At 43.5% G+C, this 288,358-nt stretch overlaps 3 protein-coding genes across 3 annotated transcripts in view; 1 reads left to right on the top strand and 2 right to left on the bottom strand.

Annotated features, from left to right (window-relative positions):
* Positions 1-57,954: 57,954 nt before the first annotated feature.
* Positions 57,955-83,957, bottom strand: PRSS23 (serine protease 23). The gene is made up of 2 exons (XM_083362158.1): positions 83,728-83,957; positions 57,955-59,483 (listed from the first exon to the last, which is right to left on the bottom strand). The coding sequence occupies exon 2, from the start codon at positions 59,468-59,470 to the stop codon at positions 58,352-58,354; it is 1,119 nt and encodes a 372-aa protein (XP_083218284.1). The 5' UTR covers positions 59,471-59,483; positions 83,728-83,957; the 3' UTR covers positions 57,955-58,351.
* Positions 83,958-140,879: 56,922 nt separating this feature from the next.
* Positions 140,880-266,810, top strand: ME3 (malic enzyme 3). Its single transcript, XM_083362128.1, has 15 exons — positions 140,880-141,057; positions 141,297-141,510; positions 191,399-191,532; positions 196,997-197,146; positions 207,906-207,981; positions 216,563-216,724; positions 226,706-226,809; positions 244,426-244,535; positions 252,958-253,055; positions 254,903-255,016; positions 257,852-257,957; positions 259,777-259,919; positions 261,778-261,951; positions 263,318-263,416; positions 264,796-266,810. The coding sequence occupies exons 2-15, from the start codon at positions 141,331-141,333 to the stop codon at positions 264,955-264,957; spliced, it is 1,812 nt and encodes a 603-aa protein (XP_083218254.1). The 5' UTR covers positions 140,880-141,057; positions 141,297-141,330; the 3' UTR covers positions 264,958-266,810.
* Positions 266,811-276,865: 10,055 nt separating this feature from the next.
* Positions 276,866-288,358, bottom strand: part of CCDC81 (coiled-coil domain containing 81) — a gene marked incomplete at its 5' end in the record, with an annotated part of 34,055 nt that continues 22,562 nt past the window's right edge. Inside the window, 8 exons of the mRNA XM_083362126.1 lie at positions 276,866-277,212; positions 278,563-278,688; positions 281,161-281,387; positions 283,945-284,023; positions 285,003-285,172; positions 286,291-286,398; positions 286,941-287,087; positions 288,352-288,358. The exon at positions 288,352-288,358 is cut by the window's right edge and continues 114 nt beyond it. Coding sequence (XP_083218252.1) covers positions 277,071-277,212; positions 278,563-278,688; positions 281,161-281,387; positions 283,945-284,023; positions 285,003-285,172; positions 286,291-286,398; positions 286,941-287,087; positions 288,352-288,358 — 1,006 coding nt within the window. The 3' untranslated portion in view covers positions 276,866-277,070. The remainder of the gene's footprint in view (positions 277,213-278,562; positions 278,689-281,160; positions 281,388-283,944; positions 284,024-285,002; positions 285,173-286,290; positions 286,399-286,940; positions 287,088-288,351) is intronic.

Here is a 288,358-nt window from a genome sequence, read left to right as displayed (position 1 = left end):
GAATGCCTTCTTAAATGAACAGTGCAAAGAAATAGAAGAAAACAATAGAATAGGGAGGACCAGAGATCTTTTCAAGAAAATTGGAGAAATGAAGGGAACGTTTAATGCAAAAATGGGCATGATAAAGGACCAAAATGGCAGGGACCTAACAGAGGCAGAAGAGATTAAGAAGAGGTGGCAAAATTACACAGAAGAACTATACAAGAATGAGCTTAACGTCCCTGATAATCACAATGAGGTGGTCACTGACCTTGAGCCAAACATCCTAGAATGTGAAGTGAAGTGGGCCTTAGAAAAGCTGAGCAACAACAAAGCTAGTGGAAGTGACAGTATTCCAGCTGAGCTATTCAAAATCTTAAAAGACAATGCAGTAAAAGTGCTACACTCAATTTGCCAGCAAATTTGGAAAACTCAACAGTGGCCACAGGATTGGAAAAGATCAGTCTACATTCCAATTCCAAAGAAAGGCAGTGCCAAAGAATGTTCAAACTATCGCACCATTGCACTCATTTCTTATGCTAGTAAAGTCATGCTTAAAATCCTACAAGCTAGACTTCAGCAGTATGTGGATCGAGAACTACCAGAAGTACAGGCAGGATTTCGAAGAGGCAGAGGAACTAGAGATCAAATTGCCAACATACGCTGGATCATGGAGAAAGCTAGGGAGTTCCAGAAAAACATCTACTTCTGCTTCATTGACTATGCTAAAGCCTTTGATTGTGTGGATCATAACAAACTGTGGCAAGTTCTTAAAGAGATGGGAGTACCAGACCATCTTATTTGTCTCTTGAGAAACCTATATGCGGGTCAAGAAGCAACAGTGAGAACTGGACACGGAACCACTGATTGGTTCAAAATTGGGAAAGGAGTCCGGCAAGGCTGTATACTGTCGCCCTGCCTATTTAACTTATATGCAGAGCACATCATGAGAAAGACAGGGCTAGATGAATCAAAAGTTGGAATTAAGATTGCTGGAAGAATTATCAACAACCTAAGATACGCAGATGATACCACTCTAATGGCAGAAAGTGAAGAAGAACTAAAGAGCCTCTTGTTGCAGGTGAAGAAGGAGAGTGCAAAACTTGGGTTGAAACTTAACATTAAGAAAACCAAGATCATGGCATACGGCCCTCTCAATTCCTGGCAAATAGATGGGGAAGAAATGGAGGTAGTGACAGATTTTATTTTCCTGGGCTCCAAGATCACTGCAGACGGGGACTGTAGCCAAGAAATTAAAAGACACTTGCTCCTGGGGAGGAAAGCCATGGCAAATCTAGACAGCACACTAAAAAGCAGAGACATCACCCTGTCAACAAAAGTGCATATAGTCAAGGCTATGGTCTTCCCAGTTGCAATGTATGGCAGTGAAAGTTGGACCATAAGAAAGGCTGAGCGCCAAAGAATTGAGGCCTTTGAACTGTGGTGCTGGAGAAGACTCCTGCGAGTCCCTTGGACTGCAAGGCGATCAAACCGGTCAGTCCTAGAGGAGATCAATCCTGACTGCTCTTTAGAAGGCCAGATTCTGAAGCTAAAACTCAAGTACTTTGGCCACCTAATGAGAAGGAAGGACTCACTGGAGAAGAGCCTAATGCTGGGAAAGATTGAGGGCAATAGAAGAAGGGGACGACAGAGAATGAGGTGGCTGGATGGAGTCACTGAAGCAGTAGGCGTGAGCTTAAATGGACTCCAGAAGATGGTAGAGGACAGGAAGGCCTGGAGGAATGTTGTCCATAGGGTCGCGATGGGTCGGACACGACTTCGCAGCTAACAACAACAACAAGCATGAAATAAACCTGTATTCATTTGAACTGTCTTGTCTCCTGATTTCCTGTGCCTCAGGTGATGCATATAAAACAGAAGAGGAACATTTGTTATATGTGGGGACCATCTGGGCTTTTAAAAAAAACAAAAAACAAACCTCCCCCTTGGAAGGTCTTGCTTAGCAGTTGCTGTAAAGTTTGATCTTTATCCTCTTAATGCTATTTTAGGACGTTCTACCCCACTTAGAAGTTTTCCCCCTCTTAATATTTTCTTGGGGCTTCTGAAACAGTTGGAATTCTCTTAAGAATCACAATACTTTCTCATTCATTCATTCATTCATTCATTCATTCATTCATTCATTCATTCATTCATTTTATATATCCACCTATCTCACCATAGTCATCTTGGGTAACTAACAATATTTGTGTACAGGTAGTCCTCAACTTACAACCATTCTTTTAGTGACCATTTAAAGTTGCAATGGCACTGAAAATTGACTTATGACCATTTTTCACACTTATGACCATTGCAGCTTTCCCCAGGGTCACGTGATCAAAATTCAGACATTTGGCAACTGACTCATATTTATGACGGTTGCAGTGTCCCGGGCGCATGCGATCCCCTTTTGCGACTTTCTGACAAGCAAAGCCCCGATGGGAAAGGCGGATTCACCTCACAGTCGTGTTGCTAACTTAATAACTGCAGTGATTCATTTAACAACTGTGGGAAGAAAGGTTGCAATATGGGGCAAAGCTCAGTCGAAACTGTTTTGCCTAGCAATGGAACATTTGGAGCTCAATTGTGGTTATAAGTCGAGAGCTAGCTGTATATGCAGTAAGGTAAAGGTAAAGGTAAAGGTTCCCCCGCACATGCGTGCTAGTTGTTTCCGACTCTAGGGGCCGGTGCTCATCTCCGTTTCATAGCCGAAGAGCCAGCGCTTGTCCAAGGACGTCTCCGTGGTCATGTGGCCGGCATGACTAGCACGGAACGCTGTTACCTTCCCACCGTAGTGGTCCCTATTTGTCTATTTGCATTTTTACGTGCTTTCGAACTGCTAGGTTGGCAGAAGCTGGGACAAGTAACAGGCGCTCACTCTGCTACGCGGCACTCGGGATTCGACCCGCCAAACTGCCGACCTTCCGATCGACAAGTTCAGCGTCCTAACCCACTGAGCCACCGCGTACCTTCTATGCAGTAGCTATGCACAAATTGTCATTCAATAGCCGAACATTGAAAATAGATGGAAAGAAAAGCAAAAATAACAACTGAAGCTTTACATTGTTTTTAGTTTGACTCATGCCTTGTTCTATTTTGCTGAATATTTTAGCACAGACATGTCAAACACAAGGCCCGGGGCCCGGATCCGGCCCGCGAAGTGGTTTCATGTGGCCCGCAAAGCCATCCTGGAAACAGTGAGGGAACGGCCCCCACTGCCTTGGCCCTGGCCCAGAGACCCTCCTTCTGCCAGAGACCCTCAGATCTGTCCCACTCCTGCCCAGGCCCCCATAGGCACCCTCGATGCGAACGATGTAGAGCTGGCCACGCCCACCCAGTAGGCCATACGCACTCTAGCCACGCCCACCCAGTAGGCCACGCCTACCCTGGCTATACCCACCCGGCCGCAATGCATCAGCGGCCCTCAATGAAATTGAGTTTGACACCCCTGTTTTAGCATCTGCTACATGATCTCTGCGACGATAAGCCACCGCTTAGAAGAGGGTTGAATTTCTCGATTTATTTTGATATCTCGAGGGAACCCCTTCCTCTGGCTGTGATCTCTCCTTGAGTCAACAGAGTTTGGACCTGACCATGCATCAGGAAATTAGAACTTAGCAAAGACTAACAAGATCAGCTCCGAGGTGAATTTACCTTGACTGAAGACATTTAGCTGTAATTGGGTGAAGATGTTGAGTTGTATGAGATGGTTGATCAACTCTGTAGGGTAACCGAGCAAAGACAGAGGGGTCATCGGTCTGTATGGGGGAGGGGCCGGTGGGAGAGGACAGGCTGTCTACAAATGGCCAGCACCAGTCCTGATGGTGCCCTGTACCTTTAAGAGAAAGAGGGGGAGAGGGAGGGAGGGGGACTGCAAGGAAGGTAAAAAGGGAAGGAGAAGGTGGGACAGGCATTAATTCCTAAATACATTAAAAGGATTAACTCATTTTACCAGTAACTCTTAAATCCCGAGTCTTATCTAATCTGGTTCCTCCATCTAATCACCCTCAGTGATTATTAGAGGATAATCTGGGTGAGACGGAGAGATAAAATTAGAGTTTTAAACGGAAGGGAAAGTTACTTAGGAGACAAAACTGCCATCCAATCTCTCAGATATAGTGGAAATTCTCTAAAAACCGTAATGAAACTCATTAAAAGCAACAGCTTTCCAAATCCTTCAAAGCCTATCCATTTATTCTAACACAATGGCCTGCCCACGGCTGCCCACCCCAGTTTCAGGTGACTGCATTCTGGATCAATCCCTGTTTTTAGTTTTTTAAGGACTGCTACAACACTGCCTCCCTCAAGCATCAAATCTCTCATCTTTGGCTTTTAACTGACAGCTGCAATTGAGATCCGCTCTCCTCCCTGGGCTAAGTGACAATTTTGAGCATGGTAATGGACACGGACAAAAGCCCCAAAGGTATAATAAACAAATTATCTGGCATTACAGCAACAGATATAAAGCCCTTTAAATTACAGAAATGACTACTTGTCAAGTGGAAGGGCTTCGGAAGAGAAACGCCGCCCGGTGTAATTGGGAAGGCACGCTCCCTGGGAGGCGAGGAAAAAGTGGAAGATCTCAAATTTCATTTCTTTAAACTGAAAGACCGGAATCGTGCAGGTAATCCTCAACTTACAATCATTCATTCATTCAGTGAGTGTTCGAAATTACAACGGCACTGGGAAAAAGTGACTTATGACCGTTTTTCACACTTATGACCCTTGCAGCGTCCCCCTGGTCACGTGATCGAAATTCAGAGGCTCGGCGACTGACTCATATTTACGATGGTTGCAGTGTCCCTGTGTGTGTTTGTGTGTGTGATGCGATCACGTTTTGTGAAGTTCTGACCAGCAAAGTCAGTGGGGAAGCCAGATTCACTTACTGTAACCGTGATACTAATTTAACAACTGCACTGATTCACTTAACAACTGTGGCAATAAAGAATGCAAAATGGGGCAAAGCTCACTTAACAAATGACAACTACTTAGCAACAGAAAATTTCCCTGCGATGGTGGAAGGAAGGAAGGAAGGAAGGAAGGAAGGAAGGAAGGAAGGAAGGAAGGAACGGAGGGAGGGAGGGAGGGAGGGAGGGAGGGAGGACAGGGAAGGAGAAAGTGGGACAGGAGGGAGGGAGAGAGGAAGGAAGAAAGGGAGGGAGGAAGGGAGGAAGGGAGGGAGGGAGGGAGGAAGAAAGGAAGGAAGGAAGGGGAGGAAGGGAGGGATGAAAGACAGAAGGAGGAATTGGGACGGAAGGAAGGAAGGAAGGAAGGAAGGAAGGAAGGAAGGAAGGAAGGAAGGAAGGAAGGAAGGAAGGGAGGGAGGGAGGGAGGGAGGGAGGACAGGAAGTGTATTGAGGTTTTTGAACTTTGGTGTTGGAGAAGACTCTTCAGAATACAGGTTGTCCTCAACTTATGACCATAATCGAGCCCAAAATTTCTGTTCCCAAGCTACACAGTTGTTCAATCTATCTTGCCCCATTTTATAACCTTTCTTGCAGCAGTTGTTAAGTGAATCACTGCAGTTGTTATGTTAGTAACACGATTGTTATATGAGTCTGGCTTCCCCATTGACGTCGCTGGTCAGGAGGTCGTAAAAGGGGATCACGTGACCCCTGGCACCCTGCAACCCGTCATAAATATGAGTCTCAGTTGCCAAGTGTCTGAATTTAGATCACGTGACCCTGGGGATGCTGCAACGGTCGTAAGTGTAAAAAGCGGTCATAAGTCACTTATTTTGGTGCCGTTGTTAACTTCGAAAAGTCCACTAAGCGAAATGTGGTAAGTTGAGACCTACCTGGAACATGGACATCCAAGAAATCATTGAACTAATCAACCCAGGGTTCTTACTCTTGAGACACAAAGGACTTGGTTGAAATTATCTTCTCTTCGAACACATTATGCAGAGACTGAGCTTTCTGGAGGAGGCACAAACCGTGTGACAAACTTAAAAACTGCAGCGATTCACTTAACAACCTTGTTTACAAAGGTTGTAAAATGGGACAAAACTCAATAATTGTCTCGCTGAGCCGTCTGGGGTTCAATTAGGGTTGTGAAGTCAAGGCTACCTGTGTGATAACATGGGCAAAGAATTCTGGATATAACATAGAACTAGAAAACTGGCAAAGCCTTTGGGAAAGAAATTCTAAAATAACAAAAGCGGTAGCGTACAAAGAGAACTTACATAAAATGTTTTATAGATGGCATTTAACACCGGTGAGGTTAGGAAAAATGTTTAAAAATATATCAAGCCATTATTGGAAATGTAGACAAAAACCAGGCACTTATTGCTCTAAAGCCAAAAGATTCTGGTTAAGAATACACCCAGGGTTAGAGAAAATGACTGAAAAAACATATAGATTTTAAGTCAGAACACTTTTTGTCAGGCATAATTGTAGGGAATTATGAGAAAGAGTGTATATATCTAATTTTACATGTATTAACCGCAGCAAGAATTGTATTCGCTCAACATTGGAAAAAATGAAGATTTACCAACAGAGGAAGAGTTAATTAAAAAAAAAATTAGATTGTGGAGAAGTGGATAGATTGACATTGAAAATGAAAGAGAAAGAAGATTCAGTTTATTTCAGAACATGGGGCAGTGGCGTAGCGTGGGGGGTGCAGGGGGGGCCGGCCGCACCGGGCGCAACATCTGGGGGGGCGCACTCGACGGCGCCGGGATCCGGCAGGGCGGAGGCACCGGAGCCCCAGCCGGGAAGGGCCTGACGCCCCACGGCGCGCCACACACACACACACACACACACACACACACACACAAACACACAGCGTGACTCCTCCTTCGGGCCGCTCCGACCGGAAACTCCATAGGCCACAAGTCGGAGGCGCTCTTCTTTGCCCAGCCTAGAAGGCTCCGGGGAGCCATGCCCGGCTGGAGCCTGAAGTCATCCGGTCCCCGGGGCGAGCCGAGTCCCGCCGAAGACAGCCTTCGCCAAGGCAGGGGCGATCAACTTACCGGAGCGGCTTTTCCCCCCCCCCCGCCTGGGTTTACATTTCATGGCTGCAAGCCCAACTCTCTTCCTCTCCGCCTCCTCCTCCTCCTCCCCCCCCCCCACGGTCCTCTCCCGCCCAATCGGAACCGGCTTTTTCTGCCCGGCGGAAGCCGCCGGTTGTCCAGAGAGCTCCTCTCCGAGCGCTAGCCCTGAGGAGAGGCCAGGAAGGTGAGGGGGGGCGGGGACGCGCTTCAGGACAACCTCGGAGCAGGACCGGGCTTGTCTCAGCTTGTCCCTCGCCGTAAAAGGAGCCGGTCAGTTTCCTCCTGGCTTCCGGAGCGTGCTAGAGAAGGGAAGCGCGCCCCGTTGCCGCTCGCCGCGGGTTGGGAACTACAGCGCGGAGAGAGCTATAATTATCTGGGCCTGGGAAGGGATGAGTCCTCCTCACAAAAGGAGATTCCCCTGGGTAACAGGGGTCGGCAACCTTGGCTCTTTTATGACTCGCGGACTTCAACTCCCAGAATTCCCGAGCCAGCTATGCTGGCTCGGGAATTCTGGGATTTGAAGTCCGCGAGTCATAAAAGAGCCAAGGTTGCCGACCCCTGCAGTGGCGTAGCGTGGGAGGTGCAAGGGGGGTCGGCCGCACCGGCCGCAACATCTGGGGGAGCACACTCGCACTCGCAGCTCTCTGCCCTTGCCTGGCTCACTCTCTCTCACAGCAGTGCTGGCTGTGCGAATCCAATCTGAGCCGCCGGGTCACCGTCCACTGTGGAGGAGGGGGTGCCAGGCGTGCGGTGCGGTGCGGAGAGAGAGCGAGGGACTATCTGGGGGAGGGACAGTGCAGCGGCCGCCCAGCAGGTTAGGGGGCGCAAATTACTTGCCTTGCCCCGGGTGCTGACAACCCACGCTACGCCACTGACATGGGGTACCTTTTATCAATGGCTAGAAAAAAACAAAGAAGAGAGAAAGGAACCTAACATGTATTAGTTAAGTTAAATGTTGGAACCCAGACAATATGTTGCTGATAAAATATGAAGGACTTGTGACTATAAAAAAATAATAAAAATATATAAATAAATAAAAAGAAATTAATCTATTAAAGGGACGTGGTGGCTCAGTGGGTTAGGACGCTGAGCTTGTCGATCAGAAGGTTGGCAGTTTGGCGGGTCAAATCCCGAGTGCCACGTAACAGAGTGAGCGCCTGTTACTCGTCCCAGCTTCTGCCAATCTAGCAGTTCGAAAGCACGTAAAAATGCAAGTAGAAAAATAGGGACCACTACGGTGGGAAGGTAACAGCGTTCCGTGCATCTTTGGCGTCTAGTCATGCCAGCCACATGACCATGGAGATGTCCTCGGACAAGCGCTGGCTCTTTGGCTTTGAAACGGAGATGAGCACCGGCCCCTGGAATCGGAAACCACTAGCACGCATGTGCAGGGGAACCTTTACCTTAACCTTTTTATATTAATCTATATTGATGATGTTACTGGTGATGTTCTCTAATGAAACGTCGGCAAGAAAACCAAGGTAAGAGCACCAAGCATATGCCCCCCAAATCAGTCTTTAATCTGATGCTCTCTAAAAAAAGCATATTTTGAGCCAGCTCTCCCAGGGTTTTGAAAGCAGTCTATATCTCACAGTTTTCAAATCGATTCTGATCTTAGCTTTGAGGGAAAACGGGTGACAGATTCCTTTTCAGAGCTACGGAAATGCCTTCCGGGTCTACTGCAGGCAGTACATGAAAATGTCCACAGAGCCAGTGATTCTTCCTTAATTAGCATATACCTATTTTTTTTCCTCTCCCAATGGGCAGGAAAAGAAGGGAGAAACCAGCAAATGTAGTGGGTCTTCTCCTGTAACCCCCCCTCCCCCAATGCCTTTGGACTCCCTTCTTCCAGAATTCAGCAAAAACGGCATCAAAGCCATCGTTTCCCCCCAGCCCCAGCCCCATCCATTTCCCTGCTCTAGTTCAATTGAAGGGAATGACATTCGCCTTAAAGGAACCTTGCTTTTTAAGCCCCTTGTCTTTATTCTTCAAGTTTTACTGGATTTGCCTTTTTTTTTCCAAGGCCGAGTGAGCATTGTATAAAAAGAAAGAGGGTATTAATTCAAGAGATTTTTTTTTTAAAAAAAAACAACCCACCAAGGTCTGGTTGACTGCATGGTTTGTGCGGATGGATGCAAGCAAAGCCTTTGCAGGTAAAGTTACAAGGTGCAGCACTCTCTCTCTCTCTCTCGCTTTCTCTTGCAGTGGGCGTGCAAGAGGTGGGCGTGCAAGGGAGCCCATTCTCTCTTCCTCAAGGGGGGGGGCCAGAGAGAAATTAGGAGGCGGTGCCAGCAGCAAGAAACCCCTCCCCCCCCATCCTTTTAACACCAGTTGGCTAGAAGGGGGCAGGAGGGTCCTTGCACAGGTAGAGCGATCCAGGCGCCCGGTTTGCACCCTTTGCAGAAGCCTCCGTCCGCCGGGTGCAAATCGGAACCGCTTCTCCCCCCCCCAAAACCCCCTTTTTTTTTTTGGAGCAGAGGAGGATCATGCTGATGGAGCCGGGTCGGAAAAGCGCTCCAGCCTGGCTGGTCTTGTTTCTGCTTGCAATAGCCCCGGCTGCGCTGCGCGGTAAGTAGCGATGGGGACGGCTGGGAATCGATAGAATGACAAGAGTTAGAAGGGACCTTGGAGGTCTTCTAGTCCAACCCACCCCCACCCCCACCCCCATCCCGACTGTGGCAGGAGATCTTATACCCTTCCGGACTTTCTTTGAGCTTGATGGGGTGGACTCACGGCAAAAGCAAGAGTATTTTATCAGGAGTTGTAGGATCCCTTTGAAGTTATTTTAGAGGTAATGCATACTTTAAAATATTGTAGCCACCAGTTCCTAAACTGACATTATATCGCCTCTTGGAATAGAATAGAATAGAATAGAATAGAATAGAATAGAATAGAATAGAATAGAATAGAATAGAATAGAATAGAATAGAATAGAATAGAATAGAATAGAATAGAATAGAATAGAATAGAGCTGGAAGGGACCTTGGAGGTCTTCTAGTCCATCCCCCTGCTCAGTCAGGAAGCTCTATACCATTTCAGACAATTGGTTGTCCGAGCTCTGCTTTAAAAACCTGCATATTGGATCACCCACAACTTCTAGAGGCAAGTCGTTCCACTGATTCATTGCTCTCACTGTCAGGAAGTTTCTCCTTAGTTCTAGGTTGCTTCTCTCCTTGCTTAGTTTCCATCCTTTGCTTCTTGTCCTGCCTTCAGGTGCTTTGGAGAATAGACTGACTCCCTTTTCTTTGTGGCAACCCCTGAGATATTGGAAGACTGCTGTCATGTCACTCCTTGTCCTTCTCTTCATTAAACCAGACTTATCCGATTCCTGCAACCGTTCTTTTCATATTTTAGCCTCCAGTCCCCTAGTCATCTTTGTTGCTCTTCTCTGCATTCTTTCTAGAGTCTCAACATCTTTTTTACATTGTGGTGACCAAAACTGGCTGCAGTGTTCCAAGTGTGGCCTTACCAAGGCATTGTAAAGTGGTATTAATACTTCACGTGATCTCGATTCCATCCCTCTGTTAATGCAGCCTAGAGCTGTGTTGTCTTTTTTGGCATAATTTTTAGGTGTGTCCGTCCCAATTCTGGATTCATCTTGGTACAGGAGCTTTGGTCGAGGGCTGTTTTTTTGGGAAAGGTAGAGCGTCAGTTTCTAGATTTATTTCTTTATTAATCCCAAACTGTTTTTATGTAACTCTAGGGGACTGAATTTATGTCAAGAGCTGGCTATATGCTGCCGTTAAAAGCATAAACTATCCAGGCTGGATCTTACATGACATTGTTATTAATGAGTAACATTGTCTTTATTATGCCCGCTTTAGAATCAGTGTTAATCTTGAGACTGAAGGATTGACAGGGAGGTTTATTGCCTTGGATGACTAGCAGTATTAAAAAGGTGGGATTTAAAAGTTTGCCTAACAATCAATGTCTGACAAAGCTTCCAGTATTTTAGATTTTAGATTTCATATTTTGTATTTTCATCTCTGGTGTTTTTATTGAAATGTGATGTGGATGTGCCATTTACAACAAATAAATAAAACTCCTTGGAGCAGTACGGGAGACTTCATTTTAAGTAACAGACTAAAGTAGCATGTGGGTTTCCTTCACAAGTCAGTGGGGGCAACTCCAGGCTTTCTTCCTGATATCATGACTCTAAGATGGGGCAGGTACAACTTGCTTAGGAGAGAAAAAAAGCATCCTTGCATTAGAGTCTTTCTTCTGAATGCAGCCTCCACACATGCAGAATAGAATAGAATAGAATAGAATAGAATAGAATAGAATAGAATAGAATAGAATAGAATAGAATAGAATAGAATAGAATAGAATAGAATAGAACAACAGAGTTGGAAGGGACCTTGGAGGTCCTCTAGTCCAACCCCCTGCTCAAGCAGGAAACCGTATACCATTTCAGACCAATGGTTGTCCAATCTTTTCTTAAAAACGTCGAGTGTTGGAGCAAATCTCAAAGGTGTTTTTTCAAAAGGCAACGGGACTTTGTTTTTCCTTGAAAGTCCTTTTGCTTCTCATCCAAGAAGCTTCTTCAGTTCTGGTTGAATGATGGAGGATGGAAGAATTACGTTCCTTGCAGTCATCTTGTCATTAGCATTCTTTCTGGGAGTCGCTGAGGCCACTTGGAGGTGTATATATATATATATATATATATATATATATATATATATATGCATATGCATATGCATATGTATATGTAGGTCTTTTCCCGTGTAAGATTGATAGTGTCTTGGTGACATTTCGACGAGATCCCACTCATCATCTTCAGGCTGGTGTCTTTGGCTTCGCACAAAGCCGAAGACACCAGCCTGAAGATGACGAGTGGGACCTCGTTGAAACGTCACCAAGACACTATCAATCTTACAAGGGAAAAGACCAGAATACGCCAAAACGTACATACCTGTACCCGTGAAAATCTACGAAAACAAACAATATATATGTGTGTGTGTGTGTGTGTGTGTGTGTGTGTGTGTGTGTGTGTGTGCATGCATGCATGCCCTCAGGATCACCTGAATATTCTACACCCATTTGCACTATTCAGGTAACCATGAGGGCACAATAAGCCTTCAAGTGGCCTTAAGGGACTCTCAAAAGAAGTGCTAATGACTGAATGACTGCAAGGAATATAAATCCTTCTATTCTTCACCTTTCGGTCAGAACTGAAAAATGCTTCTTGGATTAGAAGGGAAACATTTTCAAGGAAAAACAAAGTCCAGCAGCTGCCTTTTGAAAAAGCACTTTTGGGACAACCATGACGTGGATGACTGTGGATCTCCACAGAACTGCATGTGAAAACTGATATAGATTAATAGTGTAAGGAGGGCAAAGAGTTAAACCCTTCGTTTCTCTAAGCAAAATCCTGGAGTAGGACCCTGTACTTCCTTTTGAGATGGGAAAAACAATTGTCGGTCCATCAGAGCTACCACATGCGATCTGCAGAAATCTGGACAATCACCAGGATGGTAGCATTACATCTTTGCTTGTGGTCTTCTGCATTTTGGCAGAGCAAATGTGATAGCCCTCCGACTGTTGGAGTGCAAGAGTAGCAATTTAAAGGAAGGGCACGAAGGGAAACTGCCTAAGTAAGTAGTCCCACATTTCTCAAAGCAAAAAATGATCAGTCAAACCTTCTGCTTGATTGTTTTTGCAGTTGTTTTGGCCAAAGCTCGTCATGAAAACTGTGCCACTGTAGAGGCTACAGCAAATTCTCTACGGCAAAACCAAGAGTATTTTATCAGGAGTTGTAGGATCCCTTTGAAGTTATTTTAGAGGTAATGCATACTTTAAAATATTGTAGCCACCAGTTCCTAAACTGACATTTTATTGCCTCTTGGAATGGAATGGAATGGAATGGAATGGAATAGAATAGAATAGAATAGAATAGAATAGAATAGAATAGAATAGAATAGAATAGAATAGAATAGAATAGAATAGAATAGAATAGAATGGAATGGAATGGAATGGAATGGAATGGAATGGAATGGAATGGAATGGAATGGAATGGAATATGGAATAGAATAGAGTAGAGTAGAGTAGAGTAGAAGAGAATAACAGAATAGAGCAGAATTCTATAGTTTTATAGTTCTATAGAATAGAAAATAGAATAGAATAGAATAGAATTCTATAGTTTTATAGTTCTATAGAATAGAACAATAGAAGAGAAGAAGAGAAGAGAAGAGAAGAGAAGAGAAGAGAAGAGAAGAGAAGAGAAGAGAAGAGAAGAGACAAAGAATTTGTCTTTGATGCATAAGCTCTAAATATACGTACAATCGGCAGTGTAACATAGTCATAAGATACCAACAGGAGACGGTAGCAGGAAAGAAGCGAAAGATAATAGTAATGCAGCCATACTATGTGGGTTAAATATTCTTAGACATAAGACAGTGCTGTGGGAATTAGGTGTTTAGCAGAGTGATGGCACAAGGGGAAAAAAAACTCTCTCTGTGTCAAGATGTTTTGGTATGCAGTTCCTCATCGTGTTCATCCTGAGGAGAGGAGTTGAAACAATTTATGTCGGGATGTCCAGGATCATCTTCTGGAGGTGTAGATACGGGTGGAGGCAATAGTTATCTTCCATATCTCATTTATTCAGAGCACCAGTTGATTATGAATAATTAAATATATTTATCAATACGTTATTTCTGTACACCAACTAACCTCTGATAGTATTCATGATTGTTAGTAGGACTTCTCTCTCTTTTTTTTCCTCTCCCCCCCCCCCGATTCAATGTTTATCTCCTTTTCTTCTTTTTCCTCTGTTGACTGTTAGCTGCCTCTCTGTTCTTTCAACGTTTCTGCTGCTTAAAATAAGATATTTATTTTAAGCATAAATAAAATGCTGCTTACCTTAACAGAGTCACTTAACCATTCGCGTGCCTGTTGCTAGCATAATAAACAGCTCCAGTACTTTCTCCTTCTTAACTGGGAGCCATTGCGTTTGTGTGGAAGAAAAGCAATCATGCTAAGATGTTTTCTGGGTACTCAGAATAGTAAATTTTTAATTTCCTTTCTTTGCCCTTTTTCACAAGTGGGCCACAGAGCTTTCTTTCGAAAAGGGACAGAGAGAATAGCAGCACGGGAGAATTTCTGTTCTCCACATTTGTCTGTTGTTTCTGTGGAAGTTTTTTTTAAAAAAAATTTGAAGAAATCATATGCTTGTGGTTCGTATTTCGGAGAAGGATCATTGATTAGAGCTGCAGGTTTTTAAAATACTCACTTTAATAGCTCTCCATGGGCTACAGAGAGATGGAGACGTATTGCCTTTAGGAGAGATGGGATAAAACATTGAATTCTAAAATATAAATATAAAAATATTTATAATAAATAAATAAATGAATATAAAATAAAAATATTTTAAAAATATAAATATAAAAACATGGAATAATAAAATAATCCTGGTATCTCAGCCGGGCAGCAGCTTTTCAAGATTTCAAGACATTTTTCTATCCTACTGCTAACTTTGTTCAAAGCAGGTACTAAACCGTTCGTTTAGTAAACCATTTGGAGCAGGGGTCTTCAAACTTGGCCCTTTTATGACTTGTGGAGTTCAGCTCCCAGAATTCTTCAGCTAGCGTGCCTGGCTGAGGAATTCTGGGAGTTGAAGTGCGCAAGTCATAAAAGGGCCAAGTTTGAAGACCCCTGATTTGGAGTTACAATGACACTGAAAAGTGTGACATGGTTGTTTTTCACAGCTATTTTACAGAATAACCATGATCATGTGATCAAAATTAAGATGCTTCGCCACTGGCTCCTATTTATGATCTTTGCAGTGTTCCAGGGTCATGTGATCACCTTTTGCGACCTCCTGGCATGCAAAGTCAATGGGGAAGCCAGATTCCCTTAACAAACGCAGTGATTCACTTAACAACTGTGGCAAGAAAGGTTGTAAAATGGGGAAACATTCACTTAGCAACTGTCTTGCTTAGCAACAGACATTTGGGGCACAATTGTGGTCGTACGTTGAGGACTACCTGTACCATAATGCTGAGTTCTTCCCAATAAACCATTACCAGCAGGTCTTCTGCTCTCCTTGTTGATCATATGGAATAAAACAAGAAGCATGAATTCTAGTTTTTCACGGATCTTTCCAGCTGTGTCTAGAACAGTCCCTTAATATAAAGCATCCATCTGTGGTGTCTAACAGGTTCTCCCAGTCTTGAGGCATGGTGGAGTCCCAGTATTTCTTTTGAAGAAGTATGCAAAAACCTTCATTTGAAACACATCATTCTGAGTGTGAAACAGCTGCTTGGAGTGCAAAGTAGAGAATTCTTCTAACTTGGATTGCATCTGAAATGTTCTCAAACACCTCTGTTTCCTCCTAACCTAAGTGGGTTTTTTGTGTGGGGTGTGTGGGTGTGTGGGTGTGGGTGTGTGGTCCCCTCAAGCAGGAACAAATATCTGGCAAGGAAAAAAGAACAAGATTGCAAAATAATGAAATGAGCAAGAAACAAACTCTCTGATTAAAAGTCGTAATACAGAAAATCCTCGATTTACAACAGTTCATTTACTGACCATTCAAAGTTACAACGGCACTGAAAAAAGTGGCTGATGACCATGTTTCGGACTTACGACCATTGCAGCATCTAAACGACAGCTAATGACTTGAAAGCCAGCCATCCACACACCCCAATCAACATCTAAAAAGCCACTTACAACAGACACTATAAATACTGCACACACAACAGCACACACACACACTGCTAGAGTGTGCTAGAAGGAAAAAACTTCTGATTCTGACCCAGACTGTATCCTGCAGCCTTTCCACGGTCACATGATCAAAGTTCAAATGCTTGGCAACTGTTTCATATTTATGACGGTTGCAGGGCCCCGAACTCATGTGATCGACTTTTGTGATCTTCTGACAAGCAAGCTCCTTGGGGAAGCCAGATTCGCTTAACAACCATTGTTCCTAACTTAACGAGGTGGCGAGTCACTTAACAATTGTGGCAAGAAAGGTCACAAAATGGGACAAAACTCACTCAACAACTGTTTTTGCTTCGCAGCAGAAACGTTGGGCTCGCTTGTGGTCGTAAGTCAAGGGCTATCTGTACAAAAAATATGGAAAGGCCTAGTTTTCTTGAGAAGTCTGTGATGCCCAGAAAGGTAGAAAGAAAAAGAAGAGAATTATAATCAGGAAGATATAATCAGCAAAGGTTAAACCTTTCGAAGGCCTGAAAGGCCAGGTTGAGAACATACCATCCTTGGAAATGCTGGCTAAAAGTCAGCACCAATTTGGTGGTACATCATAGCCTATGTGTCATGGTTCCGACAGATGAAACTCTTCAAAGAACTTTGAGGCATTGTTTACCTTAAAGAATCTTTATTTGAGTAGCATAGCATTGGCACTAACATAGTCGAAGCCAAAAACTGAGTCCTCCTCCCCTGGGCACATAGAATCAAAGCACAATTCCCTCCTCCAATTGACTGTCATAAATCACTTTCTCCAATTAGTTTGAAATGCGCTCTTCCCCTCCAGCTCTCCAGCCCGCCAATTCTTTATCATCTCTTTATTTCAATAACCTTGGTTCTCACACTAGGTTCAGTATTGTTATGTTTAGTTAAATTCCCATGCACATTCCTCCCCCAAGCATCATCTAACTCTAACTCTAAGAGTAAAACAAAAGAAGAAAACGGTTGCATCTCCATCTGTTGTCAAAGCAAAAACATTTGATATTAGCAGCGTTGACACTGTGTTGTCTAGGAGACAAGTGTACACAGAAAGAAGGAAACAGAAGGGGACTAAACCCTTTCCCTTTATGACATGCTTCGAATCAATAAAATAAATGGATCCCGTACATGATTCAGTACTTGGGATGATTTATTTTTGCTGTGAGCAGCGCTTTTGCTGAGGATGAGTATGTTGGAATTAATTCAGGTCACTCTGCTCCATAATTACTGGGAGAAAGTAGGGAACCCATTGCAAATCTTCTGGCTTTTTGCCATTAGCATTCCCTTACACCAGACATGTCAAACTTGCGATGTCACGTGACGTCGCACAACGTATCGGGACAGTTTTGCCATTGCCGGCAATGGGGTGGGCGCGACTTCCGGATGACGCGTCCGGCTCGTGGGCCGGCAGTTTGACACCCCTGCCTTACCCTGATTAAGCGAACCAGCAGTATTCCACGGAATTATTTTCAAGAGAGCGAGCTACTCAATAGAGAACCTTCTGCATCAATGCTATTGTCAGACTTTTAAAGTTAGATTTGCTTGACAAATTATTTTTCCTGATAGCTAGGTACATTCGACTTCCTGGATAGACTTGGCAGTATAAAAACATGATCATATGATAAATTTCTTTTTTTAAATTTATATATTTTTATTAATTTTTTTATCGTCACAAGTCCTTAATATTTTATCAGCAACATGTTGTCTGGGTTCCAATATTTAACTTACTAATACGTATTAAATTCCTTTCTCTCCACCTCGTTTTTCTAGCCATTGATAAAAAGTATCCCGTGTTCTAAAGCAGGGGTGTCAAAGTCAATTTCATTGAAGGCCGCATCAGCATTGCAGTTGCCCTCAGGGGGCCGGGTGGGTGTGGCCTACTGGGTGGGTGTGGCTAGAGTGCATATGGCCTACTGGGTGGGCGTGGCCAGCTCTACATCGTTCGCATCAAGGGTGCCTATGGGGGCCTGGGCAGGAGTGGGACAGATCTGAGGGTCTCTGGCAGAAGGAGAGTCTCTGGGCCAGGGCCAAGACAGTGGGGGCCGTTCCCTCACTGTTTCCAGGATGGCTTCGTGGGCCTCATGAAACCACTTCATGGGCCGGATCTGGCCCCCGGGCCTTGTGTTTGACATGTCTGTTCTAAAGTATACTGAGTCTTCTTTCCCTTTCATTTTCAATGTCAACCTGTCCATTTCTGCACAATCTAGAATTTTTTTGATTAGCTCTTCCCCCGTTGGTAATTCTGCATTTTTCCAATGTTGAGCAAATACAATTCTCGCTGCAGTTAATACACGTAATATTAAATAGCATGTGATAAATTTCCTTAGCGGCGAGTGGTGCATAACCACAGAAAGATGCACAAGACAAGACAGAAAGACCCATTAGAGAACAAACGATTAGAGAACAAACGAAAATGTACCATGCCATCAAGCGAGTAAAAAGAATTGAAATGGAAATGGGCTGGTCACAAAGCAAGAGGAACTGATGGCAGGTGGACCAAGGCAGGCCCTAGAGTGGATCCCACTTGATCAAAAGCATCCACAAAAGAGATCTAAAAGAAGATGGATCAACAACATTAGCAAGTATTGTGAGCCCAATTGGCAAAAGAAAGCTTGGGACTATATTGGTTGGAAACATGGAGAAAAGGCCCTCATCCTGCAGTGGATAGACAATGGCTAACACGACAACGATGATGATGAACTATGCAACATTCGTTGAGTTGAACAAGAGATTGATTTTCTGTTCTTGCCATAAGGTTCAGTTATCACTGAGTCTGTTGAATTTGCAGCTTGCCAGCGATTTGTTTTGTAGTTATTTATATTTTCCTTTTTTTTTCCCTCCCACCCTTGTTTTGAGTTAAACTTTTAAAGTACAGTAATTTCTTAGATTAGGGATGAGTTTACCTATGAAGCTTAGAAAAATCTGCAGCTTCTGATGTTTTGCTCAATAGTTGAACTTGCCGTGTTTGGGAGATGGCTGCAAATTTGGCAGCTGATTTCTAGAAAAATACACTCATGCTTGGATCGGCCTATTTCTCTGTTTCCCTTTATTCAGTTCAGTGGCTTTTTCAGAAGAATGACTTTCAGTAGGCAATGATGCAATTAGCGTTCACAGTTTTTGGAGCGTGTTGTGAACAGCATGCCATTCAGAATGATAAATTGATAAGTAAAAGGAGTTACAGTTCCATTTGGTGGAGGAAGTGCAATTCCTAGCATCACTACTTAGAAGAAATTTTGACAGCAAGGCTGGGAGAAATCTTTGCATTTACTTCTCAGGCAAGATTTTCCATGCCAGATGTCTGTGATTGCAACAGTGTTGTAACTGGATGGGAAAATAGCATAGAAATATATCTCATGTACTGTATCGCTTATAAAACATATCTGATGATCCATTATTAACTGAAACGCAAGCAACTCTAAAAAGGTATTTGCATATTACAGGTAGTCCTCGCTTACCAACTGCCTCATTTAGTGACTGTTCCAAATTACCATGGTATAAAAATTAGTTTTGTGACCAGTCCTCACATTTATGACGATTGTAGCAGCCCCATAGTCACACGATCACCGTTTGGATTGCTTCACAGCTGGCATTTATTTATAACCATTGCAACATCCTGTAGTCATGAGATGACATGCACACAATTTTCACTTGTGACAAGCATAGTTATTGGAGAATCTGGAAGTAAAATCACAAGCCAGACTTCTGGGAGAGGCATGGGGGAACTAAGCACTTCTCTAAAAAAGTAGATATTATGACTGCAGCAAAGACAGAACAGGTGAGTAGACTAGTTCTTGGGAACTTTTCTGGAGCAGGAGAGGATGGGAGAGCAGCCACGTGTCCACTGGATGGCTGCTCCTCGCAAGGAGACTGCAGGTCATTGATCTCCCACATGTTTGAGTGCCAAGAAATGAAAGGATCAGCCATCAAGTTTGCAATCTTGGCAGAGCGGTTTGAAGGATGCTGTATTTGCTAATCTCACTTTCTAGTCACTTTCATAAATTGCCTATTTATGTTAAAGCTATTAGAGACCTTCAGAACGGCTAGTTTGGAAAGCCACCTGGTAACTTTATTTTCATTCTTGAACAAAAGAAAAATTCACCAAAAGTTGAAGAATGTTAAAATATGTAAATAAAAAACAAAATGTTAAAAAAGACTTTGATATAAGAGAGTTATATGTGAATTGGGAGTACAGGAAATTTGGAACTTTTACTTCAAGATTTTGGAAAAGATTACTGGTAGTCCTCAACTTACAACCATTTGTTTAGTGATTGTTCGAAGCTGGCACTGAAAAAAGTGACTAAATGACTATTTTTCACACTTACAACCTTTGCAGCACCTCCATGGTCAGATGATCAAAATTTGGACACTTGGCAACTGGCTCATATTTATGACGGTTTCAGTGTCCCAGTGTCATTGTTTGGCCCAAATGCTGGCTGGGGAATTCTGGGAGTTGACGTCCACCCTTCTTAAAGTGGTCAAAATTGAGAAACATTACACTATGGAATTCTTTTATTAACCTTTAAAGCTGAGCATTTCACCATTCTCACTTTAACCATGTCATTTATTTTCTTCTCTGCTGAGGTTTTATGAATTCATATTTTGCTTCGTTTTTTTCTATTGCTTATGTTTTCATGCAATTGGCTCTTTGGAAGCTTTTTTGAGAGCTTGCCAGAACATTTTTGTAAGGAAGATTGTGTTTGACTTGTTTTGTTTTTTTCTGTAAAAAAAAATAAAAAAACACAAGCCAGTAACATCAAGAGCCTCAAGATATCTTTAAACCATCCAGAGGGATTATAGTCTCTGTCTGCAGCAAAGTTTCCCAGAGTATTCCTAAGAGTAATTGCGTGTTTCAGCTTATCAGACAAAGACTTTTGAGTAAAAAAAAAAATCGATACTCTTGTTTGTTTTATGAAAACTTGTAAAGATTTGCAGAAATTCTAGAAGAATTGCAGGATTTGGGCTTGTTTAGGTAGTGAAAAGAAGGATTAGGGGCAGTGGTGGGATTCAACCGGTTTGTACCAGTTCGGTAGAACCGGTAGCTAATTTTTTGTTGACTTTGGCTAGCTGGCTTATGTCCTCGCCCATTTTTGCAAGGCTCAGAATGGACTGCTGGAAGTGTGTGGACGACGCTACCGGAAGTCTATCCAGAACCGGGGAGGCCTCCCAGGCCCAGAACGGACCACCGGAAGTGGCATCCATGCACTTCCGGTGGTCTGTTCTGGGCCTGTGAGGCCTTCTCGGCTCAGAACAGACTTCTGGAAGTGGCATCCATGCACAGAACCAATTGTTCAGGTATTTGAATCCCACCACTGACTAAGGGTGACCTGAAAACAGTGTTCCAATATCTGAGGGGTTGCCACAAAGAAGAGGGGGGTGTCAACCTATTTTCCAAAGCAGATGAAGGCAAGACAAGAAACAGTGGATGGAAACTAACCCAGGAGAGAAGCAACCTAGAACTAAGGAGAAATTTCTTGTCGATGAGAACAATTAACCATTGGAAAGGCTTGCCTTCAGATTTTGGGAGTGTTTCATCACAGGAGGCTTTTAAGAAGAGACTGTACACCCACTTGTCTGGAATGGTATAGGGTCTTCTGCTTGAGTAGGGGGTTGAACTAGATGACCTCCAAGGTGCCTTCCAACTGTATTATTCTATTAAGAACTAATCCTGATATCTGTACAAGAAACACAGTTTATGGAAGACACCCAAAGTGAAGCGGCAACAACACTGCATCACAAGCATGTTTTACTCACCAATGATAGCGATCATCTAAACAAATTCCAGCAGCTAATTTACACTGCACTGTGAGGAAAAAGAATATAGTCTTGCACAATTCATATTTCTTCTGGTAACATTTTCCAGACCTTTGATAAGTTAAAAATGTGCATGTTTATTTTCTCATAAGCCTCCTTTAAAAAAAAGTATTAAAATATACATGTAGTCAGAAATTTCCTGGAAAGGACCATGCTATACAAAGGTTGTCCCCCCAAATACCAAGGTAATTAGTGCCTTGTCAGGATTTCAGTACCAATAACGAATACCGAGGTATCGTTGCAACGTCAAGTTTAATTGAAAGAAATTGGAGTTGCTTTGGAAATCAGAATTCACTTCTTCTGCATTGGGTGGATAACCGAAGTATGTCTTTCAATTAGTTGCTTCACTTCTTTTAGCCCAAATGTTTTTTATAGCATAGCCACATTTGTTTATTTGGATTTCTGAAAAGGAACAGGTATTTTTAACATATCTAGCCTCTTCTCTTTCAACAGCTTCTGAACAAATTGTCTCCTTTACTTGCTACATTCAAATAATTGTCACAAAAACCAGAAGGCAAGGCAAGAAACAACGGATGGAAACTAATCAAGGAGACAAACAACCTGGAACTAAGGAGAAACTTCCTAACAGTGAGGACAATTAATCAGGGGACAGCTGGTCTCCAGGAGTTGTGGGTGCCCCAACACTGGAGACTTTTAAGAAGAGATTGGACAGCCACTTGTCTGTAATGTTAGAGGGTCACTTGCTTGAGCAGTGGGGTTGGACTAGATGACCTCCAAAGTATCTTCCTGCTCTGTTATTCTGTGATGAGTTAAGGCTCTAATGCTGGGAAAGGTAGGGAAAAAAATTGACAAACAGCAGGAAAATGGAGAGACTCCTGTTACGATGGTGATGGGAGCCTCATGTGAAGAGCTGCGTGAATTGGTTAGTGACGGATTACCATGGAGAAAATCAGCGTAGTCACTAAGATATGACATTGACTGATGATACGTACTCTAATCAATCTATTATTAATGTTTTATACTAAGAGAGGCAATGGGCTTTTATTAAAAAAAATACAATTAAGAAGCTGAAAAGCATTGGCCCAAAGTCACCCAACTGGCTTTGTGCCCTGGATTATCGATCATAAGGTGAATTGCTCGGAGTCGAATTGATAAAAATAAATAAAAATAAATCATCATCATCATTTAACCATCTCAGACAGGTGATTGTTTAGTCTCTTCTTAAAAATCTCCAGCAATGGAGCGCGCATGATTTCTGGAGGCAAGCTGTTCCACTGGTTGATTGTCCTCACTGACAGGAAGTTTCTCCTTAATTCCAGGTTGCTTCTCTCTTTGGTCAGTTCCCAACCATTGTTTCTCATCCTTCCCTCTGGTGCTTTGGATAATAGTTTGATGCCCTTTTCTTTGTGGCAGCCCCTCAGATACTGGAACACTGCTTTCATGTCTCCTCTATTTCTTCTTTTCTTTAGACTAGCCAAACCCAAGTTCCGCAGTCATTCTTTGGGGCTGGCGTGATGTGTAATAAGCTCACATGGTGCAATAAGATTGTGTGCTTGTTAGTAGGATTCACTGGGTTAGGGATTTTCTTTCTTTTGTCTTCACTGTGAATCGTGTTGGGGAGGGTGCATGAAGGGAGGCTCAGCCAATCTCATTGTACACATGTTGTACTTGGACAATAAAGGTTGATTTGATTTGATTTGATGTTTTGGTCTCCAGGCCTTTGATCATCTTAGTTGCTCTTCTCTGAATTTTTTCCCCCAAACTCTCAACATCTTTTTTTGTGATATGGTGATCAAAATTGGCTGCAGTATTCCAGGTGAATTTCAAAGAATTGAGGCCTTTGAACTATGGTGCTGGAGAAGACTCCTGCGAGTCCCTTGGACTGCAAGGCGATCAAACCGGTCAGTCCTAGAGGAGATCAACCCTGACTGCTCTTTAGAAGGCCAGATCCTGAAACTGAAACTCAAATACTTTGGCCACCTAATGAGAAGGAAGGACTCACTGGAGAAGAGCCTAATGCTGGGAAAGGTTGAGGGCAAGAGAAGAAGGGGACGACAGAGAATGAGGTGACTGGATGGAGTCACTGAAGCAGTAGGCCTGAGCTTAAATGGACTCCAGAAGATGGTAGAGGACAGGAAGGCCTGGAGGAACGTTGTCCATGGGGTCGCGATGGGTCGGACACGACTTCGCAGCTAACAACAACAACAACAATTCCAGGTGTGGTCTTACTCAGGGCTTTATAAAATGGTAGTAATACTTTGCGTGATCTTGATTCTATGCCTCTGTTTATAGAACCCAGGATTGTATTAGCTTTTTTGGCGGCTGCTGCACACTGCTGGCTCATAATTAAGTGATCGTCCACTAGGACTCCAAGATCCCTCTCACAGTTAATGTTTTTAAGCCAGGTCTCTCCAAATCTGTATTTGTCCCTTTGGTTTTTCCTGCCTAAGTGTAAGACTTTGCTTTGTTCAAATGGCTTCAGAAACAAAAGTTTAAGGAGTCAGATGGAAAATATGAAAGAAAGAAGGACTATATCAACTCTACAGAAAGAAATGAAATCTATATATCTCTATCTATACTCCTGACAGATAGATAATGTTTTTTGGGATTGACTTGTTTTTCTGCTTGTTCTGCTTAATTAAATGAAGGCTCAATAAATAAAAAAGTCAACAAACTGAAACAGCCAACTCGGGAAATAAAGAGAACATCAATATAATGGAACATAAAGTTGCTACCAGTATTACTTTCCTGAAAATGTATCGAGCAATTCATGCGGAGGCAAAGTAAGCTGCTTAGAAGAAAAATGGGGCTGCATAAAATGCAACTTAATAGCTAGATATCAGCTAGATATCAAAATGGGTGAAACCACACTCACAGGGAAAATAAACATGACGGTGTCCAAAAACGTTACACAGAAAAAAGATAAGCGTTTTCTGATAATCCACAAGGACCACATCTTCCCAGGTGAGAAGGCATATAAAAAGAGTCAACACTTTGCTGACAATAGGAGAACATCATCTCCAGGTGGACAATCAACAGGAGGTCTTCTCCTCAAAAGCCATCTTGGATGTATGTGTCAATAACAACAACAACAACAACAACAACACAAAGACCTACAAATGGAAATAGAAAGACTGTGGCAAAGGCAAGCAAGGGTAGTACCAATAGTAATAGGCGCCTTGGGTGCAATTCCAAAACAACTGGAGCACCACTTGAACACCATCATCGGCATTGACAAATTTGCCATTAGTCAATTGCAAAAGGCAGCCTTACTAGGAACTGCTTCCATCCTGCGACGATATCTGTAATACCATCAAACATCCACATCTGCCTATCCCAGGTCCTTGGTAAGGACTCGATAGGTAGACAAAAATGCCAAATCCAGTCTGAACATCTGGCTGACTGTGATGATGATGATGATCATGATGATAATAATAATAATAATAATAATAATAATAATAATAATAATAATAATAATAATAAGTTGGAAAGGACCTTGGAGGTCATCTAGTCCAACCCAACCCCCTGCTCAGGCAGGAAACCCTATACGATTTCAGACAAATGGCTGTCCAGTCTCTTCTTAAAAACTTCCAGTGTTGGAGCATTCACAGCTTCTGGAGGCAGGTTGTTCCACAGGTTAATTGTTCTGACAGGAAATGTCTCCTTAGTTCCAGGTTGCTTCTCTCTTTGGTTAGTTTCCATCTGTTGCTTCTTGTCCTGCCTTTGGGTGCTTTGGAGAATAGCTTGACTCTATGAGAATGTGACCATATAATGTCAATAACATTTCAAGTATGAAATTCAGTTTGCAGCCATAATTATGAGCTGTTAACATTGATCAAATAACCTGTATAGAATAGTCCTTGACTTATAACGATTCTTTTAGTGCCATTTGAAGTTACACAGCACTGAAAAAGGTGACTTAGGCCTCTTTTTCACAATTATGACTGTTGCAGCATCCCCCTGGTCACATGATCAAAATCCGGATGCTTAGCAACTGACTCCTATTTATGACGGTTGCAGTGTCCTTCGGTCACGTGTTCCCCATTTGCGACCTTCCGACGAGCAAAGTCAATGGGGAAGCCAGATTCCCTTAACAACCATCCTGCTAACTTAACAACTACAGCGATTCATTTAACAGCTGTGGAAAGAAAGGTTGTAAAGCGGGGCAAAACTCACGTGACAGCTGTCTTTTCCAGCAATCCTTAGGTTACACATAAGAGTTGTTTAAGATGGGCGGCCGTATTAATATTTTAAATATTTTATTTTATTTCATATTTTAAATGCACAAATAAGGATTCTACTAGTCAGTTAGCAGAAGACTTTCTATGCGTCTCTGTCTGCAAGAGAATCAGATATCTGCTGGACGCATATTTTATCCCAAAGACTCTTAATTTCCCAGATAATAGAAGAATTCCTTTGAAAGATATTTGACACCATTCATCCTGGTCTCCATTCCACTCACAGCTCCTGGCTGAGCCGTGGTTCTCAAACTGTTTCAGCATTTTAGAATGAAATTGTCACTTGGATGAGAATCTATCCAATTGTTTTTATTGCCCCTGTGGATATGTGATCTGAAAGGACAGGCAGCAGAAAATCGAATCCTCAAACCGAATGTGTAGACTTACTGCATTTTTGGAACTAATCTTCAAACTTGCCATTAACTAGGAGGTAAAGACAATGTTAATGTTTTAAATCAGAGTGTCCAACTTTGGCAACTTTAAGACCTGTGGACTTCAGCTCCCAGAATTCCACAGCCAGTTATGATGCTATGCTGACTGGGGAATTCTGGTAGTTGAAGTCCACAAGTCTTAAAATTGCCAAGGTTGAACACCCCTGTATTAGATGATAATCCTTCCTTCCTTCCTTCCTTCCTTCCTTCCTTCCTTCCTTCCTTCCTTCCTTCCTTCCTTCCTTCCTTCCTTCCTTCCCAAGCTCAGACTGTTTTTTGAAACTAATAAAAGCACAATAAGAATTGTAAAAGCAATTAGTTACGGCAGCAAGACTTTTGATAGGTCAATATTGGAAGAAAGAGGAACTGCCGACTATACAAGAGTGGATTTTAAAGGTTTCCGACTTGGCAGAGATGGCGAAGATTTCGGCCTATTTGAAAGATTACTCGCAAGAACATTATATTATGGAATGGAGAAAATGGATTGAGTTTATCCAGAATAAGTATAGGGTCAAGAAGTTTTATCTAGCATTTGAATAAGTCTTCTTTCGTTTTCTTTTTTCTTTTTTTATTTTGTCTTCTATATATATTTAATAATGCTAAGTTTTGTTTGATCCTATATAAGTTAGAGAGTGATGGATTTTAGAATTTATAGTTGTTAGTATATGGTTGTTTATGATTGCTTTTTTATATATATATACCTTGTATTTAGCTCTGGGAAGTCCGGGGGGGGAGGGGGGTTGGGGGGAGGTGGGGGGGGAGGAGGGAGGGGGGGGAGGGGGGGGAAGGGGGGAGGTAGGGAGGGGAGGAGGGAGGGGGAAGGGGGTTTTTTAAAGGAAAACTGTATTTTTAAAACTTTTCAATAAAAAAAAAAGAATTGTAAAAGCAATAACTGTCGAAAAATAACTAAACTTCTAAGATATTAAGAAAACACATATGTATCAAATTATAAAACTGTTATCTGTTTAGTGAGATCATAGTTCTGGGATAATATTTATCCAACTTGATGGCCTCGCAGTTGGCCTTGTTAACTCCACATTTTGGAATTGTACTTGAAATGTAACTCGAAAATTCACCTTGGGAAGTTTAGTACTTATGAGATCAGCATAATGTGAACTGTGTTCATTTAATGAATGTAAATAGTTCTTTTTGTTTGTTTTAATGATAGGATTTCAGTGGGGGCTCTTTGCTGTTCTGCCAATTGTTACAGCAGCACACAAACAAGCGTTTCTGTTATTTCCCCTCCAACCCCCTCCCTCAATCCTCTTCTGGTTCATTGCCACATAGCTGGTGTCTTTTCAATCTAATTGTGCTGTTTTAGACAGCCATTATTGGAGCCGATAAACATCAATTCTTCATAAATAACAGCATAGCAGAGGCCATAATGTTGAAATCCAAAACTGGCTACCTACCAGCTTTAGAATAATCCCTAGATGTTCCCATCATTTCAAATATGGCAAAGTTTCCGAAATGAAAATCCCAAAAACATGAAAGAGGATAACGGGTGGAAAATGAACTACCAGCACAGTTGAGTTGCAATGGGCCTCTTCATTCTAAGCTTATCTCCGGAAGTTGTAGGTGCTCCTTCACTGGAAGTTTTTAAGAGATTCCATCTGCCCGGAATGGTATAGGGCAGTGGTGGCAAACCTTTTAGAGACCGAGTGCCCAAACTGCAACCCAAAACCCACTTATTTATCGCTGGGCGCCAGGTGGGTGTGGCCTACTGGGTGGGTGTGGCTGTGGTGGTCCTGGAAGATTGGGTGGGTGTGGCCAAGGTGGGTGCGGTCACCTCAATGTCGCCCGTGGGGAGGGACACCTGGGGGGCAGGTTAGGGGGAGATCCAGGGGGGTCTCTGGTAGGTGTGGCGGTAGGCAGGAGGCTCATCCTGTGAGATAAGGCGAGGCAGGATGGGGATGCCATTGCCATGGGGCAAGGCAAGGGCTGGGGTGGCTGCTGCCTGACACCATCGGCCCCCGCACACAGAAGCCAGCGAGCGGATGGGGGCCGATGGTGTCCATCAGTAGCCACAGCCTGCTGGCCCCTCAACCGGTGCACTCTGGGGCTCCGCAGCCCATCGCCAGCAGTTCAAAGAAGCCATCTCCGAGATGGATGGTTGGCCGACAGCTGAGGAGGCGATGCAGTGGGTCGTGCCTGGGAAAAGGTGAGCATGCGAGGCCAGGAGGGATGGGAGGGGAGGGAAACCAGCCATGCTGGGATGCATCCGGCCATGTGGGGCTTCTGCAAGTTAGCAGGCGGCTGGTTGAAGAGGGACAGTTGCCACTTCCGAGGCATGGTGCGGGTGCCCACAGACAGGGCTCTGAGTGCCGCCTCTGGCACCTGTGCCATAGGTTCGCCACCACTGGAATAGGGTGTCAACGCTGCTAACATTGGATGTTCTTGCTTTGACAACATATGGAGATGCAGCCTTTTCCTTTAAATTGCTTTACTCTTAGAATTAGATGATACTGGGGGGAGGAGGAGGAGGAATGTGATGGGAGTTAGTTAGACATAACAATATTATAATCAGTGCTTTTTTTGAAAAAAAAAAAAGGTGCTGGAACTCACACACATCATACAACCTGCCTTGCCAGCCCTACAAGGTTCCATCCAAAAAAAGGACTCCGTTCTGGGCGTTCTATGACAAAAAAAAAATAATCCCTGATTATAATAGTGTGTGTACTCAGGGCTTGAAACAAGAGATGATAAGAAATGGCAGGTTGGATAACTGGAGAGAAAGCCTGCATTTCAAACTAATTGGGGAATGTGATTTATGACAGTTAATTAGAGGAGGGAATTGTGCTTGGTACTATGTGCAAAGGGGAGGGGAATTCAGATTTTGGCTTCGACTATGTTAGTGCCGATGCTATGCTACTCGAATAAAGATTCTTTAAGGCAGACAATGCCTCGAAGTTCTTTGAAGAGTTTCATCTGTCGGAACCATGACATAGGATCACCTTGCTTGAATAGGGAGTTAGACTAGAAGACCCCCCCCCCAAATCCCTTCTAAACCCTATTATCTATGTTCTATGCTTCTTTGCTCAAACCGGGTTAGATTCTTTAAGGCAGACAAGATTCTTTAAGGCAGACAATGCCTTGAAGTTCTTTGAAGAGTTTCATCTGTCGGAACCATGACATAGGATCACCTTGCTTGAATAGGGAGTTAGACTAGAAGACCCCCCCCAAAATCCCTTCTAAACCCTATTATCTATGTTCTATGCTTCTTTGCTCAAACCGGGTTAGATTCTTTAAGGCAGACAAGATTCTTTAAGGCAGACAATGCCTCGAAGTTCTTTGAAGAGTTTCATCTGTCGGAACCATGACATAGGATCACCTTGCTTGAATAGGGAGTTAGACTAGAAGACCCCCCCCAAATCCCTTCTAAACCCTATTATCTATGTTCTATGCTTCTTTGCTCAAACCGGGTTAGATGCTAGTAAAAATGCTGGGCTCAGAGAGAGACAATCACTGCATTCATATTACGTGCTAAGCCATGGCTTGCTTAATTCTGAGGTTTTGGATTTATACATGTGAACGATAACATGGGCAGGCACAAGAAGGTTAACTAGGGAATTACTCCACCCATGGAGTTATTCGTCATTTGCAAACCATGATGGAAGTCAGTATTTATCGGTGAATACATTTATATTAAAGTTACAGTCTACAACAGCAATCTTCCAAGGCATGGAGACCCGAGAACTGTAAATTGGTGTGTGGTTTTTTCTGCTTTCGTTTTCTGTATATTTTTTTCTAATGGGAAGGAAGGCTCTTTCCCTTTCCTTTCCTTTCATCTCTTGAGTTCGGGTGCTTATCTGAACAGGATGGCATGGATAGCATAAAAATATGAGTTTCACCATGTTGCTTGCTTTCATATGATGACAATGTTATCCATTCAGTCGAGTTTGACTCGTGGCGAATCTATGGGTCTGGTGTCTCTACATCTTCTGATCTTGCACTATTTCTTTGAGTTGTTCTATGCCAGTGGTGGCGAACCTATGGCACACATGCCAGAGGCAGCAGTCAGAGCCCTCTCTGTCGGCACGCGTGCCACCGCCGTCAGCAGCAGGTACAAGAGGCTGCCACTGCTGCCCGGAGCAGGAGCCCCATACAGCACAAAGGAGGCGAAGCGGCCGACTAGCAAGCTTGAGTAGAGGTGGTAGAGCAGAGGTCACCAACCATTGTCGATTGGTGGACTGGAAGAAAAGGGAGGGGCTGCAAATGGGGCGGGGCTAGTGCCTGCATGATACTAACTAGCGCTGTCCTGTTCTTGCATGTTGCAGCGCCTTGTATCTGCACCCCGTGGTGTGGCGGCGGCCATTTTTGCACCTTGAAGCAGGGTGGCCCATTTTTGCACCCCTGGTTTTTGCGTGCCAAAGTGGCACTCAGAGATGCTTCCCTGTCCCCCCACCTCCCCCGTGGGCACCACAATGCTGATGTGGCCCTGGCACTTTGTGATAAATAAGTGGGTTTTGGGTTGCAGTTTTGGCACTCGGTCTCTAAAAGGTTTGCCATCACTGTTCTATGCTCTGGCTGGTATCAGCTTTGATGGTTTCCATCCACCATGTTCTTTGGTGGCCTGGTTTCCTTTTACCGCTAACTCTGGTGTTGATTTTTCTCCTGTCTTGCTTTTTTAAGGTCTAACTCAACAAATTTGCAGACGACACCAAGCTGGCAGGAATAGCCAACACTCCAGAAGATAGGCTTAAGATACAGGAGGATCTTGACAGACTTGAACACTGGGCGCTATCTAACAAAATGAAATTCAATGGTGAAAAAAGTAAGGTTCTACATTTAGGCAACCCCCCCCCCCAAATGTACAGGTATAGTATAGGTGGTATCTTGCTCAATAGTAGTAACTGTGAGAGAGATCTTGGAGTCCTAGTGGACAATCACTTCAATATGAGCCAGCAGTGTGCTGCAGCTGCCAAAAAAGCCAACACAGTGCTAGGCGGCATTAACAGAGGGATAGAATCAAGATCACGTGAAGTACTAATACCACTTTACAATGCCTTGGTAAGGCCACACCTGGAATACTGCATCCAGTTTTGGTCACCATGATGTAAAAAAGATGTTGAGACTCTAGAAAGGGTACAGAGAAGAGCAACAAAGATGATCGGGGGCCTGGAAGCTAAAACATATCAGGAACGGCTGCTGGAATTGGGTATGTCTCGTTTAATGAAGAGAAGGATGAGGGGGGACAGGATAGCAGTGTTCCAATATCTCAGGGGCTGCCACAAAGAAGAGGGAGTCAAGCTATTCTCCAAAGCACCTGAAGGCAGGACAAGAAGCAACGGATGGAAACCAGTCAAGGAGAGAAGCAACCTGGAACTAAGGAGAAACTTCCTGTCAGTTAGAATAATTAACCAGTGGAACAACCTGCCTCCAGAAGCGGTGAATGCTCCAACACTGGAAGTTTTTAAGAAGAGATTGGACAGCCATTTATCTGAAATGGTATAGGGTTTCCTGCCTGAGCAGGGGGTTGGACTAGATGACCTTCAAGGTCCCTTCCTCCTCCTCCTCCTCCTCCTCCTTCTTTTTCTTCTTCTTCTTTTTCTTCTTCTTCATCATCATCATCATTATCATCATCATTATTATTAATATTATTATTAATATTATTATTATTTCTTTCATATATTCAGCAGCTATCTGGGCAGATTTAAAAAGAAAAAGAAACAAAAGCCCAAATCTACCACAAGATTTAAAATGATGGGGCCACCACAGAAAAGGCCCTATTGTTGCTGTTGTTGCTATTGTTGCTCAGCGATTGACCAAAGCACACTTCTTTGATTTACAAGGTTTATTTTTGTGTACAGAAAGGGTGGGGGGAAACCCTCATCTAAAGATAATTAAGTACCTGTCTGATAGATCATACAACACTGGGTGGTTTAAAAACACATTGATGGGGAACCAATTAGATAAAAGCTGTTAAAATATACATTTCTGCTGTGACATGTCACAGTTCGTACTAGCATTCAGTATTCTTTGTGACTTGCTCTTAAAATGAACATTGGCTTTAAAGCATTGTTGTTGTTAGCTGCGAAGTCATGTCCGACCCATCGCGACCCTATGGACAACGTTCCTCCAGGCCTTCCTGTCCTCTACCATCTTCTGGAGTCCATTTAGGCTCACGCCTACTGCTTCAGTGACTCCATCCAGCCACCTCATTCTCTGTCGTCCCCTTCTTCTCTTGCCCTCGATCTTTCCCAGCATTAGGCTCTTCTCCAGTGAGTCCTTCCTTCTCATTAGGTGGCCAAAGTATTTGAGTTTCCACTTCAGGATCTGGCCTTCTAAAGAGCAGTCAGGGTTCATCTCCTCTAGGACTGACCGGTTTGATCGCCTTGCAGTCCAAGGGACTCGCAGGAGTCTTCTCCAGCACCATAATTCAAAGACCTTAATTCTTTGGCGCTCAGCCTTTCTTATGGTCCAACTTTCACTGCCATACATTGCAACTGGGAAGACCATAGCCTTGACTATACGCACTTTTGTTGACAGGGTGATGTCTCTGCTTTTTAGTGTGCTGTCTAGATTTGCCATGGCTTTCCTCCCCAGGAGCAAACGTCTTTTAATTTCTTGGCTGCGGTCCCTGTCTGCGGTGATCTTGGAGCCCAGGAAAATAAAATCTGTCACTACCTCCACTTCTTCCCCGTGTATTTGCCAGAAATTGAGAGGGCTGGATGCCATCATCTTGGTTTTCTTAATGTTTAGTTTCAACCCAACTTTTGCACTCTCCTTCTTCACCCGCAACAAGAGGCTCTTTAGTTCTTCTTCACTTTCTGCCATTAGAGTGGTATCATCTGCATATCTTAGGTTGTTGATATTTCTTCCGGCAATCTTAATTCCTTTTAAAGCATATCTCCCATTGAAAGCCCTCAGGAAGGAAAGAATAAATAAGTAATAATAATAATAATAAAAAGCCCAGGGTAATGAGATGCCTAGAAAAAATCTGGTACAGCTCTCTAAATGTCAAGAATAAAAAAAGATAAAAGAGGCAGGGGCAAAGCTGACCAAGAAATCACATATCAGAAGCAATTAAGGTTTTGACTTCTCCCTTTGAAAATGAAAAGAAGAAAATTAAAAGGAAGTAAACCTGGAATAAATTGAACAAATGAAGCAATATAAAGCTTTTCTACTGTAAAGTGTTGCTAATTTAATCAGCTGGAAGCTACTGTCATTCTTGCTGTAATACGGGCTGCGTACTGGAAAAAATTGTGACATGCAGCGTTAATCTTTTTTTTTTAAATTACCGATATATATTTTTTTATATGCAGCTAAATTCTCTTTGTAGGTCTTGAAAGCTTTCTAAGGGTGTCAACTGGTTGCCATGGTAAGTATTACCCCACCCCCAAGTTTTATTACTGAGTTATATCAGAATTTCCTAACTTGGCTCCTCTCTCACCACAATTGTGGATATTGCCATCTAACGTTTTTAGAAGGAAATTGCTTATAAATCAGTCTTCCAAACCCAGGACCTTCTAGATGATCCGGGTCTCCAATTTCCAGCATTCTGATAATATGAACTCTGAGGAATCCTTAGTTCTTCAAGATCGGGCCAAAGTCCAACAGGTGATGCATTCCAGGGTGCCAGCTGAATGTTGCAGTGTCGCTGCGGTCGCTCGTAAGGGTGAACGACTGCCGTGGTGCGGCAACATTCGTAATTTTGGGACTCGCTCGTAAGCACCGGGGGGGGGAACATTAAGGGAACATTTGCAACACAGGGATTACCTATTTTTAGGATGAATTTAGGGACCTTCTTTAAGTCCTTTACAAGCTGGAGCCAGTTTGTTTCACCATATTCTCATTTGCCACAATACTGTGGCTTTCTGGCTTGTATATGAGTTTCAGATAAGGACAGTGAGATGTTCTAGGATTCTATTTTTCTAAGCACGTTTTGCAGCTTGACATGATTGACAAAACTGAAGCCTTTCTGTAGATCCATGAAGCACATCTCGATTTCTCTTTGGCATTCTTTGAGCTTTTTCGGTTATCAAGCCTTCTTGAACATCTGGCATCTCTTTTTTCTATGCAGACCTCTAATCTGCATTGGACAATCCTAAGCATTAGTTTGCTGGTGTGTAAAATTAAGGATATTGTACAATGGCAATAGCACGTAGACTTATATACCGCTTCACAGTGCTCTACAGCCCCCTCTAAGCAGTTTACAGAGTCAGCATCTTGCCCCCAACAATCTGGGTCCTCATTTTACCGACCTTGAAAGAATGGAAGGCTGAATCAACCTTGAGCTTGTCAGGATTGAACTTCTGGCAGTGGGCAAAGTTAGCCTGCAATACTGCAATCTAACCACTATGCCACCATAGCTCGCTCCTTCCTTCCTTCCTTCCTTCCTTCCTTCCTTCCTTCCTTCCTTCCTTCCTTCCTTCCTTCCTTCCTTCCTTCCTTTCTTCCTTCCTTCCTTCCTTCCTTCCTTCTTAGCAATAGCATTTAAACTTACATGCCACTTCACAGTGTTTTACAGCCCTCTCTAAGCGGTTTATAGACTCATCATATTTGCCCCCCCCCCAACAATCTGGGTCCTCATTTTACCGACCTCGCAAGGATTGAAGGATGGGAATTGAACTGCCAAATTGTTGGCAGTTGGCAGTCAGCAGAATTAGCCTGCAATACTGCATTCTAAGGGACGCGGTGGCTCAGTGGGTTAGGACGCTGAGCTTGTCGATCAGAAGGTCGGCAGTTTGGCGGGTCGTATCCCGAGTGCCGCGTAACAGAGTGAGCGCCTGTTACTCGTCCCAGCTTCTGCCAACCTAGCAGTTCGAAAGCACGTAAAAATGCAAGGAGAAAAATCGGGACCACTCCGGTGAGAAGGTAACAGCATTCCGTGTGCCTTTGGCGTCTAGTCATGCTGGCCACATGACCACGGAGACGTCCTTGGACAAGTAGTGGCTCTTTGGCTTTGAAACGGAGATGAGCACCGGGCCCTAGAGTCGGAAACGACTAGCACGCATGTGCGGGGGAACCTTTACCTTTACCTTTTACTGCATTCTAACCAGCAGGGCTCATTATTTAACCATACAATCCAAATAAGAAGAGACAAGCAGAGCTTTGATTGCACCATTGTAGCTGCCATTTTGATATTTTTTCTACCACAACTTGTGGAGACTTCTGAGAGCTGGCAACTGTTTGATGCGGCCAGTTTTACTAATCGTCAATTGCTAAGCAGCTTCAAATCTTACTAGAATTCCCCTTTCCCTAAGGAGATACGTCTGAGGGGAGCCAGAAGAAGGATTTCCTCTCTCTGGATCATCATCCTTATGGAAATTAGGCTGGCACTCTGACACTCTTTCGGAAGGCCCTAAAGACATGGGTCTTCCAGAAGGCCTGGGGAACCCAGAGCGGAATGGAGCCCATTAAATGGCTGATATGAATGTGTGATGTCGCCGAGGATGGAGTGAGGTGGGGTGGGGGTTTATTATTTTATTATTTTTATTTCTTTTATATTGTATTTTTCTATTTCCTGACTGACAGTGTATGCAGGATGTCCTACCTGGTTGATAGGGAGGCATGGGTGGATGTACAGATAGTCCTTGACTTACAACCATTTGTCTAGTGTCCGTTCGAAGTTGCCATGGCACTGAAAGAGGGATTTATGACTGTTTTTCACACTTTTGACCATTGCAGCATCCCCATGGTCATGTGATAAAAATTCAGAACCTTGGCAACTGTCACGTATTTATGACGGTTGCCGTGTCCTGGGGCCATGTGATCACCTTTTGCGAACGTCTGACCGTGGGGAAGCCAGATTCACTTAACAACCATGCGACTAACTTAACAGTGGCAGCGACTCACAACACCAGGGGGAAAGAAAGGTCGTAAAGTGGGGCAAAAATTCACTTAATAAATGTCTCGCTTAGCAACAGAAATGTTGGACTCAGTTGTGGTCACACGACGAGGACTATCTGTATCAAGTTGGGGAAATGAAACATCTGCAAGAAAACAGCCAAGCTCAAGAAGCACCAAGGACTGCCTCAGAACTCAGAATTGTATTTGAAAAGACGCTGGAGTTCTGAAAATTCAGGAAAAAGGTTTCCCCACCCCCCGGCCTCCATCTTTCTGTCTAGGTTAAAAGCAACCCCAGCTGTGAAAGTAATGAAAGTTGCTACCTGATGCTGGGAGCCCATGAAAGTCGAGATAACAATAGTGATTTGTGCTGATCAGAAAATCAGAAGGAGTCCGGGAGCAGCAATTCAGCTAAGAGGTTTTTAAAAGGTGTAACAAGCTTTGGCGAACGGTCGCTCTGCTCCTCAGATGCACCGTCTTCCAAAACAAAGCATACCTTTTCATTAAAAAAAAACCCACCCGTTTTTAGTAATAAAAGATGTTTCCAGACTACAGCGTGTCCTCAACTTACGACCACAATTGAGCCCAAAGTCTTTGCTGCTGAGCCCCATTTTATTAACTTTCTTATCAGGGTTGTGAAGTGAATCCCTGCAGTTGTTCAAGTAGTAGCAGGGTTGCTAAGGAAATCTGGCTTCGCCTTTGACCGCTTATGAGAAGATGCCAAAAGGGGATTGTTACAGTAGTGGCCAAAATTGTGGAAGCTTTTTGGGAAAAAGTGTATTTTTGAAGTTTGATGGCTAATAACACCACTTTTTTGGGGGAGTAGTACCATAAAATTATATATCCATGGAAAGATAATTTAATCAAGAATGTAATGCAACACAGCTTGTTCAATTATCTGTACTGTATTCTATGAAAAGTTATCGCCAAATAACCAGAAAAAGGAAGCACAACTTGCTTAGGTTGATGTCAGGTAGCTTTCCTTCGCCTGATTGTAGCCAATGAGCACGAGTGTTTAGAGAGCCAATCGGGTGTCATTTTGTTTTGGCAATGAGCCAATCAGATCACAGTAGGATTCATTTATTGATGTCGTGTATTGAAGCCGAGAGGAGGACATTTGTCAGTGTGTTATGTGATCGCTATCAAGTTGGTTGGGTTTTTTTGGGTTCTTTCATTGAGTGAGCTTGTAAAACGTAATAAAATTAAAGTAATGGCGCAAAGAGTTGACTGGTCGCCCAGAAAGCGATGTAAAATAGTATTATTAAGTGAACGAGGTTACGGTTATAAAGAAATTAGAAGAAAAAATGGTGGAAACTTAACCAAAGGTGGCATTTCTACTGTGCACTTTTCCCAAAAAGGTTTCCACAATTTTGGCCACTACTGTATGACCCAGGTGGTCAAGGCAAGGGGGGGGCCTCTAGAGCGTCCTTTACTGGTCTCCATAAATGTTCCAGTAAATGGCCCTCCATCGACTGGTAAGGCTTCTGCCCAGTGGTGGGATTCAAATAGGTGAACAACCGGTTCTCTGTGTGGATGCCGCTTCCGGAAGTCCAATCTGGGCCTGGGCAACAAAAAATTAGCTACCGGTTCTGCCCAAGTGGTGCAAACTGGCTGAATCCCACCACTGCTCCAACCCCACGTTACCCTGAAGGCAGCCACCCTCAGCCCCCCCACCAAACAACATCCCCTATAGTGCAAGAAAAAGCCCACAGAATAGGAGCACACTCACAGGGCAAAGTCCAGGGTTCGATGTCCAGTCCACAAGGCAGAGCCCAGGCACAAGACAATGGCAGGACAAAGAAAAGGTCCAAGGCAAGAAGCAGTCCCAAAGGCACGGCGAAGCAAAGGTCCAAAAGCAGTCCACAAGACAAGGCCGAGACTCATCACAGCCGGGCACTCCGCAAGCAATTCCATCAATGGACACAGTGACCTACAATCAGGCTACGAACCCCTCAGGAACCAAACCAACCCACAGCCAAGCAGAGACAGCACCGGCCCTCAACCAACCCCTCTCCCACCAGCGGTTCACTCCCCAGTGACCCTGACCGGATGTAACCTCCCTGTCACAAGACCCATCACAAGCCCCTCACTGATGACTCACACCTGACCCCATCACAAGACCCTCGCTTGACCCACCCACACCTGAAGCGCTTATAAACAGAAGAACATGGACACTGAACATCCCCTAAGCTCTGCTGAAGATGTTAGCTAGCCTGGTAATGAAACGTTCGGAAACCAACCCACAAGCTCGGAGGACGAACCTTCACCCTGATTCCTACACCCGAGCTACAGATATTCAGCAGACATTGCAAACAAGGGCAAGGTCCAAGACAAAAGGCCAAGAGCAATCTTCCAAACAAGACCAATAACAACAGGCACGAGTCAAACATGGGGGAGGGTAAGCCAAAGTAAGCAATTGCTCCTGGCATAGACTGACTCCCCTTCTCCTTAAGTCCCTCACCTCCAGGTGTTCCTTTGTGAGGAGGAGTGGGATGACCTTCTCCTGAGTAGCCTTGCAGCTCTTCTCTCAGCTTGCCTACACTCCACTCTCCGTGCCCTTGGATCAAGTGGAGGAGGCAGCTCTTCCTCATCAGAGGGGATCTGCTGCCTATCAGCACCATTGTCTGTCAGCAGCCAATCCTCCCCTGTTTGTGAAGGCAATTGTGGTTTGGTATGCTGGTCTGACGGCTGCGGATAGGAAAGCATTACAGAGGGTGGTGAGCACAGCACAAGACATTGTGGGCTGTCCCCTGACACCACTGGATGACCTTGCCAGGGCTCGTTGCCTTGGAAGAGTGAGGAAAATTCTCAGGGACGACTCACAACCTGGACGGTACCTCTTTACTCTCCTACCATCAGGTAGGAGATATAGGAGTATAGCCAGCCGCACCAACAGGCTGAAGAACAGCTTTTATCCATGGGCTGTTAGGCTTTTGAACTGGAAATAATTTTATAAACTTTATGTATGATTGACTTGCGAGGCTGGTATGTTGTGCAATTAGCTCACATAGTATAGTAAGATGGAGGGTTTGTTGTCACTGTGTGTTGTGGGGTGGAGGTACGAAGGGAGGCTCAGCCAATCTCAATGTATACATGGTTGTACTTTGACAATAGATTCATTCATTCAACTTCTGGAGGCAAGTCGTTCCACTGATCGATTGTTCTCACTGTCAGGAAATTTCTCCTTTGTTCTAGTTTGCTTCTCGCCTTGATTAAGTTCCACCCATTGCTTCTTGTCCGGCCTTCTGGTGCTTTGGAGAATAGGTTGACACCCCCTCTTCTTTGTGGCAGCCCCTTAGTTACTGGAACCCTGCTATCATGTTTCCCCTCTCACACAAGTTGTGTTTCTCTTGTCCTTAGGAGAGAACACTGAATTGCCAACTTTCTCAGCACCAGGAGGATTTCACTCGGTCCTGGAAGGCACGGTATCACCAGCCTTTAGTGCCACGGTGATCATTATTGTCACCGTGATCATTTCCGGAAGTGCCTACTTGTGTTTTTTGAAGTACATCTGCACCGGATGCTGTAAATCCTTCCAGGTGGTGCCATTAAGGAGGCTGGAACGGAGCAAGTCTGAAGAACAAGTATGACTTGGTGGACCTTCAACAGCTGAGGATCCAGTCAAGAAGAATTGATTCCCAGACAACTGAAGAAAAAAGAATAGCAAGTCTGATCCTGAACTTGGGAACTTCTTGATTGAAACTTGGTTCTACTTTTCAGTGGCAATTGGGAGAACCTCCAAAGGTGCAACACTTAAAAATGGTGGGGAGGCTTTCTCTGACACCCTGAGGGAAGGTCAGAGAAGGTCATTTGGCTTTTTCTGTCCACCAAGTAGTGAGAGATAGAATTCAAAGTAGGGTTGAGGAGTCAAAACTCAATGATGCTGGTGGAAGAAGAGAACCTTTTTCAAAGACAATCCAGTGGATTTAGAATGCTCTAGTCTAAATCTGACCTTCTCATGTCTTGTTTAGGTGGACCATTGTCTTTGGTGGCATCTCACCAGGTTTTTTTTGTCATCCTTAACATCAGTAAATAAACTTGCTTTCTGGGACCACAACTACTGTATATTTTGAATGGTCTAGATCAGGGATAGGCAACCTTGGCTCTTTTATGACTCGTGGACTTCAACTCCCAGAGTTGACTCAGGAATTCTGGGAATTGAAGTCCACGAGTCATAAAAGAGCCAAGGTTGCCTACCCCTGGTCTAGATTCTTCTCTGGTATGTTCAAATGTTATTAATGATGCAGAATTTTGCACTGACCTTTACTTTCATGTCTTATTTAGGTGGACAGTTATCTTTGGTGGCATCTTATCGTGGTTGTCATTCTTAACATCAGTAAATAAACTTGCTTTCTGAAACGAGAACTATGTTTTGAATGGTCTAGATCAGAGGTCCTCAACCTTTTGGCACTAGGAATCAGTTCCATGGAGAGAGGTTTTTCTGAGGACTGGAGGGTGCGTGGTTTTGTGTGCTGCCTGCATCCCGCGGATGGGGCTTTGCTTGTTTGTGCGGTCTGGTTGCTGGCATGCCATAGCCTGATACTGGTCCACAGACTAGGGGTTGGGGACCACTGGTCTAGATTCTTCTTTGGTGGGTTCAGATGATGCGGAATTTTGCTCTGAAAATCTGCAACAGAGATTATGCCCAAATTTATGTATACACAGATACCATACTTGGAAGGCTGACTCTTCACTCCTGTGATACCACATCCTTTGGAACAGAGCTTTAACTACTCCGAGGAAGAGCTTTGCTCTTGCTTTGGCTTGATGATTTGTGAACCAGATGAGTTCCCTTCCAGATTCTGCTGAGCTGTCCAACTTACCCAAAGGTGGTCCTCGACGTACGACCATAATTGAGCCCCGAATGTCCATGTCTAAGCCAGGCAGTTGTTAAGTGAGTTTGTGCCCCATTTTACAATCTTTTTTGCCGCAGTTGTTAAGTGGATCATGCCGAGCTTAAGCAAATCTGGCTTCCCTCGTTGACTTTGCTTGTCAGAAGTCAGCTGGGAAGGTTTTACAAAAGGGGATCACATGACCCCAGGACGGTACAGCTGTCATAAGCACATGCCAGTTGCCAAGCGCCCGGATTTTGATCATGTGACCATGGGGATGCTGCAAAGGTAGTACACGTGAAAATCGCTCACAAAACACTTTTTAACACTGTAACTTTGAACGGCCACTAAATGAATGGTTGTAAGTTGAGAACTATGTGTATCTGAGGCTCTCAGTTAATATGTACCGGGTATCTGTCACAGGTTCTTTTATCTACCTCCAGATCTGGGGGCTCCCAAGTCCCCTTGGCCGTTAGGCAACCCCTACACAAGCACACAAGGGGGTAGTACTCACTGTTCCTTCTCATGCACTTCTCCGGGCCTAAATGTCTATGCTGACGCTCAATTATCCAGGTCATGGTTGTCCCAAAGGTAAATTTCCCAAAAGGCAACTGGACTTTGCCTGTTTTTTTTTCCTTTTAGTTAGAACTGAAGAAGCTTCTTGGATGAGAAGCAAAATGTTTTCAAAGGAAAAAGAGCCAGAAAGTCTAGTTTGGAAAAATGCACCTTTAAGTTCCCCAGGTCTGTTTCTCCTCCTAGCACTAGATTACTACAATTGGTGGGTCCAATTGCTAAAGATCAGCACCAGGTAGTCCTCGATTTACAACGTTTCGTTTAGTGACCATTCAAAGTTACAACGGCACTGAAAAAAGTGGCTAACGGCTGTTTTTCACGCTTACGATCATTGCAGTGCCCCCCTGGGTCGTGTGATCAGAATTCGGACTCTTGGCAACTGACTCGTACTTATTGAGGGTTGCAGTGTCCCAGGGTCATGTGATCGACTTTTGCAATCTTCTGACGAGCAAAGTTAATGGGAAAAGCGGATTCATTTAACAACCGGGCTCCCAACTTATCAACTGCAGTGATTCACGTACTAATGCTGGCAAGAAAGTTCATAAAATGGGGCAAAACTCATGTAAGAAATGTCTCACTTAACAACAGAAAATTTGGGCTTGATTGTGGTCGTAAATCAAGGACTACCTATTTGTCTTTTAACCCTAGACTTCTTGCAGTGGCTGTATTTGCACAGAGCGATAGTAACCATCTCCACTCTCACTCCCCAAACACTCAGCTGCTTTCATGGCCAAGGCAGGACTAGAACTCACAGTCTCCTGGTGATTAACTCAAAGTCCCCCAGCTGACTTTCATACCGAAGGTAGTACCAGAACTCACAGTCTTCTAGTGATTGAGTCAAAGTCCCCCAGCTGACTTTCATGCCTAAGGCAAGACTAGAACTCACAGTCTCCTGGTTTCTAGCCTAGTGCCTTAACCAGGACGCCAGTGTTTAAAATGGGTGACCATGAAGATTTAGAAAGAATTTTGGCTGCCTATATTTGGAACAAATTATGATAGTCCTGTTGGGAGAAAAAAAGCACTGCTGGGCACTTCATACATAATTTCACACTCCTTTTATGATTCAAAGCCTTTTATTCAAGCTGAAAACACAAATACAAAAATCGGCTAGAATTCGCTGTTCCAGATTAATGGAATTGGAGAATAATAATAGTGATTCACTCCATATTCCAGGTGTACTGGCAGCTCTTTTTAAGTGCTACATAAAAATTCCTGAGCTTTTTCATCTACAAATGAGTAATTTAAAAATGAGATTTTTTTGGAACAGGACAGATTTGTACCAAATAAAAAACCCAAATACCTTTCCTCTTTCAAATTTGTTCTCCTTGTCTTAAAGAAGCCTCTCTTTCTATCAACTAATTTCTGGCTTTTCTCCCAATCTTTAAATATTTTTTTCATCAAAGTTGTTGCCATCTAGAGCGGATATGCCAAACTCGCGACGTCACTTGACGTCGTGCAACAAATTGGGAGTGTTTTGCCATTGCCAGCAGTGCGGTGGGCGCGGCTTCTGCGTGACGCGTCCGGCCTGCGGGCCAGCAGTTCGACACCCCTGATCTAGCGTATGCCTCTTGCACAATTACGCTAATGTTCTGTGCCACTGATCTTTCCCACATCTCTCTGAAGTCACAGAAACCTTTTGACAGCATTAGTATTGCATTGCTCGACTCACTGGAGAAGAGCCTAATGCTGGGAAAGATTGAGGGCAAGAGAAGAAGGGGACGACAGAGAATGAGGTGGCTGGATGGAGACCCTGAAGCAGTAGGCGTGAGCTTAAATGGACTCCAGAAGATGGCGGAGAAAGCCTCGAGGAACGTTGTCCATAGGGTCACAATGGGTTGGACACGACTTCGCAACTAACAACAACAACACCTACAGTACAGGTAGACTTCTACTTATAACCATTCCTTTAGTGAATGTCTGAAGTTACAACAGCTGTCACGTTTCCGACGTATGGGCTGTTCAAGTGACTCTGAGGCATTGTTTACCTTAAAAGTCCTTTATTTAGGCTAATACACCGGCAAATGCTTGCTCTAATCTGAAATCTCCACCCCCTTGCACAATATATTAAACACAATTCTCCATCTTCCTAATTTTGTCATTAATCATATTCTCCAATTAATTTAAAGAATCATTTCCCCTTCCGTTAGGAAACCCGCCAAGTTCTTATCTTCTTTAATTTCAGATGGCCTTGAGCTACAATCCTCCTCTTCCCCCCTCCCAACCTGAATCCAATCTCTTAAAGCAATGCACAATTTTAACATATGAAATAGCTACTACTTCGTCTCATGTCAAGCAATAACATTCAATGTTAGCAGCGTTGACAACAGCATTGAAAGAAGCGAATTAGGACCATTTTTCACACTTACGACCGTTGCGGCATCCCCCGTGGTCATGTGATCAAAATTTGGATCTTGGCAACTGGGAAGTGTTTATGAGGGTTGCAGTGTTTCCGGGGTCATGTGATCAATTTTTATGACCTCCTGACAAGCAAAGTCAATGGGGAAACCAAATTTACGTAACAACCATGTTCCTAGTTTAAGAACCCCAGTGATTTCACTTAACAACTGTAGCCAATGGGCAAAACACACTTAACCGCTGTCTTGCTTAGCAACAGGAATTTGGGGCTCAGTTGTCATCGTAAGTCAAGGATGTGTGTATCTCACATATCCTTTGCTAGTTTGCAACTCAGATAGGTTTCCTTAGAAGTAAGTCTCACTGACTTTTATGAGGCTGATTGAGTTGGATAAAAATGTAGCGGTATCTTGAGGAGATTCGTTAGAATCAATGGATTAGATTGAGATCTTAGAGAGTAATTCAATCAATCAATGAAGTCTAAAAAAGATGTTGAGACTCTAGAAAGAGTTCAGGGAAGAGCAACAAAGATGATCAGGCGACTGGAGGCTAAAATATATAAGGAACAGTTGCTGGAATTGGGTATGTCTAGTTTAATGAAGAGAAGGACGAGGGGTGACACGATAGCAGTCTTCCAATATCTCAGGGGCTGCCCCAAAGAAGAGGGAGTTCTCCAAAGCATCTGAAGGCAGGTCAAGAAGCAACAGATGGAAACTAATCAAGGAGAGAACTAAGAACCTAGAACTAAGGAGAAACTTCCTGGCAGAACAATTAACCAGTGGAACAACCTGCCTCCAGAAGTGGTGAATGCTCCAACACTGGAAGTTTTTAAGAAGAGACTGGACAGCCATTTGCCTGAAATGGTATAGGGTTTCCTGCCTGAGCAGGGGGTTGGACTAGATGACCTCCAAGGTCCCTTCCAACTTTTATTATTATTATTATTATTATTATTATTATTATTATTATTATTATTATTATTGTTGTTGTTGTTGTTGTTGTTGTTGTTGTTGTTGTTGTTGTTGTTATTCAGAACAGAGCTGGGAAGGAAGGGACGTGTTCCAGTCCAACCTCAAGCAGAAAGTGCTATACAATTAGAGACAAGTGGTTGTTCATTCTCTTCTTAAAAACCTCCAGTGATGAAGGTTGATGAATAAATTCATTACCTTTCTATTTAGGATGTAAGTCCCATTGTCTCAGATGGCCTTGCCTATAGTATAAGCCAAATGATTCAGACCTGGTCATATTTGTATAAATATGTATAAATAGATTTTATATATGTATATATAACAAAATAATTCCAGCTGGCCAATTGAATATACTGTGATTAAGGTCATATGTTAAAATCTATCAATCATTCCGAAAAGAGCTGAAAGGGACCTTGGAGGTCTTATACTCCAGCCTCCTGGAGACCCTATATCATTTCAGACAAGTGGCTGTCTAGCCTCTTCTTAAAAACCTCCAGTGATGGAGCGCCCACAATCTCCGAAGGCAAGCTGTTCCACTGGTTGATTGTCCTCACTGTCAGGAAGTTTCTCCTTAATTCCAGGTTGCTTCTCTCCTTGATCAGTTTCCACCCATTGTTCCTTGTCTTGACTCCTGGTTCATTGGAAAGTAAATTGACCCCCTCCTCCTTGTGGCAGCCTCTCAAATACTGGAATACTGCTATCATGTCCCCCCCCTAGTCCCTCTTTTCTCTAGACTGGCCACTCTCAAATCCTGCAACCGTTTTTCATATGTTTTAGTCTCCAGGCCTTTAATCGTCTAAGTTGCTCTTCTTTGCACTTTTCCCAAAGTCTCTTTTTTGTAATGTAGTGACCAAAACTGGATGCAGTATTCCAGATGTGGCCTTACTAGGCTTTATAAAGTGGTAGTAATACTGCATGTGATTTTGATTCTATGTCTCTGTTTATACAACTAAGGATTGGATTGGCTATTTTGGCTGCCACCACACACTGCTGGCTCAATTGATTGTCCACTAGGACTCCAAGGTCCCTCTGAAAATTACTGTTTTTGAGCCACATTTTGCCTAATCTGTACTTGTACCTTTTGCTTTTCTTGCCCAGGTGTAAAACCTTGCTTTTCTCCACATTAAATATCATTTTGTTGGATAGAGCCCGTTGTTCAAGTCTGTCAAGATCTTTTTGGATTCTGATTGAACAGTCCTCCATCAAGAGAGAGGGACGGATACAACAACACCTAACTTTTGTTTACAACATAGTCCTTTCAGCAGGCCCAAGAAGTTTCCACATCCATTTGACCCTGAGGATGCAGATAAACTCCCAAGTGGTTTCAACAACTCTCAGAGGGAGTGCTAACGACCAGAGGACTGCAAAGCATGTAAATCTTTCCATTCCCCTCCAGTCAGTTAGAACTGAAGAAGCTTCTTGGATGAGAAGAGAAATGTTTTCAAAGAAAAACCAAGAAAGGCCAGTTGCCTTTTGGAAAAAGCACCTTCGGACTGGGCTAGATTGAGGAAGCTCCTTCAAATCATCTGTTTCTCCAGGAAATCTGTGCAAGAAACACTGTGATATTTGGATCAGACCTGGCAACATTTCATTTCACCAACAATTGATTCCTTGAACAGACTCTTGCCTTCAAATCCGAGAGGAAGGAAAGCTGACAAGGTTATACTTATTAAGCTCCATTTAACTCAACAGGAACTCCGTGTGAATAAATGTATGAATTTCCATTCGTTAAAGCTGCACAAGCATTGGTATCCAGCAGGGTGGGTCTTACACATTTATTTTTGCAATCCACTGATAGCAATAAGGATTGGTGGTCTTTCTAAGTCCTTTTTCCTAAACACTGCAAAGAACACCTTGGAACTTTTCCCATTCTACGCACAAAAACGACAACCTGGCAAGCTGGCACCATTCATGAAAGCAGCAGATTGCTGTAAGTTATGCCCAGCAATTGCCACTTCTTACTGTCTGCTGCCCAAGGCAACTGTGGGTAAATAATTGGGCTGAGTTCCAGCCAATTGTGGCAGCAGTGTTGTAAATAAGTCTTGAGGCCTGCAAGAATCTAGGTTACTATTAGATGTCAACAAAAGGGGTAGTAGAACACTCTAAACCAAGCATTGCTCAGCCTTGGCAATTTTAAGATGTGTGGACTTCAACTCCCAGAATTCTCCAGCCAGCACGCAATCCACACATTTTAGAGTTTATTAAGGTTGAGAATCACTACTCTAATTCTTCCCTTTTGTCCCCTGGTTCTCTGGCATTTTGCAGTCCAGTCCCTAGTACACCATGGAAACAAACAAGATTTAGCGAGCATGTTACACACACACACACACACACACACACACACAAAGAAATGGTGGAAATATAAGACATATTATGTGTACAGATCCAACTTAGAAGTAAGGAGAAATGTTCTGTGAAAACAATCAGCGGAACAGCTTGCATCCTGGAATTGGGGCTGCTCCATTATTGAAGGTTTTCAAGAAAAGATGGTATAAAATCTCCTGCCCTGAGTAGGGGGCTGGATTAGAAGACCCCTGAGGTCGCTTCCACCTCTATGATTCGATGGCCTACTATCTTCTACTCCTACAAACTTTTAACTCTAACATTAAAAGGGCCAAACTTTAAATCAGAAGATGAACTAAAGCTAATGGGAAAAAGAGAAGAATTGATATCTCTTCCGCCGGTCTGGGAAGCCATCAGCTGGGTTGACTGGGTGGGAAGGAGTGGTGTGTCCCACAATTTTCATGTGATGGATATAATTTGTTTTGCAAACCAGAACACTTACATTTGGGAATGTATCCAAGAGCCACTGCTTAGACTTCCGTAAATGTCCTTGTTAAAAAAGAACAAAGAAATCCATCTTTATTTCAATATTAGGCTGGAAAACCCCTTTTGAGGCCCCCATGAAAGAGAAAACACATTTCTTTACTCCTGAGTAAATACAGTTGATACATAAGAACAAGATATGTAAATTCTGTAGCCTCATCTTTAAGCAAGTCTAAGCACTCTGCCCTCCTGTAAGTGAAATTATTGTAACCACAAGAGGGCGATCTGGAGATATAATAATAAATCCGTTACAAATCGTTTATGGAAAATCCACTTCTTTTGCAAATTTGTCTCTCCCGATCGTCTATAGCATTTCAGAATCAACTGCCTAGCCGTTTGTCGGTGTTTAAAGATTTCAGGAATCAATAACGGTGCAATCATCTCTAAGCTTATTTGGGAGAAAGTCAGCGGTGGGATTCAAATATGTGAGCAACTGGTTCTCTGGGTGGATGCCTCTTCCGGAAGTCCATTCTGGGCCTGGACAACAAAAAAATTAGCTACCGGTTCTGCCGAAGTGGTGCGAACCATCTGAATCCCACCACTGGAGAAAGTCCAATGAAGTTCAGTCGAGGTTTTCTTTCTTCAAACACGGAACATAGATTAATAGGGTTGGAAGGGACCTTAGAGGTGGTCTAGTCCAACCCTCTGCTCAAGCAGGGGACCTCATGCCAGTCTGGACCAATGACGGTCCAGTCTCTTCTGGAAAACCTCCAGTGATGGAGCACCTGGAGGATAAGCATAGAATGAACAGGTCGATTGCTACCCTATTGTGTTAGTAGTTCGTTTTACATCCATTGTCTTCTTTCATGTTTTTGTGATTCGCCAGGTAGGAAGACAGAACAACCCCACCCCCAGAGAAAGAAATATTTTGGGGGATATTAAAAAGGTAGAATATATTTCTCCAAAGGAATAATGGAAAATCTTAGGCAGAAACCACCACCACCCCAAGTCTCTCTACCCCAAGCAGAAATCAGATCTGTACAAAGGAAGATTTGATAATCCTTTCAGAAAGACTGAAGCCAGGAAGCTTAGAGCTGATGGGATTAGAAAGACAAAGATCCCTAGAACCAACACCCCCTCATCCCCAAAAAATCCAACACAGGACATAGCCATCAGCCACAGCCCCAGGGAAGCAGGACATGACCTTTAGGACACAATAGGATTAACCCACCAACTTCAGAATACTAAAAGGGCAGACTCAAAAGCTCAGGTTAAATTCATGCCACAGGAACAACTCCAAACACAAAAGCCCAAGAAGGTATAAAAACCCACCGTTCCCAGTGACATGTGGTCAGCTGCTCCACAGCCATATTTCTGTTTGATTCTGCTCTTCAATAAACTAGAACTTTTTTAATAAAGCAGTTTCCATTTTGTTTATTCCCGGCTTGGACTGAACCCTGATGAAGATTTTTCTTTCGACAGCCATTTTGGGGCTGACTGAAATATCTAGGGACTATTCTAAAGCTAGAAGCTGATGGACTGCCAACTTTGAATGTCAGCATTATGGCCTTTGCTGTGTTCTTCTTTATGAAGAACTGATGTTTATTTTCTCCAGATATTGGCTATCTGAAACAGTACAATAACAATGAAAAGATACCAGCTAGTTGGCAGTGAACCATAAGATTCATGGAGAGAGGAAGATAACAGCCAGACTTTCTTGTTTGCGTGTTTCTGCCACAATTGGCAGAACAGCAAAGAAACCCCACTGAAACTGTTATGTACTGTATATAGATGGGTGACCATGATAGCAGCGGCCACTGACACCACCAGGTGGCGCTGTACTGCAATAGGATTGGTTGGCCCGTGGACGGCGGGAAATTCAGATAAAGGGATTGGCCTTGGGTATACCTGGCCAGGTATATAAGGGGTCAGTCAGCCCTATTGCTCAGTTCAGTCTTGCTACAAATAAAAAGAGCTGACATGCTACACTCATCTGCCTGGCGTCTTCCATGCGGTCCATGCGGTCCAGAACCCACTACACAATAGAAACCTTGCCTTTAGGAAAAGTAAAAGAACTATTCACATTCATTCAAAGAGCATTGTTAATATCACATTAGTCCTTGATTTACAAGCATTCTGTCCAGCGACTACTCATAGCCTCAATGGCCCTGAAAAAAGTGACCTCTGACCTTACAGACCACCTTGGACTTCAGTTCATAGCAACACACATCATTTTTATTTATAATTGTTGGCCATGCTATTTTGGAGGGGGTGTGTGATGTTGTTCTATCAAGTTATTTTCACTCCTACCAACCACCAAGGTAGATTTTCTCCATGACAATCTATCAATAAACTAGTCCTTCTAATTCTGATATTATAACCTTTTTCTGTTGCGGCCCTTTAAGAGAATTGCCTCAGACATAAAGCAAATGTCACGGTCGCAATGCAAATGGCGCGGTCACTAAGCAAACCCATTGTTTGCTATGTGATGTAAATTGAGGTCAAGCCATACTCAATTGCATTGACCCCATTTCTAACCTGCCGAGTTCATCTCCATGCAACCGGGGCCATGACATCATGGATCAGTGGGACGGATCCATGCTTGAGCAGGGGGGTTGGACTAGAAGATCTCCAAGGTCCCTTCCAACTCTGTTGTTCTGTGTTCTAAATTCTATGACAGGGCTTCCCAATCCCTGGTCCGTGGATTGGCACCAGTCTGCAGCATGGCAGCAACTGGTCCGCGCAGTGAAGCCCCATCCACAGGATGCAGGCAGCATACAAAACCATGCCTCCTCCTGTTCGTGGAAAAACCTTCCTCCACGGAACTGGTCCCTGATGCCCAAAAGGTTTGGGGCCACTGTTCTGTGGAACATCTGCTTCAAATTTAGAAAGTTCTTGGGAAGGGGAGAAATGCTTGCTAGTAAGTAGTTGGATCAGGGTCTGACTCAGATTACCACCGGCTGACTCAGTCCTTCTTAAATGATACTGTACTGATTCCAAGCAAGCTGGAAAGTAAAACCTCTCAAGTTCATGCAATCTGCGACAGTCCTTGGCATGCTGGCTTGCAAAACTGTTATTAACAGCTGGGTGAAAAGGAAGATATGTGCTTATAAAAACCAACCGTTTTAATATATATTAGATTATAGCCTTTACAACAAGAAATCATATTGTAGAAATGAGCTTATTGCATTTAGAGTATGTGGTAGGAGAGGCAGGGGGATTAACGTTTTCAACCAGCGTTTCTCAACCTCAGTGACTAAGATGTGTGGACTTCCAACCAGAATTTCCAAGAAATGAAATGCCGTCTGGGGAATTCTGGGAATTCTGGAAGATGTAGGCCATACATCCTAAAGTTGCTGAGGTTGAGAATCACTGCTTTAAACTATCAATATATCAAAAATAGGGAGGGAGGGAGGAAGGAAGGAAGGAAGGAAGGAAGGAAGGAAGGAAGGAAGGAAGGAAGGAAGGAAGGAAGGAAGGAAAAAGTGAGAAAAGAAGAAGGAAGGAAAAGCAAAGGGAAAGAAGAAAACCATAAAAAAGAATTGTCCTAATCATCAAAGAAAGCTGAATGAGAGAAAACTAATGACCATTTAAAGTCATTGTATATAAATACATTACAATAAAATGCATTCTTAAGCAGACATCTTTATCAGGAGCAATTAAATGCTGAAGTGCCCCCAGAATATAAGAGTTTAAAAGGGTGGGTTAGAGAAGCTTAAGATAAGATCAGTGAGGAAAAATTTCAGGGGTATTGTGAGTTTTCCCCCCTCTGCCTTTAAAAAATAAAATAAAATCCTAATCCCTTTATCTAGCCAACTGCAGACCATTGCTAAGAAGCCTTGGGGCCAGATGGGAAATGTATCTAAACTAGGAAATAAAGAGATGAATATGTGTATAGTTCAAATTAAAATAATATTATTTAAAGAAAAAAGATGGACAATCTTTGGCAGCAAAGCCAGCTCTATCAGATGATATTACCTAATTTGGCTAATGAAACGTCCGCAAGAAAACAACCAAGCTCAGAGCGAGCACCAAGGACCACTCATTTGAATCCTGAGCTACAAAGATTCTTCTTTATTGGTACCTTTATTGGGTTAGGGTTAGTACCAACTCCACTGTTATGAAGCTATTACTGTGTCTCCGAAAATAAGACCAGGTTTTGTTTTGTTTTTGCCTCCAAAAGAGGCACCAGGTCTCATTTTCAGGGTAGACCTTACCTCACCTCCAGGACCAACAGCCCCACCCAGCCAGTCCACTTCTTCTGGGGCCAAAGTTCTGCAGCTGCATTCGGGCCTGCATTTTGCAGTCAGGCCTTTCCAGAAGGCCTAAGCAGCCAAGTACCAAGCTATGGATTCAATCCTTAGCTTGGTGCTCAGCTGCTGAGGTCTTGCAGAACTGAGCTACGGATTGAATCCATATCGCAGTTCTCAGCTGCAGTGGCCTTTCGGAAAGCCCTCTGGCTGAGAAATGCAGGCCTGGTTGCAGAACAGGCCTCAGAAGAAAGAAGTGGGCCAGCAAGGAGAGGCCTGGCTGTGAGGTAAGTGTGTGCGGGGCAGGTGGGGCAGCTACCCCCTCCCCCACACCCTAGCTTGATTTTTAGGTGTGTGCCTCGCCCTAAAACTAGGGCTTATTTTGGGGGTAGGGCTTCTATTATGCCCAACCCCCAAAAATCAAGGTAGGGCTTATTGTTGGTGTAGGCCTTACTTTTGGGGAAGCACTGCATTTAAGGCAGGAGATGGGAAGGACAGTGGCTGTTTTGCCTATTTTTTCTTATGGGTTCCTTTATGTCAGATAACAGATTTGTGGATTTGATCTCTCAATCTGATTGTTGAAGTAGAAACAGTCTTGAGGGTTTCATTCATCTTGCATTTACTCTGAAGGTAATCCTCAACCTACCACTATAACTGAGCCCAAACTTTCCGTTGCTAAGCAGGACAACGGTTAAGCGAGTTTTGCCCCATTCCACAACCTTTCTTGCCACAGTTATTAAGTGAATCACTGCGGTTCTTAACTTAGTAGCACTGTTGTGAATTGAATGTATAGTGTCCCTTGCATGTAAATGTAAAAAAACTGATTGATTAAAGGTGGCTTTCCGATGAAGCCTTCCTTATATCTGGAGTCACTGCTGCTAATGATTAGGGATGAGGGGGGAAAAATGTGGGTTGTTCGCACCGAACGAAAACTTATTTAATGTGGAATGTTCGAGCAATGAACATGTAGCTCTTGTATGAAATTTTTCCTTTTCCAAATTCCAGTGCTGTTTGCCATTTGATGATAGTTCTATTTAGGGAACACGATGTAAAAAGGGACGTGTTCTTGAAAATTATGTGTTGTGTGCGAGGAAAGTGTTGGCAAAATTATAAATATATTAGCATATAGTTGGGAAAACGTGCATCCGAATGCATATGAATAGAAAATTCAGGCTTGACACTCCAGATTTGACAAACGTACAGTTATTGAGGAACTGAAGAACTGAACGTGACAGGTTCCCAACAATGAAAAAGGGGGTGAAACCAAAACTCATACATAAATTGCAAATAAGATTGCAAATAAAAATTTCTCTGTTTGGGAAATACAACCCAAAACTCACAGAAATCACTAGCATAACTTTCCAGCTCAACAAGTAAGTTTGACAAAAGTGACAAATAGCAAACCCAAAATGACGTTCCTCACCATCCCAATGACCCATGCGTGAAATGTCCAGACCACATTCACACACACACACCACCACCACCACCACCACTAACAACATGATTTCACTCCCAGTTAGATCAGGATGGGAAGTAGAGTAACTTTACAACCTGTGGACTTCAATTCCCAGAATTCCTGAGCCAGCCATGTTCAGGAAGCCAGGAATTCTGGGAGTTGAAGTCCACAGGTTGCAAAATTGCCATAGTTGTCCACCGCTGAGTTAGATGAATATGTTGTTCCTAGCAATTCTCCTTTATGACACAAACCCTCAGATTTTCCTTAGGCCTCTGTGGAAATGTGAACATGTTCCTTGTGCGAATTATCTTGCTGTCAGTCCTTATGTTTTGCACTCTTCAAATGCTTCCCTTCTCCAGTGTTTTTTATGCATAAACACGGCTCTCCAGCAAGGAACACTATACAAAAGGCAATGGCAAGGAAGTATTTCAAGTATGTCGTGTTTGCTGGCCAGAAAAATTCAAGCTGGACAATTTCCAAGCACCTCTGGAGCAATAAATAGAGGCATTATGAATTCATGTTATTATAATAAAGAGGATTGGAGGTGGGGAATTTCTGATCTTACAACTGACGGTCTGTCCTTCTCTTGGCAAAACGGGCTCTTCTTTGGAAGTACAACCAACTTTGCACGCTCAAAGTCCAACAAGGAAAAGTTCATGGAAAGGTGCAAGTCAGAAGAAAAAAAAATAGAACACTTCGGTTCTTTTTAGGGGAAAACAGTGAAACCTGGGAAACTAAATGGCGCTGTATGAAATTAGACACAGCCTGGAGAAAGCGGACAAGGAGAAAGTTTTCATCCTTTCCCCAAGCACTAGAACCAGTGAAAGTGATTAAATATAAGTGTAGAGATTAGACACTTAGATTAGATTATGCCCCATTAGATCATCCCCATTAGATTAGATTATGCCCCATTAGATCATCAGTTCAGAGATATTTCCTTACGTAGGCAGAGAAGTAGAATGACCAAGGGGGAGCAAAAAAGCAGTGGTGGCAGAAGCAACTTCCTACTTTTTGTCAGCTTCTCCATCGAGTTTCTATGTGGGAATCTTATAGAAAGCATTGGAAATCTCCCTTCCTTCCTTCCTTCCTTCCTTCCTTCCTTCCTTCCTTCCTTCCTTCCTTCCTTCCTTTCCTTCCTCCCTCCCTCCCCTGTCCTATACTGCCCTTCCCTCCCCTGCCCCCTACTCCCCTCCCTTCTCTTCCGAAGTGGCTGTTGCTGGATCGTGGAAGGAGCGAGGGATTGTGAGACTGGCTGGGAAATTGTCACAGAACCTTGAAGATCATGAACAGCAGTCAGTAGCAGTGAAGCAGCCACAACTTCCCCAAATTTCATTACCTCAGGAGTCATGGTTCCACATTTTGTACATATCTTGTTGTTAGACCATTCAAGGTACCTTGGTTCAAAAATGGTTGCCCTATGATGCATCGTTTGGCCCAGTTAAAGGTCCCAACAAGAGTTTAGTAGTACGTAGACGAAAGGAAGCATTTCTTCACATAATGCATCCCTAAACTGTGTCATACATTCCCACAGGATCCGGTGATGGCCACTAACTTGGATGCCTTTGAAAGGGTATTGGATGAATGAAGATAAAGTTAGGGAGGTCTACCTAACTTGAAGGTCCAATTTTACTGCTAGGTTTAAAGCTTTCTGGATTGGCCTTACGACAAGCCTTGCTTTGATCTAGCCGGGCTGTTCTTATCTTCTTAACAGCCTGCATTTTTCTCACAAGAAGAAAATGGGGCAGTAAATAAAAAAACACACAAGAAACCCACAAGGCGTTAAACACGTGCTGTATTTGAACATCCTTACAAAATAAGTAGAATTACAATGCATGTTTCCATTTCTAGCCAAGGTTTATAAATATTTACAGGTTCCTCTGTTGGCAAAGTTGTCTTTGACCTTCTGTGATATGTTTCAAACCAGGAAGGCTTCAGGGAACAGCTCAATACATTTCTAAATGCTTAGAAATAAAAGAAAATAGATTTAATGAAACAGAGAGGGGTATTAGAATTTTTCATTCTAATACAGTACAGGCAGTCCTTGACTTACAACAGCTTAGTGACCATTCAAAGTTACAAAGGCCCTGAAAAAAGTGACTTATGACCATTTTTCATACGACCATTGTAGCATCCCGTGGACAGATGATCAAAATTCAGCCACATGGCAACTGACTCATGTTTATGACAGTCCCGGGATCACGTGATCATCTTTTTGTGACCTTCTGACAAACAAAGTCAATGGGGAAGCCAGATTCACTTAACAAACTGTGTTACTAGCTTAACAATTGTTACTAACTTAACAACTGGGGGGGATTCACTTAACAACTGTGCAGAGAAAGGTGACAAGACGGGGCAAAACTAACTTAACGAATGCCTCATTTAGCGACATAAATTTTGGGCTGAATTTTGGTTGTAAGTCAAGGGCTGCCTGCAACGAGTTTACATATGCCAGGGGGAAAAAATGAGTTTCTCACCCATCTCCTGCACGGGGTTACGTTATATGTGGAAATTCAGCCTGGAATTTGAACAGCGCAAATTCAGCGCAAGAAAAAAGTCAGCTCTGCAATATAAAAAACAAACCCGAAGGACTCGGCATGCTGGCTTGTGCCTCGTTTGGGCTTTTTTTTAAAGAAGCATAATTCTGCAGTCTGTATAGATTAAATGGCACAAACTTGCATTCCTTTTTTCTCTCCCTAGTTCACCTTGCTAATTCTACAGAAAAGCAAGCCATTTATCCATCGTTTTCCAACCTGAAACACATCCTCCAGGAATTCTTTCTGAGATGGTGCCCGTGTTTCCCCAAAAATAAGACCAGGTCTTATATTATTTTTTGCTCCAAAAGATGCATTAGACCTTATTTTCCAGTTAGGTCTTATTTTGGGGGAAATACGGTACTAAAATGTGTCCATCTGGCTGATGACCTTAACTGGGACTTATTTTGGGATAGGGCTTATATTATGAGCATCCTGAAAAATCATGCTGGGGCTTATTTTCCCACTGGGTCTTATTTTTAGGGAAACATGGTACAACTGTAGCTAGGAGAAAAATTAACCAATGCTGTTGCATACCGACATGCATCAATGAGAGGCTGGTGAATATTTTTCACCTGCAAACTAAGCTGTCTTTTGCTGTTGCTTTTGATTTTTACACGTACATATAGATTACAGATAGTCCTCAATTTACAACTATTAATGTAACGCCTGATCAAAATTACAACAGCACTTGTGACTGGTCCTTGCTCTTCTGACCACTCCAGCATTCCCCACAGTCACACGATCCAAATTTAGGCACTTGTCAACTGCCGTGTATTTACAATGGCGGCTGCAGTGTCTCAAGGTCACGATGGCCATTTATAACCTTCCCAGCCAGCTACGAACAAAGTCATACATGGGAAGCCAGATTCATTTAATGACTGATTCACTTAAAAACTTCAGCGATTTGCTTAGCAACTGCAGCAGAAAAAGACCACAGAATCGGGCACAACTGCCTTGCTTAGCAACGGAGGTTCTGATCCCAGTCGTTGTTGTAAGCTGAGGACTACTTGTAGGGACCGAATTCTGATTTTTCTTTTCCTTTATTAATTCCCCCTCCAGATCTCATGTGCCCTCATTTGAGTCCAGTTTTGCAAGCTCTTTTTGAAAGGGCTGTACATACTTTTTAAGTTCTAAACACAACTTTGAGAAAAGGACTGATCCTTGAAAAGGTCAGCCCGTCAGGCACCAAGGAAGGAGTGGTGACTTTGTCAATGTCACAGGGATTTACCATTCAGGGCTTTGCACCAGACTGCCCTAATAAGGAGAAACGTAGCCTTGTCATTGACACAAGGGCCAATCAATCAACACTGCGCACTGCCTTTTTCCAGCTAGGTGACTTTCAAGCTGTTTTGCAAATTCTTTGCAAATTCAAGGAAGATTTTTTTTTAAAAAAAAAAACAGGACAGGATTTCCTTGAGATTAATTGGTAGTTGGGAGTGGAGGAGAACAATGAACCACAAAAACATCACGAAAATATGTGTTTCAATACTGTCCTGGACCTATTGCCAACACGACTCTTGGAGAAAGCTAATGCACATCCGCATTTCCTATTTTGATAGGCCCTTAAAGAGGAAAGCAGAGAAAGTAATGGCATTCTACCTTGAAATATGTATTTGGGGTTCATTCAATTTGGCCAAAGGTTTGTACTTTGTTGACCATTTCTTTCAGAAGAATAGCAGCCTACGCTCCTCTTGTCAAGCAGTTTTGGCTACCAATTTCTACCTCTCATTGGTTCTTATTGGGAATTCAAGAAAGGAGGAGGAGTGGGGGGGGGAGAAGGAGAGGGAGAGCCACTACTGTGGGAAATCTCCAACCCCAGAGGAAGGGGGAATGGTGAAAAGTGTGTCATGACATCCCAAAGTAAATTAATGCCTTATATACTAATAACTGATGATACATCCAAAAGCGCAGAGCTTGCACTGTGATCTCACAATCCACCAATTTGCTATTTTGGCATCACTGGATTTAAGAGGGGATGCTTGCAGCTCCGTCCAGTTATCCTCCTGTCAGACCTAGACAATCCTGCACTATGTGAATGATGTAAGAGCCAGCCAATCAGCATCCCCGTTGGTGAACGAGAACCCGTCCTAAACGAGGGTGCAAAAGGGAGATGCAGAGACTTTGCTTTAGCCCCAACTCTTGTTACTTCAGCTATTGCTTATCCCAGAGGTGTCAAACTCAATTTCATTGAGGGCCGCATCAGCATTGTGGTTGCCCTCAGGGGGCTGGGTGGGTGTGGCCAGGGTGGGTGTGGCCTACTGGGTGGGCGTGGCTAGAGTGCGTATGGCCTACTGGGTGGGCATGGCCAGCTCTACATCGTTTGCATCAAGGGTACCTATGGGGGCCTGGGCAGGAGTGGGACAGATCTGAGGGTCTCTGGCAGAAGGAGGGTCTCTGGGCCAGGGCCAAGGCAGTGGGGGCCGTTCCCTCACTGTTTCCAGGATGGCTTCGTGGGCCACATGAAACCACTTCGCGGGCCGGATCCGGCCCCCGGGCCTTGTGTTTGACATGTCTGGCTTATCCTAAGGCAAAAAATAAAGGTCCAGAATTTGTGCCATGGCATGGACACTGTGTTTATTGCCAAACACTAACCAGGTTGCGCTCCTGGTCAGTTCCTGCACCTTGGCATTGCTAAAAAGAGAACTGTGCCCACAGAGCAGTTAGGCGTATGCTTTCCACCAACACCACCCTTCCCCTGCCCTTCCCCAGCAAGCCGCTAAGCCTCTCTGGGAAATAAATCGGGTCTATCCATCTCTACACTCTTGGTAGTTCCCCGTGATCCAAAAGCAAATCTGTGCGTATTTGAGGGGTGTGATACGAACAGCGACATTGTAATCCTGGGGGGATCCATTGGTGTCCACCCACTGGTGCCCAGAAAATATCCCTATGATTTTACGCTCCCATTTGTGATTCTGTCTCTTCCACATCCTCACGTACACGCCAGAACCGCTGGCCCCTGGCTGGGCATCACACTGCTGATACAAGAGATCGTAGGTTTCATCTTTGACATCACAGAACCGGTAAACCAAGTTTCCGGGCCGGTCATTATCGTAGCCTGAGAAGTGAATCCTTCCTTTGGGCAGCTGATGTGCTGCTGGGCTCACTCCGATCTTCATGAACTTTCGCTTATGGGCTTTCTTCAGCTCCAGCAGGGCGTAGTCATAATCCATGCCAATGTCGTTAGCGTTCCCTTTGATCCATCCTTTAGGAACATGTGTCCGTTTCACCCGAATCCACTGGAACTTCAATTTCTCGGGCTCAAGGGTGCTACTGTTGTTGGTCCTTCTGATGCTGTCTTTCGTCTTGGGTCTCAAGAACCCGACCCGTAGCTTCTTGGCTCCCTTGACGTAACTCTTCCCATCGTGGATGCAATGAGCAGCCGTCAAGACATGTTTTTCAGCCACTAACGTTCCGGTGCATCCCGTGGACAACTTCACGGAAGTAGAAAATGGGTAATTCAGCAAGAAGTCTTTGCCGAAAATGCTAAACCTGGTGTCATAGCCGTAGATTTGTCTCTTTGTCCGCGATCGGCTTGGTCCTGCCGGGCTGGCCCTGCTAACAATATAGATGCCGACCTCGGTTTCTGTGCGGGACCCATTGGAGTACAATGTCTCGTAGGACAAATAATCTTTCACTTCTTCGTACGTCGGGAGCGGGGAACGTTTGTGGCAAGACGGGCCACACGGGGAGACCACTTCCAGTTGGGCTTCTGCGTCAAAGTGTGGTTTGTCCAAAGAAATCGTTAACTGCGGTAGAACAACGGGCACCTTGTAGGTTGGCCAAGTTGGCTTCCCATGAGGATGTGAGGGTGCAACTCCTTTTACAACCCATAGGAGTAGGAGAAAACCTGGCAAAGCCACCATGGTGAGCAAGGATCTGGAGAAAAAGAAGAAAAGTCTTACTGTTAATGAGGAAAGAATTAATCAACTGCTCTACTTCGGTCCTGAAGAAACAAAACTTTCAGGTGGGGGGGGGAGAATTCTGTACTGACTTTCTCCCACTTCAGTTACAGGTAGTCCTTGACTGATGACCACAATTGAGGCCAACATTTCTGTTGCTAAGTGAGGCAGTTGTTAACTGGGTTTTCCCCCATTTTATGACCTTTCTTGCCCCCGTTGTTAAGTGAATCTGGCTTCCCCATTGACTTTGCTTGTCAGAAGGGGATCGTGTGACCCCGGGACATTGCAACGATCACAAATATGAGTCAGTTACCAGTCCTATGAATTTTGATCAGGTGACCAGGAGGATGCAATGGTCGTAAGTGTGAAAAACGGTCGTAAGTCACCTTTTCCAGTGCCGTTCTAATTTCAAAGAGTCACTAAATAAATACAGGTAGTCCTTGAGTTGCAATTACAACTGAGCCCAACATTTATGTTGCTAAGTGAAACATTTGCTAAGTGAATTTGTCCCATGTTATGGCTTTTCTTGCTATAGTTAAGTAAATCATTGCATTTGTTAAGTTAGCATCATGGTTGTTAACTGAATCTGGCTTCCTCATTGACTTTGCTTGTCAGAAGGTCGCAAAAGGGGATCAGGTGACCCCAGGACACTGCAATTGTCATAAATACAAGTCAGTTGACAAGCATTTGAATTTTGACCATGACTTGGTAACACTACAAGAGTCGTAAGTATGAAAAATGGTCATAAGTCACTTTTTCAGTGCTGTTGTAACTTCAAACGGCCACTAAGTGAATTGTTGTAAATTGAGGACTACCTAGATTACTAATCTGGAACTTTCATTTAATGAAAGTAGAGACTTTAAATTCAAGGACTTGAGAAAGAGGTGAGCAAACTCATAGTGGACAATCACTTAAATATGAGCCAGCAGCTTCCAAAGAAGCCAATGTAGTCTCAGGCTGCATCAACAGCGGGATAGTAAACAACGGATTTGCTTAATGATTACACTGTCTGCTTAACAAGCATGGGCTTCACTTTATGACCACAGAATTCACTTAATGACTGCTGCAAAAACAAAAGATCCTAAAATCAGGTATGTGAAGACCTGCTTAAAACAACCATCACAACTTACAACTGAAATTGTGGACTAAATTATCGTCATAAGCTGTAACATGTTCCTTCCTTCCAGAAGTACAGAAGCCTCCTATGTCAGCTGCTACTAAAAGAGTCGGAAACCATTCAAAACCATCCTGATCTGCAAATTTTTCCTACCTTGTGTAGCTTACACTCTGCTCCAGCAGATCAAGCCACAGCGCATTCCAACTCTGCCCCCAGACAAACACACACTCACATTAATACTCCTCCCCAGCCACAAAATATGCTTTAATCAAAGGAAGTTCAAAACTGTAAACAATTTGGGCAGAGCAGTGTGTTTCTGCAGATAAATGTAAATGTTTTGTCAAATTCACAGATCGTCTGAAAGTAACGCTCTTCAGCGTAATAATCCAAGAATATAGCTGTGAGTTGTTTTTCACAGAATTTGTGTTCCTGTTTTTCCACTACCTTCTCTATTGGTGTCATTACTATGACTTTACTTTGATATTATGATTATTATTACCTTGTCGTTTTGCATGTACATTGACAGCTTCTGCACCAGAGACAAATTCTTTGTGTGTCTAATCGCACTTAGCCAATAAAGTGTTCTATTCTATTCTATTCTATTCTATTCTATTCTATTCTATTCTATTCTATTCTATTCTATTCTAGTCTAGTCTAGTCTAGTCTAGTCTAGTCTAGTCTAGTCTAGTCTAGTCCATGTTCCTATTCTATTCTATTCTATTCTATTCTATTCTATTCTATTCTATTCTATTCTATTCTATTCTATTCTATTCTATTCTATTCTATTCTATTCTACTCTACTCTATTCTATTCTATTCTATTCCATGTTCCTATTCTATTCTATTCTATTCTATTCTAGTCTAGTCTAGTCTAGTCTAGTCTAGTCTATTCCATGTTCCCTTTCTAGTCTATTCTAATCTATTCCATTCCATTGCATGTTCACTTTCTGTTCTATTCTATTCTATTCTATTCTATTCTATTCTATTCTATTCTATTCTATTCTATTCTATTCTAGTCTAGTCTAGTCTAGTCTAGTCTAGTCTAGTCTAGTCTACTCTAGTCCATTCCATTGCATGTTCCTATTCTATTCTATTCTATTCTATTCTATTCTATTCTATTCTATTCTATTCTATTCTATTCTATTCTATTCTAGGCTAGGCTAGGCTAGGCTAGGCTAGGCTAGGCTAGGCTAGGCTAGGCTAGGCTAGGCTAGGCTAGGCTAGGCTAGGCTATTCCATGTTTCTATTCTATTCTATTCTATTCTATTCTATTCTATTCTATTCTATTCTATTCTATTCTATTCTATTCTATTCTATTCTATTCTATTCTATTCTATTCTATTCTATTCTATTCCAGTCCAGTCCATTCCTAAGAAAATGGATCAGTAAATTATTAACATTCAGAAGTCTGAGATGGATTCTACAATGCTTCAGGCAATGTTTAAATTTTTTGAAAGCTCTCCCTCTCCCATTTAAATTGCTCCCAACCCCCTTGAGGAGTTTCCACGCACAATTTGAGAGTCTCTACATGCTTGGATTGCTTGTTTTCAAAAGGCTGCAAAAAACATCATGAAACTCAAACCAGCTACCCACATTTCTACTCATCATGGGGGGGGGGGGAATCAAAGCCACTTTGTCCAAAGTGTTGTGAATACACAAGAGGAAAGAAAACTGATTGGTAGCAAAGAACAAAAAAAGCATGAAAACAGCATGATTGAGACGGGGGTGGGGTGGGGGGGAATGAAAATTTAATTTGAAATTTTGCCAGGCAGCTAAAGCACCACAGGCATCAGAATTCCCACTGCAAAGGGAGAGGAAATCTCGCCCACTCCTGGTCAGGCTTACTCAAAGAAACCATAATTAATAGATGTCTGTATGCATATTTAAGCCCATCTGGGGTTAAATCAATAATAGCTAAGAACAGCTTAGCTTCATTCTTGAAATGCCGCAAATGAACAAAATATAGAGCCAGACTTGAGAAAGGGTCCCTGCACCGGGAAAAGAAGAAGGGAAAAATGCAGTAAACTAATTGGAGTAAGGCATATAATAGAACATGGAATGTAGAATAATTTGAAGGGACCTTGGAGGTCTTCTAGTCCAACCCTCTGCTTAAGCAGGAAACTCTAAACCTCCAGTGATGGAGCACGCACAACCTCTGGAGGCAAACCAGGTGAGTTGTTCTCACTGTCTCCTTAGTTCTAGGTCGGGTGTCTCTTTAATTTTTATTTTTAATTCCATTTATATCCCGCCCTTCTCCGAATGACTCAGGGCGGCTTTACAAACTTAGCAGTAGCCTTCATTCTATGTATATGCCTGCTTATTAGGGCTTTCACACACCCCAAGCAGCATTATTACAAAGTCAGCTTAATTGCCCCCAACAATCTGGGTCCTCATTTTACCTACCTCGGAAAGATGGAAGGCTGAGTCAACCTTGAGCCTGGTGGGACGCGAACCTGCACTAATTGCAGGCAGCTGGTGTTACTTAAGGAGGCATTAGCCCACTGCTCCACCAAGGCTCTTAATGATCTTCCACCCATCCGAGTAGTCCTTGACTTACAACCGTTTGTTTAGTGACCATTTGAAACTACAGCCACAATGAAAAAAAGAGACTTACGTCCGGTCTTATGATGGTTGCAGCACCCCTGTGGTTCACGTGATCAAAATTGGGATGCTTGTCAACTGACTCATACTTACGACGGTTGCAGGGCCCTGGGGTTAGGCGAGTCCCTTTTGCAACCTTCTACTAAGCAAAGTCAACGGGGAAGCCAGATTCACGTCGCAGCCGTGTTACTAACTTAACGACGGCACTGATTCACCCAACAAGTGTGGTCGTAAAATGGGGCAAAACTCACTTAAGAATTGCCTCGCTGTCAACGCTGCTAACATCAGATGTTCTTGCTTTGACAATCTATGGAGATGCAGCCATTTTCCTTCTTACGTTTTACTTTTAGAGTTAGAATTAGATGATACTGGGCGGGGGAGGGGAAGAGGAATGTGCGTGGGAGTTAATTAGACATAACAATATTGTAACAGTGTGAGAACCAAGGTTTTTTGTTTTTTTTTTTAAATAAGAGACGATAAGAAATGGCGGGTTGGAGAACTGGAGGGAAAGCCTGCATTACAAACTAATTGGAGAATGTGATTTATGACTGTTAATCGGAGGAGGGAATTGTGCTTTGATACTATGTGCTCTGGGGAGGGGAATTCAGATTTTGGCTTTGCCTATGCATGTGCCGATGCTATGTTTCTCAAATAAAGATTCTTTAAGGTAAACAATGCCTCGAAGTTTTTTGAAGAGTTTCATCTGTCGGAAACATGACAGATGCTTAGCAACCAAAATTTTGGGCTCAATTGTGGTCGTAAGTCAAGAACTACCTGTACTTCTTGTCCTGCCCTCAGGTGCTCTGGGGAATAAGTCAAGCCCTTCTTCTCTATGTCAGCCACTCAGATACTGGAAGACCACTATCATATCACCCCCTAGTCCTTCTCTTTTTAGACTAGACCACAGGTAGGCAACCTTGGCTCTTTTATGACTTAACATTTGATTACCAAACTAGATAACCTCATTAGCGCATTGTGCAGCAGTGATGATGATGTAACCTAGTTTGGTAATGGCAAATCTACAAGAAAACCACCCCAAAAAGACACCACCAAGGATGACACAGTTCAACCCTGATGTCAACGCTGCTAACATCGGATGTTTTTGCATTGACAACAGATGGGAAAGTAGCCATTTTTCCCCTTTCGCTTTTAGAGTTAGATGATGCTGGGAGGGGGGAGAGATGTGAATGAGAGTTCAGCTAGACATAACAACACTAAAACTTAGCGTGAGAATCAAGGTTATTGAACTCCGAGCTGATAAAGAATTGGCGTGCTGGAGAGCTGGAGAGGAAGCCCGCTCTCCAAGCTAATTGATTTATGACTGTTAATTGGAGGAGGGAATTGTGCTTTGATACTATGTGCCCAGGGGATGTTGTGATTCAGTGTCAGCCTGTGCTCCCAGCAGCTGAGTCTGATGAATCTAAGAAGGAGGAGGAGGGGTTTGGAGACCCTTCAGTGTCGGAGGGAGGCTCTGATGCACTGCAGGACTCTCAGCCTGGCCCCTCCAGTCTTGTTCCTCATGAGGCTCAGCTGTGTGAGGAGGAGGTGTCGGACTCAGAGGAGTCACAGCTGAATCTGTTCAGAGACGCTAGAAGCAGAAGGCAATCCAGCAGAGCAGAGCAGACAGAATCAATGAGGCAACTCAGTGAGAGGAGGAGAAGGCAGTCAGAAGCCACGCCTTGGGACTGATAATAAAAGGGGAAGGTGTGGGCAGGGCTGGTTGCTGAAGGCAACCGTTTGGAGACACTCAAAGAGAATCCTGGTCTGTTCTTGCTAATCTGTTTGACTCTTTGTTTGTTAACTCTTGTTTGATATTTTGAATCATTTTTTGAAGGAAATATTCTGTTGCCTTTTTGTTTGAACTGTAAATAAATTTGGGTTGGGTTTTTCCAGCCTATTGATTGTTTAAAGGAAGAAGGGGTTGTCCCTCACACATAAACAGGGCCGGTTGTAGGCTGGAACAGAACAGGGGAGGGGAATTCAGTTTTTGGCTTCAATTATGTAAGCACCGATATTATGCTACTCGAATAAAAGATCCTTTAAGGTAAGCAATGCCTCGAAGTTCTTTGGAAGAGTTTCATCTGTTGTAACCATGACACCTGAGCTATAAATATTCTCTTCTATTGGAGAATATTAAATTGAGCTTAGGATAGGGCTTCCCTAAATTTGGGGACTAATTCCATCCTGGCCTTCTCCCCAGAAGCTCAGAAGATGCTGAAGAATGATTGTCAGAATCAATCTGCAAGGTAGGCTCAATTAAAGGAGATCAACAGACATGGAAAGCAGAGACATCACCCTGCCAACAAAAGTGTGTATAGTCAAGGCTGTGGTCTTCCCAGTTGCAGTGTATGGCTGTGAAAGTTGGACCATAAGAAAGGCTGAGTGCCAAAGAATTGAAACCTTTGAACTATGGTGCTGGAGAAGACTCCTGCGAGTCCCTTGGCCTGCAAGGCGATCAAACCGGTCAGTCCTAGAGGAGATCAATCCTGACTGCTCTTTAGAAGGCCAGATCCTGAAGCTAAAACTCAAATACTTTGGTCACCTAATGAGAAGGAAGGACTCACTGGAGAAGATCCTAATGCTGGGAAAGATTGAGGGCAAGAGAAGAAGGGGACGAGAGAGAATGAGGTGGCTGGATGGAGTCACTGAAGCAGTAGGCATGAGCTTAAATGGACTCCAGAAGATGGTAGAGGACAGGAAGGCCTGGAGGAACGTTGTCCATGGGGTCGCGATGGGTCGGACACGACTTCGCAGCTAACAACAACAACAGACACGGTCATTTGCTAATCTTAGCTTTTGAACCCTGTTCTCATTAAACAAAATGAAATGAGTCCAGTTTCTTCAGGTTGGGAAGTTAAGGTCCACTGAAGGAGCACCTAAATTCTTTTTTGATTCAAGGAAGACCCAGAAAACAGGCTAGGCAAAGAATTGCAAAGGACCAAACAGCACAAGCAGGAAGAGTGTACAGGCGGTCCTCACCTTACGACCACAATTAAGACCAAAATTTCTGTTGCTAAGCGAGACAGTTCTTAAGTGAATTTTGCCCCATTTTACGACCTTTCTTGCTGCAGTTATTGAGTGAATCACTGCAGTTAAGTTACTAACACAGCCGTTAAGGGAATCTGACTTCCCCATTGACTTTGCTTGTCAGAAGGTTGCAAAAGGGGATCACGTGACCTCGGGAAAGTGCAACCGTCATAAATATGAGTCAGTTGCTAAGCATCTGAATTTTGATCACATGTCCATGGGGATGCTGCAATTCAGTTGTAAATCTGAAAAAAGGTCATAAAGTCACTTTTTTCAGTGCCTTTGTAACTTCAAACAGTCACTAAATGAGCTATTGCAAGGCGGGGACTGCCTGTAATATTTTATGCAATGCTGTAGCTTTGATTTTGATGTGATTTTTGGATACTGCTGTAAAATATGTGGCTTGCTGCAGAGTGATCTGCAGAATTGGAGGCACTGCTCCAAATGACGGTAAAGCCATATCTTTGTAATGGAAGCTCCGCCCACTTTCTCTGTGTATGACATGCCACATATACAAAAGAGTGGAATTTGCATAATAAAGGCACCGTGTTGCGTTAATCATTGGCCTTCCTTTGACCCTGCCTGTGGTTTTCCCCAATATTTCCTGGAGTTATTATAAAAAGTTGTTATGATTATTTCTGCCCTAGGCATCTCCTTGACGGAGAATTGCAATTTACAGGATGAATAATGACAAATGGATGTTGCCCAATTCAGCAAAAGTATCTTTTCATTCTTAGAGCTACCATAATTCTCAGCCAGCTAGTGTTGGGTAAGTGCTCAAAACAATGGGAGGTTTTTATTTTCCTTATTTTGAGACACGGATGGGGGATTGACTACATATTCTGATCAGAAGAAAATTAGCACTCTCTAAACTGCTTTTTATTATAATTTCTGATGTTTAGCTGTGAGTGCCAAGGTTTATGAGTAGACAAAACAAGAACGCCCACAGTCCAGGGAAGGAGCTATTAGCATATGTTAAAACCCACCAAGCAGTAGTTCTCAACTGTGGGTCAGAAACAACCTGGAGTGAGAAGATCATAAAATCGAAGTCCTGTGTTATAGGGTGTTATTTGGGTGTTATGATACAGCAAGCATTGAGAACCCACTGTGGTGGAATGTAGTCTGGATTCCTGGGAGGGAGGGAGTGCATTCCAGAGGAGCAAGAGGCAATGCAGCTTAGATACTTTGTGTGGGAGAAAGAGAGTGAAGATGGTTCCTCCCTAATAGTTCCCAGGGTATGTGTTAAATGGTGCAAGTAGTCTACATTAGTTTGGCAAGATCTCTGTCTATAGGTGAGGAACAGTAAAGGAAACTGCATAGAAGAATTTCAACATGTCTTTTTGATTTTCAGAGCCTGACACCCACACTCTAAAAACAGGACCTCGCTCCAAGTCAGTGACCGCTTAAAGGAAGAATTCGAAAAGATGGGTGGATACAATTGAACTGAGTTTTGTGGAAGGTCTATATCTATCTATCTATCCATCCATCCATCCATCATCTGTCCACCCATCCATGTTCTATTTGTCTGTCTGTTTGTCTGTCCGTCTGTCTGTCTGTCCGTCCATCCATAATCTAGCCAGCTGGCTCAGGAATTCTGGGAGTTGAAGTCCACGAGTCATAAAAGAGCCAAGGTTGCCTACCCCTGAGCTAGCTAGTTGGCTAGCTAGCTATCATCTATCTCCTCTCTCTCATATCTATCTGTCTGTCTGTCTGTCTGTCTCTCTGTTTATATCTATTTATCATCATGATCATCTCTCCTCTCTCATATTCATCTGTTTGTCTACCTACATATCTACTGATCTACCTATCTACTTATCTCAGTCCTTCCAGGAATTGCTTTTCAACAAGGACAAGCATGTTGTGCTGCTAAACCCACTCCCTGGATGGAATTCCTGGGAGGGGAAGGGATGTGAAAGCCATAATCTCTATTACAGCTTGCAATGAAGGCAGTTTTTTTTCCCATGGAAAAGGAGCAAACGGAAGAGGGGAAAATGGATCAAGAGGGGGACGAAAAAGAGATTCCTTAAACAAAGGACAGAGCGTAAACCTTTGCCAAGTGAGACAAACTTTTCTGCAGCTCGTTAAGGGTTCAATCAAGGATCCCAAATTGCCCTTTCTAAAACCTGAGTGGTGGGGGGGGGGCATTTTTAAAAACATAAGATAAGGTAAAGGTAAAGGTTCCCCCGCACATGCGTGCTAGTCGTTTCTAACTCTAGGGGCCGGTGCTCATCTCCGTTTCAAAGCCGAAGAGCCGGCGCATGTCTGAGGACGTCTCCGTGGTCATGTGGCCAGCATGACTAGATGCCAAAGGCACACGGAACGCTGTTCCCTTCGCACCGTAGTGGTCCCTATTTTTCTACTTTCATTTTTTACGTGCTTTCGAACTGCTAGGTTGGCAGAAGCTGGGACGAGTAAAAGGCGCTCACTCTGTTACACGGCACTCGGGATACGACCCGCCAAATTGCCGACCTTCTGATCAACAAGCTCAGCATCCTAACCCACTGAGCCACCGCATCTCTTTTAAAAACATAAGCTGGATCAATTACAGCTGATCCATGGGAATGAGGCTGAAAAGCTGCAGCCGGCTCGTGGATCCCTTTTACCCAAAGCTCAACTGCTTTGAGAGTTACAAGAGGAGGCATGCCAGGGGGTTAAAAAAACCCAAAGTTGTCTGGAATTGTCTCAGGTGGGCTACCTGCCAGCAAATACAGTAGTTGCACAGCAGATGGAGGGGGCTCAACTGCACACACACAGACACACACAGAGAGACACACAAATCATAGGATCATGATGTTAAGGGGTTAAGCAGCTGGCAGGGAAAGTTGAATGACTTAGTCTGACTTTCCTTCTTTCTCCCCTCTTTCCCTTTGAAAACGGAGTTTGAATATGCGCTGCAAAAGAATGTGAGGTAACAGAAGCTGGAAATATTTAAGGGCAAAGCAGCCAACCTTCACATCTTCTGAGACAGATGACAGCGATGGCTGCTTGTCAACTGTAGTAGATCCCCTGTCAGAGGCTGAGAGAACCAAGCAAGACAATGATCCCCAGCATCCTCTGAAGGGAAATGTGCCCCAAACCTATCTCAGGGGCTGCCCCAAAGGAGAGGGAGTCAAGCTATTCTCCAAAGCTCCTGAAGGCAGGACAAGAAGCAACGGATGGGAACTGATCAAAGAAAGAAGCAACCTGGAACTAAGGAGAAACTTCCTGATAGTGAGAGTAATTAATCAGTGGAACAACTTGCCTGTAGAAGTTGTGGGTGCTCCAATACGTAGGTTTTTAAGCAGAGATTGGACAGCCATTTGTCCGAAATGGTATAGAGCTTCCTGACTGAGCAGGAGGTTGGACTAGAAGACCTCCAAGGTCCCTTCCAAATGTTCTGTTCTATTCTATTCTATTCTATTCTATTCTATTCTATTCTATTCTATTCTATTCTATTCTATTCTATTCTTATTCCGTTTTCTATTCTATTCTTATTCTTATTCTGTATTCTATTCCATTCCATTCCATTCCATTCTATTCTTACTCAGTATTCTATTCTGTTCTGTTCTGTTCTGTTCTATTCTATTCCATTCCATTCCATTCCATTCCATTCCATTCCATTCTATTCTATTCTATTCTTACTCCGTATTCTATTCTATTCTATTCTATTCTATTCTATTCTATTCTATTCTATTCTATTCTATTCTATTCTATTCTATTCTATTCTTATTCCGTTTTCTATTCTATTCTTATTCTTATTCTGTATTCTATTCCATTCCATTCCATTCCATTCCATTCTATTCTTACTCAGTATTCTATTCTGTTCTGTTCTGTTCTGTTCTGTTCTATTCCATTCCATTCCATTCCATTCCATTCTATTCTATTCTATTCTTACTCCGTATTCTATTCTATTCTATTCTATTCTATTCTATTCTATTCTATTCTATTCTATTCTATTCTTACTCCGTATTCTATTCTATTCTATTCTATTCTATTCTATTCTATTCTATTCTATTCTATTCTATTCTATTCTATTCTATTCTTACTCCGTATTCTATTCTATTCTATTCTATTCTATTCTATTCTATTCTATTCTATTCTATTCTATTCTATTCTTGCTTTCCTTTGCACTCAACTACGGTACACACTTTGTTACCTCATTAAAAGGGCAAATTTTATCTCTTGATGTTTGTTTTTCACCTATTATCTAACCTAGAAACAAGAAGAAATTTCCCGACAGTGAGCCCAATTAATCAGTGGAATAGCTTGCCTCCTGCAGGTATGAGTGCTCCATCATTGGAGGTTTTCAAAAGTAGATTGGACAAACATTTGACCGGGGTACTATGAAATTCCTACCTTGAGTAGGGGGTTGGACTAGGACCTCTGAGGTCTCTTCCAGCCCTATACATTCTATTGCTTCAGCAGACCTCAATCAGCCAGCAAAAAAACAAAAAAAATGATATTTGTTTTTGGCCAAACCAAAAAGGCAAGAGGGGAGAATGGATTGATGAACGAATCCAGGTGTGTTCACAGTCACTCAGACAAGAAGTTAAACATTAATTCCTCTGCAAAGGAACAGTTTTATGTAACACTCTGAAAGTATCTAAATGAAAAACAGACCAAGCGAAATTAAACCTGTAAGCTGAGCCCTGCCCTTGAATTCTCAAACCACAAGGATATTTCCCCCCCGCCATGCGCAGCCATGCCAAAGAAATGTCCACATTTATAACCAAATAGCAAACTGATTTGATCACTAATCTAATGTATATGTTGGAAGCTTGGGCCATATTTTCATATGCAATAAATACGGTTGTGAATTTTGGAAAAGTAGATTTGGGGTAGTAGTAAATTATATAGCAAACTTCTTGAGTGCCCTGTAGGAAAAGAAAAATCACTAGGCAGAAATCTGGCACGTCAGAATATCAGGCAAATATCCAACCCTGGTAACCATGGCCCGATTTCCACACCACATTGTCATGATGGTTTAACCATGAGTTATGTAAACCCTAAATGCCTGGGTTTGCATATTGTTCTAAGCCAGACAACAATTGTTGCATTCAGGGGCGTCTGCAACAAGCTATAATCTCATCAAAATATATGAGATTGCACTGTGACATCACGACGCAACCTTCCTTTATGTACAGGGAGTCCTCGACTTATGACCACAATGGAACCCAAAATTTCTGTTGCTAAACAAGACGGTTCTTGTTAGCTTTCCCCCCATTTTATGACCTTGCTTTCCAGAATTGTTAAGTGAATCAGTGCAGTTATTAAGTTGGTAGCACGGCTGTTAAATGAATCTGACTTGACTTTGCTTGTCAGAAGTTCGCAAAAGGGGATTGTATGACCCCAGGATACTGCAACCATCATAAATATGAATCAGTTGCCAAATGTCTGCATTTTGATCATGTGACCGTGGGGATGCTGCAACAGTCATAAGTGTGAAAAGCAGTCCTAAGTCAGTTTTTTTTTAATTGGGGTTGTAACTTCGAACAGTCACTGAAAGAGCTGTTGTAAGTCGAGGACTGCTTATAAGTGCATGCAATGTTTGCAACAAGGCCATTGTGGTGAGCAGAGTTGGCAACAAAGCATCACAACTACGTTTCTTTCTTTCCTCCTCCTTTCTGCACTTCTGCAGACCCAAAGGTGGAGTTCAAAAAATCCACTACTAAGGCAAAAGCAAGCATATCATGTTATGGATAAGTGTGACATATGATCTTAGGTAATTAGTTTATATACTGTATATTTATATAAAGGGAGTGATTTATAAGAAGGGGTTAGGAAAGTTTTCTCTGCAGCCTGTGCTCTAAGTTGCTAAATGTTGAAGAATTACACCAATTGTATTTTGATGCCTGCTGTTTGGCCTGCCTAAAAGAATGGGTGAACTTTCAGAATAAGAGGCTACTGGATTGAGAAGGCCAAGAATTAAGATTCAGCTGGCATGGTTACCTATGGTATGATAAAGTTAAAGTAAATGTTGATTTCAACAACCATTTTGTCAGAAGAATAGAATAGAATAGAATAGAATAGAATAGAATAGAATAGAATAGAATAGAATAGAATAGAATAGAATAGAATAGAATAGAATAGAATAGAATAGAATAGAATAGAATAGAATAGAATACTGAAATGGAGTGGAGTGGAGTAGAGTAGAGTAGAGTAGAGTAGAGTAGAGTAGAGTAGAGTAGAGTAGAGTAGAGTAGAGTAAGAATAAAATAAGAATAGAACAGGACAGGACAGAACAGAACAGAACAGAACAGAATAGAGCTGGAAGGGACCTTGGGGGTCTTCTAGTCCAGTCCCCTGCTGAATCAAGAGAACCTATACCATTTCAGACAAGCGACTGTCCAATCTTTTCTTTAAAACCTCCAGTGATGGAGCACCCACAACTTCTGGAGGCAAGCTGTTCCACTGTTAGGAAGTTTCTCCTTAATTCCAGGTTGCTTCTCTCTTTGATCAGTTAGTTTGGAATAAATGTAAAACAAGGTTTTCTATGAAGCTGCTGCTTTGGGTCTTCCCACAGGAAGCCTTTTTTAAAAAAAGAAAGAAAGAAAGAAAGAAAGAAAGAAAGAAAGAAAGAAAGAAAGAAAGAAAGAAAGAAAGAAAGTGATGAGGCTGAAATGATGGACTTATGGCAAAATAATATCTTTTAAGAGGGACGCGGTGGCTCAGTGGGTTAGGACGCTGAGCTTGTCGATCAGAAGGTCGGGAGCTTGGCGGGTCGAATCCCGAGTGCCGCGTAACTGAGTGAGCGCCTGTTACTTCGTCCCAGCTTCTGCCAACCTAGCAGTTCAAAAGCATGTAAAAATGCAAGTAGAAAAATAAGGACCACTACGGTGGGAAGGTAACAGCGTTCCGTGCGCCTTTGGTGTCTAGTCATGCCGGCCACATGACCACGGAGACTTCCTTGGACAAGCGCTGGCTCTTCAGCTTTGAAAAGGAGATGAGCACCGGCCCCTAGAGTTGGAAACGACTAGCACACATGTGCGGGGGAACCTTTACCTTTTTACCTAATGTCTTTTAACCTGGATGACCCTAACCCTTAAATCTGAGGAGGAGCTAGAATCAGAAGGTCATGTCTGCCATTGGATAACATATCTACAATTGAAAGAAAGATTTAAATTAGACATGAACTAGACCATGCTGGCTGCGGGGGGCGGGGGGGGGGGAGATTCTAGAAGTTGAAATCTACACCTGTTACAAGTTGCCGTGTTTAGGCAACACTTCTCTGGACACTGTGCTAGTGAAAATTAGGATGAAAAGTTGCTTCCAACAACACTGTGTTGCATCGAGAGAGGAAGCCTAATTCCCTTGTGAGGTCTGTCCCTTCAGACCTCTTCTCTGATCCCAGTGGAACACCTTGATATGTTTTAGCCCCACAGACCACACGGGTAGTCCTCAACTTATAAACTTTCATTGAGTGACCATTCAAAGTTACAAGGGCGTTGAAAAAAACGTGACGTATGACTGTTTTTCCATGCAGCATCCCCACGGTCAAGCGATCAAAATTCAAAAGCTTGGCAACTGATTTGTATTTGTGACGGTTGGAATGTCCGGGGGTGACGCGATCCCCTTTTGCAACCTCCTGGCATGCAAAGTCAAGGGGGAAGCCGCTTTACAGCCACGTTACTAACTTAACCATTGCCATGATTCACTTAACAGCTGTGGCAAGCGAGGTCGTAAAATGCATCAAAGCTCACTTCACAACTGTCTCGCTTAAAAATGTGGGGCTCCATTGTGGTCGTAAGTCAAGGACTATCCATATATTCAATTTTTTTGCAAGTCTTCACTGCAGGGTGTGAAATTCTGCTGGCCAAGGGTTGCACTCCAAAATCTGGCAAGGCTGGAAGGTTAGGGTGCTTTCCCAGGATGACGTGGGTACCTTAAGCAGCTACAAGGCTTAAAATGTCCCTTTGATCATAAAAGTCCTCAAAAACAAAAAGCAAATACAAAAATAAGAATGGGCTTAATTCTAGAGATTGCAGGGAAAAAAGCTATGTTAGTCTATACAGGGGTAGGCAACCTTGGCTCTTTTATGACTGGTGGACTTCAACTCCCAGAATTCCTGAGCCAGCATGGCTCAGCTTTGAAACCTCTCCTTTTTCCCTCAGCATGGCTGGCTCTGGAATTCTGGGAGTTGAAGTCCACGAGTCATAAAGCGGCCTAGGCCTAGGCCAGGGGTAGGCAACCTTGGCTCTTTTATGACTGGTGGACTTCAACTCCCAGAATTCCTGAGCCAGCATGCCTACCCCTGCGCCTAGTCCTTCTCTTTGTTAGACTAGACACATCTATACAATCCTGCAACTGATCTTATGTAATAAGATGGACTTTTCTCCACCTAAATAAGACATGAGAGTAAAGGTCAGTGCAAAATTCTGCATCATTAATAACATTTGAACCTACCAGAGAAGAATCTAGATCAGGGGTAGGCAATCTTGGCTCTTTTATGACTCATGGACTTCAACTCCCAGAATTCCGGAGCCAGCATGGCTGAAAAGGTAACTGGTCCTCACACTTACAATCATGGTGGCGAACTCCCTGCGAACACCTGATCAACACTTGTGTGTTTCACAGCTGGCCTCCAACAAGCAGAGTCAACGGAGAAGCCAGCAGTAAAAACGGCAAGATTTCACAGACACATGATGTCTTGCTTAACGACCGCGTTGCTTGACAGCCTCGGTTGTGGCCGTTAAGCGAGGACTGCTTGCTACTCACTTCCTCAGATGCAGTGGAGACCGCCTCGTTCATCAGATCTATTGCCTCTATTGATGAAATGAGCAGAAACTCACCAACATTGATGCCTACAAATAAAATCTGGTAATGTTTGAAAATATGATTCTTAGTCTCCTTCTGATTTGGGGGACCCGCTCTAGGGGGCTCTGGGGATGACTACGCAGAGGCTTGCACACCCCACCTTTTTGTGCACAACTCAGGTGAACGTTTCCCTGTGCGTTCCTGGCACTTGGCTCGCTGCCGTAAGCCTACGCCAAGTGGGGTGACAGGATAAAATCTTCCCTTTTTCCACCAGCACACAAGCAGTTGTTGTTCAGTCATTGAGGGGTGTCCGACTCGTCACAACCCCATGGATCATAGCGCACCAGGCCCCCCTGTCCTCCACTGTCTCCCCGAGTTTGCCCAAATTCACGTTCATTGCATCCAAGACACCATCTAAACATCCCACCCTCTGCTGTCCCCTTCTCCTTTTTGTCTTCAATCTTTCCCATCATCAGGGTCTTTTCCAAAGAATCATTAAAAAAAACAACAACAGGAGCGTTAAAAGTTAAGGGACCACTCCTTCAATGCGAAGGAGGTGGGATCATTGCTACGTGGATTCTGTCTGCTCCACTACCAATGAACTGGCTGCAGGTGATATTTTAGTGTCCTTCTCTGATGAAAGAATCTAAGCAGGATGAGACCCCGTGACCTTCAAGGATGCTCAGGGCTTTAGACTGAGAAGTTGGAAAAATCTCCTGGAAGAAAGGAATATTCCGTGTTGTTGTCACATAGAATCTTAGAGCTGGAAGGCATGCCAGAGGTCTTCTAGTCCAACCCCCTGCTCAAGCTAGAAGTCTCATACCATGCCAGTCAAATGGTCCAGTCTATTTTTGAAAATCTCCAATGATGGATCACCCAGAACCCCTGATTAATTGTTCTCACTGTCAGAAAATTTCTTCTTATTTCTAGGTTGTCTCTCTCTTTGACCAAGCTTCCACCCAATTCTTCTCCTGCCTTCTGGAGCCCTAGAGTATAACAGAATAAAAAGAGTTGAAAGGGATCTTGGAGGTCTTCTAGTCCAACCCCCTGTTCAAGTAGGAGACCCTATACCATTCCAGACAAATGGCTGTCCAGTCTCTTCTTAAAAACTTCCAGCGTTGGAGCGTTCACAGCTTCTGGAGGCAGGTTGTTCCACTGGTTAATTGTTCTCACTGTCAGGAAATTTCTCCTTAGTTCTAGGTTGCTTCTCTCCTTGATTAGTTTTCATTCATTGTTTCTTGTCCTGCCTTCAGGTGATTGGAGAATAAGCTGACTCCCTCTTCTTTGTGGCAACCCTTGAGATATTGGAAGACTGCTATCATATCACCCTTTTATTTTCATTAAACTAGATATACCCAATTCCTACAAACGTTCTTCAGATGTTTTATCCTCCAGTCCCCTAATCAGTTTTGTTGGTCTTCTCTGCACTCTTTCAAGAGCAGCGATGGCAAACCTTTTAGAGACCGAGTGCCCAAACTGCAACCCAAAACCCACTTATGTATCCTCGGGTGCCAGGTGGGTGTTGCCCATTGGGTGGGCGTGGCCCATTGGGTGGGCGTGGCTGCGGTGGTAACGGCAAACTGGGTGGGACTAAAAAGTTCAATCAATCAATTCCAACTTTGCGAGATTTTTTCCCCATAAGAAATTGAAATTGATTGATTGAACCTTTTTTTTTTGCACATGGCGGTGGAGGCCTAAAGCAAAAAGGGTTTATAAAACCCAGCTGAAGGCCTAGGACTGGGGCAAGGGCACGCGTGCCCACAGAGAGGGCTCTGCATGCCACCTTTGGCACCCATGCCATAGGTTCGCCACCACGGTTCTAGAGTCTCAACATCTTTTTTTTTATAGTGGTGATAAGTCAATCCTCTTTTCTTTGTGACAATCTGTCATGTACTGGAAGACAGTTATCATGTCTCTCCGATCTTTCTCTTTAATAGACTAAATATACAGCTAATTCGCAGATGATACCACTCTAATGGCAGAAAGTGAAGAAGAACTAAAGAGCCTCTTGTTGCGGGTGAAGAAGGAGAGTGCAAAACTTGGGTTGAAACTAAACATTAAGAAAACCAAGATCATGGCATCTGGCCCTCTCAATTCCTGGCAAATAGATGGGGAAGAAATGGAGGTAGTGACAGATTTTATTTTCCTGGGCTCCAAGATCACTGCAGATGGGGACTGTAGCCAAGAAATTAAAAGACGCTTGCTCCTCGGGAGGAAAGCCATGGCAAATCTAGACAGCACACTAAAAAGCAGAGACATCACCCTGTCAACAAAAGTGTGTATAGTCAAGGCTATGGTCTTCCCAGTTGCAATGTATGGCAGTGAAAGTTGGACCATAAGAAAGGCTGAGCTCCAAAGAATGGAGGCCTTTGAACTATGGTGCTGGAGAAGACTCCTGCGAGTTCCTTGGACTGCAAGGCAATCAAACCGGTCAGTCCTAGAGGAGATCAACCCTGACTGCTCTTTAGAAGGCCAGATCCTGAAGCTAAAACTCAAATACTTTGGCCACCTAATGAGAAGGAAGGACTCACTGGAGAAGAGCCTCATGCTGGGAAGGATTGAGGGCAATAGAAGAAGGGGACGACAGAGAATGAGGTGGCTGGATGGAGTCACTGAAGCAGGAGGCGTGAGCTTAGATGGACTCCAGAAGATGGTAGAGGACAGGAAGGCCTGGAGGACCGTTGTCCATATGGTCGCGATGGGTCGGACACGTCTTCGCAACTAACAACAACAACAGCTAATTCCCTCAAATATTCATCATACAATTTAATCTCCAGGCTCCTTAACATCCTTGTTGTTCACGGAGTCACAAGAACTTCACTTCAACCGGAAAGAGATTTTATTTACTCTTGAAGTACCTTTTCTCACGTGTGTTTTGAAAACTTGAGCAAACACCAGCTGGCGAGCGAATAATTTCCTGGGCAAACATTCATGATGTTTCAGCCAAAAGGACTCATTTAATTAATTGCCTAGAGTGCTTGCCAGATTTGAAAAGCAGGGTGTAAATCAAATTAGGAAACAAACAGATAATAACTCAGATGGGTGGGTCAAACAGGACATGTCTCCTTAAGTGGAAATAATCTCAAAATCGGGGAAATATGAAGAGCAGTCTGCATGGAAACTGCATGAACATAATGTCTGTTTGGCTAAAGTCACATTGTATGTAAAAGGTGAGGCTGGCGGCAATTAGACCAAAGAGGCACTCCTTCCAAGAAATAAGAAAAAAAATTACGTATATCGTCATCTGTAAATCTTGCCCCTTTTTATCTTATGTGTGTGTGTTTTAAGTCTTGGTTTAGTATAATTAAACTAAAATAAGTACAAAAAATGTTCACATAGAAAACATATGTTTCCGTAGAAAGCCCTTATCTCTAGGAAAAGGAAAAATATGCTATTGTGCCTCATTAAAAACACATTTAAAACAAGCATTCCCACATAAGCCAAGAAGTTCTAGATATATTCTGATTTAAGAATCCAAAACCTCAGCCAAGATCAAAGAAACCACATAATTTAAAATAAGCTGTAGGAGCCTGAATTCGACAATTGTTTCAAATGGTCTTGTCTGGAAACTCACTGTTTAGTCATCCTGATCTTAAAGTAGTTCTTGACTTACTGCTATTCGTTTAAGTGACCGTTCAAAGTTACAGTGGCATAGAAAAAAGTGACTTATGACCTTTTTTCATACTGACCACTGTAGCAGCCTTCCCCGAGGTTGCATGATCAGAATTTGGATGCTTGGCAACTGACTCATATTTATGATGGTTGCAGTGTCCTGGGGGTGGGGGGGAGTGTTTCACATGATCCCCTTTTGTGACCTTCTGACAATGGGGAAGCCAGATTCACTTAACAACTGGGTTACTAACTTAACAATGGTAGTGTTTCTCTTAAAAGCTATTTATTTATTTTATTTATTTTAATTCCATTTATATCCCGCCCTTCTCCGAAGACTCAGGGCGGCTTACAAGCTTAGCAGTAGCCTTCATTCTATGCATATGCCTGCTTATTAGGGCTTTCACACACACACCCCAAGCGGCATTATTACAAAGTCAGCTTAATTGCCCCCAACAATCTGGGTCCTCATTTTACCTACCTCGGAAGGATGGAAGGCTGAGTCAACCTTGAGCCTGGTGGGACTCGAACCTGCACTAATTGCAGGCAGCTGGTGTTACTTAAGGAGGCATTAGCCCACTGCTCCACCAAGGCTCAAAAAAAGCTATGCCAAGAAAAGTCATGAAATGGGGCAAAACCCACTTAACTGACTTGCTTGGCAAGAGAAATTTTGGGGTTCAGTTGTGGCCGTCAGTCGAGGACTTGTGTAACATTTGCAATGTTGCGGGGTTGGGCTGGCCTGCCTCACAGGGCTGTTGGAGCACATCAAACCAAATTCCAGAGATACTACGGAACAGCAAGCCATCAGCTAAAAATATAAGGGATAAACAGTGCCTTATCTTGTGCCAATTTTGAAATGCGTGGAAGAGTTTCTGGTGCACGATTTAGCAATCATAAGATTTAGCAATCCTAATTTTAAGGCAACAGTTTAATTTCCAATGTTCCTACTAAGTCTTACTACATGAGTCACAAAGCAATGTGCTTTCTCACAAGGAGAAGGAGGGAAACCCAGAGCAAAATCCAGACTTTGCCTGCAAAAGTTTCCCAGTTGAATATGTGCCCTGCCCCAAACATAGCAAACTCAATAAAAGAATGCTAGAGAGACCCTTAGAAGCAGTTTCCTAAATTCCTTAGCACATTCAAGGAACAAGGAAAAAAGTCTCCTCGCTAAGAGCAAATTCATACATATCAAGTTCCTGGAGTTTAGATAAGTGGAAAGGGAAGAATGTTATCCAAGATGAAATGGTACCACTCTGGTACCACTCTGGTACCGTCTAAACAGCACAGCCTCCAGAATTCCCAGCTATGCTAAAGAGGAAGAATAGAATAGAATAGAATAGAATAGAATAGAATAGAATAGAATAGAATAGAATAGAATAGAATAGAATAGAATAGAATAGAAATGGAATAGAATAGAACAGAATAGAACAGAACAGAACAGAACAGAACAGAACAGAACAGAATAGAACAGAATAGAATAGAAATGGAATAGAAATGGAATAGAATTGGAATAGAATAGAATAGAATAGAATAGAATAGAACAGAACAGAACAGAACAGAACAGAACAGAACAGAACAGAATAGAATAGAATAGGAATAGAAATGGATCTTCTGACGAGCCAGAAGCCAGGTTCACTTAAAATAACCGTGTTGCCGACTTAACAACTGCCGTGATTCACTTGACAACTGTGGCAAGAAAAGTCGTAAAGTGAGGCAAAACTCACTTGACAACTGTCTCGCTTAGCAATGGGCTCGGGGCTCAATTGTGGTCTCAAGTCGAAGACTACCTGTAGCGCAACCAACCGAGAAAGACTCGGTTATAATTTTCTAAAACTGCAATCACAGACTAATAAAGGAGAATATCTGTAGGTCAGAGTTGACGTGAAGGGTCCCTGGGACTGCATGAGCTTGCTTGTTTTATTGTAGACGTTTTAGTACCCAAACTATGTAACATCTTCAGTGCTGGTGATGGGGACTGGAGGCTAAAATATATTTATTTATTTATTTATTTATTTATTTATTTATTTATTTATTTATTTATTTATTTATTTATTTATTTTGTATACCGCCCTTCTCCCGAAGGACTCAGGGCGGTGAACAGGGCAATACATAAAAACAAGATACAAAAATTAAAAATTATTAAAAAGTAATTAAACAGTGCCCGTAATAAATTAATACAGATTAAACGTTAAAATCCATTTATAAAATCCAACCCCGTCCCATCAGGCCAGGCCAGCTTGTTCAAAGAGATGGGTTTTAAGATCGCGCCGGAAGGAGCGGAGATCGGGCGCCATCCGGAGCTCGACCGGAAGATGGTTCCATAAATCCGGCGTGCCCACAGAGAACGCCCTCCCCCTGGGGGCCACCAGTCGGCATTCTTTGACCGGTGGCACCCTGAGGAGGCCCTCTCTGTGGGAGCGCACTGGACAAAGGGAAGTTGATGCCGGCTGCAGGTGCTCCCCAAGGTATTCCGGACCCATGCCATGTATAAAGAACGGTTGCAAGAATTAGTTAAGTCTAGTAGTTTAATGAAGAGAAGGACGAGGGGGGGGGACATGATAGCCATGTTCCAATATCTCAGGGGCTGCCCCAAAGAAGAGGGAGTCAAGCTATTCTCCAAAGCGCCTGAAGGCAGGACAAGAAGCAATGGATGGAAACTAACCAAGGAGAGAAGCAACCTAGAACTAAGGAGAAACTTCCTGACAGTTAGAACAATTAATAAATGGAACAACCTGCCTCCAGAAGCGGTGAATGGTCAAACACTGGAAGTTTTTAAGAAGAGACTGGCCAGCCATTTGTCTGAAATGGTATAGGGTTTCCTGCCTGAGCAGGGGGGTGGACTAGATGACCTCCAAGGTCCCATCCAACTCTGTTATTCTGTTATACTCTAGTCTAGGGGCACCAGAAGGCAGAAGAAGTAATGGGTGGAAGCTTGGTCAGAGAGAGATACAAGTAGACCTTCAAGGACCCTTTCAACTCTGTTATTCTATTTCTATTTCTATTCCCTGATCGTTGGTCACTTTGTGGCTAGCCTAAGTAAGCTCCGAGTCTTCCCAGGACACACACACACACACCCCCATGCAATCATAGAATTGAAAACTACAGTATCCAGGATTCAATGTTCATTTAGTGCAAAAATCCAAATTAAAGCATCTGTTGACCCCAGTGTCTGTCCAACTTCTACTTAAATACATCCAGTAAGCTGGAGATCCTAACCTGCACTCAGAATCGCCTTCCCTAGATTTTTAAGTACTCAGTCATCGTCTTGCACCCTAGGATGACAGAGTAGCAGGCCTTAACCAACCTATGTGAAAATCCTCTCTTCCTCCTACTGTCCTCCTCTTGACTCAAAGGCAATCAGAGGTGGTCCTCGACATACAACAGTTCGTTTCGTGACCGTTTGAAGTTACAACACTGAACACTGAAAAGAGAGGACCGTTTTTCACATTTGCAACTCTTGCAGCATCCCCGTGGTCACGTGATGAAAATTTGGACGCCTGGCAACTAGCCGACTCGTATTTATGACCGTCTCTGTGACTCGCTTAATGACTGCATTGCTTAGTGAAAGAAGCTGGGGTCCTAACTGTCATCGTTTAAGTCGAGAACTACCTGCATTACTTCCCAGGACTGGGAAATCAAACTTCTATTGAGGTAGTTTAAAATTGTATTGATCTTGTCTGCAGCACCATCACATTGCTGGCTCGCGTTGTGTTCAACGGTTCCAGGGATGTCCCTAGGGTGTGGTCAGAAAAATTAAGATGGTGACTATCTTGACTTGTTTGACCAGACCCTGCACATACCCCTCACACCAACAACAGCCTTATTGCACAGCCTATCACAAGCCAGTCTTTTTCTAGGATTTGATTTTCCTGCATTTGATTTTCCTTCCCTACACAAGGATATATCTGTCTGTCTATCTATCATCTCTCTCATTTATCTCTCATCTATCTATCCATTTTTTTAAAAAAAAATATTTTAGCTTATAATATAAAACCTCAAAAAACCCAAAAACAAATAGTAGTGAACAAAGGAATTTTTTATCTTTGTCCATCCATCGTCTGTCTGTCTGTCTATCTATCTATCTATCTATCTATCTGTCTGTCTGTCTGTCTGTCTGTCTGTCTGTCTGTCTGTCTGTCTGTCTATCTATCTATCCATTTCTTTCAAAAAATATTTTAGCTTATAATATAAAATACAAAAAAAACCCAAAAACAAATAGTAGGGAACAAAGGAATTTTTTATCTTTGTCCATCCATTGTCTGTCTGTCTGTCTGTCTGTCTGTCTGTCTGTCTGTCTGACTGACTGACTGACTGACTGACTGACTGACTGACTGACTGACTGACTAACTAACTAACTAACTAACTAACTAACTAACTAACTATCAATTTATACAGCCACCCAGCTCACCAAAAGGGACTCTGGGCGAAGCACAACAATGAGATAAAACAACTTTGCTCTTCTTCCTATTAATTTTCATCCTGTTAATTTCAGCCCACTAATGTAGTCCAACCTACTGAAAACTTTTGAAACACCGTTTTTTGTTTTCTGGAGCCTGAGCTGAGAGCCAAGCTGGACCCCATCTACTTCTTCGGCTTCCCTCTCCACCTTTCACAGCTGCCGCCAAGTAGCCTTTCCAATTACCGAAAAGGAAAAAAAACAAAAAAGCGAATTTCGTTTCAGCAAGGAGACTCACCGGCAACCTCACCTCACCGGTGGCGGCAGAAAGGAAGAACCGCCTTAAATCGTGTGTGTGTGTGTGTGTGTGTGTGTGTGTGTGTGTGTTATTTTGTCCCCGAATGCAGCCCTTGAAAATACCTCCTCATTGGCAACTTCCAGCTGCTTTTTCATGCAAAGAGGAATCTTCCCCCTGGGAAGACGCGGGACGCCCGGAGGGGCTTCGGTGCCCCCCGCAAAACCCGCCCCGGGGTCGCAGTTGTAGTCCAGGCTACCGGGTGGGGGGAAGGGGGGGGGCTGGAGAGGGATGAACTCTGCCTCCCATTATCCCTGATCGCTGGCCGTATCGCCCGGGTGCCTCGTGGGATGGGGGTCTGCAGGGCATCGGCTGTGGTGGTGGTGGGGGGGGAGGTCCCCGCCGGCCCCCTCCGCCCATCCCGCTCCCTCCTTCCCCACTTACCTCCGCCGCTGAGGACGCCGAGGGGTTTCCGAGCTTCTGAAAGCCAAGTTGGTGCTGGTGGTGGGGGGGGGGGCGTCTGGGTTTTAAAGGGATAACAACAATCAGGCAGGTGGGCCCCGCATCCCCATCCCGCGCAGCTTCTCTCCACTGCCGGTCCCTCCCCGCCACAAAAAGAGTTTTTTTTAAAAAAATTAAATTAAATTAAATTAAATTAAAAATCGGAGTTTTTCTTCTTCTTTTCTCGCCAGCGCACGTCCCCACGCGAGAGAGAGTCCGCGCGGGTGGCCCCTGCAGCTTTTTTTTTTGCCCCGCGGGTGGGTCTCCCTTTCTTGGGTGGGAGGGAGGGAGAGGAGCTCCGGAGGAGGAGGAGGAGGAGGAGGAGGAGGTAAGAGGGGAGGCGAGGCGAAGGGGTCCGCGGAGGTGCGAGCTGGGAGCCCCGCCGCGCTCCTTCTGCCAACTCCGGGCTGAGCCCCGCTTGCCAAGGCGCGGAGGCGGAGGTGGCGGAGGAAAAGTTCGGGACGCCTCGGCAGCCGGCAGTCTGGCGCAGGCGCCTTGTGACCCAACCCAGCCTTTTTGTCAAGATTTTCCCCGGCTGGGCAAATGCCCCTCCCCTGCCTCCATAATAACCCCCCCCCCACACACACACACATACGCATTCTCTCCCCCTCTTCCTCCCTCCACCCCCCCCCATCTTGGTGCACCGCCCGTCGCTCCCTGCGCATCCAGCGGCTGCTGATTCGGAGTCGCCGCTTTTCTCTGCTCCCCAAAACTCATCCAGGCGCGTCTGGGTGGAAGCGTGAAAGAAATGTATGGAAAGCTTCTCGTCCCTCACTCAGGAGCAACGGAAAGGACCCTCCCCCACCGTCCCCGACCACTTTCTCCGACTTTCTCTACCCTCATCCCCGATCACTTTCTCCGACTTTCTCTCCCCCCATCCCCGACCACTTTCTCAGATTTTCTCTCCCCCCCATCCGCGACCACTTTCTCCGACTTTCTCTCCCCCCATCCCCGATCACTTTCTCCGACTTTCTCTCCCCCCATCCCCGACCACTTTCTCCGACTTTCTCTCCCCCCCATCCCCCCCACTTTGTCCGATTTTCTCTCCCCCCCATCCCCGATCACTTTCTCCGACTTTCTCTCCCCCCCCATCCCCGATCACTTTCTCCGACTTTCTCTCCCCCCCATCCGCGACCACTTTCTCCGATTTTCTCTTTCCCACCATCCCCGACCACTTTCTCCGACTTTCTCTCCCCCCCCATCCGCGACCACTTTCTCCGATTTTCTCTCCCCCCCCATCCGCGACCACTTTCTCCGATTTTCTCTTTCCCACCATCCCCGACCACTTTCTCCGACTTTCTCTCCCCCCCATCCGCGACCACTTTCTCCGATTTTCTCTCCCCCCCATCCCCGACCACTTTCTCCGATTTTCTCTTTCCCACCATCCCCGACCACTTTGTCCGATTTTCTCTCCCCCCATCCCCGACCACTTTCTCCGATTTTCTCTTTCCCACCATCCCCGACCACTTTCTCCGACTTTCTCTCCCCCCCATCCCCGACCACTTTCTCCGATTTTCTCTTTCCCACCATCCCCGACCACTTTCTCCGACTTTCTCTCCCCCCCATCCCCGACCACTTTCTCCGATTTTCTCTTTCCCACCATCCCCGACCACTTTCTCCGACTTTCTCTCCCCCCCCCATCCCCGACCACTTTCTCCGATTTTCTCTTTCCCACCATCCCCGACCACTTTGTCCGATTTTCTCTCCCCCCATCCCCGACCACTTTCTCCGACTTTCTCTCCCTCCACCCCCCAACCACTTTCTCCGACTTTCTCCGCCCCCACCCCTGGCCACTTTCTCCGACGTTTTCTTCTCTTCCCCTCCGCCCCCCCCCCCGCTGTTTCACTTTCCTGAGCCTGGTTCACCTCTCGCCCCTCCACTGACAGCCGGAGGTGCCTTAAAAGAGCGCGCGACATTTGTGGACGCTTCCCTGCTCTATCTCGACCCCAGAAAGGCCAACGGGGTGGGGGTGGGGGTGTCGCGGGCGAAAGAGGGGGAGAAGGATGGAAGAAGAAAAGGGAAGCTGAGGCTGCCTCTGGCCGTCCGTTTTAAGAAGCCGGGCGCGTTGAAAGGGGACATTCCACCAGGAGCGGCGGTGGCGGGGGACGAGGGGGGGGCGAGGAGGCAAAGGAATGAATGGCGCTTGGAATGCCATTGGGGTCCCCTTCCTTCCCCAAGGACACGTAGGAGGGCGCCGGGGTCGCCAGCCTCGCTGCGGGTTTGCTGGGAAATAAGTCCCATGGAAACGGGGGTAAACAGGCGCCGGGGGTGGGGTGGGGTGGGGTGGGGGAGCTTCACTAATGGAAAGTCACGCACCCTTGATCAACTGGGTCAATGGAACAACCGCCCGATTGGGAAGCTTGTAAGCCGCCCAGAGTCTTCGGAGAAGGGCGGGATATAAATGGAATTAAAATAAAATAAAATAATAAAATAAATAAATAATAATAATAATTTTAAAAATGAGCCTTGGTGGAGCAGTGGGCTAATGCCTCCTTAAGTAACACCAGCTGCCTGCAATTAGTGCAGGTTCGCATCCCACCAGGCTCAAGGTTGACTCAGCCTTCCATCCTTCCGAGGTAGGTAAAATGAGGACCCAGATTGTTGGGGGCAATAAGCTGACTTTGTAATAATGCCTCTTGGGGGTGGCCCTGAAAGCCCTAATAAGCAGGCATATACATAGAATGAAGGCTATTGCTAAGCACATTGATTTGTGCTTAGTGTGTAAGCCGCCCTGAGTCTTCGGAGAAGGGCGAGATATAAATGGGATTTAAAAAAAAAAGAGACAGGCAGGCCGACAACGCACAGCTACATTTGCGGTTGCAATCTTGGAGATGGGGGACCGCGATGGCTGGGGGGGGGACCCTTGCTTCACCCCTCCAGGATCTCTAAGGAGGGGAGAAAAGTTCGTTGTCGGAAATCCAGGGAGCAGGCAGCAGCTGCGGTCATTGCTTGTTGCTGCTGCAGAGAAGTCTGGACGAGTTGGTTCCAGAAGTGACTCTATATTGATAGTGGACGCACCCTTTGAAGATCCCGCACAGTTACCCAGAAGAGTTAGGCTAGACCAGGGGTAAGCAACCTCGGCTCTTTTATGACTCATGGACTTCAACTCCCAGAATTCCTGAGTCAGCATAGCTGACTCAGGAATTCTGGGAGTTGAAGTCCATGAGTCATAAAAGAGCCGAGGTTGCCTACCCCTGCGCTAGACCTACTCACACGACCCGCCCCCAGAGCAGCTTCACAGGTCCCAGGCCAGGGGTCGGCAACCTCGGCTCTTTTATGACTCGTGGACTTCAACTCCCAGAATTCCTGAGCCAGCCAAGCTGGCTCAGGAATTCTGGGAGTTGAAGTCCACGAGTCATAAAAGAGCCGACGTTGCCTACCCCTGTCCCAGGCGAAGCTGTTCTGAGCCAGGCTTCAATTTCTACACTGGAGAAGCTGTTCCTCGTTTGGAAAAACCCAAAGCAGGATATGAATGGGTGGGCTGAGGCCAATTGATCACTGAAGGAAGAGCCAACACGAACTAAATCAGGTTGGGCAGGTTAGTGGGCAATGCCTCCTCTGCTTCCAATGATCAAGCTATTTCTGGCATAAGAGGAATGAAACAAGAAGTCCTGTAGTTCTAGAAAAACTCCTCGCAAGCCTTGGAGTCTGGTTATGGAAGGTCATAACCCGAGGACTACCTATGGGCCATTTTCTTGCAAATCAAAAGTAATACGAAGTCACTAAGTGCGGGTTTATCAATGCACATTGTCTACCTTTATTTATTCCTGAAGTTGTGAAAAATACAGCATTCATACCCGCATTTCTTTGCTCTTACTGTTAAGTTCAGGATTAGGATAGGATATAGAGAATACAAACTAGACTAGAATATGAATAGGATAGAATAGGATAGGATAGACTGGAATATGGAATATGGAATTAGACTAGACTAAACTACAATAAATAGACTATGTAGACTATAGACTAGAATGATAGACTAGACTATGGAATATGGAATATGGAGACTAGACTAGATTAGACTATACTAGATAGACTAAGCTTGACTTGATAGAATAGAATAAAATAGAGTACAGTAGAATAGAATAGAATAGAATAGAATAGAATAGAATAGAATAGAATAGAATAGAATAGAATAGAATAGAATAGAATAGAATAGAATAGAATAGAATAGAATGATTTATTTACTGCGGAATGGAATGGAATGGAATGGAATAGAATAGAATAGAATAGAATAGAATAGAATAGAATAGAATAGAATAGAATAGAATAGAATAGAATAGAATAGAATAGAATAGAATAGAATAGAATAGAACAGAATAGATATTCTAAAACTGAACTTGATAGTTACAGAAAAGTGCAGGTATAAATGCTATACTTTAAAGAAGGCTGAACAGGGTTCTGTATTTGAGGAAGAGCAAGTGATCCAGCTCAAGGGACGCGGTGGCTCAGTGGGTTAGGACGCTGAGCTTGTCAATCAGAAGGTCGGCAGTTTGGCAGGTCGAATCCCGAGTGCCGCATAACAGAGTGAGCGCCTGTTACTCGTCCCAGCTTCTGCCAACCTAGCAGTTCGAAAGCACTTAAAAAATGCAAGTAGAAAAATAGGTGGGAAGGTAACAGCGCTCTGTGTGCCTTTGGCGTCTAGTCATGCCGGCCACATGACCATGGAGACGTCCTCGGACAAATGCTGGCTCTTTGGCTTTGAAGCAGAGATGAGCACCAGCCCCTAGAGTCGGAAACGACTAGCACGCATGTGCGGGGGAACCTTTACCTTTTAAGTGATTCAGAAGACACATGGACATGCACAGTTTACCTGCCAGACCCACTTTAAATCAAACACCTCTACCTGGGACTGCAAAGGGACAAAAGCATGAGTCTGTAAAGAGAGGCAGTGCCAGGGCGAAAGATAAAGACAGTATGTTAAGTTCCAATTAAACCGATTTATTGCTTATGCCTATACACAAGAATCTAGTCAACTAAAATAGTCAATGCTATTTTGGCACTAGATAAGGATTAAGGGAATCCAAGCAGGATTTGACTTAGTCGGTTTGTGGCTACATAGAGATTCTAGGCGGATTAGACTCTGCCCCAAGAAGCAAGAAAGTCCAGTCTCTGCCTGAAAAGGCACCTTTGGGACAAAAAGGTGTTACTAACTGAACAACTGCAGTGATTCATGTAATAAGTGTGGCAATCAAGGTTGTAAAAAGGGGACAAAATTCACTTCAACCGTCTCACTTAGCAACAGAAACTTTGGGCCCACTTGTGGTTGTAAGATGAGGGCTACCTGTAATTTATTCCAGCTTTGGCTATACCGTAGATTTAACCGTTTATAGCAGGGGTCTTCAAACTTGGCCCTTTTATGACTTGTGGACTTCAACTCCCAGAATTCCTCAGCCAGCTGGCTGAGGAATTCTGGGAGTTGAAGTCCACAAGTCATAAAAGGGCCAAGTTTGAAGACCCCTGGTTTATAGCGTGGCTTCCAAAGATCTAGGGACAACCTGGAACCCGAGTTAAGGCTTCCAATGAATGTTTTCACAAGGAAGTTTGAAAGCCAAACCCAGCCAAAGGATTGGCACAAGTTCGTGTCTTTGCCACCTGGAGGGAATGTGGCAATGACGAAGGCTTCAAAAATTCCATTGTTAGCGAACGTCTATTGTGGCAGACGAACATGCCGGAGTTTGCCATGTTCCGTGGGTACCAGCTGCAGCACGATGAATCACCGAGATAGCAGAGAAAACCAAACTTGCCAAATGCAGGTACAGCATCGGACTCAGCTCAGCAAAATTTCAAAATAAGTAAAGATATCGTAAATGCTCCAACACCAGAGGTTTTTAAGAAGAGACTGGACAGCCACTGGTCTGAAATGGTGGATAGGGTCTCCTGCATGAGCAGGGGGCTGGACTAGAAGACCTCCAAGGTCCCTTCCAACTCTGTTGTTCCGTGTTCTGTGTCTTCTACGATAAAATGCAAAATTGAGCATGAAAAATAAAAACCAAAATATCTTGTCATTTACGTTATAGCAGAGGAGGATGTGATGTCAGCAACGAACCTGGTCATTTCTGTGGATCCACAGTCAAGCGAGGACAGAAGGGAATCGGAGAAGAAGCTGACTTTGACGTGGTTTATTTGCAAAATGATTTCAAGGTAAAGATTTATATTCCTCCTCTAGGATTCGGTGGTGGTGGAGCAGGAGAAGTAGATGGGTTGAGAATTGTGGCAGCTAAGTCTATCTCTGTTGGATAGACTTGCCTCCAGAAGCAGTGAATGCTCCCACACTGGAAGTTTTTAAGAAGAGTTTGGACAACCATTGGTCTGAAATGGCATAGGGTCTCCTGCCCGAGCAGGGGGTTGGACTACATGACCTCCAAGGTCCCTTCCAACTCTGCTATTCTGTTATGTAGAATCCAGCAGATGGAAGACACCTAACCCAGGCCTTCAATCAAAGCAGGAATGGAGGGGAAACTTGTTCTGAACCAGCCCTCTTCTCGCACCCCTAATCAAAAGAAGAGTCTGGAAAGCGTCCAAGACCAAAAGGCTTCTGCCAAGTTTTAATTACACTGTTACAAGAATACAAGAGCTTGACTTCTCAAACGGAAAAGAGTTGCTTTCAGCAACCAGCCCCTCCCCAAACACTCCTTTTATAGAGAGCTCAGGGCGTGGTCTCCCTGTGCCTCCTCCCGAGGAGTCCCATAGCCTTTCTTTGTTTGTCCCTGCTCGTCTGCCTCCTGCGTCGGGCGTCCTTGAACAGGGCCAGCTGTGGGTCATCATCCTCCGCACTCTCGGGCTCACACAGCTGAGCAGAGGTTCCCGGCTGAGGACTCTGCAAAGTCTCCAAATCATCATCAGCCGGTTCGTTTCCCTCCTCCCCCACATCTGAGTCCTCCGATACATCGGACCCGGCTGTCGGACCCACAGGCTGGCCCTGAGTCACAACACTATCCCGCACCGCAGGGCCCTTCCCCCGGGTCTGCCGATCCGGATGCGGTCGGGATGGGAACTGTTCGTGAAACGCAGTCACCAACGCAGGGGCATGAACGGCGGTCGCGTCTTCCCATGTGAAGTCCTCCGGCCCGTACCCTTTCCACTCGATCAGGTACTGGAAGCGACCTTTCAGCCAGCGGGAATCCCTGATGCTGGCGACCTCGTACTCGGGGGTGCTGTCGCCATCACGAGGTCCTGATGGGGGAGGTTCCGCTTGGCGAAGTGGACAAGCCGGTTGTTCGGGGACCAACAAGGACCGATGGAAGACGGGGTGCACGCGCAGGGAACGTGGCAGAGTTAAACGATAGGCGACCGGGTTGATGACGGCCTCGACTGGGAACGGTCCAAGGTAACGGTGGTCCAGCTTCCTCGCCGGTCGAGTGGATGGTAGGTTCCTGGTGGACAGCCAGACCCGATCCCCCACCGATAATGGAGGCGTATCCCTTCTCGACCGATCGGCGAACCTCTTGTAGTCGGCCTTGGCCTTCTCCAGCTGCCGTCGCACCAACCGATGGATCGCCTGTAACTCCGCCATGAATTCGTTCGCTGCCGGCTCCGGTGAGTCCACGGGAGAAAGGGGGAAAAACCGAGGGTGATAACCCACATTGGCCAAGAACGGTGTCATCTGCGTGGAGGTGTGCTGCGAGTTGTTAAAGGCAAACTCGGCTATGGCCAAATAGTCCACCCAATTGTCCTGCTGCAGGTTAACGTAGCAGCGCAGATACTGCTCCAAAATGCCGATGACCTTCTCGGTACCCCCGTCGGTCTGAGGATGATGCGCGGACGAGAGGCAAACCTTAATGTCCAACGCCCGCATCAGCTCCTGCCAGAAGCGGTCTGTAAACTGGGCCCCCCTATCGGAGACGACTCTATCGGGAAGGCCGTGCAGCCGGAACACCTGTTGGATGAACATGCGACTAGTGGCGCGAGCTGACGGTAAGCCGCGACAGGGGATGAAGTGCGCCATCTTGGTCAACATGTCCACCACCACAAACACTGTCGTGAAGCCGGAGGATGGGGGTAGATCCGTCAGAAAGTCCATGGACACAGCCCCCCAGGGTCTCTTGGGCGTTGGCAAAGGCTGCAGTAAACCAGGCGGGGCCCCTGTCGCTGACTTGGCCTGCCTGCATGGGACGCAGGAGGTGACATAAGACTGGACATCGTGTCGGACTCGGGGCCACCAGAATGTACGGGAGACCAGGTTCAGAGTCTTGAACAGGCCAAAATGCCCCGCAGCCGGGTTATCATGACATTGGCTGAGGACGAGTCCCCTGAGTGGCCCTCCTGGAACATAGAGCCGGTCACGATAATACAGGAGTCCATCCGTGACCGACCAAGGCGAATCTGGCCCCACCTCTTCCTTCCGCTGAGCCACCCACGCCTCCTGCTGCTGCGCCTCCCGGATCCGAGCCCGTATATCCACCGGCTCCCGCACCGCAGCAAAAGACTCGACGGGGATCACGGTCCTGGGCGGAAGCTTGTCTTCCACTCGGGTGTACTCGGGCTTCCTGGACAGAGCATCCGCTCTCTGGTTGTGCCCGCTTGGTATGTACCGCACCCGGAAGTCAAACCTCGCAAAGAAGAGGGACCACCGGATCTGGCGTTGGTTCAAATTCCGAGCGGTCTGCAGGCTTTCCAGATTCTTGTGGTCCGTCCGGACCTCGATTTGATGCCGCGCCCCCTCCAGATGATGCCTCCAAGCCTCGAACGCCGCCTTGATGGCCAGCAGCTCCTTCTCCCAGATGGTATAGTTGCGCTCCGAGGGATTCAATTTCCGTGAGTGATACGCGCAAGGGAAAAGGGTACCGTTGGGCGTCGCTGCCTGGAGTAACACGGCCCCAATGGCAATGTCGGAGGCGTCCGCCTCCACGACAAACGGCCGTTGCGGGTCAGGATGCTTCAAGATGGGCTCCTTCATGAAGGCGTCCTTCAAAGCTTGGAACGCCTGTTGTTCGGGGGCGTTCCACTGGAACCGAGTCTTCTTCTGCAGGAGCCGGGTGAGGGGGGCTGTCAAGGCAGCAAAGCCAGGGATGAATGTCCGATAGTAGTTGGCAAATCCAAGAAGTCGCTGAATATCCTTCACGCGACGCGGGGGTTGCCAACTCTGCAATGACTCAACTTTACTCGGTTCCATGGCGATGCCCTCAGGAGAAATGCGGTGACCCAAGAAATCAATGGTCACCTGGTAGAACTGGCACTTCTCCAACTTGGCAAACAGCCGATGTTTCCGGAGGCGCTGCAGGACCTGACGGAGATGCTGATGATGCGCTTCACGCGACGGGGAGTAAATCAGGATGTCGTCCAGGTAAATCACAACAAACTGGTCCAACAGATCCCGAAAGATGTCATTCATAAAATGCTGAAACACAGCGGGGGCGTTGGTCAGGCCAAACGGCATCACCGTGTACTCGAAATGTCCATAGCGAGTACCAAACGCCGTCTTCCACTCATCACCCGGCCGAACCCTGACGAGGTTGTAAGCTCCACGCAGGTCCAGTTTCGTGAAGATCTTAGCCTCCCGGAGTCGGTCCAAGAGCTCGGGGATGAGGGGCAGCGGGTAGCGGTTACGCACCGTGATAGCGTTGAGTTTCCGGTAGTCACAGCAAAGCCGTAACTCGCCCGACTTCTTTTTGACGAAGAGCACGGGCGCAGACACTGGCGAGGACGAGGGCCGGATGAAACCACGAGCCAAGTTCTTCGTCAGGAAGTCCCGCAATGCAGCCAACTCGGGCTCCGACATGGAGTACAAACGCCCCACTGGGAGAGGCGCATCAGGGACTAGGTCAATGGAGCAGTCGTAGGGCCTGTGCGGGGGTAATTGGTCCGCCTCTGACTCGCTGAACACGTCAGCAAAGTCGGACAGTTCGGGAGGCAAGGAAACCCCTGGGGAACCCTCCACCTGGCCGGCACAGATATGGCGGGTGTGGTCCACGCACTGCAAACTTGGGAAGGTGACCAAGTTCTGAGACCAATAGATCTGTGGATCATGCGCCCGGAGCCACGCCAGTCCCAAGACCACGGGGAAGTGCAGATCCGAAGTGACGTAGAACTGAATGGCCTCCACATGGGTACTGATGGCCATACACACGGGTTGCGTGGCGGCCGTGATAGGCCCGGACAGGAGCACTCGACCATCGATGGTCTCCACAAGCATGGGCGGATCCACTGGACACTGGGGAACAGCCCATTTGGCCACAAAGGCCGAATCCATAAAGTTAGTGGTAGCCCCAGAGTCAATTAAGGCATGGACCGGAATCCCCTCTGGCTTGCCAGGAAGGATCAGACGTGCCTCCAAAATCAAATGCCGTGGAGGTTCACAGGCACCGTCGGAACAACGTCGCTCGGTGTGGATGTTGTGGGTCGCCCGATCTTTCACACCGTCTAGATCGGGCTCGGGCCGTTTCCCGATAGCAAAGCAGGGGACTTTCTCGGGGCAGGCTTGGTCACTGACGCCCGCTGACGCTTCTTCGGGCAAGAAGCAGCCAAATGTCCAGGGTCCCCACAGTAAAAACACAACCCCTCCGATCGTCGTCTGTCCATTTCCGTCACCGATAGACGGGACCTGGCGGCACCCAGCTCCATTGGCTCCTCCCTCTGGACTGGGGGCTCACGCACAACAGGGGCGGCAGGGGTCTGTGGGGTGGCACGGCGACTCTTACGCTGCTGCAGCCGGGCATCGATCCGCAGACAAAGATGGATCAGCCCATTCAGGTCTGAGGGAATGTCCACGCGGGCCAGCTCATCCAACATCTCCTCTGACAAGCCATCCTGAAAGGCATCCACGAGCGCAGCCTCATTCCAGGCGGAATCCTGGCTAAGCAGCCGGAAATCGCCGATATAGGCCTGTAGAGGGCGCTGACCCTGCCTCAAAGCTTTCAGGCGTCGGGTGGCCGTCTGCGCCTTAATCGGGTCCTCGTACATGAGGCGCATATGGTCACAAAACCCCCCAAAGTTATCCAACAAAGGGCTAGGCTGTGCCAACAGAGGCGTGCCCCAACGAGCTGCATCTCCCGACAGAAGGCTCAATACGAATCCCACCTTATCTCGGTCAGTGGGGAAATCAGCTGCTCTCACGCTGATATAAAGCTGGCATTATCCCAGGAAGGCAGGAAACAGTTCTGGTTTACCAGCAAATTTATCCGGCATAGCTATCTGACATTTCCTCCTGGGTGGGGGGGCAGCATGTACCTGAGCCTGCAGTTGTGCCACCTGAGTGGCCAGCAAGGTGAGTTGCTGGTTGAGCTGGGCATTCTCGGCAAGAAGCTGCTCCATCGTAGTATTAAGGGGTGGGTGGCTGAAAGCAAACTGTTCTGAACCAGCCCTCTTCTCGCACCCCTAATCAAAAGAAGAGTCTGGAAAGCGTCCAAGACCAAAAGGCTTCTGCCAAGTTTTAATTACACTGTTACAAGAATACAAGAGCTTGACTTCTCAAACGGAAAAGAGTTGCTTTCAGCAACCAGCCCCTCCCCAAACACTCCTTTTATAGAGAGCTCAGGGCGTGGTCTCCCTGTGCCTCCTCCCGAGGAGTCCCATAGCCTTTCTTTGTTTGTCCCTGCTCGTCTGCCTCCTGCGTCGGGCGTCCTTGAACAGGGCCAGCTGTGGGTCATCATCCTCCGCACTCTCGGGCTCACACAGCTGAGCAGAGGTTCCCGGCTGAGGACTCTGCAAAGTCTCCAAATCATCATCAGCCGGTTCGTTTCCCTCCTCCCCCACATCTGAGTCCTCCGATACATCGGACCCGGCTGTCGGACCCACAGGCTGGCCCTGAGTCACAACAAAACTTCCCACACACACATACACCAAGCCTTGCACGGTTTGCTTGCTTGCTGATTTTTTTTTTACAGATAATCCTCGACTAATAAACACAAGTGGGACCAGGAATTTCCATTGCTAAGCAAGGCGGTTGTGAAGTGAGCCAGGCCCAGTTTTATGACCATTTTGCAACCATTGTTAAGCAAATCACCATAGTTAAGTAAATTATGCGGTTGTGAAGAGAATCTGGCTTCCCCCGTTGACCATGCTTGTTGGAAGTCTGTTGGGAAGGTTGCAAATGGCAATTATATAACCCTAGGACAGGGGGAGGCAACCTTGGCTCTTTTATGACTAGTGGACTTCAACTCCCAGAATTCCTGAGCCAGCTATGCTGAGGGGAAAGGGAGAGGTTTCCAAGCTGAGCCATGATGGCTCAGGAATTCTGGGAGTTGAAGTCCATGAGTCATGAAAGGGCCATAGTTCCCCCATGCTGGCTCAGGAATTCTGGGAGTTCATGAGTCATAAAAGAGCCAAGTTGCCTACCCCTGGACTAGTGGCTAGAAATCAGGCTAGAAATCAAATCCCGCTTTACCCACAAAAGCCAGCTGAGTGACCTTGGGCCAGGTTATGCACCGGAGACAAATTTCTTGTGTGTCCAACCACACTTGGCCACTGAAGAATTCTATCTTCTATCCTTCCCTATCTGGCTAACCCACCTCACAGGGTTATTGTTGTGGGGAAAATAGGAGGAAGAAAGAGGTCTGCTCACTGCCTTGAGTTATTTGTAAAAATAATAAAGGCAAACAAAATCAATCCATCAATCATTACAACAAGAGGATTTCTATACATGCCCCGCTAAACTTTATTGCAGATATCTTCAGATCTTACTCTGACCGTGTGCTGAGTATATTTTCCTACTACTTGAGTCTGGAAATGAACAACAACTGAAAAAATAAGCCCCAAACTAGACTTAAAGTATTTTTGTTAAATACTTTAAACACACACTCCACACAACTATAACAAATGCAAAACATGGACTTGCCCACATTGTTACATCCACTGCAGCCTTTGACATCCTAAAAAAAAAATGAGTTCAACTATCAGCTGCCCAACAAAAAGTTATCCAACTTCTAATAGATGCCAACCATGTTTGCATAATTTAGTTACTTAATCATTCATTAACTCTGAATTGGTCCCACTTGCTCATTTAAGTGTGTGTATCTGCAGATCTGTAGATTCATTAAAGCAGAATTTGTTTGAACAGAATAATCATTAAAAAATACCGTCCAATAAAATGGAGTTAAAATACGATGCACACACATTTTACACATGTCCACATTAAAGTGAAAAGTCGACTCAATAAATTGCATACTTCTGCAAGGATTTACCAGGGATCCATCCACATAAAATCTACTTTTAAACATTGTTTTTAAGACAGGTTATTTCAGATTTTGAAGAAGAGTGGGTTGTTTCCCCCCCCCTCCAGTGAACGTGCTCAGTTTTTAAAACAGCTTCTGAAGAATTAGAAAAACATAAGAATTTCAGATGTTTCCAAAACGTTTTATTCAGGAGGGCGAATTTTGCATTGGTTAGTAACTGTTGACTTGAAACCAGTTGATACAATTGTCTCTCTGAAACAATACAGCAATCTCTTTTTGAGAATTCGTGAAACTGGATATTCTGATTTGCATCAGTTAAATTAAAAAACAAAAACAGGGGCAAATCTCTCCCATTTACATAGACAAACAGAGAGCACAGGTCTTTTATAGGCTTTAGCCTAATCTTAAAACCCTTGAGCAAACAATGAGATCCAAATCCCTGAAAACAACGCACTCTCTTCCCCCATAGAAACCATTGGAGAGAGGACAGAAAAAGAAAGGAAAGTAAGAGAAACGTGATCGTGGGGATGCTGAAATGGTTTCCAGGGTGAAAAATGGTTGCAAATCATTTGTTTTAGTGCTGTTGTGACTTCGGAAGGTCCCTAAATGAATAGTTGTAAGCAGTGCTTTTTTTGTAAAAGAAAAAGGTGCAGGAACTCACACATGTCATACAACCTGCCTTGCCTACCGTACAAGGTTCCATCCAAAAAAGGTGCTGGAACTCCGTTCTGAGCGTTCTATGACAAAAAAAGCCCTGGTTGTAAGGCAGAAAAAAAAGGATCATGTTTTTTTTTTTAAAAAAAACAACCACCAGACAGGTAGTATGGAACAATAGAGTAAGGTTTGGGGGTCTGGGACCTTTAGGCCCGAACTCTTGGCCTCCTGCGGCCATTCTCCCTGACCAATGAGCCCCTGGCCCTCCACCCTGCACTCTTCGGCCCAGCCCATTCGCCGAGGCACCCTTTGTCCCGGGCCTTTGGCTGCACGGGACAAATAGCCGGCAGCCAATCGGGTGGCAGGCAGAAGTCATGGTGCTGTGGGGGCAGCGTGCAATGGGAGATGGCAGGGTATGCGGGCCAACGGAAGAGGAAAGCTGGTGTAAATGGGCTGAGACAGGAGGCGGGAGGTGAAGGAGCCGTGGCCAAGGATCCGTAGAGGCCCCATTCCCGAGGTTTGGAGAGCGAAATGAGCAGAGGTTGTCCAAGGACACTAAAAAAGAGCTTGTTCAGCTTATGTTCAACATAAAAGACGAGTCGTTACACTATTCTGAGCTCAGATGACGTCTGAGGGCCCTGGATGAACTTGTTAAATGTTCTGGCGGAATGTTTACGCTTTTATCTTGGGATATCTTTGAGACGTGATGAAGCAAGGAACGATCAGAGAAAGACATATTGCTCAGTCTTCAAAAAGGGAGGTAAAGAGGATGCCGAGAACAACAAACCAGCCCTTTTGACCCAAGAAGGGAAGACTGGAGATCTCATTTTTAGAAAACAGTACCATTAAAGCCCAGAAGGTAGCATGGATTTGTCAAGGAAAAAAACAACCAACAACGAATCTTGCTCAACTCACTGAATCTCGTTTTTCGATTGGGTCACTTCCTGAGTGTATTTGCAAATGCTTCGGATATAAGATCAAGTGATTTTAGTAAAGAGCACCATGTCTAGCTAATTAAATAAGTGTGGGCCGGGTGGGTTGAAAATTAAGAGGATTTAAAAATTACACTCATCACTGGCACTTCATCAGCCTGGAATGATCTGTCAAGTGGAATGCCAAAGACTGAATCTGGTTTTACTAATGACTAAAATGAAGAAATGGAAGAATGCTTGACCAATTTGCAGATGGCCTAACATTTGATGAGATGGCTAATACCCTTGAAGACACAAAATTAAAAACAATCTTTAGAGATTAGAAATGTCAGTTGAAAGTAACTTCCTTTTTACGACCCTTTCATCCTTTAATTCGGGGTAAAGTCAGGGTGACTGGATGGAGTTGAGCATTTACTGGCTGGATGCCCTTCCTGACACCATGTGGAGTGTGCAGCAGCAGATATGTTTTTCTTTGTGGCCTAGGAGAGAAATATCTGCCGCTACCTAGGATTGAACTCTCAACTTTCTGCATGGGAGGCGAGCATCTTCACCACTAGGCTACCACGCCATTCAAATCTCAGTTGAAAGTAACCATATGAAATTCAACAGATCAAAGGTAATGCCCTTCACAAAATATTGAGCAGATTCTCTGGGAGGAGGGCAGCATATAAGTTTAATTTTTAAAAATCAAAATCAAAGGCAGAAATATAAGATTGGGATATAATAAAAAAGTTGGAAGGGACCTCGAAGGTCATCTGCTCAGTCAGGAAACCCTATACCATTTCAGACAAATGGCTGTCCAGTGTCTTCTTAAAAACTTCCAGTGTTGGAGCATTCACCACTTCTGGAGGCAGGCTGTTCCACTGGTTAATTGTTCCAACTGTCAGGAAATTTCTCCTTAGTTCTAGGTTGCTTCTCTCTTTGGCTAGTTTCCATCCATTGCTTCTTGTCCTGCCTTCAGGCACTTTGGAGAATAGCTTGACTCCCTCTTCTATGTGGCAGCCCCTGAGATATCGGAACACTGCTATAATGTCAACCCTCGTCTTTCTGTTCATTAGACTAGACATACCCAATTCCAGCAACCATTCCTTATATGTTTTAGCCTCCATGATTTTAGAACAGTAGCTGATTGAAAACAGTTGAATCAACAGAAGTAGTTTTTCCAAGGAATTCTACATTGGTCAGATCTCATCCTTGGTATTATGGCCAGTTGTGAGCATCATATTTCAAAAAGGATTCAAAGCAATTGGGACACCCTGAGAGAACAATAGAGGGGTGATTAGGGGAGTAGGTTTTAAGATGAAGGAATGAAATAAATGCACATTTTTGACTTTGCATCAACACAAGTAGATGTGTTAGTAGCTCTTAGCAGCTACTAAGATTGTTGGACGAGCAGACACAAAAACAGCCAGGGAAGTGATTGAAGCCTGGGAAACAGGCCCTTCATCAGTCAAATCAGGTGTGCTGATTTACCACCAGCTTATCATGTACTTAGGAGGTGAGGGCTTCACAGCAGAAGGAAATGACAGCCAATGACATAATAGCAAGCCATCAACATCCTAATCATCAACTAAATAGCCACATATAACCAGGCACTATATAAATACCACACAGAGAATAGCCCAAAGTACACACTCTGCTAGAGAAAAGTTTCCTGAGGATGGGCTCCAGAAGCAGTCCAAAAGCTTGGAAGACTAAACCTCTGGTGCTGGTGACCGACCCAGATTGGATCCTGTAAACAAGTAGATTTTCCAAGGAATCCTACATCGATCAGATTTCACCTCCAGTATAGTGGCCAGTTGTGAGCATCATACTTCAAAAAAGATTCAAAGCAATTGGGACATTCTGAGAGGACAATAGGGAGGATAATTGGGGGGTTAGAAACTAGATCCTAATATGCAACAATGAAATAAATGCACAATTTTAGCTTTGCAAAGAGAAAGTTGGGCGTTTCTGATAGCAGGTCAAATACCTGAAAGAAAGTCAGGTCAAAATAGGTCAACACCTCCTTGTCATCATTTCAAAGCATGGAACATGAAATAAGGCAGCAAATTCTACCTGAATGTTAGCAAAATGTTTCACCATGTAACCAATAAAGGTAGTCCCTGACTTACAACACTTCATTTAGTGACTGTTCACTGTTCATACTAGGGCACTGAAAAAAGTGACTTATGACCATTATGACTTATGAGTAAAACGTATGCAGAATGGCTGCGGAACTTGGGTTTGGCTAGTCTAAAGAAAAGAAGAAATAGGGGAGACACGATAGCAGTGTTCCAGTATCTGAGGGGCTGCAAGAAAGAAGAGGTGGCCGGATTGTTCACCAAAGCACCAGAGGGAAGCATGAGAAACAATGGTTGGAAACTGATCAAAGAGAGAAGCAACCTGGAATTAAAGAGAAACTTCCTGACAGTGAGGACAATCAACCAGTGGAACGGCTTGCCTCCAGAAATCATGGGCGCTCCATCACTGGAGATTTTTAAGAAGAGGCTAGCCCAGGAGTAGGCAACCTCAGCTCTTTTATGACTCATGGACTTCAGCTCCCAGAATTCCTGAGTCAGCTGACTCAGGAATTCTGGGAGTTGAGGTCCATGAGTCATAAAAAATCCCAGGTTGCCTACCCCTGGGCTAGACACTCACCTGTCTGAGATGGTATAGGTTCTCCTGCTTGAGCAGGGGGCTGGACTAGAAGACCTCCAAGGTCCCTTCCAGCTTCTATCTATCCTATCCTATCCTATTCTATCCTATCCTATCCTATCCTATCCTATCCTATCCTATCCTATCCTATCCTATCCTATCCTATCCTATCCTATCCTATCCTATCCTATACTATACTATACTATACTATTCTACTCTATTCCATATTCTATTCTATTCTATTCTATTCTATTCTATTCTATTCTATTCTATTCTATTCTATTCTATTCTATTCTATTCTATTCTATTCTATTCTATTCTATTCTATTCTATTCTATTCTATTCTATTCTATTCATTTTTCACACTTACAACCATTGCAGCATCCCCCTGGTGGCATCCAAAGTCAGTGGGGAAGCCTGATTCACTTTACAACCCATGTTAGTAACTTAGCCACTGTTGTCCCAAAGATGCTTTTTCACGAGGCAGTTGGACTTCCTTGTTTTTCTTTGAAGACGTTTCGCTTTTCATCCAAGAAGCTTCTCCGGCTCTGATTGGATGGTGGGGAATGGAAGGATTTATACTCTTCAGTCATTTATATTTATCCAGTCAGAGCTGAAGAAGCTTCTTGCACGAGAAGCGAAATGTCTTCAAAGGAAAACAAGAAAATCCAGTTGCCTTAGGGACAACCATGACCTGGATGACCAAAGAGAGAAGCAACCTGGAATTAAAGAGAAACTTCTTGACAGTGAGGACAATCAACCAGTGGAACAGCGTGTCTCCAGAAGTTCTAGGTGCTCCATCACTGGAGATTTTTAAGAAGAGACTGGACACTCATTTGTCTGAGATGGTATAGGTTCTCCTGCTTGAGCAGGGGGCTGGACTAGAAGACCTCCAAGGTCCCTTCCAGCTTCTATCTATCCTATCCTATCCTATCCTATCCTATCCTATCCTATCCTATCCTATCCTATCCTATCCTATCCTATCCTATACTATCCTATACTATACTATACTATTCTACTCTATTCCATATTCTATTCTATTCCATATTCTATTCTATTCTATTCTATTCTATTCTATTCTATTCTATTCTATTCTATTCTATTCTATTCTATTCTATTCTATTCTATTCTATTCTATTCTATTCTATTCTATTCTATTCATTTTTCACACTTACAACCATTGCAGCATCCCCCTGGTGGCATCCAAAGTCAGTGGGGAAGCCTGATTCACTTTACAACCCATATTAGTAACTTAACCACTGTTGTCCCAAAGATGCTTTTTCACGAGGCCATTGGACTTGCTTGTTTTTCTTTGAAGACGTTTCGCTTGTCATCCAAGAAGCTCCTTCAGCTCTGATTAGATGGTGGGGAATGGAAGGATTTATACTCTTCAGTCATTTATAGTTGTCCAGTCAGAACTCAAGAAGCTTCTTGGATGAGAAGCGAAACGTCTTCAAAGGAAAACAAGAAAGTCCAGTTGCCTACTGAAAAAGCACCTTTGGGACAACCATGACATGGAGGACTGAGAATCTCCATACACCTTTAACAACTGTAGTGATTCACTGAACGACTGCCGCAGGAAAGTTTGTAAAATGAGCCAAAATTCACTTAACAGATCTTTCACTTAGCAACAGAAATGTTGGACTCAATGGCAGTCGTAAATTGAGGACTGTCTGTAATCCACACAGGAGAGGATCCCCTTTCACGGGACATGCACAGACCGGTTAAGCAGCTCTCCGCTAAGGACACTTTCATCTGGATTTCTACTACCGAGCATGAATTTGGACTGAATGGCATGACCGGTTCCTTCCAATTCTATCATTCTAAATTGGATCCTGATGTTGAGAAGCAAAAGATCAAGCCAGGAATCAGAGCCAAGAAGTAAAATCAAGGATTGCAGAAAGCCAAGTGTTAGAGCCAGAGAAACCTCGATGTGTCCCAGCACATTTCCAACATAAGCCCTCCATCACCTTTTCCATCAAATGACCAAATTGGGTAGAGGACACAGGATGGGAGCACCTGCATTGCTTAAGGCAGCCTTTCTCCAACCTGGTGTTCCCCAGATGTTTTGGACTAATCCACAGGGTAAATCGTATTGCCTGGAGGCGATGGGTAGTTTGATGTTTAACACATCTGGAGAGCACCAAGCTGAAAGCGATGGAAATTCTGGGTTGCTGATCTGAGGTGGTCTTAGAGGTGGAGAAACTTCCTGGAGACAGCGCTGAGCTCTGAAGATACATCCAGCTATTCATCCTCCTAAAGAAGAAAGAAATTATTGCAAGACTGTCTCGTGTCAAAGTGACAGCTCCCCCAGAAACAGTTGTCCAAAGGCCAAAGGCCTGTCAAAGACCAAGTACACATACAGGGAGTCCTCGACTTACGACCACAATTGAGCCCAAAATTTCTATTGCTGAGCAAGACAGCTGTTAAGTGAGTTTTGCCCCATTTTACGACCTTTCCTGCCACAGGTGTTGCGACAATTGTTCAGTTAAGGATAGAATAGAGCAGGAAGGGACCTTGGAGGTCTTCTAGTCCAGCCCCCTGCTCAAGCAGGAGAAACTATACCATCTCAGACAAATGAGTGTCCAGTCTCTTCTTAAAAATCTCCAGTGATGGAGCACCTAGAACTTCTGGAGACACGCTGTTCCACTGGTTGATTGTCCTCACTGTCAAGAAGTTTCTCTTTAATTCCAGGTTGCTTCTCTCTTTGGTCATCCAGGTCATGGTTGTCCCTAAGGCAACTGGATTTTCTTGTTTTCCTTTGAAGACATTTCGCTTCTCGTGCAAGAAGCTTCTTCAGCTCTGACTGGATAAATATAAATGACTGAAGAGTATAAATCCTTCCATTCCCCACCATCCAATCAGAGCCGGAGAAGCTTCTTGGATGAAAAGCGAAACGTCTTCAAAGAAAAACAAGGAAGTCCAACTGCCTCGTGAAAAAGCATCTTTGGGACAACAGTGGTTAAGTTACTAACATGGGTTGTAAAGTGAATCAGGCTTCCCCATTGACTTTGGATGCCACCAGGGGGATGCTGCAATGGTTGTAAGTGTGAAAAATGAATAGAATAGAATAGAATAGAATAGAATAGAATAGAATAGAATAGAATAGAATAGAATGGAATAGAATAGAATGGAATGGAATGGAATGGAATGGAATGGAATGGAATGGAATGGAATGGAATGGAGTGGAGTGGAGTGGAGTGGAGTGGAGTGGAGTGGAGTGGAGTGGAGTGGAGTAGAGTAGAGTAGAGTAGAGTAGAGTAGAGTAGAGTAGAGTAGAGTAGAGTAGAGTAGAATAGAATAGAATAGAATAGAATAGAATAGAATAGAATAGAATAGAATAGAATAGAATAGAATAGAACAGAACAGAACAGAATAGAAGCTGGAAGAGAACTTGGAGGTCTTCTAGTCCAGCCCCCTGCTCAAGCAGGAGTACCTACACTATCTCAGACAGGTGAATGTCTAGCCTCTTCTTAAAAACCTCCAATGATGGAGCGCCCACGATTTCTGACGGTAAGCTGTTCCATTGGTTGATTGTCCTCACTGTCAGGAAGTTTCTCCTTAATTCCAGGTTGCTTCTCTCTTTGTTCAGTTTCCAAATATTGTTTAGTACAGTTAATACAGTTAGTCCTCAATTTATGACCACAATTGAGGCCAGAATTTATATTGCTAAGCTAAGTGAGAAAATTATTAAGTGAGCTTTGCCCCATTTTACGACTTTTCATGCTACGTTTGTTAAGCGAACCCCAGCAGTTGTTAAATTAGGAAAGCCGTTGTTAAGTGAATTTGCCTTTCCCATTGACATTGCTTGTCAGAAGGCCACAAAAGGGGATCATGTGATCCCGGGATACCGCAACCGTCATAAATATGAACCAGTTGTCAAGCATCCAAATGTAAATCACGTGATCATGGGGATGCCGCAACAGTCATACTATTAGTGTGAAAAAGGGTCATAAGTCACTTTTTTCAGTGCTGTGGTAACTTTAAACGGTCACTAAATGAGTTGTTGTAAGTCGAGGACTACATGTAACCTGGTTGTTAAGTGAATCTGGCTCTCCCATTGACTTTGCTTGTCAGAGGATCGCAAAAGGTGATCACATGACCCCAGGTCACCGCCCTAAATATAAGCCAGTTGCCACGCGTCTGGTCACATGACCATGGAGATGGTGCAATGGTTATAAGTGTGAAAAATGGTCATAAGTCACTTTTTTCAGTGATGTTGTAACTTTGAATGGTCACTAAATGACCATCTTTGCAAATCAAAGATTACCTGAGGTATGACTTAGATTTTCTTAAACTTTGCCTGTCTACGTGGACTTTACACCATGAAGTAAAATGCCACCATATGTTTCCCGGATCTTTCTGGAACCGCTAGACTTGTCACTTTTAGGAACAGAAATTCCTTAACTACCAGAATCGTGAAGTGTTTCTGTTTAGCATCAGACCCATCTTTCCTCGGTTTTCCCTCATTAAAATGATTTATTCTATCAACATATATATTCACCGGGAAATAATTCTCAGATCACTAGAATCCTGGACTGGCCCTGCTGATATAAACAGCTGATTATTCGAAATAAATAAAGTTTACCTGCTTATGTCAAAGCAGTCGAGTTCCTTCATGGGCTGCCAGTTAGAAGTGAGAGCTTCAAGGAGATTCCTGATTAATCACTCACAATTTTTTCCGAGGCTGATGCCAAATAAGTTAAGCGGAATTCCCCCACCTATGCCTGTCTGGAATGAAAACAACCAGAATATTGGAACAAGCGCTTCTTTCATTACTAATTAAAGCAAGACTCCACCATTTATTGCTCACTCTGTCCCCCAAACTCAAGCCACAGAAGTTGGTTTGAGTTGGGAGACCGCTCAAATTCAGCAGAATTGTTCTATCACCCCCCCCCCAGAAGACAAGGACAATTGTCAAGAATGTTTAAATCCCGAGAAATAATTCCAGGGAAGGCAACGGCTTCTTGGAGTGTTTGCTGAAGTCTACAGAGGAGGTGGAGAGGTTCCTGACCAGCTTTCACTTGGGTTAAACATTAATTTTGGGGCCATGCAACTAGCCAAGCCAGTTATGGGGTTGATCCAAGACTCAAGGCAAAAAAAAAAAAAAGACTCGGAGAAGGGACAATCTGGAGCTGAAGAGCCAAATCATTGAACGAGATTATATTTCATGGGAGGAGGAGATGGGAAAACAATTGTTCTAAAATAATTAATGGTCTATTAAATTTGCATGGTGAGAGCTGGGGATCTGAACAGTTTGCTCCGACTCTTCGTACTTCCAATAGAAGTACTGTACTACTTTAAGATGCTTCACAAGTTCCAGGGCACTTTTTCCCATTCCAGGTTGAGTATTACATATCTCTAGACCAGGGGTGTCAAACTCAATTTCATTGAGGGCCGCATTAGCATTGGGGGCCAGGTGGGTGTGGCCAGGGTGGGCATGGCCTACCTGGTGGGCGTGGCTAGAGTGCGTATGGCCTACTGGGTGGGTATGGCCAGCTCTACATCGATCGGGGTCTCTGGAAGAAGGTGGATCTCTGGGCCAGGGCCAAGGCAGTGGGGGCCGTTCCCTGACTGTTTCCAGGATGGCTTCATGGGCTGCATGAAACCACTTCGGGGCCGGATCTGGCCCCCGGGCCTTGTGTTTGACATGTCTGCCCTAGACTATGAAGAAGAAACGTAAAGGCAACAGAGTTGGAAGCAGTGGGTGACCTATGTTGGTTGATGGCCTTTTAGTCACTCTGATTGAATATGTGTGTGTGTGTGTGTGTGGGTATATGCATAACATTTTTTGAGAATGAAGGCAAAGAAATTTCATTTTAATGTATCCTTAGTGTAAATTTAAAGTGATAATAAAGATTCTATTCTATTCTATTCTATTCTATTCTATTCTATTCTATTCTATTCTATTCTATTCTATTCTATTCTATTCTATTCTATTCTATTCTATTATATATTAGAATGTCTAGCACAGTGATGGGAAACTTTCTGGATTCTCTGTGTTAAAAATTTGGAAAATACCTGGCTTGACTCTGTTACACACAACCCCGTGAACAAAAGCCACAAAGAAGAGGGTGTCAGCCTATTCTCCAAAGCCCCTGAAGGCAGGACAAGAAGCAATGGGTGGAAACTAATCAAAGAGAGAAGCAACCTAGAACTAAGCAGAAATTTCCTGACAGTAAAAACAATTAATCAGCGGAACAACCTGCCTCCAGAGGTTGTGGGTGCTCCGACACTGGGGTTTTTTAAAAAGAGATATTTGTCTGAAATGGTGTAGGGTCTCCTGCACAAACAGAGGGTTGGACTAGAAGATACGCAAGGTCCCTTCCAATCCCATTATTCTATGTTCTGTGTTCTATTTTACCTATTCATTTATTTAAAAATTATACAGTACAACGATGTGTGCTGCTCTGGTATGTGTTATATAAAAAGAGTCAAATGATTACACAAATGGCAACCGAGACTTTGGCAGTCACGTGAGAGCACATGGCATTTTTTGCGTAATTTCCGCACAATCACATTTATTTCTACTTACGTCTTCTACCTTTAGTTGCAAAATAGGGATGTGGGGTCCAATATGTTTTGTCAGTGCGTTCTTTAAAAAAACTGTTGTAATCTCCGCCGTGTTTGACTGTGAGAGATGCAGTATCCAATTCAGCCACCTTGTGTGTAAACTCAAACAGAACATTGCCTACCATCAGTCCACACTTCATACTGCAGATCCTGGAACAAAAAGGACTATAAATTTAATGAACCCAAAAACATATTCCAGCAATCTGGATTTAAGGAGAAACTTCCTGACAGTGAGGACAATCAACCAGTGGAACAGCTTGCCTCCAGAGATCGTGGGTGTTCCATCACTGGAGGTTTTTCAAGAAGAGACTAGACAGTCACTTGTCTGAGACGATGTAGGTTCTCCTGCTTGAGCAGGGGGCTGGACTAGAAGACCTCCAAGTTCCCTTCCAGCTCTATTCTATTTATTCAAGGGAGAGAAGGGCAGAATGTTTCTACCCATTTCATAAAAAATACATTTTGCACCCTCCAGACTGTGCCCTAATTCAGCTAACTCTGACTCCATTCCCCAAGCCCTTCGGCTCCTATATTCCTGGTCATATCCAGCCCACATTTTGGGTGAAGTTTACTTTTACATCATGTGCGTCTCCATTCCACCCTGCAAAACACACATTCCTACCTCGCCCTTCAGGTCGATTGCCAGCCAGGAAATGACCTGAACTCACAGTTCCCGCTCCAGAAATCTGATGGAGCTGATCAACTGGTTAATTTGGTTGTGTTGTTGCTGCCACGCAGGGGTGGGACGGCGGTTGGGGGTAGGGTTTTTATGTGATGGATTTTTAAAAGTTATAAGTTGCCCAGAGTGGCTGGCCTTGGCGCCAAACACTTAAGGAAGATCTTAACATTATTAGTGTCTCCTGGGACGATGCCAAAGATGGTGCGAATGATCAAAACCTCTGGAAAACATTTTCTACGTAATGTGCACCTAATGATCAAGTGCCTAGAGAGTCACCTTTTTCTGAGTTAGGTGGCCATCTAAATTTGTTTAACAAATAAATAAAATACTTGATTCAAATAAGTTCATTTTGATGTAACGAGCTACATTTAGCTATTCCCTTAGTTCTCCTTTATGATGGATCATGGATTTAATCTCCTTTTCCCCCCATACTTTTAGGCAATAGAATAGAATAGAATAGAATAGAATAGAATAGAATAGAATAGAATAGAATAGAATAGAATGGAATGGAATGGAATGGAATGGAATGGAATGGAATGGAATGGAATGGAACGGAACAGAATAGAACAGAATAGAATAGACTGAGTTGAAACCTTGGAGGTCATCTAGTCAGCTCCCTTCTCAGGCAGGAAACCCTATACCATTGAAGACAAATGGTTGTCCAGTCTCTTCTTAAAAACTTCCAGTATTGGTGCATTCACAACTTCTGGAGGCAAGATGTTCCACTGATTAATTGTTCTAACTGTCAGGAAAAGAGTAGCATTTTTCAGCATAGAATTCCAGCCCATTGGCTGATTTGCTTTATTTAGTTATTTTCTTTAATAACAGATGGAAAAGCCCCATTATCCCTGGAATCCTGCATTCTTTTTGTGACTTGGTTGGCCGTTGACAATGAATTCTCTTTACTGCATGCTGGGGAACGCATGGGCAGGACAAGGCAGAGAGACAGAATTGAGGACGCAGCTTGATCCGGAATTGTCTTGGCTGAGACTCTAGGTAAAAAATTCACCCTCCATCCCTTTCATCAGATTGTTGTTGTTGTTAGCTGCGAAGTCATTTCCGACCCATCGCGACCCTATGGACAACGTTCCTCCAGGCCTTCCTGTCCTCTACCATTTTCTGGAGTCCATTTAAGCTCACGCCTCCTGCTCCAGTGACTCCATCCAGCCACCTCATTCTCTGTCGTCCCCTTCTTTTATTGCCCTCCACCTTTCCCAGCATTAGGCTCTTCTCCAGTGAGTCCTTCCTTCCCATTAGGTGGCCAAAGGATTTGAGTTTCAACTTCAGGATCTGGCCTTCTAAAGAGCAGTCAGGGTTGATCTCCTCTAGGACTGACCGGTTTGATCACTTTGCAGGCCAAGAGACTCACAGGAGTCTTCTCCAGCACCACAGTTCAAAGGCCTCAATTCTTTGGCACTCACCCTTTTCTATGGTCCAACTTTTATGGTCCAACTCATCAGATAACTGTGCCCTAAATGACAAAGACATTCAATCATTTGGTAAATTGGTGCTTTATTTGCCATTATGCTGGGGAAACAATCTGGAAATGACTGTTTTTTTTAAAAAAAACAGATCAGACACTACACCCCTATGAGAGCGGGTGACTAAATTTCATTTTTGATGTGTGCCGTTGTGCCCCACAGTAAAAAAAAAGACAAAGTTTATCTTATCATCTTATCTTATCTTATCTTATCTTATCTTATCATCTTATCTTATCTTCTTATACAGTCTGCACACAAGGACTGCAAGCACTAACAAGTGGAATGTCATTAGAATGACATGTTGGGAAAGAGAAGTTGGCAAAGTTCAAGGCAGGGCAGATTGAAGGGAGTCCAATATGCAACGGTTTCCATTGGCATTGTCTTATTTTTCCTATTGGCATGCTTATTTATCTATCTATCTATCTATCTATCTTAATACAGAATCCTGGGTGGTTCACAAACAATAAGAACAGTTTAGAAATACCAGAATAACACATATCATTTTTTTAAAAAAAAACCAAGCCAATATGTAAGAGTAGCTCTTTTGATGTACATTTTGTGAAATGTTAGAAGCATTATCCAATCCTCTAACGTTTGAAGCCTAGTGGTGAAGATGCTTACCTCCCACTCAGAAGGTTGAGAGTTCAATCCTAGTTAGTGGCAGATATTTCTCTCTCTGGGCAAAAAAGAAAAAATATCTCTGTGTAGGTGTCAGGAAGGGCATCTTGCCAGTAAATGCCGACTCTACCCCGAATTAAGGGATTATAGGGTCATAAAAAAGGGAGTTAAATAGTTATCCAAACTATTTTAGTCCTAGGTAGAAGCTGCATATAAAACAACACAACGCACTAAGCTGTTCGTGACATTCAAATGTGTTGGACTTCCACATAGTGCAACTAACACAATCATACTGGCCTAGCGGTTAAGATGCTGGGCTGACTACCGGAAGGGTGGCAGTTTGAGACTCAAGCACGGCGTGATGGGGTGAGCTCCCATCCTTTTCCCAGCTCCTGCCCACCTAGCAGTTTGAAACCATGCAAATGCAAGTAGATAAAAAGGTACCACTTTGGAGGGAAGGCAACAGTGTTCCAGGTGCACCTGTTCTGTACCAGCCTGCTACCGGCCCTGCAGAAAAGGCAGGGACAACCCCTTTACAAACGGCAAGAGGCTGGAATAAAGCCTGCCAAATTTATTAACATAAAACAGACACCAACCATGAAACAGGAGCAATGAAACAGGAACTATTCAAGCGGTTGCCTTCAGCAAACCAGCCCTCCCACACATTCCCCTTATATAGAGTTCAGGGCGTGGCTTCTCTCTGCCTCCTTCCGAGGTGCCCCATTGCCTTCCTCTGTTTACTCCTAATTGACTGCCTCCTGCGTCGGGCGTCCTTGAACAGGGCCAGCTGTGGGTCATCTTCATCCACGCTGTCAGGCTTACACAGCTGGGTCTCCATGGTGACCAAGTGGGAGGGGCCTGGCTGAGGGCTCTCATCAGCAAGATCTTCAACCCCCTCAGCAAGGTCTTCAACACCCCCCTCCTCCTCTGAGTCATCCGACCCAACTGCCGAACCCACAGGCTGACCCTGAATCACAACAGCACCCATGTATAATCATGCTGACCACATGACCATGAAGATGTCCTCAGAATGAATCTGGCTGCCCCTTGACTTGCCTTGTCAGAAGGTCACAAAAAGGTGACCCCGGGACACTGCAACCATCATAAATACGAGTCAGTTGTGGTTCTCGACATTCCTAAATTTTACCGAAGAAATTGTTCCGCTATATTCTCCATTAGTTTAACTTTAACTTGAATACTGTGCCTAGTTCTAGGTGTCCTGTCTTAAGTAGGATTCAGTCAAAGTGGACCAGATTCCAAGGATGGTGTGAGGATGATCAAGGGACTAAAAACAAAGAGTTTGAAGAATCTGGGGAAGCTTATTCTTGGGATGAAAAGGCTGAGGAAGGGAGATGAGAGATATGAAGGGAGACACTTCAAATACCCGAATGAATGTCATAAAAGAGAAGGCCATGACCTACATAGGATTAAATGCTTGTTCTCATGCAGTCCATATTTGCTTAGTTTCACTGCAAGAGAAGTAAACAAGACAGCCATTCCATCTCTCATGTCTGGGAGATGGTAGGAATCAGTTTGGATGTGCTAAGAAAGTTTGATAAACCGCAGAGTCAGCTTTTTTTTCTCGGCATTCCCGCTAACAGATTTCCACAGAGGTTTATCTCATATTTATGCATTTGCTAAGCTATCCACTTAATCCCCACAGCAGTGTCTCATTTCTCATCTTTTTCTACTATCTTCTCCTATTGGTTTTCTATGATGTATCAATTGTTGCTTGTAACTTATGAGTAATGTTTTTTTATGATTTATGATCTATGACCTATTACTGCTGTGACTTCGCTAATAAATAACATTCTATTCTATTCTGTTCCGTTCTGTTCTGTTCACTCCATTTCATTCCATTTTACTCTCTATTTTCTTTTCAATTCTATTCTATTCTATTCTATTCTATTCTATTCTATTCTATTCTATTCTATTCTATTCTATTCCATATTTTCTATTCTATTCTATTCTATTCTATTCTATTCTATTCTATTCTATTCTATTCTATTCTATTCTATTCTATTCTATTCTATTCTATTCTATTCTATTCTATTCTATTCCATATTTTCTATTCTATTCTATTCTATTCTATTCTATTCTATTCTATTCTATTCTATTCTATTCTATTCTATTCTATTCCATATTTGCTATTCTATTCTATTCTATTCTATTCTATTCTATTCTATTCTATTCTATTCTATTCTATTCTATTCTATTCCATTCCATTCCATTCTATTCTCTATTTTCTATTCTATTCTATTCTATTCTATTCTATTCTATTCTGTTCTGTTCTGTTCTGTTCTGTTCTGTTCTGTTCTGTTCTGTTCTGTTCTGTTCTATTCTATTCTATTCTATTCTATTCTATTCTATTCTATTCTCATACCCCATGCAGTTCCTCTACGGGAGGCATAAAGCTCTTTTTCTTCTCTTGTCATGTGATCCAAATAAATATGATTAAGAGCTGGTTAGATTTGGATTGGTACAAGTCTGGGGAGACGGTGTGGTGGATGCTTGCTCACAACTGTGGTCAGCCACAGCTAGCTGGGGCATTGCTGGGAAGATACCAAAGGGTTTAGCTCATCTTGTGGCTATTCAACTGTGTCTCAATGTTTTCTTCTTAATTGAGGCAGATTCCCATCAAGGTTTCCCTCAAGCAAACACAGGAGGGTGGGCCAGAGGTCATGGGAGAGAGGAAAGATATCATTTCTTCACTGGATGTGAAGGGAGATCTGATGCCTGCCCATACTTGGCAAACTCCGGGTGGGTGTGGTGTGGGCTGTGATGCTTATCCCTGAACTCCAAAGGGAGAGATGCACATCCTAAAAAGGAAGGTAGAAAATTTCATTTTCATTTCATTTATTATATTTGTATACCGCCCTTCTCCCGAAGGACTCAGGGCGGTGAACAGGGCACATAAAAAATACAGAATACAAAAATTAAAAAAGAATTAAATAAGAGCCCGAGCTAAAAACAGTAGAATAATATTAAAAATCCCCAATAAAAACCCCAGCACATCCCCCATCAGGCCAGGCCGGCTTGCTCAAATAGGTAGGTCTTCAGACCGCGTCGGAAGGAGCGAAGGTCAGGTGCCATCCGGAGCTCAACCGGCAGCAGATTCCATAAATCCCGGGCGCCCACAGAGAAGGCCCTCCCCCTGGGGGCCACCAGCCGACATTCTCTGACCGGTGGCACCCTGAGGAGGCCCTCTCTGTGGGAACGCACAGGGCGGAGGGAAGTTGACGCCGGCAGCAGGTGATCCCCGAGGTACTCCGGACCCATGCCATGTAGGGCCTTAAAAACCATTACCAAAACCTTGAACCTCACCCGGAAGACAAATAACCTGAGGATGGAGGTTTGTTCTCCAAGCTTGTGGGTTGGTTTCCGAACCTTTCATTATTTAAAGGGCTGCCACGAAGAAGAGGGGGTCACGTTATTCTCCAAAGCACCAGAGGGCAGGATAAGAAACAATGGTTGGAAACTGACCAAAGAGAGAAGCAACCTGGAATTAAGGAGAAACCTCCTAACAGTGAGAACAGTTAACCGGTGGAATGGCTTGCCTTCAGAAATCGTGGGCGCTCCATCACTGGAAGTTTTTAAGAAGAGATTAGACAGTCGCTTGTCTGAAATGGTACAGGTTCTCCTACTTGAGCTGGGGGCTGGACTAGAAGACCTCCAAGATCCCTTCCAGCTCTATTCTATTCATTACCAGGCCAGGTGACATCTTCAGCGGAGTTTAGGAGACATCAGCGTCAGTGCTGTTCTGTTTATAAGGGCTTTGTGTGGTCAGTAAGTTTTGTGACGGGGAGGTCATGTCAGGTACGGATCAAGTCAAGTGAGGGTCTTGCGATGGCTCTTGTTATGGGTCAAGTGTAAGACCCTCACTTGATGAGACCCACACCTGACCATCACAAGACTCATCACAAGATCCATCACAAGACCCTAACCTGACATGACTCCACACACTCAGCCACACACGCAGCTTGTATTTCAAGGCCATCTTGTGATTTTAAGAGCTACCCAGAGAACAGTTCCTCAAATAATTTCTCCCCAAAATAGAAGACCACCATCTGGGCAAACAGAATTGGAAGGGTCCTTGAAGATCTTCTAGTCCAACTCCTTGCTCAAGCAGGAGACTCTATACCAGACAAATGGTTGTCCAGTCTTTTCTTAAAAACCTCCAGTGTTGGAGCAGCCACAACTTATGAAGGCAAGCCATTCCACCGATTAATTGTTCTCACTGTCAGGAAGTTTCTCCTTAGTTCTAGGTTGCTTCTCTCCTTGATTAGTTTCCATCCGTTGCTTCTTGTCCTGCTTTCAGGTGCTTTGGAGAATAGCTTGAATTGAACGTATTTGAAAAATACCTGAATCCCAAAGGGGAAAAAAAGGCATGAATAGAAGATGGTCCAATAAGACACTTCTACAGTGTGAGCAACGATGCTCTTCAAGAACAATGTGTTCTCCTCACACCTTCCTATTTTGAGCAGGATGTTGGCATCGAATTCAGTCATGATGTCTTTCTGGTCCCATTTAATTTGGTAATTTTCATTATTTTTCTTGCTGGCTGCTCTATATCCTGCTGGAACAGTTTAATCAAACCTATTGGGAAATTCCAATTTTGAGAGGGTGCAGATTGTTATTGTTTGTCATACCTTCCATTTCCGCATGCACTTTTTAGACTGACCTCCTCCACCTGTTTCCTCATCCACTTGGCTCACCACCACATTGGAGCAGTGAAATTGCATCCCACAGATCATTGATAAAAATTCCAACCTTGGCTGGCTTTCTGAAATTCCTGGGATTTCTCCTATAAAGGTTTTTCTGGAAGCTCCAGATGATCTGTAAATGTGTCTTGGATGCTGTTCTTGGAACTGGCTCTTTCTAACATAGGATGGCTTTAGGGAATTACTGGTTATCTTTTTGAGAATGAATTTCTCCAGATGTGTGAACATCAACTCCCAGAATGTTGAACAAGGGCCATGTTGGCTGGGAATTCTGGAAAAACAATTCCATACCTCTAGTGATCAGCTACATTAGAAGGAGTTGTGGGGGGAATAGACCAACCTAATGCTTGCAGCAATGACCGCCTAGTTGGGATTGCTAGAAGTCAGTATTTGTAACTCAGATTTGAACTGTGGGGTCCTTGATGCTCTCTGAGTTTGGTTATTTTCCTGAAGATGTTTCGTTACCCAACTGGCCAACATCATCAGTGCTAGTAAGGGAGTAGGGTTTGTTCTGATTTTATGCACTATAGTAAATAGTATATAATTGATCTTGTCAGGGTTTATTGGGCTGGTGGGAACTGAAGTCCAATAAGATCAGGAAAATGACAGGCCTCTCAAACTTTCTTGTATAAATCACAGAATGTAATAAAATGATTTAGTTTAGTATAAAAGCAAACTATTACAGCTGCTACATTTATCTCTGTCAATGAACATTCATTTAATCCCTTCCTTAATCCCTGCTGGTCTTCAACTGTGCTAGATTTCAACTCTTGGCTAGGAAGTCTGGAAGTTAATGTCCAACTTATTCCAAGCTAGGAAAGACTGTTTTCTATACTTGGTGCTGCCCTCCTACGCCCTTTTGCACCCGAGTATCTAGGAGTCTGCTATGGAAAACTACACCCAATGGTATTATACCAGGGGTCTTCAAACTTGGCCCTTTTATGACTTGTGGACTTCAACTCCCAGAATTCCTCAGCCAGTGTGCCTGGCTGAGGAATTCTGGGAGTTGAAGTCCACAAGTCATAAGAGAGCTACGTTTGAAGACCCCTGTATTATACAGTCCAAGTCAGAACCCAGAGATAGCCAGGTTCTAGGAGCTATTCTAGAACAGAAATGGGGAAAACGTTATCTCTTCACCGTCTATGGAGATCCTTGGTCCTGGTTGTCCCAAAGGTGCTTTGCAAAAGGCAACTGGACTTTCTTCATTCTCCATTCTCCCCTCACCCTTCTGCTTCCAAACTAGACATTTGTATGTTGGTAGCAAACATCTAAAATATGTATTCTATTGCCAAGACTTTAAATCATTAAAATATTTCCATGGGGGGAAAAAACAGCCGTAAGAATAAACATTTTATGACTCAGGGCTGAAGAGAAGAATAACACCACTTTATGGTACTTTCTGAACTTTAGGCTGACGTGATTCATAACGATGACATGTTGGCTGCTGTCCAGTGTGTACATAGGCTCCACTGAAGGAGATAATGCTTAATATTACAGAATCCAGAGACTGGATAAAACTTTTCATGCTCCTACCTAGCCCATCTCAGGCCGTGTTTGCAAGCAACATGGAATGGCATTCTTAAGGCCTCAGCTTCTTATTCAAGTGTAGAAGGAATCTATGACTAGTAGGTTATATAGAGACCAAATTAGATAGACTTGATATAAGTCTTCTCACTAGGCCTGTTCAAGGGAGTTAAAGCTTCTTCTTGTTATGAGCACCAAGCAAGACTCATAGATTTCAGCAGTGGTGGGATTCAAATATCTGAACAACTGGTTCTCTGTGTGGATGCCACTTCCGGAAGTCCAAGCTGGGCTTGGGCAACAAAAAATTAACAACCGGTTCTGCTGAATTGGTGCGAATTGGTTGAATCCCACCACTAGATTATATCTGCTCACTCCCGGGCAGTTCTTGCTCCTCAAAGATCAAAGTGGTAGCTGTCACTTACCAGTGTGCAATTAGGCAACTTATGTTCATTCCGCATTTCTATCACCTTTGTGATTGCATCATGGTGGCTTGAACCAATGTGGGTGACCTCAATGACGAAAGGAGAAAGGAGGTCATTGAAAGAAGATTGGAAAAGGTGGCCATGGCAACTAGACCTATTTTCTTGTGAGTTTGAGAAGTTTCGCTGCTCATCCAAGCAGCTTCATCAGTCAGAGCAAGTTAGTTAGGCCGAGGGATGTATCAACTCCTCCTGCACAAACCTCAGAGGTTTCTTCCCCCAAGTGCATTGCAATATGTCAATGAAGATTCTCAGTCATTGAGGTAATGTTGCTGACTGGACTTACTTCCTTGTTAGTCTGAGGCATTTAATAAGCCCAGTTGCCAGGACTGAGAATAACTGAATAAAGAGTTGGAAGGGACCTTGGAGGTTGTCTAGTCCAACCTCCTCCTCAAGCAGGATACCTTATACCAGATGTAGGCAACCTTAGCTCTTTTATGACTTGTGGACTTCAGCTCCCAGAATTCCAGAGCCAGCTATGGGAGTTGAAGTCCACAAGTCATAAAAGAGCCAATATTGCCTACCCCTCTTCTAGTCCAACACACTGCTCAAGGAGGAGATCCTATACTCTTTCAGACAGGAGGCAGTCCAGTCTCTTCATAAAAACCTCCAGCGTTGAAGCACCTACAACTTCTGAAGGCAAAACTGTACCAATTTCACTGTCAGGAAATTTCTCCTTAGTTCTGCGTTGCTTCTCTCCTTGATTAATTTCCATCCGTTGCTTCTTGTCCTGCCTTCAGGCGCTTTGGAGAATAGCTTGACTCCCTCTTCTTTGTGGCAACCCCTCAAACATTGGGACACTGCTATCATGTCACCCCTAGTCTTCTTTTCATTGAACTAGACCAGGGGTAGGCAGCCTTGGCTCTTTTATGACTCGTGGACTTCAATTCCCAGAATTCCTGAGCCAACATGGCTCAGCTTGGAAACCTCTCTCGTTCCCCTCAGCATGGCTGGCTCAGGAATTCACCCAGATGGGGTGAATTAGCAGGCTTAGGCAGTGGTGGGATTCAGCTGGTTCGCACCAGTTTGGCAGAACTGGTAGCTATTTTTTTTTGTCGCCCAGGCCCAGAATGGACTTCAAGAAGTGGCAACCACACAGAGAACCGGTTGTTCACCTATTTGAATCCCACTGTTCTGTACCAGCCTACTACCGGCCCTGCAGAAAAGGCAGGGACAACCCCTTTACAAGAAGGCAAGAGGCTGGAATTAAGCCTGCCAAATTTATTGACACAAAACAGAGCAAACTGAGCAAAACAAAAACACGAACCAGGAAAACAGGAGCTATTCAAACGGTTGCCTTCAGCAAACCAGCCCTCCCACACATTCCCCTTTTTAACAGTTCAGGGCGTGGCTTCTCTCTGCCTCCTTCCAAGGTGCCCCATTGCCTTCCTCTGTTTACTCCTGCTCGACTGCCTCCTGCGTCGGGCGTCCTTGAACAGGGCCAGCTGTGGGTCATCTTCATCCACGCTGTCATCTTCATCCACACAGCTGGGTCTGCGCCGTAACCAGATGGGAGGGGCCTGGCTGAGGGCTCTGCGGAGCCTCAAGGCTATCCTCATCAAGCTCTCCAACACCCCCCTCCTCCTCCTCTGAATCGTCCGACCCAACTGCCAAACCCCACAGGCTGACCCTGAATCACAACACCCACCACTGGGCTTAGGGGAACTGGGAGAAAGTTGTTTTCCCCCCTATGTATTATCAACAGTCACGTTTCTGCCACAGCAAGTTTGGTACATAGGAATGATTTTGGGAGATGGAAGAAAAAGATTCTGCAGGATGCAATCTGGGTCGGTTTGCCAGGACCAGAGATTTAGCCTTCCGAGCTTTCAATGTTGGAGCCCGTCCTCAGAGAACTTCTCTCTACTGGAATAAGCCACAACTAACCAGGCACCAGATAAATACTATACATAGAATCAGTGCTTTTTTTGTAAGAAAAAAAGTGCCGGAACTCACATCTTGTTTATCTTTTATTTTAAAAAATTATATATTCAGTCCTTAACATAAATTTAATTTATTGTATTTAAGGCAAATGTCCATAGTAAATTTTACAGTAAAAAATTTTTAAAAAAGATTTTCAATTCACCAACAATTTTTTAAAATACAAAAAATTATTTACCTTTCGCACTTAGTCAATCACTGTACACACACACTCACGGACATCACTTGTGTAATGAAACATAACTGTTGCCTCCCGCAGCAAGCACTCAGCACGCAACCACACAACCAATCATAAGCCGAGCAGTGCCACAAGCTGAGCAACACCATCACAACCAGCGTGGACAAATTACGCAGGTATCGGACTCAAGACACAGGCAGCCCACACACACCGTTTTAATAATTTTGCCACCGATCTGCTACACTCGACAGGGTGATTCAAGTCCACGTGGACCAAACATCAAATTTTCAAAAGTTACTTTTAAAACTTGGAAAAATCCGTTGAAAAAAGGTGCCGGAACTCCGTTCTGGTGCGTTCTATGACAAAAAAAGCACTGCATACAATAGCCCAAAGCATGGATTCCGGTAGACAGAAGTTCCCTGAGGGTGGGCTTCAGCAGGAGTCTGAAAGCTCAGAAGACTAAATCTCCGGTCCCAGGGAGTGACCCAGATTGGATCCTGCAACATTATCCTGGGATACGTGTATGTATGTATATGTGTGTAGCTGCATAATGGGAGGAGAAAGAAACTCAGAAAGGAATTTCCCTAACTTCTCAGGCTGTAAAAGAGACGGCGGGAGATTTGTACATTCAAATTTCTGTTACAGTAGCCTTACGATAAAGTGCAGTTAGCTGATCTGGTTGCGTGTCCTGTCTGCTCTACCTGGGAAGGCTGATGAGTGGTAAAGGCTAGAAACTGGGAGACAGTGAGTTCTAATCCTGTCTTAAGCACAAAGCAAGCTGGTAACCTTGGGCCAGCCCTTTTTTCCTTAGCCATGGGAAGAAGGCAAGGGCAAACCACTTCGGAAAATCCTGCCAAGGGAAGTGCTGGGATTGGTCCAGGCTGTTGCCAGGAGTCAACACTGATTCATATCCCTTCTTCTATCCATCTTTCTATATGCCACTGGATCCGATGGTTGTTTCCCTTTAATATATACTGCCTAAGGCGCTGCCTGATCGTGGCTGCCTAAGACAGGGCTTTTCAACCTTTTCACCCATTGTACCACTTTTAGGATATGGCAACATCCAAGTACCACCAACACAGTGCTTCCCCCTCCCCCTCCCCCCCGCCTGCCCCAAACCTTGAAGGTTGTCCAGAAGAATACTGTGAAGGATGGTATGGAAACCTACCAGAGATCATCCACCAAGGTCATCTCTGTGTTGTGCCCAGGTCTGCAAGTTCTGTGCTGTTGAATTGGTGCAACGTTTTGTAGATATTTTTTTCCTCATTAAATATGGGCTAACTCCATGAATCAAGGAAAGCTGGACGTGGTCAAACAAGAGATGACAAGACTGAACATCGACATCTTAGGTATCAGCGAACTAAAATGGACAGGAATGGGTGAATTTAATTCAGATGACCATCAGGTATACTACTGCGGACAAGAATCCCTCAGAAGAAATGGAGTAGCCTTCATAGTCAATAAAAGAGTAGGAAAAGCAATACTGGGATACAATCCTCAAAATGACAGAATGATCTCAGTTCGAATCCAAGGCAAACCATTCAATATCACAGTAGTCCAAGTCTATGCCCCAACCACCAGTGCTGAAGAGGATGAAATTGACCGGTTCTACGAAGCCCTACAGCACCTTATAGAACTAACACCAAAAAATGATGTCCTTATCATCATGGGGGATTGGAATGCTAAAGTAGGAAGCCAAAAGATAACTGGAATAACAGGCAAGTTTGGCCTTGGAGTACAAAATGAAGCAGGGCACAGGCTGATAGAATTTTGTCAAGAGAATACGGTGGTCATAGCAAACACTCTTTTCCAACAACCCAAGAGACGGCTCTACACATGGACATCACCAGACGGTCAACACAGAAATCAGATTGACTATATGCTCTGCAGCCAAAGATGGAGAAGCTCTATACAGTCAGTAAAAACAAGACCAGGAGCTGATTGTGGCTCAGACCATGAGCTTCTCCTTGCAAAGTTTAGGCTCAAACTGAAGAAAGTAGGGAAAAGCACTAGGCCACTCAGGTATGAATTAAATCATATCCCTGTTGAATATACAGTAGAGGTGACAAATAGATTTAAGGAATTAGATCTGATAGACAGAGTGCCTGAAGAACTATGGACAGAGGTTCGTGACATTGTACAACAGGTAGCAACCAAAACCATCCCAAAGAAAAAGAAATGCAAGAAAGCAAAATGGCTGTCTGAGGAAGCTTTGCAAATAACTGAGGAAAGGAGGGAAGCGAAAGGCAAGGGAGAAAAACATAGATATGCCCAATTGAATGCAGAATTCCAGAGAATAGCTAGAAGAGATAAGAATGCCTTCTTAAATGAACAGTGCAAAGAAATAGAAGAAAACAATAGAATAGGGAGGACCAGAGATCTTTTCAAGAAAATTGGAGAGATGAAGGGAACGTTTAATGCAAAAATGGGCATGATAAAGGACCAAAATGGCAGGGACCTAACAGAGGCAGAAGAGATTAAGAAGAGGTGGCAAAATTACACAGAAGAACTATACAAGAATGAGCTTAACGTCCCTGATAATCACAATGAGGTGGTCATTGACCTCGAGCCAGACATCCTAAAATGTGAAGTGAAGTGGGCCTTAGAAAAGCTGAGCAACAACAAAGCTAGTGGAGGTGACAGTATTCCAGCTGAGCTATTCAAAATCTTAAAAGACAGTGCAGTAAAAGTGCTACACTCAATTTGCCAGCAAATTTGGAAAACTCAACAGTGGCCACAGGATTGGAAAAGATCAGTTTACATTCCAATTCCAAAGAAAGGCAGTGCCAAAGAATGTTCAAACTATCGCACCATTGCACTCATTTCTCATGCTAGTAAAGTCATGCTTAATATCCTACAAGCTAGACTTCAGCAGTATGTGGATCGAGAACTACCAGAAGTACAGGCAGGATTTCGAAGAGGCAGAGGAACTAGAGATCAAATTGCCAACATACGCTGGATCATGGAGAAAGCTAGGGAGTTCCAGAAAAACATCTACTTCTGCTTCATTGACTATGCTAAAGCCTTTGATTGTGTGGATCATAACAAACTGTGGCAAGTTCTTAAAGAGATGGGAGTACCAGACCATCTTATTTGTCTCTTGAGAAACCTATATGCGGGTCAAGAAGCAACAGTGAGAACTGGACACGGAACCACTGATTGGTTCAAAATTGGGAAAGGAGTCCGGCAAGGCTGTATACTGTCGCCCTGCCTATTTAACTTATATGCAGAGCACATCATGAGAAAGGCAGGGCTAGATGAATCAAAAGTTGGAATTAAGATTGCCAGAAGAAATATCAACAACCTAAGATATGCAGATGATACCACTCTAATGGCAGAAAGTGAAGAAGAACTAAAGAGCCTCTTGTTGCGGGTGAAGAAGGAGAGTGCAAAACTTGGGTTGAAACTTAACATTAAGAAAACCAAGATCATGGCATCTGGCCCTCTCAATTCCTGGCAAATAGATGGGGAAGAAATGGAAGTAGTGACAGATTTTATTTTCCTGGGCTCCAAGATCACTGCAGATGGGGACTGTAGCCAAGAAATTAAAAGACGCTTGCTCCTGGGGAGAAAAGCCATGGCAAATCTAGACAGCACACTAAAAAGCAGAGACATCACCCTGTCAACAAAAGTGCGTATAGTCAAGGCTATGGTCTTCCCAGTTGCAATGTATTTTAGTGAAAGTTGGACCATAAGAAAGGCTGAGCGCCAAAGAATTGAGGCCTTTGAACTATGGTGCTGGAGAAGACTCCTGCGAGTCACTTGGACTGCAAGGCGATCAAACCGGTCAGTCCTAGAGGAGATCAATCCTGACTGCTCTTTAGAAGGCCAGATCCTGAAGCTAAAACTCAAATACTTTGGCCACCTAATGAGAAGGAAGGACTCACTGGAGAAGAGCCTAATGCTGGGAAAGATCGAGGGCAATAGAAGAAGGGGACGACAGAGAATGAGGTGGCTGGATGGAGTCACTGAAGCAGTAGGCATGAGCTTAAATGGACTCCAGAATATGGTAGAGGACAGGAAGGCCTGGAGGAACGTTGTCCATAGGGTCGCGATGGGTCGGACACGACTTCGCAGCTAACAACAACAACAACTCCAGTTAAAAAGGGATGTGGTGGCTCAGTGGGTTAGGATGCTGAGCTTGTCGATCAGAAGGTCGGCAGTTTGGCGGGTCGAATCCCGAGTGCCACGTAGCAGAGTGAGCGCCTGTTACTTGTCCCAGCTTCTGCCAACCTAGCAGTTCAAAAGCACGTAAAATGCACGTAGAAAAATAGAGACCACAACGGTGGGAAGGTAACAGCGTTCCGTGCGCCTTTGGCATCTAGTCATGCCGGCCACATGACCACGGAGACGTCCTCGGACAAGCGCTGGCTCTTCGGCTTTGAAACGGAGATGAGCACCAGCCCCTAGAATTGGAAACGACTAGCACGCATGTGCGGGGGAACCTTTACCTTTAACTCCAGTTATCTTAAATTTCTCTATTAGATCATTCCCTCTGTTATGCGTTTAGCATTCTTGTGCCATTAGAAAAATTCTGACTTACATTAAATTAGCATTTGGAGCAATGGCTGTTTTGGCTAGTGCTGTTAGGCATCCATCCAAAAAGTAAGAACATGGACTTAATTCACTTAGTAATATTTCTCTTTGTTACACACAGGAGTTATTTAAGCTGCCCAGCGTGATGTTGGTGCATTCCTCTTTTTAGGTTTTTTTTTTAACTTTTGGCTTGCAGGAAGTTGAGGTCAAAAGTAGTGCATTAAGACTGGGTCACTGAGTAATGAAACTTAGTATAATCGGTTCACCAAGGATAAACTTTAACAGGGAGAAAAAAAATGAAAGAATGTACAATGATGAAATGGAGTAAAAATGTTGGCTATAAAATACAAATGGAACAAAGGGAGAAAGATAGGTAGATGAAAGGGTAGAAATTCATACTATGTTATGATCTGAAAGAGAACATTATAAAACGATGCACTGTTTGGTATTTGTCACTGGAAAAATTGTCTAAAATGTACTACAAAGGTACTTGGAATTTATGCTGGAAGGAGGAGACATTTTATCATGCTTCGTGGACATCTTAAAAGGGCTGAAAAATGGATTCAAATACATATATTGCTGTAAATTAATGATTAATATACGACTGAAGCCAAAGATGTTTTTTGGGGAGACTGACAAAATGCTGGAAAAAAAACTTCATGGATCTTTGTTTTTATACATGATAACAGTAGCAAGATTTTTGTATGCACAATAGTGGAAAGATTTGACATTACCCACAATGGAAGCATGAATGGTAAAGATGATGGAGCTTGCTGAGATGGCAAAATTGACAGTTTTGATTAGGGGGGGAAAAAGACATTGATGAATTTTAATGGTGATTGGAAACATCTTTGGGACTTTTTGTGTGAAAGGGGAAAAAATAATATTATGACATATGGATGTGATGGTTAGAACAATAGTAGTTCATAGGAAAAAATGAAAGCTATGTTGTAATCTTAGAGTAAGTGGTAAAATTTAAATTTATAATTGTTGTAAAAGGAAAATTGCATAATTTCTTTCTTCTTTCCTTTTTCCTGCACTTTTAGGAAAGAAAAGGAAAAAAGGAAAGGAAAGGGGGAGAGAGAGAAAAAGAAAGAAAGAAAGAAAGAAAGAAAGAAAGAAAGAAAGAAAGAAAGAAAGAAAGAAAGAAAGGAAGGAAGGAAGGAAGGAAGGAAGGAAGGAAGGAGCAAGGAAAGAAAGAAAGAAAGAAAGAAAGAAAGAAGAGGAGGAAGGAAGGAAGGAAGGAAGGAGAAAGGAGGGAGCAAGAGAAGGAAAGAAAGAAAGAAAGAAAGAAAGAAAGAAAGAAAGAAAGGAAGGAAGGAAGGAAGGAAGGAAGGAAGGAAGGAAGGAAGGAAGGAGAGGAAGGAGCAAGAGAACAAGAAAGAAAAAAAGAAAGACAGACAGACAGAAAGAAAGAAACAAAGAAAGAAAGAAAGGAAGGAAGGAAGGAAGGAGCAAGAGAAGAAAGAAAGAAAGAAAGAAAGAAAGAAAGAAAGAAAGAAAGAAAGAAAGAAAGAAAGAAAGCATCCTATGCTTGTAAGGTTAATTTAGTATTTTAGACAGGGGCAGGGGCATTTCTTCACCCCATTCTGTAATTTATTCCAAGCAAACAAGCAATAAAGATCTTCTAAAGGAATTATAGGGACGTGGTGGCTCAGTACGTTAGGACACTGAGCTTGTCGATCACAAGGTCGGCAGTTTCCCAAGTGCCGCGTAGCAGAGTGAGCGCCTGTTACTCGTCCCAGCTTCTGCCAACCTAGCAGTTTGAAAGCATGTAAAAAATGCAAGTAGAAAAATAGGGACCACTCCAGTGGGAAGGGAACAGCGTTCCGTGCACCTTTGGCATCTAGTCATGCCGGCCACATGACCACGGAGACGTCCTCGGACAAGCGCTGGCTCTTTGGCTTTGAAACGGAGATGAGCACCGGGCCCTAGAGTCGGAAACAACTAGCACGCATGTGCGGGGGAACCTTTACCTTTACCTTTTTAAAGGAATTATGACTTTTGCTTTCTCTTCATGCAAGTTTGGGGTTTATGCCTTACCATATCACGAGAAGGAGGGAATCCAAAGTCCATGGGATTCCATGGGATGTTTTTGTTTCTTTTTTTCTTCTTCTTTATCCTCTATCCCTCATCTCCTTTCTCCCCATCAAAATCAACTTTAACCAACAGACGGACTGAGAATTGCAAAATGTTGCTGCCTACTGGCCAAAAAGATTAAAGAATCAGCCAGGAGGAAGAGACGAACACCATGTCCCTGTCTCCCAGCCAAATTGCTGGGATGCAACGTTCAAGATTTACCACAGAATTTGAGATGGTGGATAGTGACCACCTACGCACCACTTCTCCATCTGAATTTCCCAGCTCCTCTCTCTTTTTTCCCCCCAGCTATGCCTCAGTCATGAGTAATAGCTTCACTTTCGCAGGGTTGGTTCATAGGGGATCTAAAACGTTTGCAACAGATCACATCCTTGCTACGACCACCAGCATGCCAAAACTTTTGGGGCAAGGCACAAGGTTTTAATTCTGCTCAACAGATGCAAATGACAATCAAAGGAAAGGTTTTCTATTCCAGCTTCCCCATCTTTCTGCTTTCTAAATATATTGGACTGCAACGCTCACCCTCTTCTGATTTTTCTAAGAGGATTTTACAAAAATAATAATGTACAATCAGCTAGTCATTTATTTGGACACCGGTTGGGGCCACGCAAACACTTTTCAGAATAGAATAGAATAGAATAGAATAGAATAGAATAGAATAGAATAGAATAGAATAGAATAGAATAGAATGGAATAGAATAGAATAGAATAGAATAGAATAGAAAACAGAGATTGGAATAGAATAGAATAGAATAGAATAGAATAGAATAGAATAGAATAGAATAGAATAGAATAGAATAGAATAGAAAACAGAGATTGGAATAGAATAGAATAGAATAGAATAGAATAGAATAGAATAGAATAGAATAGAATAGAATAGAAAACAGAGATTGAAATAGAATAGAATAGAATATAGAATAGAATAGAATAGAATAGAATAGAATAGAATAGAATAGAATAGAATAGAATAGAATAGAATAGAATAGAATAGAATAGAATAGAATAGAATAGAATAGAAAACAGAGATTGGAATGGAATGGAATGGAATGGAATGGAATGGAATAGAATAGAATAGAATAGAATAGAATAGAATAGAATAGAATAGAATAGAATAGAATAGAATAGAATAGAATAGAATAGAATAGAATAGAATAGAATAGAATAGAATAGAATAGAATCTTCCAGTGTTGGAGCATTGACAGCTTCTGGAGGCAGGTTGTTCCAATGATTAATTATTCTGACTGTCAGAAAATTTCTTAATTCTAGGTTGCTTCTCTCCTTGATTAGTTTCCATCCATTCCTTCTTGTCCTGCCCTCAGGTGCTTTGGAGAATAGCTTGACTCCCTCCTCTTTGGGGCAGCCCCTGAGACATTGGAGCACTGCTATCATGTTACCTCTCATCCTTCTCTTCATTAAATGAGACATATCTAATTCCAGCACAAAATTATTGATACAACAGCCTAAAGAAGGTCAGATAAAGAGCTAGGAAATGCTAGGTAGTCCTCAACCTATGACTATAACTGGGACCAGAATTTCCATTGCTAAACAGGATGGTCCTTAAGTGAATCCTGCCCGATTTTACAATCTTTTTGCCATGGTTGTTAAGTGAAACACTGCAGTTGTTAAGCGAACCGCACAATCATTAAACGAATCTAGCTTCCTCCATTGACTCTGCTTATCAGAAGACAGCTGGGAAGGTCACTGATGGTGATCACGTGACCCTGGGACCTTGCAACCGTCATAAATACATGCCCATTGCCAGGCGCCTAAATTTTGATCACATGACTGTGGGGAGTGCTGCAACAGCCCTAAGTGGGAGTGCTGGTCATAAGACACTTTTTTTAGGGCCATTATAACTTTGAACGGTTGTTAAATGAACGGTTGTAAGTCAAGGACTACCAACATTGGGCGCTGTATGCTTGTTTAGTTTCCTTAGATTCCTTGTGGCCTGTTTGAAACCAACCTATTCCATTTATGTGATTCAATATATTGCCCAAATATTGTCTTGTAAGTAGGTTAAGGGCATCATGTGAATGCAAAAAGAGTTTATTATATTCACTTGAAAACTGATTAAGTCACCATGAAATGGGGATGTGGCATCTGTCTTGTAATTCTACCTGGAGTGCATCAGTACCCAGAATGAACTGTATTACCTCCGTCATGTGACCCTTATCCCAGGTTACATGAGAGAATGTAAGTGATAGCTTTAAATGAACCCTGAACTAAAGAGAAATTTCCTGTCAGTGAGAACAATTAACCCAGGGCTCTTCAAACGTGGCCCTTTTATGACCTGTGGACTTCGACTCCCCAGAATTCCTCAGCCAGGCTGGCTGAGGAATTCTGGGAGTCGAAGTCCACAAGTTATAAAAGGACCAAGTTTGAAGAGCCCTGAATTAACCAGTGGAACAGCTTTGCCTTCAGAAGTTATGAACGCTCCAACATTGGAGCTTTTATAAAAGAGAGTGCACAGCCACTTGTCTGACATGGTATAAGGTCTCCTGCCTTGAGAAGAGGCTTGGACTAGGAGACCTCCAAGGTCCCTTCCAGACCTATGATTCTATATTCTAATACTAGAATACGGGTGCATTATGTGGTATAACCCCATAATTGAATTATATTAATTTGGACCTAACCTAAGGCAGGATAAGAAACAATGCAGTGAAATTCATCAAGGAGAGAAGCAATCTGGAATTAAGGAGAAACTTCCTAACAGTAAGAACGGTTAACCAGTGGAACAGCTTGCCTCCAGAAATCATGGGCGCTCCATCACTGGAGGTTTTAAAGAAGAAATTGGACAGACATTTGTCTGAAGTGGTATAGGGTTTCCTGCTTGAGCTGGGGTGGGGGGGGATTGGACTGGATTAGAAGACCTCCAAGGTCCCTTCCAACAGAGCCTTGGTGGAGCAGTGGGCTAATGCCTCCTTAAGTAACACCAGCTGCCTGCAATTAGTGCAGGTTCACATCCCACCAGGCTCAAGGTTGACTCAGCCTTCCATCCTTCCGAGGTAGGTAAAATGAGGACCCAGATTGTTGGGGGCAATAAGCTGACTTTGTAATAATGCCGCTTGGGGGGGTGGGCGAAAGCCCTAATAAGCAGGCATATACATAGAATGAAGGCTATTGCTAAGCACATTTGATTTGTGCTTAGATTGTAAGCCGCCCTGAGTCTTCAGAGAAGGGCGGGATATAAATGGGATTAAAATAAAATAAAATAAAATATTATTCTGTTAAGAAAGGATTTAATATGGCAACGTCTAACTTTGGCTGACCTTGAAAAAAGTTAAACGGGCTGAACCTGTTGTTCGTTAAAAAGAGGATATCTGAAGTTTATAGAACAGACCAGGAAGCAAATTAATTAACAAATTAATTAAAAATTAAACAAATTTTAAACAAAATTAAACAAAAAAATCTAGAAAGCAACGACCCACCCCTTTTCTGTTATTGCCCCAAAACCACACAGCCCTTCCATGAAATCTCAGAATCCTGTAAATAAAGTCTCCTTCAACATGACCTGGACTCTGATTCTTTTCATGGGCCACGGCAAGGAACTGATTTGATACTGACCTCTTCTAAAGTTTTGCACTTTCCTGTCCAGCCTATCACCCCAGAATTACTTCCCATCCAAGGATCAGATCAGCTAGAGTAATCGGTGACTGGAGAACCATAGATATTTAACTGCCACAGCCAACAGTCTGCAAGATAAACTGTACTAAGGTCTATTTTTATATTTTTACACTGAACTAGAGGCCCTGAATGTTATCTTCTCCTTTGAACTTTGTCCAAGGCACACAATATGAATTATCAGTGGATAGGGATTTCTACAGATCCCTACAAAGCACCCCCAAATTTTCCAGTCATGTTTGGCCAGATGAGATAAAGGTGACCCACACCCATAAAAGCTTTCACATTTCTGACCTTCCTGAACCACTTCACACTTTCAATTTTTTTGTGCCTGTTATCAGCCTCTTATCTTGTTTTTCCCCAGTCCTCTGTTTGCTTTTCAGGTTGCGGCAGAGCCCAGATACTGGGCTGAATCTACAACTGCTTTGGAAGAATCCCTTTCATTCATCAACGATGAGAGACAACAGGCTGAACGCCATATCATTTTTACAACTGTGATATGATAAGGTAATAAACTGGGTAACAATATCATCCTGCCAACACTGGGGAGAAAAACAATACAGTCATCCATCATTGATTCAGCATTCTATGTTGTGACGTTTCATTTAACAGAATGACAGAGTTGGAAGGGACCGTGGAGGTCATTTACTCCAAGCCTCTGCCCAAGCTGGAGACCCTTTTTTGCACACCTCCAGCGCTGGAGTACCCACAACTTCAGCAGGCAAGCTGTTCCACTAATTTTTTAACTGTCAGAAGTGTTCTCCTTAATTCTAGGTTGTTTCTCTCCCTGATTAGTTTCCACCTATTATTATTATTATTATTATTATTATTATTATTATTATTATTATCATTATTATTATCATTATCATTATCATTATCATTATCATTATCATTATCATTATTATTTATTGAACTTATATACCGCCCTTCTCCCGTAGGACCCAGGGCGGTTCACAAGACAATTAAAACAACATTACAATACAAAGTTAATAACAATTAAAATAGATTAAATTATTCTTGATTAAAAATCTAAAAACCCTATAACTCTGATTAAAAAACCCAATTACACTAAGTTAAAAATTAAAAATTCTCAGTCCTGGCCAGAAAGCTCAAAGAGCCAGGTCTTCAGGTCCCGGCGGAACGAACAAAAATCAGAGGCAGTCCTGAGCTCTACGGGTAACTGGTTCCAAAGGGCAGGCGCACCCACAGAAAAGGCCCTCCCCCTGGGTGTTGCCCGCTGGCAATCCTTTGCCAGCAGCACCCTGAGAAGGCCCTCCCTGTGGGAGCGCACAGGACGAAGGGAACTTGATGCCGGCAGCAGGTGTTCCCTCAGATATCCCGGACCCAAGCCATTTAGGACATTATAGGTCATCACCAGCACCTTGAATCTCACCCGGAGGGCAACCGGAAGCCAATGCAGCTCGCGGAGCAGAGGTGTTACATGGGAGTATCGGGAAGCCCCCATCACAACTCGCGCGGCTGCATTCTGCACCAGCTGAAGCCTCCGAGTGGTCCTCAAGGGCAGCCCCATGTAGAGAGCATTGCAGTAGTCTAACCGGCTTCTTGTTTTGTCTTCAGGTGCTTTGGAGAATAGGTTGACCCCCTCTTCTTTGTGGCAGCCCCTGAGATATTGGAAGACTGCTATCATGCCAACCCTAGTCCTTATTTTCATTAGACTACTAGACATACCCAGTTCTTGATTTATTTATATACAAGTTAAAGCAGATCTCTGTTGCAAGGAATCTATTGGTCTGATGCAAAAAAAATCATTATCAGGCATGCAGGCAGTTTCACAATAATGCGAGAACTTGGGAAATATGTGGACAAAACCACATCTAGATGTAAAACTATTAGGTTCATTTTTTTAATATTCCCTTTAATTGTGTTTGATTCGCTTGAGAATCCCTACCATTTTCTTGGTGAGGTTTTTCAGAAGGGGTTGTCATTGCCTCTTTCCTGGGGCTGAGAAAGAGTGACCGGCCCAGGGCTCATCTGGCTTTGTGCCTAAAGTGAGACTAGAAGTCACAGTCTCCCGGTTTTTAGCCTGATACCACTTCACTAAACTGTCTCAGTCGATTTAAGTCCCACCTTTCTTCTAAGGAGTTTGAAGCTTCATATAAAGCAGGGATCCTCAACCTTGGCAACTTGAAGACTTGTGGACTTCAACTCCCAGAATTCCTCAGCTGCTGGCTGAGGAATTCTGGGAGTTGAAGTCCACAAGTCTTCAAGTTGCCAAGGTTGAGGACCCCTGATATAAAGCATTACAGTCCCCCCTCCCAATAACAATATATAAAGCATTACAATCGCCCCTCAGTAACAACCACTTTCTGAGGTAAATTGGGCTGACAGACCCAGCTGAATTGGGCTGAGGGACTGCCCCAGAGCCCCTCAGAAAATTTCTGTGTTTAAGAATAGACTTGAACCTGGTGTCACGAATCCTAACTCAACACCTTACTCACTGCACTCCCCCCGCAATTCAGACTAAAAAGGATCCAGATAAATTTATAAATAGAAACAACTATTTTGGGGCCCAAGAAAACCTATGACTGAATAGAAGTGGAAAAACAAGCTGCTCTTTGTGGAGACTTGGGCTGAAAAGATCCTTAAACTGTAAGGGATTCGGAAGGCTTTGGTTACACAATAATCCATCACCTCCAGCAGAATTTGTGATGGTCTAGGGTCAGGAATACACACCATCTTCACAAAAACAAGCCCAGAGAGCCCTAAAAGCATGAATGCTTTCTTTGTTCAGCTGAAGGACTAATTAGATAATGCCTTGCGACAGTGATAAATTATAAGATTGGCCAGCGTTAATGGGCAGTGAGCCGATGTTTATTTATTTATTTTATTTATTTAATTTAATTTATATACCGCCCTTCTCCTTGGTAGGGACTCAGGGTGGTTCACAGGGCATATATAAATAACAATACAAAAATTAAAAAATATTAAACCAATGCCCAGTTAAAAACAATAATACAATTCTAAAACAACAATTTAAAACCCATAATCCCCCGTCAGGCCAGACCATATAATTCAAATAGGTGGGTCTTCAGGCCACGACGGAAAGTTTGGAGGTCTGATGCCATCCGGAGCTCCACCGGCAGTTGGTTCCATAATGCTGGTTAACAGTTGGTTAACATAACACTACCCCAAAAAAAAAAAATCCAGGGGTTTTGTAGATGCTGGTGACGTCTTCTTCAGATGCAATGGACAGACAAGGTCATTTATACCAGGATACAGAATAATAAGAGTTGGAAGGGACCTTGGGGGTCTTCTAGTCCAAGCCCCTGCTTGAGCAGGAGACCCTATACCAGGGGTAGGCAACCTTGGCTCTTTTATGACACATGGACCTCAACTCCCAGAATTCCTGAGTCAACATAGCTGTCTCAGGAATTCTGGGAGTTGAAGTCCATGACTCATAAAAGAGCCGAGGTTGCCTACCCCAGCCGTATACCATCAGTCCCCAGCCTTTTTGGCACCACGGAAGGCAATTTTTCCACGGAGTTCCTCAGGTTGTGAAACAATGGATTAAGGTGTTTGGGGATGCAGATATGAAATCAGGAGAGCAGATTTCTGCAAAAATCTATTTCTAGCTTGGAATGATTACCTTGAACATATTTCCTGGAACTCTCTGGAGCGTGCTTTATAGATTTCTTCCTGGAATGACTGTTCCCAGTACCTGAAAGGTTATTTTATATTCTAATAGCCTGAAGCAACTGATGGCTTAAAATAGGTGTGAAGAACGAACACCTTTTGGGAGAGAAAAAAACAACCCTCTGGACAATTAGAATATTCTACTTGCTTAGAGAAGATGGAAACCAAGTAGAATAGACCCAACAGCTTGAGATTCATCATTATTGTTTGTGCCTTTTGATTGTCATGTGTGTATACTGCATTTTTTTGTGCATCTTCCTCTAAATTAGGGGTGATTATCTCTAAAGTTTGAATACCACCCAAGATCAATTACTTTAGAGAGAAAGAAGCACATAAAGAAGAAATTCCAGTGGCATATAGAAAGATAACTGGTGGGTAAAACTTTCTCCTAGTTCCCAACAACCTTTTAAGTTTATTCAATTGGGAGTCTTACAACCTCCATTTATGAAAACCAGGTTAATGCTTTGTATGAAGCTGATGAGCTTGGAAAGGGATGTTTGTATTATATTGCTTTGGCACTGACTTCTTTTTTTCTTTAGTGATCGTGTAGAAAGAAAACCTGTAGGAGCTATTGTTCTCTTTCAGAAAATCAGCTACTGTGATTCTGTTGTGGCTAAATCCTTAGCTATCCATTTTTTTGATCTACTGTATATCTGATGTCTGGTGTATTCAAAGTATATCCATTTTGCATTCTTAGCAATACCTTTTAAAATGTTTCTTCAACTTTTCAGTCTCATCCGCAGGATATCCTGGTTTCCTCCTATCCTGGATCTGCTTAGCTTTTGAATGCTGCTCCTGCCGGCTCTCCACTTTTCCTTTTATTAAATGTTATTGATTTTTTTTATTAAAATGCACAGCTATGAGTTAAATAAAGCATGTTAAAAGAGTGTAACTAGATTACAAAGCTGGATTAGTATAGGATTATTTACTCCTGTGATCAAATCAGTAAAACATTTCTACAGCAAGGCTTGTAACAACTGTTCATTAAATCTATCCAGAACACAGTTTAAATTCAGCAGTGAATTCAAACATCTAAACAGCTCAAGCTTTTAACAAATTCCCTTCTCTATGTTTTCTGAAGTTATTATTTGCTAAATAGACATCTCTCATGTCTGAAAGATCAAGTCATGTGAAACAACACATTTGTCCCTATAGGTTAATTTTTTATTCTGTTTTTGTCTTTTAAAAGTACAGTTAGATATAATTTAGCTATACATTTTATGTACATGTACATGCCTTTTTAGTTTTGCTCCCCTTTTAAGCATTTAGGCTCCCCCCACGTTTTCTACTTTTAATTTATTTTTTTCTTTCTCCCCCATTCCTTTAGCTTTATAAACATTTAAAATACATATTAGGCTACGTTTTTTCCTTAAAGCAAATCATTTTTTCACAACTGTAATTTAATTACATAGCTAACTCAATTTATACAGTGTGCTACACAACCTTAACCAACGTTTAAAAAGAAACTTTAAAACATAATTGCTTTTCAAATTGAATAAACGATTTCTAAAATGGGAAAGAAATATCCTGGTGTTAAATGTTTTTATTCAGCTTCAGCTTTTATTCAGCTTCTTTGTTAAAAGTAATGTAAGTCAGAGCCTACCTCCAGAAATTAAAAACTACTATGTGCCGTGTTCAATTTTTCATCATTTTCTTTATAATTACGTCTCATTTTGTGGTGGCTCCTGTATCTAGCAAACACATGATGAGTTAATAACTCCAACGCCTCTAGAACATTTTTTGTCATCCTAATTTTAGCTTTGCTGAGATGATAACCAATAACTTTTAGGCAGAGAGACATAAGAGGCTTTGGATTTCATTCATTCTCAGAAGCCTGTCCTGGACGTGGTTTGACTGGATGACCTTGGATATTTGCCAGCCTTGTCTCTTAAATCAGTTGCTGTTTCCTCTCTCTTAAGTTGCCTAATAAACATAATAGATCTGTTTCAAATGAAGCATGCTTTTTCTGACCTCTTAAACAAGTGTACTGGCTTTTTTTTAAAGGTAATAATTTGCTTTCAGTACCAATCTGACACGTAAACCCAGGAATAAGAATCCTGCCAAATTTTATAGACCTAGCTTGCTGTTAAGGACAATGGATCTTTCCCCCCCTCCCCAAACAGTTAGAAAGGAGCCTTGTTCATGGTTGACAGCATTAAAATTGACATTTTATTTATTTATTGACCAAATTTACATAGCTGCGCTAGAAAGCAATTCTGGGCAGCATACAACGATTCAATAAAACAATTTTTAAAAAAGTTGTTTCACCAATTGTTTTTTTTTCCTGCAGATATTTGACTAGGCGTTTGGCTGCATGTGTTACCAAGATTCTGTTTGATTGTCGCCAATCGACCTCCAATTAATTAACTAAATGGGTCTGCAATGGTATTTATCTCATTCGGCAAAAACTGGTGACAGATACTCCTCGTCTTATGACCAGGGATACTTACAACTCAGTTCTGAAGTTCCAACGGCTGAGGTTCCCCTTGCAGTCAGTTGATCACATTTTGGACGCTAAGCACCTGGTCCAGATTTACAGTTGTTGGAAGAGTCCAGCAGTCACACGAGGCATTTACTTCTGGTTTTTCAGCAAAACTGGGCGATCGGGAACACTGGCGTCACCGCATTCACTTGATGATCACCACAAAAGAAGACTGTAAAATCAGGTTGGTCATATGAGTGACCCGCTTTATGATCCTTTCAACTCCAATATGGTCTTAACTTGAAGATTCCCAGTTCAGATCAATCCCCCTCTTCAGTTATCAAATTCAATTTAATAGTATCTACAAATTTAGATTTAGATTTGGACCAAATTGGTCATTTCTCCTCCAGACATGGTTGCCATGCCAACCCTTTAGACTTGCTAGCCATTCAGAACTGGCCTCTGTCTAAAATTTGGACTCGGGAGAAGGTGAGTTTAGAATTTTGCCCCATTTTACGACTTTTCTTGCTACAGTTGTTAAGTGAATCACTATAGTTGTTAAATTAGTAACACAGTTGTTAAGCGAATGTGGTTTCCCCATTAACTTTGCTTGTCAGAAGGTCGCAAAAGGGGATCACGTGACCCCAGGACACTGCAACCGTCATAAATACATGCCAGTTGCCAAGCGTGACCATGGGGATGCTGCAACGGTGTGAAAGAAGGTCATGAGTCAATTTTTAAAGTTCTGTTATAACTTCTAATGGTCATTAAATGAACTGTTCTAAGTCAAGGACTACCTGTACTACATCCCACTTTTTAAAACGATGCCTTTCAAAAAAAGCTCAAGGAATCTTACAATAGTATTTAAAAACCCTTTTTTGAACGCCCAAGGAATAATTCCATCAAAAACCCCAAGATTTTCCAGCGCATACAATTTTTTTTCAAAAAAAAAGTGATAATACCAGCAGCTTTCTGGTAATTTTCTAGATAGGTGAGTTTCATATCAGTACAAAAATATGACAAATGTCAGGAAATGACTTCACAAACATAGCCGGTAATAAGAGGACACTTTTTTCAACCTGAGAAGCTCATAGAAACAAATGAAAAATTAGAAGATGCAGTGATAAACATCAGAAATAGAAAAGACATCGTACTTGTCAAGATCTCAGAACACATTTCAGGATAAGGAAGAAGAGCTGATTGAATGGATGATAAAGCTGTTAGGAGAAATGCTAAATACTGACAAATAAAAAATGAAAAGAAAAACTGAAGGAGAAGGATGGAGGCTGTTTAATGAATATAAATGGGTTGAGCGTTCTTCCAAAAACACTTCATCCAAATTCTTTCCCAAATAATATATACAAAAACAGAGGAGGAACTACTGTACTTGATGATTTAAATGTACTGACTTGGAAAGTTATTTGGCAAAGGAAGAAAGCTAGAGTAAGACTGAAGAAAACAGAGGTTCTGACCTATTAGATGGGATATTATACTACTAACCAGATGTTTGAATATGGCTAAGAAAATAGATAACTGTTAGAAATAAAAGTATTATAATTAGAAGGATAGGATTTGTAAATAGAATATTATACTTTGTTATGAGATGGGAAATATGAAAATTCTAAAAGGTTTTGAATAAGGGAAGCTTTTGGTTACCCAAATATAATTTATTATGAGAAAATTATAAGTGATAGAGATATTTTCAACATTGATGGGAAATTAAAAAATTGTAAAAGCGGGGAAAACAGGATATTGATTGAATAAATGGATTTTAAGTACAAATGCAATTGAGATATATTTTGGCTAGAAAAGATATTATAAAGTGATATTATCGATATTATGTATAATAACAGAAAAATGTGATGAAGATGTCTATATTTAATTTTATATATATTAATCGTAGCAAGAATTGTATTTGCCCAGTATGGAAAAATGCATACTACCGGAAGAGGGCCAAGGAAGCATTGGATGGTGTACTATTGGACTAGTCCAGAAGTCATTGCATTCGTTGGTGGTTATGTATATATTATTTAGGATTTAAACTTCACCTAAAAGTTACCCTAACTTCCATCATTGGGAGGCAGAAATGGCTGAGTTCTAGATCATCAGAAGCAAATTATTTACATCTCTAGCCCTAACAATTAGAGCCATCACAGAATTCTGCATGAGTTAGATGCATTGATATCCTGAAAATATTGTAAGAGAGCTCCTATTGTAGCAATCTCATTACCATCATTTTAGCCATTGTCTATCCACTGCAGGATGAAGGCCTTTTCTGCATGTTTCCAACCTATACAGTCCCAACCTTTCTTTTGCCAATTGGGCCCACAATACTGGCTGATGTTGTCAATCCATCTTAAGTCTCTTTTGTGGATGCTTTTGATCAAGTGGTATCCATTATAGGCCTGCCTTGGTCCACCTGCCACCGGTTCTTCTTGCTATGTGACCAGCCTGTGTCCATTTCAATTCTTTTACTCTCTGGATGGCATCATATGCTTTTGTTTGTTCTCTAATCCATGTACAGGTCTTTCTATCTTGTCTTGTGATGCTGGGTATGTATCTTTCCATGGCTCTTTGCACCACTCATAGCTTTTATATCGATTGTGAGGTTAGTATCCATGTTTTGTCGGCATGTTAGAACAGGTAACATATACGTTGATTGAAAACATTTCTCTTCAGGCATAGGGGGAGGTCGTTCTTGAAAATTAGGCCTAGCTTGCCAAATGCCTACCAACCACATTTAACACACTGTTCAATGTCCGTTATTGTATCACCTTCCATTGAAGTCCATTGGCCAAGGTATATGTACCGTATTTCCCTGAAAGTAAGGCCTACACCAACAATAAGCCCTACCTTGATTTTGGGGGGTGGGTGGGCCTAATATAAGCCCTACCCCCAAAATAAGCCCTACTTTGGGGGTGAGGCACACACTTAAAAATCAAGCTAGGGCTTTTTTATGTGTGTGTGATATGGTGACCAATGGCTGCAATATTCCAGGTGTGGTCTTAATAGGGCTTTATAAAGCGGTACTAATACTTCACGTGAACTTGATTCTATGCCTCTGTTTATACAACCCAGAATTGTATTAGCTTTTTTGGTTGCTGCTGCACACTGCTGGCTCATCCATATTCTCTCTGCCTACCCTTCCGTCACCTGTCCAAGGCTTAATGCATCTTAACAGCTTCTGGATGCCTTCTCCAAGGTTATTGTCATGGCTCCCTAAGCCACAGTCTATTTGCTTAGAGTGCCAGAAGTCCAACAATATCATTGCAAGCAAAGTTTCTCCTTTTTGAGCTGTCCCAAAGGCCCATCCTTTTTGTGGTTGTTGTTGTTAGTTGCAAAGTCGTGTCCGACCCATCGCGACCCTATGGACAATGTTCCTCCAGGCCTTCCTGTCCTCTACCATCTTCTGGAGTCCATTTAAGCTCACGCCTACTGCTTCAGTGACTCCATCCAGCCACCTCATTCTCTCTCGTCCCCTTCTTCTCTTGCCCTCAATCTTGATCTCCTCTAGGACTGACTTTTTGTACATGACAACAAAAGGTACAAGGAAGAGTTCAGCCATAATATTTGTGCCTAACATCTCATTAGTTTTGTAACCCACTCTGGGGAGGCCCCTGCATTCAAATTCAAAGCTTTTCTTTATCCATTTTCCTCCTTTCCTCAAATCAGATGGAGCCATCCATCAGCAAGAGACTAAAAACTCTTCCATCAGAAGACAGTAGAGGTGCACAAGAGATCAGATTATCACTTGCACCTGTCTTAACTCATTTCCTGGAGAGAACACAGAGTGAGGCCTTTTGGATTTTCCAGTAGGGTACCGAAACCTCTAGATCTCCTTTTGCTATCTTCATGTGGCCAGAGATAGATAGATAGATAGATAGATAGATAGATAGATAGATAGATAGATAGATAAGGTAGATAAGGCAGGTAGGTAGGCAAACAGGTAGGCAGAGAGACACAGAGGGAGGGACTGAGAGAGAGATAAGTAGCTAGACAGACAGAGATGATAAGACAAATAGATGATAGACAGACAGACAGACAGATAAATAGATAAGGCGGATGGGCCAGCAGACAGACAATTGTTCTACTTCTGCCCTCCTTCTAATAAATAAGCAGCCACGCTTCTCATGCTATTCTGGCCTAGGTCCGATAAATGAATAAATAACTAAATATGCTATTCATGCTACTTCTGGCCTACTTCCAATCAATCAATCAATCAATCAATCAATCAATCAATCGCCTACCTCACTTCATTTCCCACTGGCACTTTGGGGCCCGGGTTAAACTGGCAGCATCCTCAACTTGCCTTTGCCTTTCCGACATCCCAACCTGTCCTGAAAAAAACCCCAAACCACCCTACCTCTCAATGCCCAGAACGGACTCTGCGACACCCCCCCCCCCGTACGGTCCTTTTACAGGATAAAGACCCAACCGGTGATGCTCCAGATTGGGTCAAGGAGCCCCTCCCTTCATCCTGCTTCCCGTCCCTCCCCCCCCCGCCCCTCAGGCCAAGACTGATGAGGAACAAGAGATGCTCTTCCAACCACAGGCCCTGAAGCCAGACTCCTCCGTCTCCTTCCAAATCAGGGACCGACTGATCCTCATTGGTCCGTGGGGGCGGAGGTGGGGGAAGGGCGTTAGCAGCGCCCTTTGCAGATGTTGCGAAGTGGTGGAAACTAGTTCTCCCGGCACCCTTTGCAGATGTTGCGACCTGGTGGAAACTAGTTCTCCCGGCGCCCTTTGCAGATGTTGCGACCTGGTGGAAACTAGATCTCCCGGCGCCCTTTGCAGATGTTGCGACCTGGTGGAAACTAGATCTCCCGGCGCCCTTTGCAGATGTTGCGACCTGGTGGAAACTAGATCTCCCGGCGCCCTTTGCAGATGTTGCGACCTGGTGGAAACTAGATCTCCCGGCGCCCTTTGCAGATGTTGCGACCTGGTGGAAACTAGATCTCCCGGCGCCCTTTGCAGATGTTGCGACCTGGTGGAAACTAGATCTCCCAGCGCCCTTTGCAGATGTTGCGACCTGGTGGAAACTAGATCTCCCTCTCACCCCCCCCCCGCCGCCCCTCACGTCTCCTTTTCTTCTCCCACCCACCCACCCACCCCCGCCACCGAATTTTTCCAGGCTCGGGTTAACGTCCTTCCCGGAACGCCCAGGTAGATTCCCACGGTCCGGTTCCCAACGAGGGAGGCTGGTGGGGGGGGGGACAGAAGGCGGGGATTGCGGGCGGGAGGAGGAGGAGGAGGAGGAGGCGCCCTCCGGCTGCCAGCGCCAGTCTTCGGGTTGCAAAGACCGGCGGCCGATCTGCTTCCTGGGGTTTCCTTTCGCTTTCCTAGGGTCGCGTGTCTTAAAGGCTGCTGCGCTGGGCGCCCTCTTGACGATCCCGGGCAAGGAAAAACGCTCAGGAACGGAAGTAAGATCTAGCTCTTCCCTTGCTTTGTCTGGGGCTTTTGTGTGTGGGGTGTGTGTGTCTGTTTGTGTGTGTGTGTGTTTGTTTTGCAGATGACTCTTTCCCACCCTTCCTTTGCGCCTCGTGTCCCCTCCCCTCCCCTCCTCGCCCTGGGAAAGACCCTCACGCCATCCCACCCCATCCTTTTGGCTTGGCTTCCTGCTTTTACCTCTCTTGCCTTTTCCCCTCTCCCAACCGCGCAGGTGCCGGATCTCCTCCAAGGAGGACCCATCCGTGATGCTGAAGTCCTTGAGAAGCAGAGGGGTTGGCGGCCTCTTTCGAAGGCTGGGGGTCCAGCTGGGCGGCTTGCCCCCCATCAGGTCCTCCTCCGCCAGAGAGTGCCCTCCTTCCGCCACCAGAGCCACGGGGATGAAGAAGCGGGGTTACGATATCACCAGGAATCCCCATCTCAACAAGGTTTGGTCCAAACTGGGTGGTGGTTATGATCTGAACGCCCACGATGAGCTTCGTTAAATGTCTATGGAGATTCTCAGTCATCCAGGTCATGGTGGTGCCTTTTTTTTCCCCCAGGAGGCAACTGAAAAAACTCCCTCGTTTTTCTTCGAAGACATTTCGCTTCTCCCCCAAGAAGCTTCTTCAGCTCTGGCTGGATGGTGGGGAAGCTTCCGAGAAGGCTCCACACCCATTTGCACGACTCAGGTGACCCTGATGACACAGATAAATAGGATAAGAAAAGAATATTAACTTTACGGTCACTTTGAATGTACACTAATCGGCATACGTTAAAGTGAACTTTCATTGCGTACAGCTCTCAAAGGGTCACCACCTCCGATAGACGTAAATATGATAAAAATAAATACAGAATTATGTATACGCCCACGTATATTATATGACACAGGGGGCATATAAACCTCCAGGTGGTATCAACAACTCTCTAGAAAAAAAATGCAAATGACCAGCTGTGTGCAAGGAGTATAAATCCTTCCATTGCCCCATCATCCGGTCATAGCTGAAGAAGCTTCTTGGATGAGAAGTGAAAGGTCTTCAAAGAAAAACAAGAAAGTCCAGTTGCCATGTGAAAAGGCACCTTTGGGATGAGCTTCACTACTCCAGATGGCCTCTGGGTAGCAGCAAAAAGTTGGTGAAAAACTAACTTTTTTCTGCCCCTACAGCTCCTCTGGATTTCTGCAATCTAGAACAGAAAGATGGACAGTATCCCTACTTGGCTGTTGTTGTTTTTTATTTCTCTATGTCAACAAAGCTCACAGCACAGTAACTTGTAGAACCATGAAATTCACATAAAATTCTCCCATCATCCACATAGGCTGTTTTCTCCCGGAAGTCTGGATTTCCTGGAGATCCCCAAATGGTGTGTTGGCTGATCCAAGCAGATCTAGCACCTGGGAGGGGGTCCCAAATGTTACGGAATACTTATTCAGTTGTCATTGTTGTGCAAGGAGACCTCACAATTGGTTGCTGCCCTCAGATTCAATTTTGTCTTCTAAAACAATTACCTCTTGAGTGTGGCCCTTATACTTCTTCAACTAATTTTCAAGGGAATTCATCTTCCTTGGCATTTGTTTTCCACTTAGAAAGTCCATTAAGTCTTCTGGACCAGAGACCTTTCTATACTTTGATCCACCAGGTTCTCGTTATCCTTCGTTGGGCCTGAAGATGTATTATAAAATTTCCTACTGATTCATATGGCCTGTTAACTATTTAGAACAGGGCCCCCCAACCTTTTTAGGGCTCCAGGGACCCGTTCCATCGAGAGAGCGTTTTCCACGGACTGGAGGGGACATGGTTTCATGTGCTGCCTGCATCCTTCAGATGGGGTTTCACGTCTTTGTGCGGATTGGTTTTGGGATGCCAAGGACCGGTGCCGGTCCATGACCGGGGGTTGGGGACCCCTGATTTAGAGAGCAAATGTCCTTGGTTGCTACTCTTCCGATGTATAACAGTCATGGTCCATGCTGATTGGAGTTTAAGTTGAATACACATAGAGGCACGAGCTTTGGAAAAGGCGCTGTAGCTATCCATATTTGGCTATGAAACATTTTGTAACATTCCACATGAGGTCTTCTGCTGAACCACATCTGGAACACCACTAACTGCTTCTGATTCAGAAGATTAACTTCTGGAAAACGGTGTAGTTCACCTGTGGAACATCACATTGGAGTGATTTGGAGAAAAAAGGGAAACATTCCTGAGTTTTCCTAAAAGTTGCCTTTCTGGAGTGTTTGGGGTTTTTCCATATCCTCCGGTCCTAATAATACAAAGAAGCCTTGCTTAATTTACTGGATAATTTATCATTTGGACTAAATTTACTATAGTCAAGTTGTCAAAGACTAATCACAACAGCTTTTAGAAAGTAAAATGCTGCCTTCTCTTAGGGGTGTCAAACTCGCAACGTCACGTGACGTGTCGTGACGTATTGCCACTTTTTTTCCATTGCTGGCAAAGGGGTAGGTGCAGTTTTACAATGATGCAACCGGCCCACAGGCGGGCAGTTTGACATCCCTGTCTTAGATCAAAAATTTGGCCTTCTAGCCTGGTATTATTGACTTAAGTGGACCCCTGCTTTAAATTTTTAGGATGGAATATTTTGAGCCCTATCAGATTTCCTTTGGCCATAAAACTAAATAAATAAACACCTGCAACTTTCAGCATTCAGGCATCTATTTTACCTCTGGATTATAGCACCTGCCAATTCATAGAACTGCAAAAGGAATGGAAGCTCAAGAAAAAAAATTTCCAGCTGTGGCTGATTTATCCACAGCTGGAAAGGAGAATTTGGCCCCAATTTAACTCATTAACTCATTTCAAATTAGCCTATTCTATGTTGAGCTTTGCACCTGTGCAGAGCAGAAATCAGAAGCATGGTACTCAGAGGTAGCTGAATATTGCCATACAGACTTCTGAAATCTTGCAAGATCATGAAATCTAATCAGATATCAGCATTATTGTTAGATATTCTCAAAAAATAGGGCCGTGGTCTTCTGTGATTGGTTGGTTTCATGAAATGAACTTGATGGGTGATAGTAATGGTTTACTGCTTAATCTGGAAAATGCTGGTGATCTTTGTCATGGTTTTCAACTAAAACCAAATCAAATCTGCACATGTGGCTCATTTTTATGATTATAACCTACTGGATGGATTGTCACAACAATCTATTCTAGGCTAAAATGGGATTGGATGGTTTGTGATTTAGTGTATTGTGTCTTCCCATGTAGTGCGAATGTGGGTATCAGTGTTTATGTGCAGTCGTAGACCAAAAAACCCCCCACCACTGTTACAATGCAAAACACCCAGTTAAAAAAAAAATCCTATCCAGAGATGACTCAGTATATCTAGATATTTTGTGGTTGGCAGGAATCAAAAACAGCTTGATAACACATAATCAATTCAAATCCAGTGGCTTTTCAGCAGCTATTGAAAAGGCAGAAAAATTGGCCATTCTTCTTTGCAATTTGCAGTTCTAGGCATTTTATAGGGACCGTACAATTGCTCGTTGGGATCAGTCCAAAAACTTTACCATTAATAGGGAGGTCAGATAGCTGCCTTGTTATCTCATGATAAAGTATATTTGTTAGCACATAGCTTGTTACATAAATATGGGAGCCTTATTCATAAAACAAGATTTATAGAAATCCAATATGTGCATGAATGCATATGTGAATCTGGTCCAGTGGTGGGATTCAAATGTGCGAACAACCAGTTCTCTGTGTGGAAGCCGCTTGCAGAAGTCCATTCTGGGCCTGGGCAACACAAAAATTAGCTACCGGTTCTGCCGAACTGGTGTGAACAGGCTGAATCCCACCACTGATCTGGTCCACATGTTCCTTCCTGAATTGAGACTAGTTCACACAAAACCCGGATCAGCTGATGAAAAAATTCCTGGACTAAACCATTTAAAACGTGGTGGGGGAACTCACTCGAATAAAGATTCCTTTTGAGAATAAATTCCCTGGACATATAGAATTCGAATAGGAATGAACAGAAAGGTTTACCCAAATCTGTTGCCCCAGAGTTCTTCTTTTTTTTTTTGAACTGATAAAGGATTGACTTTCCTCTAAGGATGATGCGTTTTTGCAAGTCATTAGTCACAGTATAACAGAGTTGGAAGGGACCTTGGAGGTCTTCTAGCCTGACCCTCCTGCTCAGGCAAGAGACCCTATATCGTTTAGACCAGGGGTGTCAAACTCAATTTCATTGAGGGCCGCATCAGCATTGCGGTTGCCCTCAGGGGGCTGGGTGGGTGTGGCCAGGGTGGGCGTGGCCTACTGGGTGGGTGTGGCTAGAGTGTGTATGGCTTACTGGGTGGGTGTGGCCAGCTCTACATCGTTCGCATCAAGGGTGCCTATGGGGGCCTGGGCAGGAGTGGGACAGATCTGAGGGTCTCTGGCAGAAGGAGGGTCTCTGGGCCAGGGCCAAGGCAGTGGGGGCCGTTCCCTCACTGTTTCCAGGATGGCTTCGCGGGCTGCATGAAACCACTTCACGGGCCGGATCTGGCCCCCGGGCCTTGTGTTTGACATGTCTGGTTTAGACAAATGACTGTTCAGTCTCTTCAGTCAGTTGTGGAGCACTCACAACTTCTGGAGGCAAGCCTTTCTACCGAATAATTGTTCTCATTGACAGGAAATTGTTTCCTTAGTTCTAGGTTGCTTCTCTCCTTGATTAGGTTCCCAACCCGTTACTTCTTGTCTTGTCTTGTCTTTATGTGCCTTGATCCCATCATCTCTGTGACAGCCCCTCAAATATTGGAAGACTGCTATCATATCACCTCTTTTCTTTGTTAGACCTGACATAACCAGTTCCTGCAACCGTTCATTATATATTTTTAGCCTTCAGTCCTCTAATCATCGTTGCCACTCGTTTCCGCACTCTTTCTAGAGTCTTAACAGGGAAGAGTAACAACGATGATTAGGGGACCGGAGGATAAAACATACGCTCTCTCGCTTGCAGACTGAACTACTACCCGCCATCAACAGTGCCATATTTGCCAGTCAAAAAACATCCTTTGTCATTCTTGTGCGAACACAAGTTCACATTTGTATTTAAGTATCAGGGAATCGGGCATTGCCTGCAGACAAGATTGTTGGCTGTCATCGAATTCAGCAATTCAGCTGCTTCTGTCCCTAAGAGGTTGTATACAAGTAGTCCTCAACATACAACTGGTTTTTGCAATTGTTCAAAGTTATGATGGACCCCCAAAAAGGGACTTAGGTCCCACTCTGGTTATGTGACAGGATTTGGGGCACCCAGCAACTGGCCTGCATTTACGGCCATTTGAAGTGCCCTCCATTCATATGACCTCAATTGATGAAGCATTTTTCTAGCAAAGCCGCCCCAAAGTGATCATTGGGTTCGCTTAACGACCGTGGCATATTTTTCTAGCAAAGCCGCCCCAAAGTGATCATTGGGTTCGCTTAACGACCGTGGCATTCGCTTTTCAAACAGCACATTCATTTTATGACAGTTGCAAAAAAGGTTGTACAATCTTTTGCGCATGGCAACCTGCTTTACAACCGTCACCACCCAGAACTGAAATTGCAGGTTCAATTACGGTCATAAGTCGAGGACTACCTGTACTGATTTATTTTATTTATTTATTTTGCACACGTGTGGTGATTATTTAGTTATGTCCTTGGTTATATAGGAAGAATAGTATGTGTAAAATACTATATGTACTTTGGAGTGAAACTTCCCCCTTATCTTTTGGAGAAATGCCACTGCAAACAAGGATTGGTAATTCATTAGTCATCAGTTTTGTTTTATTTTTTGCAAGAAGAGGGAAAGATATTTCTGACTTGTCAACACTTTGGAATAACTTTTTTTTTGCAATGCAGCAAGCATGCAATGCAGAAGTAAAACTTGGGCTGGCTTTATCTTGCAAATCTTCTGGATCATCTGGGGTGGGTATGATTTTGCAAATTCATGTGTCTTCTACTTAGGGTGGCTACCAAACTGAAAAAAAACTATTTGATTTTTTTCATGGCTGTATTCAGTCAGATATCTCAGTATCTGGGATCTGTAATCACATACGTATATACGTGTGCAAGTAGTGTCCAGCCTATGTCCGCAATGAAGGCAGTTGTTAAAGTCAATTTTGCTCCACTTTACGACCTTTCTTGCCACAGTTGTTAAGTAGATCATGCAGTTGTTAAGTTAGTAACACGGCTGTTAAGGGGATCTGGCTTTCCCATTGACTTTGCTTGACAGAAGGTCACAAAAGGGGATCACATGATCCCAGGAACACTGCAACCGCCATGAGTACATGCCAGTTGCCAAGTGTCTGAATTTGATCATGTGACCGCGGGGATGCTGCAGTGATCGTAAGTGTGAAAAACGGTCATAAGTTACTTTTTCAGGGCCCTTGTAACTTCGAAACGGTCCCTAAATGAATGGTTGTAAGTCGAGGACTACTTGTATTGTTGTTGTTAATAGTAAACACAATCGTAATCATAATAATATTGTCTATTTTTCCAATGAATATGACAATTTTTAGACTGGCTATTTTCTAATGATTTGGCTTCTAGTCAAGGAAATCAATTACTATTATTATAGTTGGCTTCCTCCACCCCACCTCCCCTTTCAATTTCACTTTAATTCCAGTATTTTGGGGTTTTTTTTTATTTGTGTGGGTTTTTTTTGTTTTACTTTGGCTCGTAAAAATCTGGAGTGTATGCAGCACCCATTCTTCTTTTCAATACAAGTAATGTTTGCTGTGTTGTATTTTAGGTGTCCATCTATATTTTAAGGCTGGAATTCTATTTTCCTTTTTTAAATAACAATGGCTTCTTTGTTCACATTCCTTCATTTGATTTTTTAAAAATTTTTTCCTGCCAAGGGAATGTTTAATAAATTATGTACCATATTTGTAAAGCATGAAGACCAGTTGTAGGTAATTTTTTTGTGTGTGCCATTGTAACTTCGAGCAATTGCTAAATGAATGGTTTTAAGTTAAGTACACCACACTGGTTCCTATGTAGATGTACCCTCTCTGATCATGATGATGGTTTTCCGTTGATTGTAAAGTAGCAGAAGAGGAACATGTTGGTTTGTTGCTGCTTTAATCAACTTGGGAAGATTTGCAAAAGCATGTGGAACTTTGGTTTTTATTTATTTATTTACGTAATCATTTAAATCCAACCACACCTTTCTTACCTCCTGTGGAATAAAAAGCCGGCATTCTACCCTCAAAAGAGCTGGCCGTATCTGGAGATGTGGCATTATAGATATTTGATTGATGTGATCGTTGATAACCAGCTTTTTTAATTAAACATAGAAATATACCAGGATCTTCAGCAGAAAGCACAGTGCAGATACAACACTGCTAAATCTGCTGTCCCTATTTGCAATGAGGCCCCTTCATTCTGGACCAAGCTTTCCACTTGTCTTCAAAGACAGCCTTATGTAGAGTTTTCGAGCAAATGAAAGCCAAGAACTTTGCTCTTTGGATATTATGCCTTATCAAGGATACTTTAGTTCTGTACTTTCTTTCCGTGTAGTGATTAAAATGCTGAACTAGGATGACAGAGGTCCAAGTTCAAAGCTAACTTCAGTCATGGAAAATCACCGGGTGACTTTAAGCTGATCGATACGTTAGTCCAGCTTTACAGTGACCTGGATAAAATAAAGAGAAACCAGATGAAGATGAAATAAAATCCCTCAATATTTTGTCTTTCTTGCAGTTCCCATAAGAAACATAATGATAACTTAGTTCCTTACGTATAACTTTTAGTGTCGGGGGGACACAATGACTCAATGGTTAAAGGCGCTGAGCTTATCAACTGGCAAGCTGAATGAAACCTGAGCGCAGTGCGATGGAGTGAGCTCCCGTTCCTTGCTCCAGCCAATTTAGCAGTGTCGAAAGCATGCCAATGCGAGTAGATAAACAGGTACCACTGTGGCGGGAAGGTAATTCAGCATTCTGTGCGCCTCGGTGTATAGTCGTGCTGGCCACCTGACCCATGGAAGCATCTTTGGACAATGCTGGCTCCCTTGGCTAATAAATGGAGATGAGCAGCATCCCCTAGAGTGAGGGAAAAGCTTTACCTTTTTGTATCAGAAATATATTGCATTTTTTATATGGAAGTTCTAACCTGGCTTTTATATTTAACAGGCATTTGTAAATCTCTTCCTTTTCTGTTTCACTTGGCGCTCATTTACTATGAGCAAACTGTAATTTCATTAGACAGGTAACCACCTTCCAATAAGGCTGCATTCCATTTATAAACTGCGCCTAATTATAACCCAGGATTTCCGCTTTATCCTAGATTATTGTGAGTGAGGAATGTATTAAAACACACCTTTTTATTGAATTCAGGTGGGCTTAATTCCAACTCCCCACTTACCTGAGTGTAAAAAGCTTAGTTTTAGTTCGAGTAATTATGTATAAGATCAAAGAAGCAATTTTAGCTGCTTATCTAGCATGTAGTAATAATAATAATAGAAAGTGGAGGTGAAACCAATTAGACATATGGCAAGTTGAAATCCATTGTTCCACAATGCAACTTTTCCCCCTTTTCAAACTGCAAAAGTAAATATTTAATAGGCTGTCTTTAATTCCATATGATGTTTTATGTTTTCATTGTTTGCATTTCCTTTTGGTTTTGTAAATTCACTTAGGGGAATTACAGATGAGCAGGGTAGTATACCAATCCATAAATGCACTTCATATTTCTAAAGTACTGGTGCTTGGAAGAAATAGCAAGCATATAATCAGTGTTAAAGTACACAGTGTGTTTTGCCTGCCAGGAAAATCCATGCTGTTTTCTTTTAGAGATTATGTGTGATTTTAGTCTGCGTTGGATGATTGTGCTACCATGAATAAAGAGATTTGAAAGCAGTTTTAGAAAACTATGGCTTCCGCTTCAGAGGCACTCCTTATCTAAACACTGTTGTGTATTTCATTGTCTACTCTTCAGCCATATGGTTGAGGGTTGCCTGGAGGTGCAGTAGAAAAAAATGAATCAACTCCCAGGCTTTGCAGTGTGTAGGTGTCATCACTCCATGGTAGTTCAGACTAGGAAACCAAGAATACCAATACAGATAGTCCTTGACTGGGGGACTGGAGACTAAAACATACAAAGAACGGTTGCTGGAATTGGGTATGTGTAGTTTAATGAAGAGAAAGGTGAGGGGTGACATGATAGCAGTCTTCCAATATCTCAGGAGTTGCCACAAAGAAGAGGAACTCAACCTCTTCCCCAAAGTACCTGAAGGCAGGACAAGAAGCAACAGATGGAAACTAACCAAGGAGAGAAGCAACCTAGAACTGAGGAGAAATTTTTTGACAGTGAGAACAATTAACCAGTGGAACAACCTGCCTCCAGAAGTTCTGGATGCTCCAACACTGGAGGTTTTTAAGAAGAGATTGGACAACCATTTGTCATGAAATGGTATAGGACAGGGGTAGGCAACCTTGGCTCTTTTACGACTCATGGACTTCAACTCCCAGAATTCCTGCTGGCTCAGGAATTCTAGGAGTTGAAGTCCATGAGTCATAAAAGAGCCCAGGTTGCCTACCCCTGGGATAGGACTTCCTGCCTGAGCACGGGGCTGGACTAGAACAGAGGCCCCCTGTTCTTTACCAGCCTGCTATCGGCCCTGCAGAAAAGGCAGGGACAACCCCTTTTACAAGAAGGCAAGAGGCTGGAATTACGCCTGCCAAATTTATTGCTACAAAAACAAATAGAACAAGACACGAACCAAGAAATGGGAGCTTTTCAAGCGGTTGCCTTCAGCAAACCAGCCCTCCCACGCATTCCCCCTTAAATACAGTTCAGGGCGTGGCTTCTCTCTGCCTCCTTCCGAGGAGCCCCATTGCCTTCCTCTGTTTACTCCTGATTGACTGCCTCCTGCGTTGGGCGTCCTTGAACAGGGCCAGCTGTGGGTCATCTTCATCCACGCTGTCAGGCTCACACAGCTGGGTTTGCGTCGTGACCAGATGAGAGGGGCCTGGCTGAGGGCTCTCATCAAGCTGTCCAACCCCCTCAGCAAGCTCTTCAACACCCCCCTCCTCCTCCTCCTCTGAGTCGTCCGACCCAACTGCCGAACCCACAGGCTGACCCTGAATCACAACACCCCCTACCTTTTGGACACCAGGGACTGGTTCCATGGAGAGAGGCTTTTCAGTGGACTGGAGTGTGTCTGGTTTTGTGTGCTGTCTGCATCCTATGGATGGGGCTTTGCTTGTTTGTGAGGATTGGTTGCTGGCATGCCACGGCCCAGTACTGGTCCACAGACCGGGGGTTGGGGACCTCTGGAGTAGAAGACCTCCAAGGTCTCATCCAACTCTGCTATTCTGTTATTCTATGACTTATGACTGTTTTTCACCCTTAAAACCATTGCAGCGTCCCCATGATCACGTGATCAAAATTCAGCCACTTTATGACGGTTGCACTGCCCCGAGGTCATGTGATCATCACCTTTTTTTAACCTTCCCAGCCAGCTTCCCATAAGCAAAGCCAGTGGGAAAGCAAGATTTACTTAATGAACATTTGATTCACTTAGCAACGGCAGTAATTCCCTGGATGTTTGAATTGCTTAGCAACGGAAATTTGGGGCTCAGTTGTGGCTGTAAGTCGAGGACTGCCTGTATTTGTGATTTTTTTAATTAAGTCTTGTATGATTCCCCAGAATCACGTAAGATGGGTGGCTATACTAATACGATAAAATAAAACATAAAATAAAATAAAATATAAAATAAAATAATTAAATGAAATTATTAGATTAGATTAAAATAAATTCTTTGAACTATTAAAAAGGATATTTTATACTGCAAGTAGGTTATCTCCTTCACCTGTAACAACCAAAATTTGTACATGGCTGTACCAAATTTCTACCTGCCTGTAATTGCATGCAGATATTACTTAATGCAAGGGATGCGGTGGCTCAGTGGGTTAGGATGCTGAGCTTGTCGATCAGAAGGTCGGCAGTTTGGCGGGTCGAATCCCGAGTGCCGCTTAACAGAGTGAGCGCCTCTTACTCGTCCCAGCTTCTGCCAACCTAGCAGTTCGAAAGCACGTAAAAATGTAAGTAGAAAAATAGGGACCACTCCGGTGGGAAGGTAACAGTGTTTAGCGTCTAGTCATGCCGGCCACATGACCACGGAGATGTCCTCGGACAAGCGCTGGCTCTTCGGCTTTGAAACAGAGATGAGCACTGGCCCCTAGATTCGGAAACGACTAGCACGCATGTGCGGGGGAACCTTTACCTTTTATTACTTAATGCAGAGTTTTGGTTCACCCGGTATTTCCATAAAAAGCACTGGCAGGGGCTGGATGTGTCCACTCCATTTCAAACATCCCTTTTTCCAAGAAGAAAAGAGGGCAGTCTTGTCTGCCCTTCACATCCCCCTTAAAATGCATGAAAAGAAAGGACGCCAAGGGTCATTTGATCCAATTTTTAAAATTGCATGATGAAACCATTCTGCAGACAAAAAAAAGCCGAGATGATCAAAAAAGGTTCAGTATATCATTGGGAGATTTATTTAAAAATGAACACTGCGGGTATATGTCCATTCATCTATTAATGATGCTGAAATTTCGCTTATGATAGCCTATTAATCATAATAGCTTAGATCTTAAAATAACGTAAGAATGGAATTTTCCATCTTTTTCTCAGAGTTTTTAGCTTCCTAGATCCCATCTCTTTCTCTCTAATCTGCAGTACTGCCTGTACAGGGATATAAAGGTGAAAAATATAAGGGAAACTTGTTTTATTGAATTTTCTTAACTTATTTTTGGATCTCATGTCTTGTGTGGATCACATAAAAGGCTCAATTCTGTGAGTGAGATGGGCAATGTCTACATTTGATAAGTAAACCAGTTTAGTAGCATGTAGACTTAGAAGTGTTTGGGATCATCTCAGAATCTAAAAAGACACTGCGACCGTCATAAATTCGTGCCGGTTGCTAAGCGTCCAAATTTTGATCACGTGATCACAGGGATGCTGCAATGGTCAACAGTGTGAAAACTGGTCATAAGTCATTCTTTTCAGTGCTGTTGTACTTTCGGTCACTAAACAAATGGTTGTAAGTCAAGGATTACCTGTACACAAAAAAAGTCACGCTTAAAAAGAACTATTCAAAAAGGCACACAAAACAGGAAAGGAGGGTATAAACCACAGTAATGGGGCCATCGCAAAGCCACTGAGCTTCAGTGGTGCAGTGGTTAGAATTCAATATTGCAGGTAAACTCTGCTCACAGCCTGGAGTTTGATGCTGACGGTGCTCAAGCTTGACTCAGCCTTCCATCCTTCCGAGGTCAGTAAAATGAGGACCAGATTGTTGTGGACCATACGTAAATAATGCTCACATTGTAAGGGAAGCTGACATAGTCCTAGAATCGGAAGGAGACCCCAAACACAAAAGTCATTCAGTCTTGCCAGGGTTCAATTGAATCCTGTTGCTCCCATCTAGGGACCCCTAGCCCAGGGCTAGGCAATCTTGGCTCTTTTATGACTCGTGGACTTCAACTCCCAGAATTCCTGAGCCAGCATGGAAACCTCTCCCTTTCCCCTCAGCGTGGCTGGCTCAGGAATTCTGGGAGTTGAAGTCCACAAGTCATAAAAGAGCCAAGGTTGCGTACCCCTGTCCTAGCCTCAAAGACATTGGATCAAGACACTCCTATCGTGTCACCCCTTGTTCTTTTCATTAAACCAGGCATTTCCATTTCCTGCAACCGTTCTTCATATGTTTTAGACTCTTCTCCCCTAGTCATCTTTCTGACTCTTCCCTGCACTCCTTCTAGAATCTCAACATTATTTTTTTTAATATCATGGCGACCAAAACTGGATGCCGTATTCCAAGTGTGATCTTACTAAGGCATCTCCCTCTTCCTTTCTCTCAATTCTTCCATGAACCAAACCATGCAGAGTGCTAGAACAGGAGGGCCTTCAAACTTGGCCCTTTTATGACTTTTGTGGACTTCGACTCCCAGAATTCCTCAGCCAGCATGGCTGGCTGAGGAATTCTGGGAGTCGAAGTCCAAAAGTCATAAAAGGGCCATGTTTGAAGACCTCCTGTCCTAGAATCTCCAAGAGGAGAGAGAGCGCCTGGGTGCAACCCAGTCAAAACTCTCAGCCGTTTTGAGCTGATTTGTTATAGGGGCCAAATCTTTATGTAACATGAAAAATCTTGTGAAGATCTTGGCAGGAGTAAAATCACACAGCTGTGTTTGCATTTCATCTGAGATTGAAGCATGACTCAGATGCTTGTGGGGGAGTGTTGGGGGGGGGAAAGATAACTAATTACAAGTGTAAACCAGCCAGAAAGCACTCTGGATTGCATGCCATTCAAACCTGTATTGAGATTTTCCTCGGCTCGTGAAACTTATGGATTTTAAAGGCCGGCTGCTTTTTGCACTTAACAAGTCAATCTGAAACCCATTCTCCTGGAAACTAATTGCAGAGTTTTGTCCGAAATCAACAACTTCCACACTTGCCGAAAACCCATAGGCATATCGGCTCAAAATGGATTGTAACACCTGCATCTTTTTTTTAGGAACTGGAAATGTCTTGGCTATTTTCCAAAAAAAAAAAGAGGAAACATACTGCAAATGTTCCATAATCAAGGGCTTTTCAACCTTGTCACCCATTGTACCACTTTTAGGATATGGCAACATCCGAATACCACCAGTCGCCTAGCAAGGTGTCAAAAACTTGATGACCAAAAAAAGGAAAAAAGTGATGAAGTACAGGTAGTCCTCGACTTACAACAGTTTGCTTAGTGACTGTTTGAAGTTAAAATGGCACTGAAAAAAGTGACCCCCCAAGCCACAGCCGAGCAAGACACCTGCCTGCCCGCCCGGCGGCGCTCTTCCTCCTGTTCGAGGTTTTCATTGTTCTGAGCGTTTCTGTTGAGGATTGGTAGCAGGGGTGGGGGGGGGTTGTTTGGTTTTTATTCCCCCAATCTGCTGGGTGGTTGCAGCATGTTTTGGTCACTTCACATGACCCTGGGACACTGTGACCAACATAAATATGAATCAGTTGCCAAGCATCTGAATGTAAATCAGAAGACCCTGGAGATGCTGCAACATTCCAGCTGATCGGCGCTTCTTCTGGGCTCAGCAGACGTGCCGAGCTCTAGCTGGAGCCTGGCGCTGATCCTGGCGCTTCCACTGAGCCCTGACAGCCCCGAAGAAGCGCCAATCAGCTGGAAAGCGGCACTGATCCTGGTGCTTTCGCTGAACCCTGACAGCCCTGCAGCTCCAGCCGTCTCTCACTCAGGCTTGTGTGGTGCTGCCACCGGTTCAGCTCATTCCTCTCCCCCGCTGCCACTTTTCTAGGATGGTCACGTACCACCTGCCAGGTGCCAGTGTACCACTGGTTGAAAAGCCCTGCCATAATCCCCCTCTACACTGAAATTAATAATTGTTCCTTTGTTTTTAATTATTCCCATTCTAGTGTGATACTGCTTAATTTTTGGAGGTCAGCCAAAATGGTCCGTCACCTGCTGACAGATGGCAATCTCCAGGCATGTCTCTGGCATTCATTTGTTGCAGATAGAACAAGCAATATCAAAAATAGCAACATGTGGCAGATGGGCGCTATCCAAAGTTGCTTGGCGTTGCAAGAGAAGAGAATACAGGTAGACCCTCAACTTACGACCACCATTCAGCCCAAAATTTCTGTTGTTAAGTGAGACGTTTGTTAAGTGAGTTTTGCCCCATTTTATGACTTTTCTTGCCCCAGTTGTTAAGTGAATCACTGCAGTTGATAAGTTAATAACAGGGTTGTTAAGTGAATCTGGCTTAACATTGACTTTGCTTGGGAGAAGGTCACAAAAGGGGATCAGGTGACCCCAGGACACTGCAACCGTCATAAAAATGAGTCAGTTGCTAAGCATCTGAATTCTCATCATGTGATCATGGGGAGGCTGCAACGGACGTAACAATGAAAAATGGTCCTAAGTCACATTTTTCAGTACCGTTGTAACGGTTCCTAAATGAACTGTTGTAAGTCGAGGAGTACCTGTATGCAGTGAGTATACAGCACAAAGAATTGTGCTGCCAACAAGGAACTGGAAGATTTAAGCATCAATTAAATACTCAAGGTTGCTAAAGGCTGATACTGTTCTGTTCCAGCCTACGACCGACCCTGTTTGTGTGTCAAGGACAACCCCTTGTTCCTTTTATCAATCAATAGGCTGGAAAAAACCCAACCCAAATTTATTTACAATTCCAAATAATAAAGTCTTTCAAACAAAAAAGCAGCAAAATATTTTCTTCAACCAAAAATACATGATTCAAAACATCCAACAAGAGTCAAACAGATTAACAAGAACAGACCAGGATTCTCTTTGAATGTCTCTGAATGGTTGCCTTCAGCAACCAGCACTGCCCACATCTTCCCCTTTTATTATCAGTCCCAAGGCATGGCTTCTCAATGCCTTCTCCTCTTTTCACTGAGTTGTCTCATTGATTTTCTCTCGTCTGCTCTGCTGGATTGCCTTCTGCTTCTAGCGTCTCTGAACAGATTCAGCTGCGACTCCGACACCTCCTCACACAGCTGAGCCTCATGAGGAACATGACTGGAGGGGCCAGGCTGAGTCCTGCAGTGCATCAGAGCCTCCCTCCGACACTGAAGGCTCTCCAAACCCCTCCTCCTCCTCAGATTCCTCGGACTCAGCTGCTGGGAGCACAGGCTGACACTGAATCACAACAGATACAAGCTATTTCAGAGGACTCTGGGAGATGGCATTGCCTGAGATCTAAGTATTTAGTGGCCTGCATTGTACTATACCACAGCATTATACAGTATGTGTGGTTTTGATTTAAATCATTCTGTGATTCTAGTCCTTGTGGTTTGTAAACCATAGTTTATGGCTTGGTGCAACATGGGAATTGGTGCAAAATGGTGCAATATGGGAACATGGATATGTCTAGTTTAATGAAAAGAGGGATTAGGGGGTGACATGATAGCAGAGTTCCAATATCTAAAGGGCTGCCACAAAGAAGAGAGAGTCAAGCTATTCTCCAAAGCACCTGAAGGAAGGACAAGAAGCAACGGATGGAAACTAATCAAGGAGAGAAGCAACCTGGAACTAAGGAGGAATTTCCTGACATTAAGAAAAACTAATCAGGGACTTCCGGTGGCTGCGCGGCGCCGGAGACAGCCTTCCCGGGCTGCCCGCGGCTCAGCTGTGTGATTTTCGCCCGAAACAGCGCCGATCAGCTGTTCGGGCGAATTTGGAGCCCCCTCCTCGGGAGAAGAGGAGGGGGTGAGGCCCCAGGTAGGGGTTGAGTTCTCTGGGGCCGCCTGAGCTTGTAGCTTGGGCGGCTGAAGGATTGAACTCCCCCGTAGCCTGGGTTGCTCCCAGCTGGCCACCGCCTCTGCTCCTGATTTCTTGGAGCAGAGCCAGGCGTCTGCAACCACCCCTGCCTGAAGGAAGGACTATGGAATAAAAAGAGCAGGCAGAGCGGTACAAGAGGAAAAGGTGAAGAGGATTATTTTATTTTACTCTCGAGCTTGATGGATTTTTTAAATTTAAAGTGAAAGTGCGTCACAATTGAAAGTAAAAGATGGCGGCTAAACCTCCCCCTAAAACTCTTCGGAGTGCTGGAACTTCTCCGGTGCAACAATCATCATTGCAGGCATTGCATCCTCCTGATGTATTGACATTAAAGGATTTACAAGATGCTCTTGAAAAATATACTCAGGTAATTTTGGAATCAATGAATGACAAATTTGCACAGATGGAGGAGAAATTGGAGAAGTTAGAGGAGAGAATGGAGGAGAGGATGGAACAGAAGCTTAGTGTGATGAAGGTAGACATTTTGTCTTCAGTGTATAAAGTGGCTGAATATGTGGAAGATTTGGAGGAAAAAGTGGAAGATCTGACTCAAAAGAATGCCATATTAGAAGTTAAAGTATTGGAGAATGAAGACTTAAGAGACAAAATGGATAGAGACTTGAGTCTTGCTCAATATTTCCAGATGCAGTTTGCCATTAGAATCAGAGGTTTAAAGGAGAATATTAAGGAAGATTTAAAGCAGCTGGTTTCTGAGGCGCTCGAAGTGGTATTGAATCAGCCAGCATCTGAAATAAAAGGAGGCATGGATAAAGTGTATCGTGTGAATTCATGGATTGCTAGACAGAGAAAGTTGCCTAGAGATGTGGTGGTTTACTTTGCAAAAAGGGAAATTAGAGATGAAGTTATACAAGCTGCCTATGATACTAAAGTTGTGATTGCTGATCAAGAAGTTCTGGTTCTAAAAGAAATTCCTCCAAAGATTTTAAGGAGAAGGAAGGATTTTACATTTCTTGTGCAAGAGCTCAAGCAACGAGATATAAGGTTCAGATGGGAGATTCCAGTTGGGTTGATGGCGATGTATGAAGGTAAAAGGTACCGTCTGGTTACTGTGATGCAAGTGCGTGATTTTTACAATAATGTTTTAAAAGCAACTCCATTAACGCTTCTGGAAGCTGCAAAGGGATCTGGAGAAGGAGAAGGAGAACATCAAGAGGCTGAAGATGGACAGACAGAGGAGAATGGTGTTGGAGGAGATCAAGTTATAACTCCTTTGGATGATCCCAGAGAACAGAGGGTGACGCGTGCTGCTTTAAAACGATCAAAAAAGATAAAAGAACAAGATCAGCAGAAGTCTATGGAACTTTTACAACGTACTTACAGCCAAGCAGTGGGAGGTGGGAAAAGATTTGGGTGAGGAATGTAAAAGGAATGTAAAATTTATACAAGCTTGAAATCTAAGAGAGAATTTTTTTTAAAATGTTTTATGGATGGTAATTAGATCTTAAAAAGCTAAGTATGTATCTGAATTATTAGCCTAAATGTTGGAGGTGTGGTGATGAAGACGCAATATATTTTTATATATGGTGGACTTGTAAAAAGGTTAAGGCTTTTTGGATAAAAGTTTGGTGGAACATACAGAAGATTTTTAAATGGAGGTTAAAGTTTTGTCTGAAACTTTTTTCTTTTTTTTTGTTTTGTTGGGAATAATTACAGTTGCTACAGTTGTGGATACCAAGTTGATGTTGAATTGAATTATGGCGGTAAGATTTTTGATAGGTCAGTATTGGAAGAAAGAGGAACTGCCGAACATAGAAGAGTGGACTTTAAAGGTTTCCGACCTGGTTGAAATGGTGAAGATTTTGGTAATGGATTGAATTTATCCAGAATAAGTATAGGGTTAAGAAGTTTCATGTAGTATTTGAATAAGTCTTTTTTCTTTTTTCCCTTTTCTATTTTAGTTTTTTTTATATATATTTAATATTACTAAGGTTTGTTTTATCCTATATAAGTTAGAGAGTGATAGATTTTAGAGTTTGTGGTTGGTAGTATATGGTTGTTTATGATTGTTTTTTTATATATACCTTGTATTTAGCTCTGGGAAGTCGGGGGGGGAGGGGGGGAGGGGGGGAGGAAGGGGGGGAGGGAGAAGGGAGGGGGAGGGGGGATTTTTAAGGGAAAAATTGTATGTTAAAACTTTTTAATAAAAAAAAAGAAAAACTAATCAGAGGAACGGCTTGCCTTCAGAAGTTGTGGGTGCTCCAACACTGGCAGTTTTTAAGAAGAGATTGGACAGCCATTTGTCTGAAATGGCGTGGGTCTTCTGCTTGATCTGGGGGTTGGGCTAGAACACCTGGGGAACTACCAGAGGACTGGAAAAGAGGTGGTGTAGTTCCCATCTTCAAAAAAGGGGGGAAAACGGATCCAGGAAATTACAGACCTATCAGCCTGACCTCAATACCTGGGAAGATTCTGGAAACGGTAATCAAACAACGAATCAGTGAACACCTAGATGCAAACAAAGTCATTACCAAAAGCCAACATGGGTTTGTCAAAAACAGATCATGCCAAACAAATCTTATTGCATTCTTTGATCAGGTGACAAAATAAGTGGACCAGAGGAATGCTGTGGATATAATTTACTTGGACTTCAGTAAGACATTTGATAAAGTAGACCACAACCTACTACTTGATATGAAAGAAAAAAGTGGGTTAGATGGCATCACCACCAGATGGATTCGTAGCTGACTGACCCGCTGTACTCAGGGTGTGGTCCTTAATGGAACTGCATCTACACGGAGGGAAGTGTGTAGTGGGGGTGCCCCAGGGCTCTGTTCTGGGCTCAGTGCTCTTCAGCATCTTCATCAATGATCTGAATGAGGGAACTCATCAAATTTGCAAATGACACCAAGCTGGAAGGAATAGCCAACACTCCAGAAGATAGGCTTAAGATACAGAAAGACCTTGACAGATTCTTTATGGAACCATTCCAGATGGGGTTTATTCAACAATTCATGAATAATCAAATAATGTTTTTTCAAAGAGTCCTATATGATTTGTCCTTGGGATCCATGTATTTTTATAGACACATATCCCCACGGTTCCTATTTTGGGTTGTGCTAAAGAAGCTTGAATCCATGCCTGTTGTCTTTTGGGAATAAAGAAAACAAGTTCAAAACTCAATGGGCACTCACTTCCCAACAAGTGAGTTTTTGGCCAATCCTATGTTTTGAGGTAGCCAGTTCCTCGCAACTACATTAAGCTCTGAGCACTCTAAGAATAGGCTCCGTGGAAGTTCTTGATATGATTTCCTAATAATTCTTATGATCTCCGCTCATTGGCCAACTTCTCCCAGACTCTTCTGTTTTGACATATGAAAATGAAAGAAGCCAGGATATGTCACTGGAAAAATCTGGTGCCACCAGGGACAACTTTGGAGAGAGTAGAGCTGTTTCTGGATTCTCAAATCCATTTTATTTTTGGAAGCACTGGGAAATGTATTTTACGATATCATATCATGCTGAATGTTGTCTGCTGCCAGACAAGCAGAGCTGCCTGCTTGTCAGCCAGTAAATGAAATAGTAGACCTCCGGGACTAATTACCTAAATAGCTGCACATTTCAGAAAATCGGATGCACGAATCCAAGACAGTGTGATCCAAATCTTAGCTGTTTCGTAGGCGAATCAATTTGTCAGGCACATACAAAAGGGCAGCTTTTTGATTGTGCGATTGTGATCTCTACCTTATCTGTTTTGATCCAAGTAGTAGGCACCCCTGACCAGAGACATATGTGGGGTATTCAGATGATGAAAGCAATGTTACACCTTTGTGCTGCAAATTCTGCCTGTATTGTGCACATACATGTGTGAAAGGGGTAGATTCTGGGACACAACGGTCCAGTGCTGTTTTGTCCTCTTTACAAAAATGTCAGATACTATACCTGCTTCTGGTTGTAGGCAAGCAGTTTATCATAATATCAATAGCAGTAGCAGTTAGACGTATGTACTGCTTCACAATGCTTTGCAGCTCTCTCTAAGAGGTTTACAGAGTCGGCATATTTGTCCCCAACAATCTGGGTCCTCATTTTACCGATCTTAGAAGGATGGAAGGCTGAGTCAACCTTGAGCGGATCAGGATCGAACTTCTTGCAGTGGACAGAGTTAGGCTGCAATACTGCATTCTAACCACTGCGCCACCACAGCTCTTGGGCCTCCACAGCAACTGACAGTTTCAACAAAATGATGAATTATGTTTGATGCCACATAACCTAATTCTTTCTTACTTCTGTCCCATAACAACAATACCAATACAGAAAGGATAGAGTTTGCGTTTTAATATCACAACACATTTTACCGATCTCAGAAGGATGAGTCAACCTTGAGCCCATCAGAATCGAACTCCTGACAGTGAGCAGTGAGTTAGTAGCTGCAATACTGCATTCTAACCAACTGTGTCATCACAGCCAGGAACCCAAGACAGCATTTTCTGTTTCAACCAATTAGGACTTGAGGTTTTGTTCTTGGTTATGTTGCTGTGAGAAAAAAAATTAGGGAAAGAAGGGGGTGAGAGGTCAACATTTGCAGCTCAAATATTTCTTCGGCCATTCTAAAATGTTTGCCAGAACCCTTGCATTATGGAATCCTGCTCTCTGCAAATTATAATTGGGTTAATATTGAAATCTTATGTAGGAAGCAGTTTGTTGACCTTCTTGTTTGCTGTTTCTATTTTCTTTTTAAAGAGGGATGCCTGGCAAAACAGTCGTTACCATATCTAACATTCTTTTAGGCAGGAAACAAATGGCTGTTTTTAAGTACAGTTCAGAATGTTGAAACGAGATTGCTGTTTTGTCGGTTGTGAGTATAGATTGTGAGCATCGGTATGCTGAATTTCTACTCCTTTGGGACTGCAGGAGCCAAGGTGTCCCGGTGGTTACAATGCAGGCAAACTCTGCCCACGGCCAGGAGTTCAATCCTGAAATTTGGGTCTCAATTATGGTTGTAGGTTGAGGAGTGCCTGTGTGTCTTTCTTAACTTTTAAGAATTTGGTGTGGTCTAAATTGGTTTTGACTACAATTCCCCATGCTTTCCAGCCAGCTTAGCAAAAGAAAGAATTATGATTTAACACAGCTGGAAAATATTTGGGTGTGGGTCAGTAGCATTAATAGACAATAGTCATCATATTCTTGGACTTCTCTTTCTCTCAACCAATACTTAGAAATTCCTGTTTCATCTGTTATTAGGCAGCTGTTTTTAAAGTAAATTTTGGAATGAGGGATATGCTTTTGCAACAAGATTGTTTCAAAAGAGAATTTCATGTATTCCTGACTAAGCATTGACAGAATTTCTGTCACATCAGCTCATTCTTTAAAACGTTTTAAACACCAGTCATTGCTGTTCAGAAGAGAATTATTTCAAATATGCATGACTCCGTTTCTCTTTAGACAGTTGATGAGAACTGTCTAAAACATGTTATTTTCTTCCAAATTGTACCTATTAAAGCAACACATACAGTGAACCCTGGTGTTCAAAACTGTTTAGCAGAAATAGGGATCAAGACTTTGGACCAGTTGATTTTCAGGACTGCTGTAAAGACGTGGAGAGATTGTGTATTGAATATGACTTACTGAACTTTCAATATTTGCTTGGCAAATATGCATGCTTGGCATGTATATTAATGCAATAGCATCACCAAGATTCTTTAGCAGCTTCTAAGGCAGGGGTCCCCAACCCCCGGTCCATGGAGCAGCACTGGACCGCAGCATGCCAGAAACTGGGCGGCTCAAACAAGCCAAGCCCCCATCCTCCAGTTCGCGGGAAAAAACTCCACAGAACCAATTCTTGGTGCCCCAAAGGTTGGGGGTCCGCTGCTCTAAGTTTACCTACAGTTTTAGGATCTTTAAGAGATGCAGCATTTGAATGGAAGCCAATTCAATGTTGTAAAGGATTGAAAAGTAATGTGAAATTACTTATGTAGAAGAATTGGAATGACCAGTTTTAGTGTCAACTGTCCGATTAGTGAACTCAAAATCAAAGAATCTTCAAGGCCCTGAAGTGCCATAAAAGATAAAACTTTATTGAGTACACATCTAGAACTGAAGAAGCAAAACCAGCTCTGGTTTTCCTGGGCGAAAAATTGCCTAGTTAACAAAAGCTTCCCTTAACCTCCACCCACTGGGTGCTCACGCTCATACATCTTTAGTTTGTTATGGGAGCACTCCACTTCTCCGTCAGACACCTGCATTAGTGACCTTGGCATTCTTCTAGGCCAGGGGTAGGCAACTTTGGCTCTTTTATGACACGTGGACTTCAACTCCCAGAATTCCTGGGCCAGCCATCCCTTTCCCCTCAGCATGGTTGGCTCAGGAATTCTGGGAGTTAAAGTCCACAAGTCACAAAAGAGCCAAGGTTGCCTACCCCTGTTCTAGGCTCTCATGGTCCATGGACGACTTTCTTAAAATCCCGTTTCCTTCCCACGTTTTTTATTTATTTTTTATTTTATTTTAATTCCATTTATATCCCGCCCTTCTCCGAAGACTCAGGGCGGCTTACAAGCTTAGCAGTAGCCTTCATTCTATGTATATGCCTGCTTATTAGGGCTTTCACCCCCCCCTAAGCGGCATTATTACAAAGTCAGCTTAATTGCCCCCAACAATCTGGGTCCTCATTTTACCTACCTCGGAAGGATGGAAGGCTGAGTCAACCTTGAGCCTGGTGGGACTCGAACCTGCACTAATTGCAGGCAGCTGGTGTTACTCCCCTGCAGGCAGCTGGTGTTACTCCCCTGCTCCACCCCTCTCCCCTGCTTCTATGGCAAGTTGAGTAGCGATAGAAGTTAGCAGGCATCTTAGCAATTCAGCCTTGACATTTGAAGAATTAAGGAGTGTATTAAGGAATTATTATTTATTTCCGTGCTTTCTAGATTATTCATGGTACGGTATTTACAGGAGCCCCAATGTTAAAAAAAAAATAATAATCAAAACTCATTCTATACCAGGCCTTCAAAATCCTGACTTTGCTTTTGTAGACTACTATAGGGAATATTGTGACTTGCACCATTCTGATGTTGGTGGGTATAAATATATTATGGCATCTGAATATCTTTTCCAATGCCTTTGTGGCTGCTCTACCATGTTGCTACTCTGCAACATATTTCTTGATTGTTTGTTCTTTTACTGTTGATTTTTTCTTCTTCTGTTCAGTCATGTCCAATTTTTGGACTTTAGAGAGTGCAGAGAAGAGCAATGAAGATGATTATGCTTGAACTGGTTTATTTGGAAAATTGCATTGTACAGGTAGTCCTCGACTTACGACCACAATTGAGCCCAAGATTGATGTTGCTAAGTGAAACATTTCTTAAGTGCATTTTGCCCCATTTTACGACCTTTCTTGCCACACTGGTTAAGCAAATCACTGCAGTTAAGGTACTAACACGGTTGTTAAGTGAATCTGGCTTCCCCATTGACTTTGCTTGTCAGAAGGTTGCAAAAAGGGATCACATGACCTCAGGACACTGCAGCCGTCATAAATATGAACTAATTGCCAACTATATGAATTTTGATCACATGAGCACAGGCATGCCGCAATGGTTGTAAATATGAAAAAGTCACTTTTTCAGTGCCGTTGCAACTTTGAGCGGTCACTAAGCAAATTGCTGTACACATGTAGTGATTTTATTGGTAAATCAGTGACTATTGATAAGTATAAAATAGGGGATATTTTTTCTTTTCCTTCTAAGTTTGTATTTTTAGTTTATCACTTTTTTATGTTTCTTTTTTTAAAGTGGAAACATTGTTTTGTCACAAGAATAAAGATATTAAAAATAAATTTTAAAATGCTTTTTAAAAAGAACCCACTTTGAACGTTGCCGTCAATCAGTAGCAGGGTTTTCCACAATTCTGAAGTAACTAATACAGAAACCCTACCGCGGATGTCCTAAAATAGAGTTAAATATTTTTTAAAAAAACATTTCTTCTCCTTTCTTCTCTATATTATGTAGGAAATACTGGCTTCCCAGCATGGTTTTTTCCCCACGGCATGTTAGTTGGTCAAATAGATGTACTGAAAATCCCTATTGATTCTCCACTGATTCCCTCAAGCTTGGAAAGGAAATATTTTAAAAGGCAGAAATGAGGCAAAAATTTAACAATCGGCTCCATTTCTTCCACAGTGAGAAAGGCAGGCTTGCTGAAATTAAGGTTAAGAAGCTTGTAGGATATCAAGGTTGGATTTTTGTTATTTTTAAGAGCTTTGGACTGGTGGAGGGGAAAGCTACTGCCATTGTAGAGGTGGAGGCTGGTTTGAAAAATAGCTTGTACAGTGTGCTATTTTTGAAGGTTAAAGAGGCCGAACATATTTCTACCTTATTAGGCGATTGTAGCACAAAGGAGAATTTGGACTTGGTTTTGTTCTGCGTTATACAACTCCAACTTGCGAGTCATCTCAGTGATATCCTGGTGGAAGGCAGCTTAATTATTTGGTGATTTAGTAAGGAGGAAAGATCCAAGTATCTCTGACTGGCACTTAATATAATGCAGCAGCAATTTCAGTATTAGCACTGGGAATTCGTGCATTGGGGGGGGAGGTTGGTGGGCACACTGCATTGGCATTCTTAAGAAATAAAAACGATAAGGAACTGACACCCAGTGCTTTGATTGGAAATCTCACTGCCTGCCCAAAGAAAAAGACCAAAACAGACAATATGTTAAAAAGCATATGGGAAGAATGGGATCGAATGAACAACTGGATGCTATTTTGTTAAATTGTCCCGGCATGTTGTCCACCTTTTGGACAATCATGGAAGCTAAGCAGGGTTGACTGTGGTTAGTACTTAAATGGGCAACACTAGGTGAAATCAAGGCTGTTGGCTAGACTGGAAAGTCAAAGGAACATTCTGGAAGAAGGAAATACATAATTTCTGTGCACCTAATCCTCGGCTTACGACCACAATTGAGCCCAAACTTTTTGCTGCTAAGCAAATCAATTGGTAAGTGACTTTTGTCCCATTTTACGACCTTTCTCGCCTCAGTTGTTAAGTGAATCACCGCAGTTGATAAATTAGTAACCTGGTTATTAAGTGAATCTGGCTACCCCACTGACTTTGCTTGTCTGAAGGTTGCAAAAGGAGATCACATGACCCCGGGACACTACAACCGTCATAAGTATGAGCCAGTCACCAGGTATCTGATTTTTGATCAGGTTACTATGAGGATGGTGCAATGATCATAAGTGTGAAAAACAGTCAGAAATCACTTTTTTCAGTGCTGTTGTAACTTCGAACAGTTGCTAGATCAGGGTTAGGCAACCTCGGCTCTTTTATGACTCGTGGACTTCAACTCCCAGAATTCCTGAGCCAGCCATGCTGAGGGAAAAGGGAATGGTTTCCATGCTGAGCCATGGTGGCTCAGGAATTCTGGGAGTTGAAGTCCACGAGTCATAAAAGAGCCAAGGTTGCCTACCCTTGCACTAGATGAATGTAAGTGGAGGACTACCTATACTACTTTCAAGAAACTATGTGGAGTTGAGCCTGATGCATGGTTGCCTTTCTTTGGTTTCAGATGAGTAACATTGAACCATTTTGTGAGAGCACCTACGACATGTTGTCACAGTTTGAGGACGGCTCTAGCAATTGTCAGAACCTTGCCTATCTTTGCCTTACAAGGAATCAGCCCTTTAGTCTTCCCTGATTTTTGCCCAATAATATTCAACCAAGGAGAATTCCCCAGTACAAAACATATTCAAAGTATGATGATTATTCCAAACTCCCTTTAATTTGTTTTCAATCATTGGTTAGGAAAAAGATATTCTTGGTATACAAGGTATGTTTAGGTTTGGCAAGAACGTCCGTTCTCTTTTAGGCCATTTTATAAGGGCGTTTCACAAATGGGTTTGGTTTAAAGTTGCTTTTTAGTAATAACAGGAATGGGCAAAATTCTCCTTTTTTTTTTGCCGTGAGGCCTGTACAACCTGCCAGCATTAAACTGCTCACCGCACCTCTGTGGTTTGTATCTGAAGCCCAACCCTGTGATAAATCAAACACTGCCCTGGAAAGAATAAATGAGAAACAAGGGATGAAGTACTTTTTCTCCTGATCGTCCCATAAATCTGATGGAAATGAGTTCCTTGTGTCATCACAGACCTCATTCCCCCCCCACACACACAAAAAAAAGAGACAACCGTGGTCAGATTGATTTTCTTTTTGTTCTTTATTGAAAGTATCCTGCTTTTCTATCCTTTTGTGCGTGGGGGGACCTTCGCTCCTTCCGGCGCGATCTGAAGACTTATTTGTTCGAACAAGCCGGCCTGGCCTGATGGGGGATGGGTTGGGATTTTATTGTTGTTGTAAATATATTTACCTACTGTTTTAGCTTGGGCATTTTGTTTAATTCTTTTTAACTTTTGTAATTTTGTACTTTTATATGTTTGCCCTGTTCACCGCCCTGAGTCCTTCGGGAGAAGGGCGGTATACAAATAAAATAATAATAATAATAATAATAATAATAATAATAATAATAATAATAATAATAATAATAATAATTATTATTATTATTATTATTATTATTATTATTATTATTATTATTATTATTATTATCTCTAAATCATGTTGGACAACTGAAAGCCCTGAGCTGCATATTAGCCCCCACCCCTCCTAATCTCTCTGCCTCCTTTTTTTTTTCCTTTGCTCAAATACTGAATGGCTTCCAGCCACAATTGCTGAAAAGGGGGTTGGACTAGATGACCTCCAAGGTCCCTTCCAACTTTATATATTATTATTATTATTATTAAAATTGTGGTGTGGTTTTTCTGCTCTTTTGAGGCAGGAAACAGAACAATAATAGCGTGTGCCCATCGAAGTTACAGACCTTCTCATTTCCCCACCCACCCACACCCCAAAAAACCCCAACAACAACCCAGGGAAAATATACAGGTAGTCCTCAATTTACAACAGTTCATTTAATTGCTGTTCAAAGTTACAACAGCACTGAGAAAAGTCACTTATGACCCGTTTTTCACACAACTGTTGCAGCATGGCCATGTGATCAAAATTTGGGTGCTTTATTTATAAATGTATCTGGGAAAGGTGCATACAGTGAAAGTAAGTGACCTCCTCCTCCTCCTCCTCCTCCTCCTCCTTCTTCCTTCCTTCCTTCCCTTTCTTCTTCTTTTTATAAATAACTTATTATAGATACATTTATAAGCTGTCAATTACTGGGTTGTGCATGGGAAGGAAATTAAGCAGGTCAAACAAAAAAGAAAGACAGAGAATTCACAAATGATCAAATGAGACTGGATGGGTGGAAGATCTCAGCAGATTCTGGTATCAATGAACTTTTATAATAACAGAAAAAGGAACCATCTGTTTTACAGTATCTGGCAAAATCAGGAAATGTGGGCAAAAAGAACATTGACCCTGATTAAGGACCATGTTGCACAACATTCCATCTGAGAGTACACATATGACTATCTATAATAAGGGATATGGAACCGTGTAATGTTCTTGTCAGTCAGTCAGCTAAAGCTGGTCCAATTCTGTGATGAGCAAGATTAATCCTGAATTGCCAAATCTTTCATGGTCATCAAGTTCCCAGCGCATCATGTGTATCCTTTTTATTATGCAGTAGAAGCATGTTTCTCGAGCTTGGCTGTTTTTTAATTCCCCAGCCAGCAAATCCTCATTCAATCCTCACTCATTCCCGAACATGACTAGCAGAAGGTATGATTGACGAGTAAAAAGTTCAGCCGATGTTCACTCATCCACCCAGACAAAATTTTTACAGCTGACTCAGTCTATTCTGAAAGAGTCCATTCTGCTTCAAAATACTTTTAAAAAAACAAAAAAAACCCCCAACCATTCTTTTCTCATGCTGTCTTTTTCAACCTTTTATTCATTATTTCCAGTGTGGTCATTGCACTTTCTTGAATAATATACTACAGATTGTCTTTGACTTACAACCATTCATTTAGTGACCGTTCAAAGTTACAATGGCCCTGAAAAGGGTTACTTATGGCCATTTTTCACACTTATGACCATTGCGGTATCCCCGTGGTCACATGGTCAAAATTCAGACGCTTGGCAACAGTCTCATATTTATGACAATTGCGGTGTCCCGGGGTCATGTGATCACCGTTTTGCGAACTTCTGGTCAATGGGGAAGCCAAATTCACTTAACAACCGGGTTACTAACTTATCAACTGCAGTGATTCACTTAATAATTGTGACGAGAAAGGTTGTAAAGTGGGGCAAAACTTACTTAGCAACCGTCTTGCTTAGCAACAGAAAGTTTGAGCTCCGTTGTTATCAAGTAAGCCGAGGAGTACCTGGTGTTTGTTTGTATGTTTGTTTAACAATTATGCTGCCCATCTTCCTTACAAAGTGACCTTGGGGCCTAAGATCAAGATTTAAACCTCTTCATTCCTGCAGACATCAAGGAGAATTGAAAATAATTTGAGAATGGTATTAAAATCCCAGTGAACCTTGGGTGCAGTCCTAACCACCTATTGAGCAATGTAATAATAATAATAATAATAATAATAATAATAATAATAATAATAATAATAATAATAATAATAAGAAGAAGAAGAAGAAGAAGAAGAAGAAGAAGAAGAAGAAGAAGAAGAAGAAGAAGAAGAAGAAGATGATGATGATGATGATGTTGGAAGGGACCTTGGAGGTATCTAGTCCAACCCCCTGCTAAGGCAGGAAACCCTACCATTTCAGACAAATGGCTGTCTAGCCTCTTCTTAAAAACTTCCAGTGTTGGAGCATTCACAGCTTCTGGAGGCATGTTGTTCCGCTGGTTAATTGTTCTCATGTCGGGACATTTCTCCTTAGTTCTAGGTTGCTTCTCTCCTTGGTTAGTTTCCATCCGTTGCTTCTTGTCCTGCCTTCAGGTGCTTTGGAGAATAGCTTGACTCCCTCTTCTTTGGGGCAGCCCCTGAGATATTGGAACACTGCTATCATGTCACCCCAGTACTTCTCTTCATTAAACCAGACATACCCAATTCCAGCAACCGTTCCTTATATGTTTTAGCCTCCAGTCCCCCAATCATCTTTGTGGCTCTTCTCTGCACTCTTTCTAGAGTCTCAACATCTTTTTTTACCTCGTGGTGACCAAAACTGGAGGCAGTATTCCAAGTGTGGCCTTACCAAGACATGTGCTCACCACACTTTCATGTGGATTTTAGTTGTGTCAGTTTCAGAACTAATGTTGGCTATAAAGCAGAGGTGGAGGAATATAAAACAAATACAAATTTCTGAATCGCTGAGTGAATAGATTGAATTGCGTGGATATATAATTAGCTGTTTCATTAGTCTTTCCCAGGAGGCTTACAGTATTGACATGTGTTCAATCCTATATTCCCAGGTTCTTGCAAATAACTTGCCTTGTTTTAACAAACACACTAGGCTGCCAGTCCCAGATGTGGGTGGAGAATTTGCAAATACTCTTTATTTTGATGCCAACTGAAAACAAAAAAAAAGCCACATTGCTCCAGTTTTCAGGTCTATGTTCTTTCTTCTCTGATTAACGTCTCAAGAACTGTTTTGTTTTGCCTCAGCGGCCAGTCTCTCCGGTGCTCACACAGCTCCGGCAGTTCTAAAATTCGACATTATTTTCCTTTGGATTTAATCCACTGGGCTAGAATGCCAGATGTGAATCCAAGGCTAAAGAATTCCGTTTGTGCAGTTTCTTGGAACACGTAGTCTTCGACTTACAACCACAAATCAGCCCAGCATTTCTGTTGATAAGTGAAACATTTGTTGAGTGAGTTTTGTCCCATTTTGCGACCTTTCTCGCCACTGTTGTTAAGTGAATCATGGCAGTTGTTCGGTTAATAACACGGTTGTTAAGTGAATCTGGCTTCCCCATTGACTTTGCTGGTCAGAAGGTCATAAAAGGGGATCACATGACCCCTGGGACAACGCAACCATCATAAATATGAGTCAGCTGCCAAAGTATCCGAATTTTGATCATGCTGCAGTGGTTGTAAGTGTGAAAACTGGTCATAAGTCGCTTTTTTCAGTGCCGTTGTCACTTTGAACAGTTGCTAAATGAACTGTTGTAAGTTGAGGACTACCTATATTTTAGGTCTGATTCAGCACCAGTAAAATGGCTACAAAAGATCTCCAGGACCTCAGATGATACCTACAAATAAACTGCCTTTTTACAATCTTATAGTCCCTATTTGGGGTAGAATCAGATGGATCCTAACCATAAATCTACAAATGCAATGCTCCAATAATATAGGGAGTCCTGGAGTTATGTCCACAGCTGAGACAAGAGTATGGGTTGCTACGCAAAGTGGTTGTTAAGTGAATCATGCCCAATTTTACAATCTGTTTGCCAGGGTTGTTAAGCGAATCGCTGGAGTTAAGTGACTCGTGTGGTCGTTAAGTGAGTCTGCCTTCCCTTATTGACCTTACTTGTCCAAAGCCAACTTGGAAAGTCGCAAATGGCAATCACATGGCTCCAGGATGTAAATCCATGCCGATTGCCAAGTTTTGGGGCTTCAGGTTTTGTGCAGTAGCTCAGCAGGTCGAGGGATCGTGGGGCTCCGCACCCTACGGCCTGCTAGAGGTCCCTAAATGGGCCTGAAGTTGCTCCATAGAGGCAACAAAGAAGGAAGGAAGTTCCGCCAATTGCAGAGAGACAGCGGTTGATCCGATCGGTTTGGGAAAAGCCCTCCAGAAACCAGCAGGAGAAAGGCTAGCTCAAGGGTAGGCAACCTTGGCTCTTTTATGACTCGTGGACTTCAACTCCCAGAATTCCTGAGCCAGCCATGCTGAGGAGAAATGGAGAGGTTTCCATGCTGAGCCATGCTGGCTCAGGAATTCTGGGAGTTGAAGTCCACGAGTCATAAAAGAGCCAAGGTTGCCTACCCCTGGGCTAGCTCAACCAGAGTCTAGCCCGAGCTACAAGCCAAGAAGCCAAATTTTGATCTCCTGGTTGTGGAGGGGATGCTGTGATGCTTGTAAATTCGAGGAACAGTTGTAAGTCAGTTCACTGAGTGCCTTTTTAAGCTCAAATGGTTACCAAATGGACAGTTGTAATTCAAGGGCTATCTGTGCAACATGCATTAATATACTCTTTGAAATTTAAATTTCGGGGAAAAAAAGATTCTTTTGAGTTTTAAAATATGAACTGGCGAGCGTTGACTTTCAGACCTTGAACTGCTTTTTTATTTGGCCTCTTTGGCGTACAAATGATGGAGAAAACACTTGCTTTCAACAGGTGCTATTTCTTGATGTATAGATTTGTTGTTTACTGGTTGGCAAAAATATAGGGCAAAATCAATGGTCTACGCCTCTTAATATTTATTTTTTTTCACTTAGCCCCCTTCCCAAGGTTTACAAATACAGTAGTCCTCCACTCATTTAGTGACCATTCAAAATTACAACAGCACTGAAGAAAGTGACTTAAGACAATTTTGCACACTTAGGTCCAATGCGAGCACCCCCCCATGGTCACATGATCAAAATTCAGACGCTTGGCAAGCGGTTCGTATTTATGACCGTTGCTAGGTCCCAAGGTCATGTGATCCCCTTTTGTGACCTTCTGACGAGCAAAGCCAATGGGGAAGCCAGATTCACTTAATAACCAGGTTCCTAACTTAACATTGGCAGTGATTCGCTTAACAACTGAGGCAAGAAATGTCGTAAAATGGGACAAAACCCACTTAACGAATATCTCAGTTAAGAACAGAAATTTTGGGGCTCCATCGTGGTCGTAAGTCGAGGACGACCTGTAATGCAAAAAAAAATAAATAAATTGAAATGTTCAGCATGGCTCTCTGATTTGTTTTTTTGTTTTTGTTTTTTTAATTGAGCTGGATAAGTTGCCTGTGTCTGTTTTGAGTCTTATATCCTTCAAAGAGTAGTTTTAATGTGGCTTTTCCACCCTGCATCTGCTTTCCATAAGGGTAAAAAAAACGAGGCAATCAGCTAGTGCATCTTAAATCAAGAGTTTTATTTTTCAGAATCTAATCCTGTAGTTGGGAGCAGATGAGGTGCTAATTATAAGTGGTGTTTTTCTTAAAGCTGAAGTGCTGCTCTCTTCTTCGGGTTTAAAATGACAGTTTTTCCTCCCAGTTATATAGCTTCTCATTCAGCGCACACTTAAAAAAGCCTGCGAAGTACAGATGGTTAAGAATATCTCAGTCTGTCAATCAGCTTAACATAAAGGTAAAGGTAAAGGTTCCCCCGCACATGTGTGCTAGTCGTTTCCAACTCTAGGGGCCGGTGCTCATCTCCGTTTCAAAGCCGAAGAGCCAGCGCTTGTCCGAGGACGTCTCCGTGGTCATGTGGCCGGCATGACTAGACGCCAAAGGCGCACGGAACGCTGTTACCTTCCCACCGTAGTGGTCCCCATTTTTCTACTTGCATTTTTTACGTGCTTTCGAACTGCTAGGTTGGCAGAAGCTGGGACGAGTAACAGGCGCTCACTTTGCTACGTGGCGCTCGGGATTCGACCCGCCAAACTGCCGACCTTCTGATCGACAAGCTCAGTGTCTTAACCCACTGAGCCACCGCGTACATAACATACACATTCCTAAATCAATTATCACTTTTGGAGGAGAAGAATGAAGAGAGTGGCAGAAGCGAGTTGAAATTCCAGGCACACTTTTCCAAAGAGGTGATTGTGAGCTAGTAGGCTGCCTGAGATTTGGACAACTTTCTTAACACTGCATATGAAGGACGATTGCAGGAATTGGGTATGTCTAGTTCAGGGGTAGGCAACCTTGGCTCTTTTATGACTTGTGGGCTGGCTCAGGAATTCTGGGAGTTGTAGTCCACGAGTCATAAAAGAGCCAAGGTTGCCTACTCCTGGTCTAGTTCAATGAAAAGAAGACTAGGGGGTGACATGATGGCAGTCTTCCAATATTTGAGTGGCTGCCCCAAAGAAGAGGGAGTCAAGCTATTCTCCAAAGCAGCTGAAGGCAGGACAAGAAGCAACGGATGGAAACTAAGCAAAGAGAGAAGCAGCCTACAACTAAGGAGAAATTTCCTGACAGTCAGAACAATTAACCAGTGGAACGACTTGCCTCCAGAAGCTGTAGGTACTCCAACACTGGCGGTTTTTAAGGAGAGACTGGACAACCATTTGTCTGAAATGGTATAGGGGTTCCTGCTAGAGCAGGGGGTTTGAACTAGAAGACCTCCAAGGTCCCTTCCAATTTCGTTATTCTGTTATTCTGCTTTCTTTCATGGATGTGTGAGCGTGACATCAATTCAATAAGGTCTTATCTATTCAATAAGGTCACATGTTTGTATGCAAATGAATCCTGTATCAAAGGCACTATTATATGTGTGTGTGTGTGTAGCCACCCATCTCACCACAAGGTGACCCTGAGCAACTTACATGATTAAAAAGCAAAAAAAACTATACAAGTAGATAGTCCTCGACTTATGACCACAACTGAGCCCAAACTTTCTGCTTTTGTGAGACATTTGTTAAGTGAGTTTTGCCCCATTTTACAACCTTTCCTGCCACAGCTGTTAAGCGATTCACTGTGATTGTTACGTTTGTAAGACAGTTGTCAAGTGAATCTGGCTTCCCCAATGACTTTGCTTGTCAGAAGGCCGCAAAAGACGATCGCATGACCCTGGGACACTGCGATTGTCATAAATGTGAGTCTGTTGCCAAGTGTCCAAATTATGATTACGTGACCATGAGGATGCTGCATCCATCTCATCAGTGGGTCGGAAGCCATGAAGATGCCACAAATTGTACTTTCTGATTTTGATTTTTAGTTTTAAAAAAAGAAAAAGAAAAATGGCAGTGTGATTCCCCTCTGATCTTCAGTGGGAGACAAAAGAAAAGTGGATTATTAAAGAGGCTTATTCCACTTAACATATCTGCAATTTAATTCTAGATTCTAACTTAACTCATCTACATTTGTCTGAAATGGTATAGGTTTTCCTGCCTGAGCAGGGGGTTGGACTAGATGACCTCCAAGGTCCCTTCCAACTTTATTATTATTATTATTATTATTATTATTATTATTATTATTATTATTATTATTTCCTAGAACTCCTGACTCCGCCAAACCATTAACATGTGTCAGAAAAGATCCAGATTGTTGGGGGCAATAAGCTGACTTTGTAATAATGCCGCTGGGGGGGGGCGAAAGCCCTAATAAGCAGGCATATACATAGAATGAAGGCTATTGCTAAGCACATTTGATTTGTGCTTAGATTGTAAGCCGCCCTGAGTCTTCGAAGAAGGGCGGGATATAAATGGGATTAAAATAAATAAAAAATTTAAAAAAATCCTATTACACTGTCCGCAATTTTTTTCAAACAAAAAAACCAGAAAATCCAGTTGCCTCCTGAAAAAGCACCCTTTGGGACAACCATGACCTGGATGACTGAGAATCTCCACAGACATTTAGCGATGCACTTTGGCATGAACACCCTCCGAATGGTGAGGGAGCATGAATGGATTTCCAGAAAACATTGCAGACTACAGGAAATATCTGCCCTTCAGTGTGAGATGCAGACAACACAGAGTCCTCCCCAACAGCCTGTGTGCCTGTCTCCAACAGTGAAGGGACACAGGACAGAAAATATCCTGCAGCCACGAAGGCTCCACACCCATTTCCACTACTCAGGTGACCCTGAGGACACAGGTAAACCTCCAAGTGGCCTCAGTGATTCTCTGAAAGAATGCAAATGACCGGCTGTCTGCAAGGAGTATAAATCCTTCAACTCCCCACCATCCAGTCAGAGCTGAAGAAGCTGTTTTTCTTTGAAGAAGCGAAAGGTCTTTAAAGAAAAACAAGAAAGTCTAGTTCTCTCTAGAAAAAGCACCTTTGGGGTGTCCTCGGTGACAGCATCATATCACTGTTTGCTGGCTGTGAACATTATCAATCTAAAGAAGACGATCTCGGCAGCCAATTTTCCCCATGTTTTTTCTTGGGTCCTCAGATGTCAGAGGTGAATGACAACAATATGTTTGCCATGTTTTTTTTCCACGAAGAACAAGCATTTTAGCAATTTTACAGACAATGTTGTTTTTTTAATAGCAGCAAATTAGAAAGAAACTCTTCCTCTCTTACCTCCACACCACTGAAATAATTTCTGGAATTTATTCCTGCCCTTTGTAAACCTGCCAACCTCTTCTGAGCTGCAAGTAATCACTAATTATCTTTATTTTTTTATTATTATTTTTTTTACCAAAATCCACAATCAGGATGTCTAACACTCCCACATAAATGATTGCTTCTCAGTGCTGAAATGAGACACAAGAGCGCTGAAACTTCTGGTAAGGTGGAAAGATAATTCACATTATTGGAAAAACATTCTTGTGCTGATTGTGAAGAGCTGTTCTATGGATGTCTTTCAGACACCACCACCCCTCCCAAAAAAATAAAACGTTTCCTGCCATTTTTCATCTGCTTTGTGAGTTCTAAACTTGGACATCCTCAGGAGGGATAAGCTGGAAGGCTTTGAAATTAACCTGGAATAGCCGATGAATAGTAATCAGCATGACCTCTTGTCTAAACCCAGTGCAGACTTCCTGATCCCGTATCTTTTATCTCAAGAGTGCAGTAAACTCCAGATTTGAATATGCCATGTCCTTCAGTGTCCATAAAATTCTTTACTGGAGTTCCCTGCAAAAGTCTGTGGATGCTCCAACATTGGAGGCTTTTAAGACCCAAACTTTCTTGCAGAAGCACAAAAACAAGGAGTTCTGGCTGTTATCTTCCTCTCTCCGTGAATCTTGTGGTTCACTGCCAACTAGCTGGTATCTTTTCAGCGTAAGTGTGCTGTTTCAGATAGACATTATGGGAGACCATAAACATAAGTTCTTCATAAAGAGGAACATAGCAAAGGCCATAATGTTGAAATTCAAAGTTGGCAGTCCATCAGCTTCTAGCTTTAGAATAATCCCTAGAGATTTCAGTCATCCCCAAAAACGGTGAAGTTTCCAAAATGGGAATCACAAAAACATGAAAGAGAACAGTGGATGTAAAACAAACTACTAAAACAATTGGGTAGCAACAGACCTCTTCATTCTATGCCAGGGAACTTCAAACTTGGCCCTTTTATGACTTGTGGACTTTAACTCCCAGAATTCCTCAGCTGTTGAGGAATTCTGGGAGTTGAAGTCCACAAGTCATAAAAGGGCCAAGTTTGAAGACCCCTGGTCTATGTTTATCCTCCACTGGTGGTTTTCCAGAAGAGACTGGACAGTCATTTGTCCAGAATGGCATGGGGTCTCCTGCTTGAGCAGGGGGTTGGACTAGAAGACCTCCAAGGTCCCTTCTAACTGTTATCTATGTTTGGCTAGGTTGTGTGTCTTGTGCAGTATTTCTGCCGTGGATTCTTTTGTTAGTTCTGAATCTATGGACATGAAGAAGACATGGATCTGTGACATCAGATGAAACCATAATTTCATCTTCTTCTGCTTTTAGGTCTGATTTGGTGGAGGTACAATAGTGTGAATTTATAAAATATTTGAAACCGTCATGCTGGTTGGGGAATTCTGGGAATTGAAGTTCACACAGCTTAACACTGCTTGTGACTGACCACTGCTGGGCTAATTAAATGGTTGGAAGAGGAGGTATGAGTATTTCAAGTTAATAGCATGCAAAATTGAATGGTTCTGTGATACTACTTTACTCTGGAGATAGCGGGGAATAATTAGATGAAAAAGAATGAACATGAATAGTTGGTTTTGTAACTGAAGAGGTGCTACTAATTTCCAGAACTAGAGTGTTTTGGAAATAGCAAAATAATGTACTTTTGAAGCAATGAATACTGTATTTTCCAGCGTATAAGAGGACTTTTTAACCCATGAAAATCATCTCAAAAGTTGGGGGGTCGTCTTATACGCCCAGTCGTCTTATACGCCGGAAAATAGTACATAAATCAATCGAGCGCCCCCATTCTTGCAAAGCAACTTCAAGCCTCCTTAGTCCAGTCCCCCCTCCAACATGACCCTCCCTTCCCACCCCCAAGAGCCTCTCAGCCCCTTCCCCTCCCCCTTGCAAACGCCAGACCCCGGGAGCTCTTGCGTCTATCCCAAAGGGTGGGTGGAAGGAAAAGCCCCTTTCGGCTCCGGCTTGGCTGCAAGTCAGTGAGCCCGGGAAGGCACGCCCTCTCCTCTCACTGTGGAGGAAGCAGGGTAGGCTGGCGTCTGGCGGGAGCCGGCAGGGCAGTCCTACGCACGCGTGCGCTCCCCGGCTCCTAAGGAGTCCTCGGGGAGCTATGGCAGGCGCCTCACGCTCTTCCCTCTTGAGGCAGCATCGGCGGAGCCGTCCGGCATCGGGCGGGAGCCGGCAGGGCAGTCCTGCACACACGCGCACTCCCCGGCTGCTAAGGAGCGGGGAGTGCGCGTGTGTGCAGGACTGCCCTGCCGGCTCCCGCCCGACGCTCTTCCCTCTTGAGGCAGCATCCCCGAGGACTCCTTAGGAGCCGGGGAGCGATGCTGCCTCAAGAGGGAAGAGCGTTGGGCGGGAGCCGGCAGGGCAGTCCTGCACACGCGCGCACTCCCCGGCTGCTAAGGAGTGCTCCTTAACAGCCGGGGAGCGCGCGCATGTGCAGGACTGCCCTGCCGGCTCCTGCCTGACGCCGGACGGCTCCGCCGATGCTGCCTCAAGAGGGAAGAGCGTGAGGTGCCTGCCATGGCTCCCCGAGGACTCCTTAGGAGCCGGGGAGCGCGCGCGTGCGCAGGACTGCCCTGCTGGCTCCCGCCAGACGCCAGCCTGCCCTGCTTCCTCCACAGTGAGAGGGGAGGGAGTGCCTTCCCGGGCTCGCTGATTTTCCGGCATATAAGACGAAAAATCTTGAAAATCATCTCAAAAGTTGGGGGGTCGTCTTATACACCCAGTCGCCTTATACGCCGGAAAATACGGTAAATATTTTGAACAAGAGAATGAAAAATAGGCAGACCCCAATGAAATGAGCTTTTATGCAAGTTTTATACAGCTGGTAGGCAGCTTTTTCCTCAGGTAACCATGCAACTATTAAGCACAGCACAGAAAAAGGAGCATTTTACGATTCAAAGAGAATAAAAGTAGAGCAGAATGATGAATAAAGATGTTGGAAAATATTAACACTGAGAACAGAAAAGGAATTCATTTCTAATGTCTGAGTCATACCGTCGATACGCCAGAGGCAACAAGAATAAAACAAGTATGGGGGTGGTTTTGCTTGTTTTTTTTATGGGTTTAATTAAATCATGGAAGTATTATTTTGTAAGTCTTGACTGGAACCAGAACTTTAAAAATGTGGTGTTTTATAGTAAGAAAAGAATACGTTGACTGAATAAGAGATTGGATTTAGTGGGAACTCCTGTTTGCAAGGAAATGATGTAAAATCTTACCATTTATTTACTTACTATTTTTTACTTGATAATAATTTACTTTCACCCAGCATGCTAAGTTAGAACGTGGCTTATTTGATTTTAGCAGAGTGCAGTGTATGAACTAAGCTGTTGTATAAGCATATTTCACATTATCACAACACAGAGTATGCGTGAAGTCGCCAGTTGTGGTTTGTTTAGTGAATCCCAAGTTCAACATTTTATTGTAGTTTCTCCGATGGTCATGAGACACCCAGAAACACTGAACACAAAGAAGTTTAATAAATTAGGGTCGGTCACACAGCCAGCCAGATGTTTAGACGGGGTTTGGCATTTTTATCTGCTTATCGAGTCCTTCCCAAAAACCTGGGGTAGGCAGATGTGGATGTTTGATGGTGTTAAAGGTACCATTACAGGATATAATTATGAATAAATATTTTTTTAAAATCCCATTTATATCCCCCCCCTTCTCCGAAGACTCAGGGCGGCTTACAATCTAAAGCACAAATCAATGTGCTTAGCAATATTAAGCAATATTAATTATTAAGAAACACACACAAAAAAGTCTGGACAATGGACGGCAGTACCTGGAGACAGCAGAATAGTACGAGGAAGAACTGGAGAAAATAACCAAACACAAAGACCTGCAAAAAAAGAACGAGAATGACTGTGGCATAAGAAAGCTAAGGTAGCACCAATAGTAATAGGAGCTTTGGGTGCGATGCTAAAACATCTGGAGCACCATCAGCATTGACAAAATCACCACCAATCAGTTTTAAGAAGGCAGTTTTACTTGGAACAGTTTTAAATTAGATAGAATACAGAAATTTTTGTAGGTGTAGTTGCAGTGTGATAAAGCAGGGGTCCCCAACCTATAGTCCGCAGCCTGATACCAGGCCGTGGCCTATTGGCCATTGGGCCGCAGGAATAGCTGGTGAGCCCCCCCACTCATGGTAGCACTGCTGCGTGGGCTCTAGCAGTCCCATTTGCACATGCGCAGGTGCGCTATCACCGCCACCAGTGTCATGTGGGCACCAATGGCCCGTTTACACATGCTCACGGGCACCAGCGTGCTGCTGTGGGAGCACGCACTCTACTTGTGCATGCGTGCACGCTAGTGCCACCACCATGCACGTGCCTGTTTACACATACGTGTGCCTGGGCCACGCACGCACACACGTTTCCTTGCTCAGGAAGCGAGAGAGAGCTAAAAAAGATGTTAGGAAAACGTGTAGATTTTAAACCAGAACTATTTTTATCAGGAAAATATGATAAAAGAAATTGTATATTTAATGTTGGATGTATTAACAGCAGCAAGAATTGTATGGGAAAATGAAGAAATATCTGAAGAAGAGATAATTAAGAAAATATTGGACTTTGCAAAAATGGATAGACTTACACGGAAGATTAAAGAAAACACAATATTTTCAAATATGGGAAGTATTTTATCAATGGCTGGAAAAACAGGATAGAGATTAGGAATTTAATGTGTATTATTAAGTAAAACAAACAGACCCAGACAACGCATTGTTTACCATGCACTTATGAATTGTAAATGTAGAAAACTAATAAAATATATAAAAAAGGAGGCAACACAGAAGTATTCTCTCTCCATCACTCAATGAGAGAAAACTTCACATTCCCCCTTATTCTGAATCTTTAATCTCCATTTAGTTGGTTCTCCAGGAATTTGGTGGTTCTGGACTTAGAATCATTCATTAGATAATCATTCAAAGTTATGACAGGCTTGGAACAAGTGACACATGCTCTGTCCTTTAAGTTACAATCATATCGCCCTCCCTGTGGTTGTGTGACAACAATTTGGGCATTTGGCAAGTGGCTCACGTTTTACAACCGTTGCAGTGTGCTGATGTCACCTGATTGCGATCTGCAATCTTCCCAGCTGGCATCTAACAAGCAAAGCCAATTGGGGAAGTTGGATTCACTTAATGACTCTGTGATTCACTTAACAACCATAGTAATTCGTATACCAACCGCAGTAAAAATGGTTATATAACCGGTCCACTCACATCATGACTCACTTAATGACTGCATCACTCAGCAACCAAAATTCTAGTCCCGTTTCTGATCGTAAGTCGAGGACTACCTGTATCTAATATTTTCTACCGAGCCATTAGGATTTTCTGTGCTGCTAGCAGTGAAAAAAAGATTCCCCCAAATGCCTTTCTAATCTAATGACAGTGAAAAAATGATTTTGACTGTAGGCAGGATCCAGCCGTAGGGCCCTGAATGCATAGCTCATATTAGTTACTTACAAGTTAATTTTGTTCCAGTGAGAAAGAGAAAATAGCGCAGCGTCTGTATGTGATTAAGACCTGGGACTAGGCTACAGAGAAGGATTGTTGTGGAGTATAAAAGGAGAAAGAGGAGAGATATTTGCTACTCGTTTCTGAAAAAAGCCGGATGAACAGAAAACATCAATTTATGTCCAAGGCACCAAAAAGGAACAAAAATACCCTATTGAAAACCATAGTAAAGGCTTATCCATTTTTAAGTGCCTTCCTTGCCAGGCTGAAATGAAAAGAGAGAGACTGTAGGGGAAAACATACCAATAAAATAAAATAAAATAAATCAGAGTAGATTTTTCTTTTCCAAGAAAAAATTGGTTTTCGGTTTACTAACCCTTTACATAATTTGGCAGCCGCCAGGGAAAAAAATTAACCCAGAAAGGTTCCCCTTGGTTAATATGAATGACCAGGAATACTTTTTCCTATTATTAACAAAGTAAATAGCCTGTAACAAAGCTGAAAGTCACGGTCAATGAATGCATCCATCTCCAAAGTGATGGGGTGATTGTAAGTCCTCTTTTACTCTTGGCTCAGTGGGTTAGGACGCTGAGCTTGTCGATCAGAAGGTCGGCAGTTTGGCAGTTTGAATCCCGAGTGCCGTGTAGCAGAGTGAGCGCCTGTTACTCGTCCCAGCTTCTGCCAACCTAGCAGTTCGAAAGCACGTAAAAAATGCAAGTAGAAAAATAGGGACCAGTCCGGTGGGAAGGTAACAGCGTTCCTTTGGCGTCTAGTCATGCCAGCCACATGACCACGGAGACATCCTCGGACAAGCGCTGGCTCTTTGGCTTTGAAACGGAGATGAGCACCGGCCCCTAGAGTGGGAAACTAGCACGCATGTGCGGGGGAACCTTTACCTTTACCTAATCCAAAGAACTCCGGCTCAAAGCCTTTGGAAAGAGTTCCTTAGCCTTTTGCAACAGCAGATAGGTGGACCCCCAACTTCCACAATTCTCATCTGGCATCGCCAATTACTATGCACCATATAAATCATGGGGAAGTCATACTCTCTATTAAATAACAGAATGGCAGAGTTGGAAGGGACCTTGGAAGTCTTCTAGTCCAACCTGCTGCTCAAACAGGAGACCCTACAGCAGGGTTCTTCAAACCTGGCCCTTTTGTGACTTGTGGACTTCAACTCCCAGAATTCCTCAGCCAGGCACGCTGCCTGAGGAATTCTGGGAGTTGAAGTCCACAAGTCACAAAAGGGCCAAGTTTGAAGAACCCTGGTCTAGACAAATGGTTGTCCAATCTCTTCCTTAAAAACCTCCAGTGTTGGAGTACCCATAACTTGTGAAGGCAAGCCATTCCACTGGTTGATTGTTCTCACTCTCAGGAAATTTCTCCTTAGTTTTAGGTTGCTTCTCTCCTTGATTAGTTTCCATCCATTGCTTCTTGTCCTGCCTTCAGGTGCTTTGGAGAATAGGTACACACACACACACACACACACACACACACACACACACACACACACACCTCTTTAATAAGAGAAATGAAAGTTCTTCTATGCCTAACAGGCTGGGGAGTTTGGCTTCCGTAACTGATGGGGGAATAAAAGTCTGCTGAATCTCATCAAAAGTTTTTAAGACGAGAAGGTTAAACTTATCACCCCTAAGGCTGATGTTGCTGAGGAATTGCCTTCTTGTAACATCATATAACCATGAGGCCAGCGTGCACCATTTCCCAGTTTTAATATTCTTACAAACCAACCAGATCTCTTCCAGGCAACTGAGAAGCAAAGCCCAAAGCTATCACTATTTTGCTTCCTGTTTGCCACCCAACTTTTCCCAATATATTCCACAGTAGCACTGCAGTTGACAACAGTGGACAACCATCTTGCATGAATGTGTCTGTCTCCTTGTGGTAATGTTTCTCAACTTTGTCAACTTTTAAGATATGTGGACTTCAACTCCCAGAATTCTCAGCCAGCTTGGATGTGTTGAGGGTGTCTTGAATGCCCTTAATCCAAAATGCCAGCAAGACACTCCTCCGGTTGGCTGAAGGTAAAGGTTCCCCCGCACATGCGTGCTAGTCGTTTCCAACTCTAGGGGCCGGTGCTCATCTCCATTTCAAAGCCGAAGAGCCGCTTGTCCGAAGACGTCTCCATGGTCATGTGGCCAGCATGACTAGACGCCAAAGGCGCACAGAACGCTGTTACCTTCCCACCGGAGTGGTCCCTATTTTTCTACTTGCGTTTTTACGTGCTTTCGAACTGCTAGGTTGGCAGAAGCTGGGATGAGTAACAGGCGCTCACTCTGCTACATGGCAGTTGGGATTCGACCCGCCAAACTGCCGACCTTCTGATCGACAAGCTCAGCGTCCTAACCTACTGAGCCACCACGTCCCTTCTGGTTGGCTAGACCTCATCAAAAGAAGTATGTCTACAAAGCAGGGTTTCCCAATCTTGTCCCAAAGGTGCTTTTTGAAGAGGCAACTGGACTTCTTTTGTTTTTCCTTGAAGACGTTTCGCTTCTCATCCAAGAAGCTTTTTCAGTTTCTGACTGAAACTTCTTAGATGAGAAGTGAAAGATCTTCAAGGAAAAACAAACAAAGTCCAGTTGTCTCTGGAAAAAGCACCTTTGGGACAACCATGATCTGGAAAATCTCCATAGACCTTTTCCAATCTTGGCAACTTTAAGGTGCATAGTGAGAAGAAGGGAAGGAAGGAAGGAAGGAAGGAAGGAAGGAAGGAAGGAAGGAAGGAAGGAAGGAAGGAAGGAAGGAAGGAAGGAAGGAAGGACATGTCATCTACTATGCCCTCCAAAATTTGTTTATTTGCTTTGTTTGATTTGATTTAATGCTGACTAATTCCAAATGCTTCCCGGAGGCTCCTAGCATAGTTATATAAACATAACCAGGGAGTTTTAAGTGTGCATCTCTGTCTTTGTATTTGCACAAGAATTCTTTTTGTCTTTTTCCTGAATTTGATTGACAGGGGTCATTAGGAAACTGCATGTAGAGGTGGTGAACATCCAGGTGTTGATTGTCTGAATAGATTAGAGGCAGATAACTTTGGAATTATTTTGTTATTCTTTCCATTCCGTTGTTGGCATCTCCATGCTGTATTTTTCCCAACCTGGGCATCGGAAATTGGCAGTGAAGCCGGCTTTATCAATATTCAGAAGAATGGCATGATTGAAAATTGGCATTTGGACCTCAAGGTCAAAAGAGAGCAAAGTTCACCCCACAGGCTTGGCCTCCCTCCCCACTGACGCAGGAACCCTTCCCAATCCAGATTTGCTGGACTTAAAAAAGTGACATCAGGAAATAATCACAGGAAAACGGATGCCTTACGGCTAGCCATGTTTCCTTTGGCATCAGCAAGCCATTGGGATGCAGCCTCCAGAATTTTCTCATCCTAGAAATCAGTAAAAAAATAAAAAAGGCTATTAGGGAATAATCATCATTGCTGACTAAGAAATCTCTAGCGGCACAGCTAAATGTTTTTTGTTTCAGAGCCAGCTCTGAAAGGAAGGCTGCAAGGGTGGGATTGCAGATTGATTTGCCGAAAAGCAGCTAGCTAGATAGGCCAGGGGTCCCCAACCCCAGGTCCGTGGACCAATACCGGGCCGCAGCATGACAGCAACCGGTCCACACAAAGAAGAAAAGCCCCATCCACAGGATGCAGGCAGCACAAAAAAACACACACCCTCCGGTCCGTGGAAGAACCTCTCTCCATGGAACCGGTCCCTGGTGTCCAAAAGGTTGGGGACTTCTGAGCTAGACAGTGGTCCGAAAGTTGAAGGATGGTAGATCCAGGTAAAAATTAAAAATTAAAATAAAATAAATAAAATCTTTATGGGAGACACGAATGACCGGTGGTCCAAAATGTCACCCAGTCTTCCATTCCAAATATCCAGCCCTCTTCTTTTCTAATTGTGTAAGTCAGCACAGAGGTTTTACAAGCAGTCCTCGACTTAACAACCATTTGTTTAGTGACCACTCGAACTTACAATGGCACTGCAAAAAAAGTGACGTGACTCTTTCCCCCGCTTACGACCATTGCAGCATCCCATGGTCACGTGGTCAATATTCGGTCACTTGGCAACTGGACAGTTGCAGTGTCCTGGGGGGAGGGGATCATGGGATCCTCATTTGTGACCCTCTGACCAGCAAAGTCCACTGGGAAGTCAGATTCCCTTAACAATCATGTCACTAGGTTAACAACTGCAGCGATTCCCTTAACAACAGTAAACAAGAAAGGTCATAAAATGAGGCAAAATTCACTTAACCAATGTTTCACTTATCAACAGAAATGTTGGGCTCCGTTGTGGTCATAGGTCGAAGACTACATGTTGCAAGAAACTGCGTAAACATGTTACTCAGTTAATAACTGCAGTGGTTCACTGCAGCAAAAAGGTCAGAAAATGGGGCAAAATTCTCTTAACAACTGTCTTGCCTAGCAATGGAAAAGTTGGGCTCAGTTGTGGTCATTGAGGACCACCTGTCCTATAAGCTTCTTTCAGATCAGTGGTGGGATTCAACTGGTTCGCACCGGTTCGGAAGAACCGGTAGCTAACTCTTACTGAGTTTGGAGAACCAGCTGAATGCACACTGCTTCTGGAAGTCCAGTCTAGGCCTCAGAGGCCTGGAGGAGGCCTTCCAGTCCTAGAATGGTCCACCAGAAGTGCATGGATTCCACTTCTGGAAGTCTGTTCTAGGCCTCGGAAGCCAGGATGCAGGCCTGGGCCTCCGAGGCCTAGAACGGACTTCCGTAAGTGGCATCCACGCACTTCCATTGGGCCATTCTAGGCCTGGAAGGCCTCCTCCAGGCCTCCGAAGCCTAGACTGGACTTCTGGAAGCACTGTGCATTAAGCTGGTTCTCCGAATTCAGCAAAATTTAGCTACCGGTTCTACTGAACCGGTGTGAACCGGCTGAATCCCACCACTGTATTTGGATCATGTGACCACGGGAATGCTGCAATGGTCGTAAGTATGAAATATGCACTGTGATCACCTTTTGTAAGCTTCCCAGCTGGCTTCTGACAAGCAGGCAATGCGGGGGGAGCCAGATTTGTTTTACGATCGTGTGATTCACTTAACAACTGCAGCTATTTGCTTAACAGCTGCAGCCAAAATGTTGTAAAATGGGACAAAACTGCTGCCTTGCTTAGCAACAGAAATTTGAGGTTCAATTGTGGTGGTAAATCAAGGACAGCCTATGTTAAGGATCTGGAGAGAATTCCAAAAATCCTGCAGACTTTCCTAGCCTAGTGCGGTTTGGCTGACTTATCAAATGTTGCACGTTTCTGAAGAACCTTTTAAACAAATAAATGTTAATGATTGTACTCTGGAGTTCCTGGCTCACCTTTTGCTATATTTGGCAAAAAAAAAAACAATTGTCATTTTCAGTAATTTTTTGCATTTCCTTGTCTCTGGAAGAAGGAAATTGCTTTCCTGGCAGATTTTGGTGACACAAACTCTTTCTCAGAGCCATTGCAGTGACTAAAAAGAGCAGATTGGGGACATTCCTGCCAAAAATAATATTGTTTTCATTTAATTATTGCAATCGGGAGAATCCAAAAAATGAAACACGCACATTATATAAAACATCCCATTTTGAGTGTCGCCAAGGGAGAATGCATGACTCATGGCCCCTACATAACAACAAACAAATTCAGCTATCTTAAATAGCATGAGAAGATATATTGGGGTGAGTTGGACAAAAATATTTTTTATTCAGGCTTGGCTTTCCTTTCTGTTCCTTGGAATAATTTTCCATATCTTTTTTTAAAAAATCTTTGCTATTAACGTAAAAGCACAATATATACATTTTCTCTCATTTCTAATTTTATTATCCCTGGAACTGTGTAGTAATCCAAATTCCAAGAATAAAATATGCTTTGGAGTGGATATTGACATCTTTATAGTAAGCGTACCTTTTCCCATGCTTGCACAATTGCGTAGTGCACAAAACTGGCACATTTGGTGCAAAGATATGCCAATGGATGTGAGGTGGGCAGCTATGCACAGTTCAGATCTCCTTTTCCACGTCTTTGATCCCAGATTTACTGCACAAATCCCTTCACCGTCATAACTTACTAACAGTCCTCTGTTTAATGATGGCACTTTTAGCCTTTTTAATCAAGGATGAGGTCAATACACAGAGAGTGAAACTGTGAGTGGGACTTAAATTTTAGTGTTTCCAAATGCATCTCAGAAGGGATTCAGTGGCTCAGTGGGTTAGGACGCTGAGCTTGTCAATCAGAAGGTCGGCAGTTTGGCGGGTCGAATCCCATGTGCCGCGTAACAGAGTGAGCGCCTGTTGCTCGTCCCAGCTTCTGCCAACCTAGCAGTTCGAAAGCACGTAAAAATGCAACTACAAAAATAGGGACCACTATGGTGGGAAGGTAAAAGTGTTCCGTGTGCCTTTGGCGTCTAGTCATGCCGGCCACATGACCACGGAGACGTCCTCGGACAAGCGCTGGCTCTTCGGCTTTGAAACGGAGATGAGCACCGGCCCCAAGAGTTGGAAATGACTAGCACGCATGTGCGGGGGAACCTTTACCTTTACCTTTACCTTTAAATGCATCTTACTGTGTATAGTTGGAAAAAGAATGAGAGCCATTTGGTCTAGTGCTTAAGGAACCAGGCTGGAAAGCAGGAGATCGTGAGTTCAAGTCTTACCTCAGGCATGAAAGCCAGCTGGGTGACTTTGGACCAATTACCAGGAGACGATGTGTTCTAGTCCCGCCTTAGGTATGAAAGCCTGCTGGGTGACTTTGGGCCAATCATCAGGAGATGGTACATTCTAGTCCGGCCTTAGGCATCAAAGCCAGCTGGTTGACTTTGGGCCAATCAGCAGGAGACAGTGAGTTCTAGTCCCGCCTTGGGCATGAAAGCCAGCTGGGTGACTTTTATTTTTTTATTTATTTATTTTAATTCCATTTATATCCCGCCCTTCTCCGAAGACTCCGGGCGGCTTACAAGCTTAGCAGTAGCCTTCATTCTATGTACATTCTAGTCCGGCCTTAGGCATCAAAGCCAGCTGGTTGACTTTGGGCCAATCACCAGGAGATGGTGAGTTCTAGTCCCACCTTAGGCATGAAAGCCACCTAGATGATCTTTGACCAGTCTCTCTCCCTCAGCCCACCCCACCCCACAGGGTTGCTGTTGTCCAGAAAATAGGAGGAGGAAGGTGTGTTGGATATGTTTACCACCTTGAGTTATTTGTAAAAATAATAAAGGCAGGATACAAATACATAAAATAAATAACTGAAATAAATAATGGACAAAATGACCTCTTGCCAAGATTCACATCAATTTGAAAAACACATTGCCTGCCACAAGTAGCACACTTTTGGATTAAAGGCCTTTAAAATAGCACTGACTTAGAATCAGTCACCAAGATTGATTCTTTTTAACAATCTAAATTTATTGTAGAAGCAGCACTGGGTTTTACCAGGAGCTTTCAACAGAGAGTCCTGAGACTAATTAATATAAGATACCATTCTACCAATGCTCCTGCATTCTGTTCAGTATGTTTGCTATTCCAGGTTGCTGGATTGCTCAAATCACATCTTCCTAGGCCAGGGGTCGGCAACCTGAAAAAGGAAAAGAGCCACTGGGAACCGGTTCCATCACACACACAAAAAAGTGGGAGCCGTGTGTGTGCGTCCATGCACGCGCATACGCAAAAAAGTTTTGCGCATGTGCAAAACGTTTTTTCTTGCGCAGGCGCGGATGCGCGCGGTTGCCATTTTTTTAATGTATGATGGAACCAGTTGCGTGACGGCGACGGCCCGTTTGCAGAGCTGCCACCTTCGGCAGCCTGCAAACCTGCCGCAGCAGCTTTCCCAAAGAGCGGCGCCGTTGTCCGTTCGCGCGGAGGTGCGCGCACACTTCTCGGAACGGGCAGTGGCGCCGCTTGTTGGGAAAGCTGCCACGGCCCGTTTGCAGGCTGCCGCCTTCCTCTGAAGGCGGCAGCTGTGTAAGCGGGCCGTGGCAGCTTTCCCAACGAGCGGCACCACTGCCTGTTCGGGCGGAGGTTTGGAGAGGTGCGCGTGCACCTCCGCCCATTCGCAGAGGTGCACGCGCACCGGGTGGCTGGGAGCCGCAGGAGACGGCTCAAAGAGCCGCATGCTGCTCCGGAGCCGCGGGTTGCCGACCTGTGTCCTAGGCCAGTGGTAGCAAACCTATGGCATGCGTGCCAGAGGCCGCAATCAGAGCCCTCTCTGTGGGCACGCGCGTCATGCCCTGGAGATGGCAATCGTCCCTCTTCAACCACCATACCCCCGCTAGGGACCTCGCTGAGGTCCCACGTGGCCTGATGCATCCCAACATGGCTGGTTTCCCTCCCCCTCCCATCCCTCCTGGCCTCGCATGCTCTCCTTTTCCCAGGCTAGACCCACTGCATAACCTCCTCAGCTGTCGGCTGCCCATCCAGCTCAGAGGACGCTTCTTTGAACTGCTGGCGGTGGGTTGCGGAGCCCCAGAGTGCGCTGGTTGAGGGGCCGTCAGGCTGCGGCTGCTGACGGACACCGTCGGCTCCCATGCGCTCACGGGCCTCTGTGTGCAGGGAGCCGATGGTGTCAGGCAGCCGCCACCACTGCAGCCCTTGCCTCGCCTTGCCCTGTAGCAATGGCACCCCCGCCCTGCCTTGCCTCATCTCACCTGCAGGATGAGCCTCCTGCCCACCACCCCACCTGCCAGAGACCCCCTGGATCTCCCCCAAAGATTTCCCTCTCCGCGAGCAACATCGAGGTGACCATGCCCACTTTGGCCACACCCACCCAGTGGGCCACGTCACCCAGCGATAAATAAGTGGGTGTTGGGTTGCAGTTTGGGCACTCGGTCTCTAAAAGGTTCGCCATCACTGGCCTAGGCTGTACATTATCTAGTGAACAATAATTACAGAATTCATTGTTGGTTTGTGTTCAGCTACTTTGCTTTAAACTGATCTTCTACACAACTGCAAATTTAAAGTGAACATGGAAGGTGAGATCAATTGCACTCATTAAGCTATTCTTTACAACATCTCTTTATTTTGAAGAGTTTACCAATTAGAAAATTAGTACATGTAGTCCTCAACTTACAGCCATCTGTTTAGTGACTGTTCTAAGTTACAACATCACTGAAAAAAGTGACTTATCGCATGACCGTTGCAGCATCCCCATAGTCATTTGATCAAAATTCAGACACTTGGCAGCTGACTCATATTTATGACGGTTGCAGTGTCCCTGGGTCATGTGATTTCCCTTTGTGACCTTCCGGCAGGCAAAGTCAGTGGAGGAGCCAGATTCACTTAACCACGTTACTAACTAAACAACTGCAGTGATTCACTTAACCGCTGTGGCAAGAGAGGTCATAAAACGGGGCAAAACTCGCTTAACAACTATCTCGCTTAACCACATACATTTTGCAATCAATTTTGGTCGTAAGTTGAGGACTACCTGCAATACTTTTTTTTCCTTTTAAGGGAGTGGTTCTGTTCCATTGTTTTAACACACCCATCCTCTCTTCCATCCCTTCCAGGGTATGGCCTTCACCCTTGAAGAGAGGCTCCAGCTGGGAATACACGGTCTTCTTCCGCCTTGCTTCCTGAGCCAAGATGTCCAAGTTCTCCGGGTCCTCAAAAGCTACGAGACCAAATCCAATGATCTAGACAAGTGAGCAGATGTGAGCTGGGGATGCCTGCACAAATCATATAGTTAGAACTAGATGCTCTGAAACTTGGATTTTGACTCTTTGGGGTTGCTTTCTTTGGCTGCCTTCTGTGGTTGCGAAGAATCTGCCAATTTGCTGGCATCTTGCTGTGCATTTTATCCTAGGAGGCTAGCTGTTCCCAGATCAGTCTCGTAATGTCTATGCTAGCTTTGTTTCCAGCTCCTATTAAGGTATCCATCCAACAGAAATAGTAAACTGACCCCAGCTATCCCCACTGTGTTCAGACATTTTCCCACATAGATAAGGACTTCCTTGAACTGTTACTATGACATGACCTCTCGTAGTCTCTTCTTTGACCCAATATTCTTCTCCATGCTGTAGACGTGGCCGACGTGGTTGAACTTTTCAAAGGACTGTAGGATCTTTTTTTTAATGTAGCATCCCTACAGCATTTGTAAAAGGAAGTGCACACACCCTTCCTCCCTAAAACATATAAAGAATGGTCGCTGGAGTTGGGTATGTCTAGTTTAATGAAAAGAAGGACGAGGGGTGACATGATAGCAGTCTTCCAGTATCTGAGGGGCTGCCACAAGGAAGAGGGGGGGGGGTCAACCTATTTTCCAGAGCAACCTATTTTCCAGAAGGCAAGACAAGAAGCAACGGATGGAAACTAATCAAGGAGAGAAGCAACCTAGAACTAAGGAGAAATTTCCTCACAGTTAGAACAATTAACCAGTGGAACGACTGGTTTTTAAGAAGAGATTGGACAACTGCTTGTCTGAAATGGTATAGGGCAGACATGTCAAACACAAGGCCCAGGGGCCGGATCCGGCCTGCGAAGTGGTTTCATGTGGCCCGCAAAGCCATCCTGGAAACAGTGAGGGAACGGCCCCCACTGCCTTGGCCCTGGCCCAGAGACCCTCCTCCTGCCAGAGACCCTCAGATCTGTCCCACTCCTGCCCAGGCCCCCATAGGCACCCTTCATGTGAACGTTGTAGAGCTGGCCACGCCCACCCAGTAGGCCATACGTGCTCTAGCCACGCCCACTCAGTAGGCCACGCCCACCCAGGCCACACCCACCTGGCCCCCTGAGGGCAACTGCAATGCTAATGCGGCCCTCAATGAAATTGAATTTGACACCTCTGGTATAGGGTTTCCTGCCTGACCAGGTGTTGGACTAGAAGACCTCCAAGGTCCCTTCCAACGCAGTTATTCTGTTTTATTCCCTGCTGGTCTTTGGGGGGAAAAAACTGAAAAAACACCAAGTCTATCACAAAACATCAACTTTATGCATTGTATTATTTTATTTGTAAAATTTATTAGCTTTCCTTCTTGCCACATGGCAACTCTGGGCAGCTTACAATATTAAAAGATAAAACTGTATAAATTCTAATCATAGAAATACTATAAAAAAATCAACCTAGCTAAAACAAATGGGCAGAGAGGGAGTATGCTGAGGAGGGGAGAGGGTGGGGAACTAAAAAAAACAATGCAAAATAACAATGTCTCTTGTTTTCTATCATTTATTCCTCCATGGTTACTATTCTGGGTACTACACAGTACAATCTACTATTTTTCAGTGTTAATGGGAAAAAGATGGGAGCTATTTCACCGTGAATCGTAGCCTAAAGCATTAGGATAAAATCCAGTTTTAATCCTCCTCTAAATAAATTTATTAAAACCGATGGCAGTAATTTAAAAATCAGGAGCTGAACAAATGCTTCTTTATCTCCTTCCCTTCGCTTTTAGTGAAAAAACTCTGCCTTCTTTGGGAAGAACTTTATAGTCTGGTCTCAAATATTCCATTCTTGGGATGGTGTCTGAGTAAGTGGTAACTTTGCACGTTCAAATAAACGTGGATGAAACTGACTTTCTGGAGACATTTCAATCAGAGTTTCATCTGGGATTTAAGTCCTCGACCTACAACCTTCATTTAGTGGCCATTCAGAGTTACAACGGCGTTGAAAAAAGTGACATGACCGCTTTTCACACTTTCGACCGTTGCAGCATCCCCGTGATCACGTGAACAAAATTCAGATGCTTGGCAACTGACTCCTATTTATGACGGTCGCGGTGTCCCGTGGTCATGTGACCCCCTTTTGTGTCCTTCTGACAAGCAAAGTCAAGGGAGGAGCCAGGTTCTCTTAGCAACCGTGTTACTAACTTAATAACTACCGAGATTCACGTAACAACTGTGGCAAGAAAGGTCACAAACGGGGCAAAAGTGTCTTGTTTAGCAAAGGAAGTGTTGGGCTCAATTACAGTCATAAGTGGAGGACTACCTGTAATACTGCTTTCTCATATTGTTGGGTAATCCCATTCCAAAAAGCTAAATGAAAGGAATGCTGACCTTGCATATCTCAGCAACTTTCAGTATGTTTAATGTCTTTTTGTAGTAATCCTGGTTTTCGGATATGTCGAGAAGATGCTTCTGTGGAAACTATTTTTCACCACTTAACTCAGGGGTCCCCAACTTGTGGGCCGTAGCCCACTACCGGGCTGTGGCCTCATGGCCACCAGACCGCATGAAAGGATGGCCAGTGCACTCATGTGTGGGTGTGCACTCAGCCCCCCACACACACTCACGTTAGTGCTGGTGTAAGTGTCCCTCAGCGCTAACGCCACCCCGAATATCCTGCCGGCGCTAGCACCACCCTGCCCTGAACATGCTAACAGTACTAGCGCTACCCCGAGCATCCCGCTGGCGCTAGCGCTGCCCCATTTGTGGCAGTCGCGTTCGCACAGCCCCGTTTGTGCTCATGCATGCTCTCGCACGTGGCCCTGTTTGTGTGTACGCATGCTCTCGTGTGCGGCCAGTGGTGGGATTCAGCCGGTTTGCACCAGTTCGGCAGAACCGGCAGCTAATTTTTTGTTGCCCAGGTCCAGAATGGACTTCTAGAAGTGGCATCCACACAGAGAACCGGTTGTTCACGTATTTGAATCCCACCACTGCATGCGGCCCATTTGTGCACTCACATGTGTGTAATGGTGCCTGCCTCCCTTTCCGGGCCACCAAACCAAAAAGGTTGGGGACCTCTGACTTTAACTGATTTACTGTTGGTGTCCCTACGTTGTTTAACCATTACGTGAAACCTCAGGATGAAGTCACTTGGAGCACTGGAGTGAGGTATATTATCAGTGATTAGATCCAGGTCCCGATCTACCTTTTAACTCTTGAGTCAGAAGTTACTTTCATTCTTGCAGTTTGAACTCTTAAAGCATTCTTTTTTTATTGAAAAGTTTTATAAAAGTTACAATAAAATCCCCCAAACCAACCCACCCTAAACCGCCCCCCTCTCCCTCCCCCACTTCCCAGAGCTGAGTACAGGGTTACAAATATAATAATCATAATCTAACTAACATTAACCAACTATATAAATAACCAAGTTCATAATGCGCTTTAACTCCCCTTTAGCATATATACATAATAATAATAAACAAATTAATATCCAAGTTATTAAACAATACAATATCCAAGTTATTAAACAATACTAATACTAATAATACCATCTACTTAAAACTAATAAAAATACTATAATCAACTATTAATAATAATAACAATCTAAGATTTACTCATAGGCTAAATGGAACTTTTTAGTACCATATTTGTTCTGAATATAATCTGAACTCTTAAAGCATTCTTGATTCGCTGCCTAATCTCGGCAACTGGCTAGATGAGAACGAACGAATGAAATCTAGAAGAGAGAGAATTGCTGTTGTACCAAATAGGATTGTAGTTCTTCGGAAAGATCAGACTTGTGGTTTGGGAGCCTGACATCCATCTGTGTGGATCTGAAGGTAGCTGTGGTGACAAATACATTGGCAAAGCCAGGTCCAGTGCACCAAATTCCCACCCTTCCTGATGTCTATGGAGATTTTCAATCCTCCAGGTCAGGGGTCTTCAAACTTGGCCCTTTTATGACTTGTGGACTTCAACTCCCAGGATTCCTCAGCCAGGTACGCTGGCTGAGGAATTCTGGGAGTTGAAGTCCACAAGTCATAAAAAGGCCAAGTTTGAAGACACCTGCTCCAGGTCATGGTTGCCCCAAAGGGGCTTTTCCAAAAGGCAATTGGACTTTGGTTTGGTTTTTTTTTTCCTTGAAAACATTTCCCTTCTCATTCACGAAGCTTCTCCGGTTCTTCGGAAAGCTTCTTGGATGAGAAGTGGAACATTTTCAAGGGAAAAAAAAAAACCTTTAGAAAGTCCAGTTGCCTTTTGGAAAAGCCCCCTTTGGAATGCTTCAAGAGTTCAGATTAAATAATAAATAAATAATAAATAAAATTTTATCCTGTGCCGAAATGGACAGGTTAACTCTAGAGATTAAAAATAAAACTGAAACAGAGTATTATGAAATTTGGCAAAATTTGTATGACTGGTTAGCGATAAGGAGGATTGCTGAGATGGCTATCGATTGATTAGTTGATAACTAGCACCTCTATCAGGACACAACTGAAAGATATGTAAATACAACGTTGACGACTGAAAGATGGTTTACCAAAAAATTTACAGGTGTTATATGTACAGTTTGTTATACTCTTGTCCTGTCATAGAATGTATTTTAAGTTTTTGTTTTTTCTTTCTGTAACATCAGGTAATACTAATAGCAGTGTTGTAGCCAGGGAAGTTGAGTCATGTCCACTTTTGTTTTTAAATGTACATTTAATAAAATTTTCTAATAAAAAAAATTCAAATTGCAAGAATTAAAGAAGCCTCAAGGGTTTGGAAAAAAAAAGGTAGGGAGAAATGGACCTGGATGATAATCACTGATAATATTCTCAACTCCAGAGTTCCAAGTGACTTTGGGACAGCCCTTCTTGATCTCACTGGGTTTAACAGCAGTTATCCATGCCCTGATTACAATTGCTTTGGATCTGAATAGTTAAACTGCCATAGATCCCTGCCACATATCCCCAATAAGATCCTTAATAAAAACCATGGGAGACTCTTGTTGACTTGGTTGAAGCTTTTTCAGATCAAAGTACAATGCTCAACTACTGGAGAGCCATCTGTCTGAAATGGTATAGGGTTTTCTGCCTGAGCAGGGGGTTGGACTAGATGACCTCCATGGTGTCTTCCAACATTGTTGTTGTTGTTGTTGATCATTGCACAGTCAGCCAGATGTTCAGACTGGATTCGGCATTTTTGTCTACCTATTGAGTCCTTACCAAGGACCTGGGATAGGCAGATGTGGATGTCTGATGGTGTTACAGATCACGTCACAGGATGGAAGCAGTTCCTAGTAAGGCCGCCTTTTGCAATTGACTAATGGCGAATTTGTCAATGCCGATGATGGTGTTCAAATGGTGCTCCAGTTGTTTTGGGATTGCACCCAAGGCACCTATTCCTATTGGTACTACCCTTGCTTGCCTTTGCCACGGTACTATTATTATTATTATTATTATTATTATTATTATTATTATTATTATTATTATTAATCTCTTCCTTTCCTTCTGTCTTTTTTTCAGATACATCATCCTCATGACTCTACAGGACAGAAATGAGAAACTGTTTTACCGCGTGCTCACATCTGACATAGAAAGATTCATGCCCATTGTGTATACTCCGACTGTTGGATTAGCTTGCCAGTTGTACGGCCTAGCCTTCAGACGGCCTCGGTGAGTGGGTAGAATTATTTCTATTCTCCTTCCGCTGGGTTGCTTCTCACTCAAAGCTTCTCTTTGGCATTAAATGTTCCCTTTCTAATTGCTACCTCTCTTTCCCCTGGGTGGTCTCCACAAGAAGGAAAACTCACCATATCTTGATGCAATGGTCCAATAACTTGGTGCGCATTGGTATTCCTGTAATGACAAATGTGGAAAGTCTTCCAAGCTGAACAAAAGCAGATTTGTTAGGGAACAGTACAGCACAGTTCGCTCTGCCTGAGGTTAATCACAAAATGTAACCCTAATTCTCATTAAATTTCTTCCATCAAATCTATAACTTTTAAATTTCTAATAGTCTTGCATGGTAACCACTAGTAATATCTGTAGTTATCCTTCCTACCTTCCTTCGTTCCTTCCTTCCTTCCATCGTTCCTTCCTTCCTTCTCTTTCCTTCCTTCCTTCCTGCCAGCCTGCCTGCATACCCCTTCCTTCCTTCCTTCCTTCCTTCCTTCCTTCCTTCCTGCCTGCCTGCCTGCCTACCTGCCTACTCCTTCCTTCCTGCTAAGAAGCACTTCCTTTTTCTATTCCCATATATTTTTAAAGTATGGAAACTTCTGCACTGACATCCCCCAAACAAATAAAAGAAGGTGAAAAAACAAAAAATCTAGCCAGCCCTCCTTCATCCCATCTATTTTTTGCTTCAAACTCTCCCTGCTCCTTAGGGGTCATTCCGTTTTTGCACCCCTGATTTCAGTCCTGAAGGATTGGTAGAAAATTGGTAAAGGTAAAGGTAAAGGTTCCCCCGCACATGCGTGCTAGTCATTTCCGACTCTAGGGGCCGGTGCTCATCTCCGTTTCAAAGCCAAAGAGCCAGCGTTTGTCCGAGGACGTCTCCGTGGTCATGTGGCCGGCATGACTAGACGCCAAAGGCGCACAGAACGCTGTTACCTTCCCACCGGAGTGGTCCCTATTTTTCTACTTGCATTTTTATGTGCTTTCGAACTGCTAGGTTGGCAGAAGCTGGGACGAGTAACAGGCACTCACTCTGCTACGTGGCACTCGGGATTCGACCCGCCAAACTGCCGACCTTCTGATCGACAAGCTCAGCATCCTAACCTACTGAGCCACCACGTCCCTAGAAAATTGGTAGGGCATCATAGATAGGAGAATAAAGGAGAATATTTATAGCTCAGGGTTGAAATGAGGAGTCCTTGGTGCTGTCTGAGCTTGGTTGTTTTCTTGTAGGCGTTTCAGTAACCTCAGCCTTGCCTAGCCTAGCCCTGATAATGTTACCTGGTTGGGTCATGAAATGTCTGCAAGAAAGAAACAAAAGAACAAGCTCAGAGAGCAACAAGGACCCCGCATTTCAGCCCTGAGCTACCAAAGTTCAGGTAACTCAACAGTAGCATATAGAGAGCATCAGAAGTGGGAAATTCAAAGTACCACCAAAAGCTAGTCGTTTTTTAATTTTTTATTTAGTCTTGGTTATCAACTTGACTAACTGGTTAAGTCATTCTCCTTTATAGGGCTCCTAGTTTGGTCCTAGTGTACTAGTTTGGGCAATGAAACGTCTGCAAGGAAACAAGCCAACTCAGAGAGCACCGAGGACCTCTTCATTTCAACCCTGAGCTATAAATTTATCGGTGCATCCTAGATAAATTATGTCTGATTCAGGGTTTGGTTGCATGATCTATTCATGGTCCCAGTTTGCTATTTCAAATACATTATAGGTGGTCTTCCCTTGTTCGGATGCAGCCAGGGATAAGTTGGCATCAAAATCTTCCTGGTGCCGATAATATCCAGCTGCTTTTCCCCCTGTGCTAGGGAAATGAGGTTGTGTGTTCCACCTGTCCTTTTATAAAAAGTTTTTCTTTCGGCCATCCAATGGGAAGTTGGCCCTGCTTCCATCCCAGACCTTAAATGAGAAGGCTTCAAATTGCATTTGACTTTCTAATTCACAAAGGAAACCAAACCTTTTGTAAACGCTCTGTAAATATTTACAGACAAGTTCCAATCCCCTTTGAAGCTGTATTCCACTGCACATTTTTTCAATTATCTCTTTCTCTCTCAATCTCCACCCCTTGGAAGGTTTATTATTATTATTTTACTATTATTAAAAGTGATGAATATCACATGGGGAATAACATTCTTCCTTGCAAAAAGCAGTTCTTTTTCCTCTTTGGAAAAAGTCAGACTGAGTAGGCAGGCCATAGCCTTTTAACCCTTGTTCATCACAGTTCATAAATCAGGTGTTGTCCCTTGAGCTTCTCTGCTTCCTTGAAAAAAAAAGGCTTTTTACATTCCTGGCCAAGGAATAAGAGAATAGCACACATGGTCCTAAGGCAGTTTGTTTTATCTTCAGGGGAAAAAAAACTCCTGTACAGTAACAACTTGGAAACAAGAGACTCTTTGTAGCTCAAGGCTGAACTGCAGAGTCCTTGGTACTTTCTAAGTTTGGTTGTTTTCTTGCAGACGTTTTATTACCAGACTTGGTAACATCATCAGTGCTAGGAGTCTAGTCTGCTAGCACTGATGATATTACCTAGTTTGGTAATGAAGCATCTCCAAGAAAACCACCAAGCTCAGAGAGCACCAAGGACTCCAGAACTTGGAAACAGCTAGCAAAACATGTCTTTTTTTTCTGCTGTTTCCTCAAGACGTTGTTTCAATCCCTAGTGCATGAGTGAGAAATCTTGTTGTCCTTAGAGCAGGGGTGTCAAACTGCCGGGCCGCGGGCTGGACGCATCGTGACAAAACCGCACCCATCCCATTGCCGGCAATGGGGAAAAAGCTCTGATACGTCGCGCAACGTCACATGACGTCATGAGTTTGACATGTCTGCCTTAGAGGAAGAAGAGATAACCTTTATTGTCATTTTTTTTTACTGTGGGCACAACGGCACACATCAAAAATGAAATTTAATTACCCGCTGTCAGAGTGAATACATACATCACACACACACCTAAACATACTATGTACAACATATGTATAGAAACACACCCCTTTTGTTGTTAGCTGCGAAGTCATGTCCGACCCATCGCGACCCTATGGACAACATTCCTCCAGGCCTTCCTGTCCTCTACCATCTTCTGGAGTCCATTTAAGCTCACGCCTACTGCTTCAGTGACTCCATCCAGCCACCTCATTCTCTGTCGTCCCCTTCTTCTATTGCCCTCGATCTTCCCCAGCATGAGGCTCTTCTCCAGGGAGTCCTTCCTTCTCATTAGGTGGCCAAAGTACTTGAGTTTTAGCTTCAGGATCTGGCCTTCTAAAGAGCAGTCAGGATTGATCTCCTCTAGGACTGACCGGTTTGATCGCCTTGCAGTCCAAGGGACTCGCAGGAGTCTTCTCCAGCACCACAGTTCAAAGGCCTCAGTTCTTTGGCGCTCAGCCTTTCTTATGGTCCAACTTTCACTACCATACATTGCAACTGGAAAGACCATAGCCTTGACTATACGCACTTTTGTTGACAGGGTGATGTCTCTGCTTTTTAGTGTGCTGTCTAGATTTGCCATGGCTTTCCTCCCCAGGAGCAAGCGTCTTTTAATTTCTTGGCTACAGTCCCCATCTGCAGTGATCTTGGAGCCCAGGAAAATAAAATCTGTCACTACCTCCATTTCTTCCCCATCTATTTGCCAGGAATTGAGAGGGCCAGATGCCATGATCTTGGTTTTCTTAATGTTAAGTTTCAACCCAAGTTTTGCACTCTCCTTCTTCACCTGCAACAAGAGGCTCTTTAGTTCTTCTTCACTTTCTGCCATTAGAGTGGTATCATCTGCGTATCTTAGGTTGTTGATATTTCTTCCGGCAATCTTAATTCCAACTTTTGATTCATCTAGCCCTGCCTTTCTCATGATGTGCTCTGCATATAAGTTAAATAGGCAGGGCGACAGTATACAGCCTTGCCGGACTCCTTTCCCAATTTTGAACCAATCAGTGGTTCCATGTCCAGTTCTCACTGTTGCTTCTTGACCCGCATATAGGTTTCTCAAGAGACCAATAAGATGGTCTGGTACTCCCATCTCTTTAAGAACTTGCCACAGTTTGTTATGATCCACACAATCAAAGGCTTTAGCATAGTCAATGAAGCAGAAGTAGATGTTTTTCTGGAACTCCCTAGCTTTCTCCATGATCCAGCGTATGTTGGCAATTTGATCTCTAGTTCCTCTGCCTCTTCGAAATCCTGCCTGCACTTCTGGTAGTTCTCGATCCACATACTGCTGAAGTCTAGCTTGTAGGATTTTAAGCATGACTTTACTAGCATGAGAAATGAGTGCAATGGTGCGATAGTTTGAACATTCTTTGGCACTGCCTTTCTTAGGAATTGGAATGTAAACTGATCTTTTCCAATCCTGTGGCCACTGTTGAGTTTTCCAAATTTGCTGGCAAATTGAGTGTAGCACTTTTACTGCATTGTCTTTTAAGATTTTGAATAGCTCAGCTGGAATACTGTCACCTCCACTAGCTTTGTTGTTGCTCAGCTTTTCTAAGGCCCACTTCACTTCACATTCTAGGATGTCTGGCTCGAGGTCAGTGACCACCTCATTGTGATTATCAGGGACGTTAAGCTCATTCTTGTATAGTTCTTCTGTGTAATTTTGCCACCTCTTCTTAATCTCTTCTGCCTCTGTTAGGTCCCTGCCATTTTGGTTCTTTATCATGCCCATTTTTGCATTAAACGTTCCCTTCATTTCTCCAATTTTCTTGAAAAGATCTCTGGTCCTCCCTATTCTATTGTTTTCTTCTATTTCTTTGCACTGTTCATTTAAGAAGGCATTCTTATCTCTTCTAGCTATTCTCTGGAATTCTGCATTCAATTGGGTGTATCTTTCTTTTTCTCCCTTGCCTTTCGCTTCCCTCCTTTCCTCAGCTATTTGCAAAGCTTCCTCAGACAGCCATTTTGCTTTCTTGCATTTCTTTTTCTTTGGGATGGTTTTGGTTGCTACCTGTTGTACAATGTCACGAACCTCTGTCCATAGTTCTTCAGGCACTCTGTCTATCAGATCTAATTCCTTAAATCTATTTGTCACCTCTACTGTATATTCAACAGGGATATGATTTAATTCATACCTGACTGGCCTAGTGCTTTTCCCTACTTTCTTCAGTTTAAGCCTAAACTTTGCAAGGAGAAGCTCATGGTCTGAGCCACAGTCAGCTCCTGGTCTTGTTTTTACTGACTGTATAGAGCTTCTCCATCTTTGGCTGCAGAGCATATAGTCAATCTGATTTCTGTGTTGACCATCTGGTGATGTCCATGTGTAGAGCCGTCTCTTGGGTTGTTGGAAAAGAGTGTTTGCTATGACCATCGTATTCTCTTGACAGAATTCTATCAGCCTGTGCCCTGCTTCATTTTGCACTCCAAGGCCAAACTTGCCTGTTATTCCAGTTATCTTTTGGCTTCCTACTTTAGCATTCCAATCCCCCATGATGATAAGAACATCATTTTTTGGTGTTAGTTCTATAAGGTGCTGTAGTGCTTCATAGAACTGGTCAATTTCATCCTCTTCAGCACTGGTGGTTGGGGCATAGACTTGGACTACTGTGATATTGAATGGTTTGCCTTGGATTCGAACTGAGATCATTCTGTCATTTTGAGGATTGTATCCCAGTATTGCTTTTCCTACTCTTTTATTGACTATGAAGGCTACTCCATTTCTTCTGAAGGATTCTTGCCCACAGTAGTATACCTGATGGTCATCTGAATTAAATTCACCCATTCCTGTCCATTTTAGTTCGCTGATACCTAAGATGTCAATGTTCAGTCTTGTCATCTCTTGTTTGACCACGTCCAGTTTTCCTTGATTCATGGATCTTACATTCCAGGTTCCTATGGAGAAAAAATCTTTACAGCATCGGACTTTCCTTTCACCACCAGACACATCCACAGCTGAGCGTCCTTTTGGCTTTGGCCCAGTCACTTCATTCTTTCTGGCGCTACTAGTACTAGCCCTCTGCTCTTCCCCAGTAGCATATTGGACGCCTTCCAACCTGAGGGGCTCATCTTCCAGCGTCATATCGTTTTGCCTTTTGGTACTGTCCATAGGGTTTTCATGGCAAAGATACTGGAGTGGGTTGCCATTTCCTTCTCCAGTGGATCACGTTTTGTCAGAACTCTCTGCTATGACCTGTCCGTCTTGGGTGGCCCTGCACGGCATAGCTCATAGCTTCATTGAATTACGCAAGCCCCTTCGCCACAACAAGGCAGTAATCCATGAAGGGGACACCCCTACATATACATAAGAAATATTAAACACTGTCCATTTTGAACATATAACGGAAGGAGGAAGCTTTAGAGTTCACAAGTTTAATGCTGTATGGCTGAATCTGGATGTTCTGCTTCGGATACCACGAAGCCCCCTCCTCCCAGAAGGTAACAAGGAAAACAGGTCGTGAAGAGGATGTGTAGAGTCCCAGATAATCTTATGGACCCTGCTCAAGCAATGCTTCTGTGCCATGTCCTGTATGGGAGGGAGGGAACTGCCAATGATCTTTTCGGCCATCCTGTCAGGACCCACCCCAATCTACCTCTTAGGAAAACAAAAACTCTTGGAGTCAGTTCTAGTCCAAAAGGAATTTTTACTAGGACATGTTTGGTTGTGGAAATACAAGACAGGACCTGTTATTGTTTTACAGATTGAAACTTTATAAAGAGTTCCCGGTTCAACCCCCCTTCCCTCAACCCCATTTGATCAGCCCCCCATCATTTACTTCGTGTCATCCCTTTCGTGGGAAAAAGTTCGTGGGAACTTTGGATCTTTACGGTTATTGCCTTCTTCCTTTACAGATTCAAATGGAGACACAGGCCAGACGCCTTCTTCCCTAACCCTCCCCTTTTTTCCCCCAGTTCAAAAGGTTTCCCTTGGTCTTTGAAATAACCTAAGGCAGGCTGAATCCACATCCACTCCTCCTTCCTCGGGAGATGGCAGAATCTGGGGGGGGGGATAATGTTTTACATACATTTATGAATGTGATATAAATGGATTCTGACACATCCTCACCACTCTCTGCACCGCCTTCCTGTCCAAAGTGGTGATGCTTCCAAACCAGACTATGACAGGATGCTCTCAATCATTTCGCTGTAGAAAGTGAAGCAGGTTAACATGGTTTTCTGAAACTCAGAAATGGAATCCCTGATTACTGGATGAAAGGCACTTTGGTATCATGACACATTGACTTTCACACTGCACATCAACCATAGGATAACAGAGTTGGAAGGGACCTTGAAGGTCTTAGTCCAACCCCCTAGGAGAGTCTATACTGTTTCAGACAAGCGGCTGTCCAGTCTCTTCTTAAAGCCTCCAGCGATGGGGCAATCACAACTTCTGAAGGCAAGCCGTTCCACTGGTTAATGGTTCTCGCCATTAGGATAATTAGCATTATAACCTGGTCTTCCAGAGTTTCTCCCTAGATATGCCGGATCTGTGACCTTCAGACTTTCATTGTCCATACAGCCTGAGAAGTCAATCCCAAGTTATTTAGATTCAGTTCAGGGACAATGCTTTAATGAAACTAGTTTTGAGGAAAAAAGTCAAAACATAAAAGGATTTGAATTTTTGTTGGAGGAAATCTAAACTATCTTCTTTGTTAATTCTCACACATTTTGTATGTAGAGCTTATGGACCAGAGCTTCTGTCCCACCCTTGGGTTGACAGGTCACACCTGAGTTAGTCCCTGATTCTGCATTGCCTCAAGAGACAAATACCTTGTGTGTCCAATCACACTTGATCAATAAAGACCTATTCTATTCTATTCTATTCTATTCTATTCTATTCTATTCTATTCTATTCTATTCTATTCTATTCTATTCTATTCACTCTACTCTACTCTACTCTACTCTACTCTGCTCTCTTCTATTCTATTCCACTCCATTCCATGTTCTGTTCTGTTCATTCTATTCCACCCCACCCCACCCCATCCCATCCCATCCCATCCCATCCCATCCCATCCCATTCCATTCTATTCTGATGAGTGAACAAATGAAGTCTCTTTTGTGTTAACATCAACTTTGGTGACTTCATTGTCACACATTTCTTATTGTTCAGCAGCTAAGTCATGTTGACCACTCACAAGCCTATGGACCATAGCACACCAGGCCCTCCTGTCCTCCCAGAGTTTGCCCACATTCATGTTCATTGCATCAATGACACAACCTAACCATCTCATCCTCTACCGTCCCCTTCTCCTTTCGCCTTCAGTGTTCCCAGCATCAGAGTCTTTTCCAAGAAGTTCTCTCTCCTTATTGGGTGGCCAGAGTATTTGAGCTTCAGCATTTGTCCATCCAAAGTACAGGGTTGATTTCTGCCTTTAGGATTGACTGATTGGATCTCCTTGTAGTCCAAGGGACTTCCAAGAGTCTTCTTCAACATCCACAATTTGAAAGCACATCGTCACATCTAGGTGCCTTTCTTGACAGTAGTTATCAAGGAAGATACCATTGCCTTATTTTATAATATAAAGAACGGTTGCTGGAATTGGGTATGTCTAGTTTAATGAAGAGAAGGACTAGGGGTGACATGATAGCAGCTCCAATATTTGAGGGGCTGTCATAAAGAAGAGCGAGTCAATCTACCCTCCAAAGCACCTGAAGGCAGGACAAGAAGCAACGGATGGAAACTAGTCAAGGAGAGAAGCAACCTAGAACTAAGGAGAAACTTCCTGACAGTTAGAACAATTAATCAGCAGAACAACCTGCCTCCAGAAGCAGTGAATGCTCCAACACTGGAAGTTTTTAAGAAGCGACTGGACAGCCATTTGTCTTAAATGGTAATAGGGTTTCCCGCCTGAGCAGGGGTTTGGACTAGATGACCTCCAAGGTCCCTTCCAACTTTATAATCATAATCATAATATATTTTAGCTTCCCAGCATAGCCTAACCCTAGTATTTCCTAGTAGTTCCCCCCAAATATCAAACGGTCCAACCATGTTTAGCTTTGGAGCTCAGAAAACATGAGTTACCTACTAAGCATAAATTGAAAAGCACTTCAAGAAAGGAAAGAAACAACTTGGTTAATTCTGTTGTTTAGAACCTCTGTAACAGCCAAGTCTTTGCAATAAACAAATCTATAAAAATCAGAGATCAGTCACTCGTGGTAATTTCAACCATTGATTGGTTAATTATTTTCCCTGCTGAGATAAATCCCTTGCAGGCTCAAATGAAGTTGGATTGCCCAGTCTCTTTTGTAAAATGATGTGTTTGTTAGTTTAACATTTTCCCCAAAGAACTAATTTTAAATGTTTGATTTTTAAATTTCAAAGCCTAACACAGTTGCCACAGCAATAACAGAAATAGGATCTGCAAACCTAGCAGATGGCTGGGAGGTTCCTTAAAAAAGGATCTCAAGAGACATGCATCATATGCTGGAGTTATTTCTGGAAATAAAATGGTATATTCATTGCATTGAATTTTATTTAATACATTCGTTCAATCAAATCCTGACTCATAAAATGACCTGACATTCCCCAGATGTGCTATGACTGAAACCAGGGATGGGTAAAATAAACCCACATGAACCATGATGCACCTGATATTATCATGGCTAATATCTGCTGCTTTGTGATTGAAGTATCAAAACTTTCCAACCAGTCATTCCAACACATCTAAAAAGCACCAGGGGGAAGTCTAGCCTAGAGAAAAGCAGGACTAGAATAGAATAGAGCTTGAAGGAATCTTGGAGGTCAACTAGTCCAGCTCCCTGCTCAAGCAGGAGAGCCTATACCATCTCAGACAGGTGAATGTCTAGTCTCTTCTTAAAAATCTCCAGTGATGGAGCGCCCACGATTTCTGGAGGCAAGCCGTTCCACTGGTTGATTGTCCTCACTGTCAGGAAGTTTCTCTTTAATTCCAGGTTGCTTCTCTCCTTGATCAGTTTCCAACCATTGTTTCTCATCCTTCCCTCTGGTGCTTTGATGAACAACCTGCCTTGTGGGAGCCCCTCAGATACTGGGGTGACATGATAGCAGGATTCCAATATTTGAAGGGCTGTCACAAAGAAGAGTGGGGGGGGACAACCTATTTTCCAAAGCACCAGAAGGCGAGACAAGAAACAACGGATGGAAACTAACCAAGGAGAGAAGCAACCTGGAATTAAGGAGAAACTTCCTAACAGTGAGGAGAATTAACCAGTGGAATGGCTTGCCGTCAAGCGGCATGGATTTTGGTAGCTCAGATATAGGTGACAGAAAGACTTTACTCCTCCCCATTAGGACACAAACAGACTAAAGGCTGTAGTCCTTGACTTACAACAGTTCATTTAGGGACCATTCGAAGTTACAGTGGCGCTGAAAAAAGTGACCGATGACCGTTTTTCCCCACTTATGACTGTTGCGGCAACCCCATGGTCACGCGATCAAAATTCAGACAGCTGGCAACTGACTGGTATTTATGACGGTTTCCAGTCTCTCAAGAGTCATGTGATCAGCTTTTGCAACCTTCTGAACAAGCAAAGTCAAGGGGGAAGCCAGATTCGCTTAACAACCGCGCTCCTCTTTTGCATGGATTAGTTCTGCACGGTTTCCTTTGCACTCTAAGGACAGATTCACAAGTGTGTCAAAATCCTGTGCTTCCTCTTTGCCTGGGATGCTCATTTAAACAAATTTAAATTAGCTTTAGGAAATCTGCTAACGGTCCTCTCTTTTGCTCATTTTTTATGCCATTCCACTTCGTGCCCAGCCTTCTCTGCAAATCCTACTTTTCTGTCATGCTCAGATTAGTTTTTCTTTTCTTTCTTTTCTTTTCTTTTTTTTGGTAATTTATCCTTTCCATTTTTCCCCAGCGGCCTATTCATTACCATTCACGACAAAGGACACATTGCCACAATGCTGAATTCCTGGCCTGAAGACAACATAAAGGTAATGGGCTGATTGATTTGTTTTTAATGGGGGGTGGGGGTGAAAACCCTCTATTTTTCATGGAATCAGAAACTTATTACAAATGAGCTACCTTTTTGAAGTGGGTCTGCTGTAGCTGCAGAAAGATTATTAGGACTAATTAAGGATTGCCCTTAATCTTAGGTTCAAGGCTCAGGACTTGGATTATGTCTCTTTTTCGCTTGTCAGTATGAGAGGACAAATTAGTTTGAGCAGACAAGGGAATGTGACACCACTTTGTTTTTTTTTTATTAAAGAGTTTTACAAAAACAAAATTTTACAATATATCCCCAAATCCCTCCCACCCCAAACCCACCCACTTCCCCCCACCACTTCCCAGAGTTAAATACAGGATTATAGTTACAATAATCATATTCTAAATAAAAATTATGCATAATATACAATTAACCAAATTCATAATGTGCTTTAACTCCCCTTTAACATAACTACAAACAAAGTACCAATAACAATATCCCACTAAAATCTACTCATAAGCTAAATGGAACTTTTTAGCCCCATATTTGTTCTGAATATAATTTATCCATCCATTTGAGAAGACAAGGGAATGTGACACCACTTTGTTGTGTGAGAGTCCCGACCTACAGCTAGTTTCAAGTCATATAGACAATATAAGATATTTTGAATCCGTTACTGTCTCTCAGCCCCAGCCCACCTCACAAGGTTGTAGTGAGGAAAATAGGAGACGGAAGAATTTTTGTTTGCCGCCTTGAGTTATTGATAAAAAATAATTAAGGCGGGATAGAAATAAATTAAGATATAATGAAGATTTCATTTCTGAGCATGTATAATCATGGCTATTTTTTTAAAAAAATAATAATAATATGAATCTCTCTTGTCTACACTTAGTAATGTAGAATTATAGTTTTGAGGCAAAGTTGTTTCCGCAGCCCTTTTTTTTTTGCATTAGAAATTCTGCATTTCCATAGTAACATCCCTCCATTGTGCTCTGAAGAAGTTGGAATTCATCCACATGCCCATCAGAAAGATTGGCAGCTGGACTTCCAGTTTGCCATCGCGGCCACTGCGGTTGCTAGAAGGCAAGCTCCGTCTTCCGCGTTTGGTTTCGTTTCTCTGGGGGACCCTGGAAAGGATCGAAAGTCGCCCTGTAGGGGCAACGAGCAAGGAGGGGACCCCCGCTTGATCATGGGAGGGCGGCAGCCCTTCTGCTCGATCTGGGGAAGCCCTCCAAAACAGTGGAGGAAAGACCGGCCATAGCAATATGGCTCGTCACTAAGCTGCAGACAGCCAAAGTCAAACTCACCACCAAGCACTTCTAAAGCAACGTGGATGAAACTGGGCGAGATCCAATCTTCTCTTTATCCTAAGTGTTTTCTTTTCCTGTAAAAGCTGCCCAAAGTATCTTTCCCCCTGTGAGGAGAGAGGGAGGGGAATTTCTATCCCACCCTCTAAGAATAGTTGCGACTGACTACCCAGGGAAATTAAACCACTAAAAGAACAACTTTAATCTAACTGGATTTATATGTTCCTGAAACTTGGGGACCAAAATTGGAAAAAGGATTATTTGAGGAACATTGGTTACTATATGAGGTGATAAAATACCTTGGACTATAAAATCTTGACAAACGACTTCTACTATAAAAACTATCTATAAACATGTGAAAGAGAGGTCCCATACCTACTTATAAAATTATTTTTAACATCTGATTTTAAAGTCCTCAACTTTACACATTATTAAGAGAATATGGATGAAGACCAGGAAAAGATCCTTTCCATGTTGAAAGCAGTACATTTCTGCTTGTGATAAAATAAGGCCTAACATAAAAGAACAAGATGCCAGCTTAGATACACAAACCCAAACTTTGACTACAGCCAAAGAACTGACAACACAGAAGATAACAGAAGAAGTGGAACAATCAAATATTAAGACAGAGGACTCAATTGACCAATAACTACAGTTAATAGAAAATCTAGAAAAGGGAGTGACAACACTGATAATGGAAAAGACTTTCTATATAAATCAGAAAAAATTTGAGAAGAAGAAGAAGAAGAGACTGAATGGAAGATAAACATATCAGGGCAATCATGGGGAATTGGAATAATAGGTAAACAATTTAATGAATACAAATGGGCTAGCCCTTCCCAAAAAATGACAATGGTCTCTCTTATTTCAAATAACATATAATAATAGAGGGATCTCTATTTGATGATCTAAAAGCACTGATATGGAAGGCTAGTTGGCAAAGGAAGAAAGCCAGAATAAGGCTGAAGAAAATTGGGTCTTTTTTATTTATTAGAGGGGATTTCATATTATTAATTAGAGGGTTAAAGGGAGAAGTTGAGATAAGGGGAATTTTGGTCATTAGATTGAAAATATTTGGAAATTAGTTGAAAATAAGGATTTTATCTAATATTTAAAAATTAGACTCAAAAGAAAAAAATATTATGAATATGTTTGATTTATTGATTAACATATATATATATATATATATATATATATATATATATATATATATATATATATATATGTATATGTATATGTATATGTATATGTATATGTATATGTATATGTATATGTATATGTAAATTTTTTGGCTTGTCTTAAGCAGTTATTTTAACCCCTAGGCCACAGGCGCTCTCTCTCTCTCTCTTTCTCTCTCTCTCTCTCTCTCTCTCTCTCTCTCTCTCTCCCTCCCTCCCTCCCTCCCTCTCTCTCTCTCTCTCTCTCTCCAAGGAAGATATGTATTAAATGTTTGTCAAGCATTCACAATACACTTGCTTAGTCCCAGACTAACAAACATTTAACATATATCTCCCTTGCTTCTCAGCTAACAAAGAGAGAGAGAGAGAGCCTGTGGCCTAGGGGTTAAAAACAACTGCTTAAGATGCAGTTGGCCCAGGTTCGAATCTCAGAAGGGTATGGCTGACTGATGAGCACAAATAACTTTGAAATGATCATATCAGTCTCCCTTTATTCTTTGTTAGCAAGCCAAAAAATTTACACAAATATGAGCTGCTGCTGCTGTGGCTACTGCCTGTAGATGGCCTTGGGCTAGGCTGAAACAGGAAATAAGATTTGTCCCGTGTCTGGGACTAAGCAAGTGTATTTTGAATGCGTAGATATGCTTTAAACAGTTACTTTTTATTGCTTATTATGATCTTTTAGCAATAAACGACTGTTTTTTATCCATCCCAGTGTTTGAAGATTTTATACTTTAAGTACATGTGTGTGTGTGTGTGTGTGTGTGTGTGTGTGTGTGTGTGTGTAATGATTTTGATTTATTAAAGGGAATATTGTATTATTAAGTAGATGATTTAATATAGTGGGAAACAGATAACTTTTAGGAAATAGAACAAGACTATATTCAAATAGATAAAATGTGTATTTTGAACATTAGATTCTGTTATGAATTGAGATAAGGGAAATTTTGGTTACGTAAAGTCTGAAAATTATAAATATCAAATGTAAAATTGGAATATTGAAAATTTGGGAAAAAATTAATAACAGGACATGGATTGTTTATGAAGATTGAATGTAAAAGTAATTAAGATATGTATAAGCTAAAAATTTATTGATAAATGTAATAATGATGTTTGTACTGAGTTGATATAATAAGAACTGTATTAGCTTAAATGTGAGACAGTAGATATTAAAGGAAAAAGAGAGGAAATATTTGATCTTGTAACTTGAGATTTGTACTAAAGATTTTTATGTTATTGAACTATTGATTAACCCAGACACCGTATTGCTTTTTAAATACTTAAATGTACAATTGGAAAATTAATAAACTATTTTTTTTTAAAAAAAAAAGATTGGCAGCCTTCTCATGCAGAATTAATTTTAAAGAAATGACTCCTAGCATTTGTAAATTAGAAGTTAGCATACCGGTAATTAAAGAACTTTTCAGAATCAAAGCAAATCAAGCTAAAACCAGTCATGTGGTTAAGCTGGGGTTTGCTTCTTTTAAAACAGCAATTTCTGTGGTAGGACTGGGCATATACTTTGATTTTATCAGGATTTAAGATCAAAGAGTGACTCATAGCTTTTTGATCCCATGGCTGCCCAGTTCCTGACTACAAATGGAAGACCAAAGTTCAGTTCAAAAAACACACCGAAGCAAACTGGGTTAGAATTCAGACATCTAACCTGCATGGCAAAATACAGGGGGGAGGGGAAATGTCTAGGATTCAGAAATGGAAAATGTGAAGCTGCTGCCCTTATTTATTTATTTAGCGTATGGCATATCATAGATGAACTAGCAATACATATTAACATTTTACCTAGACTGGTAAAATGTAATATGTTTTATTATGTTTATATATTTATTTATATATTATATATTGCATATTTATATATTTAAAAAGATGTCTAGGCCAGGGGTGGGCAACCTTGGCTCGTTTATGACTCGTGAACTTCAACTCCCAGAATTCCAAAGCCAGCATGGCTCAGCTTGGAAACCTCTCCCTTTCCCCTCAGCATGGCTGGCTCAGGAATTCTGGGAGTTGAAGTCCACGAGTCATAAAAAAAGCCAAGGTTGCCTACCCCTGGTCTAGGCCAAGGATGGGAAACAATGGCCCTTTTATGACTTGTGGACTTTAACCCCCAGAATTCCTGAACTAGCATAGCTGGCTCAGGTACTCTGAGTCATAAGGTCATAAAAAGGCCATCATTCCCCACCCCTGGTCCAGGCCATTTAACCATTGAAGCACAGCATCATTTATATTAAAAAAGATCAGATACTGGACCAGTATATGCCACCAGCTTATAGCCGGTCACAATGTGATCTATAATTTGATATGAGGCTCCACAGTCACTCTGAGGAAAGGATGGTATGCCCCATTTATACAGAGAATCCTGGCAGACCCTGTGCGAGGTGTGAATTGTAGCTGTTGCCCCAAGTCACACCATCAATGGAGCCAGTTGAGTGTTGGCTACTGGCTGATTATGCCTTTTTACAGTTCTTAGTAGAAATCTTTTCCAGTTCTCTTCAAGATGCCAGTTTCCTGGACCTAATTGCGTGTCCTAAATAGGCTTGTCAGTCTTCCGTGAATCTTCCTTAAAAGTGATTTTGACACATCCCTGGGTTTGATAACCTAAATGATTTTTGTCATAAACCGTTCCTTGCCAAAAAGATAGGCACGGCTTTACTTAACCTTCCTCCACACATATACCCAAATTTAGACTGTAATTATCACCAAGATAACCAAGGAGAGAAGCAACCTAGGAGAAATTTCCTAACGGTAAGAACAATTAATCAGTGGAATGACTTGCCTCCGGAAGTTGTGGATGCTTCATCCCTAGAGGTTTTCAAGAAGAGATTGGACAGCCATTTGTCTGAAATGGTATAGAGCACGGGTCGGCAACCCATGGCTCCGGAGCCGCATGCGGCTCTTTGAGCCATCTCCTGCGGCTCCCAGTCGCCCGGTGCGCACGCACCTCTCCGAAGGGGAGGAGGTGCGCGCGCACCACTCCGAACGGGAGCAGGTGCGCGTGCACCACTCCAAACGGGAGGAGGTGCGCGCGCACCACACCAAAGGTTTGGAGAGCTGCGCGCGCACCTCTCTCGCACCTCCGCCCGAACACCCATTTGGAGACCTGCTGGTGTTCGGGCGGAGGTGCGGTTTGGAGACCTGCTGGTGCCGGTTTAGAAAGCTGCTGCGGCCCGCACCAGCAGGTCTCCAAACCGCCGTTCGGGCGGAGCTGCGCGCGCACCTCTGCCTGAACACCCGTGTCGAGACCTGCTGGTGTTCGGGTGGAGGTGCGGTTTGGAGACCTGCTGCGCGGTTCCACTTTTTTTAATGTGGACGCACCTGCACGCCAGCGGCGACGGGTCTCCGTGGTGACGGGCGCTGGGTTGCGGCGCCGCCTTCAGCCCGGGCGTCGCCAGAGCCACCCCTGGGACCTCCAAACTGCTGCCCGACCTCCGCCCGAACACCAGCAGGTCTCCAAACCGCTGTTCGGGCGGAGCTGCGCGCACACCTCTCCAAGCCTTTGGAGAGGTGCACGCGCAGCTCCGCCCGAACACCCATGTCGAGACCTGCTGGTGTTCGGGCGTGTATGCGCATGTGCGTGCATGGATGCACGCGCGCGGCTCCCACTTTTTTTTATGTGTGATGGAACCGGTTCCCAGTGGCTCTTTTGCTTTTTCAGGTTGCCGACCCCTGGTATAGAGTCTCCTGCTCGAGCAAGGGGTTGGACTAGACAACCTCCAAGGTCCCTTCCAACTCTGTCATTCTGTTATTCTGAAAGGTTAAAGGCTGCTACAGAGCAAGACCGAGACAACTGCTTTGAGAAGGAGAAAAATACCAAAAAATATTTGACATTGCTGGGATAGTGATTGATTGCCCACATCTTAAAACAAAGAAATGCATGTCAGTACTGAGGGTTTTACTGCATCTGTAACATGTTTAATAAGGCCAGTGAGACTCAGATGCTAGCAAATCCAAAGCACTCAGACTACAAATATATATTCAGGTCAGTGGTGCTTTTTGTGCAAAGAGAAGGATTTTTTTTTTCTACCCACAGCCCAGGCCACAAACAATTATCTGTAGATGCATTGGAATTTGTTTCATCAGCTGAAAACAATGGAGTGATCTAAAGAAATGGAAAAGGTTGATTCCCATCCATGGCTTTCATTGTTTTCTATCAAACAGCGATGCCCGTTTGTCTTCAGAACCGCAAGCCATATGGCACATGTTTAAATCCTCCTGGGATTTCTCCCTTTAATCATCTGTAATATGTTAATATTTTAAAGCAAATTCCTTCTCAGCTGGGGAAAAAAAATTCTCAGCAGTCTATTTCTAAGTAAGCCCAGCATCTCTCATTCTCTTCCACCCAATCCCTAAAATAGGTAGATCTTTTGAAGTAAGCTGCTGAAAGCCTCTTAGAACCTGGAATAATAGAGTTGGAAGGGGCCTTGGGGGGGGTCTTCTAGTCCAAGCCCCCTATTTGGGCAGGAGAGCCTATGTCATTTCAGACAGCCTCTTTTTGAAGGCCTTCAGTGATAGAGCACCCACAACTTCTGGAGGCAAGCTATTCCATTGGTTAATTGGTCTCACTAATAGGAAATTTCTCCTTAGCTCCCAGGTTGCTTCTCTTCTTGGTTTGATTGTGGCAGGTCTAAATCAAATAATAAAATTATAATCCATTGTTGTTGTTGTTAGTTGCGAAGTCGTGTCCGACCCATCGCGATCCCATAGACAACGTTCCTCCAGGCCTTCCTGTCCTCTACCATCTTCTGGAGTCCATTTAGGCTCACACCTACTGCTTCAGTGATTCTATCCAGCCACCTCATTCTCTGTCGTCCCCTTCTTCTCTTGCCCTCAACCTTTCCCAGCATTAGGCTCTTCTCCAGTGAGTCCTTCCTTCTCATTAGGTGGTCAAAGTATTTGAGTTTCAACTTCAGGATCTGGCCTTCTAAAGAGCAGTCAGGGTTGATCTCCTCTAGGACTGACCTTGCAGTCCAAGGGACTCGCAGGAGTCTTCTCCAGCACCATAGTTCAAAGGCTTCAATTCTTTGGAGCTCAGCCTTTCTTATGGTCCAAATAATCCATACATATACTTATGGGCTTCTTCTCCTGATGCACTTGCAACGCAGTGGAGAGCTATGTGAGGATATGCTGATTGGAAAAGATTCTGATGTTGAGAAAGATTGGAGGCAAAAGGAGAAGGGTATGGCAGAGGAGGTGATGGTTAGATAGTGTGATTGATGCATTGAACATGAATTTGGGCAACCTCCAGGAGACAGTGGAGTACAGGAAGTGCCTGTTGTGCTGTGGTCCATGGGGTCACAAAGAGTTGGATACAACTTAGCAATGGAATGACAACAACGATGTGAGGATATATTTGTTCCCTTTACATTATTTCAAGAGACAAAATATACAAAATACACAGTTCAGTATTACATTTGTGGTTCAGTTACTCAAGTCATTTCCGAATCTTTATGACCTGATGGATATCATTTTGCAAAACGTGTTGCCCTGATGTTGTTACCTAGTTGGGTAATGAAGCGTCTGCAAGGAAACCTCCAAGCTCATAGACCACCAAGGACCTCACAGCAAAAAATGTCTATCCACAAGTACGTCTTTAAGTTCTTATACGCACCAGCTTAGATCATTAGTGATTGTATCGATAAAGGGGAATATTAGTGTCTCAGGGTACATACAAGAGGTCATTGGTGCTCTCTGAGCTTCGTTGTTTCCTTGCAGAGGTTTCATTACACAAACTAGGTAACATCATCAGTGCATCAAGGACCCCATAGTTCTATCCTTAACTACAAATATTCCTTTCTATAGATCAACAGATGCCTTGCATTCTTATTCTTATTATTTTTGCTTTAAAAAAATAAGGTAAAAATGATAAACCCATTGTGATAAGTAACTGAGTCAATCCAGAATTTGTATAGGGAACATCACGCACGTAAGCCAGTCATCCACATCTTGTTTGTGCAAAACCAGTGTTTCAGTCTTATCAGACAAAAGCTCCATTGGTTGTGAAACAATCCATTGTCCTTCCAAACCGCTTGGAAATCAACGCTTCACTGAATGCTTCTTTCGATAGCGGATTCCTCTCTTCTTTTTTCAGGCTATTGTGGTGACCGACGGAGAAAGAATTTTAGGCTTGGGCGATCTAGGAAGCTACGGGATGGGCATTCCAGTCGGAAAACTCGCACTCTATACCGCTTGCGGTGGCGTTCACCCACAGCAGTGCCTCCCCGTTCTTCTGGACGTTGGCACTGACAACGAGGTGAGGTGGCTTGCTGGCTTTCTTTTAGATCTCTTTTACTACCTTAAAAGTGTGGATCAGAGCTGCCTGAATTACATCTGTCTATATGGAGATTCTCAATCATCCAGGTCATAGATCATCCCAAAGGTGTTTTTCAAAAGGCAACTGGACTTTCTTGGGGTTTTTTTTTTCCCTTGAAAACGTTTCACTTCTCAACCAAGAAGCTTCTTCAGTTCTGATTGAATAGTGGCAAATAGAAGGATTTACATTCTTCTAGAGCAGGGGTGTCAAACTCAATTTCATTGAGGGCCGCATTAGCATTGCGGTTGCCCTCAGGGGGCCGGATGGGTATGGCCAGGGTAGGCGTGGCCTACTGGGTGGGCGTGGCTAGAGTGCATATGGCCTACTGGGTGGGCGTGGCCAGCTCTACATCTACATTTATTGTATTGCCCTGTACACCGCCCTGAGTCCTTTGGGAGAAGGGCGGTATAGAAATTAAATTATTATTATTATTATTATTATTATTATTATTATTATTATTATTATTATTATTATTATTATTATTTCGTTCAGGGTCTCTGGCAGAAGGAGGGTCTCTGGGCCAGGGCCAAGGCAGCGGGGGCCGAGAAACAAAACATTTTCAAGGGGGGGAAAATCCCAAGAAAGTCCAGTTGCCTTTTGAAAAAGCACCTTTGGGATAGCCTGACTATATCATTAGACTGCATGTACCTTAAAATACGTTGGACGGTGTCAACGGTATGTTTGTTTGAAAGCTAATCTCTAGATTAGAACCCTATCTTGAGCCTGCTGGGCTTTGGTTTCACTTAGGGAAGATTGCCCAAGACATGTCGGAACTGAATAATAGCCTACTTAGTATTTTCAGGGAATGCTGAATGTAGAACAGACATAGCAAAGCCTGTTGACCTGGTCTGAACTTGAAAACCATTATGGAGAAGCCTAAATTGACCATCATGGGTGGTAACCGTCAGAGTCTATGATCCTAATGAACAGATCTGTGTTTATTACTCCTAAGGAAAAGAAGAACGAAGGGTGACATGGTAGCAGTGTTCCAATATCTTAGAGGTTGCCACAAAGAAGAGGTGATCATCCTATTCTCCAAAGCATCTACAGGCAGGACAAGAAACAATGGATGGAAACTAGTCAAGGAGAGAAGCAACCTAGAACTAAGGAGAAATTTCCTGACAGTGAGAAAAATTAATCTGTGGAATGGTTTGCCTTCAGAAGTTGTAGGTGCTCCATCACTGGAGGCTTTTAAAAGAAGAGATTGGACAGCCATTTGGAATAGTATAGGTCAGGGGTAGGCAACCTTGGCTCTTTTAGGACTCGTGGACTTCAACTCCCAGAATTCCTGACCAGCCATTCTGGGAGTTGAAGTCCACGAGTCATAAAAGAGCCAAGGTTGCCTACCCCTAGTATAGGTTCTCCTGCTTGAGCAGGAGGTTGGAATAGAAGAATCGAAATTGTCTAAACCATTTCAACAAGTCAAGTGATTGCAGATCAGTAATAAGCACCCTCCCATTCGCCTGGCTGAAAATTGCAATCGTTACTTGCTGCAGCCAACGGGGCCATCTCAGTTTTTCAGCACGAGGGATTGTGATGAAATCTTTCCAGTCGATCAGATGGATGTGAATTTTCCTGCACTAGTCAGAAGGAAATGCAGACATCCCTCTGCGTGACCGGAGGCGATCACATTTCGGCAAATAAAGAATTCAAGCCTAATTAATTTCGGTGTTTTGTCAGTTTGCACACACCCTAATGTTTGCGATGATATGAGAGGATTGCATCTGTTAGCAGTTTTCTGGCCTTTGGCTGCAAAAGGATGCAATCCAACAGCTGAAGTCCATGCCAGAAGGGACATCTGTAACTCCCCCCCCCTTTTGTTTTTGGCCAGCAAATATCTCGTGCTATTTGATGTGATCAAGTTAGCTAACAAAATGCTTTTCATTAAAATAAAGTACTTAAAAAAACCTTTGGCAACTTACTGGTTAAAACAGTAGGGGGCTGAAGCAAAGGCTGAGCCTTGTGACCTATGCAAAATAAAGTAATTCCAATCTTACTTGGAGCCCCAATCCAATTTTTATTGCTGCACTATCCAGCCTTTTCTCCTGAGATCTCACAATAGCCTATATGGTCTCACCACCCTCTAGTAAGAAAAATTAGAAACAGCGTCAGCTGGAACTTCTCTCGGAATGTCAAGACAGAATATAGATTTAAATTTAATTTTCTGTATTATGTGGAGGCCACAGGGCGGATCGGCTTGTTCTTCCTTCCTGATCCTGCCCCGGCGCTCCCATATGGGGGACCCAGCAGGGTGGGAAGCAGGCCGAAGAGCGGTGGGGAGCCAGCAAGATGGGAGATAGGCACACGTGTGTGGGACCCAGCGGGGCAGGAAGCAGAGTACAAGGTACCTCAGGAGTCCGGAAAGTGCTGGAAAGACTGGGACAGGCCACATGGAAGCAGGGGAGGAGCTGAAGTGTAGCCCCGGGCCTACGACTGGCCTCTGAGGGCCTCCCCCACACATTGAGGTTCCTTTCCTCTGCTTAAAAATCCAGGCAGTCACTTAACAACTGCAATGGAAGACGGTTGCTAAGCGAGGTGATATCAGATGCAAGCAACCAGGCCCGCTTGTATAAGGGCTCAAGCTAACTACTTTATTATATTCTGCCTATAATACAGGAATCTCCCCAGACTGCTTGCCTTCTCTTGAGAACAAACAGATAAAAGTCCCATGGAACTTTGACAAAATCAGCCCTCAGTCGCTTGCGGCTGCGCAGTAACTCCAGGCTAATTCCTCACTTGATCCCTCCTCCTTGCCTGGCCAGCAGTTTCCCAACATGTGATCACAGGGGCGCCTTGCTTAACGACCACCGCGGCTTACAACCATAATGGACAGGCTCGAGGACTACCTGCAGTCTGGTGTAGGGTGCCGCACTTTGGCATTATATTGCAAATCACAAAGGATAGATCCAGAGGTCCATCTGCTTAATGCCAGCATCCTCCTTCCCAGGGCTGAACTAAACTCCAACCAACTAAATCCCAAGGCAGTAATGATGCTGCATTTGTGTCCTACGGCTGTTACTCCTTAGAGGAATAATGTCAAAGGTCTTAAACACTTAAGGCATCCATTCTGCCTTAACCCAACACCTCCCCAAGTATTAAAAAGGGTCTCATTTTAAGATTCCTTTGAAATTTAGATAAAAAAGGAGAGCGAAAAAATTAATCTTCCCTGCTTCAGAGGATTCTGCAAGCAACTAATTCATTGTGATAGGCCCCACTCATTCCACGATTGCCGATTGTCCGTTCCTCACATCATCTATAAATGACTCACAGCTCTTCCTACATTAATCTGCCATAAATTTGGAAAATCCTCCATTTAGTCTAATGGTTAAGGTGATTGGACAACCGTTTGTCTGAAATGGTATAGGATTTCCTGCCAGAGCAGGGGGTTGGACCAGAAGACCTCCAAGGTCCCTTTCAACTCTGCTATTCTGTTCTGTTATAAAGAAAGGAAGGAAGGAAGGAAGGAAGGAAGGAAGGAAGGAAGGAAGGAAGGAAGGAAGGAAGGAAGGAAGGAAGGAAGGAAGGAAGGAAGGAAGGAATCTAGCGTCTTCCCATCTGCAGCAGCAAATTCTATAAGGTAATGCTGTGTTGCATGAATGACTACTTTTTTCCTGAAAGTATTGTTGGCTAGTTCATGATATTTAGGAGATAGTTCTCCTCAGTTCATCCATTTCTATCTTTGTGCTCTGCAGATGTGTAGGATTTCAGCTCCCCCAAGTCACAGTCAGCCAAAAGTATGGGAGCTCTACAACATCTAGAGGACATCAAGTTGAAGGAGATTGCTCTATCCAATTTCTCCACACCAGATTTTATTTCCTTCGTCTCTACCTCAGGGGTCTTCAAACTTGGCCCTTTTATGATTTGTGGACTTCAACTCCCAGAATTCCTCAGCAAGGCACGCTGGCTGAGGAATTCTGGGAACTGAAGTCCACAAGTCATAAAAGGGCCACGTTTGAAGAACCCTGCTCTACCTGATAGATCTGATCTGTTTCTACATGAAATCCACAAGTTAACATTTCAAGAGATCCTGTGAAAGCCAGCGAACTCAGGTGACCTTCCAGTTCACCCTTCAACAGATTTTTTTTAAAAAAAGATTCCAGCTGAATAAGAAGGTTTACTTTTCCAACAATTGATGAAAATAAATCAGTATATTTTTGTCCCTGTTTTGATAATCAGAAAGCAGAAAGCTATGTACTTGTAAGCGTCAAAGGCCATTTTCCCAAAGCACAAGATGAAACAGTGAATCGGCCATAATTGACAAGGTCACATTGTTTTCTTAATTGCTTTTTCTCATTTTTCTGTGAAATGTTTAAAGACAGTGGGCGATGTTCAGGTTATTGTGAAGAAGTGGCTGAGGGAAGAAAAGTCCAATTTAAGAGCAGAACTCAAAGCTGTTAAAAGTCAGTAAGTGCAGGAAAGCAGAGACAGAAATGCGTCATTTGTTAACAACTGAAAAATCCTCTTAATATTGCAATACAGAGGGAATGGTGGCTATCTATAAAAAAAACACTTCCCACAGTATATTACAGGGCTGTGTCAGTGTTCTTCTACTTAGAACAGAGGTGGAGAATGATGGCCCCCTTCATGACTTGTGGACTTCAACTCCCAGAATTCCTGAGCCAGCTCAGGAATTCTGGGAGTTGAAGTCCACAAGTCATAAAAAAGGGCCATCATTCCCCAACCCTGTAATAGAACAACAGCATGCCAGATAGATGTGAGCTTGGCTGTTTATCCGGTCTGATGGTAAATATAGCGGTAAAAATCAGCAACCTTGGTATTCTGACAAAGTTTGCTTTAGTCTTAAAATTTACTGGTAGAAAGAAAAAGCAAGGGTCAAAATTAAGTTCAGCTAGCTCAGGGGTCTTCAGACTTGGCCCTTTTATGACTTGTGGACTTCAACTCCCAGAATTCCTCAGCTAGGCACGCTGGCTGAGGAATTTTGGGAGCTGAAGTCCACAAGTCATAAAAGGGCCAAGTTTGAAGACTCCTGCCCTAAAGAATACAATTATTGAGAGTATCAAAAATGCTTCTGAAAATAAGAACCATCTCTCTCCTACCAGTTGTGGTTTATTTTATTATTATTATTATTATTATTATTATTATTATTATTATTATTATTATAATTATAATTATTATTATTATTATTATTATTATTATTATTATTATTATTATTATTATGCAATAATGCAAGCTATTGTTTTGTTGGTCATGATCATGCAACAAGGTTGTGGAAAAATTATTTATTTAAACATATATACCGTAAATATATTTTGTTTTATGATTAAAAAATAAAATACAGAACAGAAAACCAATCAACCAACCAAAACCCCCCCAAACATCCAGCACTAACAACAGCAAAAAAAAATAAAAAAAAGATTGGTGTACAAAAAAAAAGGGAGGAAGTGATCCAAGTTGATACTTAATACTTGGGACTGTGGAAAATTTATTGACTTCCAGTAAGAAAAATATTGGGTTTGATTGTGGTTGTGAGGCTACGTCCCCTTGATCAGTGTGAGGGATAAAATATGTGGGTTTTGTCAAGTAGTGCAGCTGATGGTGTTTAAAAACAAAACAAAACCGGGGCCTTGTCTTCAGTGGACGTCCCTGTGTTACAGTGGAGAAGAACTTTGACTTTCAATCCAGGGAATCCCCTTTTAGGTTTGCTGGTGGAGAAACACAGCTGTGCCTTTGCTGTTTTGGAAAACAACGAACACAATGATGTGAAATGTCAGCGAGAAAGCACTGTGGGAACAATGCTGTCACTTGGAAAAATGTTTTCACATCCCCCTGTTTTCGGTGTGGCTGAATCAGCCGATTGATTGAGACACAAATCTCTTTCCTCTTAGTCATCCAGGCTGCTTAATTGTCTCCCTGGTCTTTGCATATGGCTTCTGTTTCCAGTATGTGGTCCAGAATCCTGTTTCCCACCGACCTAAACCAGGACTTCCTATGAATCATTAGCTAATGACCGGAGTTATGGCTCTGTTGGAAAAATAATATTTCAGTTGAAAGGATGATCTGTGTGTCTGTGTGTACATAGGTTGCGATTACAAGACAAAGCCTGAACCCTTCCATTTGTGCCGCGGTCAGTGGTGGGATTCAAATAGGTCAGGGATGTCCAATCTTGGCAACTTTTAAGTCCTGTGGACTTCAATTCCTAGAATTCCCCAGCCAGCCATGTTGGCTGGAGAATTCTGGGAGTTGAAGTCCTCAAGTTGCCAAGATTGGACATCCTTGAAATAGGTGAACCACCGGTTCTCTGTGTGGATGCCACTTCCGGAAGTCCACTTTGGGCCTGGGCCACAAAAAATTAGCTACCGCTTCTGCCGAAGTGTGGATGCCACTTCCGGAAGTCCACTCTGGGCCTGGGCAACAAAAAATTAGCTACCGGTTTTGCAGAAGTGGTGCGAACCGGCTGAATCCCACCACCGGCCGGGGTGTCTGGAGCATGGGTGTGTATGTGTCAGTCAACAAAGGCAAAATGGTGGACCTGACTTCAGAATCTACTTTGAGGTTACAACTGAAAAAAGGGACTTACGACTGCTTTTCACACTTATGACCATGGCAGCATCCCCATGGTCATGTAATCCAAATTCAGACACTTGGCAACTGGTTCATCTTTATGACAGTGACTGAGTCCTGTGATCACCTTTTACAATTTCTGACAAGCAAAGGTTCATTTTAACTAGCCTAGCTTAACAGCTGCAGTGGTTCACTTAACAACTCTGGCAAGTAAGGTCGTAAAATGAGGCAACTGAGCTTGGATCGAAGCATTTCTTTTAAGCATACATTCTTCACATTTTTATCTTGATGCTACTTAAAATCTGTTGGGTCCTTGGTATTCCTTAAGCTTGGTGGTTTTCTTCTGGACATTTCATTACCCAACTAGGTAACATCATCAGGGCATTGATGATGTTGGGTAATGAAACATCTGCAAGAAAACCGCCAAGCTCAGAGAGAACCAATATCTCACAGTTCAACCCTGAATTACAAATATTCTCTTCTATTGGGTCCTTGGTATTCACTGAGCTTGGTGGTCTTCTTGTAGACATTTCAGTACCCCGCTAGGTAACATCATCAGGGCACATCCCTCCACATAGTCAAAAGTATTTAGTAAATTGCTAATTGCCTGCTCTTATTATTCCAGGCAGGAGAGCAATGGAGAGGCATAAAGTTTGTGGAAGGATGTTATTTCCACAGTTTCATTATTAATACTAAAATCTGAACTGAGGGTGAATATTACTCTGTAACTGAGATGCACATTTGCCTTGCTTATGAGGAAGCTTTTTTGTTTACACAGAAGCCAGAAGCTTTTCAACCAGTGTTACAGGTACCACCTGTGATACATTGACACCTGGCAGGTGGAATGCGACCATCCTAGAAAAGTGGTAGCGGGGAGGGGAAGGAGCTGAACCAGTGGCAGCACCGCACAAGCCTGAGAGAGAGACGGCTGGAGCTGCAGGGCTGTCAGGGCTCAGCGGAAGTGTCAGAATCAGTGCCAGCTCCAGCTGGAGCTCGGCGCTGATCCCGGCAAGTCTGCTGAGCCCAGAAGAAGCGCCGATCAGCTGGAATGTTGCAGCATCTCCAGGGTCTTGTGATTTACATTCAGATGCTTGGCAACTGATTCATATTTATGACGGTCACAGTGTCCCAGGATCATGTGAAGTAACCAAAACCTGCTGCAACCACCCAGCAGACAGGGGGGGGAATAAAAACCAAACACACCCCACCCCACCCCTGCTGCCAATCCTCAACAGAAATGCTCACAACAATGAAAACCTCAGATAGGAGGAAGAGCGCCGCCAGGCAGGCAGGCAGGTGTGTTGCTCGGCTGTGGCTTGGGGGGCACTTTTTCCAGTGCCATTGTAACCTCGAAGAGTCACTAAGCGAACTGTTGTAAGTCGAGGACTACCTGTATTTCATCACTTTTTTCCTTTTTTTTTTTTGGTCATCAAGTTTTTGACACCTTGCTAGGCGACTGGTGGTACTCGGATGTTGGCATATCCTAAAAGTGGTACAATGGGAGAAAAGGTTGAGGAGCCCTGCACTGTTACACACATACGGTGACCATATTTTCTCAGAAAAACATAAAAGGACCAACCTCAGAAAGGAGCAAATCTGAAAAACGATAAATAAGGATTAAGCATTTAATTGGCTTATGTTTATAACTTTGCTTTACCAAGCAAGGCGCAAGAGCAAAATCAAGAACAGTTTTGCAGAAATGTATCTTCTAATAAATATATCTAAAATCAAACAGTACATTTGTACAAAGACAATTCCATTTTTTTATTTTTCACAGGAAGGGGAAAGACTGTGCAGTAAGTGTTACCGTTTGTACAGTAAAAGTCAAATGAGGACCAAGGTGGAAAATAAATACATCTAAAGGACAGCTTTATGAATAGAAAAAAAAAGAAAAGAAAAGAAAAAGAGTAGAAAAGAAAAGAAAAAGAATAGAATAGAATAGAATAAAAAAAGAATAAAATAGAAAAGAATAAGAATAAGAATAGAATAGAATAGAATAGAACAGAACAGAACAGAACAGAACAGAACAGAACAGAATAGAATAGAATAGAGATGAAAGGGACCTTGGAGGTCTTCTAGTCCAGCCCCCTGTTTAAGCAGGAGAACCTGTACCATTTCAGATAAGTGACTGTCTCTAACCTCTTCTTAAAACTCTCCAGTGATGGAGCACCCACGATTTCTGAAGTCAAGTCGTTCCACTGGTTAGTCGTCCTCGCTGATAGGAAGTTTCTCCTTAATTCCAGGTTGCTTCTCTCTTTGTTCAGTTTCCAACCATTGTTTCTTCTCCTGCCTTCTGGTGCTTTGGAGAATAACGTCACCCCCTCATCTTTTGTAGTCCTTCTTTAGTATGGCTGTGCAGGACTTCAGATGCTCTAAAAAGTGCTTTAAACATTAAACATGTTTTCTGTCTGCACCTCTTTAAAGCTTATCTCTGTTCAGATGTTGACACTTCAGCACTAAGTTTGCAAGAATATTATTCTGAAACTACATCCCCTGTCTTTGAATATCATTTCTGCTTATGAATGCAGGTAATCCTCAACTTACAGCAGTTCGTTTTGTGACCATTTAAAGTTACAACATCCCTGAAAACGGTGACTTAACGACCATTTTTCCAAAGTTACGACCTCTGCAGCATTCCCATAGTCAGGTGATCAAAATTCAGAGGCTTGGCAACTGGTTCATATTTATGAACATTGCTGTGTCCCGGGGTCACATGATCCCCTTTGGTGACTTTCTGACATGAAAAGTTCATGGGAAAATCAGATTCACTTAACAACCGGGTTCCTCACTTATCAACTGCAATGATTTGCTTAACAACTGTGGCAAAGAAAGTCGTAAAATGGGGCAAAACTCACTTAACAAAGACTCTCACTTAACAACAGACATTTGCGGCTCAGTTGTGGTCGTAAGTCGAGGACTACCTAACTGGGGGAATTCTGGGAGTTCAGGTCCATACATCTGAAGTTGCCAAGTTTGAAAAACATGGTCCTACATAATGCTCCAAAGCTACCCACTGCAATTGCCCTATGTTCCCAGGAAGACACATCTGCTTTAAAGATGCTTCAAAAGACAGCTCCTTTAAACAACATAGCCCTGTAGTCAGACAAACAGAATAATAAGAGTTGGAAAGGACATGGGAGGTCATCTAGTCCAACCCCCTGCTCAGGCAGAAAACCCTATTGTTCCATGTATTCCCAGGAAAAGACAGATGTTTTATGAGCCAGGTTCCTGTTCCCACATTCTTGAGGCCACCAAACCTGAGCCGCCACCACAGAGCCTTACTCTTTGAGTCTAACTGCTTGCAATGAAGATAATAATTCCTTTTCTTGCTAATGCCAGCAGGAGAAAATCTCCCGTGGTGCAGGCAGACATTGTTTGTTTTCTCTCCCTCTGTTTTAGGCGCTCCTGAACGATCCGCTCTACATTGGCCTCAAGCACAAACGGGTTCGTGGGAAACAGTACGACGACTTGCTGGATGAGTTTATGCAAGCAGTTACAAACAAGTGAGCAGGCTTCCTCACTCCCATTAGCTGCTTTATCGTGAGAGATTGGATTGAGGCATGTAAACAAACCAGCTTTCTACGCAGATTGAAGCAGAGAAAAATCCTAGCCACAGACGCCCCCCTGGGTGGTCTGGGAATGACCCTTTGGATAGAGACCCTCTTAAGTCATGTTTATTTATGTGGTGGAGAAGGAACAATTTCCTATCCGTAGCACAGGATGTGAAAAATGCAGCTCGCATGGATTCCTGAGGTGAAGGCCAGGCCCAGTGAATAGTACTTTTTGTTAAAAGAGTTGCTCAACAGTTAAGGTGTGTGGTGGGAATGATCTTGGGGAAAAGGGGGAAAAGTCACAGGCTGGACAACAATCGTGTAACTGGTAGAAGAATAAATTGGGGTTGCAACTCGAACCAGGGTTGCGCAAGAATCAATAAAAATGAGATCCAGACAGCTGGGAGGAAAGAAGAAATATTTATTGTTAAAAGCAAAACAATAGCTATAGCACTTAGACTTATATACCGCTTCACAGTGCTTTACAGCCCTCTCTAAGCGATTTACAGAGTCAGCCTATTTCCCCCAACAATCTGGGTCCTCATTTTATCAGCCTCAGAAAGATGGAAGGCTGAATCAACCTGGAGCTGGTCAGGATCGAACTGCTGGGAGTCGGCAGAGTTAGCCTGCAATATTGCATTCCAACAACTGAGTCACCAGGGATTTGGTATTTGCCTTTAGGGACAGCTGCAGAGAAACAATTGTATAGAGGAGCTTGTCATAGAAAGTGTCTACATGCTGATTCTAGGGCAGGGCTTTTCAACCTTTTCACCCATTGCACCACTTTTAGGATATGGCAACATCCCAGTACCACCAGTCACCTAGCAAGGTGTCAAAAACTTGATGATCCCCCCCAAAAAAGGAAAAAAGTGATGAAGAACAGGTAGTCCTCAACTTACAACAGTTTGCTTAGTGACTGTTCGAAGTTACAAAGGCACTGAAAAAAGTGCCCCCCAAGCCACACCTGCCTGCCCGCCCAGTGGCGCTCTTCCTCCTGTCCAAGGTTTTCATTGTTGTGAGCATTTCTGTTGAGGATTGGCTTTGGGGGTGGGGTGGGGGGTGGGGTGTTTGGTTTTTATTCCCCCCACCTCTGCTGGGTGGTTGCAGCAGGTTTTGGTCACTTCACCTGACCCTGGGACACTGTGACCGTCATAAATATGAATCAGTTGCCAAGCATCTGAATGTAAATCACAAGACCCTGGAGATGCTGCAACATTCCAGGTGATTGGCGCTTCTTCTGGGTTCAGAAGCTCCAGGATCAGCACTGAGCTCCAAGTGGAGCCTGGGGCTGATCCTGGCGCTTTCTTTGAGCCCTGACAGTCCCGAAGAAGCGCTGATCCTGGCGCTTCCGTTGAGCCCCGACAGCCTTGCAGCTCCAGCCGTCTGTCACTCAGGCTTGTGCGGTGCTGCCACCGGTTCAGCTCATTCCCCTCCCCCGCTACCACTTTTCTAGGATGGTCGCATACCGCCTGCCAGGTGCCAATGTACCACAGGTAGTACCCGTACCATTGGTTGAAAAGCCCCGTTCTAGGGTGTCACTTGGGCGTGTTTGTGTGTGTGTGCGCGTGTGTCTGTAGGTAGGTAAGTCATCTATGATGTTTATTCTTGTGTTCATGCAGTTCCGCTGAGAGACCTCATTTAATTAACTCCATTTGTGCTTGTAGACCTTCTCCTTTGATATGTGGATTAGGTCTGGGTGACTTATTTGGGGAGGGGGGCTTTGAGGAAGTTTGAGTAAAAGATTTCCCCTGTCTGCTATTTTTACTTGATTAACGTAGTTTCAGCTTGACTGTCAGTTATCCAGTGGAGACACTGATTCTCAGTCCATTGTGGATTCTGTTAATGTTCTAAGGGAAGATGGAAACAGTATAGGGAATAACGTGTATTTTGATATAAAAGTTCTCACGTAACAGAATAACAGAGTTGGAAGGGACCTTGGAGGTCTTCTAATCCAACCCCCTGCTAGGTATAGGAAACCCTATACCAGGGGTAGGCAACCTCGGCTCTTTTATGACTCATGGACTTCAACTCCCAGAATTCCTGAGCCAGCATTTACAAGCATCACAGCATCCCCTCCACAACCAGGAGATCAGAATTTGGCTTCTTGGCTTGTAGCTCGGGCTAGACTGGTTGAGCTAGCCCAGGGGTAGGCAACCTTGGCTCTTTTATGACTCGTGGACTTCAACTCCCAGAATTCCTGAGCCAGCATGGCTCAGCATGGAAACCTCTCCATTTCTCCTCAGCATGGCTGGCTCAGGAATTCTGGAAGTTGAAGTCCATGAGTCATAAAAGAGCCGAGGTTGCCTACCCCTGCCCTATACCATTTCAGGCAAATGGCTGTCCAATCTCTTCTTGAAAACTTCCAGTGATGGAGCATCCACAACATCCAGAGTCAAGTAATTCCACTGTTTAACTGTTCTGACTGTTAGGAAATTTCTCCTTAGTTCTAGGTTGCTTCTCTCCTTGATTAGTTTCCATGCGAGACTGCAGAAGGAATGTGGGCATGGTGAACATCTGAGAAGGGACCTTTGTAGTTTCATGGGCTGTAAATGGAAAAGGTAATGCAAAATGCAAAATTCTGCTAAGGTATCTTTAAAATAAAGTAGAATTAGGCCTTCTGGGTGTACTTATGTCTGGGTTAGCTAGCTAAGCTACTATCACACAGCAAGTGAAAACTCACATCTTAATGATCACCATATTCATTCAGGAAAGCTTCATCAAATGAATGCTCAGATCTCTATGTCCCCCATAGTCACATTTCAGGAAGTAATCTCACTCACAAGTAGATCCACCTTACAAAAGGTTTCCTCCTTCTCTTCGAAAGCAAAAGCCAGCACCAGACTGAAGTTGCATTAAATGATGTCCAATTTAACTTAATCCTTTTGATTCGCTATGAAGGTGTATTTATTTCTTCACTGTTTCATACTTTGCCTTTCTACCAAAGAAATAATATCTAAATCAATATTTCACTATAACTTTAAGCTGGTTGAAGTGCAACTCCCAGAATTGTAGGAGTTGGAATCTTGCTGAAGTTGAAAAACTCTGGTCTAAACCCACAAAAAAAATGATTACAAATAGCCTAGCCAGATTATAATTAAAACATTAAATGTCAACAGTTGAAATATAATTGAATAAAAAAAATGACCAAATTAAAAACGAAGTAGGGAATTTGGTGAAGCACTACATCAATTGAAGCTTAATAAATTAATTGAAATGCTACTTAGCAGTAAATCAACTGAAAAGCTTCTTAATAATAAAAAAAATGTCTTTGCCTGCCGAAAAAAGCTAGAAAACTAAACCAGCACGATCTCCCTGGGCAGGAAACTGAGCCAGAAGCCAACCAGTTTTTGCCAGATGTCCCTCCAGGAGCAGAAAACAGATTTGCCTTTCCTGAGGAACTTCAATATAAATTAGTTTATTTGAGATCATATCCTTCCAAAGGCTCCATCCCATGTCATAGAAGGAATTTATAAGTTCACACATTGTTTCCCACCAGCGACGCAATGGGGAGGAAGTGCTCAAGCTAAAACAGTCTCTTTCATGTCAAGTCCAGTTCTACAACTCCCCAATCTAGACCAGGGCTTTTCAACTTTTTCACCCATTGTACCACTTTTAGGATATGGCGACATCCGAGTACCACCAGTCGCCTAGCAAGGTGTCAAAAACTGGATGACCAAAAACAAAAAAGGGAAAAAAATGATGAAGTACAGATAGTCCTTGACTTACAACAGTTCGCTTAGTGACTGTTCGAAGTTACAATGGCACTGAAAAAAGTGCCCCCCCCAAGCCACAGCCGAGCAAGACACCTGCCTGCCCACCCGGTGGTGCTCTTCCTCCTGTCCGAGGTTCTCATTGTTGTGAGCATTTCTGTTGAGGATTGGCAGCGGGGGTGGGGTGGGGGGGTGTTTGGTTTTTATCCCCCCCCCCGTCTGCTGGGTGGTTGCAGCAGGTTTTGGTCACTTCACATGACCCTGGGACACTGTGACCGTCATAAATATGAATCAGTTGCCAAGCATCTGAATGTAAATCACAAGACCCTGGAGATGCTGCAACATTCCAGCTTATCGGCGCTTCTTCTGGGCTCAGCAGACGTGCCAGGATCAGCGCCGAGCTCCAGGTGGAGCCTGGCGCTGATCCTGGCGCTTTCGCTGAGCCCTGACAGCCCTGCAGCTCCAGCCGTCTCTCGCTCTGGCTTGTGCGGTGCTGCCACCGGTTCAGCTCGTTACCCGCTATCACTTTACTAGGATGGTCACGTACCACCTGCCAGGTGCCAATGTACCACAGGTGGTACCCGTACCACTGGTTGAAAAGCCCTAATCTAGATGGACGGCTACAGTATATAAATTGAGATCATTACCATCGATCATCATTGATCATCATCAGTCATCATCATGTATGGGTTTGGGATTTCCAGGTGGTCCTCTATCCAGGATGGTCCTTGTGACCCCCTCATCTGGACTACTGCAATGCACTTTACATGGGGCTGCCCTTGAAGAGCATTCGAAAGCTTCAACTATGCAGAGTGCAACTGCACTGGCAATAAAAAGGGTCAAATATTCAACACGTGTAACACCACTGCTTTGTGAGCTGCATTGGTTGCCAGCATGTTTCTGGGTGCTGGTTGAATGCCAGCATTTAGAATCCTGGTTATCAGCATGAAAGCCCTTTAGGGCTTTGGGCTGGGTTCCTTAAGAAACTGTCTTCTCCCAGTCCTTTTTACCTGTCTAATTAGATCAGACAGGTGAGCTTGTGGTGGATCCCATCAGCCATGGAACGTCATTGGCAGGACCCAGGAGATGTGCCTTCTCTGCTGTACACCATGTCCCCTGGGACATTCTCCCTTCAGATATCAGAATGACCCCAAATTATTGACCTTTCTCAAGGCCATGATGACTTGGTTGTGTGCCCAGGCCTGAGGCCTTAAAAGTTTGGTGAAGGACTCCATCTCCTGGCTGTATTAACTTCACAGGTCACACACATCCCGGGACATTGCAACCATCATAAAAATTTGAATCAGTTGCTGAGTGTCTGATCGTGTGACCATGGGGATGCTGCAAAAATCGTAGGTGTGGAAAAATGGTTTTAAGTCACTTTTTTCACTGCCGTTGTAACTTCGAACAGTCACTAAACGAACTGTTGCAAGTCAAGGACTACCTGTACTCGTTAAATTTGTATCCTGCCTTCCATATAAGGCAGAAGCGAAGTTGAGTCTTTCCAGGGCCAGTACAATTCTTTAGCAAAAGTTGAAGCATTTTAACTCCCACTAATATTTTGGAAACTGTTGAAATGCACCTATTACGTGCTGTTTATAGTATATTCCAGCAAGATGAAAATGTATCTGAAATTCATAGCCTCAGATATGGCTCTAATTGGTCTTCTGGCATTGCTGTGCAATTGCTTGTAAATCTTAAAAGGATTATAATAAATACCATTTACCGTATTTTCCGGCATATAAGACGACTGGGCGTATAAGATGACCCCCAACTTTTGAGATGATTTTCATGGATTAAAGTCTTATACACCGGAAAATACGGGTAAGTAGGAAGTCAGGGCTGCTTCTCAATTAGGTGAAGGTGTCGCGGCCCACGGGTGCGACATTCAGCGGGGCCCCTCTTCGCAGCATGGCGCACGGGCCTCGCCCGTCTCCCCACGGACGCGCCTTCCTCGCTACGGGAACCACCCCCGCCATCCCCGCACGCCACTGATGCAGGCCCACCTCGACTTGTCATGAGCCAGCCTTCTCCTGCGCGTCGGCTGCATCTCCCGGCCGTCCAACACCGCCTTAGAGATCGCCCGGCAGCTGACCAGCACGTGCATGTGCAGGACGCCTCTGCCGGGACTCACCCGATGCCGGCGGGCTCCGCGGCGTCCTTGTCCGGGACCGTCCGGGTCGCAGTGAGCCTGGACGCAACGTGGGAGGGGTCATTTGGCGGTGACAGTCTGGCTGAGCGGCGGCTTCAGAATGCGGTGATAGAGGCTGCGCCTGTTACACCTACTAGCCTGGCTGGGAACGCGTCGTCGTCAGAGCCTGTGAAGGCTGAAGAGGGGTCCATGGACTGGAGCTGGGAGGGGGCCATGCATGGGTGGGTGATGGGCATGGTGGGAGGAATGGCGGGCCGCGAGGAGGTGGTCCCGGGGTACAATGGAAGTTTACCTGGCGAGCAGAAGACGCCGGGAGGCAGGGGTGAGGCAGGAGGCATTGTCAGGGAAGGGTGGGGTGGAAAAAGGGAGTGGGCGGGTGTAGGCGTGTATGGGTGGGGTGGGCGGTTTATTTATGAGGAGGCCGTCTTTCGCCATTCTCGAGCGCTGGATTTGTCCGTTTCCACTAACGTCTCTGCTCCCGAGGATTTACTATTTTCCGGCGTATAAGGCGACTGGGTGTATAAGACGACCCCCAACTTTTGAGAAGATTTTCATGCTTTAAAAAGTCGTCTTATACGCCGGAAAATACGGTATTAAATATATTGAACCCGCTATTACTGAAATGGTACCGTTAAAGAAACAGTAGCAGCACCAGTTGTAGCATTACAGCCAAATAATTAGAACGAAAGAACATAACAGAATAACAGAGTTGAAAGGGACCTTGGAGATCTTCTAGTCCAACCCCCTGCTCAAGCAGGAAACCCAATAACATTTCAGACAAATGGTTGCCCAGTCTCTTCTTAAAAACCTCCGGTGTTGGAGCTTTCACAGCTACTGGAGGCAGGTTGTTCTAACTGTCAGGAAATTTCTCCTTAGTTCTAGACTGCTTCTCTCCTTGATTAGTTTCCATCCATTGTTTCTTGTCTTACTTCAGGTGCTTTGGAGAATAGGTTGATCCCCGTCTTCTTTGTGGCAGCCCCATAGATATTGGAACACTGCTATCATGTCCCCCCTCGTCCTTCTCTTCATTAAACTAGACATACTCAATTCCAGCAATTGTTCTTTATATGTTTTAGTCTCCAGTCCCCTAATCATCTTTGTTGCTCTTTATGATAATTTATGCATCATTCTTGACTAGGAATCTCAGCTCGTAAGGGAGAACAAGAATGTATAGACAGAAAAAGAGTGGATGGGAAGTGTAAAGGATGCGGGACTGGGGTTAGACATCTTTTTTATAGAAAACTTTTGAGCCTGTCTTAGGACCGGCTACCTAGGAATTTGAAAAATTCCTACGGATAACAAGATTCACCCTTAATCATGGCTTTGGATACCACCCTTTAGACACAAAGTTATATTTTAAAGAGCAATTAGGATGATCAAAAGCCTGGAGACTAAAAACATGTGAAGAACGTCTGCGGGACTTGGGTTTGGCTAGTCTAAAGAAAAGAAGAAACAGGGGAGACATGATAGCAGTCTTCCAGGATCTGAGAGGCTGCCACAAGGCAGAAGGGGGTCAGGTTGTTCACCAGAGCACCAGAGGGAAGGCGGAGAAACAACAGTTGGAAACTAATCAAGGAGAGAAGCAACCTGGAATTGAGGAGAAACTTCTTGACAGTGAGGACAATCAACCAGTGGAACAGCTTGCCACCAGAAATCGTGGGTGCTCCATCACTGGAGATTTTTAAGAAGAGACTGGACAATCACCTGTCTGAGACGGTGTAGGTTCTCCTGCTTAAGCGTGGGGCTGGAGTAGAAGACCTCCAAGGTCCCCTTCCAGCTCTATTTTATTCTATTCTATTCTAAATCCACATTTTGAAAGGATTGAAGAAAACTCACTAAAGATCTGAATCAGAGCAACTGTTCAGCAAGTGAATCCCATGCCAGTCGCTGCTCTCCGTTTTCAGGCTTAATTTGGTCTTTTTGGTGAGTTGCCCAGGCGTCTGCCCCCAGACTGAACATTGGTGAGTGATTAAATCAAGAAGTCCTCACAGTGTCCTTTCAGCATCATAAATTCAGGACTTAAGACAGAAAGAGATTGATATCTCCTTCCCTTGCCGGGTCTTTTGCGTAGACGGCGTTATTAATTGGTCTGGAGAAGCACCTCAAGTGGTGGTGCCATTTTCTGCCAGTCTTTGACGGGTGATGATGTGACAAATGGCAAGGGCAGACGGATACACCTGGGATTATGCACCGAAAGCCAGATTCAGTCCCCGTGATAAAGGCCCAAGATAAGTTTATATGACAGGAAGGGTAGCCCAGGCCAGCATTTATCCATCTGTTTTGGAAACATACTCCAAGAAGAGATATTTTACTGATGTCTGTTTTGCTGGAGTGGAGAATACGTTGCAGATCTTTATCATCATTTCTTCTTGGCAGCCTCTGCTGTGGGCAATGTAGGGAATTGGAAGTAGAAGAAATGTAGGTTACTTTAAAATACTTTTAAAAACGGAACAATAAATAGTGACTCTTAGTTCCTGCCTTAGGCACAAAGCCATCTGGGTGACCTTCGGCCATTCAGCCCTAGGTAGCAGGCAATGGCACATGACCTCTGCAAAGGTTTGCCAAGGAAAATGGAGGAATCTGTCCAGGGGGTCACCAGGAGTCAACAGTGACTTTTGAAGAGGGAGGAAGGAAGGAAGGAAGGAAGGAAGGAAGGAAGGAAGGAAGGAAGGAAGGAAGGAAGGAAGGAAGGAAGGAAGGAAGGAAGGAAGGAAAGAAGGGAAGGGAAGGGAAGGAAGGAAGGGGAAGGAAGGAAGGAAAGGGATGGAGGGAAGGAAAAAAGGGAAAGGAAGGAAGGAGGAAGGGAAAGAGGGAAGGAAAGGGAAAGGAAGGAAGGAGGAAGGGAAAGAGGGAAGGAAAGGGAAAGGAAGTAAGGAAAGAAAAAAGGGGAGGGAGGAAGGAAAGGGAAGGAGGGAAGGAAGAAAAAAAGGGAAGGAAGGAAGGAAAGAGGGGAAGAAGGAAGGAAGGAAAGGAAGGAAAGGGAAGGAGGGAAAAAAGGGAAAGGAAGGAGGGAGGGAGGGAAAGAGGGAAGTAAAGAAGGGGAGGGAAGGAAAGAAGGGTAAGGAAGGAAAGGGAAGGAGGGAAGGAAGAAAGGGAAAGGAAGGAAGGAGGAAGGGAAAGAGGGAAGGGAAAGGAAGTAAGGAAAGAAAGAAGGGGAGGGAGGGAGGGAGGAAAGGGAAGGAGGGAAGGAAGGAAGGAAAGAGGGGAATAAGGAAGGAAGGAAAGGAAAAAAGGAAGGAAGGAAAGGGAAGGAGGGGAAAAAAGGGAAAGGAAGGAGGGAGGGAGGGAGGGAAAGAGGGAAGGAAAGAAGGGGAGGGAAGGGAAGGAGGGAAGGAAGGAAAAGGGGAAGGAAGAGAGGGGAGGAAGGGAGGAAGTGAAAGAGGGAAGGAAAGAAGGGAAAGGAAGGAAGGAAAGAAAGGGGAGGGAGGAAAGAAGGAAGCAAGCCAAGGGAAAGGGAAGGGGTTTGTGTGTTCATGAAACAAAGAGAAACCTTAGATCTAAGGATCTTATAGACATGAATGAAAGTTGTCTAATTGTTTGGAACCAATAAAGCAGACATGTCAAACACAAGGCCTGGGGGCCGGATCCGGCCCGCGAAGTGGTTTCATGCGGCCCGCGAAGCCATCCTGGAAACAGTGAGGGAACGGCCCCCACTGCCATGGCCCTGGCCCAGAGACCCTCCTTCTGCCAGAGACCCTCAGATCTGTCCCACTCCTGCCCAGGCCCCCATAGGCACCCTTGATGCGAACAATGTAGAGCTGGCCATGGCAACCCAGTAGGCCATACGCACTTTAGCCACGCCCACCCAGTAGGCCACGCCCACCCAGGCCATACCCACCCAGCCCCCTGAGGGCAACCACAATGCTGATGTGGCCCTCAATGAAATTGAGTTTGACACCCCTGCAATAAAGGATAGGAAGCAAGAGAGGGAGAAAAATAAAGAAAACATACATTTTAAAAAAATGTAATGGCTAGAATCTGCTGTCACACTGATTTTGTTCTCCAAGGTTTTCTTTCTCTGGAAGTTTCCAAGAAATAATTGGGCAGCCCTTTGTCCAAGGTCTAGGCCTAACCCTAACCCTGGGCTGGGGGTTGGATTAGATGACCTTGATGATCCCTTTCAATTCTGTTTTTCTAATTCTTAAAGCAGAACTCAGCCTTAGGTCCTTAGCACACTTTTAGCTCCATCGAACAAAAGTTAGCCCAGAAATAATGGAGTGAGGCTTAGGGAAAAGGTTAATTTAATTTTTTGCAGGGGAACAAAGGCCTGGTTCTTTGTGAGGTAATAAAGCAGCAACAGAGTACAAGCAGAAGCTTGCAGATTGCACTGTCTCTCCTAATGGAAGAATTCCATTTGGGTCAAAACAAAACAAAAAAAGATTCGACCTGCCCATCTGCTTGATGGGCACAATCCGTTTGCAAGAAATGTTGAGTTCAGATGAGAAAATACATGGGAATTAAAAGTCCCTGAGGTAAATTCTCCCTCAAGTAGATCTCAAGCTTTGATGATTATATGAAAATGCCTACATGGTTTAGTTGCTAAAAAAAATGGAAGTGGAATTGTTGTCTTTCAAGATGTGGTTTTTTTTTAACTTCTCAGTACAGGTAGTCCTCAACTTACAACAGTTCATTTAGTGACCATTCAAACTTACAACATCACTGAAAAAAGTGATTTATGATATTTTTCAAACTGTTGTAGCATCCCCATGGTCACGTGATCAAAGTTCAGACAGTTGGCAACTGACTCACATTTATAACAATTAAGTTGTGTCCCAGGATCACTTTTTTGCGACTTTTTGACAAGCAAAGTCAGTGGGGAAGCTGGATTCACTTAACAACCCTGTGACTTAACAACTGCGATGATTCACTTAACAACTGGGCCAAGCAAAAGTTGTAAAATGAGGCAAAACTCACCTAACATCACAAATTAGCAGCATAAATTTTGGGCTCAATTGTGGATATAAGTCGAGGACTACCTGTGTGTTTTGCGTAGATTCCTTATTCAGCAAAATATTTTCAATTATTCTTTTGCTTTCTGAATCCCCTTTTTAAATGCCTCTTTCTGGATTTCGCACGCTATGCCAAGAACGCAAACAATTGGCCCCGTACTGTGCATAAACCCCCTTCTTTATGGGCTATATTGCTCATTCTTTCTGCTAAATCCAGACTGTTGATCCAAGCTACACTTTTTCCAGTTGCAAGCAAAATAGCTCCACGGGCATTTTGAGATCAGATTCTTTCTTCGTAAATGACGGGGTTTAAAATGCAAAGACTTTAAGTGGGCAACCAGGCTGTTGGCCCAGGAAAATAGCTGAATTGCTTATGATTGCTCTCTTTACCGAAAAGGAAGGCAGGTGTAAGCTGTGCCTAGCAAAAACAGTTGAAACAGAGAGAGGAAAGCGAGACGTTATCTGTTTGGATGGGTTGACGACAAACACGTCCTACTGTTGTGACCTGTTAAGCATTCTCAGTTGATGGATAGGCTGTTTGGTGAAAGAGGTTTTCCAATCCTGACACTCAGGGGAAATGGGCTTGTGTGCTGATGGATTGATTGATTTGTACCTGGCTCAATAGTACGTAGTAACTGTGAGAGGGATCTTGGAGTGGGTGACTCCTTGAATATGAGCCAGTAGTGTGCCCGAAAAGTGGAAGTTTTTAAGAAGAGATTGGACAACTATTTCTCTGCCTGAGCAGGGGGTTGGACTAAAAGACCTCCAAGGTCCCTTCCCCACTTTGTTTTTCTGTTAATTCTGTTCTGTTAATTCTGAACTGTGGTGCTGGAGAAGACTCTTGTGAGTCCCTTGGACTGCAAGGCGATCAAACCGGTCAGTCCTAGAGGAGATCAACCCTGACTGCTCTTTAGAAGGCCAGATCCTGAAGCTAAAACTTAAATACGTTGGCCCCCTAATGAGAAGGAAGGACTCACTGGAGAAGAGCCTAATGCTGGGAAAGGTTGAGGGCAAGAGAAGAAGGGGACGACAGAGAATGAGGTGGCTGGATGGAGTCACTGAAGCAGTAGGCGTGAGCTTAAATGGACTCCAGAAGATGGTAGAGGACAGGAAGGCCTGGAGGAACGTTGTCCATGGAGTCGCGATGGGTCGGACACGACTTCGCAACTAACAACAACAATTCTGATTGATTGATTATGTGCCTTCAAGTTGGTGCCAACTCTTAGCAGCCACATAGATTTTTCTCCATAACGATCCATTCCTAACCTGCTCCTTCAAGTCTACTAAAGGTGCATTGATCGCCATTCTTAGTCCATCTACTTTATTGCTGGTTGTTCTCTTCTGTTCTTTTCTTCCGTCATTCCCATTATAATCTTCTCCAGAGAGCTGGGTCTTTACATAGTTTGTCCAAAGTAGTATAATTTGTGCCTGGGAGGAGAATTCTGGGTTGACTTGTTCAATGATACATCGGTTTGTTTTCTTGGCTATATACAGTGGGGGTCCCCAACATTTCCTACTCGGTGGACAGCAGAGGTGGCGGGGTGGGAGGGGAGAGGGGATGGTGGCGCACATGCGCGCATGCTGCTTTCACAAATGTAGTTTCATGCGTGCGCACTCACCCACCACTTCTGTGCCCGGTTCTGAATGAGCTGTGGACCGTCACTGGGCTGTAAACCGGGGGTTGGGGACCCCTAATCTACAGTATCCTCAGGACTCTTCTCCCACACCAGAAGTGGAAAAATGACTATTCCATGGATTTCTGCCACAATTTCTATCCAAGCTTAGACAGGGTAGACTAAATGGATCATCCGATCTAGTTTAGAAGCGTATCTGCGTTTGTCTTCTGGTAATGAGGCCCTTAAACGTATTATACTGCATGGTGAAATTAGGTTTCTACACCCTCTCAGTGTATTTATAAGGGAAAGAGAGAGAGAGAGAGAGAGAGAGAGAGAGAGAGAGAGAGAGAGAGAGAGAGAGAGAGAGAGAGAGAGAGAGAGAGAGAGAGAGAGAGAGAGAGGATTTTAGCATGTATATTTTTCCAGATGCAGCACCATATTTTATAAACTATTCGTTTTCATTCCTTAATAAAATTTTATTTTTGTCCTGTCTGGACTTCTTCAGAGTATGTGTATGTCATTTAAATATTTATATACTTGCCAGATTTATGCCTTGCCTTTCTCCAGCACTTCTGGGTGGCAAATGGAGAATTTCCATCACTGGAAGTCAGGCTGCAAAGGATGATTGGGCCAATCCATAGCATTTCTGCGGTCTCTCATCCTGCCCTATCCCCTTAAACACTATTCTGTACCAGCTTTTTGCAAGCATGCAGCCAGCTGTATGCACTCATAAATTGGGAGGAAAATGTCTTCCCTGACGCTTACTGTGGGATTTGACAACTCCATTTGACAAGATGCTAAGACAGGTGGTGTATAGAATACCATACGTGCATTTATGTCTGTGTTCCTTTTATACCCCATCAGCTCTCTTTAGATGGGGAGCTGTCTTGTATTCAGAACTGTTTTCCTTTGGGGGATAAATGCAGTAATTTGCAAGAAATTGCTACAAGGCTGATATTGTTGTCATCTGTTTTCATCTTAAAATAAAAAGGAGTCAGCAGGGAAGCTACCTCTGGGACCAATTTAGGGAATGGCATCCCTTTCTTATAAGTGGTTATACCTAGCCCACTTTGGTTGATCCACGTCCAGGTAATCATTAGGAGCTGAGCTCTGAATACATTGAAATGGTTACTAGAAGCTTGGAGAATGGCACCCCTTTCTTATATTGTGTTTCCCCGAAAATAAGACCAGGTCTTTCTTTCTTTCTTTCTTTCATTTATTTATTTATTTATTTATTTATTTATTTATTTATTTATTTATTTATTTATTTATTTATTTATTTATTTATTTATTTATTTTTGCCTCCAAAAGAGGCACCAGCTCTTATTTTCAGGGTAGGCCTTACCTCACCTCCACCACCGGCAGCCCCAACCAGCCAGTCCACTTTTTCTGGGGCCGAAGTTCTGCAGCTGCATTCAGGCCTGCATTTTGTAGTCAGGCCTTTTCAGAAGGCCTAGGCAGCCAAGTACTGAGCTATGGATTCGATCCATAGCTCAGTTCTTGGCTGCACAGGCTTTCCGGAAAGCCTTGTGACTGAGAAATGCAGGCCTGGCTGCAGAAGAGGCTTCAGAAGAAGAAGTGGGCCAGCAAGGAGAGGCCTGACTGCAAGTTAAGTGGGTGCGGGGCAGGTGGGGCAGCTCCACCCCCCCACCCCCACCCAGCTTGATTTTTAGGTGTGTGCCTTGCCCCAAAACTAGGGCTTATTTTTGGAATAGGGCTTATATTAGGCCCACCCACCCCCAAAATCAAGCTAGGGCTTATTGTTGTTGTAGGCTTTACTTTCGGGAAAACACGGTAGGTAATTACACCCAGCCAAGTTTGGTTGACCAGGAGTTGACTCTAAGTATAGGTAGTCCTTGACTTATGACCAAAATTTTCATTGCTAAGCAACACAGTTGTTAAGTGAATTACACCCTATTTTATAACCATTTTTGCCACCATTAAGCCAATCACTGTCATTCTTAAGTGATTCGTGCAGTCGTTAAGTGAATCTGGCTTCCCCATTGACTTTGCTTGTGAGAAGGTCGCAAAAGGTGATCACATTTCCTCGGGACACTGCAACCGTCATAAATATGACTCAATTGCCAACCATATGAATTTTGATCATGTGAGCTTGGGGATGCAGCAATGGTCATAAATGTGAAAACTGGTTATAAGTCACTTTTTTCAATGCTATTGTAACATTGAAGGTCATTAAATGAATGGCTGTAAGTCGAGCACTATCGGTATGTTGATGTGGTCAATACAAGTTGAGATCAATCTACTACAGGTAGTCCTCGACTTACAACAGTTCATTTAGTGACTGTTCGAAGTTCAAAGGCACTGAAAAACGTAATTTACAACTGTTTTTCAACTTACAGCCTTTGCAGCATCCCCGTGGTCATGTGATCAAAATTCAGGTGCTTGGCAACCAACTCGTATTTATGACGGTCACCGTGTCCGGGGACCTTGTGATCCCCTTTTTGTGACCTTCTGGTAAGCAAAGGGGAAGCCAGATTCACTTAACAACTATGCTCCTCACTTAACAGCCGCAGTGATTCACGTAATAACTGTGGCAAGACAGGTCATAAAATGGGGCAACAAATGTTTAACAAATGTTTCGCTTAGCAAGAGAAATTTGGGGCTCAGTTTGTGGTCGTAAGTCGAGGACTACCTGTACTCGGATAGCTGAAAATGCAAAGATTTAGTAATAAAAGCCAATTCCTGACAGGAATTTGATGCAACCTTGTCAGAATTTTTTTAAAAAAAAATATGCTTTGTATGGCATGGATTATAAGCTCTTTAACAGCAGATGCTCAGCTGAAAAACAGGTGAGATGGGTAAATCTTTTCTTCTCTCTCATCTTTTTTTTTTTTAATCAAGGAGTGAAATAGGACTGAATTACTTCTCTGAATGCCTAGCGAGAGGCCACAAAGGCAGCTAGCTGCCTTTGTCTCCTTGTTGACAGACACTTTTTAGCAGGGCAAAAAAAAAAATCCCGACAAATAGCAACAAGAAAAAAATACACCTGGGAGGCACTAAACAAAGACCAGGAACCCTTTTTAATACAGCGGTGAATGGATCTTTCAGTAGCTTGTGTAGAAATAAAGCTTGATTTTCCTGGTGTCAGTTTCCGATTGGAAGCCCTCAGTGTTATCCTGGCCTTGTTCACGTGAGTCGGAGGTGCTGAATGGAAGATTGTTTTTCCATGCCAAGGTTTTATTGCTTTGCTTGGGGACCTAAAGGCAATATTTCTCTTTTTATTAGATGCTCCCTTTACCACTTATTCAGAAGGGGTCTATTCATCACATTTTTCTGTCAGCGTAAGTCTCCACACAACACCGATGCCTTTCGGACTATTAGCATTATATATTCCAAGCACTGTGTTTGTTTAACCATGTGCTTTTAGAGAAACTCACTCTGTGAGCTGGTTTTTCAAAGGGTCTGCCACATAATCCAGAGTGTGTGTGTGTGTGTGTGTGTGTGTTCAGCAACAACCATCTCATAACAAAAATCAAAACTTTGCACCACATGAATACTTCAGGCGGTGGTCTGGATCACACAATTTGCTAACACTATGCAATTTTTTTGGGGGGGTCATATTTATGTAGTGTATATTGGAGGTGGGGACCCCTTGAGAGCTGTACGCAACAAAATTTCATTTTAACGTATGCCAATTAGTGTCAGGACCCACCCAAATTCACGTCTTAGGAAAACAAAAATTCTTGGAGTCAGTTCTAGTCCAAAAGGAATTTTTACTAGGACATGTTTGGTTGTGGAAATACAAGACAGGACCTGGTATTGTTTTACAGATTGAAACTTTATAAAGAGTTCCCGGTTCAACCCCGCTTCTCTCAACCCCATTTGGTCAGCCCCCCATCATTGACTTCGTGTCATCCCTTTCGTGGGAAAAAGGGAACTTCAGATCTTTTATTGCCTTCTTCCTTTACAGATTCAAATGTAAACACAGGCCAGATGCCTTCTTCCCTAACCCTCCCTTTTGTTTCCCCAGTTCAAAAGGTTTCCCTTGGTCTTTGAAATAACCTAAGGCAGGCTGAATCCACAGCCGCTCCTCCTTCCTCGGGAGATGGCAAAATCTGGGGGGGGGGGGAGATAATGTTTTAAACATACATTTATGAATGTGATATAAAGTGACAATAAAGTTATTATTCTATTCTATTCTATTCTATTCTATTCTATTCTATTCTATTCTATTCTATTCTATTCTATTCTATTCTATTCTATTATTTCTTTCCTATTCTATTTCTTTCCTATTCTATTCTTTCGTTATTCTATTCTGTTCTGTTCTATTCTATTCTATACTCTATTTCTTTCCTTATTCTATTCTATTCTATTCTATTCTATTCTATTCTATTCTATTCTATTCTATTCTATTCTATTCTATTCTATTCTATTCTATTCTATTCTATTGTGGCTCCCCATTTTCTAAAATGCAATGAAAAGGGAGTTTCAAGCCATACAGGTAGTCCTCAGCTTAACGACCACAGCTGAGCCCAAAATTTCTGTTGTTAAGCAAGGCAATTGTTAAGTGAGTTTTGCCTGATTTTAGGATCTCTTTGTCCCTAGTTCTTAAGTGAATCACTGCATAAAGTGAATCATATGGTCATTTAGCAAATCTTGCTTTCTTCCCCCCGCCCTTTGACTCTGTTTGTTGCAAGCTATCTAAAAAGGCTATAAATGGTGATCACATGACCTTGGGACAGTGCAACCATCATAAATACATGCAAGTTGCCAAGCGCCCGACTTTTGTTCACATGACCGTGGGGAGGCTGCAATGGTGGTAAGTGAAAAACGATCATAAGTCACTTTTTTCAGTGCTGTTGCAACTTCATATGGCCACTTATCAAATGGTTGTAAGTCAAGAATGATTGTATTTGTCTCTGTGGAAGCCTATCAATCCCAACATGTCTCTCTTTCACATTTTCCCTAATCTGGTGCCCTTTGCAATTTCTGCATTATTAGCTTCCAGGATCCTTGAAAGGTGCTGTGTTCAGAAGGCCATGCTAGTTTTTAATGCATCAGTTTGGAGAAGAGGTTTTCCTATTTCTCTCCACAAGCAAGTTGCTAGTGTCTTTTTTTCCCGTGAGGTCTTCTGCCAATGGTTGCTATTCTTGATTATTATTCCTTTTTTCACTCTGCAGGTATGGAATGAACTGTCTCGTTCAGTTTGAGGACTTTGCAAATGCCAACGCGTTCCGGCTTCTCAAGAAATATCGCAGCCGTTATTGCACTTTCAACGATGACATTCAAGGTAAGACGTCCAAGTGGTTTCATTGATAAAATGGAAGGTGGCAACCTTGCATGGAGTTTTCAGTAGTGATGATGATGATGTTGGAAGGGTCCTTGGAAGTCATCTAGTCCAACCCCCTGCTCAGGCAGGAAACCCTATGCCATTTCAGACAATGGCTGTCGAGTCTCTTCTTAAAAACTTCCAGTGTTGGAGCATTCACCACTTCTGGAGGCAGGTTGTGCCACTGGTTAATTGTTCTAACTGTCAGGAAGTTTCTCCTTAGTTCTAGGTTGCTTCTCTCCTTGATTAATTTCCATCCATGACTTCTTGTCCTGCCCTCAGGTGCTTTGGAGAATAGCTTGACTCCCTCTTCTTTGTAGTAACCCCTGAGATACTGGAACACTGCTATCATGTCCTCCCTCATCCTTCTCTTCATTAAACGAGACATACCCAATTCTAGCAACCGTTCCTTATATGTTTTAGCCTCCAGTCCCCTAGTCATCTTTGTTGCTCTTCTCTGGACTCTTTCTAGAGTTTCAACATCTTTTTTCCATCGTGGTGACCAAAACTAGATGCAGTATTCCAAGTGTGGCCTTACCAAGGCATCAGTGGGTTAGGACGCTGAGCTTGTCGATCAGAAGGTCGGCAGTTTGGCGGGTCGAATCCCGAGTGCCGCGTAACAGAGTGAGTGCCTGTTACTCGTCCCAGCTTCTGCCAACCTAGCAGTTCGAAAGCACGTAAAAATGCAAGTAGAAAAATAGGGACCAATACGGTGGGAAGGTAACAGCGTTCCGTGCACCTTTGGTGTCTAGTCATGCTGGCCACATGACCCCGGAGACGTCTTCGGACAAGCGCTGGCTCTTCGGCTTTGAAACGGAGATGAGCACCAGCCCCTAGAGTCGGAAACGACTAGCACACATGTGTGGGGGAACCTTTACCTTTACCTTTACCTTTTATTAACGCTTCACATGATCTTGATTCTATCCCTCTGTTAATGCAGCCTAGCACTGTTGGCTTTTTTGGCAGCTGGAGCACATGGCTGGAACTTACCTTCCTTTGCAGCTGACTCCTTATCAATAAGTCCCTCTATCTCTGGTTTCTTGTGAAACTGGCAAGAATAGCAGAACTCATGACATTTTTACTGATACTGAGAGACTTTGATAGGGGAGAATATTTGTAGCTCAGAGTTGGAATGAGGGGGTCCTTGGTGCTCTCTTAGCTTGGCTGTTTTCTTGCAGACGTTTCATTACCCATCATCAGTGCTAATGAGTGGGGTTTGCTCTCATTTTATATTTTAATGGTTTGCTCTGTACTGTTGGTGGGAATAGTCTTGGTGGTTCCTTGGTTAGGCTGCTGTTTTCTCTTAGTTTATTCGGCAGTTCCATGATTGGGGTATTGCTTGCTTCTTGATTGTTGGTCTAATGTTGCCAGGCTTCCAGGAATTCTGGCTTGATCCAAGCCTGGCACTCTGAGAAATGGGCATCAACAGGCACATAGACATACACAACATCTACGTACCATTTAAAAGATACAATCAACAAGCCAAAAAAGGAACAAAAATATCAGAATACCAGGAATCCAAGTGAGCAGAGATTAACATCAACAATAAATAAAGACCAACAATCAAGAAGCAACAATTCCCTAATCAAGAAACTGCCAAACATGCAGGGGAATTCTGGCAGTTAAAGTCCAAAAATTTAAAGTTGTCAAGGTTGGACACTCCTGTGTCTAACCTTTTTTTCTTGCCTGGACTGCATTGAGTGAAAAGAAATTGTCTTATATGGCTGCATATAAAATATATAATACAGCTAATGTACATAAATCACATAATAATGTTAAAAGTTTGCAGTCTTGTGTGGCCACGTTACTAGCTGTCCAGGGGTGGTGGATTGGACACCTCCACTTTAATGGAATACATTAATAAACATAAATATTTGGCAATGCATTTAAAGTGATCAACTGAATAAATGGATTGTTAAGTTTACTTAGTATCATTGATTAATAAAAGCTTGAAATATTTTTTTTTTCACTTGGTAAATTACATTGAGTAGGAAAGATTGATTTCTATTTAGTTTTGGAGAATGACCTTTTGGTATTAAATGAATATTAAACTACCCGACTGTTTACTTAAAAAGCAGCTGTGGGCTCTTAAAAGTCCTTTAAGATTAGCAGAGCCTAATTTTCATATTAAATCATTGTTCTTCACGTCTTCTATGTCTGGAATTACATAACTGAAAAACAAGAGAACAATTAGTAGAGCTAATGGGACCTATGAGCAACATTCTTTAAGAAAAGATGATCATTTTAGGCATTTATTACTGCAACACCTTCATGTAACATTCAATATGGAATTATACATAGGCACACCCTATCTCTTGGGAATACTGTATATAGACTTATTAAAGCCACAGGAGAGGTTGAATCATAGCCTCCTTTAGCATCCCCTCCGCCCCTCGTCTCTTTATAAGAAGGTTTTTAAAAATGTGAAGTGTGTCTATAGAAAGGTTGTGTGCCTTGTACCATAGGGTGTTCATTCCTCCAATGCTGCTAAAAAATTAATTCTTGGCTCCCTCAAGAGGAGAGAGGAGTGCATTGAGCTTTGATAAATATGAGTTTTGAAAATCATGTGTGAGTATTCTCCGAAATCATACTAAGGGAACAAAAATGGATTTTTTGCATAAAGAGCTTTTGAAGCTTATCGGATAACATCTTCTAAATCAGGGGTCCACAATCCCCATTTCTCAGCCCAGTTTTGGGCTGCAGCCCGTTCAGAACCGAACCACGGAAGTGGTGGGTACACTCGTGCGTGTAACACTGCATTTGTGAAAGCGGCACTCAAGCATGTACGAAACCATCTCCTCCCTCTGGCCAGCGCTGCCTCCACCAGTCCACCAAGCCAGAAAGGTTGGAGACCACTGTCCTAAATATTATTTATTTGGTTTTCTAAACAATACCGTATTTCCCCGAAAATAAGACACAAACAGAAAATAACCCCCCAGCAAGATTTTTCAGGATGCTCGTAATATAAGCCCGACCCCCAAAATAAGCCCCAGTTAAGATCGTCAGCCAGATGGATGCATTTAATAAATATTTCTCCGAAAATAAGGTCTAACTGGAAAATAAGCCCTAATGTGTCTTTTGGAGCAAAAATTAATATAAGACCCGGTCTTATTTTTGGGGTAGTAGGGTGATCGTATTTCAGAGACAAAGGTAATGCCATCTTACATACATAGAAGTCTGGTAGAATACAGGTAGTCCTCGACTTACAACATTTCATTTAGTAATTGTTCAAAATTACAGGGCACTGAAAAAAAACTGACATGTCCATTTTTTACACTTACGACCGTTGCAGCATCCCCACGGTCATGTGATCAAAATTCAGACACTTGGCAACTGACTCCTATTTATGACGGTTGCGGTGTTCCCCTTTTGCGGCCTTCTGACAAGCAAAATCAATGGGGAAATGAGATTCACTTAAGAAGTGTTATTAACAACAACTGCAGTGACTCACTTAACAGCTGTGACAAGATGGGTCGTAAAATGGGGCAAAGTTCACTTAACAAATGTCTCGCTTAGCGACAGAAACGTTGGGCTCAATTATTTGTCCTAAGTCGAGGCCTACCTGTATAGGGTGATATAATTTTCACCAGTTGTGATGTCCTGGCACAAATGCTACACAGTACATAATTCACAGCATTTGTATAATGACATTGTGAGATGCGTAACATACAGAGAGAGGCAAAACTTCCATTTAAGAGGGGGAAATGTAGAATATCAGAAAAATCAGAGAAAAGAGAGTTCAGGTAGTCCTCGAGTTACGATTGTAATAGAGCTGCCCATCACGATCGTAACACGTGAGGGTTATCGTGTGACATGTCCAATTTTACCATTTTTTCCCCCCAGCGGTCATTAAGCAACCACCGCAATCCTTAAATTATGACCACGGTCATTAAGCAACCAACAATTCAGTATGGGACTGGTTTTGCCCAAAACTAAAAATAACTGCCAGTTTTCAGCAAAACGGTCGTAAAATGCAGTCGCAGGATGCTAGAAACAGCCATAAATGCCAATTTGGTTACCAAGTGTCTCAAGTGAAGTCAGGTGACTGCGGGGGGGGGCAACTGTCATAACTTTGAATCCAGATCGTAAGCACCCCCCAGGTAGGTCCATTGTAACTTTGAATGTTTGTTTAAAAAAAGTCATGAGGGGTACTTGTAGCGAAGGAATCGAATTGATTTATGAGAGGAAGACTACGCTCTGTTATGCTTTGTGTGTGGTCCTTTTCGTTCTCTCTTCCTCCAGCTTCCCCTTTTTCATTTTTTATTCTTTGCTATCTGTCCTTGATACCTTCTGAAAGTGGCTGAGTGTGGTCCTGAAGCCAAAACAAGGCTATCCAATCATAAATGTGTGTGGAGAGGAGTGGTGGAGATGGGGGTATTTAACTATTCTGGAGATTGGTATCACTAGAATCTTTTTTTCTGCATGATTTTGTCTATGATTGCCTCTATAAGATTAATCATTATCTGATTGCCTGTGAAGATGGTGCATAGTTTTTTTTCCTGACTACAAGAACAGAGAAAGATGGTCAGTATACTGAGAATAGAATAGAATAGAATAGAATAGAATAGAATAGAATAGAATAGAATAGAATAGAATAGAATAGAATAGAATAGAATAGAAACATGGAATAGAATAGAATAGAATAGAATAGAATAGAATAGAATAGAATAGAATAGAATAGAATAGAATAGAATAGAATAGAATAGAATAGAATAGAATAGAATAGAATAGAATAGAATAGAATCATGGAATAGAATAGAATAGAATAGAATAGAATAGAATAGAATAGAATAGAATAGAATAGAATAGAATAGAATAGAATAGAAACATGGAATAGAATAGAAACATGGAATAGAATAGAATAGAATAGAATAGAATAGAATAGAATAGAATAGAATAGAATAGAATAGAATAGAATAGAATAGAATAGAATAGAATAGAATAGAAACATGGAATAGAATAGAATAGAATAGAATAGAATAGAATAGAATAGAATAGAATAGAATAGAATAGAATAGAAACATGGAATAGAATAGAATAGAATAGAATAGAATAGAATAGAATAGAATAGAATAGAATCATGGAATAGAATAGAATAGAATAGAATAGAATAGAATAGAATAGAATAGAATAGAAACATGGAATAGAATAGAAACATGGAATAGAATAGAATAGAATAGAATAGAATAGAATAGAATAGAATAGAATAGAATAGAATAGAATAGAATAGAATAGAATAGAATAGAATAGAATAGAATCATGGAATAGAATAGAATAGAATAGAATAGAATAGAATAGAATAGAATAGAATAGAAACATGGAATAGAATAGAAACATGGAATAGAATAGAAACATGGAATAGAATAGAATAGAATAGAATAGAATAGAATAGAATAGAATAGAATCATGGAATAGAATAGAATAGAATAGAATAGAATAGAATCATGGAATAGAATAGAATAGAATACAATACAATACAATACAATAGAAACATGGAATAGAATAGAACAGAATAGAACAGAACAGAATAGAATAGAATAGAAACATGGAATAGAATAGAACAGAACAGAACAGAACAGAATAGAATAGAATAGAATAGAATATTTTTCCCTCTACAGCTGAAAGGAGCAGGCACAAAACTCATACAAATATTCCTCTTTATTGGTACACAATTCAGCTTTTATCATCTCGCTGGAAAATGCCATCTAAAATGTGAATTGGAAAACTTTTCCTTTTCATCAGAATTCAGAACATAGTAAATTTATTTTCTAAGAAGCCCCTGTAGGGCAAAAATCAAAAGCATCGTTGGCCTCACACAACCCAAAACAAGTCAATAAACTGGTTCTGTTATTTTTTTTGAAATTGTACGTTGCAAAATTGGTCAGAAGCACCGATGCCATAATTGCAGGCAACAGACCACACCATTTATCCAAATGCTTGTTCCATCTTCTCAAAACCAAGCCAGTTTTGACACGAGGATGGAAGGTTATCCTAAATTATCCTAATCAAATGTTTCCAGAGCAACCGTGTACCCCAACACACTTCCTGATTGTTTTACAAAGATTGATTTAGGAGACCTACCTTCCTTCCTTTCTTTCAATTCAGATTGATTTGTGCCTCAACAGAAATTTAGACAATTTCTTACTGGCCTAGCTAAGCCAATGTCTAGACACGTGGCAAGCCCAACCATCATTTTCATCTGTAATGCAAAGGCACGACTGTGTTACTTTAGTTTTGCAGTAATACAAGAGGTGTATCCATTAGAGCTAAGCGTCCTTAACAAGACCCCGTTGTGACTGAGAGATGAGTTTGGCTTAATGGTCCAGAAATTGCACAGTCCGACTATGTATGTTTGATAGTGTGGGAAGAATTTACAAATTTATATAACTGTTAGCAATATTCTATAGGGAATCATAGGTTAACTAACTCAGGTCTCCAACAAAGTTACTGATTAACAGCCTCCCCCCCAAATCCTGTAAACTCACAGCAAACATAAGAATTAATGAAATACTTATTTCAAATTGTAAACGCGTCCAAGCAAATGCACAAAACTGAGTCAACACAATGTAAACAATCATAACGCTCACAGTTCAAACAAAGAAACTCAATCCGCATCACTTGATTTAATCAACCCCTTCTCTGGATCAACACCTACACACACCCAAGCCCCACACACTAGAATCAGCATGCCCCTCCATCCCACACTAAGGACCAGTCTCCCTATAAAACACTCTCTGTGTGTGTACCCCATGTTCTCTACCCCCACGGCTAAACCTATTTGTTTTTGGGAACAAATAAATCTTCTTTCCTCACAGTGTGTCTGGATTTCATTTTGATTTGTTCCTGTGCAAATCCAGCTCAAGTTGGAACCCCACGTTATTCTTCTGACAATAGGCTGATGTTTAATTCTTTTTTAAACCAACTCTGAAGTCCCCAGGCTGGTTCAAGGAAAGAAAGCCATCGATGAATGACCACGATCCATATTTTTTCTAAAAAAAACCCATAATCTGTCTTATAAACTATAATACAAGGTAATTCAGTTTTGGGGTTAGACAGCAAGTGTGTTGTAGCGATGCAGATATTGGACCAGGAATGGGAAGACCCAGATTTGAGACTCTTCTTAGTCACAGAACATTGTGGGGTGACTTTGAGCCAACCCCCCCCCTCTCTCTCACCGCCAAAGTTACAGGTGGTCCTCGACTTACGACCACATTTGAGATCAGAAATTCCATTGCTAAACAAGACGGTTGTTAGGTGGGCCGCACCTGATTCTACAAACTTTTCTGCCCCTGTTGTTAAGCAAATTGCTACACTTAGTAAGTGAATCACCTGGTTATTAAACAAATCTGACTTCCCCCACTGACGTTCCTTGTCGGAAGCCAGCTGGGAAAGTCACAAACGGAAATCAAATGATCCTGCAGTCATCAAAAATACCTGCCACTTGTCAAGCATCCGAATTTTGATCATTTGACAGTAGAGATGCTGTGATGGTCTTTTAAGTGTGAGGATTTGGTTGTAAGTCACTTTTTCCGGTGCCATTATAACTTCAAACAATCGCTAAACGAATGTCCCAAAGGTGCTTTTTTTTCAGGAGGCAACTGGACTTTCTTGTTTTTATTTGAAGATGTTTTGCTTCCAAGAAGCTTCTTCGTCTCTGCTGAATAGAAGATCTTATCTTGTCTGGATATATATATATGTTGTGGCCCCGACCCCTGAGCCTGTCCTACCCGAGGAAGAGGACTCTGAGGATGATGGGGAGGAACTGGCAAGGCCTCCCTCTCCGGGACTCTCCCCTCTGGCAAGGCCTCCGTCTCCATCTGAAGGCTGACAGGAGCAGCCTGTGATTAGCCAGGCTGGGAGTGAGCCAGAGCAGCTGCAGCAGATGGAGAGTAGCGGAGATGAATCATGGCTAGATCCCCGAGAATGGCGCAGAGCCAAGCATTTACAGCAGCGTAGGAAGAGTAGGAGGGTCAGGGATTAGCTGAGTCACTGAGCCACACCCCACAAGGTACAAAAGGGGGTGTGGCTGCTCTCAGGACTTTGTGACGAACAATAATCTGGTCACATCTTCGGAAGTCTGTCGGATTTATTACCTGTTTGAAACCCTGGCCTGAATTCTTGACAACGCTTCTGAACTTCTGTTTCTGGACTGTATGCTTGGACTCATTTTGAGTAATGGTTTGGAAGTTATCTCATTCCAGCCGATGCTTGAGGTAACGTGCCTATTTTGGCTGACTGTTTGTATTTTGCTGCCAAGGCCTTATCAGAAGGCAATTACTAAAGCCTGAGGAATTAACCCTTGCTAGTCATGCCTGCTTGTCTCTCTGTTTGTACCCCGGGGGGGGGGGAACAGAACAATATATATATATTTCCTTTTTTGCAGGAACTGCCTCTGTTGCAATAGCAGGAATCTTCGCTGCCTTAAGAATTACAAAGAACAAGCTTTCTGATCATAAGTTTGTCTTCCAAGGAGCCGGCGAGGTAGGATTCTGGTTTGCTTCTGAAAGTTACAGGGTTTGCGGGAAACCACTGCTCAGCCTTGCGAGGTAGTCCACCCTGGAAGCACATCTGGAAGGACTAGCTCCACTTTGTTGTAAGATTACATGAAAAGAATCTTGCAAGTTTGAAAGTACGTTTCTCCTTTTTATAGTCTGAGAAACTATATAGGATCCCTTCTGACATGTTTGCCACGGTGATCTGATCAGACCGTGGTTCTTCCCTCATCTCACATCCCTCTACATTACCTATTGGCTGGTTTTGCAATAACATACAGGGGGTCCCTGACTCACAACCACAACAGATCCCCCAAATTTCTGTTGCTAAGCGAGACAGTGGTTAAGTGAGTTTTGACCCATTTTTCTTGCCACCGTTGTTAAGTGAATCACTGCAGTCCTTAAGTTTGTAACACCGTCGTTAAGTGGCTTCCCCATTGACTTTGCTTGTCAGAAGATCACAAAAGGGGGATCACAAGTGATCCCAGGACACTTCAACCGTCATAAATAGGAGTCGGGGGGGCGCAAGCATCCGAATTTTGATCACGTGACCCTGGGGGATGCGGCGATAGTTGTAAGTGTGAAAAACGGTCAGAAGTCACTTTTTTTCCAGTGCTGTTGTAACTTGTTTGGCTTTGAAGACATTTTGCTTCTCGTCCAAGATGCTTCTTCAGCTCTGACTGGGGAATGGGAAGATTTATATTCCTTGCTAGCAGCCGGTCATTTGCATTCTTTCAGAGAGTCATTGAGGCCCCTTGGAGGTTTACCTCAGGATCACCTGAGCAGCGCAAATGGGGGTGGAGCCTTCATGGCTGCAGGACGTTTTCTGGCCTGTGTCCCTTCTCTGTTGAAGACAGCCACACAGGCAGTGGGGGATGAGTCTGTGTTGTCTATCTCAGGACTTTTCGACCTTTTCACCCATTGTACCACTTTTAGGATATGGCAACATCCGAGTACCACCAGTCACCTAGCAAGGTGTCAAAAACTAGATGACCAAAAAAAAAAAGGAAAAAGTGATGAAGTACAGGTAGTCCTCAACTTACAACAGTTCGCTTAGTGACTGTTTGAAGTGACAATGGCACTGAAAAAAGTGCCCCTCAAGCCACAGCCGAGCAAGACACCTGCCTGCCCGCCTAGCAGCACTCTTCCTCCTGTCCGAGGTTTTCGTTGTTGTGAGCATTTCTGTTGAGGATTGGCAGCAGGGGTGGGGTGGAGGTGTGTGTTTGGTTTTTATTCCCCCCACCCTCTGCAGGTTTGGTCACTCCACATGACCCTGGGACACTGTGACTGTCATAAATATGAATCAGTTGCCAAGCATCTGAATGTAAATCAGAAGACCCTGGAGATGCTGCAACATTCCAGCTGATTGGCGCTTCTTCTGGGCTCAGCAGACGCGCCGGGATCAGTGCCGAGCTCCAGCTGGAGCCTGGCGCTGATCCTGGCGCTTCTGCTGAGCCCTGACAGCCCTGCAGCTCCAGCCATCTCTCGCTCAGGCTTGTGCGGTGCTGCCACCGGTTCAGCTCTTTCCCCTCCCCCACTACCACTTTTCTAGGATGGTCACACACCACCTGCCAAATGCCAATGTACCACAGGTGGTACCCGTACCACTGGTTGAAAAGCCTTGGTCTATATCTCCAAACCATTTGCGCTTCAGTTTGAGATGCAGACAGCACAAACCCATCCCCAAAAAACAGTGAAGGGACACAGGGCAGAAAAGATCCTGCAGCCAAAAAGGCTCCACACCCCTTTGCACTGCTCAGGTAACCCTGAGTGGTCCTACTTGTTCATTCCTCCTGTTATAAGGAAATAATCAATTGACTTTTCACTTCTTTGCAGGCTGCTTTGGGTATTGCCCACCTCATAGTTATGGCACTTGAGAAAGAAGGAATTCCCAGAGAAGAAGCTGTTAAGAAAATCTGGATGGTGGACTCGAAAGGACTCATCGTCAAGGTAATAACAATAACAATAATAATAATAATAATAATAATAATAATAATAATAATAACAACAACAACAACAACCAACAACCAACAATCAACAACAAAGTTGGAAGGGACCTTGGAGGTCATCTAGCCCAGCCCCCTGCTGGGGGTATAGGCAGGAAACCCTATACCATTTCGGACAAATGGCTGTCCAATCTCTTCTTAAAAGCTTCCAGTGTTGGAGCATTCACCGCTTCTGGAGGCAGGTTGTTCCACTGGTTAATTGTTCTAACTGTCAGGAAGTTTCTCCTTAGTTCTAGGTTGCTTCTCTCCTTGACTAGTTTCCATCCATTGCTTCTTGGCCTGCCTTCAGGTGCTTTGGAGAATAGCTTGAATCCCTCTTCTTTGGGGCAACCCCTGAGATATTGCAAGACTGCTATCATGTCCCCCCCTTGTCCTTCTCTTCATTAAACCAGACATACCCAATTCCAGCTACCGTTCCTTATAGGTTTTAGCCTCCAGTCCCCTGATCACCTTTGTTGCTCTTCTCTGCACTCTTTCTAGAGTCGGCCCCTTTAAAACAAACACCACAGGGATTCCAGGCATGCTGCAGCATTTGTAATTGGGATTGGTAAATCTGTTGCTAAGCGATGCAGTCCTAAGACACAATGTCACATGACTGTGGCATCTTAGGATGGCAGTTCTGCTAGTCCAGGTGCCATCGTCAGACACATTTTGCAGGGACGCTGCATCCTGCAGACATCTGATGCCCATTTGTAACCTCTTGCCGGCTTCCCCATTAGAACACGGAATATATGAATTGGAAGGGACCTTGGAGGTCTTATAATCCACCCCTGCTCAAGAGGGTGGACAAGTGGTTGTCCAGTCTCTTCTTAAAAAGCTCCAGTGATGGAGCACTCTTAACTTCCAGAGGCAAGCCATTCCACTGGTTAATGTTCTCACTGTCAAGAAATGTTTCCTAAATTGGATTTCTTCATCATAAATGTCCATCCGTTGCTTCTTGCCCTGCCCTCAGATGCTTTGGAAAATAAGTTGAACCCCCTCTTCTCTGTGACAGCCCCACAACTGGAAGACTGTTATCATATCACCCCTAGTCCTTCTCTTTATTAGACTAGACCACAGGTCTGCAACCCGCGGCTCCGGAGCCACATGCGGCTCTTTCAGCCATCTCCTGCGGCTCCCAGTCCTCTGCCATGTGCAGTCCAAAAAAAAAAAGTGGGACTAAAAAAGTTCAACCAATCAATTCAAATATGCAGGGTAGGTGCATATCTTGCCTTGGCTCCACTCTTCAAACCCTGTTCTGTGCATGCACACATGTACGCGCATGTGCACACATTTTTTACGGCTCCCAGTTTTTCCTTTTGTGAGGGAACCGGTTCCGAGTGGCTCTTTCACTGTTTCAGGTTGCTGACCCCTGGACTAGACATACCAAGTTCCCTCAATCGTTCCTCATGTGGCTTAGCCTCTAAGACCCTTTATTATCTTTGCTGCTCTTTTCTGCACTATTTTTAGAGTTGCCAGATCTTTTCTGTATTATGGCAACCAGAACTGGACACAGTATATACCAAGTGTGGTCTCACCAGGTCAATATAAAGCTGTACTATCACTTCACATGAAATGATTAGGGGGGGCCTGGACGCTAAAATAGTTCCAGGAATTGGGTATGCCTAGCTAGTCTTAACAAAAAGGACTAGGGAGGACATGATAGCACTGTTCCAATATTTGAGGGGCTCTTACAAAGACGAGGGGGGTCAAACTATTTTCCAAAGCTCTGAAAGGCAAGATGAGAAACAACGGATGGGAGAGAATCAACCTAGAACTAAGGAGAAATTTCCTGACAGTTAAGAACAAGGAATCAGTGGAAGAGCTTGCTGTCAGAAGTTGTGGATGCTGTATCACTGAAGGATTTCAAAAAGGGAACCATTTGTCTGAAATGATGTAGGGTCTCATGCTTGAGCAGGGGGATGGATTAGAAGACCTCTGAGGTCCCAACTCTATTATTATCCATTCCACTCCATTCTGTTCCATTCCATTCTCTATTTGCTATTCTATTCTGTTCTATTCTATTCTATTCTATTCTATTCTATTCTATTCTATTCTATTCTATATTCTATTCTATATTCTATTCTATTCTATTCTATTCTATTCTATTCTATATTCTATTCTATTCTATTCTATTCTATTCTATTCTATTCTATTCTATTCTATTCTATTCTATTCTATTCTATTCTATTCTATTCTATTCTATTCTATTCTATTCTTGCATTGACCTACATTGTCAGAAGCCAGCAGAAGAAAGTCACAAATGGCATTACTAAAATTGCGATCTCTGGATTGTGAGAATTTAGTGTTGAGTGAAGAATTTACTGTGGCCACCCTCAGAACCCCATCTTTCAAGCTCTTTGGAAAATTTGCGTCCAGATCCCACAAGCTTCTGAGTGAGACAAGGATTATGGGATCAGATTTCTTACCCCTTCCCTCTCTAATACTAAGAGCTGGTGTGAGTAACAATATTTTAAAAAATAGAATGAGATATTCCATAAATATAAAAATAGCTCACCATTTTTTTTAAAAAAATGATTCAGACTTTCTTTTTGCTATGGCCACCAAGACAGCCTATTAAATGAATGATCAGCTGCCTCTCTGGAAATGTTCAGGTTTGGTGACTCTCCAAGAAGAATGAGTTTGGCCGGGTTTTGTTGAGTAACCACGGAGAGCAAGTCTTTCATATATCTAATCCTCGTAGATCCACAATGCTGGAAAAATGGCTTGCTCCAGTCTTTTTTTCTTTTTTCTTTTTTAACTTGGAAAAATGTTTGCCTGTGCTTTTCTTGTTTCCCAGGGCAGAAGCCACCTGAACCACGAGAAGGAGATGTTTGCTCATGACCATCCCACTGTGAAGACACTGGAGGAAGTGGTGCGGACAATAAAACCGACAGCTATTATTGGTAACTGTTCTCGTTTCCTTGTAGAATTCTTTCTGTTCTCCTTGCCTTCCTGTTGACTCTCACTTTCATGCTGCAATTACTTACTTATATATTTATAATTTGTTAATAATTTGTTTATTATTATTTATCGCATTTTTTAATCCTACCTTTGTTACTACAGAAATATCTCAAGGCGGTGAATATACCTAATACACCTTCATCCTCCTATTTTTTTCTTTCCTACAACCTTGTGTGATGAGTTGAGATGAGAGAGCATGATTGGCCCAAAGTCACCCAGCTGACTTCCATCCTAAGGCAGGACTAGAACTCACTGTCTCCCAGTGATTGGCCCAAAGTCACCCAGCTGACTTCCATCCTAAGGCAGGACTAGAACTCACTGTCTCCCAGTGATTGGCCCAAAGTCACCCAGCTGACTTCCATCCTAAGGCAGGACTAGAACTCTCTGTCTCCCAGTGATTGGCCCAAAGTCACCCAGCTGACTTCCATCCTAAGGCAGGACTAGAACTCACTGTCTCCCGGTGATTGGCCCAAAGTCACCCAGCTGACTTCCATCCTAAGGCAGGACTAGAACTCACTGTCTCCCGGTGATTGACCCAAAGTCACCCAGCTGACTTCCATCCTAAGGCAGGACTAGAACTCTCTGTCTCCCAGTGATTGGCCCAAAGTCACCCAGCTGACTTCCATCCTAAGGCAGGACTAGAACTCACTGTCTCCTGGTGATTGGCCCAAAGTCACCCAGCTGACTTCCATCCTAAGGCAGGACTAGAACTCACTGTCTCCCAGTGATTGGCCCAAAGTCACCCAGCTGACTTCCATCCTAAGGCAGGACTAGAACTCACTGTCTCCCGGTGATTGGCCCAAAGTCACCCAGCTGACTTCCATCCTAAGGCAGGACTAGAACTCCTGATGATTGGCCCAAAGTCACTTCATTGTTTTTTTATGGCTAAGGTGGGACTACAACTCACAAAGTCTCCTGGTGACTGGCACAAAATCACCCAGCCAGCTTTCATGGCTTAGGCAGAACTAGAACTCACTGTGGGGAAAATAGTAGGAAGAAGATGTGTTGCATATGTCCACCACCTTGAGTAATTTGTAAAACTAATCAAGGCGGGAGGCAAATAGCAAAACACTTAAGCAGGTTGGGACATCACATCATGTTCTAAAAGCATGCTTAATTGGCGTGAGGTTTTTATGGCCTGATTGATCGCACAGATCCAACCTGTTTGCTTAGCTTTTCCTTCAGCATTTGTGTGAACCGAGAAAACAGGTACATTCAGTTCTCAGGTAAAGTGTACAGAGAAATTAGCAATAGCACTTAGTCGTATGTACCACTTCACGATGCTTTACAGCCCTCTCTAAGCAGTTCACAGAGTCAGCATATTTGCCCCCATCAATCTGAGTCCTCGTTTTACTGACCTCGGAAGGATGGAAGTCTGAGTCAGCCTTGAGCTGATCAGAATCGAACTCCTGGCAGTTGGCAGAATTAGCCTGCAATGCTCCATTCTAACTACTCTGGCAGAGGGAGGGAAGGAAGGAAGGGAGGGAGGGAGGGAGAGAGAGGGGGGAGGGAGAAGAAAGAAAGAAAAAGAAAGAAATAGCAATTGTACTTAAGACTTCTATACCGCTTCACACAGTGCTTTTCAGCTCTCTCTAAGCGGTTTACAGAGTCCGCATATTTGCCCCCAACAATCTGGGTCCTCGTTTTACTGACCTCGGAAGGATGGAAGGCTGAGTCAGCCTTGAGCTGGTCAATTAATTTCCATCCAACTCTTATTTTCTTCCGTTTGTTCTCTTTCTTTTTTTAAAAAAAACCGTGCAGGTGTGGCCGCCGTGGCAGGTGCCTTCACTCACCAGATTTTGAAGGACATGGGGACCTTCAACGAGAAGCCCATTGTGTTTGCCCTCAGCAACCCAACGAGCAAAGCAGAATGTACGGCCGAAGATTGTTACCGCTTGACAGACGTAAGACGGTTCTTGTCTAAGCTTCCGACTACAGAGAGTCCTCCGCTTGCGACTGTAATTGAGCCAACAATTGCGGTCCTAGGTTGAGGTGTCATTAAGTGGATCATCGTGTGACCGTACCCAATTTTGTGACATTTTGTGCAACGTGCAATAAGCAAATGCCAGGGTCATTGTGGGTTTTTTTTAAAAGAAACGTAAAGTTAACGCAAGTTCCTGGCAAAAATATTATACAGGTAGTCCTCGACTTGCAACAGTTCATTTAGTGACTATTCGAAATTACAACGGCCCGGGGAAAAAGTCACTTATTACCGTTTGTCACACTTGCAGCCATTGCCACCTCCCCATGGTCACATGATCAAAATTCAGAAGCTTGGCGCCTAGTTCATATTTATGACGGCTGCAGTGTCTCCCGGGGTCACGTGATCCACTTTTGCGACCTTCTGATGAGCACGGTCAATGGGGAAGGCAGATTCACTTAACAATCAGGTTACTAACTTAACAACTGCAGTGATTCACTTAACAGCTATGGCAAGGAAGGTCCTAAAATGGGGCAAAACTCACATAACAAATGTTTCACTTACCAACAGAAATTTTGGGCTCAATTGTGGTCGTAAGTCGTGGACTGCCTGTACTTTGTGGTCATGTGACCACGGGATGCTGCAAATGGCAGTAAAGGGGAGCCCGTTACCGAAATGACATCACGTGACTGCAGGCGGGTGGTCTCAGCCATTGGGACTTCAGATCAGAGTAGTCAGTATCTTTTTCAGGGCCCATCCTAACTTTCAACGGTTGCTAAGTGGCCAGTCCTAAGTCAGGGATCACCTGTAGGCAACTTTTCTACTGAGGAGGCCACTGTTTGAGGACAAGCTTGTCTCTCAGGTGGAACCTGTCAGATATGAAACACATCATGCTTGGAACAGCCAAACTCAGAATGGAGACTTCCAAGCCAGCATTTGGAGCTTTTGGGAGCTTAAAACATTGCTGGAATGGTTGAAAAACAAAAAGCATCAGAAGATTTCCACTCACTTCAATCAGCTGTTTCACGTCTGACGTCTTTTAACATTGCAGCCTTTTGCACCTGTTCCTTGTCTTCCTTTTTCCCTGTTCCATTCACCTCCTTTGCCATACGCTAAATAAAAATAAGGAACGCAGTGGCTCAGTGGGTTAGGACGCTGAGCCTGTCAATCAGATGGTCGGCAGTTTGGCGGGTCGAATCCCGAGTGCCGCGTAACAGAGTGAGCGCCTGTTACGCGTCCCAGCTTCTGCCAACCTAGCAGTTCGAAAGCACGTAAAAATGCAAGTAGAAAAATAGGGACCACTACGGTGGGAACAGCGTTCCGTGCGCCTTTGGCGTCTAGTCATGCCGGCCACATGACCACGGAGACGTCCTCGGACAAGCGCTGGCTCTTCGGCTTTGAAACGGAGATGAGCACCGGCCCCTAGAGTCGGAAACGACTAGCACGCATGTGCGGGGGAACCTTTACCTTTACTTTTACCTTAAATAAAATAAAAAGTAAGATAAAATAAAATAATTAAATTAAATTAAAATTAAAATAAATAAAAAATAATAAAATAAATGAAATAAAATAAATAATTAAAATAAAATAACAAAATAATAAAATAAAATAGTAAAATAAAATTAAAAGAAAAATAAAAAATAAAAAATAAAATGATAAAATAATAAAATAAAATAAATAAAATAACGTAAAATAATAAAATAAAGTAAAATAATAAAATAAAGTAAAAAATAAATAATAAAACAAAATAGAATAATAAAATAAAATAAAATAATAAAACAAAATACCTTGACTTCTTATCAGACGGGGCCTGGACTTCTATCTTGCATTTCTTTGGATAGGGCCGGGCCATATTCGCCAGTGGGAGCCCGTTTCCGAAGGTAACCCTCTCCGATGGACGGATCTTCTTCCCTGGTCAAGGAAACAACGCCTACGTTTTCCCCGGAGTTGCTCTAGGAGTCATCGCCTGTGGAGTCCGTCACATCACCGAGGAAATCTTTCTCACCACAGCGGAGGTTTGTGCTCTTATGTTCCACTTAACTATCATTTTACTTCCAAGGAGAGGGTAGGTCATGGGTCCCATCGATTGGGGAGGTACATCTGGTGAAACCACAAAAAAAGGCCTTCTCGGTGGCGGCCCCTTCCCTTTGGAATGTCATTCTCCCTGAAGTATGGTTGGCCTCCACCGTGTTGCTTTTTGGATATACTGGTTTTGTCTGTGGGCCTGAGAAGACGGAGCCAATGAAATGGTTGATCTGATTGATTGAGCTGTAGTGCTGCAGTGGTTAGAATGCAGTACTGCAGTTCTATTTCTGCTGACTGCCGGCTGCCTGCAGTTTGGCAGTTCGATTCTGATGGGACTCAAGGGTTGACTCAGCCTTCCATTCCTTCGAGGTCAGCAAAATGAGGACCCAGATTGTTGGGGACAATATGCTGACAATGTAAACCATTTAGAGAGGGCTGTAAAGCACTGTGAAGCGGAATACAAGTCTAAGTGCTATTGCTATTGTGTTGTTGCCATGGGGGTAGGGGGTGGGGGTTATGGGATTTTAAAGTGGTGGATTGTTAAATATGATAAGCCAGGGGTCCCCAAGTCTCAGGCCACGGTCCACTAACCAGGCTGCGCCCCATTCTAGAACTGGCCCACAGAAGTGGCAGGGGAGCGCATGCAGCTGTGGCAAGAAAAGTCACAAAATGGAGCAAAACTCAGCTACCAAATGTCTCACTTTACAACAGAAATTTTGGGCTCAGTTATGGTCGAGGACTCCCTGCATGTAGGGTAGATGAAACAACAGTCAGACTTGGAATAAGCCAACTTCCCTAGGAAGAGCTAGAATCTAGACACTTGTGATGCCTTAGGTCCGTGGTGGCGAACCTATGGCACGCGTGCCACAGGTGGCACGCAGAGCCCTCTCTGTTGCTGCGCGCGCCCTCGCCCCAGTCCTAGGCCTTCAGCTGAGTTTTATAAAACCTTTTCGCTTTTGGCCTGCGCCATTTGCAAAAAAAAAAAAAAGAAAGGTTCAATCAAGCAATTTCAACTTCTCGCGGGGGAAAAAAAAATCTCGCAAAGTTGGAATTGATTGATTGAACTTTTTAGTCCCACCCAGTCTGTCGTTACCACTGCAGCCAGGCCCACCCAATGGGCCACACCCACCCAATGGGCCACGCCCACCCAATGGGCCACACCCACCCAAAGGGCCACGCCCACCCGGCACCCGAGGATACATAAGTGGGTTTTGGGTTGCAGTTTGGGCACTCGGTCTCTAAAAGGTTCGCCGTCACTGCCTTAGGTTAAGTACTACTAGATACACAAAGAGAGGAGATGGTCCCTGTTGCAAAACATTTCCTAATGTGATGCACACTGTCTTTCTTCTCTCCTAGGCCATTGCAGAAGAGGTTACACAGGAACATCTGGACGAAGGGAGACTCTATCCCCCTTTGAGCTGCATTCGAGACGTGTCCTTCAAAATTGCCGTTAAAGTAAGACCTTTCGTGAGGTTCCTTGGTATGAGAGATTTAAGTTCCTGCTCTTGAAAAACAAACTCCTGTTTCCTCTCTGTTTTGAAACAATGAATGTTTCAGCCTCCGGCTAAATGTCACTAAACAAAAGAAATCTATTTCGTAGGTAGTCCTCGACGTAGGACCAAAATGGAGCCTTCACATCATGGTTGAAAGTCATAAAATGAGTCAGTCACATGACAGACAACTTTATGACGTTGTGGTGGTAAAGTGGCCGCCGCATCAGTTGAGCAATGCCACAATTGTTAAGCAAACCAGTCGTTCGTTATGGCCACAGTTTTGCCCAAAACTGGAAGTACATTTTGGGGCAAAACTGTCGTAAAATGCAGCCGCGTGACCATGCGATGCTGCAAATGGCCGTAAATGCAATTGTGTTACCGAGCGCCTGAAGTTCAGTCACGTGAGCAAGGGGAGGGAGCAGTTTGATCTTCAAATGCGGGTCAAAAGTAGCCCCAAGTTACGTTTGTTATAATTTCAAATGGTTGCTAAGTGACATCCATAGAGCAAGTCACAAAATGGCTACGTCGTCTGCAATACCTATCATAGCGTGGTTGGCTTTGGAGGCTGGGAGTTATCTAGGTCAGGGGTCCCCAACCCCCAGTCCGCGGACCAGTACCAGTCTGCGGCATGGCAACAACCGGTCCACACAAACAAGCAAAGCCTCAGCTGTGGGATGCAGGCAGCACACAAAACCACACACCTTCCAGTCCGTGGAAAAACTTCTCTCCACAGAACCAGTCCCTGGTGTCCAAAAGGTTGGGGACCTCTGATCTAGATCAGTGGTTCTCAAACTGTGATGTGTAGACACCGGTGTGTGTGTGTGTGTGTGTGTGTGTGATGTTGTCACAGGGGGTCCACGAAAGCTTAAAGAAATGTTATGATTTGAATCTTAAGTCTTGGTATTCCACAAAAGTTATTTAAAGAGGGTCTGTGTTGAAGAAAACGTTTAGAACCAGTGACCTAGATCAGAGGTCCCCAACCTGTGGGCCACTGCCGGTCTGTGGCCTGTTCGCAACCAGGTCACATGAATGTTTGGCTGGCGCATGCACGTGTGCGCACGGCCCCACTCACGTGAGGGTCACGGGTGCTCGGGGCCCCACTCACGTAAGCGTCGCAGGCTCCCGCAGCCCCAATTGCGCGAGCATCACAGGTGCTCTCGGCCTCACTTGCGTGAGCAAAGGGCACTCATGTGGGCATGCGTGCATGCGCACGCGTCTGCCCCTCCCCTGCCCCGGGCTGCCAACCCGGAAAGGTTGGGGAATTCTAATCTAGATGGCATCTAGTTGGAATAAATGGCTTTGTCCAATGTTTTTTGTTTTTCTTCTGTCTCTTGTTCCTAGGTGGTTGACTACGCCTATAAACACAACTTGGCCTCCTGGTATCCAGAGCCAGAGGACAAAGAAGCATTTGTGAAATCCCTCGTTTACAGCCCTGACTATGATTCCTTCATTATTGATAGTTACCAGTGGCCAGAGGAAGCCATGAAGACTCAAAATATTTAATTCTTCTCTTTTGTGAAGGCAGGCAAGAGGGAATCTTCAAGTGGCTGTGAACCTTAAGATGCTAAAGTGTCTTGACCTTCAGGCTTGTTGGATCTTCAGTTATAAATTGAGAGAAGAGCAAGTACCCATCCTTTCTATGAGCAGCTTCCTTTAAAAAAAAATCTGAGCCGGAAATCATACAGAGTAAACGAGGACCAATTAGGCCACCAGCACCCAATGAATTGTTGTGATTAGTTGAAGTTTACCAAGTTCCAATATTCTTGAATCTCTTTTCAGAAGTGAAACTGACCTTCCCTTATTGGGTCTTTTCCAAATGTATTAGAAATTCAGCTCTCCAAATTCCCTGTCAGCATGGTTCACTTCCAGGACGATGAAAGCTGGATTAAGAATTTCTCCAGAGTTTATAGAAAATGCTTCATCCCAAAGCATACCTATTAAACTGGTGCAATTGCTATGGCCTTTCACAGTAAAGGTTACCATCCATGGGTTTAGGACAGGGGTAGGCAACCTTGGCTCTTTTATGACTCGTGGATTTCAACTCCCAGAATTCCTGAGCCAGCGTGACTCAGCTTAGAAACCTCTCCCTTTTCCCTCAACCTGGCTGGCTCAGGAATTCTGGGAGTTGAAGTCCACGAGTCATAAAAGAGCCCAGTTTGCCTACCCCTGGTTTAGGAGAATGCAACTGTTTCAAAATACCCATGGAACAACCATGACATACAGTTCAGAAGTGACTTCTTGCCCAGAGTTCTGCATGGCTTCTACCGGTCTTAGCAACTATCATTGGGGCCCTGATCCTAACCCTGATCCTCATTAGAGATGTGTAGGGTGGTATTAGTATTTACGCAGAGTTCCCACTAGCCCAATTTACTGAAAAGTTTCCAGATAACTGATATTTCTCTAACCAGCTTATGTAACGTCCTGTTACCATATAACAATGAAAGTTCTACCAAACTCCCTATGTTTTGGTTGGCCGCATAGAGTAACTCAAGAAGCACTCCAAGTGTATGGTCACAACAATACGTATATCCAGTTAATTAAGTCCCGGTTTACTCAAGTACCCCAGGTGTGTAGTTTGCACAATATGCCGAAAGATAATAATAGCATAAGGTGGATTCGTGCGACATCAAACAAAATATGGCTGACCATTTCATGCTCCAGTTTGAATACAGGTAATCCTCAGCTTACAACGGCAATGGGGACAGTTCTTTCTTTCGTTAAAACAAGACCTCATAGTTTAGCAACAGCAATCCCTGGAGTCCTTGTTGCCTTTGTCAACCAAATCCCACAGTTGTTAGATGAGGCATCTTCCTGCCAGTTCCCCACAACCAAAGTCAGTTGGGAAGCTGGCGGGGAATTGTAAGTCCTGGGCCAGCAGGCAGGTGAGAGGCTTGTGCTGAGTAGAGGGAGGTAGAAGGGATGTGGGAAGGATGCATCAGTCAAGGAAACGTAACCCAGCAATTGGCAACCTTCCCTGTTGGCTTCCCCACTGACTTCCTGGGAAAGCCAGCAGGGGAAGGTTCCAAATGGCAATCATATGATTGTGTGCTCTGCAACCGGTTGTAAGTGCAAACTGGTTGCCAAGGGCCCAAATCGTGATCGTGTGACTGTGGAGATCCTGGCACAACCAGCATCCCAAGGACCAGTCACAGCCATCATTCACTCAGTGCTGTTCAAACTTCAAACAGTTGCTGAATGAATGAATAGTCGTAGGTTGAGGACCATCTGTAGCTAATACAATTAAAACGGGGCTTTGATGGTGACTGTAGACCGGTGTTTCCCAACCTTGACGACTTTAAGATATGTGGACTTCAATTCCCAGAATTCCCCAGCCATCCTTGATGGCTGGGGAATTCTGGGAATTGAAGTCCACGCTTCTTAAAATTGGCAAGATTGGGAAACACTGCTATAGATTATAGCTTTTTTTTCAGGCCTGTTCTGTAGAAATAGAAGTATCTGAAGGGTTCTGGTTAGAGCTTAGGATAGAGTTAGGAGTGGGGATTTTAAGCTAGTCTTCAGACCTTCCCATTAAGGATGATCCTGGCTTCACCCAGTCGTAAAGAAACGGATGTAGCTTTTCTAATAAAAGATGAACTGCAATTTCAACCTCGAGCGTTGAGGAAGAGAAGGCAAAGCCTTGCTCCAAATTGCAACGTTTGTATTTTATTTTGGTGGCAAGGGAACCCAGAGGATGTGGATTAGAGAAGGTCCTGCAGAAGTTCCTTTAGATGTGTCCTAAGCTTAAATCATAAGACGATCACTACTATGCCTTGGGGGGAAAAATAGTCATCTGTTAATTCACATGCCTCGCCATCAAACACAACCCAGACATTGTAATCTCAGGGACTATTCTCTCTCTCTCTCTCTCTCTCTCTCTCTCTCTCTCTCTCTCTCTCTCTCTCTCTCTCGCTTTAATGGTATTGTATTTAAAAGCAAAGGGACGCGGTGGCTCAGTGGGTTAGGACGCTGAGCTTGTCGATCAGAAGGTCGGCAGTTTATTGGGTTGAATCCCGAGTGCCACGTAACAGAGTGAGTGCCTGTTACTCGTCCCAGCTTCTGCCAACCTAGCAGTTTGAAAGCACGTAAAAATGCAAGTAGAAAAATAGGGACCACTGCAGTGGGAAGGTAACAGCGTTCTGTGCGCCTTTGGTGTCCAGTCATGCTGGCCACATGACCACGGAGACGTCCTCAGACAAGCGCTGGCTCTTTGGCTTTGAAACGGAGATGAGCACTGGCCCCTAGAGTTGGAAACGACTAGCGCTCATGTGCAGGGGAAACTTTACCTTTACCTTATTTAAAATCATGAACCTAGTGGTAGCCTAGTGTTGAAGATGCTCCCCTCCTAAGAGTTCAATTCTAGGTAGCTAGCAGATGTTTCTCTCTTAGAGCTCAAAGAAAAAAATATCTGCTGTGAACTCTGCATGGTGTCAGGAAGGGCATCCGGCTAGTAAATGCTCAGCTCCATCCAGTCGCCCTGATTCTACCCTGAATTATGGGATTACAGAACCATAAAAAGGGAGTATTGTATTTAAAATCATAGAAGAGGCCATTTGGGGCTCTAAACCCTGACCAATACAGGAATCCAAATTAGGGCACCCCCAGACAGATGGACGTCTAGCCTCTCCTTGTACTGTACACCCTTAGCCCAAAGTGCCGCCATGTGTTCTCTGGTTGGCTGGACCCCATCAGAGAAAATATGCCTATGAAGAAGTTTTCCCAAACTTGGCAACTTTAACACACATGGACTCATGGAATTCTGGGGGTTGAATTCCAAGTGTCTTAAAGTTGCGACGGTTGGGAAACCTGAAAAAGGAAAAGAAATGGCAGATAACTTCTGCCAAAGCTAAAAGCTTTTGAGTCCTCCTCAGGTAATGCTTCACCCCACTGGTCATTCATCGAAAATTGATTGTCATTCCTTTCAACAGATCTTGCTGAACCAGGCCCAAAGTCCCTAAAATCTAGCTAGTATCCTGTATTTAACCATCCTGGACATGGTGTTTTAAAAGAACTGTTTTTCTTCGCAGTTTCACATGCAGCTACTATAACCTGCAAACGGTCTTCCATTTTTGTCCTGTTCCTGGAAGTGATCAAAGACCACAGGAAGTTCAAAATTCACCGAGTCATTGTCTGCTTCTATTATGATTTGTCCTAAAAACAACTGGATGCTTTTCTTGGAGAACAATTTCATGGATTTTTTTTTAAAAAAAGCAGGGTTTTCAGCTATTAAAGTCTGCAGCCTTGTTTTCTCATCAAAGAACAGAGATAGATAGTTTGAGAAAACAGCGGGGGGACAACACTGGGGTTCAATTGCATCAAGCAACTTGTTCTCGCTTTGTTCTTAAAATGTGAATTTGGTCCCTAGGGTGGTCAAAGAGGTTCAGAGGGAATCCTGGGTTGGGCAAATGAAGCCCCACCCTCTTTATCTGATGCGCTTAAAAGTGTGGAGTTTAAGTGGCGTCATTGCAGTGGTTGTTGTTTTTTTAACTAATTTTACTAAAGATTATATCTTCAGTAATAAAAACTGATGCTAACTCAGAAATAAAAGGATAAAAAATGCAAGGAAAGAAATGATGGAGAGTGTAGAAGGAAAGAAAAAAATAAGAAGAAAAAAAGGAGGAAATATATAAAGGAGTGGCTTCCAACCTTCATTACAAATATAAACCATTTTAGTAAATTGTCACCTGCTCTTAATTTACAAACAATAATCCATCCAGGGACCCATCTCTTATAAAAGACTGTAGTATAATATGGGCTGTAGATTCAGTCAATACTTCACGACTAACTGCTGTGTGATGGCATCTGTCTCCTGTTGGAATCTCTAGGAAGAAATTATGGTTACCAAATCCTTAGAAAGACTTATTATGAACGGTGCCAAATATTTGGCCAAACAGCTGCTGATATTTGTGTTTGTGTGTGCTTTGTTTCTTTTCCCGTAACTCCCCTCTCCACAGATAAGTAGTCCTCGACTCACAACCAGAATAAAGCCCAACATTTCTGTTGCTAAGCGAGACAGTTATTGTGAGTTTTGCCCCCATTTGATGACACTTCTTGCCACAGCTGTGAAGTGAATCACTGCAGCTGTTAAGTTCCCTCATTGACTTTGCTCGTTAGAAAAGTCACAATTGGCAATCGCATGACCCCGGGACCCCGCAACCGTCATAAATGGGAGTCCATTGCTGAGCATCTGAATTTTGATCATGTGGCCACGGGGATGCGGCAACCGTCACCAGTGAGAAAAATGGACATAAGTCACTCTTCAGGGATGTTCTAACTTTGAACGGCCACTAAATGAATGATTGACCTTTAAATGCTAGGGACCCAAATGATTGCCCCTTTGCTAAGGAAATTAATGCACAATGGCATTATAATTATATTCATCCCTCGCCTAAATTGTAGGGACAAGACCAACTGCTGATATTGGTATTTTGAACAGAGGGTAGTTTTCTTACAAACCAGAACAGGTGAACATCCAAATTTTGTGTTGTTTTTTTTTTGCTTTCTCAGTTATTCCCAGCAAGTGTTTGCTTCCCCGGTGCAATTATATTAACAATTTTTGCTAGAATTAAAATGCAAGTGATAAAAATACAAGTCGGGGATGTTTCTTAGTTTTAATGAGAAAAGATGAAGAAGCTGTTTCCCTAAAATGAGTTTTTCTATTTTCCTATGGTAGCCAGAAGGCTTTAGATACCTTGTGACCCAACAGGATCCCTTTCACATATTTAGTAAAGCTTCCCAGTATGTTGTGTGCAAGCAAACGTGGTGGTATCTATCACATTTGTGGAAGAGACAGTATCAAATGAGAAAAGTGCAAAATACACTGGTTGCTGTGTTACAGGTAGTCCTCAAATTACAACAACAATAATAATAGTAATAGGTTCCTAGGGTGCAATCCCTAAACAACTGGAGCACCACTTGAACACCATTGGCATTGACAAATTCACCATTAGTCAATTGCAAAAGGCAGCCTTACTAGGAACTGCTTCCATCCTGCGACGATATCTGTAATACCATCAAACATCCACATCTGCCTATCCCAGGTCCTTGGTAAGGACTTGACAGGTATGGTGATGATGATGATGATGATGATAGTAGTAGTAGTAATAGGCACCTTGGGTGCAATCCCAAAACAACTCGAGCACCACTTGAACACCATTGGCATTGACAAATTTGCCATTAGTCAATTGCAAAAGGCAGCCTTACTAGGAACTGCTTCCATCCTGCGACGATATCTGTAATACCATCAAACATCCACATCTGCCTATCCCAGGTCCTTGATAAGGACTCGATAGGTAGACAAAAATGTCAAATCCAGTCTGAACATCTGGCTGACTGAGATGGATGATGTTGATGATGTTAGAAGGGACCTTGGAGGTCAGCTAGTCCAACTCCCTGATCATTCAGGAAACCCTATGCCATTTCAGACAAATGGCTGTCTGGTCTCTTCTTAAAAACCAAACCATAAACCATTCGTTTGATGACTACTTGAATTTAAATGGGTCTGGAAAAAGTGACTTACGACTTGGTCCATACACTTATGACCATTGCGGTCACATAATCAAAATCTGGTGTTTGACAACCAGAATATATTTACAACAGTTGCAGCATCCAAGAGTCATGTGAATTTGAGACCTTCCAAGCTGGCTTCTGACAAGCTAAGTCAGTGGGGGAAGCTGGATCCACTTAACAGCCATGGCAACAAAGGTTGTACAATTGGGTTCGACTCATTTATCAACCGCCTTGGTTAGCAACGGAAATTCTGGTCCCCATTGTGGTCATAAGTTGAGGACTACCTGTAAAACAGAAAACCCTTTCCCCAATGTTACTCTTTGGTTTATTGGCTACATGGAGAGAGCACTAAACTCGTATTTCCCTCCATAAACGGTTGAGTTTGTTTTCTCTTGATCTTCAGCTACCACCTTAATCTTGTCTTTTACCTCAAAATATCAGGGATTTTCCCTTCTTTACCTCAGTGAGAATGAAGTCATTGTTGAGCTTTAAAATCTAAATTAAGCAATATCCTTTTTACTAAATATATTTAACCCTTCTGGTGGCGCAGTGGTTAAAAGCAATATTGCAGGTCAACTCTGCCCAGAGTCTAGAGTTCGACTTGTTCAAGGTTGACTCAGCCTTCCATCCTTCTGAGATCAATAAAATGAGGGCCCAGATTGTTGGGAACAATATGTTGACTTTGTGAACCACTTAAAGAGGGCTGTAGAGCACTGCAAAGCGGTATATAAGTCTAAGTGCTATTGCCAGACTTGCAACTGCTGCTTATTATTCTTCATATTTAATACCTAGAGCAATTGCATACTTTATATTTATCAAGCACTTTAAGGGATGTAGAAAAAAGAGGGACAAAGTCTGTAGGAAAGCATTGTAACTTTGTCATCACCCCTCAGCCATGTGTCCCAAAGGAAGGGACAAATCAACTCTACATCCCAGAATTTATCTAAAGACCTAAATTAAATTGGTCGCATTAATCTTGCTTGTTCTGAATTTTGATTTTAAAAAATGAATAGGTTTGAAGACAGAGGCCACCATCAAAGCAATAGTCATTTCCCAAGGGAAATAGCAACGAAATAGTATAGAATTATTGATGCAACTGAAATTGTTTTTATATATTGTCACATAAATACAGAAACTTCGTGAGGTTTAAGCTGGTAACTGGGTGCTATTTTTATTGTTTTTAATTAAGATGCCACCATGATCCTTCCCTTGCCTCATTTTTTGAACACACATCCATTTAGCGACTGTTCCAACTTACGAGGACACTGAAAACGTGACTTATGACCATTTTTTGCACTTACAATTGTCGCAGCATCCCCTTGATGCATGATCAAAACTTAGATGTTTGGCAACTGACTCATATTTGTGATGATTACTTTGTCCCGGGTTCATGTGATCCCCTTTTGCAACCTTCTGACAAGCGATGTCAATGGGAAAGTCAGATTCATTTAACAACCGTGTTATTGACAGCTGCAGTAATTCACTGAACAACCATGGCAAGAAAGGTCGTAAAATGGGGCAAAATTCACTTAACAGCTGTCTCACTTGGCAATAGAAATTTGGGGCTCAATTGTTGTCATACGTCAAGGACTACCTGTAACTTGAATGTTCTTTTCCAATGTCCTTGAAAGATTATCAAGCCAGCTCAAGATCACTGCAGAAATATAAGAGTGAAATGCTGCACAGCCAAGAGCAAAAGAATTCCTAAGTAATGGTATAGGTCAGGGGTCTTCAAACTTGGCCCTTTTATGACTTGTGGACTTCAACTCCCAGAATTCCTCAGCCAGCGTGCCTGGCTGAGGAATTCTGGGAGTTGAAGTCCACAAGTCATAAAAGGGCCAAGTTTGAAGACCCCTGGTATAGCTTGAGCAGGAGGTTGGACTAGAGGACCTCCGAGGTCTCTTACAACTCTTCTCTTATTCTGACCCAAATGAGCTGCTTGAAGGTCTTGGATTAGGTGATGTAACCAAACTGAATTTACCATGGAAGTTGGATCCTGATCTCCATGATTAATGCACTTTCTAGCTATCATAAGGGGCCTTAAGATCCAGGTGAGAGTTAGGCTTTTGGTCTTCAGATCTATTCAGCAACAGGCCTATTGAATGTCTATGGAGATTCTCAATCCTCCAGGTCATGGTTGTCCCAAAAGTGCTTTTTCCAAAAGGCCACTGGTTTTCTCCTTGAAAACATTTTGCTTCTCATTCAAGAAGCTTCCTCTGTTCTTCTGAAGTTCTTCAGTTCTTCTGATAACTACCAGATGACTGCAAAGAATATCAGTCCTTCCATTCCCCACCATTCAGTTAGAACTGAGGAAGTTTCTTGGATGAGAAGTGAAACGTCTTCAAGGAAAAATACCAAGAAAGTCCAGTTGCCTTCTGGAAAAGCATCTTTAGGACAGGTCTATTTAATGTTTTCCTAGGGCAGAGAACCTAGCAATTAGACGTCAGCCAACCCTTGTTATGCGCTCTGTGTCATCTGCAGTCAAAACCTCTAGAACATGTGTCCTCCTTGATTAATCCAAACCATCCAGAATGAATGTGTTGTTTCTAAATAACTGAGAAAGCACAACCTCTATAAATGCCTACGCTGTGAGTTTTGCATTGCAAAAACGCTGTGTATGTTGTATGTTGAAATCCTACTGTGGTCTTTTGTGCCTATTAAAATCTTCTTCAGCAATGCCCATGAATCTAGCACTGTGAATGGTCCCGACTTGGTATGTATTAAAGCTAGAATAAAGATTGCCGCATAATAAAGGACCACGAGTAGTTGTCTTATTTTAGCTAAAGCTATTGTGAGACTGAGATTCAGCTCAGCAGCAGTCTCTGTGTGAAACAGGAGAAAGCACCCATTTGTTGGTTTGTATCCCACCTGTATTATTTTTGCAAATAACTCAAGGTGCAAAACATATTGTCAAGTTTCCCACGTCTGGGCCTTTCAAGTGAGTCTGAGGCATTGTTTACCTTAAAAGTCCTTTATTTAGCCTAATACACCGGCAAATGCTTGCTCGAAGGAAGCTGGAATCTGAAACCTCCGCCCCCTTGCACAATATATTAAACACAATTCTCCACCTTTCTAATTTTGTCATTAATCATATTCTCCAATTAATTTAAAGAATCAGTTTCCCTTCTGTTAGACAACCCGCCAAGTCCTTATCTTCTTTAACTTCAGATGGCCTTGAGCTACAATCCTCCTCTTCCCCCCTCCCAACCTTAATCCAATCTCTTAAAGCAATACACAAGGTTAACGTATGAAATAGCTGCTTCTTCATCTCTTGTCAAGCAAGAACATTCGATGTTAGCAGCGTTGATACATATCCAATACACCTTCCTTCTATTTTCCCCACAACCACCATCTTGTGGAGGTAGGGTTGGGCTGAGAAGGAGCGGCTGGCCCCAAATCACCCAGCTGGCTTTCATGGCTAAGGCGGGACTTGAAGTCATAGACTCCTAATGATTGGCCCCAAATCATCCAGCTGACTTTCAAGGCCAAGATGGGACTCGAACTCACGGTCTCCTGCTTTCTAGCTTGTTGCCTCAATCCAGGGGTCTTCAAACTTGGCCCTTTTATGACTTGTGGACTTCAACTCCCAGAATTCCTCAGCCAGGCAGGGCTGGCTGAGGAATTCTGGGAGTTGAAGTCCACAGGTCTTACAAGTTGCCACGTTTGAAGACCCCCTGCCTTATTCACTAGACCAAGCTGGCTCTGTGAGCCAGAATAAAGATTTCAAATAGTAAAAGAGCCACAAGCAGTTGGTCTTACTTGAATGTAGTGTTAAAGGGATTGATTAACCATTAAAAGATATTCTTAACAGTATATCTTGGTAAGTCAGTTATGGAATTGACTGCATAGTGTGGTCCCTTCTTAAGGTAAAACTTGACCTTGCCTTCTAGCTCATTTTTTCTCTAGAAGGCAATTAAGATTTTTTTAAAAAAAATAAAAAACTCCATTGTACTCTCCCAATCCCAAACCTGAGAAGTTGAATGGGCTGAAAGAGTTGATGGAGGCTGGTCATCTTCACCGTCTTAGTGGAACATCCTAACACAGGGGTAGGCAACCTTGGCTCTTTTATGACTCATGGACTTCAACTCCCAGAATTCCTGAGTCAGCCATGCTGAGGGAAAAGGGAATGGTTTCCATGCTGAGCCATGCTGGCTCAGGAATTCTGGGAGTTGAAGTCCATGAGTCATCAAAGAGCCGAGGTTGCCTACCCCTGTCCTAACCTCTAAGGCTACCCTGATATTATTGTGAAATCTAATGAAAGCATCTACTTTAAATCTCATTAAAGTAACTCAGTCCTACAAGTCATTGGACAGGGGCAGACTCAGCGGTTTGCAAAAAGCTGGGTAGAGATGTATCTCCGGTTTATGCGACAGAATACTTTAAGGGCTCAGCCAATGTGTTGGTAGAATGGCTGAGCCAGGAGCATGTGTGGCAAGGAGACAGTGCTAAAGGTTTCAAAAAAACTTCCACCAGATTAACCCTAAATGTCAACATCGTCACAAAGAGAAAATATTGGCAGGTTAAGAATGTTATCTTGCTTGCTTTCAGGAAAGCAGAAGCAAATGATGTTTGGAATCGTATGTGGAATAGAATAGAATAGAATAGAATAGAATAGAATAGAATAGAATAGAATAGAATAGAATAGAATAGAATAGAATAGAATAGAATAGAATAGAATAGAATAGAATAGAATAGAGCTGGAAGGGACCTTGGAGGTCTTCTAGTCCAGCCCCCTGCTCAAGCAGGAGAACCTACACCTTCACAGACAGGTGATTGTCCAGTCTTCTCTTAAAAATCTCCAGTGATGGTGATTTCTGGGGGGCAAGCTGTTCCACTGGTTGATTGTCCTCACTGTCAGGAAGTTTCTCCTTAATTCTAGGTTGCTTCTCTTCTTGATCAGTTTCCAACCATTATTTCTCATCTTTCCCTCTGGTGCTCTGGTGAACAACCTGGCCCCCTCTTCCTTGTGGCAGCCTCTCAGATACTGGAATACTGCTATCCTGTCTCCCCTATTTCTTCTTTTATTTAGAGTAGCCAAACCCAAGTCCCACAGCCGTTCTTCGTATGTTTTAGTCTCCAGGCCTTTGATCTTCTTGATTTCTCTTCTCTGATTTTTTTCCAAACTTTCAACAATGGGTTGCTGACCCTCATACAATGATCTGCAAAGCGTAGTTACTGGCTTAAGTCACCTTGATCACCCCTTACTGATCCAGGAGACCACAGTTTTCCCGCATGGAAAATATAAAAGAGGTATGACTGGCATGGTTTGAATGTCCTATACCCAGAGAAGGACTTTGCTCCTAAGGTCCAAATTTCTATTGGCTTCACAGTGTGTCTGAAATTACTCTTGGGCCACCTGGGCCACCGACAGAATCTACTAGAAATGTTGAAGATTCATCCAAAATTATTGGAAGACACAATAGTTAGAAACAAACATGACAAAAGATCTCAGAAAACGTGGGGTGTCTGTGGGCAGGGTTGGACCAGGCATGAGTGGCTAACATTTTCTGATGACAGGTAGACACGTTGGCCTCAATGCTGGACACGTGGGAAGCAGCAGGTCTAACCATCCCTATCCTTGCCATTTCCTCAAGGGACCTAGATCTTTCACCATTGATGGTGTTCCATTCGTGTGTGTCAAAATCCTCTCTCTTCTCTCAGTCCCAGATCCTTCACTGTATTTGAACAAAACACTGATTCTTTAAAATAAATATACAAACAAAAAAAAAACCCCCACAAATGTACAAAAAGGCATCAGTCCCTGTAAATCAAACACGCCACCCTCGCATTTCTGTCTGAGAAGATCAACCCGCCCACTTACTAAAAAGTAATAAAGACGCTTGTTTTATGGTCTGTGTGTGTGGGGGGTGATGTATTCCCTAATACACACAAACACACATACATATATATCTTTTAATGCAGAAAAACACATTCCAAAGTGAGAGGACAAAATCCTGTCACTAGAAAAGAAAAAAACGTAGAAATTCATGTCACAGGGCCACAAGAATCAAATCATAAGCACATTCACACAATCAGATTTTTTTTTATAAAAAAAAACAATTTCAAAAGCACGCAAGAAGAAAAGGAAGGCATGAACAAATGGTGCTGCTTCAAACGATTAACCGAGATCCAGGGATATATTTACTGTCTGTCCATATATTTTTTTCCCCAAATTTGTTCAGGCCTTTCTTGCACTGGTAACAACGACGATATCTCGCGCACTGATCCAGGAGCATAAGTTTGTCTCCCGCCCTGCAGTTCAAAGAGACAGAAACGTTTTAAATTTTTTTAAAAAAAATCAGCTTCTGGAGAAGAAAGACCAATAATTCAGGTTTCCTCAAAGGCTTCTATTTCAAATGTGGGGGAAATCAGGAGATTCAGGCTGTATAAAGATGTATTGCCAACTTAAGCTCTCTACAAGAATCTGACCAACTAAGGGTCAAGGGAAATGAGCGGGAGATAAGAAAGGCATTCAAGCTGAGTTGGGCTTAGATCTCTTGCAGGTGTGCAGGGACTCATGATGTATGATGTGTTTGGCTTCTCCATCCCCCAGCAACATCAGGCTCAGCCTGGTCATCTCTTCCATACCGCTGCTCATTCACTTAGGACACTGATGGCGAACCTATGACATGCGTGTCGAAGGTGAACACACAAGCATTCACCAACTTCCAATAGTAACTATACTTGAAAGCGTGCCCTCTTCTTGGATGATTGCTGGAGTCTGCAGAAGCCACATAACAATGGGGTCTGTGCTCTCGTGCAGCTTCTAGAGATCATCCAAAAGGGTTGTACTGTAATGTAATGAAAATTGCGCGAGAATTGGGCATGCTTTTGCACAATTTTTGGAGGCTGCAGAGGTTGCAGAAAAGCATTCTCCAAAGCCGCTTCTCGTGCAACTCAGAGCAGACACGGATAGACATAGAACAGAAAGACAACAGTGCCGGAAGGTAAGCGGTCCATGGCAGATCCGAGGAGTGCAGGCCCACAGGGCAATTGTATCACCCTCTCCCCCCAAGTCATGAGTCTTGGGGAAGGGCACAAAGTAAGTCTTTTTCAGTAGTAGCGATGGTGCTAGGTATTGCTGACCTAAAAAAAACATTTGTTTGCGATTTCAGAGGCTTGATTCTAGACCCAGCAGGCAACCTTAAGTTGCAAATACAGGAGAACTCCCAGATTATGCACCAGGTCAGTCTGAGGCAATGTAACCCCATCCATGACCAAAGATGGTAATTCTCCAAGGGCCAAAGAGCCTCTAACCCGGAGCCATGTTTTAGTCTGTTGCTCCCCATCCAGACCTCTTCAGCCTCCAGCCACCAAGAGAAGACAGAGGCAGCATCACTTAATTCACTATGGGCGGAAGAGTACAGCTGAGTATCATCAGCATACTCTAGATCAGGGCTCCCCAACCCCCAGGCTGTGGCCCATTATCGGTCTGGGAGCCATTTGGAACCAGGCTGCAGAAGTGGCACAAATGGAGCGGCTCGCGTGCATGCGCTTGCCCGCTGCTCGGGCGGAACCATCCCTTCTCTTCCCGTCTCCCCCCTCCACACCGGTCCACAAAGCCAGAAATTTTGGGGAATTCTGCTCTAGTTGGATGCGTACCGCTGGAAGAGCTTCTCCTCGTAATCTCGTTGTCGCTTCAGCCCTGCACTTTTCCGCCAGTCCTCTTGAATAGCCAAGTTCATCTGGAAGAGCCTCTCCATTCGCTCACCCTTCTCCACCATCCACCTAGGAGTATATCAAAAGGGTTTGAAGGCAAGGAGAATGCAGGCGGCCCTCGACTTAACAACAGTTGGTTTGAGTGACTGTTCCAAGTTACAACAACACTGGGGGAAAAGTTACCTATGACCATTTTTCACGCTTACGACCATTGCAGCCTCTTCCTGGTCACGTGATCAAAATTCCTTGGCAACCAGTTCATATTAATGAAGGTTGCACTGTCATGGGGTCATGTCATCACTTTTTTTTAAGACCTTCTGACAAGAAAAGTCAACGGAGCAGCCAGATTCACTTAACCATCGTGTTACTAACTTAACAACTGCAGTGATTCGCTTAGCAATTGTGGCAAAAAAGGTTGTGAAATGGGGTACTGCCTCATTTAGCGATAGAAATTTTTGGCTCAATTATGATCCTATGTTGAGGACTACCTGTAGGTCCATGTCCTGCTTTCATGATTCTGTTTCACCTTTTATCTACTTCCAGTTTGAGAGACGGAGGTGATGGTTCAAAAGCCATGCAGGGATTGCTAAATTAACTGCACAGAAGCTATAATAATGATAATAATAATAATAATAAAGTTGGAAGGGACCTTGGAGGTCATCTAGTCCAACCCCCTGCTCAGGCAGGAAACCCTATACCATTTCAGATAAATGGCTGTCCAGTCTCTTCTTAAAAGCTTCCAGTGTTGGAGCATTCACCGCTTCTGGAGGCTGGTTGTTCCACTGGTTAATTGTTCTAACTGTCAGGAAGTTTCTCCTTAGTTCTAGGTTGCTTCTCTCCTTGGTTAATTTCCATCCATTGCTTCTTGTCCTGCCTTCGGGTGCTTTGGAGAATAGCTTGACTCCCTCTTCTTTGGGGCAGCCCCTGAGATATTGGAAGACTACTATCATGTCCCCCCTCGTCCTTCTCTTCATTAAATTAGACATACCCAATTCCAGCAACCGTTCCTTATATGTTTTAGCCTCCAGTCCCCCAATCATCTTTGTTGCTCTTCTCTGCACTAGAGTCTCAACATCTTTTTCACATCGTGGTGACCAGGGCAAGCAAGGAATGAATGAAATCCTACTCCCTGTTTAGGTGGATCTGGATTCTTTGACTTGCCTTTGATGAAATTGAAGTTCTAACAGTTATACAATGTTATCATACAAATGAGCATTAAAATGTATGCATATTCATTAGTTCTACGGTCGCCACCATCATCTTATGTTGTCAGCCATGCCTAAGTGGGTACTCACTGGTAGAAAATGCACCAGGAGACTTCTTTTTGTTAAATGCCTAAGGAGATCCTCAGTCATCCAGGTCATGGTTGTCCCAAAGGTGCTTTTTTCAAAAGGCAACTGGACTTTCTTTGTTTTTCCCTGAAGACATTTCACTTCTCATCCAAGAAGCTTCTTCGGTTCTGACGGAATGGTGGAGAATGGAAGGATTTATATTCCCTGCATTCATCTGGTTGTTACCACTAACAACTGGATGATTGCAAGGAATATAAATCCTTCCATTCTCCACCATTCAGTCAATATTATAGGAGTTGTATTGGTTCCAAGATCACCTTTAAAATCCCTTATGGTTTGGAGCATGACTGTCTTCACCTATTTCAAGTAAAGTCTTGATAGCCATCCCCATTTCGTCATAATCCATCTGGAGCATGCCCAGAATGGGACACCTTGTTAAGAAGCAGAATCATCCAGAATGGCCATGTAACCTATCAGAGGAGCCAAATTTGTCCAGAAAAGCTTCAGCACTGCAGTTAACACAATAGCAGAATAGCAGAGCTGGAAAGGAATGGTTGTCCAATCTCCTCTGAAAAACCTCCAGTATTGGGTGCTCCAACAACTTCTGGAGGCAGGTTGTTCCACCGATTAATTGTTCTAACTGTCAGGAAATTTCTCCTTAGTTCTAGGTTGCTTCTCTCCTTGATTAGTTTCCATCCGTTGCTTCTTGTCCTGCCTTCAGGCGCTTTGGAGAATAGCTTGACCCCCTCGTCTTTGGGGCAGCCCCTGAGATATTGGAACACTGTGATCACCTTCTTTCCATTAATAGCAAGAGCAAGAGCACTTAGACTTATATACTGCTTCACATGCTTTACAGCCCTCTCTAAGCGGTTTACAGAGTCAGCAAATTTCCCCCAACCATATGGGTCCTCATTTTACCGACCTCGGAAGGAGGGAAGGCTGAGTCAACTTTGAGCCGGTGAGACTCGAACTGCCAAACTGCTGGCAGCTGTCAGTCAACAGAAGTAGCCTGCAGTACTGCATTCTAACCCCTGCACCATCACGGCTCTTAAACTAGGCATACGCAATTCCTGCAACTGTTCTTCATATGTTTTAGCCTTCAACCATCTTTGCTGCTCCGCTCAGCAGTCTTTCCAGTGTCTCAACGTCTTTTTTATATCATGGCGACCAAAACTGGATGCAATATTCCAAGTCTAGTCTTACCAAGTCATTATAAAGTAGTATTAACCCTTTACAGTTTCCATCTTACTGTTTCTTAGCTCTTTGAAACATATCTGTAGCTCTCCTTTGATCCACCAGCTGGTTAAGAATGGCTGCTCTCTTACGATCTGCAACTGCCTGCAGCTGATATTTGGAATATTCCCGAGCACGTTTCCTTCTCTCCTCCAGTTTCTCTTCATTCATGTCGTTCTTCCCAAAAATGACCTCCGTTGAATTAGGCACAAACTCAGGCAAGGGAGCCGGTCTTAATTTTAGCTATGTACAAAAAGGAGACAGAATTTAAATTTTAAAAAGACACTTTACTCATAGCAATTCATTCTTTAGGTACAGGTAAGTCTACAAATGGCGCCCAAAATTTCTGCTGCTTAAGTGAGACATTTGTTTTAAGTGAATTTTGCCCCATTTTACGAATTTTCTTGCCACAGCTGTTAAGTGAATCACTGCAGTTGTTAAGTTAATAACACGGTTCTTAACGGGACCTGGCTTCCCCGTTGACTTTGTTTGTCAGAAGGTCGCAAAAAGGGGATCACATGACCCCGGGACACTGCAGCTGTCATAAATGCCAGCCAGTTGCGAAGTGGCTGAATTTTGATCACCTGGCCCTGGGGATGCTGCAACGGTCGCAGGTGTGAAAAACGATCATAGCTCACTTTTTTCAGTACCATTGTAACTTCGGCCGCTAAACAAACTGTTATAAATTGAGGACTACCTATATACATCTCTTTCTCCCTGCCCAGAATCCTTGTGGATTGAAACAGACTATAAATAAAGAGCCTTGGTGGAGCAGTGGGCTAATGCCTCCTTAAGTAACACCAGCTGCCTGCAATTAGTGCAGGTTCGAGTCCCACCAGACTCAAGGTTGACTCAGCCTCAGTATCAAGCCATAAAAGATCACGAAGCCCTTCAGAAGCAGCTGGTACTTGGGCCGAAAAACTGATTTTTTGCTTTCTTCCGACGTAAATAAAGCAGGACTTTTTTTTAAGAACTTTTGGAAACAGAGAAGAGCGCAGTGCCCTAGAGTCGGACACGACTGGATGGGGGGAAACTTTTTCTGTTGGGTTTTTATTTTTGGCCAGCTGCCCAGAGTCACTGAGAGCGAGTGGGCAGCCGTATAAATTTTATAAGTTAATAAATGACAGGAAGGTTCTTAGCCTGATGTGCCTTTGCCAGAATAAAACCCAAGCCAGAAAGGTACGTAGATTTTATGCAGAAGTAAAAGAGCCTTGGTGGAGCAGTGGGCTAATGCCTCCTTAAGTAACACCAGCTGCCTGCAATTAGTGCAGGTTCGAGTCCCACCAGGCTCAAGGTTGACTCAGCCTTCCATCCTTCCGAGGTAGGTAAAATGAGGACCCAGATTGTTGGGGGCAATTAAGCTGACTTTGTAATAATGCCACTTGGGGTGTGTGTGAAAGCCCTAATAAAGCAGGCATATACATAGAATGAAGGCTACTGCTAAGCACATTGATTTGTGCTTCTTAGATTGTAAGCCGCCCTGAGTCTTCGGAGAAGGGCAGGATATAAATGGGATTAAAAAAAATGTAAATAAAGAAATAAGCTGCCACAAAGCTGCAGTCCCAGACATCTGGAAAACACAAGGCTGTCGACAGCATTACAGACATCTGTACAAAGTAAAAACACCGCGCTTTAAAATCAAGCACTTAAACGGGGACCTGAAAAACTGGGGGAAGTGAAGGCTGGTTTTGTATAGCGAATATTATGATCTTAAGCAGACTAATTGAAATATAAGCCTCTTTGAGTCTAGTGGGGTCTGCTTCCGGGCAAACTCGGTTTGGATTACATTGTAATCCTGCACCAAATAATTTGTAATGCCTGCAAACGTTCTGCTTGTATGGGCCAACACAGACTTTGAAAGAGTTTAAAGATCATCTGCCTCCTCTTTTACTACTGACTATCTGAACATCTGGGCTGGATCGTGATGGGAATGTCTTCCAGGATTTGCTAATTAAATTTCCAAGAATTAATTCCCGAGCCAGCCTTGCCCTCAGAATCAGCATCCCTGTTGGTTCCACTCGAATGGAACTCGTCATTTGCAAAAGCAAAGTTACACAGGTTAGTCCTCAACTTACGACCATAACTGAGTCCAAAATTTCTGTTAAGTGAGACATTTGATAAGTGAGTTTTGCCCCAATTTACCACCTTTCTTGCCACATTTCTCAAGTGAATGACTGCAGTTGTTAAGTTAGTAACCCAGCTGTTAAGGGAATCTGACTTCCCCATTGACTTTTGCCTGTCAGGAGGTTGCAAAAGGTGGATCCCGCGATCCCGGGACACTAAAAACAACATAAATATGAATCAATTGCCAGGCATCTGAATTTTGATCATGTAATCATGCTGCAACGGTTGTAAGCGTGACAAATGGTCACAGGTCACATTTTCCATGCTGTTGTAACTTTGAATGGTCACTAAAGGAACTGTTATAAGTCAAGGACCACCTGTATTTGTTCAATAAACAGATGGGGGAGAGGAGAGACATGCTGCCAAACCAGCAACTCATGATGCTCTGATAAATTATTTTTTTTGTTGTGTTCGCTAAAAAAGAGAGGCCAACCACTTTCTTTTCAGCTGCACAACTTATAAGCGATCATAAATTGTCAGTTATTGCTCTTATGATTCCCTTGGGCTGGGATGCTGCAGTTGCTTACATAAAAGCAATCCAATTAGATTTAAGGAGCTCTCTCTCTCTCTCTCTCTCTCTCTCTCTCTCTCTCTCTCTCTCTCTCTCTCATGATCACACTCTCGTATAAGCTTGTTCTAGGTTGAAATGGCTTCTATTGGCAACCAGCCGATTTACCTGTGTATCAAGGGCCGTCTTATAATTCTGCTTTTCTTCCATCTTCTCTTTTAGATATTTGGCTCTTTGGGCAGCTAATCTAGAAAGCAGACAGAAGACTAAGAATCAGCCAGTACGATTTCAGTAAGATTTAATCCTGGGTGGTCAAACTCGCGATGTCATGTGACATCGCGCAACATATCGGGACGGTTTTGCCATTGTCGGCAACGGGGTGGGCGCGGCTTCCGGATGATGCATCCAGCCCGTGGGCCGGTAGTTTGACACCCCTGACCTAGCAGGTTCATCTAGCAGGGGTAGGCAACCTCGGCTCTTTTATGACTCATGGACTTCAACTCCCAGAATTCCTGAGCCGAGTTTGCCTACCCCTGATCTAAAGCAGTGGGTGAGGATTAGGCTGCCTAAATCTATAGCATTTCCCTCGGATCTTGAAAGCCCCAGTATTGTTAACAGCTGAGCTCCCAAAGGTAAATCTGATTTAGTGAGTGTGTTGGTGAATACAATTGGGACCACCAACTTTCTCCTTAGGCAAAGCAGCTACAAAGTGAAAAAGCACATTAATGCAACTGTGCTTACAGTTTTACAGAAGGATATGATCCCAAATAAGGGATGCGGTGGCTCAGTGGGTTAGGACGCTGAGCTTGTCGATCAGATGGTCGGCAGTTTGGCGGGTCAAATCCCGAGTGCCGCGTAACAGAGCGAGCGCCTGTTACGCGTCCCAGCTTCTGCCAACCTAGCAGTGAGTGAGTCTATATGATGGGGAAGATTTCCAGAACTCAACTCATTGAGAACACTGGGTAAAAGGGCAAATTTTGTTGTCCTTTTTCTCCAATTCCCCCACCCTTATCTTTTATATATATAAATATATATATATATATATATATATATATATATATATATATATATATATATATATATATATATATATATATATAAACAATGCTGTGCTTTCAGACTCATAATTATGACATCTATAAGGCAGCAGGCTGGGGAAAGAGGCATTTAAAACTTGGACTGAATAAATACTGAGGCAGGAGATCAATTTCTCCCAAAGGTCTCACTCTTCTGCCAGCTGAACTTGCTGCAAGCGGTCAATGAAGTCTTGTTCCTGTTTTTGCTTTGCTTCTCTGGCTTTTTTGCTCTCCAGTTGCTTGTCCAAGTGCTGGGCATATTCCTCTTGCTTCTCATGAGGCGTAGAACTGGGTGGCCTCTTCTCAAAAATGAAAGACCTCTGGAAAGAGGCACAAATTTTGACGTGAACAAAAGCAACACTTGGATAGAGGGTATTTAACAAGACAAAGGGACGTGGTGGCTCAGTGGGTTAGGATGCTGAGCTTGTCGATCAGAAGGTTGGCAGTTTGGCGGGTCGAATCCCGAGTGCCGCGTAACAGAGTGAGCGCCTGTTACTCATCCCAGCTTCTGCCAACCTAGCAGCTCGAAAGCACGTAAAAATGCAAGTAGAAAAATAGGGACCACTACGGTGGGAAGGTAACAGCGTTCCGTGTGCCTTTGGCATCCAGTCATGCCGGCCACATGACCACGGAGACGTCCTCGGACAAACGCTGGCTCTTCGGCTTTAAAATGGAGATGAGCACCAGCCCCTAGAGTTGGAAATGACTAGCACGCATGTGCGGGGGAACCTTTACCTTTACCTTTAACAAGACAGGAAGAGCCTGCTGGCCATTATCTGATGCGCATAGAACATAAAACAATAGGGTTGGAAGCGACCTTGGGGATCATCTAATCCAACCCCAACTACCCATGGTAGGAGATCTATATTATTTGGGATAAATGGCTTGTCCAGTGTCTTCTTGAAAACCTCCAGTGATGGAGCACCCACAACACCAGGAGGCAAGCAATTCCATTGAATAATTGTTCTCACTGTCAGAAAAGTTCTCTTTAACTTCTCGGTTGGATTGCTCTTTAATGATCTTCCACCCGTTACTTCTTGTCCTGCCCTCTCATGCTTTAAAGAATAAATCAATCCCCTCTTCTCTGTGATAAATCTTCCCTCTCCCTTCAAGTACTGGAAGACTGCTATCACATCCCCCCTAATCCTTCTCTTCGACAGGCTAGCCCAGGGGTAGGCAACCTTGGCTCTTTTATGACTTGTGGACTTCAGCTCCCCGAATTCCTGAGTCAGCATGGCTGGTTCAGGAATTCTGGGTATTGAAGTTGACAGGTCATAAAAGAGCCAAGGTTGCCTACCCCTGGGCTAGACTTACCTAGGTTCCTCAACCATTCACCATCCGATTGAGAACATGGGCCCAATAGTCCAACAGATCCAAAAAAAATGCCTAGATAGAGAAAAGGCCAAGCTATAGTGTTGCAAAGGATGGGAGTTCTTACAAAAGGTTCGGCCGGCTTCTCATTCTTGTGTTGTCGCATGGCTTCCGCTATGCTCAGGTTATAAGATGCCACTTTCTGGTTCTGCTCCCGAGCTGCCGCCATTTTCATCTGCAGTTTGGAGAAAGAATTAAATGCTTTTGAGCTGAAAAGGGTGGGAAAGAATTGCTGAGCTGGACCAAATTGGAGAAACCAGGATTCAGAATCCGTAAGAGATGGGTCCTCATTTTACCTACCTCGGAAGGATGGAAGGCTGAGTCAACCTTGAGCCTGGTGGGACTCGAACCTGCACTAATTGCAGGCAGCTGGTGTTACTTAAGGAGGCATTAGCCCACTGCTCCACCAAGGCTCTTCCAACTTCTACATAAAATCTATGTACCTTTCTGGCTTGGGTTTTATTCTGGCAAAGGCACATCAGGCTAAGAACCTTCCTGTCATTTATTTACTTATAAAATTTATACGGCTGCCCACTCACTCTCAGTGACTCTGGGCAGCTGGCCAAAAATAAAAACCCAACAGAAAAAGTTTTTCCCCATCCAGTTGTGTCCGACTCTAGGGCACTGCGCTCTTCTCTGTTTCCAAAAGTTCTAAAAAAAAGTCCTGCTTTATTTATGTCGGAAGAAAGCAAAAAATCAGTTTTTCAGCCCCAGTACCAGCTGCTTCTGAAGGGCTTCGTGATCTTTTATGGCTTGATACTGGGCCAGGATGCAGTCTTCCTCCTTCTCCTTCCTTCTTCTCTCCTCACCCAAGTAGACAGGAACGTTCCTCTGAGCACGCTGCATGCATAGGTAGCACATCTCCTGGAGGTACACAAGGCAAAGAACGGTGTAAACCTCTATGCCCGACTGCCTCTCTATTCTAATTCTACAGCAAATCTCTTCTTTCACAAACTGGTAACCAAATCTAATCAATCAATCAATCAATCAAGATCCTCTAAAGGCAATTTAGAACTTTGGGGGTTTTGTTTTTCCTTGCATCTCATGGCATGCCTAAGTGAAGGAACAATGAGTCAAAACAGGCTACCTGTGGAGGGAATGGTTTTAAAAGACAGGAGAAAGAGCCAGTACTGAGACAATAATCAGATAAGCGGGGCTTGAGCCCAGAGCAAGAAAATCAGTGAGGGAAAGGAAAGCATATTCAAAGTTGCAAGATTCTGTTACTACAGTATACGTGTTACAATAAAATTAGTCCCGGCCTATGTGGCATTGGTTTCTTAGTCGGGACTGAAATTATACCTTCTTCCACAGAAAGTGAGAAAATGGACAGATTGTGATCTCTAAAGAATAGCTTCCAGTATGAGACAGTCTCAAAACAAATGGTAATAACTGCATAATCACCTCCATGAGAGGACCAGGTTATTCTGTCCATTTTTCCATATAAATACTCTGTGTGTGTGTGTGTGTGTGTGTGTGAGAGAGAGAGAGAGAGAGAGAGAGAGAGAGAGAGAGAGAGAGAGAGAGAGAGAGAGAGAGAGAGAGAGAGAGAGAGAGAGAGAAGAGAGAGAGAGAGAGAGAGAGAGAGAGAGAGAGAGAGAGAGAGAGAGAGGAGAGAGAGAGAGAGAGAGAGAGAGAGAGAGAGAGAGAGAATGGGTCCATATATCAGAATTGGATGGATGGCTGAATACTAGTCCCGCCTTAAGAATAATTGCTGGTTGAGGGACTTGGGCCAATCACCAGGAGATGGTGAGTTCTAGTCCCATCCTAGGCATGAAGGCCAGCTGTAGGACTTTGGGCCAGTCCCTCTTTCTTAGCTTACCTCAGCTCACAGGGTTGTTATTGTGGGGAAAATACTGTAGAAGGTTTGCTGGATATATACTTACCACCTTGTTTATAATAATTAATAAAGGAAGGATATTAAATAAAATTGACTGGAGATCAGAATCATCTCTCATTGACTAAATAATTATAGGGCATGGTAGGCCCAAGCATGGCGCAGGGACATGGCGCAGAGCCAAGCATGGCGCAGGGACCACCAACCATCCAGTTCTTCCTAATAGCAAACATCGTTTCCAGAGTTGTTATAAGTAGCTATAGATAAAAATATGAAAGGCACTACATCCAGTACCTGTCCT

This window comes from Vipera ursinii (genome assembly GCF_947247035.1).
Source record: "Vipera ursinii genome assembly, chromosome: 4".
Classification (NCBI taxonomy): Eukaryota; Metazoa; Chordata; class Lepidosauria; order Squamata; family Viperidae; genus Vipera; species Vipera ursinii.
This window is presented reverse-complemented; position numbering and strand designations above follow the sequence as displayed.

Bases quoted from the DNA above. Each gene is read 5' to 3' on its own strand.
- PRSS23 (XM_083362158.1), bottom strand. From the start codon at position 59,470: ATGGTGGCTTTGCCAGGTTTTCTCCTACTCCTATGGGTTGTAAAAGGA.
- ME3 (XM_083362128.1), top strand. From the start codon at position 141,331: ATGCTGAAGTCCTTGAGAAGCAGAGGGGTTGGCGGCCTCTTTCGAAGG. The intron at 197,147-207,905 runs GTGAGTGGGTAG...ATTTTTCCCCAG, and splicing joins CTAGCCTTCAGACGGCCTCG to CGGCCTATTCATTACCATTC. The intron at 226,810-244,425 runs GTGAGCAGGCTT...TTCACTCTGCAG, and splicing joins ATGCAAGCAGTTACAAACAA to GTATGGAATGAACTGTCTCG.